This window comes from Hoplias malabaricus, chromosome X2 (assembly GCF_029633855.1).
Source record: "Hoplias malabaricus isolate fHopMal1 chromosome X2, fHopMal1.hap1, whole genome shotgun sequence".
Taxonomy (NCBI): Eukaryota; Metazoa; Chordata; class Actinopteri; order Characiformes; family Erythrinidae; genus Hoplias; species Hoplias malabaricus.
In genome coordinates this window covers 18,246,767-18,462,660 of record NC_089819.1, presented here as the reverse complement: position 1 = coordinate 18,462,660, position 215,894 = coordinate 18,246,767, and the positions used below count along the sequence as shown (strand labels likewise).

The 215,894-nt window shown below is 40.5% G+C and overlaps 3 protein-coding genes and 2 pseudogenes across 11 annotated transcripts; 2 read left to right on the top strand and 3 right to left on the bottom strand.

Moving 5' to 3' along the window:
* The first annotated feature begins 47,508 nt into the window (after nt 1-47,508).
* On the top strand, nt 47,509-63,887 carry LOC136677356 (uncharacterized). The gene is made up of 12 exons (XM_066654883.1): nt 47,509-47,616; nt 47,989-48,123; nt 49,413-49,613; nt 51,189-51,354; nt 51,513-51,696; nt 52,147-52,232; nt 52,964-53,317; nt 54,047-54,226; nt 54,606-54,767; nt 54,862-54,911; nt 59,659-59,882; nt 61,213-63,887. The coding sequence occupies exons 1-12, from the start codon at nt 47,509-47,511 to the stop codon at nt 61,805-61,807; spliced, it is 2,445 nt and encodes an 814-aa protein (XP_066510980.1). The 3' UTR covers nt 61,808-63,887.
* A 12,958-nt stretch (nt 63,888-76,845) lies between these two features.
* Nucleotides 76,846-164,303, top strand: LOC136676686 (collagen alpha-1(XXVII) chain B-like). 2 transcript variants are annotated; one of them, XM_066653863.1, is made up of 61 exons: nt 76,846-77,310; nt 80,312-80,382; nt 85,869-87,163; nt 93,622-93,675; nt 104,697-104,750; nt 109,649-109,702; nt 110,048-110,101; nt 118,814-118,858; nt 120,364-120,417; nt 122,030-122,074; nt 124,656-124,709; nt 125,813-125,857; nt 130,634-130,687; nt 132,767-132,811; nt 133,418-133,471; nt 134,033-134,077; nt 134,975-135,028; nt 135,132-135,185; nt 135,298-135,351; nt 135,640-135,693; nt 136,058-136,111; nt 136,952-136,996; nt 138,941-138,994; nt 139,746-139,790; nt 139,874-139,927; nt 140,128-140,181; nt 142,415-142,468; nt 143,836-143,889; nt 148,044-148,097; nt 149,164-149,208; nt 149,607-149,651; nt 149,779-149,832; nt 150,150-150,203; nt 151,271-151,324; nt 151,885-151,938; nt 152,033-152,086; nt 152,197-152,304; nt 152,575-152,628; nt 152,720-152,827; nt 152,920-152,973; nt 153,298-153,351; nt 153,765-153,821; nt 153,931-153,984; nt 154,078-154,131; nt 154,437-154,490; nt 154,625-154,678; nt 154,801-154,908; nt 155,034-155,141; nt 155,453-155,560; nt 155,685-155,738; nt 156,565-156,627; nt 156,719-156,772; nt 156,883-156,918; nt 157,260-157,277; nt 157,647-157,682; nt 157,959-157,985; nt 158,160-158,225; nt 158,333-158,501; nt 158,736-158,845; nt 160,603-160,821; nt 162,086-164,303. In XM_066653863.1, the coding sequence occupies exons 1-61, from the start codon at nt 77,258-77,260 to the stop codon at nt 162,230-162,232; spliced, it is 5,094 nt and encodes a 1,697-aa protein (XP_066509960.1). In that variant the 5' UTR covers nt 76,846-77,257; the 3' UTR covers nt 162,233-164,303. The 2 variants fall into 2 exon arrangements, 1 of the variants encoding a protein (XP_066509960.1); XR_010796311.1 differs by lacking the exons at nt 157,959-157,985; nt 158,160-158,225; nt 158,333-158,501; ... (1 more) ...; nt 160,603-160,821; nt 162,086-164,303 and having other exon boundaries at nt 156,703-156,772; nt 157,647-157,683.
* Nucleotides 164,304-167,475: 3,172 nt separating this feature from the next.
* On the bottom strand, nt 167,476-183,144 carry LOC136677054 (spermatid perinuclear RNA-binding protein-like). 8 transcript variants are annotated; one of them, XM_066654426.1, is made up of 17 exons: nt 183,048-183,144; nt 180,341-180,490; nt 180,025-180,253; nt 179,315-179,474; nt 178,685-178,838; nt 176,847-176,941; nt 176,435-176,530; nt 175,897-176,008; nt 175,506-175,603; nt 175,312-175,411; nt 175,159-175,227; nt 174,962-175,074; nt 174,180-174,314; nt 173,809-173,949; nt 173,462-173,567; nt 172,920-172,964; nt 167,476-169,689 (listed from the first exon to the last, which is right to left on the bottom strand). In XM_066654426.1, exons 3-17 carry the CDS (start codon nt 180,186-180,188, stop codon nt 169,589-169,591), a joined length of 1,689 nt encoding a protein of 562 aa, XP_066510523.1. In that variant the 5' UTR covers nt 180,189-180,253; nt 180,341-180,490; nt 183,048-183,144; the 3' UTR covers nt 167,476-169,588. The 8 variants fall into 8 exon arrangements, with proteins under 8 accessions (XP_066510523.1, XP_066510517.1, XP_066510518.1 ...); XM_066654420.1 differs by having other exon boundaries at nt 180,025-180,227; XM_066654421.1 differs by having other exon boundaries at nt 175,159-175,224; nt 180,025-180,227.
* Nucleotides 183,145-185,481: 2,337 nt separating this feature from the next.
* On the bottom strand, nt 185,482-199,549 carry LOC136677355 (cilia- and flagella-associated protein 157-like; annotated as a pseudogene).
* A 9,484-nt stretch (nt 199,550-209,033) lies between these two features.
* LOC136677354 (spermatid perinuclear RNA-binding protein-like) lies at nt 209,034-214,143 on the bottom strand (annotated as a pseudogene).
* Nucleotides 214,144-215,894: the final 1,751 nt, after the last annotated feature.

Genomic DNA, 215,894 nt, shown 5'->3' with positions numbered 1-215,894 from the left:
AAAACACTAGCATCCAATCACTGTACAAGAGGTGAGGAACTAGCAGCCAATCATAGTGCAGGAACTGAGACACTGACAGCCAATCAGAGCAGGAGATGAGGAACTAGCATCCAATCATAGAACAGGAGGTGAGGAACTAGCAGCCAATCATAGAACAGGGGGTGAGGAACTAGCAGCCAATCATAGAACAGGAGATAAGGAACTAGCAGCCAATCATAGAACAGGAGGTGAGGAATTAGCAGCCAATCATAGAGCAGGAGGAGAGACTCTGACAGCCAATCATAGGGTATAAAGTTGGAGTTTGTCGGAATACGGGTGGGAAAATTCCGCAGCGAGTGAGAGTCTTAACCTTATAAACCCTGCGCTACTCAATCAAGGCTTACAGTGCCATCTGCTGGACCACCTTGAAAGCGCCCAATTCCACAGTAATGACCTCAGAGGAGGTTTCCAGCCCACAGCAACAAGATCAATATAACATCCCCCAACACCAATCTATAAAACTTGAAAGGTTGAGCTCCACCTGTCACTCCACTGTTCCACAGCTTTAGAGGGACCAGGCTCAGGACCACATCCAGCCTGCAGCAAAACTACACACTCATCTGTTTTCTGGCTCTCATTCCGGCCTGTGGCAGGGAGACAGAATTGCCCTTATTTGTCCACTCAGGACCACCATTCTTTTGGCTCTAACACACTGTTTGTACACACTGCTGACACTCAGACAGTTCCACCGACGCCTGCTCATCGTCACACTGTGCTGTGTAATGTTTTATTTCACTCTGCCATTAGCCGCGTGGCCGGTGACTGAGTGAAATAACTGCAGATGGTGGACGTTGAGGAATCATTCATGCATGTAATGTTCTGTGCTGATTACAGAGATACACAGCCATGCCAAGAATACAGGACACACACCATCTCCACATGGTTGTCCCAAGAATGCCCGTAGCTTTTGTGATTTCTGTGTCCCCAAGTCCAAGTTACTTCAAACTCCTTCAGTGACGTTGAGATCGGGGCTCTGGGGCGGCCAGGCCATGGCTCTGAGAACACCAGCAGTTTCCAATACACAATTTCATTCTGAATATCTATGTTTATTTCTGAATGGCCGTTTGAAGAGTAGAGCTCTTTACGACTCTTTAGGACAGCGGTGTAGTGGAGAGTAAAGGGTCTTACCTGTTTTGATTCTGCGGTCAGCTACAGGAGGAGGGGCCTGTCTCCTGGAAACGAAGAATGAGTTCACGTCTGTGGAGTAGAATTTACTTATAGCAGCGTGGGCATCTGCATGAGTGTAGAGCATAACCATTCAGTAGAGGTTTAATCAGGGAACTGTGCTTACATTTAATGAGCTCGGATGAGAAATGCTTCCATTTTCATCCTGATCTTGGGAGGAAGGGAAAACACCACAGTAACTTCCAATGACGGAAAACTTGCTCCACCTCTTCTCTTTTCCCGTATACATGGTCCCTCAGCTGTCAGACTGTGAGACCCCCCCCCCCACCACCACCACCCCGGGTTCTTCAGAAAGACTGTGGCCTGAGTTTCTCTTGTCCTTTGCTAAAGGATTGTTTTGATGATTCATGTTGATACGTGGGCACCTGGACTCTCTCTGAGTCTCTCTCTCTCTCTCTCTCTCTCTCTCTCTCTCTCTCTCTCTCTCTCTCTCTCTCTCTTCTCCTTCTCTCTCTCAGGGTCACTTCTCATCACAACAAAGCCTTTTTTCTTCAGTCAATCATTTGCCACATATCGTATTTATTTATTCAGTGTTTATTCTGAAAAGATACCACTACTCATTTATCCATAACAGCCTTTACACTAAAGCCCCCTTCAGGATCCTAAACTCTAACATCTGACCCCTTCCTGGACTGATATCCCCAGATAGACCTGCTCTAGACAGTCGGGAATAAGTTATAATTCATGTTTTAAAACACTGTCAGAAAAGAACCGAGGAGTTTAAGCACTTCAACCATATTAAAAAAAAAAAGCAGACGCAGAGCCCAGCTACAGAGTTTAGAGGCAGACATTAGCTCAGCGCTCTCCTTATGGCAGCAGAGTTCAGAGAGTGCTGTGCTGCAGTTTAACAGCCCTAATTCACATCAGTGGGCCTGTAATGTGATATTTTTAAATGTAGTATGCTAAAGAAATGATGCTGAATATATCCTATATATTGGTCTTAAACGATGATTAGGTCACATTTTTTATCGCAAGTAATTTTCTAGTCTGATTTTTAAAGACTAAAATAATTCCTTATGAAGAGATGGCATTAAAAATTCAGTAAAAACTAGTTGTAATTCTAAAGTTGTACCACATTAAAACCAAATGGCAAAAAGTCAATGGGAATTTAAATGAATGAACAGTTATTAGGATTCAATTGCTTTTGTATTTTTGACGCCCGTAGTTCAGTGACTCCAGTACGCTCCAGTGTTAAAGCTGGGATGTTTTTTCGAATGTGGCTGGGAGCTTGTTCCTCTCTTGTTTTTTGAGCACTGTTTAAATTTGTGGGTGGCACGGTGGCGCAGCAGGTAGTGTCACAGTCACACAACTCCAGGGAGGTTGTGGGTTCGAGTCCTGCTCCGGGTGACTGTCTGTGAGGAGTTGGTGTGTTCTCCCTGTGTCTGCGTGGGTTTCCTCCGGGTGACTGTCTGTGAGTAGTTTGGTGTGTTCTCCCTGTGTCTGCATGGGTTTCCTCCGGGTGACTGTTTGTGAGGAGTGTGGTGTGTTCTCACTGTGTCTGCGTGGGTTTCCTCTGGGTGACTATCTGTGAGGAGTGTAGTGTGTTCTCCCTGTGTCTGCGTGGGTTTCCTCCAGGTGACTGTCTGTAAGGAGTGTGGTGTATTCTCCCTGTGTCTGCGTGGGATTCCTCCGGGTGACTGTCTGTGAGGAGCTTGGTGTGTTCTCACTGTGTCTGCGTGGGTTTCCTCCAGGTGCTTCGGTTTCCTCCAACAGTCCAAAAACACACGTTGGTAAGTGTAGGCGACTCAAAAAGTGTCTGAGTGTGTGAGTGAATGTGTGTGTTGCCCTGGGAAGGACTGGCGCCCCCTCCAGGGTGTCTTCCCGCCTTACGCCCAATGATTCCAGGTAGGCTCTGGACCCACCGTGACCCTGAACTGGATAAGGGTTACAGATGATGGATGTTTATATTTGCTGTGTGATTGTGCTTTGGACTCTGAAACTTTTTTTTCTCAGTGTTTACATTTGACTTCTTTTGGTTCAGTGTGTTCTAAATTAAAGACAAAACAAAACATATCCATACCATTTACGCTGTGTTTTTCTTTGGTGCCAGCTGCTCGAGTCGTTCAATGTTTAGGTTCTCCTCCACGTTTCATGCCTTGTAGCAGATAGGGGCAGAATCATGTGACTACAGGGTGGTAGTGTGGTTTTAAAGAGACAGTATATGAAAACACAGTGGGGACATAACAGAATAAAAAGAAGTAAAAAAAATGTATTTAACTGATATAGAAAAGATTATGGCGATTAGAAGGTCTGAATAAGAAAATATTTTCTCAGTTGGTCTCATTTCTCAAATCAGAATTGAAATTTTTAAAACTGTTCCTTCAGTCTCCACATCTCCTTGTCACTTTTGCACTTCATAATACCATTTTTCATTGTGTTTAATATTTTGCAAGTGCTTTTGTACATTCATGCAAATGGTAATGTACAATTTGCATTATCAACTGCTTATGTCATGTTCATCAAAATGTTTTCTACTGATTGTCTGTTGAATTGTCTTACCCTCCAAAATATTTAGGCTTGCCTGTGTCATTACATGCAAAAATGCTGAACATGTCATAATCTCTCAGGCATAATTTGTACATTTCTATGAAACCTTTTTGGTAAATTTTGGTAATTTATCCTAAATTGATTAAATTGTTCTCAGGTGAATCTTGGCTTTGAGTGAAGAAGGGGAATTTGTGAAGGTTTAGATCAATCAATTGTCAAACATCTCACAACAATAGGTCAGAGGTGTGTCTCATGAACCTTCAGTTGACAAACACATATAGACACCAAACACTGCGGTGTCACAAAGTCTCACAATGGAAAAACAAGGCAGTGAACAGGGGGAACAGCTGAGAAGAGGGGTAAGGCTGTGTGGTGGACAAGACAGAGGAAAGGGTAGGAGAGTCCATGCCCATAGCTTTGTTCCAGATGAAATAAGGGCAACAACTGTGGACCATGTTTTAAATCATGGTCTTATGATGGCTGAAGCTGGTCGCCAGGTGCAGCCAACAATTGGAAGAACAACTGTGTCTTCAATTGTTCAAAGGTTTCATAGAGGGAACAGGTGTGTAATTCAGAAAAGTGCACTCTGCTGTAATGCTGCACATTGACATCAATTCTGAAATGTTATTCAATCCTATGTTTTGCATTTTTGCATTCTTATACCATATAGGACCGCAGGACTAGCTCATAAGGGTGGCAGGGGTCCCATTTGAAGTGGTGACAGGGTGAAAGAGCTACGGTACCAGTATGTACTGGTACAACCCTTATGCACACTGACACATTTGCTATGGCTGAAATGTATGTAACTGTTTTTTGTCTAAAATGAACATTACATGTACTTCATTACTCCTTTTTGTCCTGGAATGGAGCTTATTTTTGCTTGATACATGGAGCTGGAATCAAGAGAACCACGCCACACTTTTATAAACCTGGAAGAGGCTGGCTTCAACTTTGCCAAATACAGAAGGCCTGTTCGAAACATCATTCGCCAAAGGGCTACCATTGATGTGCCAGGCCACCGGGGAGGACATCACAATGTGTGCTGCTATGTCAGAGAATGGCATGCTTACACATATTCCCATTATAGGGCCCTATAACACACAGCATCTCGTCACATCCTTGGACACCCTCTACAGAGGCCTCATGCCTGACCACGAGAGAGCCGTGATGCAAGAGAATTTGCCCAAATATGTGGTCATTTGTGATAATGTGAGTATTCACCGCTCTAACATCATCAGGGAGTGGTTTGCTAGTCCTCACAGAATGCTGTTGAAATTCCTCCCACCGTTTTCCCCATTCCTGAACCCATCTGAGGAGCTCTTCTCAGCCTGGGGAAGCCGCACACACAGGGAGTGAAGCTGCTGACTGCCATGGGTGCAGCTTGTGAGGATGTCACAGTAGATGCCTGCAGAGGCTGGATTAGACACTTCCAGGAGATTCTTTCCATGGTGCATTGCAAGCAAAGATATCCAGTGTGACGTGGATGAAAACATGTGGCCAAACAGAGAGTAGCGTCAAGATGTATAGAAAAGAAAGTAGTCTTTCCTGAATTTCTATATGATGCTTTTTGTCAACAAACTGCAGTGCGAACAATACAGTGAAATAATACTACTGCATGAATTAGATTCCAGTCCATATTCTTGCTGTCAGTCTCCCACATACAGTCATGTGCAACTGTGTATTCACAGTTAACTGTGTAACACGTACTGTTTCAACTGATATGCCACAGAATGTGCTGCGTTCTTTAATCAAAAGCTTAACTAGTTTCCATTAGAACATACTTACAGTGTACTCTATTCCACTGACAACATGACTAAGTATATTGACTGCCTTGTTCATAGGCAATGACACACAGACTAGACATTCTGATGGCACTGACAAGTTTAATGACATAAATATTTGCTTTTGAGGCAAAAACAAAGAATTCTGAGCGGTTTTCTATTGGGTTTTGCTGTTTGCACAAACTGTTCTGAGAAACGCACTTGTTGTGATGCCAGCGTAAATCATGATGTGAGAAATGTACCAAATTGACTGAGAAAAACTGTAATTGCTCAGCCCTACTGCAGCCTTAAATATTTAGACAGATTTGGGTTGCGTAGAGAAAAGAGGAGAAGGTGTGTTTACAAAGTCATAAAAAGTCCTTTTGGTGGCTTTTCACCAAAACACACTGACCCCCTGGATGTGAAGCCTTCATCGATCCAAAGTGTCTGAAACAAGAGGAGAAAAACAGAACAGTAGCACAGAGCGAGAGAGATGGGTGGATGGAACGAATGAATTAAGGATGGATGAATGTGGGGAAGGAACATTCTCACCTCCAAGTGTTACTGTCAGGATCGTAGGTCTCGATGGTGCGGAGATTGGACAAGCCGTCCCAGCCCCCTACAGCCAGCAGCCTGTCACCAAACACCAACAGAGACACCTGGACACGGTTAAAGTTATTACTGCATACAGTAACCACTGACTCAATACAAGCAGGTTACAACCTGCATAAAACACAGCCTGTAACACACTACACTACAAATGATTACTATCACTACTTTTAAAATAGCTACTTTTATAATAAACACTCATTATTAATTCATTCATTCTTTCATTCATTCCTTTTCTGGAACTGCTTCATCCTGGTCAGGGAAGCAGTGGGTCCAGACCTGACAAGGAATGAATGGGCACAGGGCAGGAATGCACCCTGGACAGTGCACCAGTCCACAGCTCGTGGAAGTATATGCTGGTTGATGTGGCAATAAGGTATTGACTTGATATGACTGAAAACCTGTCAACTGTAGTGCATGATTAGTTTGTATGTACATGGTAATGAAACACTGCTGCACAAGCTGCTGGCCACTCACCTGGTGACGCTTGTTCTTCATGCGTGGGACGGAAGTCCAGTGGAGAGTTTGGGGGTCAAACTTTTCCACAGTGCTGAGCTCTAGCAGGAGTTCGTCCCGACCCCCCGCCACATACAGACAGCCCATATACACAGCACAGCCTGGACGCTCTCGTGGGGAACACATAGGGGCGCAGGTCTGCCATGTCCCGTCCAGGGGGTCAAAACGCTCCACTGAACATCAGAATTATTATCACATTAGTTTAATTAATCTGTACACAAAATACCGGTGAAAAGATGTTTCTAATAAAGTGGCCACTGAGTGGATATATAAAACGGGTGTTTCTAATAAAGTGCCCACTGTGTGGACGTATAAGAGGGTGTTTCTAATAAATTGGCCAGTGTGTGGACAAATAAGAAGGTGTTTCTAATAAAGTGGCCACTGTGTGGACGTATAAGAGTGTGTTTCTAATAAAGTGGCCACTGTGTGGATGTATAAGTGTGTTTCTAATAAAGTGGCCACTGTGTGGATGCATAAGTGTGTTTCTAATAAAGTGGCCACTGTGTGGACGTATAGAGGGTGTTTCTAATAAAGTGGCCACTGTGTGGATGTATAGAGGGTGTTTCTAATAAAGTGGCCACTGTGTGGATGTATAAGAAGGTGTTTCTAATAAAGTGGCCACTGTGTGGACGTATAATAGGGTGTTTCTAATAAAGTGGCCACTGTGTGGATGTATAGAGGGTGTTTCTAATAAAGTGGCCACTGTGTGGACATATAGAGGGTGTTTCTAATAAAGTGGCCACTGTGTGGATGTGTAAGAAGGTGTTTCTAATAAAGTGGCCACTGTGTGGATGTATAAGTGTGTTTCTAATAAAGTGGCCACTGTGTGGACATATATAGGGTGTTTCTAATTAAGTGGCCACTATGTGGATGTATAAGTGTGTTTCTAATAAAGTGGCCACTGTGTGGACGTATAGAGGGTGTTTCTAATAAAGTGGCCACTGTGTGGGTGTATAGAGGGTGTTTCTAATAAAGTGGCCACTGTGTGGACGTATAATAGGGTGTTTCTAATAAAGTGACCACTGTGTGGATGTATAGAGGGTGTTTCTAGTAATGTGGCCACTGTGTGGACATATAGAGGGTGTTTCTAATAAAGTGGCCACTGTGTGGATGTATAAGAAGGTGTTTCTAATAAAGTGGCCACTGTGTGGATGTATAGAGGGTGTTTCTAATAAAGTGGCCACTGTGTGGACGTATAATAGGATGTTTCTAATAAAGTGGCCACTGTGTGGATGTATAGAGGGTGTTTCTAATAATGTGGCCACTGTGTGGACATATAGAGGGTGTTTCTAATAAAGTGGCCACTGTGTGGATGTATAAGAAGGTGTTTCTAATAAAGTGGCCACTGTGTGGATGTATAAGTGTGTTTCTAATAAAGTGGCCACTGTGTGGATGTATAAGAAGGTGTTTCTAATAAAGTGGCCACTGTGTGGACGTATAAGAAGGTGTTTCTAATAAAGTGGCCACAGTGTGGACGTATAGAGGGTGTTTCTAATAAAGTGGCCACTGTGTGGACGTAAAACAGGGTGTTTCTAATAAAGTGGCCACTGTGTGGATGTATAAGAAGGTGTTTCTAATAAAGTGGCCACTGTGTGGACGTATAATAGGGTGTTTCTAATAAAGTGGCCACTGTGTGGATGTATAAGAAGGTGTTTCCTATAAAGTGGCCACTGTGTGGACGTATAATAGGGTGTTTCTAATAAAGTGGCCACTGTGTGGATGTATAGAGGGTGTTTCTAATAATGTGGCCACTGTGTGGACATATAGAGGGTGGTTCTAATAAAGTGGCCACTGTGTGGACATATAGAGGGTGTTTCTAATAATGTGGCCACTGTGTGGACATATAGAGGGTGTTTCTAATAACGTGTCCACTGTTTGGATGTATAGAGGGTGTTTCTAATAATTTGGCCACTGTGTGGACATATAGAGGGTGTTTCTATTAAAGTGGCCACTGTGTGGACGTATAGAGGGTGTTTCTAATAAAGTGGCCACTGTGTGGACGTATAGAGGGTGTTTCTAATAAAGTGGCCACTGTGTGGATGTATAGAGGGTGTTTCTAATAAAGTGGCCACTGTGTGGATGTATAGAGGGTGTTTCTAATAAAGTGGCCACTGTGTGGACGTATAGAGGGTGTTTCTAATTAAGTGGCCACTGTGTGGATGTATAGAGGGTGTTTCTAATAAAGTGGCCACTGTGTGGACATATAGAGGGTGTTTCTAATAAAGTGGCCACTGTGTGGCCGTATAGTAGGGTGTTTCTAATAAAGTGGCCACTGTGTGGATGTATAAGAAGGTGTTTCTAATAAAGTGGCCACTGTGTGGACGTATAATAGGGTGTTTCTAATAAAGTGGCCACTGTGTGGACGTATAGAGGGTGTTTCTAATAAAGTGGCCACTGTGTGGACGTATAGAGGGTGTTTCTAATAAAGTGGCCACTGTGTGGATGTATAAGAAGGTGTTTCTAATAAAGTGGCCACTGTGTGGACGTATAATAGGGTGTTTCTAATAAAGTGGCCACTGTGTGGACATATAGAGGGTGTTTCTAATAAAGTGGCCACTGTGTGGATGTATAAGAAGGTGTTTCTAATAAAGTGGCCACTGTGTGGACGTATAATAGGGTGTTTCTAATAAAGTGGCCACTGTGTGGACGTATAGAGGGTGTTTCTAATAAAGTGGCCACTGTGTGGATGTATAATAGGGTGTTTCTAATAAAGTGGCCACTGTGTGGACGTATAGAGGGTGTTTCTAATAAAGTGGCCACTGTGTGGATGTATAAGAAGGTGTTTCTAATAAAGTGGCCACTGTGTGGACGTATAATAGGGTGTTTCTAATAAAGTGGCCACTGTGTGGATGTATAATAGGGTGTTTCTAATAAAGTGGCCACTGTGTGGACATATAGAGGGTGTTTCTAATAAAGTGGCCACTGTGTGGATGTCTAAGAAGGTGTTTCCTATAAAGTGGCCACTGTGTGGACGTATAAGAAGGTGTTTCTAATAAAGTGGCCACTGTGTGGACGTATATTAGGGTGTTTCTAATAAAGTGGCCACTGTGTGGATGTACAATAGGGTGTTTCTAATAAAGTGACCACTGTGTGGACGTATAGAGGGTGTTTCTAATAAAGTGGCCACTGTGTGGACGTATAATAGGGTGTTTCTAATAAAGTGGCCACTGTGTGGACATATAGAGGGTGTTTCTAATAAAGTGGCCACTGTGTGGACGTATAGAGGGTGTTTCTAATAAAGTGGCCACTGTGTGGACGTATAGAGGGTGTTTCTAATATAGTGGCCACTGTGTGGACGTATAGAGGGTGTTTCTAATAAAGTGGCAACTGTGTGGACGTATAGAGGGTGTTTCTAATAAAGTGGCCACTGTGTGGATGTATAAGAAGGTGTTTCCTATAAAGTGGCCACTGTGTGGACGTATGAGAAGGTGTTTCTAATAAATTGGCCACTGTGTGGACGTATAATAGGGTGTTTCTAATAAAGTGGCCACTGTGTGGACATATAGAGGGTGTTTCTAATAAAGTGGCCACTGTGTGGACGTATAGAGGGTGTTTCTAATAAAGTGGCCACTGTGTGGACGTATAGAGGGTGTTTCTAATAAAGTGGCCACTGTGTGGACGTATAGAGGGTGTTTCTAATAAAGTGGCAACTGTGTGGACGTATAATAGGGTGTTTCTAATAAAGTGGCCACTGTGTGGATGTATAAGAAGGTGTTTCTAATAAAGTGGCCACTGTGTGGACGTATAGAGGGTGTTTCTAATAAAGTGGCCACTGTGTGGACGTATAATAGGGTGTTTCTAATAAAGTGGCCACTGTGTGGATGTATAAGAAGGTGTTTCTAATAAAGTGGCCACTGTGTGGACTTATAGAGGGTGTTTCTAATAAAGTGGCCACTGTGTGGACGTATAATAGGGTGTTTCTAATAAAGTGGCCACTGTGTGGACGTATAGAGGGTGTTTCTAATAAAGTGGCCACTGTGTGAACGTATAGAGGGTGTTTCTAATAAAGTGGCCACTGTGTGGACGTATAGTAGGGTGTTTCTAATAAAGTGGCCACTGTGTGGATGTATAAGAAGGTGTTTCTAATAAAGTGGCCACTGTGTGGACGTATAATAGGGTGTTTCTAATAAAGTGGCCACTGTGTGGACATATAGAGGGTGTTTCTAATAAAGTGGCCACTGTGTGGATGTATAAGAAGGTGTTTCTAATAAAGTGGCCACTGTGTGGACGTATAATAGGGTGTTTCTAATAAAGTGGCAACTGTGTGGACGTATAGAGGGTGTTTCTAATAAAGTGGCCACTGTGTGGATGTATAAGAAGGTGTTTCTAATAAAGTGGCCACTGTGTGGACGTATAGAGGGTGTTTCTAATAAAGTGGCCACTGTGTGGACGTATAGAGGGTGTTTCTAAGAAAGTGGCCACTGTGTGGATGTATAATAGGGTGTTTCTAATAAAGTGGCCACTGTGTGGACATATAGAGGGTGTTTCTAATAAAGTGGCCACTGTGTGGATGTATAAGAAGGTGTTTCCTATAAAGTGGCCACTGTGTGGACGTATAAGAAGGTGTTTCTAATAAAGTGGCCACTGTGTGGACGTATAATAGGGTGTTTCTAATAAAGTGGCCACTGTGTGGATGTACAATAGGGTGTTTCTAATAAAGTGGCCACTGTGTGGACGTATAGAGGGTGTTTCTAATAAAGTGGCCACTGTGTGGATGTATAATAGGGTGTTTCTAATAAAGTGGCCACTGTGTGGACATATAGAGGGTGTTTCTAATAAAGTGGCCACTGTGTGGACGTATAGAGGGTGTTTCTAATAAAGTGGCCACTGTGTGGACGTATAGAGGGTGTTTCTAATAAAGTGGCCACTGTGTGGACGTATAGAGGGTGTTTCTAATAAAGTGGCAACTGTGTGGACGTATAGAGGGTGTTTCTAATAAAGTGGCCACTGTGTGGACGTATAAGAAGGTGTTTCTAATAAAGTGGCCACTGTGTGGACGTATAATAGGGTGTTTCTAATAAAGTGGCCACTGTGTGGACGTATAAGAAGGTGTTTCTAATAAAGTGGCCACTGTGTGGACGTATAATAGGGTGTTTCTAATAAAGTGGCCACTGTGTGGACATATAGAGGGTGTTTCTAATAAAGTGGCCACTGTGTGGACGTATAGAGGGTGTTTCTAATAAAGTGGCCACTTTGTGGACGTATAGAGGGTGTTTCTAATAAAGTGGCCACTGTGTGGACGTATAGAGGGTGTTTCTAATAAAGTGGCCACTGTGTGGACGTATAGAGGGTGTTTCTAATAAAGTGGCCACTGTGCGGACGTATAATAGAGTGTTTCTAATAAAGTGGCCACTGTGTGGATGTATAGAGGGTGTTTCTAATAAAGTGGCAACTGTGTGGATGTATAAGAAGGTGTTTCTAATAAAGTGGCCACTGTGTGGACGTATAGAGGGTGTTTCTAATAAAGTGGCCACTGTGTGGACGTATAGAGGGTGTTTCTAATAAAGTGGCCACTGTGTGGATGTATAAGAAGGTGTTTCTAATAAAGTGGCCACTGTGTGGACGTATAAGAAGGTGTTTCTAATAAAGTGGCCAATGTGTGGACGTATAATAGGGTGTTTCTAATAAAGTGGCCACTGTGTGGACATATAGAGGGTGTTTCTAATAAAGTGGCCACTGTGTGGACGTATAGAGGGTGTTTCTAATAAAGTGGCCACTGTGTGGACGTATAGAGGGTGTTTCTAATAAAGTGGCCACTGTGTGGACGTATAGAGGGTGTTTCTAATAAAGTGGCAACTGTGTGGACGTATAAGAAGGTGTTTCTAATAAAGTGGCCACTGTGTGGACGTATAAGAAGGTGTTTCTAATAAAGTGGCCACTGTGTGGACATATAGAGGGTGTTTCTAATAAAGTGGCCACTGTGTGGACGTATAAGAAGGTGTTTCTAATAAAGTGGCCACTGTGTGGACATATAGAGGGTGTTTCTAATAAAGTGGCCACTGTGTGGACGTATAAGAAGGTGTTTCTAATAAAGTGGCCACTGTGTGGATGTATAATAGGGTGTTTCTAATAAAGTGGCCACTGTGTGGACATATAGAGGGTGTTTCTAATAAAGTGGCCACTGTGTGGACGTATAGAGGGTGTTTCTAATAAAGTGGCCACTGTGTGGACGTATAGAGGGTGTTTCTAATAAAGTGGCCACTGTGTGGACGTATAGAGGGTGTTTCTAATAAAGTGGCAACTGTGTGGACGTATAGAGGGTGTTTCTAATAAAGTGGCCACTGTGTGGACGTATAAGAAGGTGTTTCTAATAAAGTGGCCACTGTGTGGACGTATAATAGGGTGTTTCTAATAAAGTGGCCACTGTGTGGATGTATAAGAAGGTGTTTCCTATAAAGTGGCCACTGTGTGGACGTATAAGAAGGTGTTTCTAATAAAGTGGCCACTGTGTGGACGTATAATAGGGTGTTTCTAATAAAGTGGCCACTGTGTGGACATATAGAGGGTGTTTCTAATAAAGTGGCCACTGTGTGGACGTATAGAGGGTGTTTCTAATAAAGTGGCCACTGTGTGGACGTATAGAGGGTGTTTCTAATAAAGTGGCCACTGTGCGGACGTATAATAGGGTGTTTCTAATAAAGTGGCAACTGTGTGGATGTATAAGAAGGTGTTTCTAATAAAGTGGCCACTGTGTGGACGTATAGAGGGTGTTTCTAATAAAGTGGCCACTGTGTGGACGTATAGAGGGTGTTTCTAATAAAGTGGCCACTGTGTGGATGTATAAGAAGGTGTTTCTAATAAAGTGGCCACTGTGTGGACGTATAAGAAGGTGTTTCTAATAAAGTGGCCAATGTGTGGACGTATAATAGGGTGTTTCTAATAAAGTGGCCACTGTGTGGACATATAGAGGGTGTTTCTAATAAAGTGGCCACTGTGTGGACGTATAGAGGGTGTTTCTAATAAAGTGGCCACTGTGTGGACGTATAGAGGGTGTTTCTAATAAAGTGGCCACTGTGTGGACGTATAGAGGGTGTTTCTAATAAAGTGGCAACTGTGTGGACGTATAAGAAGGTGTTTCTAATAAAGTGGCCACTGTGTGGATGTATAAGAAGGTGTTTCTAATAAAGTGGCCACTGTGTGGACGTATAGAGGGTGTTTCTAATAAAGTGGCCACTGTGTGGACGTATAATAGGGTGTTTCTAATAAAGTGGCCACTGTGTGGATGTATAAGAAGGTGTTTCTAATAAAGTGGCCACTGTGTGGACGTATAGAGGGTGTTTCTAATAAAGTGGCCACTGTGTGGACGTATAATAGGGTGTTTCTAATAAAGTGGCCACTGTGTGGACGTATAGAGGGTGTTTCTAATAAAGTGGCCACTGTGTGGACGTATAGAGGGTGTTTCTAATAAAGTGGCCACTGTGTGGACGTATAGTAGGGTGTTTCTAATAAAGTGGCCACTGTGTGGATGTATAAGAAGGTGTTTCTAATAAAGTGGCCACTGTGTGGACGTATAATAGGGTGTTTCTAATAAAGTGGCCACTGTGTGGACATATAGAGGGTGTTTCTAATAAAGTGGCCACTGTGTGGATGTATAAGAAGGTGTTTCTAATAAAGTGGCCACTGTGTGGACGTATAATAGGGTGTTTCTAATAAAGTGGCAACTGTGTGGACGTATAGAGGGTGTTTCTAATAAAGTGGCCACTGTGTGGATGTATAAGAAGGTGTTTCTAATAAAGTGGCCACTGTGTGGACGTATAGAGGGTGTTTCTAATAAAGTGGCCACTGTGTGGACGTATAGAGGGTGTTTCTAATAAAGTGGCCACTGTGTGGATGTATAATAGGGTGTTTCTAATAAAGTGGCCACTGTGTGGACATATAGAGGGTGTTTCTAATAAAGTGGCCACTGTGTGGACGTATAGAGGGTGTCTCTAATAAAGTGGCCACTGTGTGGACGTATAGAGGGTGTTTCTAATAAAGTGGCCACTGTGTGGACGTATAGAGGGTGTTTCTAATAAAGTGGCCACTGTGTGGACGTATAAGAAGGTGTTTCTAATAAAGTGGCCACTGTGTGGACGTATAATAGGGTGTTTCTAATAAAGTGGCCACTGTGTGGATGTATAAGAAGGTGTTTCCTATAAAGTGGCCACTGTGTGGACGTATAAGAAGGTGTTTCTAATAAAGTGGCCACTGTGTGGACGTATAATAGGGTGTTTCTAATAAAGTGGCCACTGTGTGGACATATAGAGGGTGTTTTTAATAAAGTGGCCACTGTGTGGACGTATAGAGGGTGTTTCTAATAAAGTGGCCACTGTGTGGACGTATAGAGGGTGTTTCTAATAAAGTGGCCACTGTGTGGACGTATAGAGGGTGTTTCTAATAAAGTGGCCACTGTGTGGACGTATAGAGGGTGTTTCTAATAAAGTGGCCACTGTGTGGACGTATAATAGGGTGTTTCTAATAAAGTGGCCACTGTGTGGATGTATAAGAATGTGTTTCTAATAAAGTGGCCACTGTGTGGACGTATAGAGGGTGTTTCTAATAAAGTGGCCACTGTGTGGACGTATAATAGGGTGTTTCTAATAAAGTGGCCACTGTGTGGATGTATAGAGGGTGTTTCTAATAAAGTGGCAACTGTGTGGATGTATAAGAAGGTGTTTCTAATAAAGTGGCCACTGTGTGGACGTATAGAGGGTGTTTCTAATAAAGTGGCCACTGTGTGGATGTATAAGAAGGTGTTTCTAATAAAGTGGCCACTGTGTGGACGTATAATAGGGTGTTTCTAATAAAGTGGCCACTGTGTGGACATATAGAGGGTGTTTCTAATAAAGTGGCCACTGTGTGGATGTATAAGAAGGTGTTTCTAATAAAGTGGCCACTGTGTGGACGTATAATAGGGTGTTTCTAATAAAGTGGCCACTGTGTGGACGTATAGAGGGTGTTTCTAATAAAGTGGCCACTGTGTGGATGTATAATAGGGTGTTTCTAATAAAGTGGCCACTGTGTGGACATATAGAGGGTGTTTCTAATAAAGTGGCCACTGTGTGGACGTATAGAGGGAGTCTCTAATAAAGTGGCCACTGTGTGGACGTATAATAGGGTGTTTCTAATAAAGTGGCCACTGTGTGGACATATAGAGGGTGTTTCTAATAAAGTGGCCACTGTGTGGATGTATAAGAAGGTGTTTCTAATAAAGTGGCCACTGTGTGGACGTATAATAGGGTGTTTCTAATAAAGTGGCCACTGTGTGGACGTATAGAGGGTGTTTCTAATAAAGTGGCCACTGTGTGGATGTATAATAGGGTGTTTCTAATAAAGTGGCCACTGTGTGGACATATAGAGGGTGTTTCTAATAAAGTGGCCACTGTGTGGACGTATAGAGGGTGTCTCTAATAAAGTGGCCACTGTGTGGACGTATAGAGGGTGTTTCTAATAAAGTGGCCACTGTGTGGACGTATAGAGGGTGTTTCTAATAAAGTGGCCACTGTGTGGACGTATAAGAAGGTGTTTCTAATAAAGTGGCCACTGTGTGGACGTATAATAGGGTGTTTCTAATAAAGTGGCCACTGTGTGGACGTATAGAGGGTGTTTCTAATAAAGTGGCCACTGTGTTGATGTATAATAGGGTGTTTCTAATAAAGTGGCCACTGTGTGGACATATAGAGGGTGTTTCTAATAAAGTGGCCACTGTGTGGATGTATAAGAAGGTGTTTCCTATAAAGTGGCCACTGTGTGGACGTATAAGAAGGTGTTTCTAATAAAGTGGCCACTGTGTGGACGTATAATAGGGTGTTTCTAATAAAGTGGCCACTGTGTGGATGTATAAGAAAGTGTTTCCTATAAAGTGGCCACTGTGTGGACGTATAAGAAGGTGTTTCTAATAAAGTGGCCACTGTGTGGACATATAGAGGGTGTTTCTAATAAAGTGGCCACTGTGTGGATGTATAAGAAGGTGTTTCCTATAAAGTGGCCACTGTGTGGACGTATAAGAAGGTGTTTCTAATAAAGTGGCCACTGTGTGGACGTATAATAGGGTGTTTCTAATAAAGTGGCCACTGTGTGGATGTATAAGAAGGTGTTTCCTATAAAGTGGCCACTGTGTGGACGTATAAGAAGGTGTTTCTAATAAAGTGGCCACTGTGTGGACGTATAATAGGGTGTTTCTAATAAAGTGGCCACTGTGTGGACATATAGAGGGTGTTTCTAATAAAGTGGCCACTGTGTGGACGTATAGAGGGTGTTTCTAATAAAGTGGCCACTGTGTGGACGTATAGAGGGTGTTTCTAATAAAGTGGCCACTGTGTGGACGTATAGAGGGTGTTTCTAATAAAGTGGCAACTGTGTGGACGTATAATAGGGTGTTTCTAATAAAGTGGCCACTGTGTGGATGTATAAGAAGGTGTTTCTAATAAAGTGGCCACTGTGTGGACGTATAGAGGGTGTTTCTAATAAAGTGGCCACTGTGTGGATGTATAAGAAGGTGTTTCTAATAAAGTGGCCATTGTGTGGACGTATAGAGGGTGTTTCTAATAAAGTGGCCACTGTGTGGACGTATAATAGGGTGTTTCTAATAAAGTGGCCACTGTGTGGATGTATAAGAAGGTGTTTCTAATAAAGTGGCCATTGTGTGGACGTATAGAGGGTGTTTCTAATAAAGTGGCCACTGTGTGGACGTATAATAGGGTGTTTCTAATAAAGTGGCCACTGTGTGGATGTATAGAGGGTGTTTCTAATAAAGTGGCAACTGTGTGGATGTATAAGAAGGTGTTTCTAATAAAGTGGCCACTGTGTGGACGTATAGAGGGTGTTTCTAATAAAGTGGCCACTGTGTGGATGTATAGAGGGTGTTTCTAATAAAGTGGCAACTGTGTGGATGTATAAGAAGGTGTTTCTAATAAAGTGGCCACTGTGTGGACGTATAGAGGGTGTTTCTAATAAAGTGGCCACTGTGTGGATATATAAGTGTGTTTCTAATAAAGTGGCCACTGTGTGGACGTATAGAGGGTGTTTCTAATAAAGTGGCCACTGTGTGGATGTATAGAGGGTGTTTCTAATAAAGTGGCCACTGTGTGGATGTATAAGAAGGTGTTTCTAATAAAGTGGCCACTGTGTGGACGTATAATAGGGTGTTTCTAATAAAGTGGCCACTGTGTGGATGTATAAGAAGGTGTTTCTAATAAAGTGGCCATTGTGTGGACGTATAGAGGGTGTTTCTAATAAAGTGGCCACTGTGTGGACGTATAATAGGGTGTTTCTAATAAAGTGGCCACTGTGTGGATGTATAGAGGGTGTTTCTAATAAAGTGGCAACTGTGTGGATGTATAAGAAGGTGTTTCTAATAAAGTGGCCACTGTGTGGACGTATAGAGGGTGTTTCTAATAAAGTGGCCACTGTGTGGATGTATAGAGGGTGTTTCTAATAAAGTGGCAACTGTGTGGATGTATAAGAAGGTGTTTCTAATAAAGTGGCCACTGTGTGGACGTATAGAGGGTGTTTCTAATAAAGTGGCCACTGTGTGGACGTATAGAGGGTGTTTCTAATAAAGTGGCCACTGTGTGGATATATAAGTGTGTTTCTAATAAAGTGGCCACTGTGTGGACGTATAGAGGGTGTTTCTAATAAAGTGGCCACTGTGTGGATGTATAAGTGTGTTTCTAATAAAGTGGCCACTGTGTGGATGTATAGAGGGTGTTTCTAATAAAGTGGCCACTGTGTGGATGTATGAGTGTGTTTCTAATAAAGTGGCCACTGTGTGGATGTATAGAGGGTGTTTCTAATAAAGTGGCCACTGTGTGGATGTATAGAGGGTGTTTCTAATAAAGTGGCCACTGTGTGGATGTATGAGTGTGTTTCTAATAAAGTGGCCACTGTGTGGACGTATAGAGGGTGTTTCTAATAAAGTGGCCACTGTGTGGATGTATAGAGGGTGTTTCTAATAAAGTGGCCACTGTGTGGATGTATGAGTGTGTTTCTAATAAAGTGGCCACTGTGTGGATGTATAGAGGGTGTTTCTAATAAAGTGGCCACTGTGTGGATGTATGAGTGTGTTTCTAATAAAGTGGCCACTGTGTGGATGTATGAGTGTGTTTCTAATAAAGTGGCCACTGTGTGGATGTATAGAGGGTGTTTCTAATAAAGTGGCCACTGTGTGGATGTATAGAGGGTGTTTCTAATAAAGTGGCCACTGTGTGGATGTATAGAGGGTGTTTCTAATAAAGTGGCCACTGTGTGGATGTATAGAGGGTGTTTCTAATAAAGTGGCCACTGTGTGGATGTATGAGTGTGTTTCTAATAAAGTGGCCACTGAGTGGATGTATGAGTGTGTTTCTAATAAAGTGGCCACTGTGTGGATGTATAGAGGGTGTTTCTAATAAAGTGGCCACTGTGTGGATGTATAGAGGGTGTTTCTAATAAAGTGGCCACTGAGTGGATGTATGAGTGTTCCACTGCAGTGTCCAGTGAGTGTACATTAAGAGTAGATTGTAAACACTTCATTTCTCGGTGTCAGTGTCGTCAGTGTTTTCCTCTGGGAACCACTCGTGTCTTTACTCAAGAACCTGGAGAACGGCTCCTTTTCTGGACGCTGTAAACTTTGGACAGAGGTCATGGGAGTTTCCTCCTCCTCTCCTTCTCACAGACTGAAATACATGGCAGCGCAATCCATTTTAGGTTATTCTTGGAAGGTTCATTTATGAGAAATCCTCGGTGTGTGTGTGTGTGTGTGTGTGTGTGTGTGTGTGTGTGTGTGTGTGTGTGTGTGTAAAATACTGTCCACTGAGGTAGATTATGGAATACTGAAAAAAGCCAAGAACGAAAGTCACACAGATGGATTTCTGAATGCCCACCTGAACTGAGTGGTGTGTCTCCGTCTGTGCCACCCATCACATACAGGTAACAGTCCAGCACAGCAGCAGCTGCCCCTGACCGAGCCTGACGCATAGGGGTCAGCTTAGTCCAGCTCTTCACCTTAGGGTCATACCTTTAAACTCATACAGTGTACATTCAAATGACAATATGAAAATCATAATGTAATATACCTGTTAATACATCAGCATCAAGGTATTCTGCAGGTCTGAAAGTGTCACAAAGGCTGTGAGGATTTGACTGCAGTCACAACAGCTTCAGTGAGGTCATGGTCCTCATTTTTTAGCAAAATTTCAAAACTAACTTATTATAAACTGTGTCTACAAACTTTTGCCTGTACAGCACATAGTGTGCAGCAGTGCTTTCCACTGGTCTCAGCTTGGGGCGCACATTGTCCTGTGGTCATTAAGTCAGGACTCACTTTTTTAAAGATCAAACCAAGCCTAAAACACTTTTAAAATATCAACCTGCCACCTTCGTAACCAGGGCAACAATCAGCCTACAGCAGGGCTTCTATGGACATCACTCATGGGTCCAGCCTCAGATAGTTAAGCATTTAAAATATCATTTTTTTACCACAAATCCCATGACCCAAATCTACAACCCACTTCTGGGTTATGACCCTGCAGTTAAGAACCACAGTCAATCATTCTGTCTTTGTTTATTAGAAAATGATAGTTTCTGTTTAGTTGTGAATATTTCCTGTTTATTGAGTATCCCTCTTTCTCTCACTACAATGCCTTCTCTCTTCCCCATGGTGCTTTGAAACACAAGAGTGTTCCTGTACTTTACTATAACATGTTTGCTTTAGCATTCTGTTTATAAAAACAATGCATTCACAATGCACATTCACGATTAGATCGCCCTTGGGGTCTGACCAGCTGCATATAGTTATTATTATCAGACTGTAGATCATTGTGAGTGGTTTGGGTGAGTGGCAGCTGTCAGGTGTGTGTACCTCTCCACTGTGTTGGTGCTAGTGGTTCCATCATATCCCCCCAGGGCAATCATGTACCCATTCATTTCCAGCACACACACGCCACTCCGGGGGATACTCAGGGAAGCCCCTTCATTGGTCCACTCGTTTCTCGCTGGATCGTACCTGAATCACACACACATAGAAACAAACAACACAATGTGTACTTGCTTTTCCCAAAACTAAAAAAAAAAAAAAACAATCTGGAATCCCAAATCAACTAGCAACCACTAGGGACACTTTATTAAGCACCTAGGGCCAACCAGACATATCATCCACTCTTAGCAGCCACCCAGCACCTAGCAACAACTAGGCGACATCTACCAGCAACCACTAACAGACAACCATTGTTATCATTCATTTATTCATTATCTGTAACCGCTTATCCAGTTCAGGGTCGCGGTGGGTCCGGAACCTACACAGAATCATTTGATGCAAGGTGGGAACACACCCTGGAGAGGTGCCAGTCCTTCACAGGGCAACACACACACAATCACACACTCACACCTACAGACACTTTTGAGTTGCCAATCCACAGACCAACGTGTGTTTTTGGACTGTGGGAGGAAACCGGAGCACCTGGAAGAAACCCACGCAGACACAGGGAGAACACACCACAATCCTCACAGACAGTCACCCAGAGCAGGACATGTCCCTGGAGCCCTCAACCACTGCTATAACTAATAAACAATTAATACTGGGCTCACATGTACAGCAGTCTGTGTTGTGTGTGTTCTCATTAAAAGCCTCCATCTTAAGTGTAAGTAAAACCAAACAAATCTTCACAATGTTTAAATCCTCAAAAATATGAAATGCAATTACACAATACAAGCTTAACACTGAGGTTATGTTAAAGGTCGAAAAGACACACTCTTGTGATCACTCACTGAAATCTTGTGATCACCTTTTCATTGACATTACAGTGGAGACAATGTAGCAAAGGTAATGTGCCAACCACCAAAAAATCTGTACAGCAGGTGCAAACATGCTCCTCGTTGCCTTCCCCTGGCACTGCGAGTGTCCACTTGTGGGAAGTGTGTGAGGGTAAGTGATAATCAGATGAAACATAGCTTTACAGCACCATACTGAAATCAGGACTGGGGTTGGATTCCTTCCCCAAAAGTTACAGAAACTTGCTTCTCAGTGTTACAGACAAGCGAAGCATGAAAATTATGGCAAAAATACAACTTAATATCACTTTGACGACTCCATGGGACAGTAACAAAATAGAAATATAAAATATGAACCCTGGGAAGCCAAGTTATCACCATGTATTTGTTTTTCAGTAGGAAATGAATGACAGAGAAGAGAGCAGGATGCAATTAGTGTGTGATTGGGTTATTCCATCTTCAATTACACATACACAGAGCCAAGAGTGTTCTGGACGAGCAGAAGGAGGCTGTGGGTGTGTTTTTGTATATGGGTGTGGGTGTGTGTTTGGTCCAGATATATATCACTTTGTGGGGACCAGCTTGTGTTTAATCATTCACATTGTGAGGACTTGTCTTCTTTATGGGGACACAACTCATGTCCTCAAATGTAAATCAATATGTTTTAAGGTTAGGATGAAGGTAAAGTGTTAGGGTAAGGCTAGAAGAACTTATTATTAAAGTTAAATTAAGTGTCAAAGAAATGAATGCTCTATATAATGTCCCCTGAAACCATGGTGACAAGACTGTGTGTGTGTGTGTTTGTGTGTGTGTGTGTGTGTGTCATGGCTATTATTCAGCACTCCACCTGGGGCTTCATGTTGCTAATTGAAAGTCCCTTGTGCCTGCACATACACACACACAAACACAGTTTGTTTTCATGCATCGTGGGGCTTTACCATAGACTTCCTTTCATTTCATGGCGAGTTGCTCTTACATTCTACATCCTCCTGATCATTACCCGAACCTTACCCTGTTCTTACCACACATGTCCAGCTTCAAAATGAATGAATTATGTTTTAGGAGCCATCTTGCGTGCTCACAAGCAGAATAAGTCCCCGCAATGTGAGTGTGTAAACAGGGTTCGGTCTCTATTATTTAATATATTTTTTGTATTCACGCATAAACCCACACACACAAACACACAAACACACAGATATTGTACTGCCAGGGCTTATCAGCTTATAAAACCCAGTCTGGAGCTCTAATGAGTGCTTTAGGCTCGCTCTCCTCATGGCTGGTGTTTATTCAGAGCTGTTTATCACCGACAGTCAACCTCTTCCTCAACGTCACAACAACCAGAAAACAGACTGAAGACACAAATCTGGCATGAAGTGCTCACAGGAAATGACATACAGAGCTGAGTTAATGATCCTGCGATTTTCTTATATCTTCTGTGTTCAGAGCGTCAGTGTACATCACAGGGCTATTGTCTGTTTTATAGAGCCTTTAACATCCCTTCACCACTGTAGACTGTGAGACATGAAAATATTTGAAATAAGATTTTTAATTAAGTATAAACATATATATATATGTATAGGGCGACACGTTATGGGTTCGATTCCCGCTCCGGGTGACTGTCTGTGAGGAGTTGGTGTGTTCTCCCCGTGTTCGCGTGGGTTTCCTCCGGTTTCCTCCCACAGTCCAAAAACACACGTTAGTAGGTGTACGACTCAAAAGTGTCCGTAGGTGTGAGTGTGTGAGTGAATGTGTGTGTGTCTGTGTTTTATCCTTCTGTCCCAAGCCAGCTTCTCTTCAATTAGGCCATGGCTGCACACATAAAAAGTGACCTGTGGTGATGCATGGCCCTAATTTCTTGGTTATGTGGCGTCTAGCATGCAGGGGTGGTCCAAAGTATTAGAATTATAAGGATAAGTGGTTACTGCCTGGACTCAGGAAACAGGCAAAAAGAAAACCATCTGAAAATCAAAGAAAGAAGCTGGTGGTGTTCCTAGAACAATGGGCTGACCACTCCACAAACCAGACCGCCATGTCACTCAATGTGTTTGGGATAATGTTGCAGAAAATTAAACTTCTATGGCTTACATTTTGATTTATGACTTAATATCTTTTTTTGTTTAACTGTGGGTTTAAAAACAAGTATCTACTCAAGTTTCTGGCTTATCACTAATTATTCAAGTATTTATTATTATTTAAAAACAAACAGTTGTTCCTGAATTGTGCCTGAAATGCCACAGATAATCCGGTTTAATGCTAGATGGGTAAATATAGTCTGGACAAGTGTGTAGTGGGACAATAGTGTAAAGGCTGTGTGTGCTTTAGTTTCTTCAGGTGAAATTTGCTACTGCGGTGGTGGGAGGGGTGGAGTCAGTAATTAATCAAGCCATGGGATCTAGAGTTGTTCCTGAAGGGGAGGGATTTCTGGCAGGATGCTTTGGATGTTTGTGTGAGGTCAGAGATTTGTGAGACTGGGTAGAGACAGATATGTGGCCAGCCGCAGTGAGAAGGTCAGTCTGGCATTCAATTCTTCAAAGGACATCACTCAAGCTAAGAGTGGACAGGCGAAGCAGAGCACTATTGTTTGAGAGTGTGGAATCAGTGATTTCAGTGCTCTGTAAGCAGATATATTTCAGATACACATTTAAATGCTTTAAAATATCAGGAAATTACAAATAATGTGCACAGATGTATTTTAAAGATTTTGAACTATTTTTTAGATCACAATGCGGATCAGTGGATAGAATATTGTACAGATGTCATCACACAGATCACTATGATATACAGGGGTTAGACAATGAAACTGAAACACCTGTCATTTTAGTGTGGGAGGTTTCATGGCTAAATTGGAGCAGCCTGGTGGACAATCTTCATTAATTGCACATTGCACCAGTAAGACCATGTGCATCCAATAGTTCAAATATTGTATCCTAATGGCAGTGCCGTGTATCAGGACGACAATGCACCAATACACACAGCAAGACTGGTGAAAGATTAGTTTGATGAACATGAAAGTGAAGTTGAACATCTCCCATGGCCTGCACAGTCACCAGATCTAAATATTATTGAGCCACTTTGGGGTGTTTTGGAGGAGCGAGTCAGGAAACGTTTTCCTCCACCAGCATCACGTAGTGACCTGGCCACTATCCTGCAAGAAGAATGGCTTCAAATCCCTCTGACCACTGTGCAGGACTTGTATATGTCATTCCAAAGACGAACTGACGCTGTATTGGCCGCAAAAGGAGGCCCTACACCATACTAATAAATTACTGTGGTCTAACACCAGGTGTTTCAGTTTCATTGTCCAACCTCTGTATGTCAAGGTTATTTCCAGTAAAATACTGACATGTTTTATTACTGGGTTGACAGTGCTTATGGCATCATTCTGTCAGTGTTTTTACATTTAAATCAAGATCAATGATCCCAGAAGCGATTATTCTGACAGCTGATTTCAATTTTTGGCCACTTCTGTACATCTACAGCAAGGTGCCTTGTCTTATCCACAACAGCAATGTTTCTACTTTCTCTGTATTTCCTGTTTTCAGTAAAGAATTTTCCATGATATGTTCTGTAAAACGCCCTAATCAGACCCCCACCAGCATCAAACCCATCCTTACTTTTCCACAGTGCTCACACAAGTGACATCATCACGCCCACCAACAGTGTAGATCATTTCGCCCAGGGCACAGACGGCCACGTCTCCACGGCGACAGAGCATGGGAGCCATCAGTCTCCACTCGTTATACAGTGGGCAGAATTGTTCGACTGGGCATGAGGGGTCCTTCAGGGTCCAGCCACCAACTTTCATAAAGCAGAGAGAGAGAGAGAGAGAGAGAGAGAGAGAGAAAGATGTTAACAAGAGTGCTGAGAGCTTGAATCAGTGTCATAACATCAGAAGAATGAGTGTAGATGGGGTCAAGAGGGCTGCAGACACACAAAGGTCAGTGAAAATGAAAAGCTTGACAAGACTGAATCAGCATTATCTCTGAGGACGGACTTTAGCCTCCACCCAGTGCTTCATGTTCCTGGCAAATCTCACTCAATCTTTGTTCATTTCTGTTTGTCTTTCCATCCGCTAGAACAAATCAAATGATTCCAGTCCAAGCACAACGTAGAAAGTTAACATCATTTAAGTTATTAAAACTTTAAAATTATTAGAACTTGTACATATTTAATAACATGTAACAACTACACAATTAAAAGCTATAAATGACCTTAAAAACCCCGCCATTTCATCCAGGTGCTTCTGAGAGGTCTGTCAAGCGCAGAAGTGGCATCACAGTGGAAATGTGCTGGCTGGAACTTTCAGAAATGAATTAATATGAAATAAGTTCCAAAAATACCAGCGCTCATCTCCCAGCTGCTGCTGAGAATTCATGGAGGTGTTGCTGAGCTGTGTGCCGTCTGCCCTCTACACAGAGACTCACATGCTTTCACACACGCTCACACACATCTAACGGCACTTCCACACACTCACAACCTCACACACCCTTCAAAAGCTATTAGACAAGATCAGGCCACGTCTCAGAGGAGGGCATTGTTAGAGACACCACGGGTTTGTAAAGTGAAAATGTAACTCAGCAGAGATCAGTGCGTGAGTTTCAGTCACAAACATGTTCAGAGTATATTCCAGCATCAGCCTCAGAGTCATTACAGAGCCGTTCAGAATATGATAAATATACTTACTCTGTTAATATTCACTGTCAAACCAAACATCAATTTTTGTAACATGGGTTTTCCATGGGGTTTTAAGTTCCAGGTATGTCTTCATATGGAATCTGTGTATTTCTATATTTTTATTTTACTTGTGATTAAAGCAGCAGTGTCAAAAAATAGATGCAGTGTCTGCAAAGACTTGGAACAATTGAATATATATATATATATATATATATATATATATATATATATATATATATATATATATATTAACTATTCATTAGAATATGTTAACTATTTTGAGTTAAAACACAAATTGTATTTGATTTAATAAATGAAAGTTATTCAATTTAAATGTGTACCAATTAAAATAAGGCTACATGGATAAAGGTTTATAAATTGTTTAAAAATCTACTTATTACATGGTAATTAATTAGGATGTAAACATCTTAAATGTAACAGAGAGATAAATGGGGAAACAGTGACCTCTTTTTCATCTGTTAGTGGAAGGATCAGAGAACTTACGTAAAACATCGAGGTTGGCCGTTTCACACGTAAAGGTACAACACATTATCATCATGTCATCGTGTCTAAAAAGACATTTTGTCAGTGGTTAATTGGTTAAACTGGACGAGTAAATGGTTCGACTTATTGTGAGCTGAAGCTGACAGCGTTAATGTCGACTGATGGAGGAAACAAAGTAAGGTAAGTATCCGGAGACGTGAGGTTTAACAGCGTAGATGAATGTGGGTTCACTATTTGGCAAATCAATGAAGATCAATGTTTCACTATCTATCTGTGTTATGATTATTAATGACTTTTAACATATCTACAACATAATTAACAATCATTATTAAACGGACTGTAAACCATTTATAAACCTTATTAAGTGTAGTTTTATTCCAAGGTGGTACCTTAGTAATAATAATGTAACGTAATAGTTAGAAAATGTTTAAGTATATATATATAGTAGTTTTTTCATTCAGCATTTTCTATTTCTACTTATATATAAATGAACACAATAGCATTTATGTCTTTGTCGTGTTCATCCTGTTCACACTGGACACTGACCTATAAACATATGGTCAGTGAGCTGCTGTTTGAAGTGGCCCGGTCTCTGGTGCTGGGGTTCATGATGATCTCTCACCGTCAGCCTTTGGTTCTGTTTCTTCTGCGTGACTTCATTCTGTGGTTCAACCAGAGTCGACCTGACATTCAACACACACACACACATACACAGTCAGGCGTGTTATACATAGGACACACCACTGTAACTCCTATTGCCCAGGTGGGCACATTCAACTGTTGACTCTCTATGGGTAACCCCTGTCAGTTTATTAGCATAGAGTGAGATCTGATTTCCTGCACAAGCAACCAAGCAATAGTGGGCATATAACACCACTTACAGTCTATGGGCAAGACTCCTCAAACTGCATTTGTCTTTGTCGTCTGTTTGTAAGTCCCTCTGGTTAAGAGCATGCATTGTAAATGTAGAGGTATCTTGAGGACCATTAGCAAACACAAGCAGAAATCAGTACAACTATGGCACTAACAGAAAAAAACCTCCAAAAAGTAACATGACAGGAGAAGAAATTAAGATCAAAACTTGAACCCTACGTTCATTTCAATAGATTTCTATTCTGAGCAGTTTTGTTTCCATCAACAGCAATATAATCATGCAATGACTGTCTGAATATTTTACAGTGTGATCCCCTGGGCCTTATGACCTGGTGCAAATCATCAGCATCAGTCCCTTCAGCACATGCTTGTATTTACCCCTGCTCACAGTAAAGCCTCATCCTCTTGGAACTCCGCAAACAGATCTCCTCACGGTTTCCTGTGGCTACAGGATAACAGACGACCAGCTGCTTCTTATATACATGGGTCAGAACACACCCTGTTACGTGTGGTCAAGGCCAGCATCTTCAAGTGTGTGCATGTGTGTGGGGAGTGTTCTTGTATTTAGGCATTTATGGGGAGGGTACATGTACATAATTAGAAGAAAACATGAGAATATAGAAGCTGGGGTGACAGCATTCCTGAGCGTGTGTGACACCTACATAAGCCTTTCATAAAAAAACTATAAAGCGTCAGTTGTCAGAACATTTTTAAGAGTGTAGCTGACTAAAGCAGCCTTTATGACAAGTGACACTTGGAATAAGCGTGTAATGTTCATGTAGGTTACTGTCAGTGGTGATGAAAAACCTTAGGCAAAAATGACAGACAGTAAAGTGTTTCACATTCTTTAATGTGACTATTGAAGGTTTTATTTAAAACACAACAAATATAACCGCCAAAAGACTTACTGTTGTTTACCGTTGTTAAAACTTAATATTGTTATTATCTATGGTCATACAGAATGTAAACACCCCTTAGAGATAGGAATACAAACTCGTGTGTGTCTGTGTTTTGGTTGAGATTAACTGGTGTCTCCCTCTGTAACATCCCCCCAAGTGATGACGTGGTGAGCTTTGAGTCAGCTGAGGAAACATTAGAAGTCCAGGGCTGCTCTGTTAATCCAGCATCTCTGCAGCAGAGGATATTAACTGTGCCTCGTTGGCAGTGAAGCAGTGGATGTGAAGTATAATGGGTTCTAAAAGAATGAAGGGATCTCCTGTTGAAATGCAAATACATTTAAAAGTTAAAAGGCTAAAATGGTGTGAGTTTTAGTGTGAATTTTGTACATTATTCTCAGGTGAAATGCTCTCTGTGTTGTCACCTGGGGAACTGTTCCTTTTAGTTTTTTTCTTGTGAACCTGAAAACATATATATTTTAAGTTTATAAAGTTAAATGTCAGAAGCATGAATAAGCAAGTGTCATTCATTCATTCATTATCTGTAACCGCTTATCCAGTTCAGGGTCGCGGTGGGTCCAGGGCCTACCTGGAATCTTTGGGCACAAGGCGAGAATACACCCTGAAGGGGGCGCCAGTCCTTTACGGGGCAACACACACTCACACCTATGGACACTTTTTGAGTGTCAATCCACCTACCAAATTCCTCACAGTCACCCAGAGCAAGGCTTGAACCCACAACCTTCAGGTCATTGGAGCTGTATGACAGCAACACTACTGGCTGCACCACTGTGCCGCCCAATAAGCAAGTGTCTACTACTTTAACTAATGCTTGAAGCAACCCAGAATTATGTTTGTCTATTATTTAATACCATTAAGATTCCTTAAGTTATCAGTTTAACGTAAATATTTTCAGGAACTATTTAATGTTATGTATAAGCTTATTGTGTTCCTTAACCATAAATGTATTCATTTGCTTCTTACCGCTAATCCAGAGGGTTGTGGTTGGTCCAGAGTCTACCCAGAATCACTGGGCACAGGCAGGAACACCCTGTGCCAGTCCATCACTGGGCACAGACACAGACAAAACACACCAAACTCCACATTGACCTGAATCAGGACTTGAGCCCACAGCCAGGCTCTGGGAGCTGTGTGAGACTTTCACACTTTTCTTCAATGGTCAGGACGCTGGTGTATCATTCTCAGTGCTGCACTGACACTGAGGTCACTGTGGTGTTAAAATGTGCTGTACTGGTATGAGTGGATCAGACACAGCAGTGCTGCTGAAGTCCACTCACTGTCCACACCTACCTTGTTGGTCCGCCTTAGATGTAAAGCCACAGACATTATAGCTCATCTGTTGCAGCACAGTTCGTGCTAACCTGATATTTTTGGTTGGTGGACTATTCTCAGTCCAGCAGTGACACTGAGGATTTTAAAAACTCCAGCAGCACTGCTGTGTCTGATCCACTCGTACCAGCACTACATGTCAGAACAAGTAGCTTTAATGAAATTCAAAGTTACATTTGCAGAATTTCTACTGGTCTGATTAATATGAGATTATTATGAGTACTTATTCAAATAAATTAATTTTGTTAGTACTAGCTTATCCTTCTTAATAATCATAGAATAATAATGATTATATTCTTTTTAATAATGCCATTACTGCTTCTATAATTTATATTTATTTATTTATTTTTATGTAATTTCTTCCTTAGTCTGAAACTCTACAGAAGAACACGGTTGTCTTCAGATTGCATAACACAATTTCATCCTGCCACAAGCCTGCTGCCAAAACACTGGACAGAATTAAGTCATCCTTCACTGGAGTGTCAAGTCTGAGACCTGTTTATTAGTGTCCTGACTAAGAGGAGGAGGTGCAAAAAGTCTACCTGCTGGACTGTCAGAACCGCTAACAAGAGGAAGACATCAACTCACTACACAAGAGCAACCAGCTTATCTTTAGTCTGAAATATAGCTCCTCCATGGTCTTTATTATCCAGCTGTGACACCGTCATTGTTCATTAAAGCCCTTCATTAAATGACTGGCAAGCTATAATGATCTAACTCATGGAAAAGTTCTATTAAAAAAAATCACTAAGCTTGACCATATTATTTCAATGATATTACAGTATTATAACTATTTATGATAACTATTATAAAGACTTAAAAATATATTTGCTCTGAAGTCCATTTATGTAAGCCCAGCTTTGCCTTTTTTTTTTTACTATGGCAGCCAATCAGAACACAGCTTGGAAAGCATGCTGTCCTGGAGAAAAACATTCTCATGAGTGAGAATTCCCAGGAGCAGAGTCAAATCAAAAGACACAGGAAGAAGAAAGATAAGAACAAATATATTAGAGAAAATAAATAAGGTATTGGAAGCAAAACATGACGGCCGCATCAACAGATCAATAAATATGATGAACATGGTTGATGCTGGCTCACGGGAAAGCCTGGTGTTTTGGTCTGGGTTTGAAGAGCCTGCCTCTGAATTTTCTGGCAAAACACCACAGTTGCCATCTTCTGTAAAATGAAGTGTGAAGGCAGAAGGCAGACCATTTAACGATTAGTGACCATTTAGCACAGGATTTATAGAAAAGTGCTTCATCACTCCAGAGGAAGCAGAGCCACAGCTGCATAGCTCAGTACCAGGGGCTTTACATCCCTTTAGCACATGAGTAACACTGAGCATAGAGACTAAAGGCTCACGTGTGGCTGCTGGAGAGCGCTCCATTTCATTGCATGAAGGTAATACAGTGGAGATGCCCACTGCGTTTAAACACTTGAACATCTGTGTTCACAACGAGGGCACCTTAAAACAGGTGAATGGACTATAATGGATTATAAGGGGTGTTTACATATGTGCAAACACAGTACAGAACCTGATAAGAGAAAGGCTTTGCTCCACAGGAAGAGATAATGAGAGGAACCCTGAGCAGAGAAATGTTTGTTTAAAAGAAGAAGACACAGAAAAAGTATGTAATGACACCCTTGGGAAGTGGGCTCGTTTTTACCACACTGCAGGCAGCAGGGGGTTTGTAAGCAAGCCCTTGCTGAAACTGGACCTTAGAACGGACAGCGGCATTAGAGCATCATTTAAGAACCGAGATGAAATTCTGCACAATCCACAAGAGCCATTTGGGTCAGAGTTCCGTCTCTCGTTGCCAAAAACATGCTCCGGGACGATTCAGGGCGCTTATCCAAGGCCGAGTTGAAAGCAGTGCGCTGTGTAAAAAATACAGAGTAAGGCTTACATTTCCTGACACAGCAGATTCAAAACAAGGTCAGGATGCAATCACATGATTGAGTGTGTTTCACCACTGAGTAAAATAAACCACAGCATGTCCTCATTTCTCCAGTGTAAATGGCGTCTAGTCTTTCAGCAGCTTTTACTGACCCCAGTCAGAGATATAAATTACTCCTCCCAGCAGCATGCTCACTTTCACTGTTTGTTTACTCTCATCTGTGCTGATGAAAATATAGGTACATACAGGACTGGATAAGGAGCTTGTTTCTTAAGGAAGCACACCATTTTTCCAATTATCAACTAATTCCACAATTCAAAATTCCAACTCACAATTTCGGCCTCCATTGATAAAGACTAGCAGAACCTTGTGCTAGCGAAAGCTAACGCAATATTGCCAGTCAGCTCAGCACACTTAGAGGAGAACACTAACCTGCCTGGATGTGTTAGCGTAGCTCACAGACATCTGCACTGGCTAGCATCACACTGAGTGATCCGAGTAGAAAGCGGGTGATCCCTCTCAGATTCACTGAGGCTTGTTGTGCTCACTTGAAAACGCTGGACACAAATGGCTGAGGCATCACCAGGGACTGAACTAGTGATCTCCCAAAGATGAGCTCAGGCTCTGAGGAGTTCTACCTTCATGTTTGTGGGGGTTCTGTGTTTAGGACTTCCCTGTATCTTTCAGTTGTGCTCATGCTGCGCCACGTTTTGTTTTAGTGCCATGCCGTAATATTGCAATATGAGTCATCCATATTACATCAGCATCTCACTGATACAATGGAGCCTGCCTCTGCACTTTTCAATCTACCATCCAAACAACAACAGAGGTCACAAAGAGCTCAGTCTCCATACGGATGTCCAAACAGCCAGTGTGAAGACACTCTGTTATGCTTTTCCAGTCAGAATGGGCTTAGAGTGGTCAGCAAAAGCCATAACTTGACATCGGAGCTGGACCAACTGTTTAAAAAATGTCAGAAATGCTTCAGTGACGTATCTAACTTTCTCAGTATAAAATTATTTATTCAACTTTATTTCTCTCTCACACACACACACACACACATCACTTTAACACATGAAGGCTAGTACACAGTTTGATTAGTGATCTTCTAGCCCCTCGTTTTCTGTCACCTTCTCTGCTCTTGTCTGGACATTTTTGAGATGTGGAACACACAACCAAACACTCTTCTCTGATGTGTTTAAACCCGCCCAGCAACAGTGTCTGAAGTACCATACCAACTGTGTTCATGTGGCCTGACACCGACCAATAATAAATGAGGTAGAGTGTGAGTGAGAAATTGTGCCTGACAACAGATGGGCAGCAGGCTGTCCGGACATGCCATCAGAGCTGCGGTCAACACACTGAGGTTACAGCAACAATAAAAATGTTCTTAGCCTTGTTACAGAAGCAGGACCCTTTCTGGGGGTCATACAGAGCTATTCTTAAAAAGCTCCTTGAAGAACCACATACAATATTTTCCGATTTAAAAAATAATTCCTAATTATGGATAAAAAATGCAAATTTATGTCCAGTGTATAATTTCTATTAGCAAACTAGATCCAAAAATAGTAAACAAATATAGCATTGAAATGAAAACCTTTTTACACTGCCATGTCGATAATTGTGCAGTGAAACAATTTTTTTGCTTTGATTAATATACATACACTATCCATCCATCCATCCATTATCTGTAACCGCTTATCCGATTCAGGGTCACGGTGGGTCCAGAGCCTACCTGGAAACACTGGGCGCAAAGCAGGCAACACAGACACACACACACATTCACTCACACACTCACACCTACGGACACTTTTTGAGTCACAAATCCACCTACCAAGTGTGTTTTGGACTGTGGGAGGAAACTGGAGCACCCGGAGGAAACCCATGCGGACACAGGGAGAACACACCAACTCCTCACAGACAGTCACCCGGAGCGGGAATTGAAACCACAACCTCGAGGTCCCTGGAGCTGTGTGACTGCGACACTACCTGCTGCACCACCGTGCCGCCCATACATAAACCATTATAAAACAATTTGATAAAAACTGATTTCGCAATATTCATACAATGTGTACAAAATATATTCACCCTTTGAGGTTGTATACATTAATTGTTTCACACCGAACCTGCATGAAAAATCAGTCTTATCTCTGCCCTTAAACCTAACCGTAACCCAATCCTAACTCCAGCCCTAACACTAAACCTAATCTTTACCATGACAGCATGTCCGATCCTTTCAGTACGTTAAACTGGCCTCACTCTCAGGATTCAGCCAGTTGCATTCTGATATATTTATACATGTGTGTATGAACATTGCAGTGTCCCTACCTCCTGCACAACTTGACTCATCACAAAATTCATGCCCAAATCACATCACATCCTTCATTAGATTAATATCACTATAACATTAAAGAATACAGTGTTTCCTTCCTATGGATCAGTACCTTCTAAAATCCAAAATTCCTTTCCCACAACCTGTTTCATGCGCCCATAGATTGTCTCCTAATCTCAACATGTTGACACAAAGTGTAACTCAGAGCAAAGTGGCCATAATGACAGCCAAAGGTTAGGTGTCCTCAGAGATTAATGACGCGCTGGAGGATGGCTAATTTAATTTAAACTGGGATCATCACATGGTGGCCCGCTGGCCATCCCTGGCTCAGGTTCTATTAAACTGATGTGGCAGGGTGAAGCCACCTGCACTGCTCCAGCTTTCTGGCATTTTCCGAAGAATAGGCCCATGGTCACGAGCACTGGGTAATTACCGAAAAAAACAAGATCGTGGACACAAACAGCTGAAGTGAGTTTTCTTCAGCAGGTGGATGGTCACAAAATGGATGCCCACTTGATGCCTCCCACTGGAGGTGTACCAGGCACAGCCAACTGCATGGAGGGCTCGATGGCCTGGGAATGCCTGGGGGTGTCACTCAGGAGAAGCTGTGGAAGTTACGGGACATAGAGATGCCTGGGCTTTTTGTTCTAATCACGATGCTTGAATGGACTAAGAAGAAAAAGAAATGTATGGAGATACATGGTTAATTACAGGGAAAATTATACAGACAGAAATGGCTTGGGGTGAAATTAATGTATAGGGGTGGACTTTTCCACAGCTTTAAAGTAACACTAGGTAGCGTTCAAAATCATTGTAACTTTAACTTTTGGAGGGTAAGAATATGCCTACTGCTCACCCTTGATTTCAGTGCTGTAAAAATTAACTACACTATGCAAATCTAATGGAGCTCAAAGGCAAAAATACCAAATCTTACCTAGTGTTCCTTTAATGTAACACAGGAATATGGTAAAGGGTATATTTTTGAGTCCTGAGGGTTCTCCACCTGTGATGGGCAGGAAGTTAGTCATAGCAGAGGCCAGCAATAGCCATGGGCAGCTGTCCCACAGCCTTCCAGCCAAAACTATCCATAACCACCCAAGCATTTGCTGAAAGCGGGCTGGTATTTCTGTCTGTCCACTGGGGGGGGGGGGTGTCTGTTTGGAAGCAGCCATAATGATTTCACACCCTCTCACTGCTTAGAAGTGGTAACAATTTCAGCAGTGTTACTGACACTCGGGGCGATGGGCGTCTGGGGGCTTATTCAGAGCTGTCAAAGAATCTCACACATTGTTTATAGTGGACGGTAACGAAGACTGAAGGTGAAAAACCTGTTGTTGGCGGAAAAGCAAGGCTCTGAGGTTAGGTCCAGCCCTTGAGTCTGAAAAGTGTCATAATAAAGATGCTAATATTATCCAGCTTAGTCACTGGCCATATTAAGAAATGAAGGGCCAGGCTTTGGTGTGGCTATTCCGACGCCATGAGTCACATCAGACTGACTCATAGCACATCCATCATGTCCAGCCAGGCACTAATATTCTGCCCAATGTCCAAGGGAGTGATCCTGGAAATGTCAGTGGACAGCTGGTGGCTAAAATGTCTGATTTAACAGGATTAATTGTGATTGTGTTTTCATGACCCGAAGCTCTGAGGAGAATTGACATAAAACTAATTACAGCACTTTACTGCAATACTCTGTCTTAACAAGGGTGTTGATATGTAATCTACAATTACAGACTAAATCATACTATAATCATACATAATCATTTACTGCTAAATCATACCTATGGGTGTTCTGGGGGGTCCTGAACATTGAAGAAACACACACACAGCAAAAATGCTTTGAAAATAAAAGGTGAAAAGACATCCAGAAAAAGATGGACTGCGTGGATTTAGCCACAAATCAATTTCTATAGGATATCTGCCATTTGGTGGGAAAGTATGCGGAGCAGTTCTTTGGATAGTCACTATTGTGAAGTACAGGAGGTCCCCGGGTTACGTCAGTCCTGAGTTACGATGTTTCGTGGTTACGACACGTCTCCCATTTACTGTATAAAGCCTTGTTTCGACTTAAGTGGTTTTGCGTCGTAAATGTCGTAACGTGAACTTCATGTGTGGTGTGCACGGTGGAAGAATACACGGTTACGCGGCTCGGGGCCGAGGAGGATAGGTGTTAGGATAGGATAAGTGCTTACAGTATGTTATTTACGTACAGTATGTACGTATGTTCCGACTTACACCGAAAATCGGTTTACGACGCGACATAGGAACGGATCAACGTCGTAAGTCGAGGACCCCCTGTATTACGTTTTTTTTTCAGCAGTGTTATCACCATTTGGAAGAGAGTGTGTTGGGCCCTATGTAGAGTGTGAAGCTCTAATGGGTTGGCACAGGATATTTTACATCTTATCTTGTGATTATAATAATATCTTATCATCTTATATTATGATTATATATATAATTTATTTTAATAATTTACACACTGATCAAAGGAACAGGCCCAAACTTGGAGGAAGAGCAATAATATTGACCAGTGGAGCACTAATTTGTTGTGTGTCTGAGTGAATAGCATTAATGAGGACCAAATCTAGAAGAGATTACATATTAAAAAAGAGATATTGTGAGTTTTGTCGTTATAATCAACCTGAAATTATTCTGATCAACATTAACGCTGCAGACAGGTTGAAAACCTTAATACAAACACTTTGAGTCGTGGATATTGTCTGACTTCTTCAGGTCTGACCTTCATTATTTGTTCCTTACTGCAGAGATATCTTTCTCTTTCTGCTGAGAACGTCTGAAACGTTTCGGGTTCTAGCCTCCTCGTCTATATTCAGAGCTGTATGCTAAGTCCCTTAGCATTTAATGACCTGAAAATGACACTGCTTTTGTTTTTACAGTCCTGAGGGGGATTTGTGCTGAGCCGAGGCCAAGGCCTGGTGACATCTGAGCCAGAACCAGTGGGAAAGTGGATCACGTCGAAAACTGCAGAGCTCGTGCATTATGGGTGGATGTCAGAAGCACTATGTGCAGATCCTCCAATTCCCAGAGTGCCTCGATCAGGTGACACACCCACACACGGAGAAGTAGGCAGGTATGGAGGAGTCTTACATCATCCACTGTGACTGGATCGAAGACAGGGGAGATTATTTATTAACAACACCAGTGACACCTTTCCTCGCCATCTACAGCTGATGCAATCCCACTCTAATGAGCCAGAAATCATTGTGTAATAAACAAGGTGGCACACATTATTTCATTGTACATTACCCTGTCCTAATGCATGATTTGTGATGTTCTGGATGGTACCTACTCAATGCAGATATTTTGTTTTTTTTCACTAGGCAAATAAGGGTACTTTTTAGTTGCTGCTCACGCTGGATTCAAAGCAAGCAGAGTAGGGGCTAAACGTGATGAGTAAACCCTGCAGAGAGCTTATTGACCAGAAAGACTTGTCAGTCACCACGAAATACACTCATCCATCACAAACTAGCCATGTGTAAAACCTCCAAGTTACATCAGAGATCACATTTGTGTTTATCCGACACACAATGGCATCTCATAAAAATACACCAGGATCTTTTCCAGAGGTTCAAACCAGGTTTGAAACAGAGGTTCGAGCAAGATGTGCAACAATGAAAAAACTCTGCTGATCTATGAGCCCTGGTTTTGAAAAAGTGACCAGGGAAAAGCACGTTGAGCCGTGGGGAGTCAATACCATTCAGTGGAAAAGCACCAATTATCTCCTCCAAAACCTACTGTGCAAAGGTTTGTGCTGTAGATAGCAGGCACTTCAGAACTTACCCGCCTCCTAGCCTGAGTAATCACAGAGGTGGACCTGCGTTTATGTGATGGTGCAAATATAAACATAGCAAAACAAGCACAATGAGTTCACGAGATTTAATATTGCAAAAATGAAAATGGAGAAGAAAAACAACAAGGCTAAAGTAGCTAAAACCACTTTCTTTTGCTCACTCCTCTGCCACTCCTAGGCGCCTTGTGTTTTTAAACAAAGGATCGTTCTCAAAATGTGTTGAAACAGATCATTGTGAACAGGGCTGTTTAGACAGGGTAAGAAAAGTGCTGTGTCGTTTGATCCTTGTGGTATTTTGTCCAAAGCCAAGACATTTCATTAAGAGCACTGTGTTTGTGGATAAGAGCTTATAGGTGTCCCATTTATGTACTTCTCTTTCCTTCTGTTCATCTCCAGTTTGTTTGATTTGCCAATCTGCTCATGCTTTGTCTATTTGCTTTTCTCAGTAAGTACAGAACTGTCCTCTCACAGTGGAAAGAGAGACCTTTGGATTAGTTCAGGTCTCAGAGGCTCCTGTGTCTCTGTGATGAAAGCTTTAAGAAATGTTTACCTGATTGGGGCAGTCTTGGTGCCCATTTCTCCATGTTTTCTCATGAAATGAGTCACAAGAGCTACACTATAGTTCAAACACATTTATGACCCTATAAAAACACATTTAATAGATTTTTTTAAATAGCTACATAATTAGTCAAAGATTACTTGGTGACATCGGTGGAGAGATTTTAATGAAGTCTGAGCATGTTTTAATGCCACTGTGCAAAAGCATAGGCCACAACACACACTGACACTTATTGAAAAAAATGTCATTGTCTTCAGGATATTGAGCCGGGGGAAGCGTGTTGTATTTCAATCTAGACGACAGATTGCTTGGAAACTAGATCCAAAATCCAATCTAATGTAATAACTGAGAGGCTGACATGGTTTATTATTCAAAGCCTTTTGTATTTGTGTGGGCCAGTTCGAGCATCCATCAATCACTGGACAGGTGGCAGATCTGACCATTCATACATTAACAACCTAGAGCTGATTAAAACAGGGTTGATTTTGTTTAATATAGTTGTATAAATACAGAGTTAACCACATTGTTACATAGTTAGATTTACATTTCTGTTTACATTAATGTATTCCCTGCATTAAAAAGGATGCACTACTGATTTTTAGTTTCTTTCCATGTCAATAAATAAATAAATAAATCATTATTTCTATTTTTGTGGGTTTTTAGATAAATGCAGCATTTAAACACTGTAGCTGACCTTCAAATTGTGTGACAGTTTCATGATGAATGACCAATACAAATGTTCCAAATTTACTTGATATAAAATCTTTTTCCATATAAATGTTGTTTGTTATTCCTGCAAATAAAGACCACACATGCAATAATAAATTTAAATAATTATAATCTAATTATAGTGCGGCACAGTGGCACAGCAGGTAGGTGTCGCAATCACATAGCTCCAGGGTACTGTCGGTTGTGGGTTCGAGTCTAATTTAGGGTGACCAGATCTGAGATGGTGAAAAAGAGGACCCGTCTCCGGGGTGGGGGATGACTATTAACGTGCAGACTGACCAATTAAATGTTTACAGAGAAGGTTATCGACCAATAACGGTAGCTCTACAGTCAGACCGTCCAATCCGAAGATTTTAGGCCACTTCACCACGCCCCCTTCTCACTCAAGCGAACCAATCGGAGTAGGGGAGGGCGGGACTAGTTTGTGAACGAAACGCTTCTCGAAATTCTATGTAAGCTCTAGAAAAACAAAATTCCGGCCAGACATTTTTTTAAGTCTAAAAAAGAGGACATATCCGGGTAAAAGAGGACATATCCGGGTAAAAGAGGACGTCTGGTCACCCTACCTAATTATAATAATACAGTTCTTTTTCTAGTAGACTCAACTTATGGACTCCACCCATAGAAATACTTTAACCATCTAATAGTTAGCATATGCTAAGATGGGCACAATAATTAAAATTGCATAGCTGTCTAAAGCTGTCTTCTCAGTAATCCATGGGAACAGAGAGTAGTAACAGAGAGTAGATGATGTGCATGTGTGTTAAGTCATTTCACTTTGTTTCACATGGGTGTGTTTTTGTAGTAGCACAGTGTTGTCAAAGGAATGCCCTTAAAACAGCAGGGGGAAAATATCATTTTGCATGTCAGTTGATACACTATATCACATGCCAGAAATTTAAAATACAGACACATCTGGACCACAAAACATATGAGCTTTTCAACTCTTTCCTTTAGTGGGGAATATCAAATTACAATATTCCATTGTTGCTGGTGCTAACACAACATCTACAGGTTAACTACAGTGCTGGCAAGCGGAGTGCCTGTCATTGTTGAGCTGGGGTTGGAAATGTAGTGTGTTTTGTTAGCAGTAAGTCAATATTGCCTGAAATGTTGCAGCGCTGTGGGGAGGGCAGGCAGGTGAGCTGGGTGGCATGTGTTAGGAACAGCAGGAGGATGGTAATCAGAGATTTTTTCCTCATGCAGGAAATTGCCCACAGTGAATGAAAGCCAGCCAGGTTCACTTTTATCAGCGAACACACTCAACGGAAGTCCACACATTTTTAAGGCAACCTCTTGCATCTGAAATCAAACACTTGTGATAAGACATCGTGACTGAACAGTAACACAGGCTAAATCTCCTCAAGACATTTTTCAGAAATGTATTTTTGATAGTTCTACACTATAATGAGATCATTTATTTGTAAATACCAGGTGTTTGCGTTTGGGTTTTCTTTGACTGAGTATCGTGTGCCCAGCGCATTGTAGTATTCAGATCACAGGTAAATGGTAGAGGGATCATTAGCTACCCCCTTTCCCAGGTAAGATGTATGTAGCTTTTGGGAAACTGGGCCCTGGCTGAGAATTCATCACAACTCAGAGATCATAGAACTTGCTTAAGTTTATTAAAATCCCACACTACAGGATTTTTAAAAAATGAACCAATGAACTGAATGAAACTGTTGGGTCAGATTGAGGTCGGATCACGTTCTCCACTGCTAATTTAATCCCACAGTTAATTTGGGATGAACCACACCATGAAAACGAACCAGCGCGCAATTTATTCATTAATTCATTGCCTATAACCACTTATGGTATCATTAGTTCAGGGTCACAGTTGGTTTGGAGCTTACTGGAATTGCCCTGGACCAGGTGCCAACCCATCACAGGTCACAACATACACATTCACTCACTCACAGCTATCGACAATTTAACATGGCTAATCAACCTACAATGTGTGTTTTTGAACTGAGGGAGGAAACTGGAGCACCCGGAGAACACCCACACATACACGAGGAGAACACACCACACTCCTCACAGACAGCCACCTGAGACATGGCTCAAACCCCGAACCTCAAGACACTGAAGATGAGTGACAGCAACACTACTTGTTGCACCTCCGTGTTCAATGTTTAACTAGAAAGTGCAGATGTAAAATGCCCAAGTATATACACCATTGTTAGACCCTGCTAAGCCTAGCACCCCCGGGGCTTTCATCTTACTGGCCTATTTCAATGGATTACCATGTTTATGGATCACATTCTGGATGAGATAACTTCAGTTAATATGATTGATAATGTGGGCTTGATAGGAAGCAGGAAGGAGGGGGGCATGTAAGGGCTGGGGATTGTGAGTCTGTGAATGTGTAATAAACACTGGGTATGAACAACCATGAAGGACAGAACCTGCTGTTCTATGAAGGAGATGTCACACGACCAAAAGGTTGCATTGTAAATGATTTACATTACTAAGAGTCTGAAAGGACAGCAGTAGGACTGGTGACCTCTCTACAGCGTCGGTATACAAGCTGTAATTTCAGCAGTGTGTGGATATTCACCGGAATGGCAAAAGAAATGAGTCACAGTTAGATAGAAAAGACTTGGAAGCAGGTTCATAGCAGTGCGCTGCAGTGACATTAAATTCTGTAACATCAGAGGTGTTTGATCTGGAGACGTATATGGATAGTACAGCAGGGAATGTGCAGAGAGTAAACCGAGACTTTATTACACAGCCTCCGTATTTTAAAGTGATAGAGATGTTTCCTCATATCTGTGATTTACAGCTTTGGACAGAGAGGGGTAGGGAAGATAAATATATAAGAGAGAGAGTGAGCGAGAGAGAGAGAGAGACAAGGAGAGGATTGGCCAAAACTAGACCATTAGCATCACCTGCTGGTGCTAGTTGGTAATAACATGTAAGCTTTGTGCACAAGAGAATTTACAGTCAGTATGGAATTTTATTTATTTATTTATTTATTTATTGCTTGATTGATTGATTGCAAATGAAAAAGTAATATTTTATTATTTTCCCAACCTGTTGAATGCCCAAAAGAACATGCAGAAGTAAAACACTCTTTTTTTATGTCAGTGAATATATAAGACTTGGAACCTTAAGTTATTGAATTCTGCTGCTATAATGTACCCCCATAGAGACCACTTTTATTCAGTGGCACACACACTGATATATACAGCTGATATAAGTGTATATATATCCCTTGAATCAACTGAAACCTCATCTTCTTTGCAGTGCTGTCACGATACTAAAATTCTGACTTTTAATACGATACCTGTCTAAATATCTCCATACCGGCACTGACACGATACTATGGTAAAAACCTAAAACACCAGGATAAGTAATGTATGTTCTCTACAAGCTGAGGGTGGTTGGCAAAAACGCTGGTATCTGCTTGTTATGTGTGACGCCACACGTGAAGTTTCACTATTTCTGCCTCAATCAATTATGTGATCTCAGTAGGGTCGGGCGGTATAACGATAATATCGTATACTGCGGAATTTAAAAATGTGGACGGTAGCTCAAAATGAGGGCGGTATTTCTGACGTGTGTGTGGTGTGTCAAATTTCTGTTGTGTCTTTAAAAGTCGATAAAAATGTTCATGTAAGAGAGCCACAGGGAGGGGGCGCTGTGGGAGCTCAATGACGACTGAGGTCACGGTCTGAAAACGGGTGGAGAAAAGCAAAAGCCCAATAACCCACAGCAGTTATGGGAGTGGGAGTGGGCAGTGGGAGCTGTGTCTTCCTGAGCTCTGTCTCAGGAGCAGACAAGCCGCGGAGAGAGCTGTTTCTCCCGCTCATGGTCATTCCTGGTGTTCTAACGAGTTGTGCTACCAGTGATTCTCTTCTATAGTGGCACTTGTTGGAAATACAGCTCTTATTTTAAATCACTCCTTCTTAAAGTATCAGTACTCATTATATGTGGTATTGTATCATTTATAATGACAAAGGATTGAGACACTTTTCTAGTATCAGTATAATGTGCAACACTACTTCTCTAAGCTTTTGAAAAATGCTGCAAATGCTAGGGGTGGGCGATAACAATATTCTTGGCGATATGAACAAAACACAGAAAAATACTTGTATTAATTTCAAATTAAATTAATTTCTAACATATTACCATGATTTATTGCACATCTGATATATTGTAACCTCCACAAGCCACTTTTTTTGGAGCAAATTCCTCCACCTCAGAGCCACTTTCTGCCATACTTCGCTGTGGCTAAATGACTCGTGTAAAGAATGTATGCTGTATTATGGGTAACTGCATGACGTCATTTCATATCAAGTCTGAATATCACTAATATCACAATATTGCAGCAGGTAGTGTCGCAGTCACACAGCTCCAGGGATCTGGAGGTTGTGGGTTTGAGTCCCACTCCGGGTGACTGTCTGTGAGGAGTTGGTGTGTTCTCCCTGTGTCTGCGTGGGTTTCCTCCAGGTGCTCCGGTTTCCTCCCACAGTCCAAAAACACACGTTGGTAGGTGCATTGGTGACTCAGAAGTGTCCGCAGGTGTGAATGTGTGAGTGAATGTGTGTCTGTGTTGCCCTGTGAAGGACTGGCGCCACCTCCAGGGTGTATTCCCGCCTTGTGCCCAATGATTCCAGGTCGGCTCTGGACCCACCGTGACCCTGAACTGGATAAGACGTTACAGATAATGAATGAATATTATAATTGTGTTCAATATGGCACAGGTCACTAACCATTTTGCCATTCACCATTTTGCTTTTTGACACCTGAGTGAGGCATACCTAGGCCCGGGAAACTGCTCTTACACCGTCTGGAATGACGTAGGACCCCCATGTCCTCCAGTATCAGACGTGGAGAACCCTGCGGACCACGAGACCCCAGCTCTGTCTGCAGACAGTGTGTAGAAGACAAGGAACAGCCTGTGGAGTGTGCTATGAGCCCCAGAGTCCAGCAGCAAGCTTTAAACTCTCCTCCGGAATTAAGAGCACTCTCAGCTGGAGCACTGCTCCTGGGGCCAATCTCAGCTTCTCGCCACCGTTTGCAGCCAGAGGTAGGGTCCAGCGGGGCCCTCCCATTCACTTTCGTCCTCTGAGCAGCATCCTCTCAGTTTCACAACAGGGAGAGTCTCCATGAGCCGCTTCAGAGCCCGGGAGAAAAGTCCCCTACACTAAAAACAAGGCACTTGAAGAGTGCTACATTTGGGATGAGTTGGAGCAGTGTTTGTCATCTAGAACCAATCATCTAACATCAGTACCAGACCTCACTAACATTCTGGAGGCTGCATGCAATCAAATGCTCACAGAAATGTTCCAGCATCTAGTGTGGACCGTTCTTACAAGAGTAGAAGCTTGCACTGCACTAAAATGACGGGAAAACTCCTTTGAATTCCCTTGAATTCAGAAGAAATTCTAGATGAGCACAGTGTACTTCTTGTTTGTAAATATCAAGGAACGTTTTACAGCTAGCAGTGTTATAAGTAAGAGAACTCACTGCCTTGAATTGGCTCAGAAAGCTGGAGCCATGCTCTATACCATTTGCTGTAATGAGACAGGCTCTGGGACTGAGTATAAGAGCTGTAGTGAATGAGGGCACTCTGCTGCTCCTCTGATTGACTGCAGATCTAGGGAGTGAGTGGAAGCAGAGCTGTCTCTGTCAAACACAAAGACTCCACTGCTGTTCAGATGCAGAGAATGGAGTTCCAGGTTTCCCCAAGCAAACAGAGCACTTCCATTTAAACTGGGCCCAGTGACAGGGAGCATGAAGGAGGGCACAGAGGAGATGGGGCTGTGGGGAGAGGGATGGGTATGAAAGCCCCTGTAAGCATATATAGCAGAGCAGGGGAAACAACTGCTCTTTCAGAGCATGGCGTACACATTCACAGTCACCATAGTGGATCAACTGGAACTGGGAAGAACACACCTGAGGTGGGGACAGGACCACAGTCTTTCAGACCCCACAGCTGTAACATTACCATAACTCCCCACCCCTGCCTTCTGGTGATGTTTATAGATTCTATGTTGTACTGGGGAACACACAGTATTTACAGGGAAACAGCTACTCTTCTGCTTTCCAATCAGTCATAGGGGCACAAATGTAAATAATGTATTTTTTGAAAACCTTAAGTGGAAGGTTACTCGGCTATAGTTGCAAAATGAATAATTAATTAACACTAAAGATTTTTTTTAAATAGGACCCTTGTTGCAGAAACAGTTGCAATATAAATCTCAATTTTTGAGTTTGTGTTATCAATTCCCTTTTTATGAACTAACATGAGTAAAAACTAAATGGAACAGATTTAGATAGTTTTTTCTAGGTATGAGCAGTGACTAGATTCTGTGTTAAACTTACTACGTTTTGTTCTTTCTAGGTATCAGCACTGGCCCTTGCCCCATTTGTACTAGTTGGGATACACATTCTGTCTGAACACTTAAGCATTTTTGAGAGTCGCTCTGGATAAGAGCGTCCGTTAAATGCTGTAAATATACATGTTGTAGTCTTTATTTTTGGTATACTATAAAAGGCTGTCACCAAAACATGTTATAAATGCCTTGTTTGTTCCGTAAATGATTTTCTTTTAAACATTTACAAACATCCATCAAAACTGGCTCTGACTGAAAGCGTAAGCCCTGTCACGTATCGGAAAGACGCTGGAGCATTATGGGAAATGTAGTGTTTGTAGTGAATTTGCGCGGCGTGTCCCGTAGTTCTGCTTAGCAACCCAGGCTAAAATTGAGTTCTAACCGCTGTAATATTAGTGGGGCCAAGCAACATTTTTATGACGACCTTGGTGCCGCACATAATGTGCATTTGTGGAATGAGGAGTTATTTTGCTTTGTACAGTTTTTTTATTATTATTGTCAGCCCAAAATTAGCCCCAGTTTAGCTTGTGGAATGGTGGGATTAGACTCATCCTACAGACCCAGAAAGTACTAGGCCATTTATATTCTCTAGGACTCTATGGACAGCTGTGACATTCCCGGGAATTAAGTTTAAGCGCTCCTCATGAGCTCCACCAGTGGCCTATGTGTCACACATTCCCTATTAAGCCAATAGTAAACATGGCTGCCCCTCTGTGGATTGCACACTTGTTTGGTCTAGGAATCTTCCATGGATGTGAGTTGTGCTTCATAGAAAATAAATAATAAATAACTGTTGATTTTTGATGAACATAGTTTGCTTCTTCTTTGTGGTATTTTTTAATTATTATTATTATTGTAGCTTCTTTAGGTTGACATGTGTGAGCTGCTTAAAACAGGTTGAAGCCCATCATCAATTAATGAGTGACCAAGGTAGCATGCCAAGAGTGAACGTCAAAGCCTCCAGCCTCTCAGATTTCACCTCAGGTTAAGACTAGGGTAATGAGAGAAGGATCAACAAGGAGATGAAAGAACTCATCATTATCCCACCACCTGAGAGCCTCCTAACTCCCTGAACACAAGCCGGGTAAGACATCGCTTTTATTTTGCCTTTTAAGGCATCATGTCTCCACGTTACTTACAGTTTAGATTAGGTACTAAATGATAACAGCATCGGTTGGACGATTCTAGTTCTGTTTACTTTGGAGTAAATTCATTTAGGAAATAGCAGTGACAAATGTGGTTAACTGATTAACAGTTGGCCAAACCAATACTGTAAAATGAAGGAGATTGCACCAGTCACAGAATGGGAAGATATCACTGCAGCTGGAACAAAATGATGCTTTAACAGGGAATGGAAAATCTTCCTTAACTTATAATGTAAGTCTATGTACAGATGTTTATTTGGATAAATTCCCTTGGTCCATTTGTCATGAGGGTGTCGCACAGTGTAAAGGGCAGCTGAAGTTTTTAAACTACATTTAAACATGAAAGGTGAGATAAATGGTTTTGTCCAAAATACCATTTATATATGATTTGGAAAAACAAAGATAAGATTAAAGCAGTTTAATTAATTAACTACATTTTCTCTAGAGCCCATATATGATGTTTGTTTAAGCTGATATAATTTCAGTCTGGACTGAAAGAGGCCTTCCTCATGAAGTTAAGGTGAATGGGAGAGTTCAACTGCTATAAGCTGTATAATGTTAATATGTTGGATTTTGTGATTTCATATAAACAGTGAATTCAAACTGGGCTTAGTCTCCATATATAATAAACACAGAGTGAATGACACACTAAACTTATACAATACTTACATACTCCAGCCAACTCTTTCATTTGAAAACAGTGAGGGAATTGTTTGCGTGGTGTGATATGTTCTCTTTAAGTACAATCAGATTACCTTCGTTTGTTTCCCTGCAGGGAAGAAACAGGGTGCAATAACTGTGTACGCATTATTTACTGTGTTTCCTTGGAACGCCGTTTCTCTGCACTCTGCTGCTGCTTATATTCTCTGGGCTCCAGATGACATAGATCCCAGTCTCTGAGCACTATTGCGTTACACTCACGTCTTATTCATTAGTCATGCCCAAACTGAACAGGAGCTTAGTGGCTCGGGGTGTTCCAGAAACACTGCCACCCAGTCTTTTTATTAAATATCAAATATGATATGCACTAATTTTCCTGGTTCTTACAGACCTTCAGATGAGTGAGAGCAGTGATGGAGGCATATCAGAAAAACTCCACCAGAAGAACCCGGAGACACAGCCATGGTGTCCTTCAGGACCTGCTTAATAAAGGCTTTAGGACTGGAGGAAAGGAGGCCAATGTAAGTGTAAAACCTAAAGAGAATAGCATTGTTGTTGGACCAACTCCATGTAGCTTCATTATGTTGTTTTAATTATTTTTTTAAAAAAAACAAACAGCTGATTTTTAAAACTTGTGTTATAAATATATGATGAATGGACAAATACACTCTCATAAAAATGGTACTGTACAGTACAGCTATTGTATACTCAGGTACAAACAGTGTAAAAATATATTTCTTTAACTTCCATGCAAAGTTAGGAATGTTATTTCCTTCTCCTGTGGATTTACCATTTTGAAGATGGGTCTATAATTAACAGGAACAAAACTTGAACAATTGACTTCAAAATTCCATTTTGGTTTTCACTCATTCTCTTCTTGTATTGGACCACAGACTCATCCCCAGTTTGGAAGAGCTGAGAGGACTGGGACGCCTGTGTATCTCCAGCCTTTGGCCCTTGACAGCATTATCACCCGCAAAGGAAGCCTGGTGCTGCTGAACGGTCCAAGTGCCATTGAGATCTATAAGGTACAGTCCAAGATTAGAGCTGAATTTCTGGATATATTTACAAAGAGCTTAGTTTAATTTGATTTTAGTATAGGTTTTCCAAAATCTACATTTAAATAAAAAAATGTGTAAAGAAGATGTGTAGAACGCTTTTTAAAATGGTGCTACAAGAAAAACACACCCAGTTGAAAATCAAAGTATAAAAACACTCAAGCCTTTCTACAGGGTGGGCCATTTATATGGATACACCTTAATAAAATGGGAATAGTTGGTGATATTAACTTCCTGTTTGTGGCACATTAGTATATGGGAGGGGGGGCTTTTTAAGATGGGTGGACTTTTAGACTTTTATCTTTGGGGTCATCTGAAGGCAATTGTCTATGCTGTGAAGATACGAGATGTGCAGCACCTGAAACTACGGATACTGGAAGCCTGTGCTAGCATATCTCCTGCGGTGTTACTATCAGTGTGTGAAGAGTGGGAGAAGAGGGTTGCATTGACAATGGGCAGCACTTTGAACACATTTTATAAATGGTCATAAATAACTCATGAAAGATTAAAGTTACATTAAAATCAAACACACCATTGTTTTTCTTGTGAAATTCCCAATAAGTTTGATGTGTCACATAACCCTCTTCCCATTGAAAAAATAAAAATGGCCGACTTCAAAATGGCCGCCATGGTCACCACCCATCTTGAAAAGTTTCCCCCCTCCCATATACTAATGTGCCACAAACAGGAAGTTAATATCACCAACCATTCCCATTTTATTAAGGTGTATCCATATAAATGGCCCACCCTGTATTTTACTATTAGATACTAAATGTTTGGAACATATTCCAATACATTTGGTATAAACAGGAGTGGTGTTTTTGATCCAGAACTAATAATCCACCACCCTGTACCTGATCTTACACTTTAAAAAGGTTGTTACAAGTTCTGTTTATGTTAAGGAAGCAAAAATAGTTCTAGTGGCATCAAAGCCTAGAAATACAGCCTTGGCAGCTTGAACACATTGCAGTTATTCACTCTACTCTAAAACACACTCAAGTGTGTGAATAAACAGTTCCATAAAGCTTGTTCAGTTAAGCCTGCAGCTTTGCCGAGCTGTGTTTAGTAGAGATGTTATAATCAGTTTTTTTTCTGACAAGGTAACCGCATTCCCTGTCTGAGCCAAGCATGCTGTCTTTTTATCCCAGCCTGCTTTCTGTGGTCTTCTGACATCTCTCTCTCTCTTTCTCTCTCTCTCTCTCTCTCTCTCTCTCTCTCTCTCTCTCTCTCTCTCTCTCTCTCTCTCTCTCCCCTCACAGCCTGGGAGGAGGAGGAGTGAGGTAGTGAATGCAGCTCAGGGAACTGATATTTACCTCCCAGCTATCACAGGGAAAACGTCAAACCTGCAGACAGCCCGGGCCAGTCTCAGTCACTCCTGCCCCTATCTGTCCAGCCTCAGACGCAGAGACTCCGCCTCCTCTCTCCTCTCAAACAGAGGCTCAGACTTTAACAGCAAACAGGTGAACACACCCAGCCCCAGGCTCTACACTGATATAGCACACCATCGCTATGGCAACTGGATACCACCTGTCAAACGTATAACCCCTCTCAGAGTTTGTGTGTTTCTGGCAGAGCTGTCTTATTTATTCTATTCTGCATTCTACTAGTAATGCTGTGTTTGTTTTCCTTTACATTTTACTTTCATATATTTACACTAATAACTATGTTATTTTTTTATGTGCCTATTAACACTTTGCCTTGCTTTGCCTTGCCTATCCTGGACATAGTGGCCTTAATCAGACTTTTATAAATAAACCCTATAATGCAGTGCTCTTATGCTGATGTAACACACTAAAGCTGTTATAAATGACCTTACAATAACAATCCAAAATGTAGTATGAAGCCACCCCTGAATATTTGAGGCTGGTGGGAATTGGGGGTGTCTGATTTAAGAAAAAACCCTGAGTGAGTTGGTGTCTAGAGAGTTATAGCCATAAAAGTGTATATAATGAATAGGGAATGCATATTTCACACTTGTCTCATTTACAAAAATGGTTGCCAAAGTTGGGCAACCTGAGCTTTGGCCATAGATTTGGTCTCAGCATTGTTAGGGACACACAAAATGCTTCTCTGTAACCCCTCTAAATTCATGAGGTGCTCCCCTGAGAGCTCTCCAGCTCCTCCCCTACTGGGTGCCACTACAATATGTCATATAAAGATCTGTATTTAGATGGATATTTTGTATTACAACAGTTTATAATTTGAAATTGGATTTAAGTTTGTGATTTGTGGGTGTACTGTCACTTTAAGACCGTGCTGCTTCAGGCTTGGCCTCAAAAGTGTGTGGTTTTAATTCTGTGGGGATATTTGGGCTTGTAGCTACACAGATTTCTTACCATATCACGTCGGGAAAAACTTAGTTTTGGATTTGCTTCTGTCAGAGAGAGAGACAGAGTTTATTTCAAGATATTCTGTATCCTGCATAATTCAGAATAAACAGACGTGTTTTTTCCTTCTTACCCGGCAATGGAAGTTATTCCTTGGACGAGTGCATTGATCAGCTCACACCTCCTCTGTGTCTGGCAGTAAATATAATATTTGCATGTCGTACTATCCTTCCGACCCCTCCCTTTCAGCCTAAACGTCGTCTCGAAATTGAGCTTCTGGGAGGCATAATCGGAATTGTCTGCTCCAAAGATTTTGGCCAAATATTGATAGGGAGAATTCTTTCTTTCCAAAATATTGACATGTCCCTACCATACATATGCAAACCTACACCCCTGAGTCTGAGAGAGCATGACTGGACTCTTTGCGCGCTGGGTGGGTGGAATGGCCCCTCCTCTCCCCTCAGCTCTCTGCTCACGGTGGCAGCTTTTTCAGGTGTCTGCCAGCTGATGTAACAGATCTGGGCAGTTTGTGTTCTATTCTGCTGCATTAGACTGTGCAGTGCTTTTGCATTAGTTGCAGTTTAGAAATAAGTGGTGGGCTGACCTCAAATATCTTCAAGAAAACATATGTTTTCATGGTGGTCTGTGTTTAACATACTTTCAGTGTAATATTTGGATCCCACTGCACACACCCTTTCACCTCCGCAGAATTACCTAAAGGAACAGAAGGAGTCAAGGCGGTCCAATGTAACTGTGACAATGACGTACCTGGGCCAGGGAAAGCCTGGAGTCACCCCGGATGAGATGAAGGTGCTCCAGCAGATTTGCGGCGGGGAGAACATCTGTGTCTTTAAAGGATCTGTGCAGGCTGGAGGTAATAATTACCGCAGACGCCACACACTGTGAAGCCATGGAAGTGGAAATCCAATAATTCAGGCGGTTCTGAAGCATGGTGTTCCAGCTCAGTGGGAAATGATTGCGGTGAGTGTGCTGGCCTGTAAGAATAACCCAAGTCCCTGCTGTGTTGTGCAGAACAGTTTCAGTTCACCTCCCAGAGACACCTGGGCTTCCCATTCAGTGCCACCTTCTACGTCAATGGCCTCATGGCAGGCAGGATCAGCACATGCTGCGAATACCGCTACAGCCCTGGCTTCCAGCAAGGACGCAAGAGCTGCTTCAAACTCACACGCCTTAATGGAGGAAAACCCTGCTACAAGTGAGTGCTGCAGTATGATAATTGATATTTTATGAAGCATAGTAGCAAGAAGCAGTTTGTCATTTGTTCCAACAAAACACAGCCAAGGATATTTAAAGGAACATGAGATGTTGGCACTGGTGTACAGCAGATTGTGCCAGTGCCTCTCGTTATAATACAAACCTCGGGCATATTGCTGTGATTATATCACAGTTCTGTTATCTTTGTTTATTGTTAGGTTTTGAGAAAAAGAAGGTGGGGGGGTTTGTTTGTTTATCAACACTCCACAAGGTTAAATATTTCCATTCTATCAGGCACATCCCACTTGTTTGTAAGCAATTGCTTCGTTGCTAGGTTACGTGGGTATGTGGTGGAGTAATACTTAAAGAGTTTTGGTCAGAGTACCTTTATTGTGTACTATTGAACAACTGCTCGCTCCTTTAAGACTGAATGTAATGTTTTTTTTTATAGGTGTGTGAATTCAAGACACGGTATTGGTCAGCAAGATAAAGTCATCAGATCTCCCAGCAATCACAAAGCCATCAAATCTCAGGAAAGTTAGTATTAATTTAGTTTATTACTGTGGGTCTTGGAAAGAATCCCTGCATCAGATTACTGTCTATGAGGAGAGTGGTGTGCTCCCTGTGTCTGTGTGGGTTTGCTGTAGGTGCTCAGGCTTCCTGCCACAGTCCAAAAAAGCATAATTCATGCATAATTGTTGTCTATGAAATTCTTTACTTGTAGTGTATACTCAACCATATCAACCATAAAATTATGTCTACCTCCTTGATTCTACACTCACTGTCCCTTCTTAGAGGACTAGATGGCGACCAACACAAACTGTGCAGCAACAAGGTGGACCAATACAGTAGGTCCGTCTGAGAGTGGAAAATGAATGTGGACGCAATGTTTAAAACTCAAGCAGCACTACTTTGTCTGATCCAACTGTACCAGAGCAACACACACTAACACACCACCACCATATTCAGTGTCACAACAGAACTGAGATTGATCCACCAGCCAAATAATACTTCCTTTGTGGTGGTCCCATTTGGGGTCCTGACCACTGAAGAACAGAGTGAAACAAACAAAGTGTGCAGGGCAAGAGTCTAATTTTAGAACTACAAAGTGCTCTTGTCTGGTCAGTGGAGCTGATAAAATGGACAGTGACTGTAGAAAACAAGGATGTGGTCATAATGTTATGGTGGTTCGATGTATACGGCTTTGGTGATTTCAAACTATTGAAAGTTATTCTGAATTAATCGTTTTGCTTATGAAAACTAAATAGGTGTAGGTGTGATGGAGTCCTGCCCTTCCTCACCTTTATTCATCCCTCTGGGAATGGAGAGATCAGTGCGGAGGATGAAAAAGCTTCCCAAAGAAGGAGCTGATGTATCCACGGACAGTGAAGACCTGAACACCAGCGTGAAAGAGAGGAAACGACACAAACGGAGTAAAGGACGTCTCAGTCAACAGAGAGATGACAAGGTCTCAGAGGAAACCCAGAATATCCCAGGAGCTAAAGGAGGAGAGAATAAATCGGTGGATACCAATCAGCCGAGATCTGAGGCCAGAAGCTCAAACAATACCAAAGACCACGGCACAGAAAAACCAGAACCTGACATCAGAGTCCGAACCACAGGTGAGAGCTCATTATGACATAGCATGGCAGATGCTCTCATCTAGAGCAGCTTAATAAACATGATGCAGGTTAATATAGAATTACGTGTCTTGCCCATTGACCCTCATTGGAGTACACTCTCAAAAAAAGATACATTGTTGGTCACTTAATGTACAAACAGTGTAATTGTACCTTTTAAAGATACAACAGTGGTTTTAAAGTCCTGTTGTTTTCCTTAAAGGAACATTACATTCTCTTCACCAGAAGGAGAGGTGGAAATTTGTGATCTTTAATTATACAACTGTGTAAGATAAAAGAACATAATATACATGCTGGAGATGTATTGGGGCGTATGAAATCAACACCATTTTAAGATCTATAGTTATAATATAATAATTATGTTCCCTAATTAAAGGTACTGAGTATATTCCCTTGATGGTACCCCCACAGAGACATCAAAAAAATACCACTTCGGTGACCGTTTGTCTGACAGTGTAGAGTGGCATCCCAGGTGGGGAATTGAACCCTAGTCTCCCACAGTGTTACCCACTATGCTGTAATAATAGACAAACAGGTTCCAGTAAGGTCTGTTTAACACATTTGAAGAGTTAGGAGTTCACTTGGCTGCACACCACGCAGCTTTGACGTTACAAGCATCCTCTCTCCTGGTAAATCTCAGTGCTGTTTTTCATTGTCTGAGATCCACAGAATAAAAAAATGGGGAGTTAAAGACGGTTGTATTTCTCAAAGATTCATTGCAGGTCGGAGAAGGCATGAGTAAGCACAGTGGAAAGAAAAGGCCGGCTCCTCCGGAACCCAATGGCAAAAGCAGAAACGGGGAAAGACTGAGAGACTTCTATGAGGAATGTGTTGAAATGAGCACTGGTCTGGAATCAGGCCTAGATCAACAGAAGTGGTTCAAAGCAAACAGTGAGTAAAGAAGTGTGGCTCGTTGCTCACGGACAGGGTTCCCCCTCGAGCCTTTTAAACCCGTTCCTACTCAGTCAATCATTCGAACATAAAGTTTCATACTGCAGCACAAAGTAGCTTAGTTAGTGCACTGAGAAGTTAAAGCGACCTGGAGAATTAATACAGACTTTATTTTTTTTTGATCTTCTGAGTCATCCACTCTCAAGATCCAGCAACTTTGGACTTCTGAAACCTCCAACACCCTTCTCCAGCTTTTAGAAATCGAGGCTTACTTTTGACTTGCTATGCTATGCTAGTTAGTATATTTATACCATTATTACATACTGTTTAGCACTGTTATTCTTCTCAAATTACACACATCTTTGCATTCTGGTTTTAGAGCATGAAAGGAATAAGATTAAAGAGCAGATCACCATGGCTCCTCGTCCAAACGGCTCCGTTTCCGAGGTGGAGCTCAGTGAAGAAAGCGACAGCAGCGTCCTCAATTCAAACACAAGGAATCTCAGGAGGAACACCAAGCCGCCTGACGGATCTCACCAGGGTTAGTCTGTAAATCGCCACTGAAATCTACCTTTTGAGAAGACTGTACAGTTTTATCACCGAGCACTGGTGTTTGTTTTGAAATCTGTTTGCAGATGCTCCAGAGAATGACACTTTAGAGAAAGAACAAGAACTACAGAAACAGGTTGGTTCAGTCTCTGAAAGCTGATGTCACAAATTGTCAACCACAGTTTTAATTTGAGAATGTTTTTCACAATTTCTCATATCTAGCACTGGTGGTATGAGTCTGGGGTGTTCTCCCAATATCTGTGTGGGTTTCCTCCAGGTATTCAAGGGACTGGGCGATTGTGAGAAGGGCTGGGTGAATGTGTGTAACTGTCCAGAGGAGTGAGTGAGTGTGTGAGGGACTGAGTGAGAGTGTGAAGCCCCGGTGATGGACCTGTGGTCTGTTCAGGGTGTGTTCCTGCCTTGCGTCCACCTACACACAGTCTTTCCATTGCTGTCTGTCATTGAAATCACTGCTTTCCATGTGTGTGAGAGCATTCTAGAAGGGTAAAAAGGATGAACTACTTACTATAGCATTCAGCTTACTCTAAACATTCTACCTTAGAAATACTCATTTTACAGGAAAGGTGGAGCATCCAAATAAAGTGTTACCAACATTCTTAACTTTAAATGGAAGTTATGGTGAAACATTTTATCCAAGTCATTTGGGAGTCATTCTTTATGAAAGTGTGAGCCATTTTAAATACAAAACCCATTTCCAGAAAAGTTTGGAGATTTTGTAAAATGCAGTAAAGAAATGAATCTGTGATTTGCTGATGACTGAGTGTGTTGCTAATTGTAATTTTCTTTCCATTGAAAACACTAAAAATTTTTTGTACTTTGTTTTTTGTCTTTGTTCTTTTGTTTGTTAAATAAAGTTTCATGTAAATAAACAAAATACAGATTTCAGTTTTTAAGAAAGTGTCCAAACTTTCTCTGGGAATGGGTTTTTTGAAGAGTTTGTTCAAAGCGTACGACAGACACTTGTAAAAAATGAAAAGGTACAGTAGAGGTACACAATTGTCACTATAGGTACAAACAATGTAAATGTACCTTTAAAGGTACAGCAGTTTTACCAGTGGTAATTTACTGTGATATTACACCATTTCTTTCTTTTTTTTTTTTACGTTATTCATCTTTCCATTATTTCACAAACAACATCATTTATTATTCATATAATTCATATGGACCTTCTGCTCTCGTGTCAGCTTTTAGCCTCAGTTTGTCCACCAGGATGAACAAGAGGATCTAGTGTCCAAAAATCCCTCCCAAACTGGAGCTGAAAAATTCCTCACAGTTCAGTAGAGAAAGCCAGAGAGAGAGAGAAAGTTGGCATTCTCAACTCCATCGATCCATTACTCACTGCCCAACACATTCCTTTACCACGTCTTTCTGATTTATTCTGAGATTAAATCACCAAATCTATTTCAAATGATATTTATTGTAGGCCACTGGCGTCTAGACAGAAGACTTAAAGTAGGATTGCATCCCAAATCCATTATATAACATGTTCCATACCTTAAAGACAGAGAGCAGGAAGTCCAACAGCACTGAGCCATCTGTAGCTAGAGAGTGAGATAACAGTGAGTTATACCCTCAGTCTTGTGACCCAGGGCTGTTTATATCAGGAAACCCAGAGTGAGGTTACACTTCAGAATCCTTTTAAAACTATTAAAAAATTGTTTAAAACTAGTTCTAAAACCAAGGAATAGGATTAGACCAAATATATTCCAGAGAGCTGATGTAGAGTATCACAGCACTGGGAATCCTAAATCTACACCCATCACTCACTTCACATGTCTGTCACATCACTCCCTTTTGCATTCATTCATTCATTGTCTGTAACTCTTTATCCAGTTCAGGGTCGCGGTGGGTCCATAACCTACCTGGAATCATTGGCCGCAAGGCGGGAACAGACCTTGGAGGGGGCGCCAGTCCTTCACAGGGCGACACACACTCACACATTCACTCACACACTCACACCTATGGACACTTTTGAGTCACCAATCCACCAACCAATGTGTGGAAATCCACCTACCCAGAGAAAACACCAAACTCCTCCCAGACAGTCACCCGGAACAGGACATAAACTTACATCCTCCAGGTCCCTGGAGCTGTGTGACTGCAACACTACCTGCTGCGACACTAACTCTCTGTAAGAAGTTTGGTGTGTTCCCCCTGTGTCCGCGTGGGTTTCCTCGGGATGTTCCGGAATGATTCTCACTGTCCAAAAACACATGTTGGTAGGTGGATTGGCCAACCAAAAGTGCCCCTAGGATGTGTGAGTGTGTGTCGCCCTGTGAAGGATTGGCCTCCAGGGTGTGTTCCCGCCTTGCACCCAGTGATTCCAGGGAGGCTCTGGACCCACCGCAACCAGACTATTAATAAATGAATGAAGTTTGACACTGCTCTCTTCCACCACTCAGTTTAGTACAAGGCAGTGCAGATATCCATTAGCAAGTCTAAAAATACTGAATAGATAGTGTTCTTCTCCATAATCTGTCCAATTATGTTGCATTGGCAGCAATTCAAACAAGCAGTGGATGGCTTCACATCTCAGAGGAAGGAAAATTCAACCAGACAGTTCTACAATGACACCTCATGTAAATCTCCATACATCAGTGGATTTAACTGTACCTGTAGCTTGCTGATCTTTATTGCCCGAGGACCTCCTGTTATTCAGAGAACTACAGTTTCTCCAAAGGGGAAATTATGAGGAATGTATGCCAGGAAAAGCAATAAGCTACAGTTGGAGCTGATTTCACAGGCAGCTCAGCTGGATTTTTTTAGGTCTACTTGGTATTTAGAGATATTCTGAACTTTATTTTAAAAAGGTTGTGCATATTTATTTGCATTTGCTCCATAATCTCAAAGGCAATACCTATACAGTCCAATTCAGAACTCTACTATCCCTTGAGATATTAAGCTCTAGATCAAGTTAGGAAATATCTGCATATTATTATAGGAGATATATGTTACATCATCAAACAATATATAGTGAATTTTGCTGCTAATACAGAGTGAGGGAATTAGTCCTGTGTTAATCAATGTATTACATCTGTAATACCAAATGTGAAGTTGCACACAGGTTAGTCCTGTACTGTGTGCGACTATATGACAATATGTAATGGGGCATGGTGATTGGTTGAATGAATTTGTCATGGGATTCTCTTGCAATCTCTGTCTGTGGAATCCAGTATTCATGGGTTGGAGATGATGTCACTGTGTATCATAGCCACCACATTAGGCACCTACTCATTACTCAAAAACACAACTCAAAAACTTTCAAAAAAAATTTCTTAGACTAAAGACATCACATAGATGTTAGATGTTAAAATGAAAGGAATGTAAGTATGGAACCCTTTTCTCTCTGATCCATTTATCTGTCTCTCATTTTAAACAGTGCTGTTTTTCTGTGTCAGTCACTAGAGATGAGCTCCAATATATTATTCCACATAGCACCATATTCCCTACACATTCCCCTGCACATCACATATATATTAATATTATTTCACCCAGACAGTACTAAGACAATTAGTCAACAGGGAAAGTGTGAATCTCATTGCTGACCAAAATTTTGACATACAACAAACTACATGAATGAAGAAACGATTATTTTATGACCGACTTTGTACCCTACAAAGGATGGGGATTCTGCCTCAGCTTCGATGCAGCATGAAAATGCTCACTAATCGCTCACATTTTCAGACAAAGAGAAATACAGGGATTGGACAATGAAACTATTTGGCTGCTATAGCCATAACTTTGGTCACTTATGCCAATGCCAAACATCGGTTTCAATGGTGCAAGGAGCGCAAATCTTGGGCTGTGGACAATGCGAAACATGTATTGTTCTCTGATGAGTCCACCTTTACTGTTTTCCCCACATCCGGGAGAGTTACGGTGTGGAGAAGCCCCAAAGAAGTGTGCCACCCAGACTGTTGCATGCCCAGAGTGAAGCATGGGGTGGATCAGTGATGATTTGGGCTGCCATATCATGGCATTCCCTTGGCCCAATACATGTGGTAGAGGGGCGCGTCACTGCCAAGGACTACCGAACATGAAAGTGAAGTTGAACATCTCCCATGGCCTGCACAGTCACCACATCTAAATATTATTGAGCCAATTTGGGGTGTTTTGGAGGAGCGAGTCAGGAAACGTTTTCCTCCACCAGCATCACGTAGTGACCTGGCCACTATCCTGCAAGAAGAATGGCTTAAAATCCCTCTGACCACTGTGCAGGACTTGTATATGTCACTCCCAAGACGAATTGACGCTGTATTGGCCGCAAAAGGAGTCCCTACACCATACTAATAAATTATTGTGGTCTAAAACCAGGTGTTTCAGTTTCATTGTCCAACCCCTGTACATTATTAAACCTGAAATCAAATCAAAGAAATAATTTAGGCAGATGGTCACTATAAAACACTTTCCAAAAATCTGTTACACTGAAAGCGGTAGGATAGTATTTATCCTGTAAAAAAAGAGAAAAGAATGAGACAGTGGCATGTCTGTAGTCTCTTGCATGCTAAAATAACATGATTAATGAAACATATATATATATATATATATATATGGTCTGTGTTTTCCATTAGATCCTATTACAAAAATGCTAATATGGCTAACAGAAAAATAAAGGTATTTTCTCACATTGGCAAGCTGGTGGGCTTCTGTGCTTCTGAGTGTTGAGACTCTCCAGCACAGGGAAAGAGAAATCTACCACTTTTCCTATATGTTTACATTAGTACTGTGCTCTGAAATCAGACTTAGAAAAGCTGTGGAACCCCTGCTCTAAAGACATGAAAATATCCATGAACAAGAAAAAAAGACCCCATAACATAAGTTCAAAAATGCTGTGCTGTACATTTGAGTGTGTTTGTTTACAGCTGGACGCTATGACGGAGGTGCTGAGTAGCTCAGATGAAGTGGAGCAGCTGGTTCTGAGGAACACAGGACTGACCGATGACCTGCTGAAGGGGTTGGCTGCAGCACTGAAGAGCAGCTTATCCACAGTCACCATGATCAACCTCAATTTCAATCACATTGGCCCCCAAGGAGTTCACGTTCTGCTTGACCTCCTTCAGGTCAAACTAGAGATCAAAGGACTGCTGTAAGCCTCCATTTATATACACCTCAAGGGACAGACACCTACCTGGGGTCCAAAACTTGAGTTTTGAATCACAACCAATATTACAACTGTCACATTTACTTAATTAAATACAAAATAGATTCAAACAGACCTCTTCTGCAAACTGGCAATTATTGATCAGATAATATACTACTGCAAATTGTACTGTCTAATCTTAAGTAGTTTGATTAACAGGCGCATTTTTATATCATTCTATATGTTTTCCACTGTAGATGCTGTGTACAGACCTTCTGTAATACTTAATAATAATGGTATATTAATTAATAGTACTGGTACAGTATTAAGTAATAAAAAATCTCAACCAAATTCACATAAATTTTACCCCAACCCTAAACTTATCCTCAACCTCACCTGCAATCTAAACCTCGTGTTCACTCTTATTCTTAAACAGCTGTCGCACTAGATGGTCAGTGAAGTTTGTTGGGCAAAATCACATTCTTTTAATTGTATCCCGATTTTCTAGGGTGAATAAATTATTTGAACTTTTCACATGCAAATTCATACTCAAATTCAAAGAGTAGAAGTACAGTTCATTCAAAATGAGGTAACTGAGTGTTCAGCGTAACATTTTATATAACATGATCAAATCTGATTATAATATGGTCCATAAACATAAGGTGACAGTGATGTGCAGTCAGTCAGGAGGCTGGAACAGATGGTAAAACATTTGTAGTACTATTTTTAGTATTTTAGCTGTTTATGTTTGATGAGTTAGCCAGTTTGTTAGCAACTCAAGATGAGGCACTGGAAACTACCCCAAGCAACTTTCTCAAGTTGAAGATATGATGACCCCATAAGCTTTTGTTCTTCATAGCTCTCCTACTCCTTCCTCATCCTCACTGCCATACACTAGCCAAGGCTAAGCTGCCAACCACACCAAAATGGATGACTGTTCGCATTGCCAATGTTCCAGCCCCGCCTTTACCCTGCAGAGTAATGTGAAGTGTCTAGTTTGACCTCTGTGTAACACTGTTGAGAATCAATACGCTCTACTTATTCTATCATTCCTCCTCTTTCCCTAAAGAATTTTGGAATTTATTTGAAAGGATTTATAGCCATTGTTCAGTCTAGATTTGTTGTTTTGCCTTTGACCCGAATGATGGAATAGCTGTAAAAGAACAGTTAACATTCTACTCCATTTAGCTTCGTTAGCTTTTATCTTCTGCCTCCTAGCTTTGTGACAGCATGTAAATAAACGACACATATGTTGCAGATGCGAAGTTGGAAAAATAATAAAACAAATAAAAGAAAGAAAACATTAATAATTAATAACCCTTTCCTTTCCATCTAGATTGTTTGGAAACCAGCTTGGAGACACAGGAACTCAGATCCTGCTCAGTGGAGTGGCTGATCTTCAGGAAAAAACATCAGCTTCACCTAGAGTGGCACCATATCCCAGACAGTTCTACTTTCCACCTCCTACATTCACCCTCTTAGAGCTAGACTTGGGTGGGAACGGGATGGGAAGTGAAGGCCTGAGAGTGTTGGGCACTTACATGAGGTATCACTCACAGCTACAGTATCTGGGTCTAGCCCAAACACCATGCTCTGACATGGAGGCCTGGAATGTCTTGTTTGAAAGCCTGAAAGTGAACAGTAAAGTAAGTCATATCATGCTGGATGAGAACCAGCTGGGAGACCAGGGAGTCAAGCTGTTTGCAGAGGCTCTGAGAATCAATGAAAGCTTGAGGAAAGTGGATCTGGACAGTAATGGTTTTGGGGAAGCTGGAGGAAACGATCTCCTTCAGGCACTTCTCGGCAGGAAGCAGAGTTCTCTTGAACACTTGAGCTTGCAGGAGAACTACATCAGTATAGCACTGATGAGCAAAATACAGCAGGCGGTCACACCAGTGAAAACTACAGCAGAAGGACAAAACGACCCATAAAACCTTATTTTGACAACTGACTGATGTTTTGTAGATAATCAGTCTGTGTGTAACTAAGATTTAACTTGTTTTCAAGTTGACTTTGGAAGACCCTGTTAAATCTAACACTAACCCCAACCTTGACACCAGCACTAAACCGAGACCTTCTCCTAAACCTAACCATAATGTTGATTATCAACTATTGATCACCAAATATTACTTATTACTTTCATTATCAATAATTGACTGTCCAAATAATGTGTGACCCAACTTAGAGTGTAAATTGCTGTAGCAAGGCTTACATTTATGTCAGTAATTGAGAAAATGACCTGGGCACAGTGTTTTAAGCATTGGTCCATTCATCAGCAGATCACTGGTTCAATCTCTGGTGATACCTCAGCCATGAGGCCAGGATTTCAAGAGAGTATAATTGGCTTGGTAATGATTTGCTATTGATTTAATGTTTATAACATAAAAACATTTAATTAGCAGTAGTGTTACATTAGTGGAGGTTCAAAAAGAGGCAGTGGCTGGCTTCACGTGTCTCAAAGGAATTCAGCTCACCCGTTAGTCATAAAACATTTTTACAGAAGTGTTGTCATCATGTTACGGCTGCAGATCCATATAAAACCTTTAACAACAAAATTTAAAAAATAGAGATATGAGTTTTATTCTGACAGCAGTGAAATGCAGAATGTGGACATGTAGACTACACTAGTAGCGGATAGTACTGAATGCGTAGCGGAACCTGCCCCCAGCACTGACCAAACATAAAAAGAGGAAAACTGTGAGCTGTGTGTTTGGACGACATCCAGTAATTTTAAATGAATTGCTTTATTCAGACTTCCATCTGCTTGGGAGTTCAACATGAACTTGGCCAGGGGAGGAAAAGATTCAGAGAAATATTTGCCTCAGCTCTTGATTTGGCCTTTCAACTCTGAGCCAGCTTCTGTGCCCCTCAGCAGCACGCCTCTATTAGCATTGCTTTAAAGTCAGTGGCTTCCTTGTACATCCTGTAATTGTTGTAAAATTCAGTCAAGGCCAATGAAATTACCATTCCAAAGTGTCCTTAACTGTAAACTAGAAGGTCGTCTAGAGTGCGGAAATAATTATCTACATGCCCACCCAAACCTGTCTAAGTACACCACTGCCCTTGTAGTCTTTTATTTACCATCGCAAATAATCATTAATTTACGTAATGACATCAATGTACTGTCGTTGTCCAAGTGTCTCCAAGATAGTAACTTTACAGAAGAAGGTTAAAATGGTCTTTACAAGTATCACTGTGTTGATTTTACCATTTATTGTGATGTTTTAAAGTAAAGTTCGCCAATGTCAGCTAAATAGAGTGCTATATTGTACATTATAAAAGCACAGAATATACCATTATAACCGAAGAGGGATTTACCTTCCTGTAAATGGACTGGTTCAGGTAGAATATAGCTGTAGTGGAGGCTGTGATTATTCTGTAAAATACAATGCTTTCATTCACACAACAGCAAATTTCTCCCCCAACATTCATGTTCTAGAATGGCATGACTCCTTCAGCAGTGATGGCTTGGAAAAAACTGATCAAAGCTTTTCACAGAAATCATTTGTGCCTCAGGCTGTAATTGAGCTGGTCTAAATCCCCCTGCATACCCCCTTTATTCTGTCAGGTTGATCTTTTCCCCTCTATCCCTGATTAACATCACCACTGGAATCAGAGGGCTGAGAGATGAAGTCCATCATCAAAGTTTGGCTATGAAATTCTCAGTTAAAGCTATGGAATAGTTACCAATCCATTACAAATTACTAATTATTTATTTTAATGATGTTATTAATTATTATCATTCATACATTTTCTGAAAACCATTTCATCCTGTTGAGGCAGTAACACACCCTGGACAGGGTACCACTCCATTACACACTCACCCAGTGGCTCACACACACACCTAAGGACACTTCACACAGTCAATCCACCTAAAAATGAGTATTTGAACTGGGGGAGGAAACCAGAGGACCTGAAGGAAACCCATGCAGCCGTGAAGAGAACACATTAAACTCATCACAGACAGTGACTTGAGGCAGGGATTGAACCCACAACCCCTGAACCCTGGAGCTGACACACACACACACACACATACATATATATATATATATATATATATATATATAGCTTTCTCATCTTCCTCATGACACATAAGACAATTTTAATGTCTGTATTATATGTTTAGACATGTATTAATAAAAATTATATTTTGAGACTATAAAAGCTCCTCTGTTGTTGTCAGTGGAATCTGTTAAATCACTGCTGCCCAAGAGTCCGTGCAGGGAAAGCTATGTGCTTCTCTGAGCTTTTCCTGGCCTCACTTCAGTGATTCCTTATGTCTTCACACAAATGAGATTTCAATCTTCTCTGAATAGAAGACTGTTGCGAGACTTTTTCAGTCTCTGTGCCAGGAGTCAACTGATCACAGACCTGCCATTTTCAAAAGCTCCAGATACGCTCAACAAATCCTCCTTTTACTCAGAAAACAAGTGTAGACTTTCATATCAGGAGTTATATACAGAGGACACTGGCACCCGAACCTTATCCAAATAAAGCACAGAACTCATCGGGGTTTGTTTAAAAAGATGTTTGAAAAGGAGCAGTTTGGTGAAAAATCTAATTTAGTCTGATTTTCACTTAATCCCAGAATCTAGTCAATCTGCCAGAATGTTGATGCCTTAAGTTTGCTTCTACAGTTTTGGCTGGAGCTACATGCTAACATAGCTAATGTTAGCCAGTACTGAAAACTCATATGCAAGGAAAGATAACTCCACCAGTTATTTAACAATGTCTGCATAAAATTAAATGTAAATAGGTACAACATTTTCTTAATTTAAAGCAACTGCACAGCATTCATTCGTCTTCTGTTCTGGTTCACAGTGGGTCCTAAACTTGCCTGTAATCACTTGGTGCAAATATTTCCTCACACACTACAGACATTTTTTCACAGCAAACCCACTTATCAACATGTCTTTTTAGATTGTTGGAGGAAACCACAGCACACAGAGGAAACCTACACAGATAGAGGAAGAACACACAAAATTCCTCACAGGCCATGACCAGAGAACCCTGGAACCCAGGACCCTGGAACTGTGTGAAAGTGACTCCACTGTGAGGCTATCTACAGTAAAATATCATTTGGACTCATACGTTTTTAACCCATCTGTAGTAGTGAACATAACACAACAACCTTCAAAACCACACACACCAGTGTACTCAGCACCCACCGACCCAGTCATCATAACCACACTCATCACCACAGCCCTGAGTCACCACAGCCTTTGTTCACGTTTACACTAAGAGTGACTAAGAGTATTTTTGCATATGATTTGAGGCTGGTGAATAGAAAGCGAACTTCAGTTTTTCCAGGGTCAAATTAATCCAAGTATTAGCTCCTAATTTAAAGGGAATGTCTACGATTGTGGGGTTACTCTGTTCTCTAGTTTGTTAACGTTCAGAAGCTTGGTATCTTTTAAGGTGGAAAGGTATGTTTGAGGGGAAAAAAAAATCACTGTTGTTTGTATGTAGCTGAAATATACCTTGCATCCTATTCACTGTTTGAAGTGAGCAAGATGAGCAATATCCTCATCTTGGTTCATGCTTTTCAATGTTTGGAGTTCTCTCCACTGTCTAAAACGTCCAAAATCCCCTTTCCTTTTTTTTTACTATTGACACTGGGGCTTTGTAATCACATTACACTGTTTTTGAGCACGCAAACCAACTGGTGAATTCTCTGGAGAACTCACCAGCCATTTTCATCAGCAAGTCATCCACAGAGTTGCTCTAAAATGTAATATCCTGTTAATACTATATAAGTTAAGGTGAATGAAACAGTTCAAAAGCCCAGAAAACTACCCTGTGGCCACAGATGAGAACATTCTAGGTTAAAACACTGTGCAAATATGTCCCCTTTACATTCTTTTAAGTCTGTGTTGGCTGTGTTTCAGTCATCGTCTCCTCGCAGTGGGGTGTGATCACATGGAAAGTGAAAAGTCAGTTTGTCAATGGTGAGCTCTGTGTGTGAGGAGTGGGAAGCGTTTGGTAAAACAAACTCCACTGGGACAGCAGCATGTAGCAGACAACACAAGAGTCCTAGTAGTTTGAGGCGGCTGTCAGAGGGTGGGTTTGTGTAGTTTGGTGGGGCACTGTGTTTGCACTGACCACAGCTAGTGGACTAGTGTCAGGACAGCAGGGCTTGTGTCTGCCCTCTGAGTTCAGCCCTGCTCTTAGCCTGGGTAAAAGCTAATTTGTTTTTGTCTGGACAGTATGAATTAAATGCTGTCAGAAAGGCTGCTCTGAATAAGGCCACAGTTCTCATGCTATGCTCTAAATATTTACTTTTGGTGAATGATAAATAGAGCAGGTGCCAGCTGCGAGAGCCTCGCTTAATCATCTCCAACTGAGCTTGAATTTTTTTAAAAAATTCACCTCTAAACCCAGACCTGAAGCTGCACTTGCTCACTCTGTTTTGAAGTCCACAAGTACAGTGTTTACTGTGCAGCAAAGTGGGGCACATACTAATACACTCTGGCTTTTGGTCAATTATTTTAAAATGCTTGTGCTAGAGTTAAACATAAACACAGCTCACTGTAAGTTGACAGTGTGCTTGGACACATTATAGGTATTTCGTTTTTTCCCAGAATAGGTAAATGATATTTATAATATATTTCTATTTAATGTGTCTAGTCTTGTCTTCAATTATTTTTAAATGTTTTAAGTCCCTCCAAGAAATCTGTAGTTGTGCTTCTGCACAGCCAAAGCCTTTGGGGCAGCTGTGGCCTAAAGGTTAGAGGACTGGACTTGGTACAGGAAGGTTGCCATGGCTGAAGTGCCTTTGAGCAAGACATGTAATGCCCAAACACTCCCTGGGCGCTGGGGATAGCTGCCCAGTGCTCCGTGTGTATGTGTGTGCGCTGCCCCTAATCACTAGTGTGAGTGTGTGTTCACTGCCAGGGCTGGGTTAAATGCAGAGGTCAAATTTCATTGTACAGTTTATATTTAAAGACAACATATTATAAATGCACGTTTACAGTGCATTAGCACATGAATTTGCAGATCTGGAGCTCCTACCAACCCAGTCCAGTCAGTTTGTTTAGAGCTGCCTATGTCAGTAAACATGGGACAAAACGAGTCGTTCTGATTAAATGCCAGTTCCCTGTAATGATGACCAACAATGTTTGTTTCTCCAATTAGTTTGTTTGGAATTTTCCCCAAGAGATGAATTTAACCAACATTGAATGCAATCATTCATCCATTATCTGTAAGCGCTCATCCAGTTCAGGGTCACGGTGGGTCCAGATCCTACCTGGAATCATTGGGCACAAGGTGGGAATACACCCTGGAGGGGGCGCCAGTCCTTCACAGGGCAACACACACACTCACACATTCACTCACACCTCCGGACACTTTTTGAGTCGCCAATCCACCTACCAACATGTGTTTTTGGACTGTGGGAAGAAACAGGAGCACCCGGAGGAAACCCACGCAGACACAGGGAGAACACACCAAACTCCTAACAGACAGTCCCACAACTCGAACCAACAACCTCCAGGTCCCTGGAGCTGGGTTACTGCGACACTACCTGCTGGGCCACTGTGCCGCCCTCAGTATTTCTACAATGAATCATATATTCCACAGGCATCATCATCTTTTTCTTCTTCTTTCGGCTGCTCCCGTCCGGGGACGCCACAGAGGATCAATCGCGATACGCACCGTCGATCTGGCACAGTTTTATGCCAGATGCCCTTCCTGAAGCAACCCTCCCTATTTATCTGGGCCTTGGGACCGGCACTACAACACAATGCATTCCAGTGTCTAGGTACACACAGTCACACATATGGACAGTCTTCTGAGTTGCCAGTCCACCTACCAACGTGTGTTTTTGGACCATTGGAGGAAACCCACGCAGACACAGGGAAAACACACCAAACACCTCACAGGCAGTTATCCAGAGTGGAGCCCGTACCCAAAACCCCAGTTCCGTGAAGCTGTGTGACAGTGACACTATCGTGCTGCCCTATATATTCTACAGGCATAGTAGGAAGAAAACAGAGCCCCCAGTGGGAAACCATGGAGAAACAAGGAGAACACAACTGTTCACAGTGACTAAAGGAGGGGTTAGAACCCACAACTACTAGACCTCTGGAGTTGCATGAGAGCGACACTTCCTGCTGAGCCACCATGCCTCCCTTATTGGTCCAAATTTTAGAGTACTCTCTTAAACAGCGACCTTTCTTTGTCAGTTAAGATTTTCCAAGTTAAGAGCTATTTTTGTTTTGGAGAGTACACTGTAACATTGGGTTCTGGGGAATAAAAAGACACAGTAACACAGTATATCAACTTGACAGCTGATCATTTCCTCACCAGAGATCTAACGTCATTTACAGGCTCAGAATCCAGTAAAAAGACACAGGCTCATGTGTCAAACTCAAGCAAGTGCAGCCTTTACCAGAGCCAAGTGAAATTTCTGGACCAAGTGCTTTGCTGTGAAGGTTTTGTGCCAAATACAAACAACACACTTGTTGTTTAAGGCGGGTCACTTCCAAGTCTGAGCTGATGTCCAAACAAGTTCTGAAGTCCTCGAGCCCAGGTGAAAAACTGCGAGGAATAGAGGCAGTGTTTGTGTCAGAGTGCCGGTCTACAGACACACCATATGTTCAAAGAATAAAATAATGAATGTGCTGATTAATTAAAATGAGTAAAATAACTGTTATTTAAGGTGCATCCCATTTTGGAAACGGAGATTCAGTTGTTCAATACATGACCTCTTTATATTCTGGTTTATATATGAATATTCTGGTGGCTGAATGCCATCAAATCCTCACAGAGATGTTCCAAAGTGTTCTCAGAAATGCAAAAGCATTTTCTACAGTAAAGGGAGACAACCTCCACATTAATACTCTACATTTCAGGAGTAATGTTGGAGAACCTAATGCCCAGCAGCCAACATCTAAGTGCAAAGAAATAAAAAGATCAACAGTTTCCCAAAAGAAAGTGAGAAGCCCTGAGGCATTTGGAGACAATCACTGTGCCTCTGCTTGTGTAAATCCTTTGTGTAGGTCACCTGTGATCTTTAATAGTTTTATGTAAACTTCAGAAAGGCATCTAAAAGTAGTAACTTCAATCACAGGGGATTTAAGGTGGTCTTGGGTGGAGATGAAAGGAGAACATTAGAGCCATGGCATGTATCAGTCCAGTGAGATTCCCACTGGATTTAGAGACTTCTGGAGGAGGAGGAAGCAAGAAGGCCTAAATTATGGGGCTGTCAGGTTGTTAGATGAGGCCAGATATCATGATCTCTTCAATATGTGCCCATTATGTTAAAGCCAGGTTTGGAAGACAGCAAAAATATCCTCTACCCTGGAGGTAGCATGCTTTCTGTTCATTGAGTAAAGTGTAATGTGGTTGATGATAAGCTGTTGCTTTATGTTTTTTGGAATAAATTGGTTAAAATCAAGACATTGATTCTCTAAACCCATTTACAATTCATTGGACTTTAAGTTATAGGAACAGTTTTGTGAGACATTGTGTGTTTCTACAAGTGCTTTGTAGAAGGCAGTCAGTTTCAAACTTGAACTGTACTTCATACTTGGATGAGTGGGAGGGAAAGATAAACCTGGTATCTGTGCAAAACAGCGTCTGTGTCTCATGGACATCATCCTGCTGTCTGACATTTTACAAAAGGAACATCATTTCCATCTGATTTATTCTGTGAGGTTTCATCTCTCTATTAGGTAAAATGTCACAGCTTCTGTTCCAAAACATCACTGATGCCTGAGTAATAAAATAGAACAACAAACAGTATTCTGTGTCCTCTGTGGGATGTCAACAATGAATACTGTTGTTTTATTTTACTTACACTATGTAATTACATAATATTGCAAGTAATAAAGCAACTTATTAAAGATTAATAAATTACATTCACACTATGTACACTGTTGTTTAGACAGAAAACAACTGAAATGATGCAGAAATATAACAGCTGAACAAAAACATTTATTTGATTAAAATAAAATGAATAATTTATATATTTTACTATTTTGGGCGGCACGTTGGTGCAGCAGGTAGTGTCGCAGTCACACAGCTCCAGGGGCCTGGAGGTTGTGGGTTCAGTTTCCGCTCCGGGTGACTGTCTGTGAGGAGTAAATGTGTTCTCCCAATGTCCGCGTGGGTTTCCTCCAGCTGACTGTCTGTGAGGAGTAAATGTGTTCTCCCCATGTCTGCGTGGGTTTCCTCCAGGTGCTTCGGTTTCCTCCCACAGTCCAAAAACACACGTTGGTAGGTGGATTGGTGACTCAAAAGTGTCCGTAGGTGTGAGTATGTGTGTGTGTGTGTGTTGCCCTGTGAAGGACTGGCGCCCCCTCCAGGGTGTATTCCCGCCTTGTGCCCAATGATTCCAGGTAGGCTCTGGACCCACCGTGACCCTGAACTGGATAAGGGTTACAGATAATTAATGAATTTGACTATTTTTTTTATTGAAAGTTTTGAATCCGTGCTTTCAGCCAGATTTCTCCACTTGCTTCAGCAAAAAAGTAATATCCACTTGCTTTCATCACATTAATTGCAACCTCTAATGTTTAATTGAAATAGTAAATGGATTTATTCATGTTTTAATTTCAAACATCCTCGTCATTCATCAGTGTTTTAATAGGAACGACTGAGCTATCAACATTAGCAACAGGCATCCCCTTGGGAACGACTAAATCATTAAATTTTTCTAGAAAAACAGATAAAGCTCAGATGTTGCAGTGTTCCCTTCACCCCTCACAAACAACACAATTACAAAACATTTACGTGAATGGTATATTTTTATGTGTAAGTCAGTAGCTATTTTGAGTTACCTGTAAGGAGGCAATGAAAGACGCCTGTCAGATTTGGCCCTACAGCTTCACTAAGGGCACTGTCTCCCACACATAAGAGCCAGGAAGTAAAATACATTTCCAAACAGCCAGCACTGGGAGTGAATGTACTCAAACATAACTGTACAAGGGACCATTCTACCATCATCACTAAAAATACATTTAAGTGGCAGTTTTATAAATGAGATGTTTGGACACTTCCAGCTCATGTGATCAAATTTCTACAGGCTTTCTTAGCTCTACCTTTCCTTTCCTTTGCCTTTGCCTTTGCCTTTGCCTTTACGGAGCTATAGTTAGCTTTGTATGAAGCTGGTAATATAATGTTGAGCTTAGGTATAATGTTCCAGTGCTGTTGTATTACAGTAATCCGGTAGAGTAATGCAATAAAGTGAAATGTAGGACAATAGAAATATAAATTGAATAATATTGATTTTTTTTTAATTGTATGAATATATATATATATTGTATATATATATATATATATATATATCATATTGGTTTATAAAAGTGAATATTCTTGTAACCAGAATATTGTAGTTAAATTCAAGTGACAAACACGTTAACATAAAGTGCTTTTTAATTTACTCCTTATTTCCATTCCCCTTTATATCTGTCATGACCCATTTCCTGACAAAAGTAAAAGAGCCACCTCACACTAAACCCTCTCCAAAGCCAACCCCATGCCAAACTCTGAACCTTCAGTATGTCACAAGTAGGATCTGTGCAAATATATCACACCCCCTCACGCCCACACATGCTCCAAAAGGTTCGCTTCTAAATAGAGTCCTTATGGATCATTCTGATCTAGCGCACGTCATAAACCATAACAGTGTCAGTTAATCATGACAGGGATATAAATGCAAAGAGGGTCAAGAGAATCCTCGCTATACCGACAACAGATTTATAACATTTATAATCCCAAAGAAAATACTCACCAGGCCAGCTGAGTAAAGTATGCCCATTTATCACAGACTTGATAGTTGTGTGAAGCAGCATAATTATACTCATGTGATATCACATCGCCTTAAAGAATCCTCCATTTCGGGGTTTACCGCAACACTTTGGCTTTATTACAGTGAAGTTTTTGGAAGTTTGCTTTCAGTTTTTCAAAGAAATCTTCAGGGATGTCTTTGGGTGCTCCTTGGATACATCTCCAAATTTCTGTCTTATATCATCTGAAGGCAAAATCATGTAATTGTGTGGTGTTAATGTCTGTGCACTGGGGCGGCTAATTTACTGTGAACACAAAGCTTCTTCATTCAATTATGTTTTTCTCCAGCAGTGTGACTAGGGTAAATATCTTGTGGTGGAATTAATTTCCTTTCAATTAATCATTTACCAGAAGTTCCAACTCATGTTTGAGTTTGGAGTTTATTAAAAATGAAAAAAGTACAGCAATTCACCGTAGACTTTGAAGTAGTTCACTTTAGACACTGAGGTAATGCAGGGCAAAATTACTAGGACATTTTACCTTGATTTTACCTTGATAATTTGGAATATTTTTCTGATGTTGCTGGGAGCTTGTCAGTGTCTTTTATTGAGCCATGCACTTTCCAGATTTAGTAATATAATTGTGTTTTTTTTAAAGAGACTGGTATTAACATTGGTTGCTAAACACTGATATTTGTCAGTGTTTACATTTAACTTCTTTATGCTCAGTGTCACCTTCACCAAAGTCAAAACATGTGTTTAGGTTCTCCTCCATATTGCTTCCATGTGGCAGACTGAATGGGGCAGAATAATGTGGCTACGTGCGTTGTAGTATGGTATTGAGGGGACAGTACATGAACACACAGCGTGGGACATATCAACAGTATTAACTATAGGAAAATGTATATAATTGATATACGCGAGATTACATTGATTAGAACATTTGAATGTCGAGTTATTTTCCAGTTAATTGCCCAGCCCTACATTAATGTGGTTAACGACAGACACTGAGGTGGTTATCTTTTGACATTAAAAGAGTTAATGTTATACCTTGATGGGAGGTAGTTAACATTAGACACAGGGGTCGTTAACTTTAGATAGTGAGAGGGTATCTTAGAATATGAGGTAGTCAAGATTAAACACTGAGGTCATTAACTTTAGACACGTGAAATGAAGCTGTCTGAATTAAAATGCAGTTATGTTGTTTATATGTAGCAGTGTTGTGCTAATTACAGGTTCTTGTGTAAAAATCATTGTATTAGAGCTTTTGAAAATCAGATGCTAAATGTACACAGTAAAACACACATGATATCCACCATTACATACTGGATAACATGTGGAATGCAGCTTTTCCTGGCATTACTGAAGTGGAACAAGGAAAAAATGGGGAGCTGGCTGATATTTCCTCCAAATTTCCTGTTTAAATATGGAAAAGGCTAATGTCTCAAACAGGAGCTGAGTTAGCGAGCCCAGCTGGAGTGAAGATACACACCTCAGTGGTGAGGGAATACTGTGCATACAGCCTTTTATTAAAGCCCAGGTACCTCAAGGGAGAGACTGGTTTTGCAAAAACACTTTTGGCATTGGATTTCAGAAAAGAATTAATAATGACAGAAGATGCCACACGGCTAATTCCAGTTTTACGTATTTAGGAGCAAGTGTGCAGTGGTCAGTCCATTGCCAGACAGGCATTTGACAGTTTTCACAGGGGTTGATTCATTTGATTTAGTTTCAGGCCACATCAAAATGTGTTGCAGGAAAATCCTCTCATTTCCGGAAGACACTGAACTGATGATATCCACTGTGATACCAGGTCATAAAGAGCATCTGACTTCCATTACCATCCACCAGGCTGGAATAAGAAACGATCTGGCCCAACTCTACACATGTAAGTGGTTAAAAGGACTACTGTAGAGGCTGTTGTTTCACTGGAACATAAAGTTTGCAGTTGTTTAATAGATATACAGCTGTAGCTAATTTTGACATTTTCCAGTCCTACCTTTATTAGTGGTTTCATTATTTATTTCTATGGCTGTAGGGCTGGTGTATTTAAACGACCTGCATACTCACTGGTACCCTCACAAGCAACTGTGAATGTCTCATATATTTGCTCATGAGAATTTAAATAATACATTTTATTTCAGTGTGAATGCTGAAAGAATGAGAAAATTGAGTTTTAGGCCTAAAATGGACCTAAATTTTGGGCCAACTAGAAATGAGCCAAAGATGCACAGAGAGACAAGGAATACATCCTGTATGACTTATTACAATGTGAGAGAGCATTGATTCCGAGCGGAGGTGAGATAGAAGTGGTCTTCTACAGTTTAGTGTGCATACTGCTCAGGTTCGGGACGGGGCTGTGAGGACTCTCTGTGCACAGTAGAGGGATCCAGTTGCACTGGAGTGAATTGGAGCTCTGTTGGGGCTCTGCTGGACACTGTCACTCAGTGTTTGTTGAGGGCGGGTCAATGAGGGCTCTGTTTGGAGAAGGAATTTCACAGTGCAGGATGTCTGCTTCAGAGTCCAGAGAGCATCACTGTTAGAAGCTGTCAGAAGGACAGAAAGAGTGGAACCCACATTTTTGTGAACATTAAATTTACCATTATAAGCCCCTAGTGTGGCTTCTCATAAGCTCCATGGAATATAGGACACATACGGTATATAAATATTGTTATCTTAGAGCTTATTATATGCTCTCTCTCTCTCTCTCTCTCTCTCTCTCTCTCTCTCTCTCTTTATATATATATATATATAGTTTGTATATATATAGTATGTAGGTAGTACATAAGCATCGTAAATTCAGCACCACAAATATGGGATTGAAAATGTATTATAAGTTAATAATAGCTAATGTCTCTTATATGAAAACTTGTTCATTCATTCATTATCTGTAACCTTTATCCAGTTCAGGGTTATGGTGGGTCCAGAGCCTACCTGGAATCATTGGGTGCAAGGCCTTCACAGGACAACACACACACACACACACACACACTTTTGAGTCACCAGGGGTGGCAGGGGTGGCACGGTGGCTTGGTGGTTAGCACGTTCGCCTCCCAGCGCTGGGATCTTGGGTTCAAGTCCCATCTGGGTGGAGTTTCCATGTTCTCCCCGTGTCTGCGTGGGTTTCCTCCGGGGGCTCCGGTTTCCTCCCACAGTCCAAAAACATGGAGGGTAGGTGAATTGGATTCTCTAATAACTGTCCTGGTGTGTGAATGAATGTCTGTATGTGTGAGCCCAGATATGGATTGGCGCTCTATCCTGGGTTAAACCCTAGTGCCCGATGCAGTCCTCCAGGTGGACGGTCGTTCCTGGTTGAGAGTACGCTGTGCGCGTTTGGCTGCCGCTTCTCACCAGTGTGTGTGTGGATTGAGTGTTCTGAGCAGTGTGGATTGTAAAGCGTCCTTGGGTGTCTAGAAAGGCGCTATATAAGTGTAAAGATACATACATACATACCAATCCACCTACCAACGTGTGTTTTTGGACTGTGGGAGCACCCAGAGGAAACCCACGCAGACATGGGGAGAACACACCAACTCCTCACAGACAGTCACCCGGAGTGGGAATCAAACCCACAACCTCCAGGTTCCTGGAGCTGTGTGACTGCGACACCACCTGCTGCACCACCGTGCCGCCTGTATTATAAGTTGACAATACCTAATGTTTCTTACATGAAAACTTGTATTTACTTTTTTATATTTCCAGCATTGGTCAGATAATTTTATACATAACAATATACAGTTCAGTTATATTATGGAAAATATCATGGATTAAGGATTCTTATTGGAATAACATGGCTAGGTAAGGAACTGACACTTTGTCTGCTGCTATACTCACTGGGTCATTCAGTGGTACATATACAAAGAAAATTCTAAGTGGTATACTATAGGTTGCAATTTGTATGGTGAAATGATATACCAAAGAAATGTTGGATTTATTGTATGTATTACACCTGTGATGCCTGTTAACTGCAATAAATGCTCTAATGGTGTTCAAAACACATGCGGAAAAATATAATGCAGGTTACTATAATGGCATGGTGTTATTACCAAGAATTCATACAGCTAACTTTGTGATGAGTTGGTAAAGGAACTCTTTATGAATCATAAAGATATTGGCAATCAAATTTATCTTATTTAAGGAGAAAACCTTTATACATTCTAGGAAATTTTCTTTAATAAAAATAGTCAAAGGGCGGCACGGTGGGCTCATACACATTCCTGCCGATGCCAATACATTCATTCATTGTCTGTAACCACTTATCCAGTTCAGGGATGTGGTGGGTCTGGAGCCTACCCGGAATCACTGAGTGCAAATTGGGAACACACCCTGCAGGGGGCGCCAGTCCTTCGCGGGGCAACACACACTCACACCTATGGACACTTTTGAGTCACCAATCCACCTACCAACATGTGTTTCTGGACTGTGGAAGGAAACCCACGTGGACATGGGGAGAACACACCAAATTCCTCACAGACAGTCACCAGGAGCAGGGCTCGAACCCACAACCACAACCCCAGGACCTGTGTGACATCAACACTTGCTGCACCACTGTGCCACTCATGCCAATACATAACTTAATTAAATGTATGTTTTGAGACTAAAACCATCTGTATTAGCTTTGTGGAGAAATATAACATTAATAATGAATAATTATCATAATAAATTAATAACATTATTTTCTGCAGGATTTGGCCAGTAGCGGGTAAAAAGTCTTCTTCTAGAGAACAATAAATACATAATAAATAAATGCATTTGAATTATGCATTTATTTTTTAAATCTAAGAATATTTCAGGTTATATGAGACATGATATTTTGAAATTAGTTCTAATGAATGCAAATGATATGACAGGTTTCTGCCACTCATGTACATGTGCATTATAATGCGAGTATTTTATATTAGAAAGTTGTCAACTGTTTGAGAAAAAGAGGCTTTTGTAATGCTAGTAGATATAATATTTGTATTTACTTACGTAATCTTTTAACGGACATAACTGTAATTCTGAAGTGTATAGAGTTACTTATTGGAAGACGAAATGCCTATTTAGCATTCGTTGAATTTATTTTAAGTAGTTGTATTTAGGACCGTTTAAATTCGCAAATATCGAATAAGCTTCTAAAAAAACCGGGTAGCGAAAAGGAAGGAATGGACCGCGGGTAGTAAGACACACCTTCAGAAAGGAATGGCTTCTTGTCACAAACTGAGCTGTGTCTTTCTCTCGGAGTCAGTTGAGGGCGACAGAGGGAGGTGTGCTTCACTGTGTCCTGAAATTTCCTCAGAGTTCCTCCTCAACTTACTTGGCTCCTTAGTCTTTTAGCGGCTCTCTCGCAAGGCTCTTGTTTTACAACTCAGAGAGTCATGGCTGTACTGAACTGGACTTAACTCTTCCGAGCTTTTTCACCAGCGGCTAACGGCATGTTTCTCAAATGGAGTCCTTCGTTTCGCGGCGTGTTGTTGCTCATCTCCTGAAGGAACAAGGGTTTGCTTTGGCACTTGGGAAGGGGCACGACTCGTAGTGTCCACACTTTTACCGTTGTTTGTGCCTCGGTAATTTTAATAATCATTTTCGAGCTGTTTTTTCTGGAATGGAAATATTCTACCTAAGCCTGTCATGTCTTGACAAACACTCCCAAGAAAGAATGAAGTAGTCGCGATGGAGACGGAAAATGCCCCGTACTCCAAACTCAAACCAGCTGGAGTCGGGGGGTGAGTAACTCTCAAAGAACACAATTTAAAACCTCTACTCTAACATTTATCTACATTCTTGACTTCTATAGTGTGTAATATATCCCCGTTTCATAGCGTTCTCCTCATATTACTTTGTAGTCAGACATATTTCTTCTCCCTCAGCTGCTGAATGAGAAAGTAGAACGCTTTTAACCACTGACAAGTACTGTAAAGTTTGTATTGAATGAATGAATGGATGTAGCTTAGCCTCTTTAGCCAGACTGCCCCCGCAGGTCTCGCACATTTTGTCAGTTTATCGTACGAAGAAAAGCTCCGACCTCTTAGTCTGAGGTAAAATTCTTACATTTTTCTAAAAGTAGTTGTTTCAAATATTTTTTTTATCTATTAGTAATTAATACCTATGTCTAAAGATTACGTGAACTGTGTGCTGTTGTCGGTTAGTTTCCCTACATCAGGACCTTCACCTGACACACATCCATATGAACATTGTAGGGATGCACCGATATGTGAAGCGAGGGCCGATCATTAATACTCGATATTTTTCGTGAAAATAACTGATAATGACGAAAATGTAGAAATTAACCTATGGACATCTAATACAGTTATTACTATTAATCATTTAATATTTCATTGCTGTTGTTTAAAAAAATGTGTAGATGGAAAATCATTGATTTTAAGTGTAATTTAATTAAAACAGATTTTTCTGTTGGTCCATTCATTATAAAATTTTGACACCGTGTAAACAGCAGCTGGCAGTTTTAATGGATTCAAATCCACAACACTGAATAAAATGTAGGTATATATTGTGTGTAAACCTTCTCTTATTCCAGTGTGTGGAATGGAAGGACTTCATACTTTCGTATGTTCATCAATCTTTTTCCATAGTATGAAGTGCACATGCTGTTTATTTCACACTTTTTCATAGAGATAATATGGAAAACTGAATGTAATACTAGCAGCAATTGATGTTGCTCATATTCCTCTGGTCCATTAAGGGGTTGATGAAATAGACCACAACCATCATGACATATAATTTAAGCACGGGTTTTGTTACATGTGGCTGAGAAGTTTGAAACTATAGCAGTGTTAATGTCTTCTTATTGGCTATCTTGTGAGAATATGCGGATGAGATTGTTCAAGGAAATTACTGAGGATGAAAGGGAAATTAATACAGTATGCACGAGGATATAGCTACAAAAACTCAACATGCCAATGGAATGGAAAGACATATGCCATTGGCTTTTTCTCATTCATAAGCATGCTGACTATTCCAGTGTGAGCCTCAGTAGACACATTAGAGACTGAAACCAAATGCACTCATGGAAATACATGTGGATTTATTGATAATTACGCCAAGTGAATTGATTAACTGTAAGTAAAGCATTAGCCTGCTCTTTTACTAGGTCACTGCCACTTGAAGTGCACATCAGGTTGCCTCCTCTTGGCTTTCTAGCTGATAGGTTAGGAAGGGCTGACCTGCAGGGAGGATCTTGAGATTCTGGATTCTGAGCATCTGATAAGTATCTGGCTTCTCTGAGAGCTGCAACAGCTGTGAGAGCTTTAGAGTAGGAATAGCTCCTTCTGCTGCTGCTGAAGCTGCTCCTTCTTCTGGCACCATATGCTCCGGGCCCTGAAGGCAGGTGGATCAGTATTCTTGGAGAGTGTTCCTGGAGAGTGACTAGGTTTGTAATTCGGACGAATGCGTCCTGCTGCGGCGCAGCCTGGAACAGCGTGTGCTCTGGACACTTGGGAGAGATCGGCAGCTAGGTAGCGCTTGTTGGTCCCTCTTGCGCAGCTTGACCTCTGTGACTTTCCATGGGTTTTATTAGGCTCTTTTTAAAGGCATTGTTTCCAGAGACACCTGCTGCTAGCATCCTAGTGCCCAGCTGTGGGCTGTATTAGCTGAGTAGGTAAGTGTCCAGTGTGACGGCACAGTATCATGTTTGTTGACTGACAGTGTGACATTAGTTGAGTGTGTGGGTGAGTTATACAAAACAATTACTATTACCCAGCAGTAGGTCCAAAAATGTAGGCTACATAACTTATGATTTAAGAATAACTCAGTTTGCTTTGTAGCTTGGGGATTTAGCAATTAATGTTATTCTGAAATTAAAATAATTTTTTATTTAACTTGTCAGATCATGTCATTTATTTTTCATTTTATGACACTTGAAATGATTTTAGATTGTCACTTAGCATGTTGAATTTAATAAGTATCCTGTTATATAATGATTTTACCCCAACTCCCATCATACCCACTTGTCATTGAATTTAAAATCTCTGCCAGCCCAAAGACCCTCCCTGGTACTATGTTTTGCATGAAAAATCATCACATTATGATTTTTAATTTTGCTTCATATTATCAGTCCAACTCTACAAGTGTTTCTCATTCATTGCCCAGCGTGCATGCGGATGTATCATAAACAGCTGGGTTCTCATTTGGGTCAAATGCACACATGTGACTAAATATTAGACTCCCGAGTTATTGTATGGAACACTGAAGCCAAGAGGTTTGCATCGTATGACTCGTACTGTTTGGAAATTCCTGAATTGTTTTCCCGACGCCAGATATGATTGCTAGCTTGACTGTAGCTTTTGTTGTATGCCTAAATGTTTGTACTGTGTTGCATTTGAGTGATTTGTGTACTGGATGTCATGGTTTTTGGCAGTCACTAGAGTGGACAGTAGTTTGAGGACATTCTCTTAAAGTTTCCTAAATGCCAATTTCCAGTTTGTTGATACAGAGGATCTACAGTTAAATTCCTTGGCATTGGTCTCTGATTGAGGTCTAAGACTTGCTGAAATCCTAGAGTCTGTTGTGGTTCAGAATTTGCATATTCAGCATGTTTTATTTTAGCTTACTGGCCTGCAAGACAAGGGAGAGAAATGACTATCATTTGCGGCTTGAGATTCGGAGAGACTGAAGCAGATGGAGTGTTAATTTAGTGTTTTAAAAAGTGTCAGAGTTTATCTAGGATCATTCCTGTCCAGCGAATAACTCGTTTGTTTGTTTTTACAGGAGAACTTTATTACTCTGCACATTCCTCTGCTGTACTTGCTATCTGGGGCTGGCACAAGTACAGTTTGAAGGTAAGATCTCTCCTTGTCTCTCTTTTTTTCTTTTTTTTAAATCATGCATTGTGTTTCTATTTTAACATTTTTACATAAATCTGTTTACATAAGTTTTGTAGTCATTTAAATAGCAGAATATAGCACTTTGTATTCAGTCATTCAAAATACGTTTTTGGACATGGTGAACTCCACATTTATTTTGTAGTTATGAGTAAGGATTATTAGTCAAGGTCTACTATGAATTTTCCTATAATTACTTATATGTGAGTTTGGAAGGGGTTAACATACTAGGAATAAAATGAAAACACAATCAGGCTTGATTATTCCCTCCTGAACTTGGCCTTTATTCCTGGTAACAAAGTTAAATGACACATGATGGACAGTGATGAGATCATTAAAATAAGCCTACCTCTAATATTACAAGTTTATTAAACTTTTCCACGAATTGGAGGTTACAGAGACAGCCAGTGCTACTGTTTTTTTCTGTAGACTAAGGTGGGTTGTATTTGCCAGAGCTAACAGTTATTTGATTTATACAGAATCCTCAGATCACTGAGACAGGTCTGCTGTGAGTCTGTTTGCTTAGCTCTGGAGCTTTAAAAGCCTTCACTTCAGCACTGATATGCCATTTGTCTATCATTGGCTCATCTGAAATCAGGCTTGTGCTGAAATTCGGATGGCAAGTAAGAAAGCCAACCTGGATTTTCTAGGCTTTTGTACTAATGAGTGTATCCATTCAGACATATTTACCGGTGCGTTGTTTAAAATATGGCTGGGCAGTATATTGTTTGGTCATCGTTACCACAATATTGACCTTTACAATAACAATATTGCAGATGTTTGAAATGTGCAGCTGATATTCGATCCATGGAATGAAGCTTTCCCTGACAACAACTGGTCACAAAAATAGCTAGAATACTTTGTTTTCCACTCATACTTTTTCTCACTGCGTTAACTCATGTTGCATTGCTCTGCTCACCACAAGTGGGTGTTGCTCTGACATTATGGAGGCAAAAGGAAGTAGTTGGTAAAAGGAAGTATGGAGAATACTCTCTCTGGAAAAATAAACCTACATCTTATGTAACAATATTGAAGGATTCCTTAAGATATGGCAAACCGTGTTTGGGCATGATTAAAATGTTCTGGTTTGGATTTTACCTTGTGAATTAACAACACTTGAAATGGGCACTTAATAATTTGGCGAGATCTGAAACACCCTGGTCTGATCTTGCCTAATTGGCTTAGTGCGTTGATTAGGGTGAATCCCATTTCTTAATTTTTCCCCTTACCCCTTGTTTTTAGGTGTTTTCTCACAAGAGCACAAAAAAAGCAGCTTTAAGCAGTGCTCTGCTGCCAGTCTGCAGCAATATCAGAGATACAGGACTTTAACATAGGTCACGATGCCTTCTGAAATGTTACACAATCATATATTATCAACCACTTCTCACCAATTAAATTTGTTGCTGGTGGAATAAACATTTGACCAGACGTGTGTTTTTTATTGCCACCAATTTGCAGTCACAGTTTTTTTTGAGCCCACAATAAATTAGATAAATATTCTGACAGATATTGTCATTTGATTTATGATTTAATTTTTAGTCATGCAAGCAAGAGACCACTTTTAAGGTGCAGCCTGCAAAAAAACACTAAAGATTCAAGACCACCACATCATGAGTAGCGAGTGCGTTATGGGGTTTTGTTACCCCTCAGTGTCTTCCTGAGCCTTTTTCATAGAGTAATACTCACAAACCGCTGTGAATTCATAGTTTGTTGACTGGACTGGATGGACTGGACTGCTACTTTCATTTGGCTATACACTCGTTATTTAGCACCTGTGGTGCCTTTCGTGCCTCAGGATTTGAAAACTGTTCCATTATAAGACTACACCATACCTTCCCTTGTTGTATATCTGTTGTCTCAAACACAGTATATACTGATATCACTTATGTGCTGCTTTTCTTGAAGACTGAGATACCCAGCATTACTCCTGGACATTTGTTCGCATCACAAACATGATTTCCCTACGTCTAGTGCCTTCTTGTTGGTGGCGTATATGCATGGGCCTTGAGCCATTTGTGGTTGTTGGGAATGTCTGGAGCATGACACTTCTGACTGGTCTGCTTTCCACCATGGCTTTTGGGTTGATCAAATTTACCCGCTCCTGGCCAAATGCAAGTGAATTTATGAAGTGGCAAATAAATCTGACCAAGCCACAAGCCACAGTGGCAGGTTAACAATTTGGCAATGTGCTAATTTCCCACCGTACTTCTAACTCTTTGTTATATGAAGCTGAATTCAGATGCTTATTCATTGTTTTTTTTTTTTTCTCTTCACCATATAAGGTGGAACTGGAAATACTGAGACATTGGCAAAACATTAGCAATGTTTTATGCTTGTTATGAAGTAAAGGGACAAAATGCAGTGAAACTACATGAAACTTACTTGGTCGCTTGTGCCGCCATCTTGCCGCTGATTCACAATACTCTGTTCATAGTTTTTGTTTGAAGTGTGCCCCTGAAAAATCTGTTTCAAGGTGTATATATCCCTATTTTAAGGCTTAAATTAAAAAAAAACTTAAATAAAGAAGCCAAAGACAAATTAAGATTACTTTTTTATATATTCTTTCTTCATATATAAAAGCATTGGTTATGTTTTGCCATATGCCAGTATGTTTTCAGTTCAGTCATCGCACTTATGTAGTCTACTAGAATGTAGGCCTATATGAATGTGCCATGTCTACATATTTGGATTGATATATGATTGATTAGAACCTACTTAGGCATTTGAGAGGTGCATTTGCCATGCTCATGTTTGTATTAGTCGAGTACTTCAGGCTACCTAATGGACTTCCAGCCACCCACTGAGGTTCTGTCATGTCATTGTGTTTCCCATGTGGAATCGCTTCATCCATTAGAACAAGCGTATTGTGTCTAACATCCCTTAATACTTTTTATCTTGTACATGCTCCTTCGTATGCTCTGCAGTCTCAGATAACAAAGGAACAATACGTTTTCTTGTCAGCTGCATACTGCTGGCTCGGCTGGTCACATGACTGACCACATGAGAAGAAAGACACTTCCCCAGCTGTCAGAGCTCTGTGAGCCTTGCATTGTCATCAGCATGTATAACCCGTTGCCAGCTACAGTGAAGTTCAGGGCGTCCTTCAAATGCTTCTTTAAGCTCTGATGGAAAGTCCGGCTCATTGCTCGCTGACAGCAATTAACAGAATTAAAAAGCTTTCACTGTTAGCGATTGTGTTTTAAGCAGCACTTCATGAAAGATGGTTTTGTTCTGCTTAGAGAGCATGTTTGATGGTTTTTCCATGTGTGGGATAGTTCATAGAGCACGCTGTCCCACTCCAGACTAGGATCTCTCTGAGTAACCCCCACCCCCCTCCCCCTTAAACCCTGAGTGACTTATGATCAGACCGTCTTTGTAAGCTACAGCCAGGGAGTTTCTGGAATGTTTCTTTCATTGCTGGCCTTAATTTTGATTTCATATAGTTTACAGTTTATGACGTTTCACCTTCAACTTATGCATGGTTCAGGGCCGAAGAGTGCTTGGCTCTGACAGAAAAAAGGCCTTATAGGTCAGTGACTGAAGATTTATTAGCTTTCGTTCTGTTTTGGTTTGACTTCTGGGACTTGGAGCAGCTACTCAGTTCTGATGCTGCATTGTCTTCTTTCAAGCGCATCTACAGTCTAGTCTCTGTGGAACATCAATGTCTGCAGCTGGACCTGCAGCCCAGATGCTCTCCTCTTTCTGCAGGGCCTTCAGAGTTTCCCAACATTTCGTGTCATCCATGACTCACTCAGACAGAGCTCTGAGAGCTGTTCTGAATGTAGCATGACTGGCCGATCCCCACTCGTGTTCCATTGCTACGTGAGGTGTAACTCCAGGGCTCCAAGTTTTAGTTTCACAATCACGTCTGATTTATTAGGCATCTGGATGGATTGTTTTCTAAATGGACATCAGGTGTTTCTTTCTAGCACATAGTACTTGTCTGCCATCTCAGAAGTCACTTCATAATCGATCATAAATGTAAACAAATCATCATTTGGTCATGGTTAAAATGCTTACGTATGCTAAATTATAACTGCAGACATGGCACATTCCAGTGCAGAGACATTCATCTGTTTGTTTTATGGCAATGTTAATGTTCTCACCAAATATTCAACATGGAAATTATAAATGGTTCAGCTGTGGTGTGTGTGTGTATATATATATATATATATATTAGTTAGTTCAATATTCTTACTTTGTTCCTTGTTCTTTGCCCAAACTTTGTTACTTGTCACTGCTTTAAAAATGGCCAAGGTCTCCCGGGTGGCTCCCACTGTGGTAGGCCTTATTTAAGTCTGTCTCGCTTTTTTTTTTTTTTTTGCGCACACTCAGCGCAAAGCTCTATTCTTTTCCATAGACATGATTACTGCCTCTCCTGTGGTACTTTCTCTAAAGGTTTTCAGACACAGACACGTATATCTGTTACATAATCTCCTGACCATTTTCTGCCTGTTAAGGTTGGACAGTGATGTATGGCTCAGAGCCGATGGAGCACGAATGGGCCTGCTCATTGACAGTGTTTTGCCATGTGCTTTTCATTTAGCCTCACAGAGGGTAATCTGCAACTGCCAATTTTTAGCCGGATTTCTTTTAACCATGATACTTTTGGGTAGTCATCGGCTCTGATTAGGCATAATGACATTTTTTTTTTTATTGTCTGTGGGTAACATGCTACTGGGGTCCAAGAATTGCCAGACTTAAGATGGATGATACTGGCTGTTCCACTGTGCTTATTATTCAGAAATGTTTTGGTTCATTTGCATTTAAATGAGGGAATGGTGCAAGGACATTCAGAACAATTATTGCTTTCCCCTGGATATAGTATTGTTCTGTAACCTTGGAGATCTAGTGTCTCATTTTTGTTGTTGAAGTACAGAATATGTGGATTCCGTTTGACATTTTATTAGAACCTTGTTCAGTGATACTACAAATGTGTAGTGGAACAAACTGGATTTATTTCAGACACTGATGTTCTCTTAAATATATCACTCTTCCCTTGTGCTTGTGTAAAACTCATTGCAGCTTCAGCAGTGTTAATATTACTCACTTATTTGTTTGTGTTCTTTTTAAAAGCTATGAAATGAATGCCCCAAGTAGGGTCCTTTTTTTTAAGACTACATTCGATTCCCTAAAGTCTATGGTCTTCTGAAGAACTAGTCTTGTAAATAATAAGCAAGTGTAAAAAGTCCACCAAAAGCTGTGAATAGCTTCTATGTAATGCAAAGCTTATTCACCTATCCTAGAATCAGATGCCCAGACCAAGAACCATTCCAGAACCATTGCTTTAAATAGGTTTAAGGTCCGTATATTTGAGTTGCAGCTGTGATCCTTTCACAATAAGCAAAAACCTGGTACATTTTGTGAGATGTTATGCTATATTAATCTTTCTGGTCTTTTGTGTAATGTCTGGACCCTTCTGCTTTTTTCTCCCCCCCCCCCAGATGTGGATATCCTCCAGAAACTGGGCCTGGTTGGAAAGAAACCCTCCACAGGGACACGCTCCACTCCACAGGGTGTCATCCCTTTCAAATCAGGAGTCATTCTCACCCAGCGTGCACGGATCGAGGTGCCCGTGAGCTCTTTGCTGCCAACACTGCGCACAGAGTTCACTCTCATACTCAGTGTATGCTCTCATCGCATCAACAATGCCTCCCTCTTCACTGTGGTGTCAAAGAGGAAGAGACTTCAGCTAGGGGTGCAGTTCATCCCTGGGAAAATTGTAGTATATGTGGGCCAAAAGAACTCTGTACATTTTGATTACGACGTCCACAATGGCCAGTGGCACAACCTGGCTTTGGACTTCCAATCTCAAAAGGTTACTTTATATACTTCTTGTGGGAAGACAAGTGTACATGCAAATTTGCATTTTAAAAATGAGGAAACTCTGGATCCGGAAGGCTCCTTTCTTCTGGGTAAAATGAGCCACAATTCTGTGCAGTTTGAAGGAGCAGTCTGCCAGTTTGAGATTCATCCTTCTGCCAAGGCAGCTCACAACTATTGTAAGTACATTAAAAAACAATGCAGGGAAGCTGACACCTACCGACCATACCTTGCACCCCTTTTACCGCTCTTACCCCTGGATCCAAATATCTCTGTCACCCTTCAGACCCCCATTGCTGTAACTGAGCTTGTCAACAAAGGTTTTACCCCTAGTCTGTCTCCAACACGTGGTAAGACAAGGATTAAGTCTGAAAGCCATGGCAGTCTTAATTCTTCAATCCAAGCGACATCACGGACTGGTTCCTTGGCAGTACATGGAACTGTGCCCCCAAGGACCATCAAACCAACTCTCGAACTTCCGGTACAGATCAAAACACCTGTGGTTACTGCCCCTCTTCGGACCAGTGCACAACCAACCATTCCCAAAGCTACACAACCCAGTAGCCCCACCAAGAATGTCCCTATGGTAACGACTAAAACCCAGAAATCCAAAGGGAACAGCATGTCCCTGTCAGCCAAGCCAACGAGAAAAAAGCCAAGTGTCCCACCTTCTGCACCTACCAAGTCAAGGCCGTCTAGCACTTACACCCTCGTACCCTCTTCAAAGAAGCAAGTGACCACTGTAACTGTGAAAAGATCTGTGCCAGAAGTGACAACCATTTTGTCCTCAGAGAAAACCACTTTTATCTCAGTCACCCCTGCGGCCACTGATGGTTTCCAAACCTTTGACATGGAACCAACACAGTTTTCCCTTTTAGCTGGATCACCTGGATTGAAAGGAGAACCAGGACCACCGGTAAGATGTTATGATTAACCTCCTTAGAAATAAAACCTACGCATGCCATGCTATGTTGGCTGATACTAATATTAAATGTTTACACTAATACATATATGAAATAGGACAAGTTTCACTAATTATTTACATGGCACAAAAACGTAACAAGGACTGTTGTTATACTGAAAATTAGCACTCCTGAGATTTTCAGTATGAATGGAGAGAAATGAGACCAGTGCAGGTTTATGTGAAGTTTCCTTTCTAGCGATCTGGTTTGAAATAGTCTGGCACATAGAAAATCTTTGTCAGTCTTTGAATGCATGCTCTGCAGGATTTTCGTCATAGCAATAGATTATTTACAGAGAATGTGAGAGTTCATAGGCAGTGGATCAGTTTTAAGACGGGGTCAAAGGTAAAAGAAAACATTGTAAACATTAGCAGACCTACAGATGATATTAAAAGATTTCCACCACAAGTGACTTTAATTATTTAACTCATAGCTTCTTAGACGCTGCTAAAGTGCTGAGGTTTTGGCGATGCTGATACCACTTTTAATATGCAGCAATCAGATAGTAGTTACTCTGTATTTAGTTTGATTTTGTCATCTTTTATTTCTTTAAGTATTAGCAGAATTATTAATTATATAACAGTATATATAAATCACTGCGCTTTCCTGCTATGGTGTATTAAACTGTGTTAAGGGGAGGAGCATTTTAGTCCATACTTTCAGGAGAATAACATGTTTGACAGATTTTATATATATACTGACTGTCACTTAATAGATTCAAAAGGAAAAGACTTCAATCCTAAAAGTTTATATAGAGCTGTAGGGTTACTCCCTTTGTGCTCATAAAACGATTCGTTGAATAAGGAGCACCTGCTGAGGGAGTTGCTCTTGAAAACATAGGACAGTACAATGTTCAAATACTGAATTTCTTTTACAGTGTGAAATGTTTAAACAGTTTTTAAAATGATAACAAGCTATGTTCAGCCTGTGACAGACCATCAACTATGGCATGTAGATCATATTTTCCTTCCCTAGACTGTGTCTTATGGTAGCCAGATGGCAGGCTTAGCACTTTGCTTGTTTTTAAGAACCTGTTAAATGTGAGTTATTGGCCGTGGCCTTGAGCTCTTGGCGTTGATTTAGGGCCCAACTTTGATTTTCTTTTTGGTATTAAGTGCTGCTCAGAGCCCAACATTGATGTAGCACTTGTTCACTGGGTTTTGTTTACTCTTTCAGGACTTAATACTGTGTATTAATCAGGGATTATAGAAGTAGAAAAATACTTGGATGAAAAGAGCTGTGCTGGAATGATGGAAACTCCTGCGGTGTCATCAGTGGCATGTCTGAAAGTTTGGTGGTCTTGGTTCCCAGCCTGTTTATGTAATCCTTTGAAAAATGGGCAATGCTGCTTGGCGGTGTTTCTGGCCATAGCATACTTACACTTATTTTCCCATTGTAAAATGCTTAGGTCATTGGGCATAGGGTCAGGGAGATTTGTGGGCCATGATGACCACCTGATGTTGCTCAAGTCTTGTTACTTTTTTACTTATAACATTTGGCACTGGGTTCCATTCAAGCTGTGAACCCACTAAGAAAGAAGCATAAAGAACTGTAACTTTTATAGGACATTGTAGAGTATTGTAACAGCTTGTTCTTCTGTAATAGAAAGCTTACCAAAAGGTTGTAAATTATAGCTGTGCTGAGAGCAGTGAAGGCCCAGTGGTCTTTGAGAACACCGTCAGCTGTTCATGAAGGCCCACCACAGGGTGGATCTCAAAACTCATAATTGATGCCTCTGGGATTACTTTGACTGCAGGCTGGTTTCTAACAAAAGCATATGTGTACCTGTTGGCAGTGATGGTAAATCTGAAACCAGCTCAAAGTAATGCCAAAAGGAAATAATGATGCCTGTGTTAGGTTTTAAAGCCTTTTCAATGAATGGTTCTTTAAAGATGCTTATAGTAAATGCAAGTTTGTAAAGTCAGACATGAGGATTTTTTGAACGACTTCCACATAATCAAAACAGACTGTAACTATTGTTTTTCTATTTTAAGGCCTTTTATTTCTAAGGGTCAAGTTACTGTTAAAAACTGTGTAGTGAGTTGTCCGGGATGATCTATGACTATTGTAAAATTATGTTTTTATATCAAGAAGAAATATTTAGATTTTTTTTATGCAGTGTTACAGTCTGTTTTCTTTGTTGCTTGCTTTAAAATTTGTTTTAAAAATACTAAATAAATAGTGAGCTGTAAATTAGATGTATTTTTAAGAGAGCAGGAATAAAACAGTCCAGATGCCAGGTTTTTTCATGTGTGTAACATGTCAGCAATGGAAAGGCAAGGTCAGGTTTGGGAATTTAAAAATCGCCTGCTTGTATGACGCTATAGCTGCAACTGCTAATACCCCTGACTAGCCAGGTATAATTACACACTGTCTGGCCGTTATATTATCCCGGCCTGAACCTAGAACAAAGGACCAGATTTGAAGACCACCATCCTAGAGCATCTTAAGTAACTAGAATATAATAAGCATAACTGATGCAGCACTGCTCTAGTTATTTACCAGTCAGCTCCAAGTCATTGCTAAAGCCCAAGTGTGTCGTGAAGACAGTTGCTAACTGTGGCGGTGCATAAAAAGGGGCTATATAACTAGTTCTGTTTTTGCTTTACGAGTGAAGAAAGATCTTAAAAGTTGCAAACTTTATAGAGTTCTGGTGCTATATATGACGACTGTATCATTAGTGCAGCGATTCTTTTTGGTGCTATATATGATGACAGCAGAGTGTTAGCTTGTTTCTGCTAATAAACCAGCATCACAGACACAGCATCCTTATGGTCATTTTTTTTTAAGTTACCATAATTACTGTTTCATTCCAAACGCCCTGCAACACATGCCATGACTTGCTGTGCACAATGCACTGCTTTAATCAGTGTAGTCTTTCACACCAGCCGCATGCGTCATGTGACACTGCAGCATTAACGTGCGTGTTAAGCACAAATGTGTTTCTTTCTCCTATTCAACAAACAGCAACAAACACAACTCAATTCGTTTTCCGTGGCAGAGAGTGCACTGATGTCATGAATAGTCTGGCGCTGCATGTGAGGCAAAGAGTACATGTCTGCAGCCAAACCCTTCTCGACATAATCAGACATAATCAGAAATCTCCAAGGGCATGGCTAAAAAGAGAATCCTGCACTGGCAGGAATGGTAGTGTATGAGGCCAAGGCGAATCCAAAGGTCATCACCAAATCCATCCTGATGAAGCTGAGCAATCCCGGTACCAACATCTCAGACACTGGCAAACACTCCAGCGTAGAGTGCACAAGGCTGGTGTGCACAGAGTCTGGTGGCTCCTAGACAGGCTATTTAAAAGTTCACCTGGACAAAGAAGAAAGGTTTTGCTCGTTGATTCTGTGGTCGAATGAGACAAAAAAGGATTTGCTAGGAAACAGGGGTGTGCCTTTCATTTGATGAAAAAGGTGAAAGCATTCAACACCAAAAATACCATCTCCACAGTCGAGGGAAACTAAGAGTCTTCAGCCAATGAGCCAGGGAAAAACGTGAGAGTTAACACAGCATCACGAGGAAAGAGGGCTCCATTCATTAAGATTCTAAACAAAAACGTCAGGCCATTTGTAGAAAAATCTGGGCTAAATTGGACCTTTCAGCAAGACAATGATCTATAACATACAGCTAAAGCAGTCAGGATATAGTTAACAGAAAAGTGTACCTTACAGTGGTCCAGAAAACAGTTTATTTTAAAGTGGTCCAGACATAAAAGCCATTCAGAATCTGTGGAGGAAGCTAAAGACCAGACGGATGCCAAGGAAGCCTTTCAACCTCAAACACCTGGAGATTACCGCAAAAGAAGAGTGGTCGAAAATGGCAGTGGGTTTCCAGTGTTTGTCGAAAGATACATAGACATAATTAAATCTTTCATTTAGTTCTCAAGCACAATGTCTTACTATGTCTTTCTATGAGTTTGATGTTTCCAGCGAGAAGAAAATGATCAGCTAACAAAAAATTCAGTCAGAATCTGGCATGTGTATAAATAATTTTGGGCTTCCATGAATGTCAGGTTTGCAACAAGCTATTGTCTCGAAGCTACGCCAAACCTTGTCTGGTTTGTGACAAAGCGTGCCAAGCTATGCTTGTTTTGTAAAGGCATTTAAGTGGTTAAACCAGCTGAAAAATACCTCTGTATTGAACTTCATCAGTACTGCCCAAAGTTAGGTAAATGGATAACTGCAAGCAGCATATATCCTTGTCAGTATGACTGAGACACACACACACACACAAAGCCCAGTTCAGAAGAAGCAGCGACAACAGGCTGTTTCCTTCTGTCCTAATCTCTTCATTCTTTTATGGAGAGAGATCTCTTAATACTCTTCTTTTACACCAGAGAGGAAGTGTGCCACGTGGAGGAGGTTGGGGGCTCTGAGGGGATGTCTGTCTGTCTCTGTCTGTCTCTCTGTCTGTCTCTCTGTCTGTCTCTCTGTCTGTCTCTCTGTCTGTCTCTGTCTCTGTCTCTCTCTGTCTCTGTCTCTGTCTCTCTCTGTTTCTCTCTCTCTCTCTCTCTGTTTCTCTCTCTCTCTGTCTCTGTCTCTCTCTCTCTGTCTCTGTCTCTCTCTCTGTCTCTCTCTCTGTCTCTATCTCTCTGTCTCTATCTCTCTGTCTCTATCTGTCTGTCTCTCTCTCTCTCTCTCGCTCTCTCTCTCTCTCTCACACTCATTCTGTCCCCTCCCTAGTTCTTACTACACTGAGCTTGTTAAAAAAACCTGCAGAATATCCAAACATTTTTTAGTACAACTCTCTGTGTATACTGGCCTACATGTGTTATATAGCACATGTTCTGAGTTACTGAACTGTAAGGAAATGAGCAATTCAATCTTTTCATTGTTATTGCATTTGTGGCTTCAAAACTTTTTATGAATAAATGTCTGAAAATCATTAATATGCTGCTACTTTGAAGTGTGTCAGTAGGAATTGTTTTGATACGGAATAGAAACCAGAAAACCTGTAAATACTGCAAATCTCCTCCTTTCCCTTTCTGTGACTATACGCCTGTTGCTCGGTCTTGCTAGTATTGGTTTTTTTTTCCCCTACGGGACAGACAGAAATGGATGTGGCACCAGTGCAGAAAATAGTGGATTGAATATTGGGAATGGAAAATCATTATTCCCGTCCAGTCCAGTCCTAAATCTAGTCTGAATCAGCACTGAATTAGTAAATAGTGTGGTCAGAGCAACAGGATTTTATACGCATTCATTTTTTTTCTACTACTGTTGATTCTCTATTACTTCATTGGTTTTATACTTTTTGTTTAAGAATGATCAACTAATGGCCAGTTGTTGGTTAAAAAACCCCCACATCATTTGCAGCTCTATTTCAGAAACTTGGACGATGTTATCTAAAAGATATATGGCTTTTCCATGAAAGCTTTTAGACTGACTTCATTTAAGGATTCAGCCTCATACCCCAGTTTACACACACTGTTTTATAGCATCAGGATGGATTATATGTGATTCAGTTAACGTTTCACTAAAGTGAGCAGTGTGGCTTTTGGGTGTCTTTTAGCCTTGAGTGTAATCCCTCCTCAGCTTTTGATGTATCTCTACTGATGGAAGAAATGAAAACAAAACGCCAGCCTTTTGACCAGAAGGAGCACTCTGTGTTTGAAAGCTGACCTCTTGTTAAATATGACCCCTCTGCGCTCAGTTAATCCATGTGTGTAATTGGTTTAAAGCTGGACGATGCCCATAATTAACAAGGGTGCCTACGTCTGGTGTCAGCAAAAGGGTTGTGTGCCAGCAAAATGAGTCAGAACTCAGTAAAACTTTACTGTTTTGGGCTCAAATGTATTGGCTAATGCAAGTCCCATGTTGGCTCTATAGCACAGTATTAAAACTCCCAATGACTTTGCCCTAAGAGAAACGCAGTGTTTGTATGCCAGCGTCCAAGCATAAATATGCTTTTTAAAGCTTTGAAATCTGTTGCTATCACTTGTTTTGTACTAACTGTTGAAGCATGAAGAACGTTCTTAAACAGTTATGAATGCTCAATTGTTCTTGGCTTGGACATACCTGTAATTTATGTTCAAACATTATATTGACTGGAGGTTCCTTTAAAACAGAAAAATCTTGCACTTTTCCACCAACCGTATTTTAAACATCTACCCATTTAAAAAGACACATGTGTTTTTCCACATTTCTATTTACGTTTACAGCATTTATAAGATGCTCTTATCCAGAAAAGTAATTGTTCCAAAGCCCCCATTTTGGCAGCTTGCTTTTTAAGAGTGCGGATAGCATTGACTTTGGAAGCAGTTGCTCACTGGCCGTAGTCCACTGCCTTTATCCTAGTACAGGGATTACTGCCATGTTGGAGACTTCATTGAATGTCAGCAGGTAGACATACAACACTAAATGATCTTGCTCCTCATCACAATACACCTTCTCTTTCTCTCTTTCAGGGATCTCCAGGGCCCCCCGGCAAGCCAGGATTAGCAGGCAAAAGAGGACCTCGGGTAAGCCTTAAAGAACTCCTGCTGATGTGTGTTCCCCTTGCCCTGCCCCAGGGAACATTTTCTCAGTGTTCCATCAACTTGCTCCATCTAATTACTCCGATTAAGTAAACAATTCTGTCAACCTAGTATTTCTCAGGGAGTTCTGATTATTAGAGTTCAGTTGCCAGGGCAGATTAAAAAAGGTGATGAAGCTGGCATTGTAAAATCATGTAAGTGTCTCCTCGCACCGGGGAAGCTAAAATCAACACTAACTCACCTCGCTTAGTGACTCTCAAAGGTCTGTACCATTACTCGGGCTCAAGGAGCCACCTCTGTTTTCTTCATTTTCCAGGAAGACTGACTCAGGCTTCCTGAGAACACTGTTGAAGTCATAGAGTGAAAGAAGAATATTTCATGTGCAGCAGAAAAGCAGACGTGATATTCTGCCTGACTTAAGCTTTTATTTTCTGCCTGAGTAGAAGTGGCCTTGTTTTATTGCCTTGGAGTTTCCTTTAAGGAGATACAGAGCCTGTTACCGAAGATCAATAAATAATTCCTGATATTGAGATACTATGAATTACTCCTTACTTCTAATGCATTAGGCTTGACACACATCACTACAGATTCTTCCAGAATCTTTTTATAAGGGCTTTATCTTGTTTATGCCTCAACATTTCTGTTTCCTCAAGGCCACTTCGCTTTGACTAATAGGGTCATGGAATGCCAGTTAATACTGAATGCTGGCCCTCAGAAAGCAAAGCTTTGGCAAATCAAAATGTATCTCCACTTGTGCTGCCTGAGAATCAACATAGACTGTGGGATAAGAAAGCGTCTGCACTTAAGTGTTCTCATCCTGATATCAGCATATTGCTTCTGTCATAGCATACCAAAACATCTCAGCTCTGTTTCTGTTTTGTCTTTAACGCTGTATAACAAATGTCAGTTGTGGAAATGGTATGGAGAGTTCATGAGAAATAGGTCAGTAGAGATGTGCAGAAGTCAGAGACCACCATTGGTTTATTTTATTTTTAAACAAAACAGCATTAAAGTACAGTTTATTCTTGTTTTTTTTCCAGATAATTTTCTACAGGGATTGTATAAAAATAATATCTTTCATACTGAAAGCAGATAAAAAATAAATGTAAACATTGTCACTGACCAAAGAAAAACATGTCCATCTCTATTTTGTGGATTTTTAGATTTCACAGCTTTCCTTTACATTATTTGAAAAAGTAATGATGAATGGACCAAGACGTATATTTCAGAATATATTTGTTTTTTCCAATTGACTTCCACTGAAGGTTAAGGAGGGTTTTCCTTCTGTGAAGTTACTATTTTGGAGATGCATGTGTTTTTTTTTTTTTGTTTTGTTTTTTTTAAATAGGTCAGTGGCAATAGAGACCAGAGCCCAGACTTACTGAATGTGTTTGGGATTACTTAGATTACAAGTACAAGATTAAATAGAGAAGCAGAAAATGTAAACGCCCTCTAAGGCTTAGCTTTGGATGTGCCCAAAAATGTGGGTTGCGCAAAAAGAATGAAGCTTTACTAATAAAAATAATTTGGCTGTTTTGCCTGGAAATCACAATTATAAGGAGGTCTCTGGCTGTACACTGTACAATAAAGTTAACTGTGTTTTGCCCTTGTTACATTAATGTTTTTTAGATATGAGGTTTTTAGTTATTACAGCAACAACACTCTACAAACGGTTTTAAGCTACAAAGGGTTTTAAGTGATGCCAGAGAAGAACCACTTTTATTTCCATATTTGTGAGTGTGAATTACCTTTTAAAGGTCAAAAAATCCATCATTTAAATGTTTTTACAAAAATGCTTCTTTATGGAACCAAAATTAGTTCTGCGATGGCATTGTTCAAAAACCCCTTTGTGCAGTTTCTCAGGGGACAGTAGATCATACAAGTTGATTTTACCATTCATCATTTGTCAATTATGGTTTTTCTTATGTTTGGAAAACATTGTGTTCATTAGTTGTTTGGACAAAGATTTTTTGAGTCTTGCAGTGTCTAGGGATATAATGGCTGAACGGGAAAGAGTACAAAACCGTATTCATTTCTCCAAAGTTCAAAGAGGCTTTCCTGTGTATAAGTCTGGACATTGTAACTGTGTGTGTGTGTGTGTGTATATGTGAGAGAGATACCTGTTGCAGGCTGCCCTTTAGCAGGGCCTCTGAGGGCTGCACTGTGGGAACCCAATCTGTAGAAGTAAACAAAGAGGCCTTTGTGACAGTCTTATTAAAGGCATTTACAGCCTTGGTGGCGTTCGTCTGCTCTTTAGCTGCTCAGAGAACCTGCTCAAGGGGGCTTTGGGCCTCCAGGACCGTAAGCCTGTGGGTGGTTAATATGGGCACATTTGTTTATTCCTTTTTCTTACACAAAGCATGATATCTGAGTTTGGGTTCTGTCGTGATTGTTGTAGCTTAGGAGCCTCATATCTGTGATTTCGGGTTGAGTGAAGGGTTTTCGGCACTGTGCAGTTCAGCTCAGCACAGTCTGACAAATTTCAGCGAATGGTGCTAGAGGAACAGAAAGCTGGCCAGCTCAGCAGATGATTTTTCAGCGAACTGAGGCTCAAATCATACATATTTAGAAAATAAAGCCTCATACCTGTGAGCACAAAGTCGAGTGAAGTGTCTTCTGAGTATTTGTTTTCTGAGTTTTCAGCTTCATTCCTCTCTTTTAACCCAAAATCAGCACTAAACTCACAACTGCAGTGGTCTACTGGGCTTGTGAATTTTTTACCTGCTCGTTTTCAGTGTGACATCACCACTCGGTGCGCTCCCAGAGCGCCCCCTCCCTGTGGCTCTCTTAAATGCATATAAATAAGCTCTCTGTCCTTGTACTTAAGGACATAGAAATTTGACATACACCACACACACATCTTAAATACAGCCCTCATTTTGAGATAACATTCACTTTTTTAAATACAATGGTATTTACAACGGTTATACCATCAAATTTATTTTACAGGTAAAATATTATTTAATTTATCTGTTATCTTTTCTGTATGTTGAGTAATAAAACTCTCATATGGCTCTAATGCACATGGCGGCACCCATCTGATTTAGGGGGCTTTAATTAAAAACACCAGTAGTTTGAATGCAGCAATCCCCCTTCGAGAGTTCACACTAGTGTTAAAGCCATTCTGAATGTAGTTCACATTTTGTTTTGTAGGCTCTTCATCACGAAAATAACTAATGAATCAGGCCTGTTGTTTGGAGCTAGTCTGTGTGCCACATTTGGAGCAGAGAGGAAAAGATTCCACAAATGCTGAAAGCAGTAAAAGTTGCTTGTGCTGTGCTAATGACACAGTCGGATAATTTCACTTTTGACAGATGTGGGAGGAAAATTGCCCCCTCAGGACCTGACACCTCTCTGGACAATTGACCTTTGGCCTTGGTACCATAGCAGGGTGAAGGTTCTTAAGGGCAAAGGGAGAGGTTTGTGGTGATTTGAGACCAGTGTTGGTGTTTGGTTTGACCATTTAACCTGAGGCTTCTGGTGGAGGCATCAGGTCATTAGACCAGTGCAAATGGGAAAGGGATGACTGTAGGGAGTCCAAAAAAAAAAAAAAAGCCTGTAAACTGTTTAGACTCATATAACCTCACGTTATTTTTGAAGTCAGACACTCCACTGAGTTGTTTACAAATATTTAGAATATCCCTAATGTGAACTAAGTGCTTGTGGCACTTTCCCATTTGTGACTATTTCCTAATTTTTGAGTTTCTGGAGATGTATTACTGAGTGCCTGCAGATCATTCCTAATGGGACATTTTGGGGTCAGACGGCTAGGCCAATGCGGCACAGGGGACTTGACCCACCACGCTTAGATCACATGGACGCGTGCACATGAGACATCTTTAAAAACAAAGCTGACTCGTAAATACATTAGTCACAAGGAGAATTTTTAGCTCCGTGATTTTTTTCATAAATTTGGCAGCGTTTGCTTCCTCCTACAAGGTGATCTCGTCCTTCACTGTGTCAGCATAACGTTTGCCATTTACTACATTTCACTTTTATGGTCAGACTGTTTTTTTGTTTTTTTGTTTTTTCCACTTGGACCGTAGGTTTATGAGCAGAACAGAGTTTTAAGAGAAATGCAAAGGGAAGGCATGATTGCGGTCAGGCACTCTGTCTTCTTCTGACTGCACTTACAACCTCAGACTCGAGCACTTTGAATAATCAGCCCTCAACCATTTGGAGCTAAGGCTTTGTGCTTTGTCATTTTGGCCAGTCAACAGTATTGCTTGGAGTTGAGGAAAGAAAAAACGTTTCCTTTCGCCATCATTCTACATCATCCTCTCTGCCAAGACTCCATATGTTAGATATATTGTTAATGTTTATAGAGTCTTTTCTATTACATCCAACCAGCACAAATACCAGCATATACCAGTCAAAGACAACTATAAACCAAACTGCTTCCTAATGTGGAATAATTTCCTAAAGTGAAAATCGTGATTTGTGTTTTTGGGTTGTGTGCTTTATCTGTTCTTTAGTAGCTTGTAAAGCAGAGTGATCCTCATGTCACCCCTGTAAAAGGCACTGCTCTCCTGTAAAAATCTGGCCTTATTTTTCCTTCTTTAGTGATGTTGGAAGTCATCCGTCAGTCAGAAGACTGATGCTTCCACAGAAATGGACCATTGGCCGTTACAAAAAGTGTGGAAAGATGTTTGGTCCAGAAAAGGAACAGAGTGGAAAATTAAATTTTTACAGAAACAGTATTGCGAAACCTAAGGCAATTTACTAGTTAAGATGCATTGTGGTTTTTGATATATTATACACTGAAAAGGTTTGTGTGGAATTTATTAAAAAACATGGCTCCTGAGCATTCTGGGAGCTCACTCCTCATCTCCTTCCACACATAGCACCACCACAATAAAAGTGGGTAACATTCATGAATATTTTACAAGTTAATTATTTTAAAAAATGTGCACAACTTTTAGAAAGGCTTTCCTGAAGTTAAAATAAAATAAAATTGATTAGTTTTACAGAAAATTACCCAATGGCTCGGGTGGCTAACTTTTATTATGCAATTTACTTGCGTTATATGTACCAACCCAAAAAACACTCTGTTTAACACTGTGTTTATTGAGTCAGTTCGGTTTTGCCTTGTGATGTCGATGTTCCAGGTGACCCTCTTGTATATGAACTTCACTCTTTGGTCTGGTTTGTGGGGATTTGTACTAATGGCCCTAGTAGTGCTCATATTGATAAGTGAATGTTTAAATGTTATTTAAATTACACATTCTTGTTTCGTTTTTTGTTAAATAAACCACTCCTCGTTTCTCAAACCCAGAATTACAAAAATGTAATTTAAGAATGTTACTACTAGGGCAGTATGATAATATTTGGCCCACAGTTGATTCTTATAAGATCAGTCCACCATTGCTTCAGCAACAGCATTTAGTTTTTTGGGAAAGTTTTGGCAGTGTGTTCACCTTAAAGTTAAAGTTGGAAAAATGAGTCTACAAGGCTATATTCAACTAAACAAAAACAGCTTTCTGACTCAACATGGCTTATATTTTATTGCTATAAGTATACAGTCAGTGTTGAACATCCTTAAATAAACAGTGTTTACAACTTACAAATTAAAATAATCATGTAATTCCTAGTTTTGTATTGTTTCAATGAGTCTTCAGTGGTTCCTCTAGTCTGTTCCAGTTTATCAAACTTCAGCAAAGTTAAACGTTGAGTTTTTTTTTTTTAAATTTAATTAATATTTATATTTTTGCAATTTCACTCACCTCTTATTGCTATTTTTGTTTTAAATGTCTCATATCCTTTTGTCCTCTTTTGTGTGTAACACTGTGACAGCGTTAGAAACCACATAAACACAACTGTTTAGGATTCGTGACCAGTTGTACATAGTTGATGACGTGATGATTTAAGCACTTGGTTTGCACTAATTGGTGTGGTGTACACTTCCGACATAGCTGCATTAGCCTCATAGCTTCAGCTAGATAGATTTTTATACTGAAATTAAAGAGTCCAGACAGGCAGACCTCCTTTAGCTGTTACCAGCAGGGGTTTTAGTCTTCAAAAAAGCAGCATGGCGCTCCTATAAATTAAGGCGGAGCATCTGACTACTCCAACTAACTACACAAAATATATGAGGTGGAACTAGACGCCTGCCACCCACCTGCCCCAGACATCAGCCCACACCAGCACAGGCATGGAGGTTAATTCACAAAGCAGGATTTATCAGCTTTTCAGATAACTTAATCCCAAAACCCGAGTTTATAATGAAATGATTAAACTAGATGCTCTTGATTCACGTGGGTACATAAATTCTAAAAGTATGATTTCTTTTTAGTGTCTGAAAATGGCAGCTGCCCTTTTACATTTTAGGGAAAATGGATGGATATTTAATACTGCCGAGGCGCACATAGAAGTCAAGACGGTTGTATCAAGTTCTAGTTTCAGAGATTTGTTACTGCAGTGTTACTCTGAAGTCTTTATGGTTATGAAACTGGAGCCACAGTGGTATTCGCACCTCCTTACAAGCGTTAACACGAGTGGGTGTCACAGATGGTGTCACAGTGCTTTGCTTTGTTGCTTAGACCTTGAGACAGCTGAGAGAAAAACCTTTAGATGGGTTATTGTAGTGTGTCTTTAATACATTTAAAGTATAAATCAGTGTATGTTTGTGGAATACAGAAATGCATTATACCAAAGGATACATAAGACGTGTATATATACATTTATATACAGCATCATCCATGATTCTTAAAGGGCTCATTCACTCACTCAGACCCAGAGAGAGAGAGATTTAAAAAAAAAAATCACTCATAAAACCAAAAAATCAAATTTAAGTCAAGCCTAAAAAACCCTTTGTCCTATTCTGGGACGAATAATAAAGAAAGCGTCTCCACTCGGTCACCCGTTATATTTTTCTCTGCCACTGTGACGCTCTGACGTTTAACTTAACAAGTTTCCCCTAGATATTTCTCTATGGCTGTGTCTGGCAGCTAAACTCTGCCATATGTGCAGCACCCAAGCAAATTGCAGTATGCACAGTAACGCACTAAATTGTTGAATAAGGAGGAGGAAATCTGTAGATGAGCTTCTGGTAAGTGTCTCCATATGCAGGCCAGTATGTGCAGAGTCAGCAGCAGGTCTGTGGAAAAGAGTCCCACTCACGAATGGCTCAGGATCATAATGTACTGCAGCCATGACAAAGGGGATTAGAAATAGCCTGCGTTAGAGCTGCACCATATGGACACAGTACAGGGACTGCTTCAGATTACATTTGTGATATCACTGGAAGTCAACTTGAAATCAATCAGAAAATTGTTTTTACCTTGGTTTACCTTGAAGTAGTGCTGGGCGATATGAGCGCAAATCAGTATCACGATTTATTGTACATGTTACCAAGATAACGATTAATGAACGATAATTATGTTTTTGTGTTCTTGACTCATAGTTCAGTGACGAGGCTTGTGCTGTAAATATATGGGATATTTTTTTCTAATGTTGCTTGGAGATTGTTCCTCTTGTTTTTTTGAGCACTATTTGCCATGTGATTGTATTTTGGTCATTTTTTTTTCCTCGGTGTTTACATGTGACTTCTTTTTGTTCAGTGTCGTATTAATGATAGTTAAAACACAACACGTCCAAACCACAGATGCTGTGTTTTTCTTTGGTACGAGCGGCTCAAACCGCTACGGGTACGAACCTCTGTGTTTAGGTTGCTTCCATGTGGCAGATAGGGGGCAGAATCACGTGACTACTGCTTGGTAGCATGGTTCTAAAGGGACAGTACATGAACACACAGTCGGGACATAACAGAATAAAAATAATCAATATAGACAAGACTATGTCGATTAGAAGTTCTGAATGTCGATTCTGATTCATTTTTGATTAATTGCACAGCCCTACTTTGATGTCAAAATCATTTCAATTTTGTAATCGTTTAGTTTATGCCCCTGCTGTTATGAAGCAAAATTCATCATATCAATAAAAATCAGCTCATTCATAAAGCTTTCGTTTTGGATTAATGCTGTAAATTCTTATGCAGTTTTTGTAAGATTTTACAGTGAATTCCAGTGTTTTGTTTTTTTTTGGTGTTGTTTTTTTTTTTATTATTATTATTGGATTTAAATTGGGCGGCACATTGGCGCAACAAGTAATGTCGCAGTCACACAGCTCCAGGGACGTCCCCGGGCCGTGTGGGTTTCCTCCGGGTGCTCTGGTTCCCTCCCACGGTCCAAAAAACACACGTTACAAAAGTGTCCATAGGTGTGAGTGTGTGTACCTAGCCACTGGAATGCATCACGTTGTAGTACAGGGTAGGGGACCACCCTCCCTCTTGGTTTCATGACAGTGCTGTAAAAGTGAAATACACTCTGCAGCTGTAGAGGGAGCCCAAAAGCAAAAAAAAACTAATGTTACCTAGCGATCCTTTTAAAAAGGACATTATGAAAAATAGCTTGTTCAGTGTATTAGTGCATTAATCTAAGCTCCTACCAACCCATAAATAGTGAAATATCATAATCCAGTCATTTGTTGTGATCTGAAGTCTGAAAACAGGATAAAACGAGTTTTTCTGATTTTGTGCTGCATCTTATGATGGTAGCAGGCAGCACTTCAGAATTGTCCCGCCTCCTTGTCTGAGTTTCTCCAATCATGTTTGTGAGAGTACAAAGATAAGGTCAAATGGAGCAAAACAAACATGAGTGCAGAGAAATAGTACTGAGTAATTACAGTGAAAACAGAGCTTCTTCTCCCCGCTTCTTACTCCTGGGCTCTTGTGTTGAACTGAGCTGTGGCTCATTATTGTTCTAACTTAAATAGGTGAATTATGTTGGATTACATGAGTATTTAATCTACAACTTAACAAAATGAACACCAACAAAGTGTGAAATTAAAAGAACAGGTTAAATGTGCATAATAAAGCCTTCCACATGATCAGTACTGAAAAGACCAATATCATAATACCGATCGCCCAACAACGTATCATGCAGACATGGTCTGTGGTGTCTGGTTTCTGTCTGTGCGGCTCCTTGTGTTGATGCTAATCTCTGCTTTCTGTTGAGTTCTATTGGCAGTAAAATCACTCTAGCACTTATAGCATTTTTGTCTTGGCCTCAATTCTGAGCTGCCTTGTCGAGTTGAACTGTAAGTGCTGGTTTTTGCTGCTCTCATTTTCTCTCATTATTGTTTCTCACTCCTCTTTTACCTGTGACATCTGGACTGTGTGTGCGTAGGTCAGCTGACCATCAGCTGGTCTTTAAGCTTTTTTTGGTCTTTCCCTATGTCCCTCCCTTCGTCTCTCTCCCTCCACATGGGCCTCATGTGTGTGGGTGAAGTGACAGGATGAAGAAAATCACATCCATATGCCATAACTTAAACAGAGTAATTTTCCATATGGTCCACAGAAAAAAGGTTTTGTGTGCACACACACAGAGGCACAAAGCACAGGTCAGGCCTGACCTCCCCTGGAGCTTGAGCTGAGAACAACGTGAGCTCTGACATAATGCAGACAGACAAGGGAATTTTGAAAAGCCCTCTTTAAAGCACAACTACTCACTTGTAAGGTAAATGCCCAGCTTCTGGAGCAGTGGGTTCCTGAAATACATCACTTCTTGAAGCAGTTTACAACAATTAACAGAAGTATATGACGACTATAAAGAGCCCTACAATAGGTCTACATTAGTAGGGAGATTTATTTATGTATTTATTTATATATAAGGTATTTAAATAAAAGGTATTGACAGTTCCTCCTGTTAGCTATGCCGTCCCTAAATCTCAGTGATAACAAGCTAGGTGGTGAAAACTTGACACATTACTTATCTGAGATGTGTAAAGCCAGCTAACTCTTCAGTTCTGTCATGTTGTGGTGCTTTTCCACTGTATAATATTTTTACTTTACACTACTCGTGACTGACTTGTGAGTCAAATAATAACAATTGTGATCTCGACTGTAGCTTAGAGATTTTACAAATGGCTAGTTTGTGCTCGATGTCTGCATTTCAACATGGCTGACAAGTTATTCTGGCTAATCAGAGCTCTGTAATGTTTTAAAAAGTACCCAGATTCATGTATCAGGTAAAAGATTTGCCTGATGGAAACTCCGAATAGCCTGGCTGGCATCTTGCTGAGTGATGGTGGGGTTGTGTGGGGTCAAACGATTTATCCTGTATTATGAAAATGTCTTCAGATACTTAATGTTGGGGTGGGGTGGGGTGGGGGGGTTCCTGCTAACCCATAGTTTCAAGTGGTTGCTGGGGTTTAAAATTCACGAATTGTGTTTTGTAACAAACTGCCATTTCACTGTTGTGGATGTATCTATTTAAACATGAAAGCATTTTTGTTCCTCCTGATGGTTTTCTTGTGGTTCTTTGCATCTTAAAAACCCCTGCTAATGCTGCAGTGATAACAATAATATAAAGAATGCTGCTAGCTGTGCTTTGAGCTTTGGAAGTGGTGTGCTGATGGAATGATTCACATCTTAAACCACTAGATTATAGATTAAAGCTGCAGAAAAGAAACAAGATTAAATGTAAGAGCCCTACAGGTTCTAATATTTCTGACTTTCCACTGTGTTCTGTTGATTCACCCTTAAACAAGGCACATCACGATGTGATACAATGCTGGATATAACACTGTGTTTCTCCTTTAAAAGTGTAACTGCTAGTTCTGTACGATCTATAAAACCATGTTCGAAGGGAGCCATAAACCAGAATGTTTAACTCTTCACTTTGTAATGTGCAAATAATGAGGGCATTACAAGACACAAAAAGCAGTGGCATTTACAGTCAACACACTGTAGTGCTTGACAGATTCATACAGACTTAAGGACTTGTCTCAGCTAAACAAACTGTCCCACTATTTAACACTGCCAGACACTGTTTACACTCGCTACATCCCGCCCCTCCTTTGCTTTACTCCCGCAGCTTTTCTGAAGGGAAAAAACAATAACACAGGTCAAGGCCCAAGACCCAGACCTAAGTGCCATAAAGTGATTGTATTGTAAGTATGAAAGAGACAGCAGACAAATAAAATGTGACCGTGTGCTTGTGTTGCAGGGTCCTCCAGGTCCACATGGAAACCCCGGACGTCCAGGACCTCCCGGATCCAAGGTCTGTGCTGCTGCATGTCACCTTCAATTTATGAACAAGTGTCAAGTAGACATTGCTCATTAAGAAAGATCTAAAACTATCTCAACCAAACTATCTCAGCTCAACCTGGAGCCACTTTCCTGAGAATAAAAAGACAGAAAGGATCCTTGGACAAACCCTAAATTCATAAGAATGTTCTTTTAATACGGTTCCTTAAATACGGTGTTGTCCTTAGAACAGTGTTTTCTAATGTGTCTGTATCATTATTTATTAGTCTCTAACCACTATTGACACTCATACACACTGAATTTCAATTAATATTTATTTATTTAATTAATTTTTATTAATTAATATTTAATTAAAATATTATTAATTTTTAAACTTCAATCTAATCTGCTCAGGCAGGGTTACGCGACCAACATTCAAACAATTATAGCAAAAAAAAAAAACAAAACAGTAGTGCAGGATACTGGGATGGAGTACTATCCTCGTTGGAAAATACATTAACAGTAGGCTGATAAACTGAGAATCGTGGTATATTTTGTTTTGTGTTATATCCACAACAAAAATGAACTCACACAGAGACGGAAGAATGAATAATCTGTTTACTGCAGTAGGAAACAAAACGTACACCAGCTCTCCTTCAACCAGTTCCTTCAAGAGACCCCAGACTACATTACCCATCATCTTTCAGTGTTTCTAAACCACACTACGGATAGCCACAAAGTTCAAAACATTGCCCAATACAGTACATTTTAACTATTATAAAATGTTAGCTATTCTTTGGGTAAGAAGAATGATAAATGTAAAATATACAAAAAGAAAATTCCTAAGAATTTTTATAGCAGAAGATTATTAATGGACATCTTAAGTGAAGAGTTAAGTGAATAATTTTTTTTTGAGAATCTGGCCAGCGGTTGTTAAAAAGAGATTTATCTTAAATCTGTTGCTGTGTTAGAATAGGGTGGAAACATTCAGAGAATGTTGATTTTTTTTAATATTCAGCAATGTCTGTAGCACTGTTTGTGCTGGATTTGTCTTATCAGGAGGTCTTGCGTAAGACAAATAACCGCCTGATTCACATGAGATAAAGGTTCTCTGTAATTCCCTGATTGAAACAATATTCATCATGTTCACATTTAACATGTGTGTGTCTCTCAGTGACAATAACAAGGTTTCTGAGAGGTGGAGTGGGATTGCTATCACTGACAAAGCTCCATATTCATGCAGATCTAACACTGGAACTCATTACTAATCTCTGAAATCACAGATGTAGTTCCCAGTCATGTGTGATTTGATAGTGAGGCAGTGTGGGAAAGCAAAGTTAATGCTTCTTTTGAGGTTTTTGGAGTTTGCAAGGTCAGCAGCTGCATGGTTTTGACCCAGGAACCAAAGTAAGTTAATGTACATTTTGTGGGGGGGGGGGGGGGTGATAATTGCTTTTGATGCCCTTCTGAGTCATTTCAACAATGAGTCACATCTCTTAGGAAAAAGGCTCCCATCCCACTCTTCATTGCAGCTGGACCCTTACAAGCTGGACTTTAAGTGATGGATGACACATAGCAAGAGTGTTATTTTCCAATCATAAGAGGTGCCATTATTTTTATTTTTTTTAGTTATAGCCGACATCATCAACAGTATTGTCTTAAAAAATTTTAAGTTGGGAACATTAATCCAATAACTCACAGCTTGTGAACTGCCAGTAGATGCTATGGACCAATCAGAAGCAATGTGCTGTGACATCACAATCACAGCCCTAAAACAAAAAAGACACCTAGACATTAGTCTATGAAGAAAATAATTTTACATTAAAGGAGCAAAATCATTTTCTCCAAATACTCTTCTTCATTTTTTCACAGCCATTATTCTGACACCTAGTGGCCTGGATGTAACAGAAATTCTAAACTTTTTTTCAACAGTGAAGGGGACCCACTTTGCATTGTCAGAAAAACTCTCACTGTGATGGTAGCTTTTGCTGTGACTGGTGGTACCCTCTTGGGTACATGTTCAGTACCTTCAATTAGGGAACATAACTGTACCTTATTCAATAGTTTTAGTACATTTTAATGTTGTGTTTAATTCATAAGCCCCATGTCCAGGACTTTCATTCTTTCATTATTTCATTTGACACAGTTCTATGATGAAATAGTACAAATATTCACCTCTCTTTATGGAGAAGCGAATGTAATGTAACTATATGGATCAAAACTGGACCTTATAACCACTGTTGTTCCTTTTAAAGGTACATTTACACTGTTTGTACCTTTAGAGACAATGTTCCTGTACTGTATCTTTTTATTTTTATTTTTATTTTGTTTGTTTATTTATTTATTTATTTTTGTGAATGAAGTGTACGAAGCATAAACAGATTTATTCAAAGACAAAGTTGCACTTTGTAGACACTTGTCAAAGCTTTTATAAACATTGTTAGTTATGTTTTGGTGGTAAAAATGATTAGTTGCTTCTTTAAATCAGAATTGCACTATGATCTGGAAAATAAATTAGATATTTTTCCCAAACTCTTCATACCTAGTAGGTAGCATTGATAAGGAATTAGCCTTGTATTAACAACCTCAGCAGTGGTTTAAGTGGCATGTTGGTAAACCTTTCATCACTTAACAGCTTATTAGTGTTCATCTGGAGGACATCATTAGGGGATAACATTTATTACACACTAATAAGCCATTCTTAAAAAGGTGCAAGGGCTTTGATCTGACATATTTTATGACGGATATACATCAAGAGTGGCACCTACTAAACTAGATGTTTGTGTAGCTTTAAAAAATAATGCTGGTTTTAATTAGAAAGGTGATGCTGAAAACATTTTAATTATGAAACCCAGGGGAACTAGCTAAAGTTTAATATTATGCTTTAGTCAGAGCTAAAGGCACTGGCTGTGGACCTCATCTTTCTGCAGTTTGAAATGAAAGAAGTCCAAATATTTTGATGCTAATTTGCTAACCTCATTCACTCTGTGACTCAGAAGGAAATTGAATAATTGCAGCTTTATATTAAAGTGACATTTGCAGCTCTGTGTTAGAATATCTGTCAGGGGCTCTGTCTGTTGTTGCTGTGATAAGATGGTGGTGTTGAGTGATAAGATTTTACACTATTTAGCCAAATGTTTTTGGACACCTGCTCTTCCAAGATTTCTTCAGAAATAAGAACATAAATAATATGTTTGTTCTCATTTGCATCAGTAACAGCCTCTGCTCTTCTGCAAAGGCTTTAAACTTGAAGTTGAAACTTTTCTGTGGGGTTTTGATGGCATTCAGCCATGAGAACATTATGAAGATCAGGCACTAATTTCGGATGGAGTTTTGGATCACAAATGCCACTGTTCTGCATTCCAGCTCATCCCAGATATGGACTGAAGTGTCCAGGGAACACAGTTCTACTGTTCTGCAGCCCCATGCCTGGGGGGCTTTATACCCCTCAGGCCACTTTTTGGTATTATACACTGTGCCCTTGGACATATGGGCTATATTTTGTCTATAATTTGGGTTTTCTCCATTTCAATCAGTGAATAGAAAATATAAAAATCATTTTAGTAGCTTTTAAAAAAATATGGCTGTAGTGCATTTTATTTTACTAAAACTAAACGTCACGATACATACTGTGTATCATTAAAACTCTTCAAGTGTTTGGATCCTATATTATTTTAACCTTTTACTGAGCTTTAGATATATTCCATTCTAAGAAAATGCCTGTCTTAGTTCCATCGAGTCCAAGAAGCTCTTGAGGAACTTTATTTTAATTTATTTCATTCTATTTATTTTTAATTGCTGACTGTGCAAACTAATCCGATTCAACAGAAATAATCCCTGAAGTAGCACGACATGGCTGCTGTTGGTGGGAGAAGCATGTGAGCATGACTCTTTAATTAAAAACAAGGGCACCCTGGCTTTGTGAGGGAGATGACTGAATCAGACATGAAGACTGTGAGGGCTCACCGTCCCTGGATTAAATCTGATCCCTGTTTTCAGTTTGTATGGCGATAGTCTTTGAGGCACGACCACAAATCCGGACTGTCTCCCATTGCCTGAAAAGGCAGAAGAATGTGCCTGGTGATCCCCAGTGTCTTTGGAGCAGCTTTACTGTAAACTCACTCGTGCAGGCGTACATGGGCCACTCTCTTGTGTAAATAACTCTGCTCAGAGCTGAGAGCATTTATTAGCCTCCTCCATGTAAACTGCCCTGGAAAGTCTCAGTACTAACAAGCCACATTACAGTACTCTGTAACTGCAGTAGGTACCACTGAATGGTACTGTGTCATGTTCTGTAAACTCTGAATAACTGGAGTCATTTCAAATTAGAAGTGCCTCAACAAGTAAAGACAATTCCAATATTTAATGTGTCTGCTATTAGACTATAACCGTCTTGTTTTAACAGACTTGCTTTTAATTATTATTATTATTATTTTAAGAATTTGAATTCTATTGTATTATAGTTTCAGAATGTTGTTGTATCCATTGGTTTGGGAGAGGGAAAGTCACTCACCCTGAGAAAACAAAGCCATTTGTGCTCTCCTGGCCCTGGAAGTGTAAAGGGTTTTAATAACATTTTAATAATATATATATATATATATATATATATATATATATATGAGGAGAATCTGAACTAAACCTTGTTCTTCAAACTCACTCACACCTACTATTTTAGGGTGAAACAATATCTTATTTCTTATTTGTTTAATATTATTTTTTTTTTTTTTTGTATTTACTGTGATTATATATAACTTTATACAAGCACCACTCGCACTGAGAAGGCATTAGTTTAAATATATAGAATTATCTTAGGTGCCTAAGACATCTGCACAGTACTGTACGTATGTGAATTCCACTTTCATTCTGTAGCTGGAGTTCACAGAGTGTGATGCTGTGTGTGAAAATCATTCGTTTCCTCTCTGTGTATCACAGGGGAGAAAGGGAGACCCTGGACTTTCACCTGGCAGAGCGCCCAAAGGAGCAAAAGTATGCAGTTCCTCTTCTGTCTCCATATCCTTTGATTTAGCAGCTCTTTTATTCCTGTGTAGCTGCTGATTTAAGGATGTGTGTACATGTCTTTTTCCTTCTTCGCTTCAGCTGAAATTAATTTCTGAGTTAAACTGCATGAGCACAGCATATAAATCAGAATCTGTGTCCATTTAAGCAGGATACACTGTAAAGCTGTGACTTAATTGTGTTAACACTTAATAAGAGACGGCTCACAGATTGCACATGCCATTTTTTTTTGCCATAAAAGTAAGATTTGTGTAAATGTTTTTTTACCTGGAAGTACCAGGAAGGTTCTGTAATATTTAATTCTCACTTCTGCAGGGGGATCCTGGGATTCTGGGCCCACCTGGACTAACTGGCCAAGCTGGACGGAAGGTAAGAAATCTCATAAGATCTGCACTGTTTTGACATAAAATAAAGTCATGCGGCCATTTTCCATACGGCTTTTTAACAAATCCATGTGTTTTTCCAAGCATTGATTAATTTCAGAACGTGGTCTCCTTTCCACAGCAAACGTCATATGTATGGCTGAAATCCAGGCTCTGCTGAGTTAATACATGTCTGTAACCTCACACACAGCACTGTAGCCGTTTCTCGATTGTTGTCTTTTGAAGCCTTCTGTATGGTGTTGCGAATCTAAGCCAGCAAATGAGCGCTATGCTTGTGGGTGGGTGATTGCTAGCAAAACGGTGTTTGGGTTTTCCACAAAGAGAGGCCCCTCTTTAACCTCTGAAACTCCAGGCTTGTTTTCTTAACCCATAAGGCTGGCCTATTTTTGCATCTTTGTCTACACCTACCTAGAGCTCTTAATGCTGTTGCATTTCATTTGAATAAATAACCATTTAACAAAGCCAAAAAAATGTGATTTTATTTTGGCACCATATCATTCCTCTGCGCTCTAAAGGAGCTTGCATTCAAAACAGACATCCAACAATAAAGGAAGCCTTGAGCATGTTATATAAAATACCCAGTAGCCCAGTGAAATCTTCTGCTCGAGCAGTTATACATTATTGGGTACCTGTTTTGACACTGCAGTTCTAACAGCATGCAACTGAATGGTGGACCCACATGTGAGAGTTTTAAAGGGTTAATTGTGCAGTGTGAAATCCCAATGGCACAGAGTTATTTGAGGGAAAGATCAGAGTGAGGGGCAGAGTGTCCTCCTCACGTTGGATGTTTCTTCTCAGTTGTTTGGAGTGAAGCCTAACAGGCTCCAGACATGCCGGCCCAAACTGCTATCCTCAACTATGTTCTCTGACCAGGCGGCCAGTTGATGACATCACCCTCACTCCTGGTCCAGGAGAAGTGTGGGGGAAAAGGCCTGTGAAATAGTGTGGTTAGTTTCAGTGGATGTTCCGCCATAGTGCCAAAGAGGTCATCCACTAAAAAAGAAAAGGAGTGCGTCAAACTGACTTATTTCACATCATTTCCACATAAGGAAAATGTATTACATCAGCAGTATTGTGTTTCAGGTTACGTATTTTGGCAGTAGTTGTGTTGATGTAATATTCTTTATACATGTTAGATGTAAGATATACATGTCAAGCAAATGTAGACATGTTCACTCTGTGAATCTGCAGAGCACTGTTCTATGGGACAAAAGTAGGTCATCATTACTCTCCAGCAGAGAAGCGAAATCAGCTAATTCAGCACATCTTGGCATTGATGACTGATGATGTCATTGTCTGTCCACAGCTGTGGGCTCTTGAATTAAACTGCTTTGTCATGCGAAAGGCCTGTTAAATTGCAACATTTTACTCGATCTGTGCAAACTGCAATATGTCATTTACCAACATTCAGGACTCTGAGGTTTCAATGGTATCAAATACACCAGTAAAGGCCCTTGCCAGCAGAGAAGTCTATTTAAAAGGGATCAGTCATGTTTTCAGAGAGCATATTTACAGGCCCATACAGAACAGATTGAGAGGAAGCGATTGGTTCTGCCAGAGCTTTTTGGACAGCTGGCCTGAATGCTAAATGGCTCAGCTTGGCCTCCATCCCGATGCTCCTACTCTAATGTCAAGTCTAAGAAAGCTCTGACTTACTCTGCTTTCATACAGAGAAAATGGCCTTTTCTGTTTCTAAGAATTTTCCAGTTCTATAGTCAAAGCAATATTTCACATGCATTTTTTTTAGGAGCCTGATGCCTGACCAGTGCCATTTTATAATTATTCTTTTGTGTGCCGTAATGCTGAGCAGAGCATAATGACGCACATCACATTCATTTCTGTACAAACTCTTCCCTCTCTTTATAGAAGGTTTTTAGTATAAAAAATGATTAGTTCACAGTTTTGGAGGTGAAACGACTCCCCGAAACATTGTAAAGTGAAGGAATTACCTGGCCACCCTCCCCAATCCCATGTGTTCTAAATCACAGAGTTGTGGTTAAAGAAATATATTAAGCTCTTGCTGGTGGAAAAATAGTTGGAGACGCTACTTCTGCTAAATTAGAGTTGGCAGCAAACCACAAGGTTATTCCATGCACAGTCCGCATCCAGAGAGGTCCTTATTACAGGAAAAAAAAGAAGAAGAATTGGACAAAAGCAAAACATACTGCACGTTATAATATAATGAATGGTGCACAAATGGATTTGGCCATATTTTCTAGGTGCCATTTAGCTGGAAAACGAATGCTCTTCATTAGCGATTGTGTTTAGCCATGCAAAATCCTTCAGTCCCTTTCACACACTTTTCCCAGCAGAGAAGCAGATGTGGTGTCTGGCAATGAGAGACAGTGTTGTGTAATAGGACAAGCGCAGACTACTATTGTCTCCTAAAGCACATCCAAGAGTACAGTACCGCACACTTTCTTTCATAAAAGAACTGACTGAAGTGTGAATTGGGCAAGGTCTCTATACGTGATGTGGGGTTTTGTCGACGTATTTGAGCAACGAAAGCCTTTATGAGTTATGAAATTGGCCTTTTGACACGTAGCTGTTTTGTAACCGTGTCAAATGCGATACAGAGTAACATTCTTAAAGCAGTATTAGGGAATATTGGGATTAGTTTCACTTTGTTCTAAATTTCACATGACTCTGCCATGTATCATTAATCAGTGCTGATTTCTCTTTATAACCCTGCAAAAAGCTTTCCTTCAACCCTGATTCATAACATTGGCATAACCCTGCCATAAACAAGTTTTAGCAGATGCCGTAAGTTGTGATAAAATAGTAATGTCAGAATTTGTTGGGCAATAAAACACTTTAAAACTACCGTTTCCATCCACATGTTAATTTTTGCAGTATACAGTATTTAGCTGTAATTCTATTAAAGAAGACAATTAGGCCAATAACTGGAAATGGTAGAATATCAGTTTAATTACTAAACACACAGGGTCATAATAATAACATGACACATTCACGTCAGTGTCATGCAGCAGGGTTCATGTAAAGTGCTGCCAGAAATTCTGGAAGGTTTTTATTTTTTTTTTATTATTTTTTTTTAAATTATTTTTATCCTCATAGTTTTATTGCATCATTTCTGACCGGCTAATTAATAAAACTGACTGGCAAGCTTAGGATGAGCAACAGAAAATTATGGTTAAAAGAGTATTCAAGTTTCAGGGTTAGAGGCACAATGTGTTCTTGTGCTACTGGCAGATATGCAGAATATCAAAGGCATATTTCTTTAGAGAGGCCAAAAGATGAATCACAAGCAGTCATTAAAAGCAGATTACATAAATGGTTTGTTCTATTTTAATGCTCTTCTGATCTAGGATCAGTTGTGGCTCCTTGACTCTGGTTGGATTCAGCAGTCAGAGCGGTAGGTGGTGATAAGGGGTCAGTTGAGTTTTGGTAAATCAGCCCCCTGATCCTCTGGCCTGTGGTGGGAGTGAGCCGGAGGTCCAGATGTCCTCAGACTGTGCTGAAAACCAGTAAACACTGTAATTAAGCGTGGGTCAGGGCCTTGTCACTGACTGAAATTGTTCAAGCAGAGGAGACCGGAGCAGAGGTCAAGCTGACACACTGCCCACTTTCTACAAGGACGGTTAGTGACCAAGCTCTGTGGAAAGCTTATAAAAATAGCCCTTGGACCTGAGACTGAGTACGGTCCTTGAGATGGAAAATCTTGATGGAGGGCCAGTCCACTGAAGGGTTGCTGAAGTTTCTAGTGGGCATTGTAGAAGACTGATAAGTAACCCTCTTAGGTGTCTGATAATAATACCTACTGCATTTTTGAATATTGAAATGTTTTTGAATATTTAAATTAGTCGAGTTCATTTCACCGCTAGGGTAAGGACACTGTACTAACAAGGGTTCTAAACAGAGAAGAGTTTACATTTGGAACCTGTGTGTTTCTAGATATAATACTGGCTTCCTTCCTGTGACTTTCTAACTTGTGCAGCTTTGGCATGTCAACATCTCTGAACAGAGTCCACAGCACATGCTCGAGACCTCCATAGGTGTCTGTAAACAGATGGGACCCAGCTGTCTGCCACTGGCAACAAATCCACTTCGACTTCACTCTGCCTGTCACCTGCCCTCAACCTCAGCCCTGTTGCTTTCCCATGCTGTTTATCCAATCATATAATTAGCCTCAATCTTCAGCCTTTCTTAGTCCAATCATATAATCCCTTTTTCAATGCATGACTAGACATAAAAACAAAGGGCAAGCATTTAGTTTCTGGAGGCAAATGCAGGAAAAAAAAAACACATTCGGTGGAAAGCCCCTGGCCTGAGTCAGCAAGTCAGAGGTGAATGACCATTTGGGAGGAAGGAGATACCGCCCCTTTGGCACAGGAGTGCGATGGAAACAGAACAAGCTGCTATTTTGGAATAGGAGACATCCTTTCGTTGTGGCAGAGGAAGAGGCAAGAGGAAGAAAGAAAATCATAACGGAAGAAAGTTAATGGTAGTTCACAAGTCATCATTACATGTCAGACCCAACATATCTTCTGAAAACAAGGATATCTGAAGTGAGTTTATCTTATATTTGTCCCAACTTATACTCTGCTAGGAATTATTTACACAAGATGGTGGAACATTGAGGACTTAATCAAGGTCAGGCACTAGTTCTGAATCTCAAACACCACTCCAATTCCTCCAAAACGTATCGGTTGGAGTTCTATCACCCCACAGAAGTATAATAGTTTCAGTGCTCTACCGCCCACTTCTTTTTTTTTTCATGGCTATTATTATTCATAGCTTCTGTCACAAAGCTCTTGACACTAAAATCACCTCAGAACAGATTGTAGACGAGGAGTATCACTCTGTCTTTCCAATTTATTGACTGTTTTGCAGCGTACAGGGCTATGGGTCCCAGGAACTAGACGTTCGTACAATCTAGATGTTTAGATTGTAGCGCAGGCTTTATCTGAGGTCATGTGGAATGCAGTTTTAAGGTGTCGTTCTTATGTAGCAGATTGTTTGAAGCATTGACAGGTTGTTTTAGCAGTTCGTATCAGTGCTGATGTATGTGCAAAGAGTACACAGCTGCTAAGCCACCTTGTCTCCATCAGCTGCACTCAAAGGAATGGCTTTCAGAGCCTTCCAAGTCATTAAGAGCATCAATTCATGTGCTCCTATAAGAAATTACACAGTGCCAAAAGCTTGAACGGTGGGCTGGATTTCATTATCCCACACTAGGCACATGATTATTTAAAATTTATATTACTATAATTACTTAGCTTTTATCATGGTTTACAATTCTGTCCAAAGGTAAGATGTTTAGTGGTAAACAAGCGTAAATATAGTACTGTGGTTTGAAGTTATGCATGTATAATGAATACAATAAAGTTGAACTAGTGTTGAAAATCTTTGCCATAGAAGAGTATGACCTTTTCAGAGAACTGAGATGACATGAAATAAAGCACATTATGTACCATTAATTCTCAGTTCTTTAAAGTGTATTTTGCCATTGCATGCCATTGTACAAAGTGGAAAGAGGACATACTTTATGATCACGTTACATCCATACAATTAAATTTTACCTCTGCATTTAACCCATCCATATCAGTGAACACACTCTCACTACAGAGATTAATAGTAGCAACCACACACACACACACACACAGAGCATTAGGCAGTCAGCCTGAGCACCCGGGCAGAGGTTTGACTGTTGGGTGCCATTCTCAAGGAATGTAGATGTTCCTGCCAGTTGTGGTCATCGGACCAGTGACCTTCTGGTACCAAACAAGCTCCTGCCCCAAATATGCACTATGATTTACTGTATATTTATGTATATTTCCCTGTAATTTCCCTTACATGTCCGCATTGAGCTAATGGTGTTGCGTATTCACTTGTTCACATTTTATTTAATAGTAGTTTCATTTGTGTGCATTTTGCTGATAGCAGTTTCTTATGAAGCAGTTATTAGCTGTTAGCAAAATAGGTCAAAGTTATTTTATAATATTCTACTGTGCATGAATCTTATATAGATATTATATAGACACAGTAGTCTATAGATCATGTTTTATAGCTATTTATAGATGCAGTATGACCATTTCGTAAACCACACAAGTCTGTTTCAGATTATTCAACAACTTGACATGGTTTGAGGTTTGATGATTTAGACGTGCAGTCAGCTCAATGCTAATCAGTGGGATGTAGACTTCCTTTACCACATGCATGTCCTCAGTGCTCAACTGAAGAAGCAAACAACAGACACCAAACACACTGAGTGTATTTGGGGTAGAGAGAAAAATGGGAAATTTTCATTTTACATCATACTTCCACTTGAAAATGCAAACTTCGCAATTACTAAGAAACTAATATGAGAGCTATGGAATTTCAAGAGTGAGTGTTCAAGTGCTTGACCCTGCATTCACACACATGCACAAACAACCCCCCCTAAACATTTCATTTGCTTGCTCAGACCACAGCTGCTCCACACTGGAACGCTAGGGGGCTGTTTTTTTGCTTCTACATTGTCTGCAAGACCAAAGTTGGCTCCAACAGCCAGGCTCTTTGTGCTGCACTTGTCCATGGCTGTGCAGTTTGACCGCACTGCCTCCTTTTTCAATTTAATTTTTCTCGCGGGATCTGGGTTGCTTTATATAATATATTTCCATCCTGCAGGAGGTGGACTCGGCATTGTTCTTTGTCTTGCGCTTGGCTGCAATCAGTTCCAGTGCAGGGATCACAGACTGGTGTGTTTTGCTTTTAAACTGCATTAAACACAGTGCGCACACTCCCTTTGATCCCCATCCCCTCCATCTGTGCCCGTCTATTATTTATGTTGTTATTTACTTTGAAGAGAGGCTGCTGTAATTGTGTGGCCTTTGCTGACCTGTATAAACCCAATGTTTAGCAAAGAGATCAGGCCTCCCATCCTGTCGGTGTGTGCAGTAAACTGCTGTTGATGGAGCGTCTGGCAGTGGTATAGTAGCAGCTATGTGGAGCGAGAGTGTGCAGATGGTAATCCTCACCACTGGTGGAACACTGGAACATCATACGGAGACATGGCTATGAAGGCCATGGGATTGGTAATATGGAGGCCACTGTTAGGGGTTGGTAATATGTTAATATAGCTGTGAATATCATAAAACATGGAATCACAGTAAGGGTTCTTAAGATTCCTGTTGTCATTAATATTTTTGTTTTATGCAAAATTACATTAAAAGAACAGTAATCTGATTTAAAATGATATGTACATACTTTCCTTTTAAAGTTTTATATAATTTAAATTAATAAATAATTTAATAATAAATCATTTAAAAATATATATTCTGATATGTACTGCTTTCTGAAAGGTTTGTTTTCTCTATATTTTTGGCTAGATTTGGTTGTATGTTGTTTTTTTTTTAACTGGCAGTAAATGTGTAGTCAGTTCTCTTCATGTGAGACCTTGAGTGCACATCAGGATCATTAATCTGGGAATGTGCTGACTTCATGTAGCTTCATCCAATACATCAGTGTCAGAAACTGCATGGAAAACTATAGATAATAAGTCATGTTAAAAGTTCGCCTTGCTGTTTAAAGAGCAGAAAAGGATCAAGACTCCCTAGAAGAGAAGTAATAGCTTTAACTGCTGTTTAACTCCTAACAGCTCCAAACAATGTCTTAAGGAATTTCTTACTTCAGTCTGACTAAAGGCAGGTTCCTTGGCACTCCAAGAAAAAAGAGAAACGTTTCCCAAAACCCACAACTCACTCAGTCATCACACAAACCTACCCTTAATTACCCTTAGCAGGAAGATGGCAATCTTTCTGCCAAGACACATACTGCTGCGTTGCTGGTAATCAAAGGTGGAATAGTGTAATTTATTAAGATTTCACTTGTTCCATCAACCACGCTTGATCACTTGATTTACGGTTTTCTACAGAAAACTCGCTGCTTTCTGGAGTTTGCAGTCACATTTTCCCAAGTTCTTTGCATGGCCCATGTCTGTGTTTAAAAACTCTTACAAAGTCCTACTTGAAATATCAGTCATTCCTCAGTATTTCACAGCAATGCCATTAAAGAAGATGACCTCCAGAAGCCCCAAGACACATATGGAGAAGCGATTTCAGTTCTCAGGCACTGGATGACATAACATGAGACACCATCCTCTCCTGGAAGCTTTAAGGACCCACTCACCAGTCACTGAGGTTGGAAAGTGGTGATAGCTGTGCTTGTAAGTGAGGAATCTGCTGCTCTGTGCTTTGAGGGCTATTAGATACTCCACCACTTATTACTTTTCCACTGCCGGTTGTCTTCTTTGCTTGGAAACATTTGTAATGTACTAGGATCTTGTGCAGCTCTGTTTTGGTGTTCCTAATGGAAGCCACACACACTGTGCTCTGTAGGAGTCTCTGTTAAAAGGAGCATGATTGTTGATTGTCTGGGACTACGTTAACAGTCACAGGCTCCAGCCATTTATTGGGATTTGTGGTGATAACTGATACTCCTGTGATGGGAAAAAGATCTCACAATTCAGGAACGGTCAAAAAGCGATGGTAACTCCCTGTGTAAACTGAGGTGCCTGTGGTGTGTGTGTGCGCAATGATGTGTGGTATTAGATCATGTCCTGTGTAAGAAATTTTTGTTGCTAAAGCAGTCCTTAGGTCTTACCACGGTTTCTCCGCTGGGGCCCATTGTTAATATCCAATGTAATGTGCTGGAATGATCTTTCTCCTTCTTCATCCTGTTTTCTTTTTTCTCTGTTCAGGGACAGAAAGGTCATCCTGGTCCACCTGGCCATCCTGGAGAACCTGTGAGTTTGTTTTTTTTTCCTTCTCTCTTTTTTTTTTTTGGAAGGGGGGTGGGGGGCTGGTTGATGGTTATAGTTCATTATAAGTGTAATTAACGTTATATCTGCATTAGAACTCTCACATGTCCATTACCTCCCATAACCACAGAGTTTTTGTATAAAAGACCAAATAAATTAAAAAATCAATTTGATGCCATTGAACTAAAAATGCATTAGTTAGGTCAGGTGCTGATGTTGGAATCCCAAATGCCACTCCAACTGGTCCTGAAGGCATTGGAGCCTCATTCACTCCAGAGAATGTAGTTCTACTCTTCAACAGTCTAGTGCTACAGGGCTTTATAGCTTTTAAACCAGTGCTCAGCTTTTTGTGTTGTTTGTGTGCTTATGCTCGTGCTTGAGTTGACTTAATTCAGCATGAAATCAATTGAGCTAGATTAGACCTCTGCATATTGTGAAAAACATGTATTTTCAAAATTGTAACTTTACAGGACAAGGAAAAACTTCAAGTCCTTTAGGATTTCTATTGGTCCATTCATTATGAAACTTTCACACTGCTGTGCTCCAATGATAGTAAACAAAAAAAATGACAAAAATGGAGATGCATGTTTTTCATAGTACATTGACTATAAATTTCCTGTTATTTTGAAATATCTCATTAGTCTCTACCGGTTTTACTCATTCACAGCTGGCTGTAACTGTAACTGTCTTAACATTTTTCCAGAATGATTCGGAACATTTACCCAGTACAGTGTGTACCAGTATATAAATTCTTTCCCCTTACAGTCATTGCATGTGGCATACAGAAAGTGTTATACTGACCCTGCATTTTATAATAGAAATAAAGACTCTTAAACCAAGGACACGTCATAAAATATGTTCATATGAGTCTCTCTTGCATTAATATTTCCATACTCAACTGTGGTTTTAAAGCCTATGGGACCGTAATTATAGTTGAATGAAACGAGCCATTGTTTATGGGAGAAGTGCCCAAGCTATTTATGATATTTTGAGGATTCGATTGCAGTCAGCCATGAGAACATTAGTGATGTTGGATCGGTTTTGTTTTGGATCAATGCCGCTCCAATCTTCCCAGAGGGATTGGATGGTGCTCCATGTCTCCAGAGAACAAAGTTCCGCTGCTCCACACCCAAACCCTAGGGGCATTTATACACTTCTAGCGCACACTTGGCATTGGACATGGTGACTCCTAAACTTAAGTGCAGCTGGTTCAAAGCATCCCATTTAATTTCATGCTTCTCTGCAGAGTTTAAACAAACTGAATGCATGTCCCCACAAACCTTAAAGTAGCTGAATTTATAAATTATAAGGTACGTTTTACAAACATTTAGACATGAAATGTAGCGAAGAGGTGTGTATTTGTTTTGTAGCTGTGTATGATCATTCTTTTTTAAACGGTGGAAATAGCCTACTGCTACAGTCTCCCACGTTTACTTTGAGAAATTTATTATTTTTTCATGTCTCCTCTCATTTCTACACTATTTCCACAGGGGGAGCGAGGGCCTGATGGAAGTCCAGGTGCCAAAGGTTATCCTGGCAGGCAGGTGCAGTAAATCTCCTGTTGTGCTGCTGCCTCCTACAGTAGTCCTACAAATATATGTGTGTGGTTTGTCAAGGGAAGTCTATAGGAGGCCCAACAGAAGGCCTTCTTTCTGTTAAAGTCTCAAGCTTTTCTGACAGGCCCAGTCCTCAGAAGCCCTAGCAAATTCCTAGTAATATAAAACTAGGAAAACACATGAAAAACAAAAGTGTGTCTGTTGTGTTTGTGGGTTTAGAGCTGGCCAACAACAGGTATAATCTCCTTTTAGAGGAGCCTAAGGCATGAATAACATTCCCCTTGCTGGGAAACTTCATTTGGCTCATGACGGATGTCTCGCATACAGAACTGAGTATAATTGCAATGGCTGGGCATTATAAATCCCACTGTACTTCTTCCACACAGTCTCCAAACTCCACACATCTGGCAGAGCCGTGTGGATTTGGCCACAGCTGAATTGTTTATGATAGCAGGGGATCACAAATCTGAACCTTTCTTCTGCCTCCATCATTAAAGCCTGGTTTAGGGAACCCAGCTGGATCATTGGTGACTGTTGGTAGCCTAAGCACTCCCATGCTATTTGCAGTGTAGAATTGCAACTTTCAGTTTTATTAAGAACTGAGTATTCTACTCTTTTATTGATTAATCATGTTTATATTTATATATTTTAAATGTATATGTTTTCTATCCAAACTCTAGTCATTGCAAATTTCAACCACTAGTCTTCTGCAATCACTCAATGCTACAACACTAAAAGTGAAGGCTTGCATAGGTAGCCATGAAAAATCATTAGATGGCTAAACACGCTTGGAGGAGGATGATAACTGCTGATATCTCTTAATATGTTATTTTGGACATTTTTGGTGTCAGTGTAATTGTGATCACCGTACTGCAGTGTAGCATAGCTGCATTGTCACACATGGCATCGACAGAATGATGGAACAAGCTACTGAATTCTGGTGCCAGCACACCTTATCCATGCATTGCAGATGAGGAACAGATGTGGTGATGTCTTTTTCGCTGACATGCGTCATTCCCTATAGACTGCAATCAGTGACTTCATTCTCAGTTGGCAGTTTCTGAAGATTCATCATGGTTTCACAACCTCTGAGAGCTCCAGTTGTTTACATTATGGCATGCTTAGAGTGCTCTAAATTGGCTTCCATCACTTGACCGTTTCAGTATTTGCTTCTTCTAAATATTTGAAAGGATGTTGTAGGCAAGGTTGAGTTGTGTTGATAGGAAGTTAGGGAGATGTTACCCCCAGAATGAGTCCAGCTGAAACTGAAACACACTCTATTCTACAACAGTAAAGCTACAAGGCTGGGACTTCAGTACAGCTTTTCTGTTCTTCATTATTGTAGAACATGCTGCCATCATCATGGCGCTTGTCCTGCTTCATTTGTTCTAAGTCAGCACCCTCTCATAGCTTTGAGTGCATTTCTTTCAAGATGCCCTGTCTTAGGCAGAAGTTTGAGTACCCCTGGTGTAAACAATTCAGATGTGGGTTCCATAACATCGGCAGCGTCATTCCCTTTTTAAAATATGCTCTCTAAGCTGTTATTATTAATCAGAGCTGCCAGAACGAAAACGCTACTTTGCAGTCTTGTGTTTTCTAGGGTTTGCCTGGGCCAATAGGAAATCCAGGACCAAAAGGAGTTCGGGTGAGTGATTTTAAGAGGCTTTTAATACGATGTTTATCTTCAGTTCCTGCACAAACCTCCCCACACTCTTAGAAATAAAGGTTATAATAGGATTTTGTTGTAAGAACCCTTTTAATTCACTAAAGAGCTTGTTAATGGATCGATCTGGGCATGCAGAAGCTTTTTCAAATCAAAGAACCTTCACATAATGTAAACGTACCATATGAATGAAAGGACTTTTCCTCGAACCGTACCTACAAATCAAGTCCCATTTAGGAGTAGAAACATTTAATTTTAAGAATGTAGGGGTTGAATTGATTGTGATGTTCTGGATTCTGTATGTTTTTTTATTTTAATTGTAGTGTGGTCAGTTAAAGTAACACAAATTGCATAATGTTGCTGTCTTCGAAACCTAATAAATGAACTTTCTTACGTTTATGCTTAAGTCCTGTATCATTTTCATATGCCAGCTACCCCTTGCAATGTTTGAGCTTTATTTGAACGTTTAATATTTTATGATTTTGATTAATTTCTTGACACAGTATCGGTTTTGTACAAAAGCCAGAATATACATTTAATACAAATCTTTACATACAATTTATTGTCAGAAAATAAAAGGGAAAAACTCATATTTAGTAGATAATTACCCAGATGACTGAGCAAATACATAAATGTAAGGCCAACTTTTGGACCTACAAGGTTTAGTTTTGACAGCATCAGTATGTATACTGTTTTCTGATGTTTTGTGTCAGTGGATAAAATGTATTCTTAATATTAACATTTGTCAGTTAGGCATATGTCAAGAGCATATTTATAAAATTTAATAGCACGCTTCTTGGAGCACCTACAGATGTTTGTTGCTCTCATGTACAATACATATGTGCTCATTTAGATTTTCGCTCACGTGTTTAATGTGTGCTTGTCAACTATTTAAACGTTGTGCTTAGATTTTCAGTGCAGTATCAATGTCATACGTCCTCAGACAATCATGGATTATGGATTTTGACCAATGAAATTGTTACTGCAGCTCTCGTTTTCATTGATTTTATGTATCTGTTTACAGCAGAGCTGATTTGATTACATATTAGCCATGTTTTATATTTTGTCACCAAGATGGTGAAGTAGGATTAAAATAATAAATATGATCTTAACAGATTATTATTACAGAGCTTAGTGAAGTAAACCCTGAAGTGTTTGATACAAAATTATATAACTCAGATTAACAGTTCACAGTTTACATTCATGTTTATTTAACTCTACTTTAAATTCTATTCCACTTTCTTCATATATTATAAAATCCCTTTCCAGGTATTTGTTTGTTCCCTCCATTCTTTTTAAGCAGTGAAAATGACATAGAGTAGCAATATCAGCTGGATCCTTCAAAATCTGATTGGATGAAAACTTATGAAAGTAATATTGCCCTTGAAAATGCAAGCTGAGAATGCTTTGCTAGCACACAGGATTTAGATTAACTTGAGCATGAGCATTTGAAAATCTGATTACAGGCAGCGCAAATCTGAGCAAGAAACATTTTATTTCGCATGAGCAAAACTTTAAATATGAGCTGCTCTCTGCATTAGAATAATACCATAGGCCTACCTTTAATCTCAGTAAGTTAGGGGGCATTTCGTAAGTTCATCAATCAAGTCATTAGCAGGTCTGTGTTGCTTTTGTTGTGACTACACTGCTAGACATAGACATAACAAATACTGACTTCTGTAGGTTACACTAAGCTTGAGTTCTTACTGGTCTTTATCTGTGCTTTATATTTCCATCCACTGTAAAATAACCCTAAGGCTTGCATAATCCCAACAATTACTACATTATTTCAACTGTAAACTTAATATTCCACCAATCAGCAGATGGCTGTGGTCTTATAAATACGCTCAACACTGTAAACACCATAAATATGCTGTTTCTGTGGTCATAGTCATTTCCTATAATAATGGTGTACTGTTTCATTAGACACAAACAGGAAAGTTTCCATTTGAGGTTTTTCCACTGTTTTGTACAAAGAAGTGTCTTAAAAAGAGTGGTGCCTGTATGTGCTGCCAGTAATGCTGATTTTGTATGTGCACTAAAAATTAAAGTGTTTTCACTAACATGTATTATCCTATTTTTTGTTTGTCCTCATTCAAAACCCTTCGAAGTTGCCACTGTGATAGCAAAGTCATAACCATAGTGGATTTTGCTAGTATCAATTTAATACTGATTTTTTTTTCTCGCAGCTTCTATGGGTTTACTGTTTTATCCATTAACAGCATTTTAACCATCATACCTGTGCGTTTAGCCCCTTTGTCATCAGATATAGCCGCCAGCCGGATGCCTCAGTGATCCCTGGTGTGAGGGTATGTGCCCTTGGACTACATCGTGGAAGCCAGCACCATGCAGTCCATGGGCATATACACTTGCCTCAAGGCCTTGCTCTTCATGGAGACCTCCCTCGTCCACTGAGGCTCTCTGCTGGACTTCTGTAGACCACCTCTGAACTTTTAGTTTTAGCATAGCTCCTAGAATACGCATTGTAATATTTCTATTTGTTCTCTCTCCCGTTCTCTCTCTCTCTCTCTCTCTTTGGCTCGCTCATTCTCTCCACTTGTAGGGCTTCATTGGAATTCCTGGCCTCTTCGGTCTCCCAGGACCTGATGGAGAAAGAGTGAGTTTAAGCTGTGGATCCTGACCTTTTACCCTAGCACATGACTATATCAGTGCTTTAACAGTTAGTGCTAAAAATGTTCCACTGCCATTTTCCTCCAGGGACTCATAGAATCTCTCAGATTTTGAGTCATCAAGGCTCAAGTTCACATTGAGGACTTTTATCACCAGCAAAATGCAGCAAGAAACAGGAACTTCCAAATTCTGTGGAAGGTCTTAAATGAGTATCCTAAAGGGAGAATGACAAGTTCCACTGGAGAAAAGGAGGGTCTCTTAGTTTGAAACAATCCAATGGGTAGTACCAGGAAAACATATTATGATCCTTTTCACATCATATTTTTAAAAACCATTTCAACATTGTCTTAGAATAACAGCATAACACCTTAAGAGGGCAGCAATGAGTAGTGCCTTTTTATTATTATTATTATTATTATTTGAGGTTGAGCTGTGTCTGTTGAGACTAGGAAGCAAAACAGCTAGTAATCTAGCCTGGCCACTTAAGCCCTAATATTGCATTTGTAATATATTCTTTCAGACAGCAGTAGCAATCTTCAGGAAGCATGGGTTCATTAATGCAAACTTAACTTTCATCTGGTATGTTGTCATATTTGAAAATATTATGATATTGAATTCGATTAATGCAGACCCAGCAGTACCCACAAGCCACTTCTCTGGCTTTATCGGAGGGAGCCAAAGCACTCGTGCTGATTGTGAAGTCAGTTGAATGGGGCACGCTCCTCTAAAACCGCAAGGATCTCGTGGGTAGAGTGGGCTGAGGCAGCTCTATCAATATTTGCACAGGGTCTTTGTGCTGGTGGAATTCCAGCAAGTCCTACTGTGTGGGAATAGCATTATAAGCTGCTCAGGAGCTGGAAGAAGGCCTGCTGCAGATTAGCAAGATCAGGTCGCCTGTTTTCTGCATTTTCAGGCTCCAGAGGGAGTGAGTTTGTTGTGCTCGGATAGAGTCGCTATTGTGTGAGAGAGAAAAGGGGAAAGGCAGTTTTCAACATGGATGTAGTACATTACATCCGCGGTGATTGCTTATTAATTGACACTCTTGGCACATTCTCTCTGTCTCTCTGTTTCTTCCTGTCCTCTCTGCAGGGTATTCCTGGTGTTCCTGGGAAGAAGGGCAAGATGGGTAGGCCGGTAAAGTTTTCTCTCACCATCCTCTCTCTCTACAAGCCTCTGTGAATGACGTGTGTGTGTGGATGTGTGACCCAAGGCTTGACCAACTAAGGCACTTAGAAACCAGTACCATTTTAAGGGAATAAATATTTAGATGACAGGCAACATGGGCAACTATGTTTTCTTCTTTAAGTACTGATGATATTCACTGTACACTGGGATGAACATTATTGCTGTAATATTCAAAACTATAAAATTGCCCCCTCCCACTATGCTGATTAATATAATTGCACTTCCTTCATACCAACAGTTCTGCTCCAAGCTACTGTACTGACATATATTTCTCCATGTAATCATGCTCTTCATGTAATCAGCAGAAGCATACGTTTGTCAGTTATATAAATATTGTAACAACTTCCATTGCAGTAAAGGCATTTTTGGCCTATAACGTCTTAATCTTACACTAGTTAAAGGTACATTTTCATGTGAATCCAGCTGTGTTTTCAAGTGCAGACATTCAGCCATCCTCAAACGTGAACTATACTGATTAATACAGTCCAGCCTCAACATTGTTCTATATGATCTTTCAAAGGATGATCGATAGAGCCCCAGTGTGTCTCGTTCCATCATGAAGCTACAAATCACAGCACTGAGGAGTTCTGTGAATGATTTTGTAGCTGTGGTTTTAATGGCCCTCACTCAAAAAACGTTTTGGAGCGTGTTCTCTGCTTGAAATCTCTATCCTGTGTTTAACTATAGCCCACATGTCTCCACAAGACTTCAGTGTAAATCAGTCACTGTGCTACAGGCTCTTTGAGAGGAGTGTGTTCTCTCAGAGCTCTTCTACTGCAGTTTGAGTGTGTTCTCTCAGAGCTCTTCTGCTGCAGTTTGAGTGTGTTCTCTCAGAGCTCTTCTACTGCAGTTTGAGTGTGTTCTCTCAGAGCTCTTCTGCTGCAGTTTGAGTGTGTTCTCTCAGAGCTCTTCTGCTGCAGTTTGAGTGTGTTCTCTCAGAGCTCTTCTGCTGCAGTTTGAGTGTCTTCTCTCAGAGCTCTTCTGCTGCAGTTTGAGTGTGTTCTCTCTGAGCTCTTCTACTGCAGTTTGAGTGTGTTCTCTCAGAGCTCTTCTGCTGCAGTTTGAGTGTGTTCTCTCAGAACTCTTCTGCTGCAGTTTGAGTGTGTTCTCTCAGAGCTCTTCTGCTGCAGTTTGAGTGTGTTCTCTCAGAGCTCTTCTGCTGCAGTTTGAGTGTGTTCTCTCAGAGCTCTTCTGCTGCAGTTTGTGTGTCTTCTCTCAGAGCTCTTCTGCTGCAGTTTGAGTGTGTTCTCTCAGAACTCTTCTGCTGCAGTTTGAGTGTGTTCTCTCAGAGCTCTTCTGCTGCAGTTTGTGTGTCTTCTCTCAGAGCTCTTCTGCTGCAGTTTGAGTGTGTTCTCTCAGAGCTCTTCTGCTGCAGTTTGTGTGTTCTCTCAGAGCTCTTCTGCTGCAGTTTGAGTGTGTTCTCTCAGAGCTCTTCTGCTGCAGTTTGAGTGTGTTCTCTCAGAGCTCTTCTGCTGCAGTTTGAGTGTGTTCTCTCAGAGCTCTTCTGCTGCAGTCTGAGTGTGTTCTCTCAGAGCTCTTCTGCTGCAGTTTGAGTGTGTTCTCTCAGAGCTCTTCTGCTGCAGTTTGAGTGTGTTCTCTCAGAGCTCTTCTGCTGCAGTTTGAGTGTGTTCTCTCAGAGCTCTTCTGCTGCAGTTTGAGTGTGTTCTCTCAGAGCTCTTCTGCTGCAGTTTGAGTGTGTTTTCTCAGAGCTCTTCTACTGCAGTTTGAGTGTGTTTTCTCAGAGCTCTTCTACTGCAGCAGCCCTCAACGTTTTAGACTCTAAATGCCTGATTATAAAGACCCTGAGCCAGTAGACTCAGACCCTGGCCCTGTACTAACCTGTCTGTCCACTACTGACCTCTGAAAGAGCTCAGTGTAAGCAGAAAATTATGTAAATTAACAAAACAAAAAAGATATTTAGAAAGAAAGAAGATGATGAAGGAAAGAAATATAAGAAGGAAAAACCAACAGAATGAGAGAACAATGGAATGGAGAACAAAATCAAGAAGTGAAATCAAAGATAGGAAGGAAGGAAGATGAAAAGTGAAGAAAAACAGAAAAGTAAAAAATGTAGATAGAAAGAAGCTGTATGGAGTCAGACTCATAGCTCATAACTGAGTCATGTGTGGTATTATATCCTCCTGATGGTGTGTGTGTGTGTGTGTGTGAGATGAGCTTATCTTTCTGTGTGCTATGTGTTTGGCAGTAGACGAGAGAACGAGGAGCACTTCATCCACTGTCTCAGCCCTTAGCCCAAGCTTGCGGTACAGATTACTGTGCTGAGAAACTGCATGGAGTTCTGTTTCCTTCATGAATTTAATCCCAGTTCCAAAACAGTTGGGAAAGTATGTGAAATGCTAGTAAAAACAGAAAGCAGTGATTAATACAATCTGTTTAATTACAAAAACATGATATTTGTTGATGTTGTATGATGTTTTCATTGTAAATTTTATTGTTTTGGAATCATCCTAAATGCGATGCCAGTAACACGTTCCAAAACTGTGTAAGAGGATGATGTTTACCACTGTCTTGCTTCAGCTTCCCTTTAATTGAAGGCATTTTGAAGACATTTGAAATTTCCGTTATACAAGTTCAACTGCACAGATGGGGGGTTAGTGTTGTATTGACCCTAAAGTACAGAGATTTCTGCTGATTCCATTAATCATTTGACTGAATTATGAATTTACTGCAGAGGATGGAAAATTAAATCCCCACCAATTTTTATTGCGCTTAAATTGCTGGATTATTCACTGGTGCATTTTTGGTGAAGTGGCAAGCCTCAACCTGTCCTCGCTTATAAAGAACTAGGCCCTTAATAGATGTGCTGTGATACTCAAGCTTGATTACGTCATCTATTCAAGATATTTCTGGAGTATTTCACAATGCTTCATGTCTAAAATTGCCCATGTGGAACATTTAAGGCTTTCCACTTTCATTTGCATTTCACAAACAGTCCATACTTCTTTTGGATTTGGGTTGGTTCAAACTTAATCCCTTTATAAATCAGGCCAAAAAACCCTGCTAGACAAAAAGCCGCCTGTAGCACTTTTCCCTGGGTTTACGATGCCTTTGGATACATTAGCACTGCTGTGGAACACGTCTGGGATGTTTCTGTTGCCCTAGGAAGATATTTGAGTTGCATCCATGGAGACAGAAAGTGTTCCACATGGATCTGAGTGTTGGGTTTGGCTCCTGGATGCACACACATCCAGCACACGACAGAGTGCAACGTCACAGCTCTGTGTTCACTTATATAATGAAATAGTAGACGGAGGAGAAAAGAAACAGCACTGTCAGCAGAACCATGGCGGCTCCCCTCTTTTGCTCTTTTCTCGCTCTCTCACTCACAATCAGTGTCTCTCTCTTTCTCTCTCTCTTTCTCTGTCTCTCTCTCTCTTTCACTCTCTTGAGCATCCAGCACAAGGAAGCACTCAGCCATGGAATTTCCTGTGTGGCTGACAGAAATGAGTATCGTGCTCATTACCGTTGTATTATAGGAGCCCCAGTTTTTCAGCAAAAACTAGTGCTGTTTTTATCAGTGATTAATTAAAAGTATATTCTCTACGTTGCATGCAACACACTGACAACTTAAAAAATGAAAAAAAAAAACAAACAACTAAATCAAAGTTTGTGAAAGAGAGATCACATTTTAGCTTTAGCTTTGCAATAAATTTCTTCACATTTCAACAAGGCTACTACTTTGTATACTTGTACAGCAACTGTATTGGCTCAAGGCATGACTCACAGCACTGAAAAACTGCTCAAAGCTGAACATGCAGTATTTCTCCTCAGCTGTGGTTACATCTTGGAAACTGCTCCAGCTCTGCTCAAGCCATTTCACTCATTGCTTTTTCCTGTTCACAACTTAGTTCAAATTCAAGGACAGCGTTAACTGCAGTGCAGTTAAGGAGTGTAATGGCCTCTCTGTGTGGGATACTTAGAGACACTGACAACTTTACAGACCCATCACAACCTGATAATGATTTTAGCACCTCCATTACTCTGAATGCTTCTTCCTCTGGAAGTTTGGCCTGAGGTAGAAAAGTAGAGGTTGGTCTTATTTACTTTACTAACTTCACTTTTCACTTTGTTACACCTTGTGGTGGTATTAGCTTGTAATGTCCATCATGTTCAACTTTATATTTTAGTTTTTCCTAATGGGGAACACTTGTTTCATGTAGAAGACTTTCACTGGGATCCCCCGTGTATTTGTAAGACTCCTTTTACCAGTCTCCTAATGCAGCATGCACCTGCATCATGACTGAACCAACCTGAAGCTATACAAAATGCCCATAAGCGTTTATAAATAACTGACATAAACCTTTATAAATATACTAAGACTGTGATCACACTGAGAAAGGCAGCCTTTACAACAGCTAATTGTTGCCTTATACCATGTAAACATAAAGTCTTAGGATACTATTTCATTCAATATTTTCTCCAAAATTAAAGATATTAATTCATAGTTTTGACCCCCTTTGCTGTGGTTACAGCCTTTACCTTTGTGTGAGGTGTTTACACTAGATTGAGTTACACTCATATCTGTGAGCATTTGATGACATTCAGCCCCAAGAAACATTAGTGAGGTCTGATACTGGCTGTCTGGATCACATCTGATGAAAGTGAATGGGTTCGACGCTACCACATGTTTTCTTAGTTGTCAATATGGTGAAGTAACTCTGTGCTTGGTTCTGCTAAGCTGTGGTCTCTCTTTTCTGTGTTTAGGGCTTTCCTGGGGATTTTGGCGAGAGAGGACCACCAGGGCCTGACGGAAACCCAGTGAGTATTAACTCTCAGCAATGTGACCTACAGCCTCTGGGAAGAATCTGAACTGGCCTTTCTGTAGCACAGATCCAATTTAGAAAGAATCAGCTTGATTTCCCAAGGGTTTATTACAATAGTTGTTGTCAGTGATAATCAATTTCATGGCATGAATAGAACACATAGAGACGAATGTTGAAGTCATTTTTACCAGCAAAAGCAAATTGTATTGATGAATGTGATTATGTTTTTTGCCTGTTTATTTTATATGGTATAACTGACATGAGATGAGCAGAATTGCTTTGTCCTTGAATGATCAGGTTAATGCTCCATTAAGTGGTACCCCGGTGCATGGGTGACCATATTTAAAATAGGTTTAGTGCAGAATATCCAGTATGTGTCATATCCAGGCCACTTGGTGTTAGCTTAAAGGGAATTTCATTACATGAAAAAGAACACCTAGTAAATCTACTAAGTGTCTGCTGAAACTCTTTATACTTCTGGTTCTTAGATTAACTGTAGTCTTCTAGAACACCTCTAGAACTTCCCTAGAACTCCTGCCCTCCTCTTGTCCTCTTTATGCCCATCCAGCACCACTTAATATACAAGTTTCCTTGGCCACAGGAACCAAAACTGGCCAATAAATGCTGCCACAAATTGCCACCGCCGGCCAATGGGTCGCCCAGCAACCACAGTATCCACCACTGTGGACCAGGAGACACCCGTAATGAGAAAGTCAGCTGTCATTGCTGGAGCACACCACAGAGAGCTGGGTTTACCATCAGACAGATTTCTTCACTTCTAATGGATTTCCCGTACTCTGTTTTTACACCCAGCATGTCTGCTTTACCGGCAGATACATGTTTCAGGCCTTGTTTTTGACAACCCATGTAAGTGATTTTTTCAGAATCCAAGATCAACCCATTCATTTTAAACACACTGACATGACTACACATTTCTTTCCAGTAATATACCAAAAATATGTTCCTTTTTATTATATGAACATCTCATTCACTCAAATTCCATACGATTTAAGAGCAACATCTAAAATAAAGTAGGACAAACACTAAATTTACAACAAAAAGCAAATAGTAATATGGTTTCACCCATTCCCACAGTCACACTTATTCTAATTCTTAGAGATCTACAGATATTGTCTATGCATTTAATTGTTTGAATGTATTAGGAAAAAGATATCTATATGTTTACATTTTTGTTTGCTTCAAGAGCAAGAAATATCTGAAATATTACAAACAGTAATAAGTAGTGTTACGGCAATTGGGCTAAGGCACATTAACATTTCATCAAATTCAAATTTTGTTATAATCACCAGTGTATTGACTGAAAGTATCCGCGTGCATGTGTCTATGAGAAAGTTTTTTTTTTTTTGCCATTTTGCACACCGCATGGTACCGTAGTCAGAGTGTCTTAAACTGATATAAATGCTGGTGGTTTTAGCCAGCTTCACCCGTACTTCAGTCCTCAGTCCTGTGTTTGGTGGTTTTGCAGCAATATCCCGACCCTCTGAACTGCTGTAACCCTAACCGTTCCCACAGGACGAGAAGTTCCTCTTTTTCCCTCTTTTCCTCTCCATCTCGCTCGACAAGGGGCTGCCAGCCCGGCGACATCTATCTACCCGCTTTCAACTCTTATAAAAAAGAGAGGAAAAAAAGAAAGAGCAAACACACATGGGATGTTTTTGCGCTGCAGGCGGCTGGTGAGGGAGGAAGCATCCAGGGCAGCGGGCAGCAGGCCGGGCCCCAGCACAACAAGCCCCTCTCTGTGCTCCACACTGAGCTTCTGTCAGACCCCGCCTGGGGGGGGTAGATACAAGCCTCAGATTAGCCGCTGTCAAGGGACAGAGAGTGAGATCGTTTCACCTCCAACCGCACCCCCCCCCCCCCCCCCACCACCACCCCCAACACACACACACACACACACACACTTTCCCCTTCTCTCCACCTCTCAACTCTGGCCGGCCTTGGAAACACTGAGTGGTTTCTTCAGAAAGCCAGAGCCCAGTGTTTACAATAGAAGTTAATAAGCTAATTCTGCTATCTCTTCTCTCTTTTTTTTTTTTCTTTCTCTTTCCCCTAGGGGGACCTGGGTGCACCTGGTCCAAATGGAGTACCTGGCCTTATTGTGAGTATATCTGCCATTTGTATTTTTATTATTGTTAAAATACAGCTGAAAATTGTAGTTCAATACAATATAATTAAATTAAGTAAGTGATTGGGTTTGGACAGTTGTCTGCTCATTCTGGAGTCATGCTATAGAAGTACAACTTTTGGTTACCTAAAAACCTTTTAACTACCATTCAGTAAAACGTTCTTTAGGAAATGGTGGTTCCTTTGTGGGATCATTCTATTGAACCCCTTTTAAAGACTGTAGAGCTCTTTTAGACTTCAGTGCCTCATTGTCTGCAGTCCACTGGCATGCAATTAGTTCCTGCGGTCACATTTGTTTATTCACTGTACTTTCAAAAATAAACATGACTTATATATGTGATTGCATAATGCACTGAATCAATTTCTTATTAGGTGTAGCGCATTGTTATGAGAACAGACATAGGCAGATATAAGCATAGGCATATGTCAGTATCTTTGTGTCAGAATACCACTGGGCTAGTGTTTCTTGGAAATTTTAATAATGAATTGTGCATGGAAACACTGTTTATATGTCTATGTAACTCTTTTAAATATTTCCTGAAGTCATATGTTTTGTGTGTGTGTATGTGTTTGTTGGCAGGGGGACATGGGGCCTGTTGGAATCATAGGTCTTGCAGGACCTGGTGGACTTAAGGTGATTAACTAAACATGTCGGCTTCTTTTCAGATGGTCTGCCTTATTGAAATGCACTGCAGGTTTACTGATTCTGTCTTTGAAAACTTACTGAATGCCTGTTCTGTGTCTTTATAATAAGAACAAAAGGGAAGTGTTTCTTATGTACTGTAATACCAAACTTTGAGAATTTCTTTCAGTTCACATTAGCCCTGAGCAAACACAAGCACACAAAGGGTTCATGCTGAGGGGAAAGTGATCCACCTTCAGGAGAGCTCTGTCTAAGCACTGAATTGTTTTTGGACCTCAGACCTGTATTGGGCACCTCTCACTCCGGACTATTTCCAGTCCTCACCTTCCGCATCAGTGTAATCAAGCCTCTATCCCACAGATTCAGAGCAGGGGGCTAAATATTTCATGCAAGGTTCTGTTTATTTAGGAGTCCATTCTGTTTGCTCCCATAGATCACCATTTGCTCACTAAGCAACACTGTCTCCAAACAAGCAAACAAACAATTCTGAGCATTCAGAGACCAGCAGCCCTCAACTGAGAGAGTTCATGTGTCACTTCTGATATTTTACAGGGGGTTCCAGGGAATCCAGGAGAGCCAGGACTGAAAGGTGATAAGGTGATTTGAATACACTTTATTAGTGTATATTTATGTTGTGCACAGAAAATTGGTCTCGTCATACCTGCTGTCCCTAAATGGTAAATGGTCATATCCATTCAAACTAGCTATTAACACTTACGTTATACCATCAAAGAACACCTTTCGAACCAATGAAAAGTTCCTCAAGGGACAAAGTACTGAAATGGAAGGTATTTAGTCAACCAAAACAGACAATATACCACTTGGGTTGTGTTTTCCCTCAAGTAGAACCCCTGTTTCAGCTCATTAACTTATTAACAATCTCCTTAAACGCTGGGTCAGGTGTGTGTGAGTGTGGAAAACATCCAGAGTATGGATCCTCCCTTTGGAATCATTGTTCTGTGCTATGGCTCCAACAGAAACTTTTTCGCAGCTTCATTATTAAGAGCGGATGAAGCGCAGTTCCGTATTAGCCACCTACATTGGCTTTTTTACGTCTGGGAGCCAAGCTCAGGCTAGTGAAAGGGATAGTTGTTGTCACAGAGTGCTTGATTGAGAAAACATGGCTATGATGGTCACCTCCCAAGGCTTTTTAAATGTGAATGCGAAATGGTCCAGACAGCAGCATGGCAGCAGTCTATTTGCTTTTTCCTGTGTCTGCTGTGCAATTACTATGCAACATCCAGCTGGCAGCATCTCTGTCTACCCTTAAGATCGAGCATTTCATAACAGGGTCCTGTCGACAGTTCAGAAAGGCTGTTCCCAGCACCATAGTGTTATGTTATTCTTGGTGGTTTTTGGAATCAATCACTATTTTTTTGGCCCTCAGGCTGTATGAAACACAGTTGTGCTTACTTTGTCCTTTGCTTTTAAATAGGCTGCAAACGCCTGATAATAGAGGCTTTGAAAATGACTTCAGACTCTTGGCTTTTTCAGGGTGAAATGGGTTTGCCGGGAGAGCCTGGAGAGCCTGGTTTCCAGGGTGACAAGGTATTTCACTGCATTGTTTAGATGCACTTCTTTTGTCAACCCAGTGTTTGTGTGTGCATTTGTTCCATTTAAGTATGTACTAATAGTCAGCTGAATTCTTCAGGGTATTCAGGGGTTACCAGGTATGCCAGGCATCCGAGGGAAGCCAGGGCCTCAGGTAAGTCCAGCCATCCATCATTGCCAGATATTACCTACCTATTAAGCTTGATACACATCTAGCTGTTGGAGAAAAGCAGACATAAATCCTACTCATTTTTTCATCCTCTCAGGGGAAGCCTGGAGATGTTGGCCCAGTCGGTTTGCCCGGCCCCCCTGGCCCTGAGGTAATTACCATTCACTCTTTCTTACAGTTCCACACATTTCCTTAAGGCAAGAATGTACAGTCAGAAATACACTCTAAAGACAGAAGAATGAAACCTGTACATGTGTTTTACATTGGAGAGATATGTATGCAATATGTATCAATGCCTTATCCAATTGTGTTACACAGTTGCATGAGGTTACCATGCCCAATGCAGTGTGTTTACACTCCAGCAATGGGCTGTGGGGCAGTGGGGCTGCATCCTCTGGAGTGAAGATGGTATCCCTGAACAATGTTTATCTTTTTCAAGGGCTTTCCAGGTGATATAGGACCACCAGGAGAGAATGGACCTGAAGGCCCAAAGGTCTGTCATTTTCTCTTCACTAACACGCCGCCTTTTAAGTTTGGGTTTTGAGAGGTTTAGTTTCATCAGATTATGGTGAAAGTATGAAAATATACTCTTTCCTGCTAATGGCACCTGAGCATTTTAACATTGGAAACGTTTAACAGCTGTCTTTCACTTAAGTGTACCTTGAATATAATTATGATGAATTTTGAATGGTGTCCAACAGTACGTTCCTTTTTTTTTTTTTTTTAGGTATTTTTGTACTATTTCCCACATTTAAGCCGTGTAGATCTCTCAGCACAGCCCATTTCTTTATTCGCTGTCAGTGCTGCAGGTCAGATATGCATTAGAGACTGTTGTAGTAAATGGATATCTTCTCCAGGGGAAGCCAGGAGTGAGGGGCATACCTGGTCCAAGAGGAGCTGCTGGACTTGAGGTTAGAACATACACACAAAGTAAATCACTTACACATTTGGATCTGGAGTTATTGCTGTTCATACTAAATTTATTACTATGAGCGCCAGTTGGGTACCACTCTGAAACCAGATATAACACTTGATTCAGCCCAGTCACAGTCTTTACGTAAATGCTACAAACCTTCTCAATGTTTAGGACACTTTGTCAGATTCTTTATTTCTCACTCTCAGAGTTATACATCTTACAATGGAATTTCATATTGGTTCCTAAGTTATCGTAAGTCCTGTAAGGAGTCTCCGAGGTTTTTTTTAAACACGTATTCAGCTACCATGGATATTCGATGCAGTTTTCTATATTAGCAGAAGGCCTCTGGGCTGGAAACACATAGGATCACATAGAATAAGGAAGCCACAATGCCAGTACATAGTCATTATTATCTAATACAATAATATCCAATGAGTTCATTAGACTTCTGAGATTATATGTAATGTTGATTGTGGTGAAATTACAGAAAAACAAGTGTTGAAGTACAAACACCATGCATGTATCCCTCTGCTTGAGTTTATAATATCAGCTATGTGTTAGGTCAAATGCTTTTACTTGAAAACTATTGTGTCACTTTATTAAATGGATTTGATGAAGATTTCAGACCTATATATTCTTCTGGCATATGGTTCCTGTCACCATTACAGACTCTAAATGTTTCTAGAACGGAGCAATTAAAAAAAATTATATATTTTTGTGTACATCTTAATGACTGAATTAAAAAAAGAAATGGTTCACGTGTAATACCTAAATCCCCTTTTTTTAACATTAGGTCATTGATTGATTTTTTTTATTTTCTCCCCCGCCTCTTCAGGGTGACGAAGGACCACTTGGACCAGCTGGGTCCCCAGGACTGGAGGTGAGTGAACCTCACGGAGCTCAAAACAGGACCATAAATCCAGTTTTCAAGCAGTAGCATGAAATTGCCATGACTGTGCAGTCAGGGTTTGTGAAGTTAACACTGAAAAACTGAAAAAGTTATAAGATCTTGGTGTTGCATTTCAGAGTCATGTTTGAGCACTGCAATATATGGTGGCACTTACTTCGTGGCGTTTTAACATGCACATGGAGCTCATCATTTATGATGCTTAACTAATAAATGAAGATGAATCATGGTATTGGATTTTAATGGCTTCATGGAAGATGGATTCCATGTGGCTGTTTGAAAATACCTGTGCACTGCAAGTTGAAAACACATGGGAGAGTCTAGGAAAGGCCAAAGAAGGAAGAAATAAACAGCACTTTGTTGATAGTTTCCTCTGGTTATGCAGATTCATTTTGCATGTTCCAAATTAAGTCCAGTCATTGTGCATGCTCTCTTGTGCACAGCATGTTGTTAAGTAACAATTCGGCCCCTTCTGTAGTGGTGGTAGGCCTTCTGTCTACAGAAATGTACTGAATGTACAATGTAGTTTTATGTTCCTGAGCATTTTCTATAACCCTTTTTGCACACTGTTGCCTCCCTTTAAATGGTCTTCATTTTAAATTGATATGATACACATTTAAAGTCAATGAAAGGGTCATTTACTCAGTCACAGGATCTCATGCCAGGCATTGGGTATGGTGCAGTTTGTGAATGATATTTCTGCATCTGACAGTTCTTTGTATCTGTCATTTACAAAATGAACCCCACCTGATACATTGTGGATCTTATATTTTTATAAATCATTTGTTTTGTACAAGAAATTGCTGAAATATATTTTAGTTCCAGTTAATTAACATTAAAGCTGTTTTTCTAGTGTCATTACTTTTTTGAAGAAGATGAAAGATAATCCTGATTACATGAAAATTACTTGATTCTTTTTTTTTTTTGTTTAATTACGTCTTTTTAAATTATGGTTTCTAAATTATCAACAGAAGAGCATTCATTCGTAATGTGTCAACAGGGTGCGTTTACAGCATTTATAATGTAATGAATACTCTGTAACCTTTTTCTGTTGTTACAAATCAGATATAAAATACCCCAATATAAAGTGTGCACACATTACATTTTTTTATTGATTTTAATTTAATACATGAAACATGAAGTAAAAACAGTATGAAACTTTGCAGTAGAATGTTAAGGAACAATGTAAATAATACTTAAAATTATGTAATGCTTGAATCCTGCTCAGCTCCATGTTTGTTTCTTCATTGATGTTTTCGGTTACTTCTGTACTGTCTAGTCAGAGAGTAGATAAAGATCCGATGGTTCTCTGTTTGTGTGTTTGCATCTAACTCTATACTTGCGCTTTCTTCTTTTATGCACTCTTCCTTTGGTCATTTTGTTGGTCTGAATACAGTATCTATATTTTGGATCTGGCCTTTATACAACATATGAATAACCCTGCCTCGGTCCAGAGTCGGTCAGTTTAATATCTTCCACAGGACAGCAAGAGGTCCTGAAGATGAGTAGAAGCCATTTACTGAAACAAACATCTTCATTATTCCCATCCCTGTGATTAATTCTCAGTACTGACCACAGCTTGGGGATAGACCGGAGACCTGGATATTATGGCTAATTTAACTAACTAGGAAGGAAAAATTCAGCATTAGTCATTAGCTGTCAAAGCAGAATTGAACTGTGCTCCAACATAAGCACAGCTGAGACTCATCCAGCGAGGGCCACAAGGGGCTTAACAGCATAAAGCTACTGCTCTGTTCCTGTGCTGTTGTTCCATTAAACCTTGTTTCTTGAGGGAGCTGAAATGGCGGTAGATGGTGGAGACTGGTGCTAATGAGTAGCTAATGAGATGCCACAGAGCCCAAGGGGCTTAGAGAGGCAAGAGTCCAGTACTATGGGTCATTTCTGCTTTCTGTTCAGGGCAGGCCTGGGAGGAAAGGACTCTTGGGAAAACCAGGAGCAGATGGACCCAAGGTAAGATCAAGATGGCAGGAGGGTTACCGGAATTTTTTTATTCATTTACATATGTCCTTTTATGAATTCCAGCTTTGCTCTTGTTGATGGCGAGAAAGTCTGTGGCACATAGTGAAACACCAAACCTGACGTGTACATGCTCTGGTCCTAACTTCTATATTCCTTCTTTGAGCCAGTTTTTACAAAACACAACCACACATTATGTGAACTCTATTCTAATGAAACATGGCAATATAATAGTATTTACTCTTTTATGGGCTCAACTACCTTTAAATAATACAGGTTAATTTACAAATTATTTATATACATGGATTGTGTTGTTATAGGTAAGTTTCCAGTTTGGTAGCATAGCATCTTAAACTCAACATTACTAGCAGCAAATATAGTTGACCTTAAATACTTCATTTGTTTTGATGGAATTGTTTATTAAGTTTAAGTGTTTATTGACACATATCTGTAAAGTTTATCCAAATTTCTAACAAACCTAGTCTTATAAGCTACATTATTATAAGATCATTAGATGTAGCCTGAACAAGTCACTGTAGTTACTACAGTTCATTTTGGCTTGAGGTGATCCTTCATACGTGTTGTATGTGTAGTATGTGGAATTTGTGTAGCACTTAAGCTTGAGAAATCTTTTGGATTATGTCATATACAAACTAGCTAAAGATAAGAGTGTTTGTTAAATGCCTTAGATGTAAATGTACATGTTTAAACTGAAATCAAATGCTAACTTGGCTCTCTGCTGTAGGGTGAACCTGGGATAACTGGAAAAGTTGGAATGCTTGGCGAACGGGTAAAGAAAAATTCCATGAAGGAACTTTGTTTTTGTTTCTTAATTGTGTATGGTGTTTTTTATAATGTCTTCATGCGGTTTAGGGGCTTCCTGGGTTCATTGGACCTGTTGGTGAGACTGGACTTTCGGGGGACAAGGTCAGTATGTCATCAACCACTAATGTTCTTGTCCAATATGGTGTTAGTTGAATTATAATGTTATAATAATATTCAATATAACCATTTGAGGCTCATTTGTGGTTTGAGTGGTATTTTGCTTTGTTTTAGTGTTGTTTTTGTCTACCACCAGATTTTCATTGTCTTTTGTTTATACTTATTATATTTGTTTGTGCTGTCAGGGAGACCGCGGAGAGATGGGTCTTCCAGGGCCACCGGGAGAAAAGGGAGCGATGGTAAGGAGTAAGTCTGGATCTTGTCTCTGCTCTCAGGGCTATCTTTTTAGCCACACAAAAACCTGCTCAGGTATTGTAGCACAGCAGTAACTCAGCAATCTCAGGCGGAAATGGCTGGGAAACGGTCACGGGTTCTCTGTGGGAAAATGCTGGGTCAGCCACTTTCCCCATTTACTCTTCACCAACAAGACCATGGAGTCATTTCCTTTCTTTGACATAAGGAAATCATAGCCTTTCCCGACATGCTGTGAGGAAAAGTGGTTTGGGATCAAAGTCAAAATCCCAACCAAGAGCAACAGTCAAGGCGCTCCAACAGCAAACCCAAGGGCAAGATTTAAAGCTCTCCAAGAAAGTTTGACATCATTTACACTATGTTTCAAGGATCACAGTTTAATGTTTGGTGCCCATAGCAATCGAAAACATTGGCATATACTTGTGCTGGCACCACTCTCACATTCTGTGTTAGATGTTGTTTCTGGGTTTTACTTCATTTTTTATGTGCATTAGACAGTGGGTAGACAGTGGAACTGTTTTGATTCATATGCTTTGTTCTCAGACCTTCAAAACAACAGCTTGTCATATGAAACTAGCTGATGATCCATTTTTCTGAGATCTTATGACTTGACGCCCTTGTTTTTTTTGCTTCTCTGACAGTATTCCTCCTTTTGTCTCTGCTTGAATAGCCTCCTGCAGCATGCCTCATTACATGAGGAGCAAGGTGGAACAGATTGTGTAAAGATTTCCAAAACAGCTAGACAGAGAGGGCCTACAGTATTTCTCCATAATCAATATTAAGGATTATGGATATGATATAAGACAGCTACAATGATATTCTACAATGGCCTGCACTGATTTGTTGGTACCATTAGAAAAATGAACTATAAATGGATAATAGTAATAATTCAGACTAGGTATTTTTTGTTTGTTTATTTTTTTAAATACTATAACACCTTTTCAAACTTTTATTCAGCCATGTAGCCTATTTAAATTGAGAATAGTAGTCACCCTGCTGTTTGGCATCATGATATACACCACACATAACATGGGCCAGAGAAAGTTGTTTGATGGATCCCAAAGAAGAATATAATTTGAAATATTTTTAAGGAGCTAAATGTCTATGAGACTGTAGACAACCTCACTGGATGTGGCCACAAGAGGAAAATTGGCCCCTGATTGAACAGAATGATTGTGCAAAGGGTAAACAAAGAACAGTGAAAGGGATACAAGCTGAGCTCAAAGTACAACAGTATCTGATCGCACTATCCATTGCTTTTTTAGCCTCAGTGGGCTCCATGGAAGAAGGACTTCACTATTCAAGGAAAAACATTAAAAAAAAAAAAAAAAAAAAAAAAGCCAGAGTGGTTTTGACTAAAATGCATACTGAGATGCAACAATGCTTCTGGGACCATGTTCTTTGGACAGATGAGACAAGACTGGAGATTTTGGCAAGTTATAGGATCTCTAAATTCACAGATTAAAAGATGGTTTGGACCAGGGTGCTTTGAATGTCTGCAGGGTACAATGAAATCTCAGGACTATCCAGGCATTCTGGAGTGAAATGTACTGCCAAGTGTCAGAAAGCTCTGTTTCAGTCGCACTCCAACAGGATAATGACCCAAAACACACAGCAGAAAGCATCCAGGAATGGCTAAGAACAAAACACTAGACTATGCTAAAATGGTCTTCTATGAGCCCTGATCTGAATGCTGAAGAACATCTATGGAGAGAGCTGAAACATCTAGTGAGGAGAAGACAGCCTTGAAAACTGAGGCAGCTAGAGCAGTTTGCTCTGAAAGAGGGGCCAAATGAGCTGCTGACAGTTAGTCTTTTTCAGTGATTGAACTGAAGTTTGTGCAACAAAGTATTAGATTAAAGGTCACACAATATTAGTCCATGCCATTTTCATTTGTTTTATTATATAAAATATTCAGTTGATATAAAAATTAATAGCAAAGTCTGATTTATTATTATTATTTTTAAATTAAGAAATAAACGATGCCAATTACTTCAGTCAGTTTTAAGTTAACTTCTGACAGATTAGTGGATTCATCTTTTTTCACGGAAGAGTACCAACAAAGTTGTCCATGTCTGTACATTCATTAATCCATACCATAAATATTCAACGCACTAAATTTACTGCCAAACTGAAACATAATTGAATCACTAAGTTGGTGTAAAAAGACAAACAATGTTGTATTATATTCAGTCTTGTTCTCATGATTACTCTTCTTAGGGACACCCAGGAACGCCAGGTGAAAGAGGGGAACCTGGACCACCAGGAATAACTGTAAGTTTTACATTTTTTAATGAATAGTTTTTAATAGATTTTAAATGAATGATTTAACTAGTATTTAATTAAGTAATTATTAGCAGAAGTGAATAGTAAATATCTAGGAGGGGGTGTGTATTGTCTGTCATATACATTTCCTTTTCTTAATGATTAATGATGGAAAGTGACACATTTAAGACCAGCAATTGTCATAATGCATTAAAAAGTGATGGATTTTATTTAATAACGAATAGTATGAGAGCGAATGGGGTCTGCTGAAATATACATAGATATTTGGAATAGTGTAGTAGCATATAACCCACAATAATAAACTGATTTATTACATGGAACATATAGATATGTTAAACAGATCTGAATACAGGACCGTGCAAATGTCAAAAACGGTCATTAATTGATTTCATTTCCATTCATTCATTTAGCAGAGAACTAAAGCTGCTAAAAATGCAAAGTGGTGAAATACTGGGGAAAAAAACTATTTGGTGGTAGAGTCTTCTGTGTCAATTTCAGTTATGAGTACAAATCAGTGGTCATTTTTATCAGAAAATAAAATAAACAAGGTTTTTTGCACAATTTCTAAGCTTATTATTAAAGCTGTGTTATTCATTGTTACCAACAAAAATAATGGGAGCCCAATATCAGCCATTCATATATATCATCTTTTTACATGCATAAGTAAGACCTGTTGGATAATTCTGCTCAGCTTTAGTCAAGGCATAGGTGTCATTACAAGGCCACTTAAGTTTTGTTCTAGAGTAGATGAAGTGAATGACAGTTGAAAGGTTTTCACTGATGACATAGTCATCTGCTCTGTATCCTGCTTGGTAAACCAAAGCAAAAGAGGTCTCCAGAACAGTCAAGTCTGTCTCATTTAATACAACAATTAAGGCACATTCTTGCTCTGGACAGCTCTGTTTACTCCCATTACGGATCAAAGACTGCAGAGAGTGTCTGGCACATGGCCTACTGCACATACCTCGGCTCATACTGACAGCAGCTGACGGCTGTGAACAGTAGTGCAATGCTGGGCTTTTTAAATCAAAAAGCCCAGCACCCCTGCCATCGCCCTTCTGCTGTTTTACACTTCCCTGCTCAAGCCTTCCAGAAAGCTGACATCACACCAGCCCTGACAGGAAATGCTAGAGGCACTCTGGGGAGCATCAGTATAGAGCAGCGAGTCCAGAGTGGCCAAGCATAAACATAAACACAGGGCTTTGAAGGACAAGGCTCTCACTCTCCAGCTTTAATCAGGTCAAGCAATGTTTGCGAGTGTGCCAGGGGGACTCTTTCTAGGCCTAGCTGCAGTTCCTAAGACAGTGTTCTTCTGCTGACTGCCTCACTGTGCACTTCCTCTTCTCTCTTATCAGGGGCCTCCTGGATCGAGGGGACTGAGTGGCAACAGAGGACCCAAAGGAAGAAGGGTAGGAACTATTGATGGCACAATGCCACTTTTTTATTTACTAATACATCTACTGAAAACGTGTGTATCACGTGGGGCAACAGAGCCTCAAAACATTGTGATGTCCAGTGAAATTGGTTTTCTTCCCACGGTCCAAAACCATATGTTGGTAGGTGGTTTGGCGACTCAAAAAGTGTCCATAGGAGTTTGTGTGTGTGTAAGAAGGGTGTGTGTGTTCCTGCCTTGTGCCTAATGGTTCCGGGTAGTCTCCGGACACACCGCCACCCTGAACTGGATAAGTGGTTACAGACAATGAATGTTGTTATGATGTGCCCTACTTAACTGTGCATTGTATTATGTTGCACTACAAGCAGTGCTGTATTATTATATGCTAGATTTGTTCCAGATTTGGTTTTTTGGTGTGTGTTTGTTTGTTTTTTTCCATTTTATATTCATTGTACCTTTTGTTGCTGTTATCAGCCAGACTGTTCTGGTTTGTCCTAACAGTGTCTACTTTGCAAGCTTATAAAATGCATGCAAGATCTTTCAGATTGCTCAGGGGAAGTTACCACAAACACAACAACATAAACAAGGGGTATTGAAATCAAAGTGATTGTCCACGATTTGGCCAAATAATTTTAATCAAGCAGGACATCACTGATGTTAATGTTTTTCTAATGACCCTTGGAGGACACTATTCTGCTACACGTGTAAATAAACCAATTTGGAGGTTTTTTTATGGAGTTGAGATTTTCTGTTATCATTGGATTGCATCAATACATCAATTCTTGAAGACTGGTGTCATGTAGCGTTTGTGAGAATTGTGGTTAGATTTCCCGTGAGTTCCCTGTTTCCTACGTATTCAGCAGGAGACATGTCAACAACCCTGTCCTGACTAATGTCACTGATGTAGCTAATCTCATTGCCAAAGAGACTGATTTCTATATAATGAATTATGCTAACAATGTCTTTTTTTTAAAACAATAATTATTTTGAAGTACTGTACCAACTGTCAAAATGCTTGTTTTCACACTACGCCACCAGCAAAATGACAGATGTGCAATAATCACATGAAAGAAGGCTGCACTTCAGTTTTATCACATTCATTATGGTGTGGAAATACTATTTTGTCATTAGGGATGCAGACCCTTTTATAGACAAGTGAAATAAATTGCCACCAGATGCAGTGTGAAACGGAGAGATTCCTCAGACATGAAACAGCACAATTTTGTCGAACAATACAATACCACCAACAGTGTTCTGCTCAGAATCAGAAGGAGCAGCAACTGAGGGCAGAGCGAGGCCAGTCAGACAGAGTCCTTATAGAGCTGATGTTATCAGATGGTGAAGAAGTGAAGGTCTACTGCTGCAGCTTTAGAACTATTATCTCTCATATGTTAGCAATTTTGATGTGTGATTCACTGGTGATGTTATAAGCATGTAAACATTTGCAGTCTTGAAAACAATGGGATCTTCAGCTAGCATCAGTAAACAGTACCAATGAGAAGTACACATGATAAGGAAATATAATGGTAAGGAATCAGTTTTCATGGGAAAAAAAGTCACAAGATATAATCAGATACATTTAAATAAAAGAAAGCATGAAACACATGTCTTGCGACATATCAGGGGCTTTAAAAAAATGAAATAACTTTTGACCAGCGGTAGAATCACTTTAGAGGGCAGCAGTGAGCAATGTTTATTTACTTGATTTTTGTCATAACTTTGGGGAGCTAAGGGGAGCTAAGGGCAGCTATGAGAAACTTTTTTGAGAATGCTATGCCAACATGTTGAATACATGGAACAGCATTTAATTGCTAGTTAAATATTCGTAAAGGCGACATTACATAAAAACATTAGTCAAGTTTTCCAGATGAACTTGTACACCAGTCTGTACCTGCTTTCTGACTGAGTTTTGTACTTTTTTGTTTACTGCTGAACAGCTCTCTAATTTCCTACTGCTTTCCAGTCGCAACACTCATCGCTCAACGCTCGGAGCTTCCCCACGGTCCACACAAGGCAAATGCTGGTTTATAAAAGGAAATCAGTACAGATGAAACAGGGAAATCCTTTAACGTTCACATGGTGTTGAAATGAGGCTGAACAACCACTACCTTTCCTGCCAGATATGTGGGTTAGATGCAAGTGTATCATCGCTTTCCAAGAGTAATGGCAGAACTGCTCATTTCCCATGGACTATAAGCTCAAAGAAAGTCTGTCTCAGCTTGTCATGTATTTGTGCCCCATCATTTCTTGTACCTTGTGTGCCTTTTAAAAGCTAGTGCTGTCTTTAAAGGAGCACTTCAGCGTTTTTAACTTAATCTCAAGCAGCAACATCTGTAGATTATGGTGGGTTACCACACACACAATTTCAGCATATTATATTTATTTAATTCACAGTAAACATGGTCATTATGAGTCAGGAAGAACATCAGCAGATACATATTTAACAGTAAAATACAGCTTTAAAACTAAGTATAGTTTCAGTTTTTGGTATTTTATTGGTCACCGTCATTGTCCCAGATTCCATTCATATCAGGAGAGTTGCCATCAGGTTTTCAGGACTATTTTTACACAGCTCTAAAGTTCAGTCATAAACGCTGTTTGGATTTTCAGCTTCTTACAATTGAAATGATCCTGAATATATTCTGTATATTTAAGTGTACTATTCTCAATGGTAAAAGCTTTATTTAATGAGCAAAATGCTTGTTCTCTAACACTGTTATAGCCTCCTTTCATTTATTTATTTATTTAATTTTATTTTTTGTAGTTGTGTTAGTTTAAGTGATGGATCAGTTGTTTAGATTTGTGCTGCATTTTTAATTATTTCGTATATTAGTTGGAGGTGACATATTTCGTCGGGTCATGGGGTTAAGGAGGGTGAAGGTCATGTGATGGGAGAGGGTGGATTTGATGGAACCTGGAGCTTGGAAAACACCATATGCTCTTTATTTTGAAATTAAAATGTCTTTAAATGCTTTTGTTAAGTATTATTGTGAACAGAAGTGTAAATAAAGCAATTACACTTGAAATCAAAGGGCGTGTGTTCAGACAAACTAGTATTGACAAATTAGACAACTTTTTTCATGTTTTTTTTTGTGGCAGACCCAGATTAGGCTGGAAAACTGCATTATTGGTCAGGCATTTTTGTCAGTTTTCACTATTCCATATTTTTTAAATCAGAGATCTGTCTGGCACCTGATCTGTCTACAAGCTTTGCCTACACACACTATTCTGAATATCACATGAGCTTTAGCATTTTTTTTCATTTCTTTATAGAGGAGTTATTGAAGCTGTCATTTCAGCAACTGGAAACCATTGCCTTCAGAACTGAGAGCTCTTTATGAATTCAAAGACATTCCTTAAAGAAAAGCTCCCCCCATTTTTCATGAGCAGAGTGCTGAGTCTTGGCCAGATTCGGATCAGTGCAAATGTTGTGATTGGCCCCCTGCAAGGTCAGAGGTCCGCCTCTGACATCAGATCACAGAGAACCACGGAGAACAGAAGCAGCAGTGTGTCCTGGGCCGCAGAACCCAGAGCCTTCAGGATACCGCACGGCTGTTCTTCTGCAGGAACCACAGTGGCTGCAGCCATAATAATATCTCCATTCATCACTCTTTCCACCTCCCAGAGCAAAGCAAGTCTTCAGAGTCGTGAGAAATTGTTCTGCCTTTGCAGTGGTTTCATAACGCGTCTGAATCACTACAATGGAAATCCGATGGCAGTTGTCCACTCTAACCAAACTTCCATGATGTCAAAAAGCCTAATGTTTCATAGTCCCCCAAAGCTGCATTTGTCCCACATGTCTCGTCTCTGTTCACTTGGCCAGGGAATTAACTCATTTCAGGAGCACAAATGCTGTCTAATGCTGTGGACTTGTGTGCACACCAATACGCTGTGTGTGCTTTAGTGTGTCCAGCCTTGACAGAAAGCCATAACAACACGAAATATTTCTCAAAATAATTACATCCACAAGTTCCAATCAGAGTAGAGAGCAGTGGCTCTTTTTTTGACCCAGTGCCCTCAGTAACCTTGCATTGTTCACTCTCCCTCTATATTTGCACAAAGTGAGCCCTCTGCTGTTCACCTAATTATTTGCCTATTTTATTTCTCTCTCCTTCCTCCACTCTTATTTGTACTAATCCTACAATTATCCTCCCACCTATTCCCTCACAGGGGGCAAGAGGGCCTGATGGACCAGCCGGGGAGATGGGGTCTGAAGGAAGCAAGGTAAACGTTAGCTCTGTGTGGACATTTGTTAACTTTTTGTTTTTCTACTGTGAATGAAACCAAGCACTAATGGCTTGTGTTTTAATTAACAGTAGGTTCAGCATGATTTATCTGCATTCAAAACTGCTCTAATCAAAACGTGTTCAGGAAAAGTTTTCTCTAGTTTACATTGAGTTGTTTACATCAAAACAAAACCCTTACATCAATACCCTCGACTGGCACAGGATCCAGGGTGTGTTCCTGCCTTGTGCCCTACGATTCCAAGCAGAGAAAATCTGAATCAAATAAGACCTCTCCTTAATTTCTCAGTAGTTTCTTCTAGGCAACGGGGAAATCTGATGGAAAGACAAAGAAGGCTTTAGCAGATTTGCCAGATGAACTAAACCCAGCTCTCTCCTTCATCTCTCCATTATCTCCTTTATATCTCTCTTGTGCCTCGTGTGTCCTTTTTGTCTTATGCTTTTTCTCCTATGGGATTCAGGAGAATTGTAATTATGTCTTCTGAGCCTTTACAGAGAAACCTATGAGCAATAAAGTTTACCCACTGCAACTCTGATTAGGATGTAGATTGTAGGCTTGTAGATGAATGAATGAATGAATCTGAATATGATCAGTTTATTGAGACTATTACCTTTGCACAGCACTGGGCTGATTTGATATCTTTTGGTTTGCTGTCAATTGTTAGTTTATAGATACTTCTGTGCTCCATATATACATGTAGAACAGAATTCTTCATTTGATTTAAATAATGACGAGTTCTGTTAGTGGCTTTACAGTGTGTCCTGATTATTTTCTGAGAGGAAAGATAAGGGTTAAATTGTGTTCTGTATGAGGAAAACATCAAGCTGTTTTGATAGCTTCTTAGAGCTGTTGCGCTGGAACTAAAACTCATCCCCTAAAGACATCAAGTTTGTTTATATTCCTCAGTTAAATCTGTTAAATTCAAGAAATCTATTGTGTCACACTCTGTCATAAACTTTGACAATACTTGTCCTTGTTAATTATTTTATTGGAAAGCTGATGAAATGCCGTCACTGTTGTAAACTGTTGGTACTGTCCTTTTCAGGGTCCAGATGGTCCACCAGGAAAATTGGGTTTTCCAGGCCCTGTGGTATGACACATGTTTTTTGGCTGGTGCCTAATTTCTTTAGAAGCTTATTTCAATTATCTGATTTAATCTAGGAGATGGTTATAAGTTTTAGAGTCACCTAAGGTCACTGTCTGCTGCTTCATAAACCTTGAGGGGCAGCCAGGGTTTTTGTGGCTAACATTAGCATTCCTTTTGTTATGTCCAAATACACTACTTTGCCCTGATAGAATATTTATATTCTCAGATCTAAAGATAGACAATAAAAAGACATTACTGAGCGGACGCAGTTGTAGCCCTGGGTGGTTACATATTAGCAAGAAAGGTTGTTATGTAAATTTAGATTATACTGAACCATGTTGTTAGTGTCTACATTGCAAAAGAAAAGCTGGGTATTGAATTCTGTTTGTGTCTCATATCAGGGAAAGATTGGAGAAACAGGGGAACCAGGAGCTCCTGGATTTCCAGTGAGTAACAAACTGTAGAAACTCTTTGGAAGCATGCACATAGGCTTAGAATGGTATTAGCTGTTGAAGTACATGAATGCTTAGATTGAGAAATCCATAAACCCTTCAAGATTTTTTACATTTTAAGGGCATTCAAGGACCCTCTGGACCAACTGGAGCAAAAGGAATCCCTGGAGACCCTGTAAGTTTCTTGGGTAGTTTGTGTGGAATATATCATTTACATTTTGATTTGAATGTAAAGTTGTAAGGAAAATATGAATTGCTACAGAATGCTTGTTCTTTTAACTTTACAGCATTCTTCACCTTCCTCACATCTCATCTCCAAATAGTTTTGGACTATTGTTGCATTACAGTCTCAGATATTCTCATGAAATCATAGCACAGTATTTCCGTAAAGATGTCTGGGAAGGGGAACAGGCCTGCAATTAATCTGATGCTCAGCACTAATTATCAGTGTTTTGGTTTGTCAGACGTTTCCATATGTTGGTCTGTTTATAGGGACCTTCAGGGCCACCAGGAACGATTGGCCCTCTGGGAGAGATTGGACTGAAGGTAACATTACATCACATGCTAGTCTGTTTAAATATTTAGACTGGATTCAGAATTAGAATCACATTATTGGCCAAGTACATTTACATGTACTAGGAATTTGTTTCCATGGAAATGCTAGTGATTGTAAGATGTTTATGTAACAATATCACAATGTATACTATAAATACTTTATATGTCAGAAGGATTTTAGTCACTTTTTATAAAAGTGATTGAATTCACATATATAAGGAGATCTCAGTGTGTACATGGATATTCATTTGTACAAAAGACAGATTGTATAATCTGCATACATGTACATGTATTCAATGACATGGGACAACAACACCTGAATTTAAGATCACATTACTCAATGTCAGGTGTGGGTTAAATGGGTATAAAGTCCCCCAGCACTGGGAAGTGGAGCAATGCAACTACATTGTGGAGTGATGAAGGAGCATCCAACATCTTTGGGATGATGTAGAGTTTGATCCAGAACTGATCATCTGTCATCCGTACCTGACCTCATTAATGTTCTCAAAAACTCACAGCCTCATAGCCTAGTGTAAAGACACTTTCCTTCCTAGAAAAGTACAGGCTATAAACTATAAACTATAAATTAACGTTCATTTCAGACAAAATAAGTAGGAATCCACAAATATTTAGCCATATATTCATTGTGTGTGTGTGTGTGTCTGTAAGAACATTTCCATTATGAACCATATCACAGTGGATACACCCCATTGTGTAAAACACAAAGACTCTAACAAACCATTACCATTAATGTTTTTATATAGTCGAATCATTCAGCAAAATTCTCCTTGATCCCAGTGTACAATGGCATACTTTCAGACAGGACTAGATACTCTATCTCAGGCCTTGCTAATTGGAATAATGGGCCTAATTAAAAAAATATGACACACAGGCCTTTGGCCATATTGTTCTTCTGTTTCCAATTATCCACCCAGCCCAATACTCCCACACAGCGACAGTGTAGAAGATTTTAAGATGTGATTAAACATGGCCTGCTACATCACACCAAGGTTTTAGAAGACATTGTCGTAATTCTCTTTCCTGTGTCTCTTTGACAGGGCCCACCAGGAAAAATGGGCGAATTGGGTTTACCAGGTGAACCAGGACAGAAGGTAAACCATCTATTTTTTTATTTTTACAATTCAAGGTCAGTCCCTGCGGATTAGACGTATGGTCTTCTGTGAATGTAACCTAAAATACCATATGCCCCATAAAAGTCTAAAGTGGTTGATTAATGGAGAGTTTCAGTTTCAGTTTGACAGTATTTTACTCAAACTCTGTGATGCCTTCAGACTGCTGCTTCTGGTCCATTTCTTTAAACATGTACTCTGACTACTCTTCTATGAATCAGTGAAATGATGAGTGATGACTAGTTGTACAAATGACAAAACGAGAGTACAACACCCATAATTGTATCCGTTATGAGAGATTTTTGGGGAGTTTACTTGAGTGGGATGTGGGTTTTTTTTTCCTTGTCAGAACTTGAGTTTGTTAGTTTTCAGAATTGATTTCAGGATAATTTTTCATTGTAGTTTCCATCCTAGATCAGATTAGATCAGATTGGTAGCATAGTATTTTCAACTTAAGGTTTTATTTATCAACTTCAGCCAAAGTGTGATTCAGTTTCACTTTCTTCTATTGAACAGATGTAAGTATTAATTGTATATTCCAGGGTGCGGTTGGGCCTCCTGGGAACATTGGTGAGCCTGGACTGATTGGACCAAGAGTAGGTCAATGGTTTTTAATAACGCTTCAGCTTATATAGTCTGTGCCTGCCTGTCCATGTAGATCAATGATATTTAATAACCTGCTGATTTCAGGGTGAAACTGGACTTGACGGAGAAGCTGGGCAGAGCGGCCCTGATGGTGCAAAGGTCTGAAAAAGCACTTCATAACATCAGCATTTGCTCAGATAAGCTTGATCACATAGGGGCTCTTCACTGTAGCAACATCACTTGAGTCTGAACTCTGGCATTTTCTGCAGGGTGAAAAGGGGGATATGGGACCAGAGGGTGAACCAGGAGAAAAGGGAGAGTTGGGACTGAAAGGAAAGGAAGGACCCTCTGGAGATCCTGGTCTAGTTGGTGTCAGAGTGAGTTATTTTCACTGTTATATTTACAGTGTCTTAGACATCAGGCAACATACTCGGCCATTTTTATGATTGTGCTTCCTGTGTGGCACTTTTTAGATTTATTATGTGTTCTTGCTGTGTATGCTGGTTGTTATCACCATTGTTCTTGAAAATATCTCTAGAATTGAGTATTTCACATCTTATCCTTTTAATTATGCAGTTTAAAGGGAGTTCACATTAGTGTGGACCTGAATAAAGACCCCTGCATCTGTGGTTTTCACTTTGTTTTAGGGGCCTGAAGGCAAACCTGGAAAAATTGGAGAGCGAGGCAAACAAGGAGAGAAAGTAAGTTCTTATTTTTGTTTCTTTCTTTTCTCCGCAGATTATCTGAAAAGTCTTTGTAGGAGGTTTATTTTATTATTTTATTGTGTTTCAGGGTAGTAAAGGTCACCAGGGTCACCTCGGTGAGACTGGGTCTGTTGGTGAGCAGGGACCTGTGGGTTTTCCAGGGCCAAAAGGAAACAGAGGAACCATCGGATTTGTGGTACATTTTAATTTTATTTAATTTATCCATGTTTCCATCAGATTTCTTTGTATATGAAGTCAATTTTGTTTTCATTGTGATTTCGTCTTTAGGGTGCACCTGGAAAAATGGGCATACAAGGAGATCCTGGGTTGCCTGGATATGAAGTGAGCATCATAAAGCATTGATAAGCTTTGATAGAACTGCAACACTTTACACAGTGTTCATAAGGTGTAATGGCACCTACATAAACTCATCTTGACAACTGACACACATCAATTAAAAATGTGTGTATGTCTGTGATTATTTTCATGAAGGGCTTATTTTGGTACAATCTCAGAAACACTGCCCTACAGTGAATTATTGCTGATATAACTATATCTGATTTGTATATGATTTTAATCTCTTCTTTAGTGTTAAATCAGGTATTGAATTGTATCTTAACAGTTTGTCCAGCATGCCTTACCTTCTTATTTTTTATTTAATTTTAGGGACACCAAGGACCTCAGGGTCCAATTGGCCCCACAGGACCAAAAGGTGCAAAGGTAAAAGAAACCAAGATCTGTCTAGATTAAATTGAGGCTTGAAAATATGTATATCATAAACCTGTGTATTATTGTTATTTTTCACAGATGCTTTTTTCACTTTTATTGGCTTTAAAACAGCATAAACTTTATGCCTCATTTAATATCATTTTAAAACTGACCATATGGTTCTCACACGAAAAGGAAAACTAGCTCTCAGTGAGCTCATTACGGCTGGAATACTGAGCTGATTTACAAGTTCTTCATGCTTATTCATTTATAATTGAGGCCATATTCAGGCACATTGTCCTGGTTTTACAATGTAATTTTTGCCGAATTGCCTGAAATTACCCAACTGCAACGTTTAAAACTTTTACGTGGCGATATAAAAGGTGCCTTGCCTAAAAAATAATTTAGTTTTCAATTTTCTGAAGGGTGAGCAAGGTGATGATGGGAAGATTGAAGGTCCTGCTGGTCCTCCAGGTGACATCGTGAGTCAGTCTGCTAGATTTTGTTGTTGTTCTTGATGATGATGTTGTTGATGAGACGATGACGATAATGGCAGCCAATTCAATGTGTTGTGTTTGGATCTGGTTCCAGGGGCATGTTGGACAAAGAGGAGACAGAGGAGAACCAGGTGACCCTGGCTATCCAGTAAGTAAAGCACCCACAGTAGCCTTTCAAAATGAGTTAGTTGTTACTTAATGTGAGTCTTTAATTGAATAAATGATTTTTGTCCAATTTCAGGGTCAAACAGGTGTAGATGGAGAAAGAGGCAAACCTGGAGCTCCAGGACTACCTGTAAGTTCACTTGCATTAGGGCGGAGCATTTCTGAAAACCGAAAATATAACTAAATTATTTGGCTGAAGATTTTGGTTGCTCTACTTTATTGTCATTTTTGATTACCATGCAATGTCTTGTGCCCAATGTTTCTGCGAGGGCTCCAGAACCACCACCACCACCCTGAAAGGATGGAGATTAATTAATTATATTATAAACATCAGTAAATCAATTCCAGCCCTAATCTGCATTATACACAGAATCATCAGCATAATCATTTCAGCCCTCTTCATCTCATGTATTTCTAATGATGGTATTGTCACAGGGAAATCCTGGTCCAAGAGGCGTTCCAGGGCCAAAAGGATCCAAAGGCGATCAAGTAAGCATTGAGGCAATTAGACACATACAGAGCTGACTTTATCTTTTATAAAGACATTCAATGTTTCCATAACTCTTTCCACTGCTTTATGCATTTGATTAGGGCTACTATATTTATGTTTTGTTCATTATCAGGGTCTGAAAGGAAAAAAGGGGGCTCAAGGTGGATCTGGCAACAGAGGGTCCTCAGTAAGTGTCTCGTTTTTTATTCATCTTGTAGAAGAGTTTGTGCATTTCCAATACTTTAGAGGAGAGACCTGCTAGTTTCTCCCACTGCTGATGATCAATCAATTTTTTTTCTGTGTCTCTAGGGTCCTGTTGGTCTTCCAGGTCCCAGAGGTGTTGTTGGCCGAGAGGGACCTGAGGGCACACCTGGCATGGATGGACCTCCTGGAAAAGATGGGGCCAAAGGAATGCCAGTAAGAAAGTTGATCTGTTGCATTGTCTCCACTTTCACTTTTGTAGGCCAGATTCTTCGAAATTAAAATTCAAATAAATAATAAAACTTCAGCTCTGCCACATAATTCGTGTGTCTTTGTTTTAGGGCGAACAGGGAAGTGATGGAGAAGCTGGATTACCAGGAAACATGGGTCCCACTGGCAAACCTGGACCACCAGGCTTACGAGGCAGTCAAGGTTCCTTTGGATCAAAGGTACTTCGCATCAATGCAAATTCTGTTTCACTACTTTGCCTCACATCATGGAAGTTTGCAGTGCTTACATTGCACATGCTCTCAGCACAGATGTCTGTTCTGAAGAGGTAGAAATTGTATTCACAGCAAGTGCTTTTCATCTCACCCATGCCCCCTTTACTAGTCATTGCTCACTAACAGCTCAACACAGATTCAGCGACATTTCATTAATTAAATGTATTTCTTATTAGAGTTATGGAACAATTTGAGTAACATTAAGCATTTAACTTTTCACAACATTCTACCAAATCTTTTCCTTGTATTTTCTGCAGGGTGAGAGGGGTCTTCCAGGTGAGACTGGACCAATAGGTAAACGTGGATCTGCTGGAAGCATGGGCATACAAGGGAAGCAGGGTGATCCTGGGGCTAAAGGACAATTTGTGAGTATTTTTTTATCCCATTGTTTTATTCTAGAATATCACCTTCATATCTTTGACTTGAATGTTGATTGTTCATCTGATGAAGGAGTTCAGTTTCACAGTTTATATTCTCTCATTTACTCAGGGTGATCCAGGTGAGCAGGGATTTCCGGGAATTCTTGGAATGTTTGGACCTAAGGTGAGCTATCGTCCAGTCTATATACAAACATAATTAATGAATATCAAATATGGGCCACCTTCAGGAGTCCATACTGAAGTATGATATTTATACAAGACTACAGCTTTGTTCTACTGAAAAGTACATGTAATGTGAACAATTAATGATGTTATGCCGTTTCAAAAGCTGTTTCGATTGTTGTTTCAGGGCATTAGTTTATTTTCATTTATGTGGGACTTTTGGTTAAAACCTAATCTAAAACATGCACTGCCAGTAGTACATCAGTCCCTTGGTTGATTCAGGAATCTTAATTTTAATTTTAATTGCCATCTGTTTTTGTTAGAAGATACTAAACGGTCTTTTAGCTTAGAAAATCCAACAAGGCCTGTTTAGTCATTTGAATACACAGGTGAAACCCAGCTGAGAAAGCAGTCTTCCATCTGCACTCAATTAATCAGATTCCTACACAGCAGACAAACACTGTGCTGATGATTTCATTACTGCACAGTGGGGATATGAATTATGTGCCCCTTGTATCTTCATGTATTATATTACACAGAAGTATGTATTATAATTTAAAACTAGTTTTTTTTTTGTTGTTTTAAAAGATGTTAAGACACTCCTAACAGAGAAGCAAAACTCCTCTTTGATGACATGACATTAGTTATAGGAAGATTTACAGCCACAGCAAAACATGAAAAAGGGTTTTTTTCCCTGGAGTGTCCATTTAAAATGAAAACTCTATCTATGATGCGTATGAGTTCATTTGTTTAACAGTGACGTATTAAACATGCTGTTTGTTCAGTTACTGCAAGTTACAACTTTTTGCTGAACGCATGTTTCACAGGGGCCACCAGGTGATATTGGCCCTAGGGGTATCCAGGGGCCAAAAGGACCGCAGGGCTTAATGGTAAGTACCACTTTGTGCATAGTTTTCACACTTCAATGAGATGGCCCAAGATTGCAGGATCAGCAACTACTGTAGGCGTTTCTTTTTTCAGGGAAAGGAAGGTAACTTTGGACCAGTTGGGATCATTGGCCCTAATGGATATCCAGTATGTGCTGCATAATCTTTTCTTTTAATGTTTTTAAATTTGCTAACCCTCTGATCCAAAGCTTTCAGTCTGTAATTTGTAGTTTAAAATAATTCACCTGTCTCCATCAGGGGCCCCAGGGTGACAAAGGAAGTCGAGGGGAAATGGTGAGTGATCAAATCTTGTGTGTTTTCCTGTACTTGCAGGTGTGGTATTGTTTTGAGGTGTGGAGAAAGATTTAAAGTTCAGTGTGTACTCAAAGTCAGTAACTTCCTGCTTTTTTCATGTTTTAGTCACTTTCACTCAGGGCACCGAGGCCCTTTCTATAGAAGTCAATAAATCTGTCAACACATGAAATTATTGTACCAGATAGGAAATAGTATGCTTATTTTTTAGCTTGGACATGTAGTTATATACAAGACAGACCAGTTGTTTTTGGGTGTTTTGGGGGGGGTTGCAAAGTTTTGTTTAATCCCCAATGCTCATGGTTTTCTCTTGTTTTGAATAGGGAGTACCAGGACCAAGGGTAGGTCTCTCTTTGCTTATAACTTCACTGCTGCAAAATTCAACTTAATTATTAAGGTCTATCATTTGGTGCTAAAATATTAACTCCTAATACTGTGGCACAGGGGTGCCCAACTCCAGTCCTGAAGGGGCCGGTATCCAGCAAATTTTGGTTATACCTCTGCTCACACACACCTGAGTCAACTCATCTGTTAATTGCCAGGTTTAAGGGGTGTGTTTTAGCAGAGCAATCACCAAACTTTGCTGGATACCGGCCCTCCAGGACTGGAGTTGGGCATCCCTGCTGTGGCATATAACAATGTGTTCAAAAGACAACAACTAATTAACAAGTAAACACTATACAAAATGCTTTTTTGTGCTTTTTTTTAAGGGACCTCCAGGTCCTAGAGGACCACCTGGACCCCCAGTAAGTAAACATAAAAAATCAAATATATTGTATATTCAAACCAAATATAACAACATACTTTTCTGGTTTTATATTTGAGCACAGCAAAATGCTCTTTACACTCTGTGAACAATTAGTAGTGGTCCAAACATGTTTACTATAACATCTTACATTAACTGCACTAAAAAAGGGACAATTTCTATCATGTTATGTTAAGCATTTTGGAGATGCATGGCTTTGTAGGAAAGATCTGACCAATAAGTGACTGCAATGTATTGTGTTTTTATTGGGTTCTAGGGCCCACCTGCTGTTCCTCTGTCACTTGTAAGTAATTTCAGCATATTCTATAACTATAGATAGTGGATTAACATCTCTGTAAAATGGAATGAATCAACTTTTACCCTGGCCCAATGTGTTAAAAGCAACATGTGAAAAAGATTTGCAGTGTAAACAGATATCCATTCATCACAGTCTGTTCTGGGTTATACTCTGATCTAGAAAAATGAGGCGCTTGGTGCTGCATTTCAAGTTATTATCGATTCCTACTCTGCACTGAGGTCTGAGGTAAGTGCTTCAAAAAAAGAGATGAATAACTGAGGACAAACATAAATTGTATCTAAGATTAAATGAAAACGCTTTGTATGCTCTGTTCCTCTCTCTTGTGTGCTCAGGCATATTCAGACGTGGAACTCCCCATGCTGGACCAGGGAACAGAGATATTTAAGACCCTTCACTACCTCAGTAACCTGATCTACAGCATCAAGAACCCACTGGGAACACAGGAGAACCCAGCCAGGATGTGCAGGGACCTGCTGGATTGTGAGCAGAAGATGAACGATGGTGAGGAATACCCTTGTGCGCAGACAAGACCTGTAAAAAGTGTATTTAATCATTTTATTAAACTTGCTTAATGCTGTGATAATAAACATAACCATTAATGAAGTTACTGAGGTAGCCATTTTACAAACACTTTGCCTGCGTTCAGACAGCTTTGGAGTCCTATTTTATCTCCGCTGTGATGAAAACCCTGCTGCACCATCTCAACCCTTTCCCCTTTTTTTAATATATTGACAGGCACTTACTGGATTGACCCAAACTTGGGCTGCTCATCTGACACAATTGAAGTGACTTGCAACTTCACTGGAGGAGGCCAGACCTGTCTTAGGCCACTTACTGTGTCCAAGGTCAGCACGCTAATGTTCTGAGCATAGTTTAAGCTTGTCTCCCCATATGTTCCTTCCAAAACACAAATCACTAGTTGCATGTGCATATTACTTGGGGATCTGGGTCCTACCAAGCCACAGAATGTGAAACCAGACCTCCCAGTGATTATTTGTGGTCTGATTAAGTAAGTAGAAAAATCTGTTCAGGTATTGTGCTGTTCCTCACACAGAGTGCAGACACTTCAGCATTATACCACCCCATCCCGTTGGAGCACATCCAATCACAATGTCCAACACACGAGGAAAGCTTTTCCTACCTATCCTCCTCCTCTGCTCTGTGACCAGGAAACTTTTCTGATGCCATCTTGAGACCTGTCCAAATCCTGATGAAAGGAAGTGAAAGAAAAATCCAACCTGCGATTGCCTATTTAGTATTGGGGTTTGCTGAAAGCAAGCATTGTGACAGCTTTTTGACCTGTCTAATTTGTTTACAAAGCCCGTGTCGGCAAATGAGTGGAAAAAAACCATCTCAGTCCGATATGCTAGGCTTTCTCTCTCTGCTCATGGCAGAGGCATCAAAAGTTTTTTAGACAACGACGAGAACCGCAAACGTTGAAAAGCACAAATTCTGAGGAGGATATTGCTTTATTCTTGCTCCATAATATTCATTCATTCATCCATTAATTATCTGTAAGCGCTTATCCAGTTCAGGGTCACAGTGGGTCCAGAGCCCACCTGAAATCATTGGGCGCAAGGCGGGAATACACTCTGGAGGGGGCGCCTGTCCTTCACAGGGCAACACAGACACACACACACACACACCCCTACGGACACTTTTGAGTCGCCAATCCACCTACTAACGTGTGTTTTTGGACTGTGGGAGGAAACCCACACGGACACGGGGCTCCATATTATTGGTTGGTAATATTGACTTATTTTTGCTTTTCCTGATCATTTAAGCCCTATTCACAACGAGTACAATTTTTTCGTACAAAAAGAAAAGGATGCAATTTTGAACAAAGTGGAACATTCACACCATGGGGGAGGAGTTGAGGCTCTGCTTCTGTGTCCAGCTGCCATCTTCTTGCTCATCTGGTTGGTCTTCATCCATGAAAAGGACACTCTGATTGGTCATTCTGAATTTTATTTATCCGTAAAATGCAGAAAATAGAACAGGTTTGAAATTTAAAATCCGATCGCCGTCCGTCTGCTTCTGACTACGTGTAAAAGACTCTGATAATATACGTGTGTTTGTTTTCAAAACATGCTCCTTTCATCCATAAAATGTCTCCAAACCCGGGAGACAGCTAACTGCATTACTGGAAGTGCTACAAAACTAAATAACTCGATTTACAAATGAGTTTGTGGTAATTCAAACAGTGAATATAAACTTACAGACAAGTCCAACTCCAGCCACGTACAGCCTTTTTTTTCCACTCCAACACACCATTCCATCATAAAAGACACAGAGCTTCTGATGTAAACAATCAGAGAGAACTGTTTCCCCACAATCGTAACCGTAATCACACAGACCTTCTCTTTAAATGCAGAAGGTTAAAATTCATGGTGTTCATGGAATAGTCTTTAATCATTATGTCCCTTGGCAGGAGAATTAATAACTGTGATTTAATTTATTAAAAGACTGATATAAAATTAGATTGTGGTCTGTGAATTCTATTTGAATCTGTTGTTTATGCAGTCATTCTCCATCCATTCTGATTTAAACATGCATAGAAATAAGTAAGACTTAGTAAATATATTTGTATTTTGTGCTACAGTTGGAAATGGGTGTGGGGCTGATCCAGATGAACTTCATCCACCTGCTGAGCTCTGAGGCTGTACAGCTCCTTACCATCCACTGTCTAAACGTTCCTGTGTGGGCAACAGCAGCCTCCAGACCCCCCTCCCCCAACGCAGTGCGCTTTAAAGCTTGGAATGGACAGATGATTCAGAATGGAGGAGTCATCCAGCCTGAGCTGTTGAAGGACGATTGTTGGGTAATTGCATATTTAAATACCCTTTTTCGTGTCATGTACATGGTCATTACAGACCATGTTGTTGTGTGAAACTGTCAAAAAACATTTTATATTTCCCATGAGAGGACGTTCAAGGCATTGTGATTTTGTTTATACATTTTAGATTCCAAAGAGTCTGTATTGTTTAAAGGACAGAGAATGTATCGAGTGTCCTGTGCTGTGATTGTGTTCCCTCCTAATTATTCCCCAACATTTCAGTTGGCCTTTGTCTGTGAACATCATCTTCGGTTATGCCCTCAAGTCAGAATACCTCACATGTGCATTAGAATTAAGGAATATTTTGTATAAACTGTAATTATCACGGGTATTGATGGCTAAACTCAAGGAATACAAATGTTCACTCTTTTCACTGAGTGCAGACGGGGACAGTAAATCCAATGCCACAAATCCGACTACAGTGGAACCTCTACTTACGAACTTGATCCGTTCCGTGACCTGGTTCATAAGTGGACCTGGTTTCTCGAGTCAATTTTCCCCATTTAAAATAATGGAAAAACAATTAATGCGTTCCAGCTCCCACCCCGAAAGTCACCCTTTTTGCACTGATATATGTTTACAACACTCTCAAATTAGTAAAAAAAATACATGTAGCATTATAAAATATAGTAAAAAATAATAAAAGAAATATAAAAAAGAAATACAGTGGTAACAGTAATAAAAAAGGAATAAAAAGGTTTTAAGTGGTTACACATCGCTACTTTGAAGACGTGACGACTGGCTGGAGGAGTAACACAGGCACTGGCTGTATGACGGGAGGTGGGGGGTGGAATAACGGAAAGTAGGAGGGTGAATGTGGGGAGACGAAGCTCACTCAAGTCTGGGCGCACTGGGAGACTCGCCTATTGGGGTCAGTGGCCATTTCCAGCCGCCGGCTCGGTGGAGGCTCTGGTTCGTTTCTAGAGTGATGGTTCGTTGGTGGAGGCAAAAAAAATTCAAATGCCCGGTTCGTATCTTGGAAAGTTCATTAGTATAGGCGTTCGTTAGTAGAGGTTCCACTGTATGTATTGTACTTCCCAGGACAGTTATGGAATAAAGAATGTTGAAAACTGCACAACCAAAAAATACGCTTTGAATCACATTGTCCTTTTGAAAAAGTAAACAGTTTACTGTAGTATTTCAGCAGATTTGTTTAGTTGCAGTACAAATACAATGTAAAATGTTGCCTACATGATGTAGCCTTACTTGCGCAGAATATAATGCTAGGTGCCAATCCTCCTTTTCTTAGATGACGGATGGACGGTGGCATCAGACCCAGTTCCAGTTTCGGACACAGGACCCCAACCTGCTGCCCATAGTGGACGTAGTCAACCTGCCCAGCACCAAACCTGGATCTAACTACCACCTAGAGGTGGGGCCTGTGTGTTTCTTATAGAAAACAGAAGAGTAGACTGTGAGTTCCTTTCACGCTGCAGAGAAGGAGATACAGAGAGAAACACAGAGGACTATGGCCCAGATCTCTCTGCTCCACTTGAGACTGCAAACTTGCAAAACATGAGGAAGGGACAGAACAGGACTTCTCATTCCAGAGCCTCTGTGGATAAAATGCTCTTTTTCTCTAAAGGGCTTCTTCTTTTCATCCGTTTTCCTGCCTGACACTTGGAGAACCTGAGCAGTAGACTTATCTCGAACTGTACGAAGAGTTAATTTATTCACACATTCTTTGCAAAGCCCCATCTCCGATTGCAAACAGGCAAAGGAAAGGAAGCTACATATGTATTTGCATTTACAGTTCTTTTGTATCATTTTGTTACACATATGTATTTATACTTGTATGTATATTTTCTGTAAAGTGCAATAGAATATGGAGAGATATTGTTGTATAAAGATGAATCATATATTTGGCTGTTCTAGGGAATCAAGGTTTACTGTCACTTTTCAGGTTTGTTGGCCGAGTCAGGCGAGTGCTCACAAACGCGTCAGGATTCGTATACAGTTCCGGAGGTGGATTCAGGCTTGAAAGTGTCATTAAATGTCTACCTCCAAACTCATTTTTATGGTGCTTTAGGAAAATCAGCTTCAAACAAATACATGTCTCCTGTGGTTGAGTTGACTTTGAAAAGCAGGTTTGCTTATGTCCATCAAATGTCTATAAATTAAGTGCCTTTTGTACTTTGAAAGGGAATATTTTTGTATAAACAGAAAAAAGAAAAAACAGTGTCCTTTTATGCAGCCATATGTTCATGAACGTTCTTGTATATGCCTCATCTGTACAAATCCTTGGATTCTACAGCAGTGTCAGCAAACAGTGTTTTATTTTCTCAGGCGTTTGTACAGTCTGAGGGAAAACTAAGCTACAATGTTTTAATCTTCCTCAGTTAAACAGGCAGTTTCCATTCTGGTGCTACGAAGCATAGCATAGGCCTTGCATATGAAAGAACAAAAATAGCCAGAAATGCAAAGACTCCTGTTAGCAGTTCATTCTGTTGTTCCACAAGCTTTGTCTGACTGCACATATCATTTACCCTTGAAAAATTGTCAATTTTTTCAGTATTATGCAACTGTCAGAGACTCATACAGTCTGTGAGTACAAGTTATTCATTTTTCAGCATCAGGAAAATGGCAGATATCATACACCGAAGCCTTGATAAAAACATATCTGAAATATGTTATTGGAGTCCATCTTTTCTTCTGGAAGGGTTTTCTTACTCTCTAAAAAAGGAGTATGGTTTTTGTAATGGTCATGTATTTGTTAAGGGTTTTCATGGCTGTTATATTCTTAAACAACATTCGGATCTACTTTTGGAAATTCCTGCTTTTTCTCATTTTTTCCCTTTACGTCCTCCTTCCTTATGAGAGTGTATTATAATCAGTCTATTCCTCCCAGAAGTATATGGTGAGAAATGAATAACTTGCTCTTAAAGGTCGTTTGGACTGATGTTATATAAATGAATGGTGGTCTCTGACTTTTGCACACGGTATGGGTTAAGGTGCATGAAGCAGGCATTCAACAAATACACACCTGGCTGTTGCTTTTTCTCCTTGAAAACAAAGGTCCTGAAACTCTTTTACTAACAGCAGCTGATAAACGGCAGCCATGGCCCTAATTAGAAGATCATTTTATGGTATTAAGTTCCATTTTAGTTTCTACTTCTTTTTCTTCGACTGACCAGCTTACAGATACGGCAGCCATTTTGTGGTGCAAATAGTTTTGCGTGAAACTGTCAAGAGCCATCTTATGTTTTCCTAGAGAGGATGTTCAAGGCATTGTATGTGTTTTTGTTTGTACATTTTAGCTTTCAAAGAGAATTTATTTGTACTGTTTATAGGATAATGAGTGTACTGTGCTGTGATTGTGATCCATCCCAATAACAATGTAGTGTGTCTGTGAACGTTCAGCATTTTCTTTGTTTTCAGGTCGGAATACCTCACATTTACATCGGAAATAAGGATTGTTCGTATCTGTCCTCTCCAACATGAATTCCCAATATTTCTTGGCCGTTTCACCTGCTCATTTACCTCTGAATAAACAGTTGGGTGTTCCTCAAGTGTCAGAGCCTTTACGTTGACTGACTGGCTGCTAAAAGTGTTTTTCTTATTATTAATCGGTGCTGTTCAGTTCCTGTGGCTGAGAGAGAGCCCAGTTGCATTCTCCAGACTTATTTTTGTAAAGAGTCAGCAGAGGGCGCTGCTGTATCGTGATCATATTGTGCGCAGTGCAGGTGTTGCTTAAATCTTATGAATTAAAGGGCCCATGCTCTCAACCACCGGCTTTCAAACTCGGTCCTGCAGTACAGCCCCGCCCTTCCCTGCCTGCAGATTTTGTGATGTAATTTAATGTGACCTAGTGTAATCAAATCCTCACAGCAGTCATGTCAACTGGCTGCCATTTTATTAATATAATATTGTAAACAGATAGGCCTGCCACAAATCAGATTTCCAGGTTTGTTTCTGCACAGCTTTACAGACCAGCAGTCACAGGACTTCACACGCTGCTGATGGAGTGTGCTAAATCAGTGTGTGGTACCCTATGGCCGTGTTTAGTCTCATCTCCCACAGTATTAGAGATCAAGTGCTTAAAGAAGGCTGGAGAGGTCAGTGCAGTGCTACACTAATCAGGACAGGACTAATTGAGCCTCCTTAGCAGCCTGCAGTGAGATTGATTAACGATGTGTGATCTGAGATTGTGCCAGACAGAACAGCAGCTGTTAAGCTTTTAAAGCCAGACAACGTGGTCAACATGCAGCAGACATTTACAGCAGCATTGCAGTGGAGATCTGATGTTGAGCGTGCTGCTGAACAGAGACAGAGCCAACAGCAGACCAGAAAAAGGTGTTTTTCCACTAAATAATGTCCTTGGCGTTTGTCAGCTTTCTCCTCAATAACTGCTGCTAGGATCAGTTCTACAGTTTTAAATAGTCAACAGTCTAATATACCTGTACACCTCAAAACCCTGACCACATCTTTGTACAAAGATGATTCTTAAAGAACCACCAAAGAAGGATTTAAACCAGAGACATCTCGGTTGAATAATAAGTTGTTTAATATTTTTACATATGACCGTCTCGTGCCTCCTGGAATTCCCGCCCTCAGCGTGTGCACACAGCAGATGAGGTAAAGTAGAAGAAAACACCCATTGTTCCATTAATAAAAAAAAAGACAATATACATTTATAAATTAGCTAGCAACTGGTGAGGAAAGATCTACAATTTTAGAAAAAGTGTTTTTTTTTTTGTTTTTTTTTAAACAAACAAACGGTGGACGACTACTGACGTGCAGACTGACCTATTAAATGTTTAGAGAAGGTTATCGACCAATAACGGTAGCTCTACAGTCAGACCGTCCAATCAGAAGATTTTAGGCTACTTCACCACGCCCCCTTCTCACTCACGCGAACCAATCGGAGTAGGGGAGGGCGGGACTAGTTCGTGAACGAAACGCTTCTCCAAATTCTATGTAAGCTCTAGAAAAACAAAATCCCAGACGTTTGTGAAAATCCGCCCGGACATTTTTTTTAAGTCTAAAAAAGGACATTTCCAGGTAAAAGAGGACGTCTGGTCACCCTATAGTTGTGGCATGTCTGCATGTTGTAGACGTCACCTAGTTGCAGACTCCATTTTGGGACTGGGCTTTGTAAATTTCCATCTTCACGAGGGTAGTTTTGAAGTTTGCTTCTCATTCGTTTTTTTCTGCCCAACTTCCATTTTGATAAGAACACGTTACGAGACCAAATTGTTCGAACCTTCCATTTCACATTAAATGAGAAATCTCATGAAGTTGAAGTTGCCTTATTACACTTATTACATTTTTCATTCCATTTTATACATGAATCTCACCTGCAACATGAAGAGATTAGTTGTTCTGTTCCACTTTAAATATGAGTATTATATCTGTTTTAAATAGTTTAATGTGTAATTGTAAATCTGATTTATACCAATATTACTCATGAATTTTAAGTAAACGCTATTGCTGTCCTGTTTAATCCCCATTCAGCCTCTCATTTACATATTTTAAAATACTGGCATGTGATTGGCTCAAACTCACTCCTGAGGTACAAATCTGAGCTGGTATTTGGCTGGATGAGTATTCTGGACCACGTCAGACATCTTTACAAGTTAATGTCACACATACAGCCTCAGAAAAGTTTTGTACAGCTTTAGTGTGTGTGTGCGGGGTTGAAGGGTTGTGGAGTGCAGACCATCTGTCTGCTTTGCCCCCAGCACTGCAGGATATGAGCGGAATGAACAGAGTCAGTAATGGTAACCAGAGATGCTTGATTATTACAGATTTGCAGCAAATACCCTTTAATGTGTCCTCTATAAAGCCTCGTTTCACATGAGCTTTTTTATGGGCAGCTACAAAATCTAGATGTGTTTATGAGCTGTTAAAATCCACAAAATACAGTTTCATTGGATGTAAATCTATGGGCATTTTTGGAAAATGCAATGTGAGCACAAATTGTAACAGAAGGCTCTCTCTCTCTCTCTCTCTTTTTCACACGGGTACACACACACACACAAAGAGGGAGGACAGTACAGGATGTGCTGTGCTGGCCTGTTCTGCTCTCACTGTGGCAGTGTTCCAGTGTAGATTGACATTTACTCCCTCTATAGCAGAATTAGGCTTAATCAGTGCAATTACTAAATAAGTGTTATTTTTCACAAACTTGGACACAGCTGGTAAGACAGAGAACCCAGTCAATGAAGCAAATTCATCACCATCATTAGTGCATTTCCTCTGCATTTCAGTGAGGTCCAGGTGAAATTCCTTGGCTCCATGAACCCCAAAAAACTGCATGACTTCCCACTGGTATCTAAACTTTCACTCAATGCACCTAGAATCCTCCCTAGGAAAACACATGCAGCTGAAGCCCATAGGATTCAATAACATTTCAGAGGAAGTTGGGAAGGCTTCAAATGTGCACAGTAAATAAAGGACCAGGCCTTTCCTATAAAAATATTTTAGATTGATTACACCACATGTTAATGATTTTGCAAATTTCTAGTCTTTTCCCAGCTTCAGGTCGTTTGCAAAGCGTTGCAGGGACCAGGACAAAAAATAAAATTTTAACTCAAGCCTAAATCATAAAGGGACCCAATTAAAAAACTGAGGCAAATTTACTTATACTTTGTCATTTATTTGACACAAAAAAGCCAATATTACAGAATTAATCCCTAATCTATCAATGTTATTTATATGGCTTATAAAACCAATGTGATTTATTTAACACAAAAAATACATATATTATTACAATCCTCAATCAGCCAGACTCTTGACTCCAACTGCCAGTAACTGTTGGTCTGTTCTGTACATCAGTTTGGAGGACAATTATCCCATTCCTTGGTACAAGTCCACTTCAACTCTAGGATGTTGGCTTCAGGTTCTTCCACAACATTTCTCTTAAGGTTGGAACTTTGACTTGGCCATTTTTAAATATTAACTATGTTCTTTAACCATTTCATGTTAGAGCAGCTGTTGTGCCTACTGGCATGTTTTGCTGCAAATTCTTTTTTGAGATTCAGTTCATTGACAGATCTCCTGACATTATAGACAACGCCTTTCTTTCTCCAGACAAAACATATAACCATTTTTCAAAAATTTATAAGTATATATATATATATATATATATATACATACATACATACTTTTTTCCCCTGTGCAGGGGCTGGGGGTGTTCTCCTGACAGTGTACTCATGAACATTCATATTAGCCAATGTAAGACAGGCCTCCACTCCACTGGCTTAGAACGTACCATGGGTTCCTAGATGTGACCTCACACACTATTACATACCTTTCTTTTGGGGTGAATTTTATTGGTTGATTGGGGGGGGGGGGGGGGGGGGACAGTAGTCTTTAATTTCCTCCATTGCACAGTGTGTGGTGGAGTCCACACTCTTAAAAGATGGGTTGGTAGGCTTATCCCTGTTCTTTAAATTATGTTTTATGTCAAATTTATGCAGGAATATATTTCATTAGGCTCACAAAATGCGAGGCACCACTGTACACTCAACAGCCATATGATTAGAAACATTGTAGCATACAACTTCAGTTTGCAGTCTTATCAGTCTCAGTCTCTCTTTACCCATTTATCACTGGAAAGGGGCTGACACAAGTCTGATATTTACTGGGTGGTAGACCTTGTTGTTAAGCAGCTTGTTATCTAATATACTGTAAGGTAGGATACATATCAAAATATCTATAGCAGATATGGTCATTCCCAGCCTTTATTTCTTAGCCCTTCCTTAAATCTCACTTTAAACCCCTCAGTGTCCTCTGCTTTAACATGAGCTCATGGTCAGCACAATAGGAGGCAGTAGAATCGAGTAAAAAGCACTCCACAGCCCTAAGGTTTATTTCCATGCTGCCCGCCTTAAGTAATCATACACTACATCTGCTGTCCACTCCCTCCACACTGCATCAAAATTTAAGACCTCACACATGCAGCAGAGCTCATAAATCAACCAAGACCCTGAAGAGGAGCTTTAGTCAGGACACTGAAACACTGTTTCTGCTTCCAAAAGCAATTTAACCACATTACATGAAGATAAGAACAGAACCCAGACTCATTCGCCATGATTCATTCAAACTAAATGGCAGGTGCAAAACTGAGACTGGACATTTAATGGCATGGAATAATCTGGCATCATTTATACAACGTATAGTTATTCCATACACACAGGAAACAGTGACACAACAAACTAGACACAAATCTTGATTCAATGTTCATAAAGTCATAGAAAAATCATACTTTTATCATAAAATGTATTTAGCGGTTTTATTTGAAATACTAATATTCTAGTACTGACTTTTCTAACCTGTGCAGTAGTATGTCACTGATAAGACCAAGCACTGAACATAGTTTCTTAGAAACAAATATCATTGTGGCTTTTGTGTATTTACAGGCATCAACTCTTTAACATATGGTCTTGGTATAAATACAGAATTCTTAAAAAAAAAAAATCAAAATACAAATATACATTCCATATCTGTGGACTTCACAACCAGCAGCATTGTGAAATACCACCTCTGTTCAGCAGTGCACATCACCCATTATTGCTAATAGTAATCCTGATAAGATATTGCTTGATGCGAACCTACTGTAGAAAAGATCTCTTTCCAAAAACCATGTGAATGCAACAATGTCTGCTTTATACATTTTTGTTGGGGTCAGTGAAGTCAAGTTCAACAGAGGTCAAATTGACCCATGTAACGATGGCAAGTAAGATCCCCCCAGAGAATGACCCTCTTGCAAATTGCTCAGTCAGACCTTAAGGCCAGTGTGGAGGGACCATTAAACGTAAAAATCAGGGTAGAAGTCTTGTGGACCCAGGTGAATAAAAACAGGAGTGATGGTCTGTGGAGGACAGACTGCACTGTCGAAATACAGACCACCTACAGAAGAGGAAGGAAGGGAAAGTTAAAAAAACAAAAGTTATATGCGGTGTTTCATCCAAGATTATGTTTTAAAAGTAGCCAATCAGAACAAAAGTATTTAAAATATAGCTTAAGAAAGGCATTTATTAAAATTATAAAGAGTAAAGAGATCTTGAAAATGATTGTCTTTAGATTCAAAATAAGCTTTTTGCTACATAAATGTAATAAAAATATAAATGGTTGTATTTACTGCTCCCATAGAGCTGAATATCAAAGAGGCAAAATCGTAAAAAACTGATGAGGACCTCTAGGACACTTATAATGGATCAAGAGTGTAAAGCAGTATGAACTGGGGAGAGCATGTGTGGAGTGGAGAACAGTGAGAAGATGAGAGACTGAGTCTGAGAGTCCGTGTGCTGGGTTTAAGAGTAAAGAATGCAGATGCTGGTCATAAAATAAGAATATCATGAAAAACTTATTCAGTAATTCCATTCAAAAAGTGAAACTTGTATATTATGCTCATTCATTACACACAGACTGATATATTTCAAGTGTTTATTTCTAGAATATTGTGAAAAGGTTCAATATTGAAGACACCTGGTGCCACATACTAATCAGAGAATTAACTCAAAACACCTGTAAAGGCCTTTAAATGGTCTCTCAGTCTAGTTCTGTAGGCTACACAGTCATCGGGAACACTGTGGACTTTACAGTTGTCCAAAAGCAGGGCAAGACACAAAAGGTCATTGCTAAAGAGGCTGACTGTTCACAAAGCTTCAAGCACATTAGAGAGGCGAAGGGAAGGAAGAGTTTGGTAGACAAAGGTGTACCAGCAATAGGGAAAAAACTCATTCAAAAATGTGGGGGAGATTCACAAAGACTGGACTGCAGCTGGAGCCAGCGCTTCAAAAACCACCACACACAGACGTATGCAAGACATGGGTTTCAGCGTCGCATTCCTTGTGTCAAGCCACTCTTGAACAAGAGTCAGAAGCGTCTCACCTGCGCTAAAGACAAAAAGGACTGGACCGCTGCGGAATGGTCCAAAGTTATGTTCTCTGATGAAAGTAAATTTTGCATTTTCTTTGGAAATCAAGGTCCCTGCGTCTGGAGGAAGAGAGGAGAGGAACAGAATCCACGTTGTTTGAGATCCAGTGTAAAGTTTCCACAGTCAGTGATGGTTTGTGGTGCCATGTCATCTGCTGGTGTTAGTCCACTGTGTTTTCTGAGGTCCAAGGTCAAATCAGCCGTCTACCAGATAGTTTTATAACACTTCATGCTTCCTGCTGCTGACCAACATTATGGGGATGCAGATTTTAATTTTCCAACAGGACTTGGCACCTGCACACAGTGCCAAAGCCCTACCATGGTGTCCCTGATCTTAATTGGCCAGCAAACTCTCCTAACCTTAATCCATAATAAATCTATGGGGTATTGTGAAGAGAAAGATGCAATACGCCAGACCCAACAATGCAGAAGAGCTGAAGGCCACTATCAGAGTAACCTGGGCTCTCATATAACACTTGAGCAGTGCCACAGACTGATCCATGCCACGCCGCATTGCTGCAGTAACTCAGGCAAAAGAAGCACCCGCTAAGTATTGAGTGCTCTACATGCTCCTATTTTCATGTTCATACTTTTCAGTTGGCCAGAATTTCTAAAAATCTTTTTTTGTATTGGCCTTAAATAATATTCTAAATTTGAGATACTGAATTTGGGGTTTTCATTAGTTGTCATTTATAATCATCAAATTAAAAGAACACTTGAAATATCAGTCTGTGTGTAATGAATGAGTATAATATACAGGTTTCACTATTTGAATGGAATTACTAAAATAAATCAACTTTCATGATATTCTAATTTTATGACCAGCACCTGTATATACCAATCTTCTGGACCCCCCTGCCCCACAATTGTTGCAATGCAAGATGTTGCAGCAAAGTCAGTCTGTATTCTCCACATTCAAGACACAATCCTGAGCTCTCCATCTCTATACCACAGCCTTGTTAGTGAAAATGAAACTGTACAAAGACTTGAAAAATAAACATTTTATTAATTTTTTGAAGCTGTGCAAATTCCTGACAAAAAAGGGAGAACAAACAACAACAAAAAATGCAAAAACTTTAAACAAATACCCAGAAAACAAATAATTTTTTTTATATTTTCTAGACTGTCTTTAAAGGGAGTGTTGAGGAGTTACATAAAACAGGAGAAGGGAGGAAAATGAGGGGGACGAGGAGGGATCAGTGGGCGAAAGGGGAACATGCAAGGCACAAATCTACCTCCTACAAAGAAAACAGAAATAAAGCATTATAAAGGTAACATATGCAGCACTGAACATGAGCCACAAAAATGAGAGGATGACATTATTTTCCACAATTATTTTTCTTTGTCCGTCTATATGTAAAGCGTCCTTGGGTTTGAGAAAGGCGATGTATAAATTGAACTTATTATTATTACTTCTTTAAGGGGTTATAATATCATGAAGTATGTGATTCATATTCGTTCTTTAAACCAACATTTATTGGTCATCGTTTGTTTTTGGCCCCAGTCACAATTTAAGAAGTTTAATTGACGTGATCTTTGACATCAATTTACACAATTTACTACATATAACTTGTAACTCAATTTGAAATTAGTTGCCTAAAGCTTGCACGTGCCAGATAATCAGCTTGTTCTGGGCTCCATTCCAAATACTTATACCCTACTTCATACCTTGTCTGGGTGCAGGTGCCAGTATTAACACGTGAAGAGCATGGAATCTAGCCATAAACCATACCAATTACAAATTAATAGAAATATGTTTTTAACTTTAATTTGCTCCTCCATATTTAACCCATTCATGGAATTGAACACGCACCCACACGCTAATTGCCATTCTGACTAAGCGGTTATGTTTGACACTGTTGCAGTTGTTGCTTTTCTTTCTTTTTTTTTAAACTTCGGGGACTTTAAGGAAGAACTAAGATTTTATCTCTAAATGAGATAGATTAAAACATTAATTTTAGCTCAGTAAATGACTGAAAGTCAAGCTATTATAAATAAACTATGAAAGAATGAAAAATAGAACATACGAACTTGTTTGACTTGGGGTTTTCAAACTTTTTTTTTTTTTCCCCCAAGCAACCCATATTTTTCCATTATTATTATTTTCCTCTGAAACCCTTTTTTGCCTTATGATTCATCCGAGGGTCAGGACCCAGGATTTGAAAATGCCTGCTCTAAGGGTTGAATGGACTCAGACCTACCGTATGGTGGGGGAACAACTGGGCCACAACCATAAGGAGCATAGCCTGAAAGCAAACACACAAACATATACTTCACATGAGGTGTCATTTTAATCAATTTTGTCCCCAAAATTGAATGATTTCTAATTTTAGCCAATATCCAAATGTCCAAACACACAACGCTAGCATATATTACCTCTGAGATGTGTTAATATAGCCACAGCTGCATTACAAACTACTGCAAACACAAGGTCACTGGACAGCTTAAAATTCTTGGAGGATAAACCTAACTATTTTAAGTAATTACCTGTCTATAACTTTTAGAGGCTTTGTTAGTTAACACATGCCTGCACTGGGTGAGGTGATGGAAATGGAGGGCTACCAATAACAATCTCTGGGACTCCCGGCATAGGACAGTGGAGGCATTACCAGAAAGCAAACATTTATGCCACCGAGTACCACTGTAACCTTTTTTTTTTGTGTGTTATTAGCCATATACCACATGGCCCCAACTTTAATGCCTTAAAAGGAATTTTTTCAGTACAGATGAAATGAAGAACTACCTGGTGTAAAATATGCAGGGGCTGGTGGAAATAGAGGAAGCACTGGTCTGGGCATGGTAACACTTCGTTTCCCTCGATGAAAGCTATTTGTAGTAGCTGAATTTACCTATAAGAGTAATACACAATATAACCTTAAATCTTCAGGAGATTCTTTAGAAAGTATATGCAACACCACTTAGCACTGTGTAATGTGGTATTATAAATTATGTTTAAAACATAATATAAGCACAATGTCTTGATTAACTTCATCTGAAGTAAGAAAATGATGTAAATCTGACTTATTAACTTGAGTTATGATATTACTACTGGATTTTTGCAGGCCTGATGCTGAGTCTTAGGCCAGTTACCTTTGTGTAAGACCTCTTCCTTTTGTTGCTGTTTGTACTGTGCGCGGAAAAGAGTCTTTCTATTGCTGCCAGGGCTGCATTTGCCTTTGCCACCTTTTTATTTGGCCCACATCCTCTGAACCTCAGTCCATCCACTTGCACCTTGCAAACAGCACATTTTTAAAAAAAAAACAGCGTGATTGGTCCGCATCAAAAAAAATCCTCTCTCTTTAAATAATCATCATAATTTGATCATGAAAAGCAAGGTCAGCCAAAGTCTGACTGCCAAAGGTACATTTACCTTTGGACCATTTACCTTTATGTGTGTTTACTCCTCTGTATTGAGACAGATATGTGGAAACAAAGATCAAGATGGTAGGTAATACTCATACCTCAATGACGAAGCGCTGCTGTTGGCTTTCTCCATTCTCTGTGATTAAGTCGTATGAAAGCCCTCTCCTCTTTTCATTCAGTTCCATGACTGGGTTTTTGCCATGGGCTGTGAGTACAGGACCCTGACTTTTACCCTGGAAACCAGAAAAATATACAGCATTATTTATGTTTACTTTTAACACCTGGTGATTTGTGCCAACATGTTTGGGAATGGTCTACTAAGGCCGTCCACAAGATTGTAAGAAGTCTTATATACACACTGCAGAAAATACTGGGACAATTTCAGTTAATTAATTCATTCATTCATTATCTGTAAGCACTTATCCAGTTCAGGGTCATGTGGGTCCACAGCCTACCTGGAATCATTGGGCACAAGGCAGGAATACACGCCAGTCCTTCACAGGGCAACACAGACACACACACACATTCACTCACACTTTTGAGTCGCCAATCGACCTATCAACGTGTGTTTTTGACTGTGGGAGGAAACCCATGCAGACACAGGGAGAACACACCAACCCCTCACAGACAGTCACCCGGAGCGGGAATCGAACCCACAACCTCCAGGTCTCTGGAGCTATGTGACTGCGACACTACCTGCTGCGCCACCATGTTGACCCCAATTTCAGTTCATCTTTCAGTTAATTTACTATTCAGATTTTCTGGATTTCCTGTCCAGTTTTGATATGGCAGGGGCAATAATTAAATTAGTAGTTGCCCAGAGAATCTAATGAATCTGAAATGAATGGAGTCTATGAGGGAAAGAAACCCAGCATTTTACCTTGGCTGAGGAAGAGCTCTTTGTGTTGTTGTTGATAGAGCTTTTGGACATAGTCTCCACTTTCCTCTGAATGTCTGACTTGTGCTCAGCAGTCAAAGAGATTACATCAGTACCTTCAAAACAGCAACATGACCATTAGTGTTGACTAGCTATTGAAAAACTAAGATAGGAGAGGGGAAAAAAATTGATGTGCATACAGTTTATCCTCTTGCTTCTAGTTTCTTGCAACGTTTCATCCGCACAAAGCCTCTTCTTAGACATCCCTGCTGAATTCCAAACACAATTTCAAAACCATCTGAAAAAGGCCATGTTAAATAAGTCATAGGCTTAACTCACATGAAAGCACCAACCTACTGCTAATTTCAGTTCCATGGCAGGTTTAGCTGAAGGAAGTGGATCCATCTGGAGGAACCTGTGAATCTGGCGAAAAGCTAGCAGTCGCAATGCATGCTGAGAAGGGAGAGAACTTAAGGGTATTTCACTCTCTTATTTTTTTCATTGTCATATATATATATAATATTTGTGAGACAGAGGGAATACTAACCTGTGCAGTGTGGGTAAGAAGCTCAGCCTGATCGTTTGTCATGGCTGATAAAGTGTCTACCTGCTCTTTTTCACATGGATCACGTAAGCCAGGCCCACCTGCAAAGTGAAGAAACTAAAGAACTACAAACAGCAAGTGCAATAATGTTGGGACTGTTTGTATGAAAAAAAAAATGTAAAACAAATTCAATTAGTACTGTTACTTGTAACAATAATATTTTGGGGGAATTAAAGACACCTAGTGATTTAGCTTTGAAATAAAATCATGCAAGTTTTATCCATTATACAATTTGTTAGTTGCACAAACTTATAGGTCTTGTATATGACTGGTGTTGTTATTTTAAAATAGGCATGGGCATTCTTGAAAAAGAGGTCATCTAGATGGCACTCACCTGGCAGCAGAATGCCTGATGAAATGCAACTCAGGACTCTACGGAGCGCTTCGCTGGGCCCCAGTGGCCTGTAACTTGTGGCAACAGATTTCTCACAGATCAATTCCAATGACTGAGGGGAGATGGAATACAAATTTTGCACAAAAACTGAACACGTTCTGATGAATTGAGTCTAACCAGGCAACAAAGCGACAAGCATCCAGTCATTTCCAATGAAAGAACACGATTTGTAGCCTAGGTCTGAAGCTCGGCCAGCTTCTGCTCTGAACACCCCCTGAACCCCACTGCCTAAATAGTCATTGTCGGAAAAAAAAAAAAAAAAAACATTGCTTTGTATCTGTCATTTATGATATCATTTTATTTTTCTGCTATTAAACTTTCTTAATGAAGGGACCAGCAGAAATTATTCAAATCTGAAGGTTAATAGGGGTTTTCCCCATGTTCTGAAAGCTTGCCATTTTGGAGATACGCATTTCTGTCTGGCAGAAATAATAAATAAACAATATTACCACTATGAGGTCCAGTCCACACAACTCACCCATCCTTTGAGAGGTTCCCAGGCAGGTCTTTTGTTGCATATGTCCCTGAGGATCCGCAAAACTATAAGACAGGACTTCTTACCACTTATTCTGACCTGAAGAAGTCAAACTATATCTTACCAGCATGATATGGCCAATATGAAGTAAAATACAGTTCCAATATTAGACGTCATGCAGCTCAGAAAGGTGAGGCAAGGAGGAAAGGTGAGTGCCAGAGAAACAGTGTTTATGTCAGTTTGGGCCATTCATAGGTGGGATGTAATTTGTTTGATTTTGCAGCCCAACTGGACAGCACTGGATTGTCAATTTGAAATCAGTTTAAATAGTTCCAGACCGTGAATGGGTTTGAAATTTCTTGTATTTGTCTGTGCCAAAGGCTACAAAAACACATAGTGCAAACAGATGGCCAACCTGGAACCATTTGGCATGTCGCAGAGAGGCCAGAGCAAGGAGGCATCTCTGCTGGTCCAGCAGATCAGACGGATCTTTTGCTTTTGTGTTTTCCACTGGTGAGAAGAACAGAACAGGACAGACACACAGACAAAAGATTTGCCATAAGCTTTTCTGTCAGGACACGCTGGCAGAAAAGTGGAATACTACAGTTAGGATCCCACTGATCTGACTGAGTTCAAAGCAAGTCAAGAGATACTATTTCATGCAAGCCAGATAATTGACTGTTAGCAAAATGTGGAAAAAACTGGAATACCGCCACCCTTAAGATTTGTTACAGTGTCCATCAAACTCTCCTCTTAAGTAACATCCTTCATATTTGTGCTACCAGATAAGGATGTTCAGATTTTCCTGTTACTGTTCATTGTTTAAATAAATGTAGATCACCTTAAAGTCAACATAAATGTAACTGTCTGCGTTCCAACTGTGTACTATATACTAATATCATACATTATATTTAAAGTACTAACCTTTAGTACACAAAATATTAATATACACCTTTTCTTACTAACAGGACATGTCAAGGCATGTTTTTTCAAAGACTCAAAAACGTAGTGCTCATTTATAAAATAGTGCACTGTATGTCTAATAGTATTAGTTTTATAATTTGTGAAATGCACTATGTAGGGAGTACAGCACTAACTGGGACAGCCAAGTTTTTCCAGATTTTGAGGAGCAATAATTTGTTGTGTATGTTGTTATACTCACATTTGACAATTTTAGCGATACTTAAACTCTAGTTAGAATTACACTACTGTTTCAGTAATATAATCTAATAAATAAAGATGTAATAATAACAACAACATGAAGATATGCCTGTGCCATTCTCACAGCAGGTTTGTGCTGAGGAGTTTTTCCTTCATTTGATGACAGATTGAAAATTTAGACACAACTTCAAAAGGTGAGAGGCATGTGAAACGTTATTGCAAACAGTCAATTCTACACAACTTTTGGAAAAGCTTTAGGATGAGCTTTTTAACTCAAGATGCAGATCAGTGATTTCTGCAGTGAGCAGGCCAAATGTGATAACATGGGGAAGGACAAAAAAAAAGAATAAAAAAAAATACCAGCAAGGGGCCAGAAACCACACTGCAATGTGTAAAACATCCCCACGTGACATTATACCACCAGGTGTTTTCCAGAGTAAAGCAGAGAATTGTGGCCTTTTTTTCTTGTTTTGTTTAATAGCACAATGCTGGTATTTTTGTTATGTTGGTCACGTTTGTCATCTCAGGAAACTCACCTGAGAGAACCAACATTCTTAGCAGCCTGCCTGTTTGATCTCTGAATTACAGTGGAAGGTCATGAAGTTCTATGGCATTTTAACTATGGCCAATGGCCTGTAAATACAACCTTATAGCCATACCACCCACCCAACATTCAAAACACCAAAGCCCTCTGGAACCACACCAAGAAGCAAGAGGATTCAGCATTGCATGTAACTTTTTATACGATTAGGATATTTCAAGCAAGTAGACAGGCAAATCAATGCGAAAATTAACATTTAAAATAAGTCAAATTTCCAGTGTCTCAGCGAAAGAGGAATTAACGAAAGTAAAGGATAAAGTAGATCCCAGATCCCAGGGTTTCCTCTCCAAAGACCAGCTGCTGTGTCAAAGAATGTGAGAATCAGGTCGTACCAGGCAAGGTGCCAAAAAGGCTCTAATCTTGAGGTGACATGATCAGTAGCTGTTTGTATGTTCTTTTTCTGTTTCATAATAAAAAAAGTTTACTGTATGATGAATTCATGATTCAGTGATGATTTCAGTGGGCAATGCGTGGGTCTTTCTGGACCTCACCGCTGTTACCTTGGCCTTTCTCTGGCTCCTTGCTTTTCATCTCCATTGAGGTGAGGGTGACCCTGAGAGGCAGATCAGGTCTGCTGCTTTTGAATACCAGAATAGCTGCCTCTGGAATGCATGGCTGCACAGTGTAACAGTCCTCTGTCAGTTTCTGGAAAGAAAGAAAAGATACAGCCACATATAGCACATTTTATATGCCCCTAGGCTCTCAGTAGTAAATATTTCACACCAGCAATATGGACTACACTGGAAAATAAACTGTTCTGAGGGTTGGTTACTTTAGATTCCTAAAACCTTGCTGTGTCGACCAAGTACACGAACTGAGATTAACAAAGATTTTTTTATGTTCTTTTGGCTGCCCGCTATCAGGAAAGATTAATCAAAGCCTCTTATTATCTTTATCCCTGTTTAAATGAGCTTGCGGTTCAGTAATTAAAGTTGTTTTACTTTAGCTTAAAACAATTCCAGTGCCAAAGTTAATTACATTTTCAGAGCTGTGTCCTCAACACAGACTATGCAAATCTTCACTGGAGCATTTCAGAAATATAGCACATGTGCACAGGCAGCAGATTCAGCCCAGTTTTACAGCCTTTTAATGTGGGAATGCTTAGAATTATAATAACTAACCTTCATCTGCAGTGGCAGGTTGGTGCAAATTGAAAGAAGCAGCTTTTTGGTAGGTTTCTCTCGGCACAGCAAGACCAGCTCCAAGTCCATTATCCCCTTGATCAGGAGGCCTTTAGCTACTGATCCAACACGGGCCACGCCAACCAGCGGCCCAGCACACCTGTGCAATAACAATGAGCACTACGTGAACAACCAGTAGAGCCTGATAATCACCTTAAAGGAGCATTCCAAATTCACAGTGTTCCTGCGCAACAAAACCATTGCAATGTAAAAAAAGTGTGGCTGCTGTTTTTTGTTCATATCAAACAGGAGGTTAAATGATCAGTTGTTTTACTGAGACCAACCAATTAAAGGAGTGAATTCAGGTGTGCTCAGGCCTGAATGGACGAAAAATCCAGCAGCCACACCGGCCCTATGCAAGATAAGCTTGCCCACCCCTTCCCTAGAAGCTACATTTGAGAAATGAAGCTGAAGACATGAAGACACCTGTCATGAAGGCTAACTGTTATATTTGCATTCACTACACTACCACTATTAATAAGTCTTCATCCACACATTCTGAATGCATTTATATTACTTGAATATTAAAGACTGCACAGGTAATATAAATTTGTGATATGGCTAATGGCCTGTTACTAAAACCTTTACAGCTGCTGTTTACATACATCATGTAATTCTTAGTATTAAAACACAACCTTACTAAAACTTACTTTGAGATGGGTTCTGCAGGGTCTTTATGTGTAACAACACTATTCTTTGTAGAATTAGTTAGCCATTCCGACACCTGCTTTAGCCCTCCCTCCACAACTGACACCAGAGACTGGACCGCCTCCAGCTCTTCAGCTGATGGGTAAATGGCTGAGTGTTTTGCCATCACATAACAGTCATCACTGGACAATGATTCAGGAGGATTCTGGAAGATAGTCCCAAAGCAAGAAACTATATTTTGTCATATTGAAAATGAATATACATAAATATATGCATACTCATGCAAACACAGACACAAATGTGTCCAGTGTAGCTTACGTCAGTAGTCTCCTCCATTGTAGGTTAGATAAAGGTGACCAAGACAATGTCACAGTACAACCGATCAAAAGTCTTCATTTATTGACCATTTACCTCCACTTCAAGTGTTCTTCGTTCAATTTCTTCCAGCAACTGGACTGAAAGAGGAAACTAATAATAACAGGAAAAAAACATTACATCCAAATTCCAAAATGAAGAACTAATACAACCTAGGATTTATGCTGAATCAAGACTAAGGATAAAGCAGTTATTAGGCATTACTTAGTGAAGAGGAAATAATGACTGAAAAACAGCTTCCTGCTGCTGAGGGTCACCCTGCAAAGCCTGAAATATTCATTCAAAAGTTCGAGCTGTCAAATCGGATTTGGCAGGAGTTTTTCCTGAGGCATATGTATTAATGTCATAAACACAGGTTCTGACCTGATGGACTGGTTACCTGAGTAACATTAGAAAGAATATGGCTTACAGTGAAGATTTAAGAGAAAAAAAAAAGAATGATTGTTTGGAAAAAGGAACTGTTTATTTCAAAATTATATCTACTTTCAGAAGCCGTTATTTTTTATTACAATTAAAGTGTTGACACAAATCTAATTCTATAATTCAGAGCATTTTGTATTACAGAGTTCTGGGGGAGATCTCTTTCAACACACTTTCAATGTGAATATGCTTATCCTATAAAAACCCTATGGGAAAACGGAACAATTCTAAAGTTTTGTTTAGCATATTTAATGGAATTAAACATTTGACCAGTAATGTTGCCAATCCTACAAATATGCCATCCTTACATAGGGCAGGAGTTAGCGTAATTACCCCAACTTCCGGCCACTTTAATTACAATATTGGAACAATATTAGCTAACTGTAAATAAATAGAAGTACTTTAGTCACTCAAATCAACATTTTTCAGGTGTCAAATGTGTAGATTAATGTCCAAGTCCTGTTTGACTTTGAGAGTATATATGTTTTTATATAAAGACGTTTTTGTTTAAGTAGGTGCCAATACTGCTAAGCTTATTGGCGTCCTTTAACTTCGGCCACCTCCCCTGCTTGTGACAGTCAAACGAGACAGTTGCTACCACATTAAGTGGTTTTGAGAGGTTCACAATGAGATTACGTTTGTCCTGTGTTGGTATCCGTACTCTACATGTAAGGATTACAGTGGCGGTAGGTTTTCCCCTCAGAGAAAAGGAAGCTAACCGGTAAGCTAACTTTTACACTGAGGGAAATATGTCGCGAAATGGAAATGCGTTGTGTTCCACATGCAGTTTTGCACACAAAGATTTACAACACTGTTAGAGATACTTAAATATTGTTTAGATATGTGATTTCTTGCAAGACTGATGTTTAAATGCCCTACTAGGGCTTGATCTTATGTTTTATTTTTTTCGCGATTGGCGAAGTGAGAGAGAGGAATTGCACCATATACGGCAGTGGCCGGAATTAGGGGGACGGTCGGAAATAGGAGGATAGAATACTGATCCCAATAAACAAGGAACGTCCCTGGACGTTCAAAATAGGTCTAAAAGTAGTCTGTCCGTCAAGGACATATTTTAAACGTCAATGGACGTCCAAAATCCATCTTAATAAGTTAAGTGGGGACCAATCGATAACGTCAGTGGACGTCCAAAACGCGTTTTATACAAGTAATTTATTTCGGGACCAATTAATAACGTCAATGGACGCCCAAAATACGTCTAATAGTCGTCTTTTCAATGTCTGTGTTTGGACGTCTTTTTCATTTTCAACCTTAAGAAAACGTTGATTAGACGGCAGTCATTAATTTATTTCAACGTTGAATCAACGGCTACTTGTTTACTGGGATAGTTAATAAGAAATGGCTACTCATAAAACGAGTCCGAAAACCAGTAAGAAATAAAGGTATGGTGATACAGTGTCCTAAATTTTGTATGTTGTTCTGGTCTAGTCAGTAAAGTCTAAGGTTATGCTGATTTTGATTACATATCTCAGAATTAAGATGTATATTTTAAATTGTACTGCCGATACTTTTAAAAACTATCATTGACAACATTCTCTGTATACTTTAAAAAAGTCATTAGAATCTTGCAGTGTTAATGATGTTTTAATTACTCTTCAAATTCACTCACATTCATCTGAAACATCAACTCTAAATAATAACCATTATAAACTGCTCCTCTGCAAAGTATTTACAAATACACATTTCCAATACAGAGGTCGCCATATCCCCAAAAGTTCCACCGTTACTCTTTAACACATTTAACATTCTTAGAATCAAAGATCACATAAAACCTAAAGTATTATAATATTTTGAATTAATACACTCCTGTCGTGTTCACCACAGATGAATACAAACATTTTTTCACGTGAACAAGCGAAGTTTTGCTCTCCTTGAAATTTCTCCTTCAATTTCGTGATTAAAACAAGCCACTTTTTTCCGCATGTACCTGCTATCTCTCTAATTCAGCTCACCCCTGCACTGACTCATTGACTGACTGACGCTCACAAGGCTTGCAGACGCGGAATAAAACGAAGGTAACGTGTCTGTCCGGGTTCACTAAGACGCTGCGTAAAATGGTAAACACTGGCGTTCCGTCCACAGCCACTGCAGCAGCGTTCACTCTCACTGCAATTTGGAGTTGATAAGTGCAGCAGCAGCTCCGAGTAAAGCGCTATCAAACTACACACTGCAGCAGAAGAGCTCAAGCTCATAACTCCTTTAAAGCACTTACCAGTTCAACTCTCAGGAATGGAGGCGAGAAAAACGGCGGGAATATCGCTTTTTATCGAGCCAGGTGTTAACTGTGTCTTTCTCAATGACTAGTCTCTCTCTCTCTCTCTCTCTCTCTCTCTCTCTCTCTCTCTCTCTCTCTCTCTCTCTCTCTCTCTCTCTCTCTGCGGCGGGCGCAGGCGTGTTGGAGCAGCAAGTGCTCATCTTGCACCAATACTTCTTTCTGTGTGTTTGTCCTTTTTCTCTAAGCTAAAATATTTTAAGACTAGAATTACAGAGAAAAAAAAAAGATTTATTCTAGTTATGTGCCTTGCACTGATAATACATTTCTACACGTGTGTGTGGATCCAAATTCTGAAATATTCTACAAGTCCCATCTTCAGATTTCTTGAATTTAATAAGCAGGGGAAAATATCTCGTCGTTTTGTTTAATGTCACTGAGATGAATCTGACCAAGTCACAAGTTAAATCTTAAATGTTTACAGGAATCCTTTGCATTTTTATAAGAAATACTGATTTGGATTATGACATTATTTAGACAGGCCATTTTATTTTCATCCAAAATCTACTAGAGATAAAAATAAGACTAAATTATACTTCCACAGACCCTTGTTGTTAAGGGCTTGCTTCATCTGAGTTTCCACCAAAAGCTGATGAAAAGGGGCTTCTAATCTAATGGCTTACCAAATATAGTCTTGCCCATGCATTTTTGATGACTTTCTCAGTGAGTTGGACATCCAGGAAGAATTGATTTTTGTTTGAGACAAGGTCGAAGAGGGCAGAACTGCACAATGGACTAATAATACGGTCGTAAGTGTACACAGAATAAACTCTGTCACAAATCATTACTCTTCATTGCTGAAACAATATAAATCTGGCTTTTCTTAGGCCATCTTTTTGGGATTATTTATATTCCAGAATATTTGGCAGGGTTAAAAATCAATACTTGACAAACAGACAGATTTTACTTTGGTTGAGGAGCATCAGAGAGTAGGAGCTTCAGAGATTAAAACACATAAAGCTCTTTTCTGCTTGTGTGTAATCCCTCCATCATGACATGGGACATCAGACCATATGTATGAGGTCTCATAATTGACCTTGTGTTCTCACAGTGATCGCACATGATGGTGAAACAGATTGCTCTCAGTTGTTGTCTTAAAGTGTGATTTAACCATTTATTTTCTTTACTGAGCCATTTCTACACTGAATAAAAGAAATGGGCACTGTCAGCTGTCATAAAGCAAAGCCCATCACCAGATTTTAGAGTAGAACTCTGAATAAAGGGTGCCGTCCTGCCATCTAGTGGCAGAAAGTCAAAAGCCTAACACATGCAGGAGGGGCTAATATGGAATAATATGAGAGGGTTTTATATGAGAGAAGTTTTTTTTTAATGTAATTTAACAGCCTTAGTACATTTAGTTTATTTACAAACAGAAAAACATCCATTACTGAAAGTATGCTGTTGGACATCCACTGAAATGGTTAAAACTGCTGGGCACAAATCATTTTCAGGTACCAGTTTGAAGAGGTCAGTGATTGTTTTGGAGCTGCTGTTTCCTTTGACATTAAGAAAAGATAGGATGCAGTTAATAAATATACACCAATCAGCCATAACATTATGACCACCTCCTTGTTTCTACACTCACTGTCCACTCTCTCCTCTCAACTGATTATACAGGAGCACTTTGTAGTTTTACAATTACATACTGTAATCTGCCTGTTGCTCTTCATACTTTGTTTGCCCCTTTTCACCCTTTTCTTCAATAGTTAGGATCCCTACAAGACCATGACAAAACAGGTATAATTTGGGTGGTGGATCATTCTCAGCGCTGCGATGGTATTGATGCGGTGATGGTAGTGAGTTGCTCGTCCTCTAGCCCTTCATCATTGATCATTGGACACTGCCCACATGATGCTGTTGGCTAAATATTTCTGGCTGATGGTCTGTTCTCTCCTCAGCAGTGGCACTGAGGGATTTAAAAACTCCAGCTGCACTGCTGTGTCTGATCCTCTTATACCAGCTCAGCACATACTAACACACCACCATGTCAGTGTCACTGCAGCGCTGAGAATGGTCCACCACCAAAATCATACCTGGTCTAAGGTTGTCCTCTGGGAGTCCGGACCATTGAAGAACACGGGGAAAGGAGGCAAATAAAGTATGCAGGGCAATAAATGGACTAAGAACTTTGTAGTTCTACACTTACAGTGAACGCAGAAACAAGAAGGTATTCATAATGTTTTGGCTGTGTGTAGGTGTTCAACAAAGTATGATACATTTATGCTTCTTAACTTAAGGTACAGAAATCACCTCAGTGACTGTTTTTCAGAGAGTGTGGCGGTGCGAAATGCTCACATGTTGTAATGTAAACTGCATATATTAAGTGTTAGGTACACAATACATAACTTACCTTTGCAGTTTCTGGAGAGAGGTCCTATCTGACATGTGTGTGTTTGATGGCCGTGGGACCAGCCCCAAGTCTCCAGGTTTGTAGTGAGACAGTTGGGAGGTCTTCTTCAGTGGGGGAAGTGGGCTTATTCTTTAACAGTAAAGAAAAGCATGAGAAATATGACAGCAATGGCCCCTTTCTTTCCTCACATAGAGTATTACTTCCTTTACTGGGAAATGCAGGTATTGTTTTCTATGACTGAAAAATATCATTCTAATTTCAAATCAAATCAAATTTATTTCACGAACATGCACTTCTGAGTCTTCTTCTTTAGGGACCTCCTGTAATGATCAAGTAGATTAAAACAACTGTTCATTTAATTTAACAGCTCCATCATTCCACAACTGCCACATCTCTTGTAATATTACTGTCAAGGCTTCCTTTAAAGCCACAGCAGCCTCCTGCAGAACCGTCTACAGCTGTTTTCGCTGCATGTTCACCTCTTGAAGCTCATTTTTCAGATGTTCGGCCTCGGCTTGTTTTTGGTTGAGCTTGTCCATAATGGATTCCTGTTCCTCTCTGAGTACATCAATCAATTCATAAAAGAGATGTACAATGATTTCCCAGTATGAACGTGATGCCAATAATAATTTGTTTCTTAATTCTCTTCCACCAGATGTTTAGGGAAACAAAACTGTAAATATGTTGTCAACACAAATGATCATATTTTCATATATGACCAGTGTGCAATCACTATAATGGGAGTTACACACATTTTCAAATTTTCTGCAAAGACCTTCCATTAATTCGTTAATAAAACCACTCCAAGTGGTTTATTATGAAATTTGAAATTCTTGAGAATTACTGAATTCACTGATTCTTGAGAATCACTGTTCTCAGTGTTTTTGACAGAAATGAGCAAGACTTTGTAAAAAGCAGGATTCAACTTTAACACACTGAAAAGCATTGATTTTTTATACCTCTGTGTTAGTGTCAACTTAGCTATAACAAAGAAACAAATCAAATGTTCATTCATTCATTGTCTCTAAGCACTTATCCAGTTCAGGGTCGTGGTGGGTCCAGAGCCTACCTGGAATCATTGGGCGCAAGGCGGGAATACACCCTGGAGGGGGTACCAGTCCTTCACAAGGCAACACACACTCACACTTTTAAGTCGCCAATCCACCTACCAATGTTTTTTGGACTGTGGGAGGAAACCCACGCGGACACAGGAAGAACACACCAACTCCTCACAGACAGTCACCCGGAGCGGGAATCGAACCCACAACCTCCAGGTCCCTGGAGCTGTGTGACTGCGCCACTGTGCCGCCCACAAATCAATTATTGTTCTGAAAACTGAAAGGGTTTTGATGTGTAGTGTGTGTCAAAAGAACCCTGTCACACAGACCCCACCTGAGATTATCATGCTTTTTCTGTAGTGCAGAGTGGTCCTCCAACAGCTGTTGGTGCACTTGTTTATGTCTAGCAATGTTTTCAAGCTCAGTGTTCATCTGCTGGCACTTTTCTGTTAGCTGCTCACCTCAGAAGAGGAAGAAAACTCTTTAATCTGTCAAACTCATTTAGAAAATTTGGTCATTCAGGCTGCAGAAATAGATTTCACTACAAACCTTTTGATTTCCAAATCTTTTCTTTGTCATTTCCTCCAGTAGAGACTCTGTAATCTTCATTTCTCTCATGAGCTCTTTCTTTCTGCCTCTCAGAGCATTGTTCTCCTCTAGCAGCTCTTCACTCTTATATGAGAGCTCTCTGAGTTGGACTGTAAGTGATGCATTCTGATATAAACTGTCTTTCTTTGATTATTACCCCTCACCTACTCGTCTAGCCCATCTTCTTCCTTCGACTATCACACCTCTCATTCCTCTCCTGATTATCATATTCTTCATCACCCTCATTCTATGTACCTCTCCTCTCACTCCTCTTCTTCCTCCTGCTCCTGCCCCCAAATCTCAAAGTATATGTGAACCTCCCAAAATGTATTTGGGCAGACTGAGATCATCCAGCTGTACTCATACATGGTCCTGTGTATATGTAAATAAACTCCAGTCTCCTGACTCTTCAATGCTGAATTTCTAACAGTTGATGCCATGACCGGGATGGCATACTGAATCCTTCTTGGTGAGTAACGCCAACACGAACTAAAGACGAATTCTGGCAGAACCTTCTCCTATGCAGACTAGGATATAAGGAATTAGAGTCAGTAAAAGTATCCTGAAATTGTAACTGTGTTGTTACTGTTATCCCCTCTATATGAGGGAAGACTGGTATTTTATAAGTGTTTAGATTTTCTGATCAAAAGAGGCCTGTTTGTGTTTTGTTGAAACACTGGTGTGTCACTGGTAAAAACCTAGCCTTTTGTGGCTGTTTTATATTCTTTGATCAAGAAAGGTCTGTTTGTGTTTGTTGAAACACTAGTGTGCCACTGGTAAAAACTTAGTTTTGTGGCTGTTCTTATATACTTTGATTGGGGGAAAACAGTACTTAAAGTTACTGTTAGCTATTGAGGGAAACTTTTGTTTTGTTTATTTTGTTTGTTTGCTTGTTTTGTTGTGTTGCCTCACCATGACTTCAAATGACCAAAATGTTCAAGTGTGTGATCAAACAACCTGGAAACCTACTAACTATGGAAACAGCACACTAGTTAAGGGTGGGACTGAAATGCCTCAATGGACAAAGCCAGATTTTGAAAGGGTAATTGCCAACATTGTAAAAAAAACACATCAATGGGCAAAAGAGAACTCAGTACTTTTCATCTAAAGGCTTTTCCTCTGATATTGAATGGGCTTTTGAAGAATGTAAATCAGCCTTAGGCTATGGCATTAAACATGGTTCATTTAAAGAGTGTCTTTATGTAATTCAGCAGTACTGGAAGTCAAAGCTAAAATGCATGGAGAGTAAACTAGATGAAGCTGAGAGGAAAGTTTTAGATCTTACTAATGAAGGTAAAAAGCATAAAATAGCTGCTATGAATGCCCAAAGAACTTGCAAAAAACTTCAGCAGTCACTGACTGTGGTTGAACAGCAACATGCTAACTGCAAACCTGTAAAACGTCAATGTCGACCTCCACCTGTATCTCCTCCTCCGGGTCAGCCATGCTATACAAAGGATGACGAACCTCCACTGTTGGCAGGACTGTATCCAGATTCAGATACAATCCACTGTGATGGATCAGAACTCTCATTCTCTAATGAGAATTCTGATCAAACTAGTGGTAAGGCAACTTTTACAAGACAAGTTCAGATGAGACCTGTTACCATAATATCTTCTGAGGTCCTTAATAAAGGAGGTGAAATAAAAGAAACTAGAGTACAAATTGGGTACATTCCATTAGATGCCATAACACTTGACAGATTGTCCAAAGAATTCAAGCACCCAAGGGAAATGGGACTCGAATTCATTGATCTCATTGAGAAAAAAAAAAAAAAAAAAGGAAGCCTTTATTCATTACATCCCAATGATGCCGTGGCTATAGCTAGCCAAGTTCTGAACCTAACTGATAGTAGACAGCTTACTAGTAAGGTTTTGGATGGTTTGGGTGACAGTGGACAAGATATTGATAAAGGATGGAAAGTCTTCAGGTAATGGATCAGTCTTAAATGTTGAAAGACCACTGATTGGGGGCAGATAACTGGTTGCAGACAAAAGAAAGGAGAATCAGATGCCGAATACTGTGAACGGTTTGAAAGAGTTTTTTTGCGCCACTGTGGAATTGATAACTATAACAGTGATAACATTGATGATACTACTGACGGTCCTCATTTTACACAGCTGGTTTAATCTTTGCAACCAGATATTAGACAAACCCTGATAACATCTGTCCCAAACCGGCGTAATGTTAAATGGGGTAAAATTAAAACTGAACTTGACAGGCTGGATCTTGACTTAGAATTAGGCCATGTGACAGCCTCCATACATGTGCTAGAAGACAACAGCTCCAATTCAGGTTCCAACCAGAAGTTCCCTAGCCATAAAATAGAGTGCCACTATTGTCATAAAAATGGTCATTTTGCAAGAGATTGCCGTAAGAAGCAAGCAGATAATCATAAAAGATACACAAAAATGAGGGACGATATGGTGGGTTCATCTTCTGAGGAGTTGTCACAGGGGAAAATGGAACAGGGAATATGAAAGCCCTTGCAGGGTATTTCACAAGACCAGTTGTCCATGCTTATCAAAGCAATGCAAGGCATCTCAAAGGGGTCAATAACTCCATCTGCTCCGTCTTTAAACTAATTTGCCCAGCCGCTTCTGCCCATCTGTGTGCTATCAGTAAAATCATTGAGAACCGTTTTTTTTGTTGATATTCAAATCAAGGAACAGGATTATTCATTTCTTGTAGACACAGGGGCTCAAGTAGCCACCCTTTCAGAAACAGTATGTATATCTTTAGGAGTGTCTTTAACAGACAGACACATTACAGCTGAGGTATTTCTTTAACTCTGTCTGAAACCATAGATGTTAATCTAGGACCTAAAACAGTTTCTTGGCAATTTTGGGTTGGTAAAGTTGAAAATATTCTTGGGGTGGATTTTCTGAGAAAACTGAACTGCTCATTGTCTATTAATGCTGACTCTTGTGTTTGGAACATTGCTTCTTTAAAACAATCTGATTTGAAAGATCACACCATTTGGTCACACGACAAAGATGACTGTGGTCTTCTAGATTTGGAACCAGTTGTTCTTGCAGGTAACCAACCACCTTGCACCAGGCAATATCCCATTAATAAAGAAGTTTTGCTGGGTATAATGCTTATCATACACCAACTTGAGAAAAGAGGTATCTTGGTCAAAACACCCTGTATGGCCAGTTCGAAAAGCTAATGGATCATAGCGACTAACAGTGGACTACAGAGTAGCCAATCAGCATATAGACAAACTAACCACATTGGTTGCTGACCCATCCACAATCTTTGATGGCATCCCCTCATCCCACAGTATCTTTTCAGTTGTAGATATGGCCAATGGTTTTTGGTCTGTCCCATTAGATTTACAAAGCCAGCCATGGCTTGCATTCACTGTGGGTGATGCACAGTATCAGTGGACACGGCTGCAGCAAGGTTTTCATAACAGCCCAGTATATATCATCAAGCTCTCAGGAATAATCTCTCCCAAGCTGAGCATATTTTGCAGTCCTCTATTATTATTCAGTATGTTGATGATGTTTTGCTGAGTAATGAGAATGAAGAAACACATACGAAAGATATGAGGTCACTTCTAGATTTTCTAGCTAACAAAAGACCAGTCGTGACAAAGCCCAGTTATGCTGTTCTGGTGTGCAATATTTGGGACAATGGGTTACCCAAGGCTCTAGAGGAATCTTGCCTGCTAGAAGTTCCGCAATTAACGCAATGACATTGCCAACTACAGTGCACAATTTGCAAGCTTTCTTAGGCTTATGTAACTACTGTAGACATTGGATAGACTCTTATGCTGCAATTTCACAACCACTATATGATCTGCTTAAAGGTAACCCTAGTAAACATGACCCTGTTGTTCACACAGATGATACCACTTCTGCTTTTGTAAAGCTAAAATCGGCTTTGAGGTCTGCAACTCTTGGCCTTTGTGATCCAAACAAGCCTTTCACTATCTTTGTAACTGAAGACTGTGGCTTTATGACATCCTGTCTGACCCAGCAACATGGCGGTATGCAGCGTCCAGTAGCCTATCATTTCGCTAAATTAGATGCCGTAGCATGTGGAATGGGTCCATGTCTAAAAGCAGTACAAGATACATATCTTGCAGTGTTATCATTTGCACCACGGACGCTAGAACAAACTGTTGCAGTCAAATGTCCACATTCTGTGTCACCACTGCTCAATAATGGCCGTGTACTGTCAGTGACAGCCTCCAGATGGGGTAACTGGCTTGCAGTGTTGACAGCTCCAAATGTTCTGATTCAGAGTGCACCTATGAATAACCCTTCCTCCTTTATGATGTCTTCACTGACTGATGCTAACAAGGAAGGGGATAATCATGATTGTGTTGAGTTATCTGAACCTCATACTGTTTTTAAAGATGTTCCTCTTGATAATCCCGATTTGATTTGAGTTAGTAGCTTTAACTGAGGCATGTAAACTTGCATCAGGCAAGAGTGCTAACATCTACACAGATTCTCGCTATGCGTTTGGGGTGGCTCATGACTTTGGACACTTGTGGAGTCATATGGGCTTTCTGACAGCTGCAGTTACTCCAGTTAAAAATGCTGATTTAGTACATAATCTGTTAGACGCAGTTAAACTACCCACGGATCTAGCCATTATCAAAGTCAAAGCACACACTGGAACCTTTTATTTTGAAGCCCAAGGCAACAAAATTGCAGATGAAGCGGCTAAAAGGGCAAGCTTGTTACCTCCAGCAAGTATTGCTTCACTCACTAACACAGAATGTAACACTAACAACATTTCTTCCATTCACAAGCTACAGTTCGATTCCCCAAACTGGGAAGTATGGACATGGTTAGATTCAGGTGCAAAAATTGCTCCAAATGGTGTTTGGGACAAAGGGGGAAAAATTGTAGCGCCTGAATCACTACTGCCTTAACTTGCCACATAGATACATTCTTTAGGCCACGTTGGTCAAATGGTCAAACAATTTTCACACTCTTGGTGGAATCCCAAGTTCAGGGAACAAGCCAAAACAATTGTACGAAATTGTGCTGCCTGTAATCAAGTTAACGCTACACCTCAAATGTGAACCCTTGCTGTTAAAACAGTGACACCCCCAGGTCCATTTCCCCACTTACAGGTAGATTCCATAACACTACCTAAATGTGAGGGAAAACAAGATGTCTTGATCATAGTAGACACATTTTCCCACTGGATTGAATCTTATCTAACCTCTAAAGGTACTGCTATACACACTGCTAAAATGTTAGCACAGGATTTTATTCCTAGATGGGGACTCCCTGACCATACTGAGTCAGACCAAGGCACTCACTTCACTGGGCAAGTAGTACAGGCAGTCTGTAAACTTCTGAAGGTGAACTGGAAGCTCCACTGTCCATACAGACCACAAGCCTCGAGACAAGTAGAACTTGTACACTGTGTCATTAAAGATCGACTGACTAAACTCCATAGCCAGAAAGCAAAATGGACTGCTGCCTTGCCTGCAGCACTTTTTAGTATAAGGGCAACTTGCAACAAAACAGTTGGGCTTAGCCCTTATGAAGTGCTGACAGGTAGACCAATGCTTAACTACTGTCAAACACTAACACAAGCAGTACAGGCTGCTCAGTGCTCAGGTCAGCAACGCATGGGGTAAAGCAGCTGAAGGTGGCCATACAATAATTCCAGGTCAATGGGTCATGGTGAGGAAACACGACAAGCAGTCCCTAGAACCCAGATGGGATGGCCCATACCAGGTTCTTCTCATTACTAACTCAGCAGTAAAATGTGAAAATAAGAAAACGTGGACTCACGTTTTGAACTGTAAGGTTGTGCCTGCTCCCCCAAATTAATGGTTAGGGTCAGAAAAGGGGGAGGTCGGTGAAGCACAGAGCCTCAGGGAAGATCCATGGTTTTTAGGCTGTGGTGGCCACCCCTGCAGGTGAAGATTACAACATACTGTGCCTAACCATAATAGCCTCCTCTAAGGGTCAGACTGCAGGGAGAAGCACATTACCTTAAACCAACTTCTCCAAAACTGTAATGATGAACAGATCACTGCGTATGTTTCCATGTGTATTACAGAACCACAACCTTGCAGAAACCCAGATGATTTGCTGAGTTGGAAGGGTCTTCATCAAAACATAACCACAACCCTGAAGGAACCCAGATGATTAGCTGAGTTGGAGGAAAGACCTTCAGAACAATCTACCCAAGAAACTGTCATTGTGGAGACCACCAAATTATGTATACACCACTAGCTCAAACACTGTGCCTGATCTTTACAACCATTTATGGTACAAAAGCATGGGATTGCAATCGCATGCCTAATGAAGGTTTGACATTTCACCATGCAAAAACAAATCACCTAAGCTCCCTGAACTGTATCCCTCACTGACAAGATTTACCTGAAAACATCTTATGCTGGTGGTACTTCTGCGACGGAAAAGACTCAGAAATGGTAGGACCCCGGGAAGCTACGCTAATGGCAAATTTTAAAGTAATAAAAACAAACTTAGTGGAGGCGAAACAAAGAACAGACATCCCATTCATTCTCCAATGGAATGGAACCTTATTTTTTAACAGAACAAGGTATGAAAATGAAGGCTTATACAGATGCAAATGTGGTGATCATATTCAAGACCAAATTTATGTAGATAGCACATTGAGATAGCCAAGGGGGAAACCATGTTCCTAGCATTTCCCAAGATAACCCAAGTGAGAATGTGTTTTCCCCATCTCTTCTCAATAACAAAACAACATCTTTTTGGGAACCACTCTGTGTGCATCCTTCAACCTATGAGTGTGAGTGGAGGAATCTCATGAACAGCACATCCGATGAAGACTGCGTAAAAGAAGGCTCACTGGTATAATTTTGTAGCCTTGACCCAGCTCTGTCGTCTAACTGCACCAGTAGGAACATACTGGCTTTGTTGAACTACAGCTTGGTCCGAATTACCCTCTAGATTTTATGGTCGATGTACATTTGCATATCTATTTCCATCAATGAGAAGCAAAAAGAAAAAACTAGAACTTCCAACTAATAGCATTGACCAAAGTGGCTCCTGTGTTTCTGGTTTGACCTGTCAGCCAACATCATGGTCTCACATTCTAGGAGCCCTGATCCCATCTTATGGTGTCATGCAATCCCTTGATCAGGTCCGCACACTTTCAAGACAAGTGGAACAATTGATAAATGATACTGTTTCTTCTCTGAGTAACATCAGCTTGACTCTAGCATTTCACAGAATGATGATTCTCCAAAACCGGATTGCCCTGGACTATATACTATCTAGTAGAGGTGGAACCTGTACAGTAATAGGCCCAGAATGCTACACTGATGTAATAGATACAACAGAAAACCTTTCAAACATCCTCACTGACTTAGATCATTTGCATGACCAAGTAGCAACTATGAACAACTCAGATACTTGGCTACATGTAATTCTCTGACATTTTTGGAACAACATTTTGTTGTATTCTGTACAATTTTAACAATCTTGATTGTTTGTTTTTGCCTTTGACTCATAATTGTACATATTTTTCGTGCTTGTAATGATAATACAATGTTGTGGGATATCAAAAGGGGGGATTGACACCTACTCGTCTCACACCTACTCGTCTAGCCCATCTCCTTCTCCCTTCGACCATCATCCTTATCACACCTACACCTCCCCTCACACCTAATTGACCATCACCCCTCACACCTACTCGTCTAGCCCATCTCCTTCTTCCTTCGACCGTCACCCTTATCACACCTACACCTCCCCTCACTCCTAATTGACCATCACCCATCACACCTACTCGTCTAGCCCATCTCCTTCTTCCTTCGACTATTACACCTCCTCTTCACACTTACACCACCTCTCATTCCTCTCCCGATTATCATATTCTTCATCACCATCATTCATGTACCCCTCCTCTCACTGCTCCTGCCCCCAAATCTCAAAGTATAAAATGTATGTGGGCAGACTGAGATCATCCAGCTGTACTTATACATGGTCCTGTGTATGTGTAAATAAACTCCAGTCAACACCAAACTCCAGTTTCCTGACTCTTCAATGCCGAATTTCTAACAGTTCTCATGGATGGCCCTCCTGGTTGTTTCTGGCATACTCCTCTCTGTGACTTCCCAAAATTCTGCAGCAGCTGTAGCCACATGCTGCAGCATCTCTTTCTTCAGTCTGTAGAGTAGCTTTAAACATAGGAGGTAAGCAGTGGGAAACTAAAGGATATGGGAGGACCAGTTCATTCATTTATTCGTTCTTCATTTCTCTGATTAATATATGGCTATGCTGACCTGTCATTGCCCAGTACAGCCTTTTCTCAAGGTTGTAGATGATTGCCTGGTGCTCCTCCTTCTGACGCTTCATCTGTTCTTTCAGAGATGTCAGTAAGGTCATGAGCTCCTCCTTTTGCACAAGGAACTCCTCCACAGCTGGAAAGAATACATTGAGATAATGCTAATGAATAATGAATATGCCATCTTAAATGTATTCATTTTGGGCTTAATTTTTTGGTTTGAGATATTAGCTGATCAAAGCTGGCTAGGCTAATAAATCAGTTTCTGTGACTCTGTGATTTAATACCTAAAGTCATGTTCTCTGAAATGAGCTTGTCCTTGTTCTCCTGGAACTCATGTCGAAGTGTTCTCAACTGCATCTCAAATGACTCTTTCTCTGCATCTTTGGCCAGCTGCGATGCCAAGAGCTTTTCTGAGAGATCTGTGAGTTCATTGTCCTTCTGGGCCAAAAAGTGTTTTAGATACTGAACTATGTCCTTCTTCTCTCTACATTGTTGTAGTTAGTGGAGAGGTCCTTCTCTCTGATCTCCAGCTCATCACATCTGTGCTGATACCTGGGGGGAGAGAAAAAGGGTATAAATAAGATTATTGCAAGCAAAAGGAAGGGTTTCCTGTGATAGCAGAGTGAGTCAGCTGTTGTTCCATAAGGGTGAGGTGCTGCAACAGGTTAATAATTTGTGAATAGCCTATGATCTTGTTCTTGGTTTCATTTTAACTTCCTTATGAGCCGTGCCATAATGATGGACACATGGATAGTAAAGCAGTTCTGAAGTGAATCTAATATATTTTTTAATAAAATCACTGGAACTGGTTAGGAGTCTTCTGCCAACTACAGCTTGTCTGGTAAGTGTAACTTAGTCTGGTCAAGGTACTTTAGATTGCTGGATAAACAATGAGCTCCACTAATTACAAACATACAACTGGATTAAGTATACTGTTTAGAACAGAAGCACTGTGTAAGGCAAATTGTTGGCTTCAGTTTTCATGAGGCTGGCTTGTGAAAAGCTGCTGGAGAGTAAGAACTAAATCCAGCTCTTTTGTCCTCACTTCTCTAACCGCGCCTCCAGGTCTCGTATCTGAGCTATGTAGAACTCTTTGCTGCTCTCGTTTAAATAGTTGTAGGCATGTATTAATGTATTTTTAAAGGCTGGCCAACAGCCCTGGGAATGAACCAATTCAGTTCAGTTTGATTCAGTAGCCAGTGCACATGCGCAGTGTTGCGATCCTTGCAAATGTCAGATTTGACAGACTCTCTCCTGAACAGCGGGGTTTTCACAGCATGGAGCCGAGCACCGAGATTTGAAACCGTACTTTTCAGTTGTGTTTTATATTAATTCAATGAGGTTATATATTCACCAAACCACAAATGATATTTTTCTTTCTTTGGAACTTGAGACGGTCACGTGGACTCCCCAAACCCAGGAACCAATCAGAGGACGAAGACCTCCCGAGTGGGCGTGACTGCGCCACCTATGAAAAAGGAGTTGCTCTCTCTTACACCCTTGTTTTCTTGACACTCTTGTCTCTTGTTTTTTTTTCTGATGCTCTCTCTCTCTTTGTTTCTCTTTACGCTGATGGAGCCGACTCTTCCAAAAGATTCTTAAATGAAGACAGATCTTCATGCGACGGGGGAAGCCTTGTGTCAGTAAACATTGCAATACAGAATTAAAAGTGTAACAAGGTTGATTAATTGTCAGTAATCTTGAACTTCCAACTTTTTATTTTGTGTTCGTTGTTTGTAGCCCGCCCTGTGAAGGACTGGCACCCCCTCCAGGGTGTATTCCCACCTTGCGCCCAATGATTCCAGGTAGGCTCTGGACCCACAGCAACCCTGAACTGGATAAGCGCTTACAGATAATGAATGAATGAATGAATGGATGAATGAATGAATGAATGTTTGTAGCCAACAAATCCAAGTTTAATTTTATAACTGATCAAAGCAGGTGAAACTTATTTTGGCCAGAATAAGAGCCACCGCTGAAATTAGTTGGAAATTAGTATTAGTTATTTACTTTGGAATACATCGCTTCCGAGGATCAGAGCAAAACAGCAAGCTTTTATTCTGACGCCTCTTCCTTCTGGAGGAGAACCCCAGTCAGGACAGCGAGCCAGAGGAAATCCTTCAACTGACGTCACAATGCTCTGAGGGCGCCTGAAGCGGCCTGACTTGTAAGTGACAACTTCTACGTTGACCCAGCCTCAACGCTCCCATGAAAAGAACAACAGGATCCAGGCTGGCCTCCCTACAATCACCTCAACGCGATGCTGTACCCATCGATTGGTTGAGTTGCGACAAAGAGTAAGCAAGTAAATTCCTCATTCTCAGAAGCTGATGCCAAATTAAGTCTCTTGATAAATTTATACACTAATTAAATCATTTAGCAACATATAATTCACAAGTCATATAGCCTAGCCAATTATTAAATTCGAACTGGTTTCACCTGTGATTTTGATGATTTTGCTATGTTTATCAATGTATTATCATTCCTCTTTAATAAAGTATTTCCATTATTTGAAACAATACAGTGTATGGAGATTATTCCTGGGAGTCTGAAAATCCTGAGAACTCATCCCTAGCGTTGACAGTATTTCAATCTCTGATAAATTATTAATATTGTTGTCATCTAATTTCAGTAATAATAATAATTATAAGTGATAATCATCATTAAACATAACCAAGTCAAATACTGTTACTAGGCTACATATATGCATTTTAAATTTTTGGCGCCCAACATTGGAAATAATCTCATCTTGGGTTAGAGAAATCCTTGCCGCTGTTTATGTTGCTGAATAATGATTGAGGCTCAAAGCTTGATGTGGGCAATTTCATGTTGTGTGTGTGTTACTGTTGAAAATCTGTTTTGTGGTATATACGGTCGAAAATAAGCTTGGTTCTGCGCCATTTTGCATAAGGGATATGCTGGTTTTCCGCGGCCCGCACCGCGTTTTTTGGCAGGGTAATAGTCACGACCATACCCAGCCCTGTCCCGAGGGTTCTGCAAGGAGGGTAGCATTTGTAGTGGTGTGAGGGCAGAGGAGATTTCGGGCCCTCACTGGACCATGGAGTTGGTGAAGGGTCCCGGGCGGATCTTTGTGGATCGGCCTGGGTAGCACCCTCTAACTCTAAAGGTGGAGAGTTGGATTCGACATTTAAGCCATGGGGTATTTCAGACCGTTTGTTTGTATTTTGTTCTGATTTTAGGAAACCTCTGCGTGCTAAGTCCCGCAGCTCTCTGCTAGACAGGGTGCGAGGGCAAGCTGAGACTCCCAGCTGATGACTAGTGTGGGGATGGAGGTTTTGGATAAATAATGATTTAAAATTTAACTCTTCCTCCATTCTGAAGTCATTTCTAGGTCCGAAATATGCCTGTCTGAGTCTGTTATAATACTGCTGAGGGGATTCCTGGCATTGCTGTTTTACAGTCAAAGCAGCGGCTAGTCCTGTCTGCGACAGGTAATTGGAGAATTCTTCCTCCAATGCTTGGCAAAGCACATTATATCGGGCTTTCACATAGTCTGGCTGACATTCAATGAAATTACTGATGTCCTGACTGGAGGTCAGTTTAATCACATATAGTTTGTCATCTACTGTGATTCCAGGGAATCGTTGTAGGTAGAAATCAATATCTTTCAGGTAAGAAAAGATATCATTAGAACCATCTGGTTTGGGATCAAAGCGGGTTATATTGCGTGCGATTTTGACCAGGTCCTTGTATGAGGACGTGCTACAGCAGCTCTAAAGGTTATGGTCCCTGAGTCTGGTTCATGATCCTCACTGTCTTCCTGCTGGTCCTGTCTTTCAGTAGCGGCGCTAGGTGGCACATTAGGAGTGACCTGGTAGTGTGTTCCCTTCAGCCATTTCTTGCTGAAGCTGACTTAATTCTACCTCTACCTTTGCCTGCTGTGGCTGTGACACATCAAGTTCAGGTTCACTGGCCCTGAGCTGTACTACAGTAAGGATGGCTATTTGACCTAATGCCTCAGTTCGGGGTTTGCCCTTGAGGATGTCTGTTAAGTGGTTATCTATCCACTTGGCCACCATGTGGTCACGTCTGACCTGTGAGGCTTTCTGCACTGTTTCTGCGAGTCCAGGCATCACATCACTGGTGAGGATGGTCAGGACAGAGAATGCCTCATCCCATAAGCTTTCTCCATATACTTCAGAGGGAGAAGTCCCTTCTGCCATGTTAGCTGTGTCTAACTGGGGGTGTACCTTAATTCTATTTAATTAGGATTAATCCCGTTAATCCCTTTTAAATTAACCTGAATTAAAATTCACCTGTACCAAGTACCTTAAGAATAAATGCTAGTCTGTATGGTGTTCGAGTTCACTTGTGAATCTCTAAAGGAAGACTGTTAGTATTAGAGTGTGGAGGGGAAGTTGCTATACGCAAGTGAGCAGAAAAGGATAAGAATTTTTTTTTAATAATTAAAGAATTATTAAAATTTCCCAAATTAATAAATGAAAAAATATATATATATATATAATGATTTTTTTTTTTAATTAAAGAATTATTACAAAAAATAAATAAATAAAATGAAAATATTATCAAACTAAAATAAAATAAAAATTTCAAATTAAAGAATTATAAAAGCGAAAGAAATTTTCCAAATTAAGGAATTATTAAAAATAACTAAAATTAAAAGATTTTCCCTTTTAACTGTATATATGAACTGGTATCAAGTTAAAATTACAATCTCTAATTACTGCACACTGTATGTTATAGTTGTATCAGCTTACTGTGTTTCCAAACCTTTAATCGCAGTTGATTTCCCTGTAATCACACACTTTAACCACGAGAGGAAATTAGGCTTCCTCTGTTTTGAGGGCATTTTGAATTTCCCTTCTTAGTTTTAGCTCCGCCCTTTGAAAGGGGTCGTTCATTTCCTGAATTTGCATTCAGTCCACAAGGAAGGAGCTGAAGAGCGCAGACACACAGAACACACAGGCCGTATTTTTCACGGCGTTCGGCTCACGTTTTCTCTGTGGCTGTGTTCTCAGTAACCTCCAATCTCCTAGCGCACGATTCATTATTAACGCTGGGAGCGACCCAGTCTTAAAACGAACAGAGGAGTTTGGTTCGGAGGTCCTTTGCGCCGGATTTCGCGGCCGAGGGTCAAACTGTAGCAATAACCCACCGCGGAATACGTGCAATGGGGATGCTAAGACCTATACAGTTTATGCCTGCAAAATGGCGCAGAACCAAGCTTATTTTCGACCGTATATACCACAAAACAGATTTTCAACAGTAACACACACACAACATGAAATTGCCCACATCAAGCTTTGAGGCTCTATCATTATTCAGCAACATAAACAGCGGCAAGGATTTCTCTAACCCAAGATGAGATTATTTCTCCATGGTCCAGTGAGGGACCGAAATCTCCTCTGCCCTCACACCACTACAAACGCTACCCTCCTTGCAGAACCCTCGGGACAGGGCTGGGTATGGTCGTGACTATTACCCTGCCAAAAAACGCGGTGCGGGCCGCGGAAAACCAGCATATCCCCATAAGGGATATGAGCGAACCGCTCAGAACCAGCCTTCTGATTCTAATAAAGAAAAGAAGGAAAAATACTGGTATCAAAATAAAGAAAATCATGCCAAAGACAAGTTTAAAGGCAAGGAATTTAACTCTAAGGAGTTAGAGGACATCCGCCAAATGCTTGCAATGATTTGCAAAGAGATAAAGAAAAAACCTGACGTTCTCTCTATCACCTCTGTGCAATCTGACCTACAGCCATCCTCTAACACCTCAGAAATGGTAGAGAGTTATGTAGGAGAGGTGACAAGCGAAGCTCCGTCTTCTAGTGTACAGTGCGATCTCCTTCTGACCCAGACAAGCGCTGAGGACCAAATGGTACAGGGGGGTGACTCAAACACCCTCCAGTGCTGTCTTGGTTGTTCAGTTAGATGGCAAGGAAGGTTTAATGCCAGATGACTCTTCAGTCATTGAAGGCGACACACCCGTCCAACAATTCATGGGACACTTCACTGAAAAGGGAGTTGCATGCAAGTTCTCTTTGTCCACCATCGTGGAGGGAAGGCTAGTACATGAGGCCCTGCTGGACACTGCATCAGATGTTACTCTAATGTCTTCCACCTTGTTCCACCAGGTTCGAGCCATTGTGCGGCATGAAAATCGTGAGATACGGCTCCAAAACTGTTCTCTTAAGATTCAGCCGTACTCACATGCAGGTCTCAGAATCCAATCTATGGCACTAATACACTTAGCCATTGGACCAATGACTTTTGTGCACCCAGTTCATGGCCGTCCTCTTGAAACAATTCCCTTCCTCATCGGCAAAGATCTCCTTAATCGATTCAAACCACTGATTGACTTCAAAAGGTCAAAAATCTGGGCACAAGTGTGTGAGCCTTTACCCATCTGCACCCCACACCACCGGGAAGCTCAGTGTTGCCACCTTGAAATCCAGCCTGAATCAATAGGAGATCCACCAAGTCAGATCCCTCACTTTGAGGAGGAAGAAACTGAGCCCATGGTGGCCACAGCAGAGACTGCAGTCTCTTCTTGGCCCCCTAATGCCATGTTAGAACAGCAGAGCACATTTCTGTACACTTTCACTAAGCCTTCCACAACAGACACTCCCGGCTTTCCCATCGTGAACGGCCTCACAATGCAGGACCATCATGTTGACAATGCCGCTCTGGCTCTGTGGACTGACAAGTCCACCATAAGCCGAACACTCTTTGAAACCCTGCGCCTTGCGCAGTCCTTGTCGCTTTCCTCTTGACCCAACATCAAAATTAATGTCACCCACTGATGGAATTTGTGCTCTAACCATCCAGTGGAACAAAAGGGTTGTCACCCATTACTTCTTGGTCATCCCTAACTTGCCACAGGACACTTATATTGGAAGTGACTTCTTGGTGTGCCTTGATGTCCACGTAGACACCCTCAATAATGTCCTGTGGTCCTTGACTGACGTTTCGACAGAAACCTGGTCCTCAGATCTCAGCAACCTAGGCTCAGGACAAACAATTCCTGAGGTCTGTCAGGTTACTAACCAAGGTTCCCTTGTGGAACATCGCAAAGGTACCCATCCGCTTGGTCATGCAGCCTGGCCAACACTTAAGCCACGCTCATGCGCTTTTCCAACCATCACCTCAGTTCTTTGAACTAGGTCTCACCTTAGAAGCCACACCTTTGGTGGAAACACAAGCAAGGTCCACCTACCTGTTCGTACGAAATGAAACCACTCAACCCTTGACTATTCCTCATTCATCTCCTTTGGGTTGGTTGGTAAGTATGAAATTCCATGACTTCGAGTTGCGAATCTCTATTATAGGACCAATGCCTGAATCTCTGCTTCTTGATCACCCAGAATCAAAGGTTTTCTATACTCAACCGACACAAGCCGTTGCTCTCTTCTCAGCTCTGGACATGGGCAAAGACGCCATTTGTAGAATAGATCTTGCAATGATGATCAAATGACGGTCATGGTCCTTTCTGGTCTCACTGTGGTCTCACTGACATTCACTCAGTGCTCATTCCCACTCATCCAGCAGCACCACCCACGTTTATCCGCCAATACAAAATCCTATTGGCATCCTATGGACCGGTACAAGAAATCATTGATGACTTGCTGGAAAAGGGCATAATTTCGACCCTGCAACAAGCATGTACTCTGCACCATTATGGCCTGTCATAAAACCCAATGGTAAATGGCGCCTGAGCGTTGATTATCAAAAACTAAATCAACAGGTCCCATTGTCTTGGTGGCCGATGACACAATTAGAGCAAGAACTTCCCTCAGTCCGAAACGCTAAATACTTTTCCACCATCGATGTAGCCTCTGGATTCTGGACCATCCTGGTGCAAGCAGAAGACCAACACAAGCTAGCTTTCACCTTCGCAAACCGACAGTATACATTCACTCGGTGCCCCTCTCTCCAGCTGAGTTCAACATTTTCTTGAACAAAGCATACCCTGATGCCCGCGAGCAAGGCACCCTCATATATGTGGACATACTCATGCGTAACCACTCCCTACAGGCACACATTGACGAGATTGATCATGTTCTTGACCAGCTCACAACAGCAGGTGCGAAAATATCACTCTCCAAATGTCAGTGTTGCAGAACAAAGGTGAATTACGTCGGTCTGCTAGTAAGCACCGATGGCATTGGACCACAAGTGAGTCAAGTGCAAGGGGTAACAGACCTCGCAGCACCAACCAAATTTAAGGAAATCAGTAGTTTCTTAGGAGCATGCAACTACTCACATCAGTTTATCGAAAACTATGTGGACCTAGCCACTTTATGACCTACTAAAAAAGGATACTCCATTCACCTGGGGCGAAGCCCAAGAACAAGCCATGCAGGCGCTGAAATCGAAACTGTGCACGGCCCCATGCCTTGCCTACCCTGACAGTAGCAAAGAATTCTACCTAGAAGTGGAATTCTCTGACCACTGTCTCAATTACATGACAAAGACAAACGTGTCATAGCCTATGCTAGTAAAACTATGCTGGCTCCTGAACACAAATATAGTGGCTGATAAAAAGCACTACTAGCAACTGTGTGGGCAGTCAAACATTTCTCCAGCTACCTAGGTGGTCAGAAGGTGATTGTTGAAACTCATCATCAGCCAGTCACTTTCCTGAACAGCCAACGAATTTGAGAGGGTGTAGTAACTAACGTTCGAGTAGCCTCCTGGCTAATGGCTCTCCAAAGCTTTGACTTGGAGGTATGTTACGCACAAAACTAGAAGAGCCCTCTAGGCAAAGGCCTTGCCTCCTGCAGGGGATGCGAAGGTGACATTCCTTCCCAAGTGCCACAGACTCCGGAAACCCTCGTACCTACCATGGCTAACCACCACTACTTCAACCCTAACACATGCAAAGACCTTGTCACTGCATATGTAGATGGTTGTTTGTTCCGCCGAAAACACACCCTATTTGCAGGGATGGGTATTGTCGGTATAAACGGGTGGCCTCACGAACCCCTAATGTTCAAATTGGGTGCTCAGTCCTCCCAATATGCTGAAATAGCAGGAATTCTCATCACAATTCAGTCTGCGGTCCAAAAAAGGGTAAAAACGTTGGTGATCTGCACAGAATCCAACTATGCGCGCCTAAGCTTCACATGCCACTTGAAACTGTGGAAAACCAACAACTACACCACATCAAACAAAAAGCCAGTCAAACACAAAGAGCTTTTTGCGGCGTGTGAACACTTGGTAGACACACATGACCTGCAGATCTACTGGAAGAAAGTGAGGGGCCACTCCTGAATCCTGGGAGATGACAAAAAATTCAATGACCAGGCAGATAGTTTAGCCAAACAAGGGGCCCGCGAAGGCACATCATGGACATTCGATCCCTCCCTTTATCCAAACCCATCCAACATCGATGTCCTAGCTATTACATGGTCTTGAACTGTAGCGACAGTGTCACCTGCCAATGCTAAAAGTACCATTGTCTCCATTAACCCTGCTTTTTCTAACGCCGACTTAGTTACTCGCCAAGCTCGGGACCCGTCCATTTCTAAAATGCTTATGCATGTCTCTGACCCATCTTCATGTCCCATCTCGGCTCAACATCTTGACACCATACCAGGTCTTAAAGACCTATACAGCACCAGAGTGTCCCTCCAAGTTCATGCCACTGACTCGCACACTTCACCTGCATTCGTGGTTCCTCAGTGCCACAGGGGGGTGATGCTGATGCACACTTATGACTCCCCATCTGCGGGACACAAAGAGGTCAAAGCAACACACCATGCACTACGGCAGGTGGCCCCACATGGTAAAAGATGTGGCAGATTACATTAAAGGCTGTCTGGTATGTTGCCAATTTCAACCCTCAAATTCTGTTCATAGAGCCCCCTTGCAAAAAAAAAAAGGGTTATCGTTCCCTTGGTCAAACCTCCAGATAGACTGGGTTGGACCACTCACCTGAACAGTAAAAGGTAACAAGTACTTCCTCACAGTTACGTGTGCATTCACCAAATGGGTAGAATGCCTTCCCGCACCGAATGACATAGCGCTAACCACAGCCTACTTACTAATGAGCGAGTCAACGGAACTGTTGTTAGCATGCTGAAAAAGTATGTAGCAACAAACCAGCGAGACTGGGATGTTAAGCTACCCCTTGTACTGATGGCCATACGTGCGACACCACATGATGCGGTTGGAGTCTTACCCTTTGAGTTGATGACAGGGAAACAGATGACTCTGCATCTACATCTGTTATATCAGCCAGGTGAAGCTAGCATAGAAGTAGCCTACACCACCCATCAGTATATGGAGGATCTGCAGAAATATCTCAAAGCCACTTTCGCCTTTGCCCAGCAGAAACTGGAAAAAAGTGCAGAAGGTCGCAATGCATACTATGATCACAAGGCATCCCATGACAAATAGGGGACAAAGTGTGGTACTACATCTTTGTCTAACCTGTTGGAAGGTCGCGAAAAACAGGAGGGAATCTGGCCTGCAAATTCCTACCCCGATGGTCCGGTCCCTATGAGATCACCGACAAACTGTCCCCCGTTGTGTACCAGATCAAAATCAACAAAGGTCAGGGCAGTGCTGAGCTCAAATGGGTCCACCACAACCAAACCAGGCCACATAAAACCCCCATGGGACTTGTAGGGGACACTAACGTTTGTGTTAGGTCATAAACAATAGAACCAAAGGCAAGAAGGGTGTTGGGTAACAAACAACTACAGCCTTCTACTCACACCTTAGTTCTACTATCTCCCCTCTTCCTCTCACTCTTCAGCAGGCAACAAGCTTCTAACCAGACTGAGGACACTCAGGGTGCAAGATCCTAGTCTCTCATCGTCAAATATTGTAGAGTGTTTACCCTAGACATATCTATTCATGAGCATTTCTCCCGGTAGGATGGCCCCACTGCTCATTCTCCTGATCGTCGGCTCCCTAGGAACCATCATGCTCCCTGAAGTGATGGAACCGGGTCCTGACTCTGGGATAATACTGAAGGACCAGCCAGGACTGCTAATCACTAATTGTCGCCTCCATACCCAGAGAGTATTCGTACGGTTGAATCCTGCCGAAGCATGTAGGAAAAACCTATCGATAACCGCCTTGCAAACTGGCCGAAATGGAGCTAGATGGACTGAGGAAGCTATCAGCCATACTGAAGCTGACGTAACTCATATGCTCCACCAGCTACAAAAGTTTACCGTAACGCAATCAGAATTAAGTGGTTTTAACAAATGATCTAAACGTTTCATAGGGGGATTGCTAATGGCGGTTGCAACTGTGGGATCACTACTGAGCCTCAGAACGTCCACTGTCAAACGTCAAGTAGGGGAATTGCAGGCTGAAATTCCAAACATTAAAACCCAAATAAACAAGCAGCAACAACACCTGCAAACAATTGGGCAAACCCTACAAGGCACCGTCGTAGTATTCAATGCTCACAGTGTCACTTTGAACAAAATGCTCCAGATGGTTAACCCTTTGCTTTCAGTAGTACAACTTGACCTTTGTGAATATGCTATTGTCTGATATGCTACAAGAAATGAGCTCCTCTGTGCATAACCTAGCCATGGGGAGGATTCCTTCCTATCTGGTGCCTATATCCTTAGTACAGGAGATTCTGTCTACAGCAACTCGAGAAGTAGTCACTGATCTCCAGGCCCACCTAGCCTATACCTTAGGTAGCGCCATCCCAATTTATGTCAGTCCTCAAGACAGAGAATTAGCATTCATCATTAACATTCCCATAATGGCGCCTGAAAACATCTACCGTTTGAAAGATGTCATTAACGTTGGATTCTGGCAAGATTCTGCCTATGTATGTGTAAAGATAACACCTCTTTTAGCATACCAGGATGATAACCCTGATCTATACTTGGTGCCTAACTTGCTTATGTGCACACTCACCAAAGACATCCACTACTTGTGCCCTAGCAAACCTTTTATTCGTGACAGCGCAAATGGGATTTGTGGCCTTAAGCCTATGATGAGTAATACTCAGTGCCCGGTGGTCGTCACACCTCGACATTTGGTAACCAGTACCCAAGCTGAGATTGTTGGAAACTGTTGGTTGGTTAACACCCCCTTTAGAGAGGCCCTACTAACCTATTAAAAAAAAGGGGCCTCAGAAAGGGTACCCCTTCCTATCCAGACTTTCTGGGTAGACGTAGTACAGCCTGTCACATATGCATGGTCCACTTCAGACACCTTACTAGTTACACTGGTAGGATTAGGATATCTTTTGACCTTTGGTATAACTTGGTTCTATTTCAAATACACTCGAGCTCTACAGAGCAGGTTAGAAACTCGGTCTAATAAAATGGTTAAGTTTGTTAGACATAAGAGAGCCCAGAGAGGTGATCCCCCAAGTTTTAGATATGAAGCTGAAGGCAATGGCGAAGAACCAGCTCTCGAGGCTGTGTTTGAACAAGACCTACCCATAAGTAATTAGAATCCCTTCAGCATGCAAACATCAACACTCAATATGCACCCATACACTTATAGGAAGACATCAGCTCTGAAAATGTGTTTGAATGTGCTTTCTGATCTCACCTCCTTCCACAGCAAAAGTTCTTTTCAGCTCCATGCTCCCTACCGGACCATAAAACTGGAAAAGGGGGGAATGTAGTGGAGGATGGATCCAGATCAAGAAATGAAAAACACTAGGATTCAAACTTTGACTTTCGTTCATCAAGACCTAACATTCCCCAGAATGTGTGTGTGCTAGCAGCCACGCACACCCCTGGGGTGGGATGTTTAATGACTATAAAACCCCCTTCTTCAGGACCCTGACAGGCTCAGAAGAGGATCCAGATATGGACACTAAGTCGTACCCCCAATTTTATGACTCCATTAAGCCTAAAAGATCAATCAGAGCCTTGGAGACCTGGATTAAAGAACCCCCAGCTTTTTATCACCCTCAGCATCTGACTGCCGAACATTATCTTATCGGCAGATGGCCCCAGGACTGGCTAAAGGTGACCTCGCAACGCGAGTTCAAACCAGACAAACAGCATGGACCAACAGAGCACCCCAAGTGGACATTTGCGAAATCATATGCCTGGGGAATCACATTATTCCTCTCCCCCAAAAGAGAATTATCTTATGTTTCTGCTGAAACTAAGCACGTATTATGCAATGTATTATTAATGTTATCTCCTGTTATTCTCAGGTGACTGTCTACTAACTAATCGAGTGATGTGAATTAATGTTTTAATCAAGAAGAAAGATTCCTGTCGCAATTTAGAAAAATGAATTAATCTCTAACATCTAGAATAGTTGATTATATATATAAATCTGGGCTCTCATGCACCTGAGACGTGCCACAGACTGATCGACTCCATGCCACGCCACATTGCTGCAGTAACTCAGGCAAAAGGAGCCCCAACAGTATTGAGTGTGCTATACATGCTCATACTTTTCAGTTGGCCAGCGTTTCTAAAAATCATTTTTTGTATTGACTTAAGTAATATTCTAATTTTCTGAGATGCTGAATTTGGGGTTTCCATTAGTTGTCAGTTATAATCATCAAATTAAAAGAAATAAACACTTTAAATATCAGTCTGTGTTTAATAAATGAGTATAACATACAGGTTTCACTATTTGAATGAAATTATTGAAATAAATCAACTTTCAACTTTTATCAACTTTTATTATTATTTTCCTCTGAAACCCTTTTATGCCTTATGATCCATCTGAGGGTCAGGACCAAGGATTTGAAAATCCCTGCTCTAAGGGTTGAATGGACTCAGACCTACCGTATGGTGGGGGAACAACTGGGCCACAACCATAAGGAGCATACACACGAAAGCAAACACACACACATATACTTCACATGAGGTATCATTTTAATCAATTTTGTCCCCAAAATTTAATGATTTCTAATTTTAGCCATTATCCAAATGTCCAAACACACAACGCTAGCATATATTACCACTGAGATGTGTTAATATAGCCACAGCTTCATTACAAACTACTGCAAACACGGTCACTGGACAACTTAAAATTCTTGGAGGATAAACATAACTATTTTAAGTAATTACCTGTCTATAACTGTTTTAGAGGCTTTGTTAGTTAACACATGCCTGCACTGGGTGAGGTAATGGGAAATGGAGGGCTACCAATAATAATCTGTGGGACTCCCGGCATAGGACAGTGGAGGCATTACGAGGAAACAAACATTTATGCCACCAAGTACCACTGTAACCTTTTTTTTTTGCGTGTTATTAGCCATACACCACATGGCCCCAACTTTAATGCCTTAAAAGGAAATTTTTCAGTACAGGTGACCTGAAGAATTACAGAATTACCTGGTGTAAAATATGCAGGGGCTGGTGGAAATAGAGGAAGCACTGGTCTGGTCATGGTAACACTTCGTTTCCCTCGATGAAAGCTATTTGTAGTAGCTGAATTTACCTATAAGAGTAACAAACAGAATATAAACTTAAATCTTCAGGAGATTCGTTAGAAAGTATATGCAACAACACATAGCACTGTGTAATGTGGTATTATAAATTGTTATGTATAAAATGGACAAATGCATTAAACAAAAAGAAGCACAATGTCTTGATTAACTTCATCTGAAGTAAGAAAATGATGTAAATCTGACTTTAAGTTATGATATTACTATTGGATTTTTGCAGGCCTGATGCTGAGTCTTAGGCCAGTTACCTTTGTGTAAGACCTCTTCCTTTTGTTGCTGTTTGTACTGTGCATGGAAAAGAGTCTTTCTATTGCTTACAAATAGTACATTTTAAAGAGCTTGATTGGTCAGCATTAACATCCTCTCTCTTTAAATAATCACCATAATTTGATCATGAAAAGCAAGGTCAGCCAAAGTCTGACTGCCAAAGGTACATTTACCTTTGGACCATTTACCTTTATGTGTGTTTACTCCTCTGTATTGAGACAGATATGTGGAAACAAAGATCAAGATGGTAGGTAATACTCATACCTCAATGACAAAGCGCTGCTGTTGGCTTTCTCCATTCTCTGTGATTAAGTCGTATGAAAGCCCTCTCCTCTTTTCATTCAGTTCCATGACTGGGATTTTGCCATGGGCTGTGAGTACAGGACCCTGACTTTTACCCTGGAAACCAGAAAAATATACAGCATTATATATGTTTACTGGTAACACCTGGCAATTTGTACCAACATGTTTGGGCATGGTTTACTAAGGCCGTCCACAAGGTTGTAAGAAGTCTTATATACACACTGCAGAAAATACTGGGACAGTGTCAGTTAATTCATTCATTCATTCATTATCTGTAAGTGCTTATCCAGTTCAGGATCACGTGGGTCCAGAGCCTACTTGGAATCATTGGGCGCAAGGCGGGAATACACCCTGGAGGGGGTGCCAGTCCTTCACAGGGCCAATTTCAGTTCATCTTTCAGTTAATTTACTATTCAGATTTACTGGATTTCCTGTCCAGTTTTGATATGGCAGTGGCAAAAATTAAATTAGTAGTTGCCCAGAAAAGCTATTGAATCTGAAATGGATGGAGTCTATGAGGGAAAGAAACCCAGCATTTTACCATGGCTGAGGAAGAGCTCTTTGTGTTGTTGTTGATAGAGCTTTTGGAAATAGTCTCCACTTTCCTCTGAATGTCTGACTTGTGCTCAGCAGTCAAAGAGCTTACATCAGTACCTTCAAAACAGCACATGACCATTAGTGTCAGTTGACCAGCTATTGAAAAATTAAGATGGAAGAGGGAAAAAAAATGATGTGCATTCAGTTTATCCTCTTGCTTCTAGTTTCTTGCAACGTTTCATCCGCACAAAGTCACTTCTTAGACATCCCTGCTGAATCCCAAACACAATTTCAAAACCATCTGAAAAAGGCCATGTTAAATAAGTCATAGGCTTAACTCACATGAAAGCACCAACCTACTGCTAATTTCAGTTCCATGGCAGGTTTAGCTAAAGGAAGAAGATCCATCTGGAGGAACTTGTGAATCTGGCGAAAAGCTAGCAGTCATAATGCATGCTGAGAAGGGAGAGAACTTATGGGTATTTCACTCTCTTTTATTTTTTTCATTGTCGTATATATATTATATTTGTGAGACAGAGGGAATACTAACCTGTGCAGTGTGGGTAAGAAGCTCAGCCTTATCGTTTGTCATGGCTGATAAAGTGTCTACCTGCTCTTTTTCACATGGATCACGTAAGCCAGGCCCACCTGCAAAGTGAAGAAACTAAAGAACTACAAACAGTAAGTGCAATAATGTTGGGACTGTTTGTATGAAAAAAAACGTAAAACAAATCAATTAGTACTGTTACTTTAATTCCCAAAAAATGTTATTGTTACAAGTAAAGACACCTAGTGATTTAGCTTTGAAATAAAATCATGCAAGTTTTATCCATTATACAATTTGTTAGTTGCACAAACTTATAGGTCTTGAATACGACTGGTGTTGTTATTTTAAAATAGGCATAGGCATTCTTGAAAAAGAGGTCATCTAGATGGCAACAGCCTAGCAGCAGAATGCCTGATGAAATGCAACTCAGGACTCTACGGAGAGCTTCGCTGGGCCCCAGTGGCCTGTAACTTGTGGCAACAGATTTCTCACACATCAATTCCAATGTCTGAGGGGAGATGGAATACAGATTTTGCACAACAGCTGAACACATTCTGATGAATTGAGTCTAACCATGCGTTCCCACTAGCAGGCAACAAAGCGATAAGCATCCAGTCATTTCCAATGAAAGAACGCTATTTTTGTAGCCGTGATGACAGAGCGACAACCAATAAACCAAGATTTTCTCAACTTTATGCAATGAGTTATGACGCAGTGAAGCAATATTCTAAACGACTGGCTGCAAAAAATTCTGTGAACCAATCACAGACACAGGGTCAGCCAGCTTCTGCTCTGAACACCCCCTGAACCCCACTGCCTAAATAGTCATTGTCAGAAAAAAAAAACATTGCTTAGTATCTGTCATTTATTATGTCATGATATCATTTTATATTTCTCCTATTAAACTTTCTTAATGAAGGGACCAGGAGAAATTGTTCAAATCTGAAGGTTAATAAGGGTTTTCCCCATGTTCTGAAAGCTTATTTTGGAGATACGCATTTCTGTCTGGCAGAAATAATAAATTCACCCATCCTTTGAGAGGTTCCCAGGCAGGTCTTTTGTTGCATATGTCCCTGAGGATCCGCAAAACTATGAGACAGGACTTCTTACCACTTATTCTGACCTGAAGAAGTCAAACTATATCTTACCAGCATGATATGGCCAATACGAAGTAAAATACAGTTCCAATATTAGACGTCATGCAGCTCAGAAAGGTGAGGCAAGGAGGAAAGGTGAGTGCCAGAGAAACAGTGTTTATGTCAGTTTGGGCCATTCATAGGTGGGATGAAATTTGTTTGATTTTGCAGCCCAACTGGACAGCACTGGATTGTCAATTTGAAATCAGTTTAAATAGTTCCAGACCGTGAATGGGTTTGAAATTTCTTGTATTTGTCTGTGACCAAGGCTACAAAAACACATAGTGCAAATAGATGGCCAACCTGGAACCATTTGGCATGTCGCAGAGAGGCCAGAGCAAGGAGGCATCTCTGCTGGTCCAGCAGATCAGATGGATCTTTTGCTTTTGTGTTTTCCACTGGTGAGAAGAACAGAACAGGACAGACACAAAGACAACAGATTTGCCATAAGCTTTTCTGTCAGGACACACTGGCAGAAAAGTGGAGTACTACAGTTAGGATCCCCAGCAAGTCAAGAGATACTATTTCATGCAAGCCAGAAAATTGATTGTTAGCCAAATGTGGAAAAAACTGGAATACCGCCACCCTTAAGATTTGTTACAGTGTCCACCAAACTCTCCTCTTAAGTAACATCCTTCATATTTGTGCTACCAGATAACGATGTTCAGATTTTCCTGTTATTGTTCATTGTTTAAATAAATGTAGATCACCTTAAAGTCAACATAAATGTAACTGTCTGCGTTCCAACTGTGTACTATATACTAATATCATACATTATATTTAAAGTACTAACATTTAGTACACAAAATATTAATATACACCTTTTCTTACTAACAGGACATGTCAAGGCATGTTTTTTCAAAGACTCAAAAACGTAGTGCTCATTTATAAAATAGTGCACTGTATGTCTAATAGTATTAGTTTTATAATTTGTGAAATGTACTATGTAGGGAGTACAGCACTAACTGGGACAGCCAAATTTTTCCAGGTTTTGAAGAGCAATAATTTGTTGTGTATGTTGTTATACTCACATTTGACACTTTTAGCGATACTTAAACTCTAGTTAGAATTAGTGCGTAATTAGGACACTACTGTTTCAGTAATATAATCTAATAAATAAATATGTAGTAATAACAACAACATGAAGATATGCCTGTGCCATTCTCACAGCAGATTTGTGCTGAGGAGATTTTCCTTCATTTGATGACAGATTGAAAATTTAGACACAACTTCAAAAGGTGAGAGGCATGTGAAACGTTATTGCAAACAGTCAATTCTATACAACTTTTGGAAAAGCTTTAGGGTGAGCTATTTTTGCTAACTCAAGATGCAGATCAGTGATTTCTGCAGTGAGCAGGCCAAATGTGATAACATGGGGAAGGACAAAAAAAAAAGAATAAAAAAAATACCAGCAAGGGGCCAGAAACCACACTGCAATATGTAAAACACCCCCACATGGCATTATACCACCAGGTGTTTTCCAGAGTTAAGCAGAGAATTGTGGCCTTTTTCTTGTTTTGTTTAATAGCACAATGCTGGTATTTTTGTTATGTTGGTCACGTTTGTCATCTCAGGAAACTCACCTGAGAGAACCAACATTCTTAGTAGCCTGCCTGTTCTCTGAATGACAGTTGAAGGTCATGAAGTGCTATGGCATTTTAACTATGGCCTGTAAATACAACCTTATAGCCATACCACCCACCCAACATTCAAAACACCAAAGCCCTCTGGAACCACACCAAGATGCAAAAGGATTCAGCATTGAATGTAAATTTTTATACGATTAGGATATTTCAAGCAAGTAGACAGGCAAATCAATGAGAACATTAACATTTAAAATAAGTCAAATTTCCAGTGTCTCAGTGAAAGAGGAATTAATGAAAGTAAAGGATAAAGTAGATCCCAGATCCCAGGGTTTCCTCTCCAAAGACCAGCTGTTGTGGTGCAGGTGGTACCAAGTAAGGTGCCAAAAAGGCTCTCATCTTGAGGTGACATGATCAGTAGCTGTTTGTATGTTCTTTTTCTGTTTTATAATAATAAAAAGTTTACTGCATGATGAATTCATGATTCAGTGATGATTTCAGTGGGCAATGCATGGGTCTTTCTGACATCTCAAAAACAAGGCCATTTTGGCCCAGGATCTTACGGTGGAGATTTTTTTCTAACTCTTAGAGGAAAGGTTTTCCCCTTCTGCTCCCGAGGATTACCCCCTCAGGTCCGGAGAAATTTTTGGAGGGGGGTTGAGGGTAGGGGCTGTTAGCCTTAAACCGCAGGACATGAGATGTGAGGCTAACAGGGGCGCATCCCTGGGGGAATTATGGTTGAAGAAGTCCCTCAAGAGTGTGCCCATCAGTTCCCCTAAACCCGCAATAACTCCAGCACGAGCAGCACAAGCCTCTTCCTCCGTGCACGTCGTAGCAGGTCCCCCTGCATCCATCGCCGCAGGGCCCCCGGTATCCAAGGACGTCATTGCAGTCCCTCCTAACCTCCACGAGAAGCTTGCAAGCCTCTATGCCCGTCTGGATGTCCTTCTAGGACGACACCACCCAGCCGCTCCTGTCCCAGTGAAAGAGGCGCCTCCAACCGCTCCTGTCCCCGTGAAAGCAGCGCCTCCAGCCGCTCCTGTCCCCGTGAAAGCGGCGCCTCCAGCCGCTCCATGGCCGCACCTGCTCCAGAGAAGTTGGCTTCCACGGATGCACCTGCTCCAAAGAAGGCGGCATCGGCTGCACCTGCTCCAGAGAAGGCGGCATCGGCCACACCTGCTCCAGAGAAGGCGGCATCGGCCGCACCTGCTCCAGAGAAGGCGGCATCTGCCGCACCTGCTCCAGAGAAGGCGGCATCTGCTGCACCTGCTCCAGAGAAGGCGGCTTCCTCAGCTGCTCCTGTCCCAGCGGAGGCGGCTTCCTCAGCCATTCCTGTCCCAGCGAGGGCGGCTTCCTCAGCTGCTTCTGCACCCATGACTGTGGCTGCAGCCGCTTCTGCACCCGTGACTGTGGCCTCGGCCCCATGGACTTCTAGGCCGATCCCCAGAACTGTGCCCAGGCTGGTACCTCGGACAGCCCCACAGACTTTTGCCAGTCCTGAGCACCCTCCAGTTGTTTTGGTTCCCCTGTCTGTTCCTGTCCTAGTTCCTGTCTCTGTCCTCGTCCCTGTACCTGTGTCTGCCTTGGTCTCTGCTCCTGTCCCTGTCACTGTGTTTGTGTCTGTCCCCATAAATGTCCTAGTCCCAGTTCCCCAGCCAAGTCCTGTCCAGTCCCCTGTTAATAATCCAGTCCAGTTCCTGTTTCAGTCTAGTGTCTTGTCACCAGTCTCTTCTCCTGTCCAGTCTCCAGTCCAGTCCGTTTCAACCC

What these genes read in the sequence shown, in the direction of transcription:
- LOC136676686 (XM_066653863.1), top strand. Translation starts at nt 77,258, where the DNA reads ATGGAGACGGAAAATGCCCCGTACTCCAAACTCAAACCAGCTGGAGTC. An exon ending in CTGGGTCCCCAGGACTGGAG is followed by an intron (nt 136,997 to 138,940) that starts GTGAGTGAACCT and finishes CTTTCTGTTCAG; the next exon opens with GGCAGGCCTGGGAGGAAAGG. An exon ending in GCGGCCCTGATGGTGCAAAG is followed by an intron (nt 152,087 to 152,196) that starts GTCTGAAAAAGC and finishes CATTTTCTGCAG; the next exon opens with GGTGAAAAGGGGGATATGGG.
- LOC136677054 (XM_066654420.1), bottom strand. An exon ending in GAAAGGCCAAGGTAACAGCG is followed by an intron (nt 176,942 to 178,684) that starts GTGAGGTCCAGA and finishes TCTTCTCACCAG; the next exon opens with TGGAAAACACAAAAGCAAAA. An exon ending in CCCTGCATATTTTACACCAG is followed by an intron (nt 172,965 to 173,461) that starts GTAGTTCTTCAT and finishes GTTTGCTTTCAG; the next exon opens with GCTATGCTCCTTATGGTTGT.
- LOC136677356 (XM_066654883.1), top strand. Translation starts at nt 47,509, where the DNA reads ATGGAGGCATATCAGAAAAACTCCACCAGAAGAACCCGGAGACACAGC. An exon ending in AGCCATCAAATCTCAGGAAA is followed by an intron (nt 52,233 to 52,963) that starts GTTAGTATTAAT and finishes AAAACTAAATAG; the next exon opens with GTGTAGGTGTGATGGAGTCC. An exon ending in CATCAGAGTCCGAACCACAG is followed by an intron (nt 53,318 to 54,046) that starts GTGAGAGCTCAT and finishes TATTTCTCAAAG; the next exon opens with ATTCATTGCAGGTCGGAGAA.